Raw genomic sequence first — 258,549 nt, forward strand, 5'->3', positions numbered from 1 at the left:
GTGCAGTTTTTTGATTTGACAAGTGAACAGCAACAGTAAACATTTGTAATGCACGGTTTTCACGGTGGACTAAATGACGCAGTGAAATAAATTAAAGGGATCCTATCATTCAGACAACATTTTTTCTAAGTACCACGTCGGAATAGCCTTAAGAAAGGCTATTCTTCATCTACCTTTCGTCGTCTTCTCCGCGCCGCCGTTCGCCTACAATCCCAGTTCTTGTCGGTATGTGAATTAGCTCTCTTGCAGCACTGAGGGCGGGCCCCAGCGCTCAGACAGCTAACGCCTCCCTCTCCTCCTGATAATACTCGTCTATGGACGAGCACTGTGAGCAGAGGGAGGAGGTGTTCCTCCCCACTCACACAGTACAGCGCGGTAGGCACTGCTGGGAAGAAGGATGTTCCTGACTGACTGTCAGAAACGCCCTTCTGACTGTAAAGCGCTACGGTACCGGGACCAATAGCTCTTTACCCAGGGCACAGATCAGGAAAGCCGACAGTGCGCTGAGTTCAGAACACTGTCAGCTTTCCAGCAGTATATAGAACTGTCTGTGCCCAAATCGGTGAAAGGTCCTCTTTAAATGATAGACAGCAACTTTACAGTATTCTGCGTAGGATACCTACCTATGATAGCTGAAATCTTGTTTGTAAATTTGCTATAACTCATGCCATGCCATCTTAATGGGGTTACTCCATAAAAATGATTTACCCTTTATCCATAGGATAGAAGATAAATTGTTGATCGGTGGGGATATGACCACTGAGACCATATTGATTGGGGGGTATTTTATCCAATTATTTGTGCAGCCATGGTGGACAAGGACGCACCACTACTCCATTCATTTCAGTGGGAGCACTGGAGATAACTGTGTGTCCTATTTCGGCTATCTTGGGTTCTCCCATTGAAATGGATGGAGCGTCCACAGCGTCTAGGTCTGCTAACTTCACAAGTTGGGATAAAAACCCTCTCTCCTCAGGATTGGGGGTCTGAGTGTTTTTTTTTTTAAATGTACATTGTAAGCCCCATATAGGGATCACAATGTACATTTTTTTCCCCTATCAGTATGTCTTTGTAGAAAGGGAGGAAAGCCATGCAAACACGGGGAGAACATACAAACTCCTTGCAGATGTTGTTCCTGGCGGGATTCGAACCCAGGACCCCAGCGCTGCAAGGCTTTAGTGCTAACCACTGAGCCACCGTGTTGCCCCTGGGGGTCTGAGTGGTTTGACCTCCACTGATCAGCAATTTGTCCTCTAACTTAAGGATAGAGGAGAAATATTTGTGGCATAACCCCTTTAGCATCACAGGGTTAAAAATCTCTCCTAGACATGTGACAGATAATTCTGAAACTGCAGATGATCTGTCGCCCTGTCGCTGCTCTTCATATATATGTTCAGGCCGTGAACAACAGCATCAGTGAGGCATTCATTTTATGCTTGGGGCTTATTTTATCCATGTGGTTACTTGAAATCCCGTTGTCTATATTTACAAGTAGTGTGACAAATCTATAAAAAAGGGACACAAGGAACACCTGGAAATAGGTTGAATATTTTTGCAATGCACTGTACTGTACTTATTACAGGATAAAATGAAATATAGAGAGTGAATGTTGTATTTGTAGAGAATTAGATGGATGTATTACTAAGATTCCAGATCTTCTTATGTGCAGTGTTTAACATATCCTTGCATTCGTATTCCATGTCTGAATGTCATATTTGGTTTTGGCGGATTCTTAATGAAATCAGGGTGATGGCCGAGCCTCCTGACAATGTGGAATCGAATTTAAATCTTAGTGTTATAGCCTACTTTCATCTGTAGTAATAATCTTGTGGAGGTTTTTGTACCAGCGCCTCATACATAAAATATGCATATGCACCTTTATCAGCTCTGGGTCATCACTAGAGATGAGCGAACACTAAAATGTTCGAGGTTCGAAATTCGATTCGAACAGCCGCTCACTGTTCGAGTGTTCGAATGGGTTTCGAACCCCATTATAGTCTATGGGGAACATAAACTCGTTAAGGGGGAAACCCAAATTCGTGTCTGGAGGGTCACCAAGTCCACTATGACACCCCAGGAAATGATACCAACACCCTGGAATGACACTGGGACAGCAGGGGAAGCATGTCTGGGGGCATAAAAGTCACTTTATTTCATGGAAATCCCTGTCAGTTTGCGATTTTCGCAAGCTAACTTTTCCCCATAGAAATGCATTGGCCAGTGCTGATTGGCCAGAGTACGGAACTCGACCAATCAGCGCTGGCTCTGCTGGAGGAGGCGGAGTCTAAGATCGCTCCACACCAGTCTCCATTCAGGTCCGACCTTAGACTCCGCCTCCTCCGGCAGAGCCAGCGCTGATTGGCCGAAGGCTGGCCAATGCATTCCTATGCGAATGCAGAGACTTAGCAGTGCTGAGTCAGTTTTGCTCAACTACACATCTGATGCACACTCGGCACTGCTACATCAGATGTAGCAATCTGATGTAGCAGAGCCGAGGGTGCACTAGAACCCCTGTGCAAACTCAGTTCACGCTAATAGAATGCATTGGCCAGCGCTGATTGGCCAATGCATTCTATTAGCCCGATGAAGTAGAGCTGAATGTGTGTGCTAAGCACACTCATTCAGCACTGCTTCATCACGCCAATACAATGCATTAGCCAGTGCTGATTGGCCAGAGTACGGAATTCGGCCAATCAGCGCTGGCCAATGCATTCTATTAGCCCGATGAAGTAGAGCTGAATGTGTGTGCTAAGCACACACATTCAGCACTGCTTCATCACGCCAATACAATGCATTAGCCAGTGCTGATTGGCCAGAGTACGGAATTCGGCCAATCAGCGCTGGCCAATGCATTCTATTAGCCCGATGAAGTAGAGCTGAATGTGTGTGCTAAGCACACACATTCAGCACTGCTTCATCACGCCAATACAATGCATTAGCCAGTGCTGATTGGCCAGAGTACGGAATTCGGCCAATCAGCGCTGGCTCTGCTGGAGGAGGCGGAGTCTAAGGTCGGACCTGAATGGAGACTGGTGTGGAGCGATCTTAGACTCCGCCTCCTCCAGCAGAGCCAGCGCTGATTGGCCGAATTCCGTACTCTGGCCAATCAGCGCTGGCCAATGCATTCTATTAGCCCGATGAAGTAGAGCTGAATGTGTGTGCTAAGCACACACATTCAGCACTGCTTCATCGGGCTAATAGAATGCATTGGCCAGCGCTGATTGGCCGAATTCCGTACTCTGGCCAATCAGCGCTGGCCAATGCATTCTATTAGCCCGATGAAGTAGAGCTGAATGTGTGTGCTAAGCACACACATTCAGCACTGCTTCATCGGGCTAATAGAATGCATTGGCCAGCGCTGATTGGCCGAATTCCGTACTCTGGCCAATCAGCACTGGCCAATGCATTCTATTAGCCCGATGAAGTAGAGCTGAATGTGTGTGCTAAGCACACACATTCAGCACTGCTTCATCACGCCAATACAATGCATTAGCCAGTGCTGATTGGCCAGAGTACGGAATTCGGCCAATCAGCGCTGGCTCTGCTGGAGGAGGCGGAGTCTAAGATCGCTCCACACCAGTCTCCATTCAGGTCCGACCTTAGACTCCGCCTCCTCCAGCAGAGCCAGCGCTGATTGGCCGAATTCCGTACTCTGGCCAATCAGCACTGGCTAATGCATTGTATTGGCGTGATGAAGCAGTGCTGAATGTGTGTGCTTAGCACACACATTCAGCTCTACTTCATTGGGCTAATAGAATGCATTGGCCAATCAGCGCTGGCCAATGCATTCTATTAGCGTGAACTGAGTTTGCACAGGGGTTCTAGTGCACCCTCGGCTCTGCTACATCAGATTGCTACATCTGATGTAGCAGTGCCGAGTGTGCATCAGATGTGTAGTTGAGCAAAACTGACTCAGCACTGCTAAGTCTCTGCATTCGCATAGGAATGCATTGGCCAGCCTTCGGCCAATCAGCGCTGGCTCTGCCGGAGGAGGCGGAGTCTAAGGTCGGACCTGAATGGAGACTGGTGTGGAGCGATCTTAGACTCCGCCTCCTCCAGCAGAGCCAGCGCTGATTGGTCGAGTTCCGTACTCTGGCCAATCAGCACTGGCTAATGCATTGTATTGGCGTGATGAAGCAGTGCTGAATGTGTGTGCTTAGCACACACATTCAGCTCTACTTCATCGGGCTAATAGAATGCATTGGCCAGCGCTGATTGGCCGAATTCCGTACTCTGGCCAATCAGCACTGGCTAATGCATTGTATTAGCGTGATGAAGCAGTGCTGAATGAGTGTGCTTAGCACACACATTCAGCTCTACTTCATCAGGCTAATAGAATACATTGGCCAATCAGCGCTGGCCAATGCATTCTATTAGCTTGATGAAGCAGAGTGTGCACAAGGGTTCAAGCGCACCCTCGGCTCTGATGTAGCAGAGCTGAGGGTGCACAAGGGTTCATGTGCACCCTCGGCTCTCCTACATCAGAGCCGAGGGTGCGCTTGAACCCTTGTGCAGCCTCGGCTCTGCTACATCAGAGCCGAGGGTGCGCTTGAACCCTTGTGCACACTCTGCTTCATCAAGCTAATAGAATGCATTGGCCAGCGCTGATTGGCCAGAGTACGGAATTCGGCCAATCAGCGCTGGCCAATGCATCCCTATGGGAAAAAGTTTATCTCACAAAAATCACAATTACACACCCGATAGAGCCCCAAAAAGTTATTTTTAATAACATTCCCCCCTAAATAAAGGTTATCCCTAGCTATCCCTGCCTGTACAGCTATCCCTGTCTCTTAGTCACAAAGTTCACATTCTCATATGACCCGGATTTGAAATCCACTATTTGTCTAAAATGGAGGTCACCTGATTTCGGCAGCCAATGACTTTTTCCAATTTTTTTCAATGCCCCCGGTGTCGTAGTTCCTGTCCCACCTCCCCTGCGCTGTTATTGGTGCAAAAAAGGCGCCAGGGAAGGTGGGAGGGGAATCGAATTTTGGCGCACTTTACCACGCGGTGTTCCATTCGATTCGAACATGGCGAACACCCTGATATCCGATCGAACATGTGTTCGATAGAACACTGTTCGCTCATCTCTAGTCATCACCGCTGGCACTGGCTGCATAAATGATTTTTTTTTTGGTCAGTGCATTTGACTATGGCTCTTACTGTAAATTAAAATTGCAAAATAAATTTTTGCATTATTTGTGCAGGTGGAAGGTTCTATAAAATGAAATACACTCAAATCTGTGTCCCCAGCAAGTAACCCTGATAGAAGTTTGTGCATAAATTACCAACCAAATAAGACTGATCTGATAAGGTGCAAAAGTGCTGAACAGTCAGGCACTGCTATGTAAATGCTTCTGATTGTAATATAATAATAATAATACATTTTATTTATATAGCGCCAACATATTCCGCAGCACTGTACAATTAGTAGGGTTCAAATGAAGACAGAAAGATACATTACAAAGAAAGTCATTTCACACAATGGGATTGAGGGCCCTGCTCGCAAGAGTTTACAATCTATGAGGTAGAGGCTGTGACTCAAGAGGTAGCAGGGGCGGCATTGCTTATACAGTGGTCAGACACTTTTGTAATAGAGGTTACTGTCATTACACAAACATGAAACTTTATGAGCCGTCATCAGTCATGTCCTTTAACATGTGGATGGTGCGCGGAAACCAAATTGTAAGGGGTCAAGCAGAGATTTAGCAGAGAGATAGCGGATTAAATGAGAATAGACCAGGTGTTCCAAGATTTTAGAGATGAAGGGGAGGTTAGAGACGGATCCATAGTTAGCAGCACAGGACGGGTCCAGGGAGGGTTTTTTTCAATAGCAGTGTTACAACAGCATGCTTGAAAAAAAATGGGAAAATTCCAGAAGAGAGAGAGGTTAAATATTTTAGTAAGGTAAGTCGTGACAGCAGGAGACAGAGATTGGAGAAGGTGTGAAGGGAAGGGGTCACTACAGCAGGTTGTAGGGCGAGATGAAGAAAGTATCTGTGAGACTTCCTCTTCTGTAACAAGTTCAAAAAATGAGAATGGACAGTCTGAAGTGCGTTTGGTGAGGGGATCAGTACTATGTTAGGTGTGGGAATCAATGCCACCGGGGGATTGGGCGGTTATTTCCTGACGGATCTTATCAATTTTATTATGGAAATAAGAGGCCAGGTCATCAGCACTAAGGTCTGTGAATGGCGTCTGCACCTTGGGTGTGATTAAGAAGTGAAAAGTTTCAAAAAGACTTTTAGGGTTGCTGGAGAGAGAAGAGATGAGAGCAGTGAAATAGGCTTGTTTAACGAGGTAAAGGGCAGAACTATATGTTTTAAGCATAAATTTGAAGTGGAGGAAATCTGCAGGTGACCGTAATATCTTAGTATCATGGAAGGAGAATCTCTGCCCCCAGATTCATGTCCCTCCATCTCTGCCGCCAGATTCATGTTCCACCATCTCTGCCCCCAGATCCATGTCACTCCATCTCTGCCCCCAGATTCATGTCCCTCCATCTCTGCCCCCAGATTCATGTCCCTCCATCTCTGCCCCCAGATTCATGTCCCTCCATCTCTGCCCCCAGATTCATGTCCCTCCATCTCTGCCCCCAGATTCATGTCCCTCCATCTCTGCCCCCAGATTCATGTCCCTCCATCTCTGCCCCCAGATTCATGTCCCTCCATCTCTACCCCCAGATTCATGTCCCCACATCTCTGCCCCCAGATTCATGTCCCTCCATCTCTGCCCCCAGATTCATGTCCCTCCATCTCTGCCCCCAGATTCATGTCCCTCCATCTCTGCCCCCAGATTCATGTCCCTCCATCTCTGCCCCAGATTCATGTCCCCACATCTCTGCCACCAGATTCATGTCCCCTCCATCTCTGCCCCCAGATTCATGTCCCTCCATCTCTGCCCCAGATTCATGTCCCCCCATCTCTGCCCCCAGATTCATGTCCCTCCATCTCTGCCCCCAGTGTCATACCGTCCTCTCCTTCATCTGCCCCCAGTTTCATGTTCCACCTCAATGTGTACACACATTACACTTACCTTCTCCTCGCTCCCCCGCCGCTCTCTCCGCAGTCTCGCTAATACTGATGTAGGCGTGATGTGACGTCATCACATCGCTTCTACACAGCTAGTAGCTGGAGGACGCAGCAAAGCAAGGAGCTGAACTATAACAGCTCCTTGCTTTAGCCGCGTATGTATTCAACTCAGATCTGCGTCCTCCGGATGCAGATCTGAGCGAAATCGGGACATACCTCCCACCGTGAATGTCCCATGGAAATCGGGACGGTGGGAGGTATGCCCAGTGAGCAGCGCCGAGCCCCAGCTCCTCGCACAGGTGCAGTACTCCTGCTTGCCGGCTTCAATACGGGTAGTACTGCGCCTGTGCGAGGCGTGAGCCTGCAGTACTACCCGCTCGCCGGCTTCAATACGGGTAGTACTGCGCCTGTGCGAGGAGCTGGAGCTCGGCGCTGCTCACTGGGTACAATGACTGCTGCGGGCGCCAGGGGGCCGACACACGGTGGTGGGCCAAAACCAGGCCCCCCCCATTTTTCAATTTGGCCGGGCCCCTGATGCCAGTAGCAGTAATACTGGCCTATCGGCGGCCATGCTTACCTGTACATAATCCCTTAAGTTTTAAGAGCACAAACTGTCTGTGTACATTTGCACTTTTTGTACTATCATGTTCTAGTTTCGTTAACGCATATCAGGTATTTACACTCTGAATCATAACTGTAGCAAAATTACAGTTTTGAAGTAGCCACCAAAATAATTTTTTTGGTTTGGGGTCACCGCAACATGAGGTTACAGCATTAGAAAGGTTGAGAACCACTGATCTAAAGAATATATCTAGCTAATATCTATGCATCTGTCTATTTCAAGATATTAATCCATGTGATTCTATCTATCTATCTATCTATCTATCTATCTATTACTGGCTATTTATCAATACTTATATTATGTAAATAACTAATATCTATGTATCTAATTATCTGTCATATCTATCAATTTATCTCCGTCATTTATCTGTCTGTAGCTATTTATTAATATAATATCTAAGGCATGTATCTATCTAGTATCTATGCATTAGTCTATCTATCTATCTATCTATCTATCTATCTTATCTATCTTATCTATCCATCTATCTATCAGTCTATTTATCTCCTATCTATATTGTATACTTTGCAGCTCAGGATTCAAGGCCCAAGGATACCACTGTAATCTATAGGGAACTAACATGGAAATATAAAGTAATCAGTCACAAGAATCTTGACAGGAAGAAGACAAGAAGTCTCAGAATTGTGAGCTAGAAAATAAGAACACCTACATTATTACCAGGTGAATGTGGTATCTATGGTGACCATAGCAATATCACTACAGTGTATGATATCTTCATTATGCAGCACAAGGCCTGTGTACAGGCCTTACAGTACGGTGACGTCACTGGTGCAGTAACCATTACTACCTTGTTTAGTGTGTCAGATACTGTATTTTGCTAAATGTATTTATTTATTTTTTTAAATCTGAATGTCACTGCCATCATCTCTTGGGTAGACACTCAGCTTTCTTTGGTGCTGAATAATGCACTGTGTATGAGCTGTCTAGAGGAGGAGGGGGAGGGAAATGACAACTACTCTGAACATATTTTATATTAGTCTTCTTTACATTTTAACATCATGTCTCATTGGGTCCAATAGTACAATTTCTTCAGCTTTTTTTTCTGATATAGAGCTCTAGAAATGAAGGAGTCTTGGAACAACAGTATCTATGAGCCTCATAGAATTGAATGAAGCAGAGGTTGAGCATGCATACCTCTTCTCTATTCACATGAAACAGTCAGGGACCCTTGTTCTCCTGATCAGTTAGTGTCCCAATGGTCAGATCCCCCCAATGATTAGAGACTTGCGGTCTATCCTGTGGATAAGGTATACATATTAGTCATCGTAAAACCCTTTTAAAGGCTGTATCAAGCTTTCAGCTTACTACCTATCTACAGGGTTCGGGGGATATTGTCACTCCTTAGGGAGAGACCACCATATAGGTGTGTGGAGACTTGTTAAGCCTTTAGCACTCCACTTTGCAAGGAACTATGGGAAGAATATGCAAATCCGCCTTCCATGATGTAATTAGGAAGACAGTTGCTGCCTCATTGTTGCAAACCAATAGAGGGCGCTCACTGGAATGTGCAAGCCCGTCTTAAGACAGGATTCCAGTGAAATAACCCAATAATGGCTGCTCCCTTTAGCCTCATGCCCGACCTTCCAAGAGGCCTGTTTAGCAATGACGCTGGGATTAATACCAGGTATAGTCTCTCAATCGAGGACAGCTGTTTCAATCTGGTTGGATCTCATCAGCCCGATGTAGAGAGGACTATAACCTGGTAGAGGTGAGAGGCTTAGACAGGGTTCGGGGGATATTGTCATTCCTCTACCAGGTTATAGTCCTCTCTACATTGGGCTGATGAGATCCAACCAGATTGAAACAGCTGTCCTCGATTGAGAGACTATACCTGGTATTAATCCCAGCGTCATTGCTAAACAGGCCTCTTGAAAGGTCGGGCATGAGGCTAAAGGGAGCAGCCATTATTGGGTTATTTCACTGGAATCCTGTCTTAAGACGGGCTTGCACATTCCAGTGAGCGCCCTCTATTGGTTTGCAACAATGAGGCAGCAACTGTCTTCCTAATTACATCATGGAAGGCGGATTTGCATATTCTTCCCATAGTTCCTTGCAAAGTGGAGTGCTAAAGGCTTAACAAGTCTCCACACACCTATATGGTGGTCTCTCCCTAAGGAGTGACAATATCCCCCGAACCCTGTCTAAGCCTCTCACCTCTACCAGGTTATAGTCCTCTCTACATCGGGCTGATGAGATCCAACCAGATTGAAACAGCTGTCCTCGATTGAGAGACTATACCTGGTATGAATCCCAGCGTCATTGCTAAACAAAGGCCTCTTGGAAGGTCGGGCATGAGGCTAAAGGGAGCAGCCATTATTGAGTTATTTCACTGGAATCCTGTCTTAAGACGGGCTTGCACATTCCAGTGAGCGCCCTCTATTGGTTTGCAACAATGAGGCAGCAACTGTCTTCCTAATTACATCATGGAAGGTGGATTTGCATATTCTTCCCATAGTACCTATCTACAGTATATTACAGAGCTTGGCTTTCTTCTGCAGTCCAATAGAGATGCTAGAAGCAACAATCATGATTGACTGATCTCCATTCATACAGGGGGAGAGGGGATCCCTGTTCCTGTGATTGGTGAGGGGCTGGCGGACACCTGTCTTCCTATCCTGTGGATAAGTGATCAGTAATACAGCCCCTTTAAATGATAACATTTTGTCTATCTGCATCAACCACTTATATCTTTTTGCTCACATCACTAGATCTCCACAGCATCCAGATACATTAATGTCACCCACTAGTGGTAGCATCAGGGGCTTACAGCCCTTTGGTGTTGAAAATCAAACAGCACAGCCATTAATTTTGTGGGGAAATTCTATTCAGACTTCCCCTTGAATTACAAACCGTTTCTCATAGATTGCTAGCTCTTGCGATCAGGACCCTCACTCCTATTGTGTGAATTGCTTTATTATACTGTAATGTCTCATTTTGTCTGTACATGAACCGTATGATTTATAAAGTGCTGTGGAATATAATAAAATTGATTATTATTATATTATAGCACCTTGCAGTTTAGTTGGTTGTAAGTGTAGCTTAAACGAGGACCTATAGGTTTTGGAGACTACCACTAGGGTGCCAAGCTCAAAATGATCAGAAATTGACTTTTTCCTCTAGATATCACAGAGAAGGGCCTCTATGATGAAAAACTAGTAGCAGAGTAATAGACCCCAATACTGCTTTTACTCTTGACCCTCAGTTGCAGGCTGTACAGTATATTCTATTGCTTATTCTTTCTAACAATATAGTGACTGTATATGTTATATATTGTTTTCTATCTTTTATGCATTTCGCTGTAGAGAGAATAAAAAAAGAGTGTTTTTTTTTCATAAGCAACCCTGCCAAGACAAGCAGCCAGGGAAACTGGAAGGGGACGCAGGCTCCAAGATGCTGGTGTCTGTGTGTGGGAGGGATTGTTCTGTAGATGGAACAAATCTTGGAAGTGGTGCCCAGGAAGCAGAGGTTGCGCCTGTCAAAGCAGCGTCTACAGGCACAACTGCAGCCCACACTGTCAGCGCCCGCAGGAAAAATGAGCTGTGGGATGAGAAGAAGTGAGAGGGCCCCAGTGCAGAACAGGGCCCCTCCTGGAATGTCAGCTGCCAATTAGAGGTTACAGCAAGGATTCCAGGCCAGCCACATATGAAATCACTGAGCTGCAGCTTCCTTATTTCCTATTAATTCAGGCTCCCGATGTGCCAGGAACAGCTGAATTAGTGGGAATAGTTTCCTATAATTGTTCGACTATTTACAGTCTAAGAGGAAGCTCCGGAGGCAACACAGTCCATGTCCAGCGATTGTCTGAACTGTCCTTTATACAAAATGCAAGTCTGCAGGACCTCCTGCACCTTACTCCAGATATACAGGGCAAGCATGATGAGTGAGAGGCCTGTACTGGTATCCCTGAGGGTAAGCCGGCTGGTGGTGACCTCTCTGAAGTCACTGTATAACGCAGTGGGTCATCATGAATTCTGAATCATTAAGGTCTCTCTCCAGTCTTTCTTGTCTCCCCAGCTGAATAATGCACTTAGTATGAGCTGCCAAGAGGAGTGGGGGAAGGGAGGTAACAACTTTTATACTGCCCCCTATGGAGAACATAAGTACTATAATGCTATCTGCTATGAACAAGAGTATGTCTACTATAGCACTCCATATTTGTAGGAATATAATAATAATGCATTTTATTTATATGGTGCCAACATATTCCGGAGTGCTTTACAAATTGTAGGGTTCAAGTACAGACAAAATGATAAATTACAGAGTAATAGTCAGTTCACACAATGGGACTGAGGTCCCTGCTTGAAAGAGCTTACAATCTATGAGGTAGAGGGGGTGACACAAGAGGTAGCAAGGGTAGCATCAGAAGTTAGCATTACTTATACACTATAAATACCTTAATATTATCCCCTCTGTGCAAGGATATAATTATTGTAACACTACTCCCTATGTGCAAGAATACAACTACTATATTGTCCTATGTAATAATATTGTGCTATGTACAAGAATTTAACTGCTTCAGTCCTGACTGCTTTGTACACTAAATACTACAATACTGCCCCAATCTACAGCAATGTGTCTACTGTAATCCAGCAGGGCGAGATTTACACTACTGATATTTAGATCTTAAAGGGATCCTATCATTCAGGTGGAATTTTTTTGTGACTAACACATCGGAATAGCCTTAAGAAAGGCTATTCGTCTCCTACCTTTAGATGTCTTCTCCGCCACTGTTCTGTAGAAATCTCGGTTTTCTCCGGTATGCAAATGAGTTCTCTTGCAGCACTGGGGGTGGACCCCAGCGCTTAAACAGCACGGGGGGTGTCCCCAATGCTGCAAGAGAACTCTCCAGCGACGCCTCCACCTTTTTCAGGAACGTCCTTTTCCTGTGTCTTCTTCCGGCGCAGGCGGTGAAACTTGTAGGCCTCGGGCAGAGCCTACTGCGCATGCCCGTGGCCACAAAAAAATGGCCGCTTACACAGTAAGTAAGCTGTGTAAGCAGCCATTTTCTTGTGGACCAGGCACATGCAGACGGCTCTGCCCAAGGCCTAGAAAATTGAAAACCCAGGACGGAAGAAGACACGCAGAGAGGAGGGTTCCTGAAGAAGATGGAGGTGTCACTGGACACAGCATTGGGGACGCTCCCAGTGCTGTTTGAGCGCTCGGGCCCACCTCCAGTACTGCGAGAGAACGCATTTGCATACGACCAAAACCGGGATTACAGGTGAACGGTGGCGCGGAGAACACAACGAAAGGTAGGAGAAGAATAGCCTTTCTTAAGGCTATTCCGACGTGGTACCTAGAAAAAATTGCGTTTGATGATAGGATCCCTTTAAGTCCCATAGGGGCTAGTAATAAATGAATACCAAATAAAGATTTAAAAATACTAACAAAATTTAAAAGGTAAAACATTCTCTTTTTCCCATTTTGCATAATAAAAAATACCTTAACAATAAAAAAGCATATTAGGAATCACCATGTCTAAAAATGTCTAAACTAAATGTCTTGCACAGTGAACACAGTATGGAGACAGAAAATCGCAATGCTTGTAGCACCATTTTTTTTTTATTCCTTTCTCTTCCCGAAAAAGAATAAAAAGTATCCAAAAGTCATACCTACCACTAGTGATCCAAAAGTCATACCTACCACAAAAAGTAAATTCTCTTGCAGATCTTTAGACTGCAACATAAAACCGTTATGTGTTAGAAAAAGTAAAGTAACAAATTTTGCTATCACCATAATTGTACTGACCAACAGAATAAAGAGAACACGCCATTTTTTCATGCAGTGAACGATTTAAAATTGAAACCCATGAAGCAATTTCACCCCACAAATAAGTTTTTACAGTTTCCCAATAGATTATATGAAATATTAAATGGTGTCATTAGAACATACGACGTACCCCGCTAAAAACAAGCCATCTTCCAGCAGATCAATGAAAAGTGAAATTGTTATGATTTATGGGTGGTGAGGCTAAAAAAAAAATCTAAATCTGAATTTCACTGTAGCAGGAAGGGGTTAACAGGATAATCATTGTAGTTCTTCTATGTCTATGAGCAGTCTAAACGCGCCCTAATAATATGAATTGCTGCTGTAGGATCTTTGCTCTCACGGCTGAATAGACCTTTTCACAGGGGCATGAGGCCTTGGATGACTTGCGGATTTATTGTCTACATTGCAGTGCTGGGGGAGGACATGCAGAAGTTCGTCCCTTATGCTAATTACATTCCCTCATCTGTAGCCTTTAAAGAGTTAACTACTTGAATGACAAAAGTGAGCCGACCCACCTCCACAACCCCCATATATTCCACCCACCTAGTGAAAACTCCCCAATTCTCATAGGTTGCCCTACCCTTACCTCTACTTTATACAGGAAAGACAGGTTCTTTGCTGGCTGCAACTTTCAGGTAGTGAGCGCTGCCTAGAGGCCTGTGGTCAATTCTGCAGAGGGCAAGTGCAATCTGCTCAGAATGGGGGCTGAAAAGGATTATTCATGGAGGATGAACTAAGGCTGCTTCATTATTGTGAAAGGGATTTTTGAGGGGTTCTGTGTTTGTGGACACATTAAAAATAAAAATTGTCATTAAAAATGTCTGCTATTCAGCCACTTCAGGGCAGTTCCTTTTCTGCCGGTTTCCAGGATCCTTGCTATTTTCTGTCATTATGACATCTCATGCCCTTTTTTGTATCAGAGCACATAGATGTCAGAGGGGTCACATGCTTGAGGCTCCTCTATAAACCAAATACTTGCCCCCCCCCCATTGTTTTATTGTCTAGTAATTGTAGTCACTGCAGTATTATAGGTCCCCTGAAGAATGGCTCCTATGGGTCATGAAGTGCCTCAGGACTTATAGGAACAGGGTAAGTGTCTGTGGGTACTGAAAGGGCGACTTTGGAAGCTAGAGCAAGTACTTGTATAGCACTTTATAGGGAAAATGAAGGCCTGCTCTAATGGATTGTATCCCCAATATGTAGATCTAGAAGCTCCCTGGTAAGATCCAACCCCGGATGATGTTATTTTGTATTGTGTCCATCTTGCCCTAGTTGATGACATTACATGCAGATTACTTGTCTTTGGTGTCATATAGAACAGAGGACTATGTCTTTTAAATACATTTTTGTATAGGTTATTTGGGTTTAATGAAACCTATTTTTGCGATTATTCGGGCACAAACATGTTTCCTTATTGTCGGCAGTACATCCTTGTATAAATAGGCTGACGCGCTGTCGATTATTATGCCACATTAAAGATGTCACCAGCCCAATCATCGTCCCATGTAATAGAACCTTAGTCTTCAATGATGGACAGATGTCTCGCAGATACTTGGTGTCTTTTGCTGTGTGTGGCCACCCTCAGGGTATAAAGATGATGCGTACCTCCCCTTCCCATCTCTTCTTCTGCAGGCCTTCTGTCTGAAATCTGACTCCTTCTCTGCTGCCGCAGATGCTTCCTTCCTGCTGTGTCAGCCTCTTTATTCCACTGTCGCTTCCTGCTGATACTCTCCCTCCATTTCAGCTTTCCACCTGTTGCCTTTTGTGAAACTGTAATGAGCCTGGAGCTAGTGATGTGTCTGACTGTAGATCCAACTACATAACTAAGCAATGCCCTCTACAGCCTGATACAACATAAACTAATCCACGTCATGTGATAGATGCAATACTATTTCATAGAATGCACTGTGCAGGATTCTGGGAATATAAACTGATGCACATAGTTGCATATATTCAGAATTTGCAATTTATCCATTTTCTTAGGATTGCATCATTTACTAGTTAACTTGTAAGATAATTAATTATGTATACATTTGACTTGGAAATGCAGTAGTATGAAAAAATCCTTTAAATGAGATATCATGTGACATCTGAACTTAGGTCATATATGTTATTTGGTGGCGATCCAGCATGTTAAAGTATTTGTGTCATTTATACAGCTGAGGAGTTGTTACATTTGTATCCAGTCTAGGCTAGGAATAGCACTAAATACCAGAACCCAAACCACTTTGAGGCCGGGGCCACACGGATTGGAAACGCCGTGATTTGCCCACAGGAGAAAAATTGCGGTGTTTTACAGTAACTGTAAGGGCTAATTCACACAGCGTAAAAGTTTTCCACCATGTGTTTTTTTTTATCGCAGCTAACTGCGACGGGATGCAGTGCATCAGCATTCCGTTGCGGCATTCCACTCCTGATTAGGCCCGAATGAATGGGCCTAAACAGGAGCGTGTACCGAGTTATGGAATCCATGGCAAAATAGGGCATGTCGCTTCTTTTCTCCACTACTAGCTAGCGGAAAAAAAAAGAGAGTGGCTCCAATTGAAGTCAATGGGAGCCTTTTTTGCAGGCAGATTTTAAAAAAACTGCGTGAACAAACCTTAAAGTGGATGGGATTCATGCCCATTTGCGGTAATAACTGCGGCGTGGACAAATATATGTCAATTATATCTACGGCAAGGCCGGCAGTTTCCCCATAGATATAATTGTAACAGAAAGTCAGCGAAGGAAAACTCTGTGAACTTTCTATTTAAAGTGCTGCGGGAAGAACTGAAATGCGTTGCCACCGCGGTTTTTCCTATACCACTTTATAGCTGCATGTCGTCCTGTAGGGCTTTAGCCTCAAGGTAATAGGACCCATCAGGATCTGTTGTATCTTTTAGAAAATTGATCTTCACTTTTAAACAGAAGTTATAATGCTAGTATGAACAAAGCCTTAGGCTGGTCTTACACGGCCGTAATGTAAGTCCGCAAAGGGTCCACAATTGAGGGTTTTCAATTGCAGACCATTTGCGGTCACATTATATTCAATGTGGCCTCTTACACCACCGGATATTTTATCCATGGCGTGGCCGGGCCGCAACCGTGGTCCGCAATTTATAGCACATGTCCATAATGGCCGTGAATTGCGGCACTGCACGGACTTGCCCATAGAACTCTATGGGCGAGTGCGGCAGGACACGGACGTCTGCAGAGTCTATGTTGCCGATCAGCAACTAGTGTTGCTGATCAGCAACTTGTGGACCATACATTGAATACGGTCGTGTAAGACCAGCCTTACCCACATTGATACTCTGCAAGCAAGCTTTCATGACTGGAGAAAGATATGTGCAATTGACAGAGAATTCTAGACCTAATCAGATACAATTGTAGTAGCCAAGACTCAGCAGCAAGAAATATAAGATTTTTAGCCCCTGGATTCACTGACAGCAAGAAGTGATACGGAAATCAGCAATCAACTGGAACATAAAAAGTGTATTAAAGAGATGCAGAACAGTTTATTAGATTACGTAGAAGTAGTAAGTGGCAGATTCAGGATGTCGTCTTGCCTACCCTATCACAGATGACTGCTTGGTGTGGACGCAATGCTAGTAATGCAGTGTTTGCTCTCCCTGAGTTGATCTCATTACAATCCCCTTGCTGCATCATCACTGACAGCTTGTGTAAGCAGCCAAGAGCAAGAAGAACAGCCACATAAGCTGAAAGGGCTTGTAGGAAGAAGCTGGCTCTTCTACATCCATAGAGCTTCACACTTCACAACCCATACTGATTTATAATGGTTGGGAATCTAGATTGGAGTTGTCAGCCAAACCCTATTATCCTACAGCAATGAGCGGCATAAAAAGGGAAGTGTGCAATGAAAGCAGAATTCCCTATTGCTATCTGGGAAGGATCTTTAGCTTTGTTCATTCTGAGCTTCCTGGTTCATAAATGTAATTAAATAAGTATTATTGTTTTAGTAAACTTTGCAAAAATGAATAGCACAGGCGATTATAAGAAACTGCAACATTTACAATTCTCAACATGGAAATTGTAACACCAAGAATAAAAGTTTTAGGCAGTGGCGTAACTAGGGATGACGGGGCCCCGTGGCGAACTTTTGACATGCCCCCCCCCCCCTCCGACCGACATCGACACCGAAGACCCCCTCCTACGCATTCCTGCGCGCTCTATTATGCCCCATAGTGGTCCCTGCACATAGTATTATACCCCATAGTGGCCCCTGCACACAGTATTATACCCCATAGTGGCCCCTGCACACAGTATTATGTCCCTTAGTGGCCCCTGCACACACTATTATGTTCCTCAGTGGCCTTCCACACAGTATTATCCCCCATACTGGTCCCTCCAGACAGTATTATGCCCCATAGTGGCCCCTGCACACAGTATTATGCCCCATAGTGTCCCCTCCACACAGTATTATACCCCATAGTGGCCCCTGCACACAGTATTATCCCCCACTGTGGACACCCATAAGCAATTATTATACTCTGGGGTCTTTTCAGACCCTAGAGTATAATAATCGGAGACCCAGGGGGAGAAAAACATTTTTAAAAACTCTGTTACTCACCTATCTCACGGCTCCTACGATGTCAGCCTCCGAAGTAGTCCATCTTCAATGACGTCAGACGTCACCTGACCCGGGACGCAGGACGGGGTCATGAGACGTCAGACGACTAGGCCGAAGCCTGCCCAGATCATGGAGAGGTAAGTAACAGTGTTTTTTATGTTTCTTACCTCTCCCGGGCTGCCGATCATTATACTCGGGGGTCCGAAAAGATCCCCCGAGTATAATGATAGCAGCTGTAGCGGCTGTCACCGGGCCCCCTAATGTCTCGGGCCCTGTGGCAGCTGCCTCTGCTGCTATGGCGGTAGTTACGCCACTGGTCTTAGGCCTGGATCACATCTGCATTCGGTATTTCATCTGGGGAGTCCACTTGAGGACCCCCAAATGGAATACCGAACGCATTGACAACCGGTGAGCAATGAAAGCACTCGGCTCCCTTAGACTATAATAGGCTCTGGGTGCTTTCCACGCAGTGTCCACACAAGTCATGCGGAGAGGAAAGTAGTTCATGAAGTACTTTTCTCTCCACATGACTCGTGCGGACACCGCACGGAAAACACACAGACCCTATTATAGTCTATGGAGTCTGTGTGCTTTTATAAACTCACTGCTTGTCAATGCATTCGGTATTCCGTTCAGGGGATTAGATACACAGCTCAGCACACAATAACACACATCAGAGGATTAGATACACACCTCAGCACACACTCACACATCAGAGGATTAGATACACAGCTCAGCACAGTATCACACATCAGAGGATTAGATACACAGCTCAGCACACACCATCACACATCAGAGGAATAGATACACAGCTCAGCATACAGCATCACACATCAGATGATAAGATACACAGGTTCAGCACACCAGAGCATTAGATACACAGCTCAGCACACAGTATCACACATCAGAGGATTAGATACACAGCTCAGCACAGTATTACATCAGAGGATTAGATACACAGCTCAACACAGTATCACACATCAGGGGATTAGATACAAATCTCAGCACACACAATCACACATCAGGTGATTAGATATACAGGTCAGCATGCATCAGAGAATTAGATACACAGCTCAGCACACAAAAGAGGATTAGAGACACAGCTCAGCACACAGTATCACACATCAGAGGATTAGATACACAGTTTAGCATACACCATTACACATCATGGGATTAGATACACAGCACAGCACACACCATCACACATCAGAGCTTTACTCCAGGTTTCCATAACAACCCAACCATCTTTCTTCACTTCTGTAGGACAGCTTTAAAAGGACAGGGTGCTGTAGATGACAATGTTACACAAGTTCACATTCACACAGCTTTACTCCAGGTATCTATAACAACCAATCGCAGGTTTTTCACTGATATCCAAACTGAGATACACATGATCACATGACGCTTATGGACACACAAACAAATGACATACAAAATACACCAGTGCAAAATTGGGCAATTCTTATGGGTCCACTACACAAACAAAAAAATGAAATATATCCGTGCAAAGACGGCTCTTCCTGCTAGTAGTGTATACAATACTCCCCAGTGGTCTCTTTCACAGAAACAAATGTTCTCCAGTGTTCCTAGTATAGGTCGGCATGTACCAGAGCGGTGACACCTCCCTGTTTTATTAGTATACACTGATATCAGCGTCATTGAACACAAATGAAGCCGTCAGCACAGCTGCTTGTTACCTGTGCCACTCCCGGTCACACGTCTGTCTGGTAGAGAAGTTCGGATGGAAGTAGCACAGACAGCAAGTGCTGCCTCTTCATTAGTATTCACAGACGCCGCTACTGGATAAGGGCCTGGTGGCATGTCCATATATCACACAGTGGCCTCCACCACTCTGAATGAGGACCATGATTAGATTTGCAATGGTAAATTCTAATAGTCTGACGTGCCCTAACCTATATTGAAGATTTGTCAGATTACCAGGATCATATTAACCAACACGGCAACCATACCATTACTAATTTAGGAGAAATGAAAGGACTAATGTTACTGCGAGTCACCGCAGGCCGCCCACATCTTCCATTATCTGTCCCATTACATCACATTTTGGAAGTGTGGAGTCTTGGACCATTATAAAAGTTGACTCCACACATATAGTCTGTGTCAGTATACTAAAAAAAGCAATCACACCTCATGGTTGCCATGGTAACTAGCGCCGCTTCCTGCCATCTCCTCACAAGATTAAATAACAGGCAATTAAGGCTCAGATCAATTTAGTCGGGCTCCCTGGATGTATTTTTGGATATTTTTATCGCAGACAGTTGTGCCCCCAATGTCCTCATTTGTCAGGAATTCCTTCGAGCCAATGAAAGACGCAATTGCAGAACTCTTCAGACTGTTGTTATAGAGATCGGCAGATGTTACATGGTGGAGGTGAAAATACTGAATACAAGGCTGCCCAATTACATACACCTTAAAAAGATAGGACCCAGATCTCTGTGTTTTATCATGCCATTAGTGGTATGTAAATATTAAGGCCAGGGGCCCCATGTAGCATAAATGGTGCGGTTCGCCAATGGCATTTTACAGTCACAGCAAAATGGATGGGATTATCCCCATTTTACGTTAAAATATGCACTACGGACACATGCAGATTTCCAAAACGCCATGGTTTTGGAAATTGCAGCATGTCAATTATACCTACAGAAACGCTGGTGGTTTCCTTAAAGGTATAATTAAAGGGGTATTCCCACGTCGCATACTTACCAGTCTTCGATGCTGTAAATTCTTCTTTCTTCCGGCTTTGTTGCGTCATTGGTGGGCGGGGTTGCATATGCAAAGCCAGCGGCGAGAAGTCGTCGCTTCTATGCTGCTGGCCCTGCGTGTGCGCTGCTGATGCAGCTAGGCATCGGACATACAGCCTTCACAATGCAATACAGACCCGGCATCCACTGTAATAGAGAGACGGATGCCGGGGAGTGTAGACGCCGACACAGGTGCCTGCAACATCGCTACGCTCCTGCCCTGCATGAAGCCAGCAGCGGCAGGAGCAATGCTGCTATTCCGCTCCTCCGCCCCCCCCCCCCCTCCGGAATAGCAGCATCGCTCCTGCCGCTGCTGGCTTCATGCAGGGCAGGAGCGTAGCGATGTTGCAGGCACCTGTACCGGCATCTACACTCCCCGGCATCCCCGCCTCTCTATTGCAGCGGATGCCGGGTTTGTATTGGTGTCCCCTCCCGCCCCCCCAAGTATAAACTACCCCCCTCCTCCAGGCTCGCTCCCGTGCACTTAGCCCCTCCTCCCTCCCCCCTGAGAGCAGCAGATACATCACTTGACTTTTGACCAGATAAGTCAAGGGATGTGTCAACAGAGAGATGAATAAAGTAATATAGTGGACAAACAAAGCAGTTTTGCTGAAGCAATGTATTTAGAAAAAGTCTTACATTCACATTAACAAGCAGTATAGATAGGATCCTTGTGATGGGACAACCCCTTTAAAGCAGAAAGCCCACGGAGGCTTCACAAGTGTCACAAGCACTTTTGCTGCAGCACACTTCGTGGGGCCTTAGCCTAAAGCAGATATGAAATAGTCTGAAATTCACCTCCGATCTCAACAGAGCCATAATGTACTGATTTCTCCATGCTTTACACTGTAGCTCTGCTCTATTTAGACAACAAAGTTCAGTGACTATTGTTTAACTGAATTTCCTAATGGTGTTTGAACTTTACCTCGTTTGACTGCTTGCTGCTATATCCCTCCACTATACTTTACACTGCAGCTCTGTGTGTGTTTAGATTGGCTATTGTACGTAAGCACAAGCTGAGTAAGAAATCAGTGCATAGAAAGATGATTTGTATAATCGTACAGGCTGTAAACTATAAGCAACTGAACTGCAAAACGTTATCTCTGCAGTGATGGTGCAACTAAAGTCTTGTTATACACCATAGTGGACCCTTAACACAGTATTATGCCCACAGTGAACCACCCATGAACCATTATTATACTCTGGGGTCTTTTCAGACATCAGAGTATAATTAGATTAGAGACTCAGGGCAGGATACAAACATAAAAAATAATGTTACTTACCTCTCCTGGACTCTGACCCACTCTCTGCTGCTTACAGGCCTCTTTAATGTTGGTACAGGCGTCACATGAGCCAGACCAGCGTTGCAATACATAATGTTGCTGGATTGGCCCACCTGGCGCCTGGGACATCAAAGAGGCCCGAAGACTGCCAGAGTGCAGGAGAGGTGAGTAATACTGTTTTTTATGTTCCCTCACCTCCTCTGGCCCTCTGATCATTATACTTGGAGATCTAAAAAGACCCCAGAGTATAATGATAGCAATGTTTGTTGGGGTTTATGGGCCCACATCCTCACTTACCGATGCCTGCTCCTGCTCACAGCCACCTCCACTTCCCCTTCTGTCCTCCAAGGAGACCCAGCAACATGATATGGGACATAGAAGGTGAAGCGCAGGTGGCTGTGAGCAGGAGTGAGGATCGGTAGTAAATAGGGCATGTTACTTGCTGGGATTACTCCAGGTAACGACCTATTACAAAAAAAAAAAAAGAAAATCGGCCCTGTGACAGCTGCTACCATTTCTACCCTGGTATTTACTCCATTGGGTTAGATTATGGTAGTTACAATTGACATTGTTCCTGTTCCCTGACAACAAGCAGAGGTGAGTAAAGAATAAGAAAGCTGAAGAACCAACTAGTCTTCATTTACATATTCTGAATGCCCCCTTTAGGCCATGTAATGCACTGCTACAGTACATCTACAGTACAAATCTTTTAGAGATATAAACCTATTTATCTTGTAGTGCTACAAAAAGTTGCAATGTGTAGCCCTGTATACTGTATTCTGTCTAGAGCAAGGCCTGAAGGTGTAGAATCTGACCCAGGGGTTTTCTTCTTGGTGTTCTTTGGTCCCCTTTGTCTTGCTCTGCTCCTTTGACCCTGCACTATCTGTAATACAGTGGAAGGAATTTATTAAGACTGACATTTCCTATACCGGTCTTAGTAATTATGTGTCTTGCACATGTCTGAGAATGAATTAGGAGGTTGTGGTCTCCTAATATTTCTTGTGCATGTAGGTGCACTTGAAATCTATAGTAGTTCTTGACTGACATAGATTTGAGTTCTAGTATAATGCACACCAGTTTTCCTGAATAAGTTGTAGTAAATCTGGACGACCTGGTCCGCTTAAATCCCATTCTGCTCCATTAACTGTCAGAAAAAGCAGCAAACAGGGTGGGCAGCTGAGATGCACCGTTGTGCACCAAAAATGTACCAAGATAAGGCGCATTTTGGCACTTTCTAGGGGCAGCTCTGTTAGTAAATCTGGGCCAGCACAGCACTTTTGCTTGTTCCTTTGAATGCAGATTCAGGACTGGGCATGTGACTGTCGCTAGTAAGACAGTGAGGTAGAAACACTACCACTACCATCCTCAGGATCATGTGATCTGAGACAATGAGCTGAGCGATTCCAGCATGTGCACTGCAGAGGCACAGACATTGCAGCTCGCTCTCACTGGGTCAATCATTGCATCAGCTGCAATATTGTCCTGCATGGGACATTAATCTCCTCACACACCAGACTGCTTGTGTAGCTCTACCTCATCCCCCTGAGGAGAGAAAGGTCTCCGGGGCACCATGTGATGAAACAAAACTCAATTCCTTCAGAATCAAAACTAGAGCGCTGAGGCCATGCTTCAATTTAACTCTGTAATGGCTATTCTTAAAGGTTCCTTACCTCTAAAATAAAAAGAAAACTATAGAATAATGTGCCCTTCTGTTGTATGCAACCGATTTCTTCAATTGGCATGGGAAAATGGGGCAACATCCAATGGGGCCATCAATAAAGCTAACTTTGGGGATGTCACCCAGCTTTTCCATGCCTCTGAACGACAAATCAGCCTCACTAGACAGTAACATGGGTCCCCCCTATCCACATAATAGCATATTTAGGGTAAAGTTGATCCAGAAGTGGACACACACCAGCTCCTTGTTCCTGGCCACAGGATAATCTGCCAAACTACACAGCCTGTAATAAGGAGCTGGTAATAAACAGTGAATATTTCTATGTATTAAGTGGAAACACTGACATGCAGCCAGTGCTAGATTTTGTGTCCTTACCCTGAGACTCAGGTTGCACAAAAGTGGCATTTTTTGTTGTTGCCGATTTTGCTGCATTTTTTGAGGCAAAGCCAGTTTAACTGAATCTTATAAGTCTCCTTTCTGCTAAATCCAGCTCTGGTTATGGCCCAAAACGCAGCAAAAACTGCAACACAAATCACAGCTTTTCCTAAGGCTGAGGCCCCACATTGCAGAGACGCAGCTTTTTTTTGTATCACAATTTGTATATTACCCATTCCTTTTGTACCCATACTTGACTCTAGCTAAAAAAAACCTCTGCAAAATCTGCAACAAAAAAACTGCGTTTCCGTAATGTGGGGCCTCAACCTTAGACTGGGGCCCCACTTGGCGTAAATGTCGTGGTTTGGCCACAGTGGAAATGCTGCGGAAAATATCACAGTGTTTTACAGTCTCCGCATAGAAAATCCCATTCACATATTGTGGGAAAATACACGCAGTGGCCATGCTGTGATTTCCAAAAACGTTGCATTTTTGGAAATCGCAGCATGTCACTTATACCTCCAGAAACTCCAGCAGTATCCCTATAGGTATAATTGAAGCAGGAAGTCCACAGAGGAAACCTCTGCAGACTTTCTGTGAAAAGAGTTGCGGGAAAAACTGTGATGTGTTGCCGCCCCAGTTTCTCCCCCAATGCTTTTTGGCTGTGGCCCGATACGCTGGGCCTTAGTCTTAGGGTGCATGCACACTGAGTAACGCCGGGCGTGTATGAGAGCCGTACACGCCGGCATTACGGCAGACTGCCGAACACTTCCCATTCACTTCAATGGGAGCGCTCGTAACAGCGGCGTTTACGAGCGCTCCCATTGAAGTGAATGGGAAGTGTTCGGCAGTCTGCCGTAATGCCGGCGTGTACGGCTCTCATACACGCCCGGCGTTACGTAGTGTGCATGCACCCTTAGACAGATTTTTTCTATGTGCTAAGTTCTTTGGAAGTTGTAACGTAACCCAACTTTTCCAGAAATAAAATAGAGAGTATTCCAGTCAGTTAGTTGATAAATACTAGATAGGTTAATGTCCAACCCTTGGGATCCCCACATTTGCATAACAGGGAAGTCCTGACTTCCTGCCCACTCTGCAACTTAACCCTTAAGTACTATCATGGTGTCTATCATAATGATATGTGTATAATAGTGGCAGTGGCGTAACTAGGAATGGCGGGGCCCCGTGGCGAACTTTTGACATGGGGCCCCCCTGACACCGAAGATCTCGACCGAGTCCCTTCTACGCATTCCTGCACGCTCTATTATGACCAATAGTGGCCCCTGCACACAGTATTATGCCCCATGCCCCATAGTGGCCCCTGCACACAGTATTATACCCAATAGTGGCCACTGCACACAGTATTATGTCCCTTAGTGGCCCCTACAGGACTAAATACTGTCACGTCACCCGCTGACCGCTATACCAGGACAATTGTGGATAAAAAAATCTGGTCATGTGCATTACAATTTAGTAACTCCATGTGCCTCATATTAATAGAAGTTAACCCCATCATGTCCCTCACATTAACCTCTGTGTGCCTCACCATAAGAGTTACTGATATGTGAGAGACATGGAGGTAATAATAAAGTATCTTCATTATTATTACCCCCATATGTCTCACATATTAGTAACTCTTATGGTGAGGCACACAGGGGTTAATGTGAGGGACATGATAGGGTTAACTGCTATTAATATGAGGCACATGGAGTTACTAAAACAAAAGTAATCACCCCAAATGCCTGATATTAATAAGTATAGTAACCCCAGTATGTACCTGTGTATCTTTAGTTTCATTTTCCTGGAGCAGCTTCTTCTTCTTCTCCTCGTGTGCAGGACGGCAGGGATAAGCCCCGCCTCCTGGGCTCTCCTCAGGCAGGCAGAGAAAGGGAGGGGGGGAGAGAGGGGGAGCATCCTGAAGCGCTGAGAGGAGCCAGACCTGCAGCTCCTGTGTATTCCACCAACAAGGGGCCCCAATCATTATACTCGGGGGTCCGAAAAGACCTCTGAGAATAATGATAGCAGCGGTAGCAGCTGTCACCGGGCCCCTAATGTCCCGTGCCCTGTGGCAGCTGCCTCTGCTGCTATGGTGGTAGTTACGCCACTGAATAGTGGTGTATGATAGACACCGTTATAATATTTAGGGATTAAAGGAAATACTGTATTGGGATTTGTAGATATAAGGCCCAATTCACTCAGGGAGCGGAAGGGCGCATTTTGGCACTGAGAGTGACGCGGGGAGGCCAAAATCTGCCTGTCACGACTGTCTCGGCTTCCGACAGTTGTGGCTTTTCCCTCCGGAGTAGGCTCAAATGAATGGGCTGACTGCAGGGATTGCTGCCGCGAGGCGGACGCTGTGGAATCCGCCTGAAGAAAGGGCAACAAGTTTCTTTTTATCCGCTAGAGGCATGTTGCGCTAGTGGTCTCCATAGACCACCATTGTGAGGGCACAGATTATGACGTGGATTCCGCGCCATAATCCTCCCCCTCTGTGCCCGTGTGAATGGGCCCTAACACATCCCACTTTTATGGACAATTAGGGATTCCCTTACAGAAGGTGTGTGGGTGTTGCAGTTTCACAACTGGGACGTCACAGAATACAGATTAGTTGTGTGCATTATAAAGAGTTAATGATATTAAAGGACACCTAACACAGTAGTGAACCCATAAGTGAGTCCTTGAGGCAGTGGCTGCCTTTATATTAATGTCCATGTTGTTACCATAGCAATAAAACCCATATGAATGTCACCAGCCAAAAAATATTGAATGGATTACAGAAATTACACTCAGGGCCCCAAGGCACAAAGATACTTAAGGTGATTCCAGATCCCGGAGATGAAACGTAACAAACAACAGTTACTGATAGGGGAAGTATTATATTAGTTATATTTTTGTACATAGCTGGTGGTATTATAGCTGTATTCTTAAACATAGAATGCAATGTTATAGTAGTTATATGACTGTACATTGGAGGCAGTGTTATAGTAGTTACATTCTTGTACATAAGGTGCAGTATGTTACAGCCATGTCCGGTGTTTTTCACCAATGAAATTTTTCCAGAAAATGAAGTATTTCTCCCAAAATTATTGTAATTACACTTATTGTTATACAGGTTTATTTTCTTTGTGTGTATTGGAACAACATAAAAAAAAACTGGGAAAAAAAGGTAAATTGGACATAATTTCACACAATAATCCAAAAATGGACCTGACAAAATTGTTGGCATTTTTAAAAATTGTGGGTAACTAATTTTGTTTCAAGCATGTGATGCTTGTTCAAACTTACTTGTGGCGAGTAACAGGTGTGGGCAATATAAAAATTACACCTGAAACCAGATAAAAAGTCATCAGGCTCCGGATCCTGGGGGTCCCTTTGGGGGCAGGGGCCCTGGGAAATTGCCCAATTTGCTCCCCCGCCCCCCCAAATGCTGGCCCTGCAAAGGATGTGCAACCAAATATTAAGTTGATTGTGCTAATAATTTTGGCCGATCCATTTTTGGAGATTTGTGTGAAATTATATAATTTTTGGCTTTTAGCCTTTATTTTTTTGTGTTCCAATACACACAAAGGAAATAAACAGGGGTATAACAAAACATATGTAATTGTAATAATTTTCTTGGAGGTCCTTCCTTCCAACCGCGACCAAGCTGTATAATCTACATCAGACCAAGCGAAGATCACTCCGCACAGAGAACTAATGATTATGACAATGACCATGAGGCCTTCCTCTTTCTCTTCCGTTTTTCCTTAGCTGCTATGGACTCCTAGTATATCTTCTCTTCTCAGCATATGTGTATCTACGTCTGTATTATATTACTGTGTATTATCCTGTACCTGTATTACTATGCTGCTGTAACATGCTGAAATTTCCCCAATGTGGGACTATTAAAGGATTATCTTATCTTATTTATAGTAGTTATATTCCTGGACAAATCGAAGAGTATTATAGAGGTTATACTGTGATACATTGAAGGCAGTAATACAGTAGTTGTATTCTTGTAAATAGGAGGTAAAATAGTTTTTTCATTATTCTATGTAGGGGTCAGTATTATATTATTTATTTTGTCATACAAAGGGGCAGCATTTTAGAACTTATAATCTTGGTCCCTGGACCAGCGTCACTGTAAGTATATTGTTGTACACAGGCGGCAATATTATTGCAGTTATATTCTTGTACATATGAGGTAGTATTATATTAGTCAAATTGTTGTACATAGAGTGCAGTATAATAGCAGTTATACTCCTCTCCATGGGGCAGTATAATACCGTAGTAGTTATATTCTTGTACATAGTGGAGAGTATTATGGTGGTTATATTCTTGCACATAGGGAACAGTATTATAATAGTTATGGTCTTGTACAGGGGATGAGTATTATAGTAGTCATATTGTTGTACACAAGAGCAATATTATATATAGTAAACTACTGCACAGTACATGACAACCGTGAGGCAAAACTGTTCTCACCCCTGTTGTCACTTCCTTTCCCCCTTGACAGCTCATACACAGAGCAGCAGGAAAAAGCTCTTCCAAGAGTAAAGAATACATGAAATACGTGCTCCACCCTAAGGCATAATTGTACAGATAAACAGAATAAAGAAAGCAGTCTTTGACTTGTTACTCATTGTTAGTAGTGGCTGGAGTTGCCCTTTAAGGCAGCAGTCTCACCCCAGAAGTTGTCATGCATCGTGTTTGCTGCCCTCTGGTATCATTAAGCATGAACTGTCTTTAGATGAGAATGGCCGTCTGTTCTGTGTAGACCCACATCCTCCCATCTGGGGAAGTGTTGCGATTTCCAGCTACCTTCAACCTGAAATGTCCTGTTTCCATGGTTACCAGCCAATCCAAAAAGAAAGTTTATTTTTAGTTGGTGAACATGTAGTCCTCCGGATTTCTCGGCACTCTTGTACTTTCTAGTTTCCTCCCACATCTGATCCGGAGTACACTGCAGAATGTATAGTCCATGCATACTGTTCCTGTAAAGCACGACGCATGGGATGGACGCTTCTCTTTATACAGTCAATCACACAAGGAATCTAGGCTAAAGGTGAATTATACCTGAGGCCCTGAGGAGTCTGAAAATCTACAGACAATGTAACCAATGTAATCCACTCTTACTGCTCTCCCAAAATAGAAGACAAAAACCCCAAAGAAATTTCTCTCTCTCTAAGAAGCTGACTTTATTTTACAGATTTCCAGCGCAGAGATTCCCAAGTAGAAATTGTATTATTGTACATAGGGGCAATATTATAGATGTTATAGTCTAGTACATAAGAGGCAGTATTATCATAGTTCTATTATTATACCTAAGGGGCAGTAGTATAGTAGTTCTATTATTATACCTAAGGGGCAGTAGTATAGTAGTTCTATTATTATACCTAAGGGGCAGTAGTATAGTAGTTCTATTATTATACCTAAGGGGCAGTAGTATAGTAGTTCTATTATTATACGTAAAGAGCAGTAGTATAGTAGTTCTATTATTATACCTAAGGGGCAGTGGTTTAGTAGTTCTATTATTATACCTAAGGGGCAGTGGTATAGTAGTTCTATTATTATACCTAAGGGGCAGTGGTATAGTAGTTCTATTATTATACCTAAGGGGCAGTGGTTTAGTAGTTCTATTATTATACCTAAGGGGCAGTGGTATAGTAGTTCTATTATTATACCTAAGGGGCAGTGGTATAGTAGTTCTATTATTATACCTAAGGGGCAGTGGTATAGTAGTTCTATTATTATACCTAAGGGGCAGTGGTTTAGTAGTTCTATTATTATACCTAAGGGGCAGTGGTATAGTAGTTCTATTATTATACCTAAGGGGCAGTGGTATAGTAGTTCTATTATTATACCTAAGGGGCAGTGGTATAGTAGTTCTATTATTATACCTAAGGGGCAGTGGTATAGTAGTTCTATTATTATACGTAAAGAGCAGTAGTATAGTAGTTATATTATTATACCTAAGGGGCAGTGGTATAGTAGTTCTATTATTATACCTAAGGGGCAGTGGTATAGTAGTTCTATTATTATACCTAAGGGGCAGTGGTATAGTAGTTCTATTATTATACCTAAGGGGTAGTGGTATAGTAGTTCTATTATTATACCTAAGGGGCAGTGGTATAGTAGTTCTATTATTATACCTAAGGGGCAGTGGTTTAGTAGTTCTATTATTATACCTAAGGGGCAGTGGTATAGTAGTTCTATTATTATACCTAAGGGGCAGTGGTATAGTAGTTCTATTATTATACCTAAGGGGCAGTGATATAGTAGTTATATTATTATGTAGTAACAAAAGAAATAAGCATATGCTTACCACAAATTGCTATCAGGCTGTTCAAAAGTCCGGGTGCACGGTCCGAGCTTTGGACTGTAGAAGCTCTGTCATGACGATGTATGAAGGCAGATAGGTGGAGCGGCACAACCGGTATTTTAAATAAAACGTGACTTTTATTGCATTCTTCTTAAAATTCCAAACTCACGTTTTATTTAAAATACCGGTTGTGCTGCTCCACCTATCTGCCTTCATACATAGTTATATTATTATACATAAGAGGCAGTAGTATAGTAGTTATATTATTATACCTAAGGGGCAGTAGTATAGTAGTTCTATTATTATACCTAAGGGGCAGTAGTATAGTAGTTCTATTATTATACCTAATGGGCAGTAGTATAGTAGTTCTATTATTATACACAAGGGGCAGTAGTATAGTAGTTCTATTATTATACACAAGGGGCAGTAGTATAGTAGTTCTATTATTATACCTAAGGGGCAGTAGTATAGTAGTTATATTATTGTACACTGAATAGTATTACAGAGGTTTTAGTCTTTTACATAAAGGGCAGTATCATAGTAGTCATATTCTTGTACATAGGGGCAGTATTATAGTAGTTATATTCTAATACATAAGGGACAGTATTATAGTAGTCATATTATTGTACACTGAATAGTATTACAGAGGTTTTAGTCTTCTACATAAGGGGCAGTATTATAGTAGTCATATTCTTGTATATAGGGGCAGTATTATAGCAGTTATATTCTTGTACATAAGAGACTGTATTATAGTAGTTACATTCTTGTACATAAGAGACAGTATTATAGTAGTCATATTCTTGTACGTAGGAGGCAGTATTATAGAAGTTATATTCTTGTACATAAGGGGCAGTATCAGTGGTGTAGCTAGGAATGGCGGGGCCTCGTGGCGAACTTTTGACATGCCCCCCCGACCGACACCGAAGACCTCGACCGACCCCCTCTTTTTAGACTCCAGAGTATAATAATCAGAGACCCAGGGGTAGAAAAACATTAAAAAAAAACAAAACACTGTTACTCACCTATCCCCCGGCTCTGCTGCAGTCCTCCGCTGTCAGCCTTCGCTCTAGTCCATCTTCAATGACGTCAGACGTCACATGACCCGGGATGCAGGCTGGGGTCATGAGACGTCAGATGACTAGGCCTGAAGCCTGCCCGGATCGTGGAGAGGTAAGTAACAGTGTTTTTTATGTTTCTTACCTCTCCCGGGCCTCCGATCATTATACTCAGGGGTCTGAAAAGACCCCAAAGTATAATGATAGTGTTTGTGGGGCCCGCAGTGTCACTTACCGATCCCGGCCCTGCCAGGATCAGTAAGTAAATAGGGCCCATTACTGGCTGGAGTTACTATTAAGAAAAAAAAAATGCAGTGGTAGCGGCTGTCGCCGGGCCCCTAATGTACCCTTTGGCAGCTGCCTCTTCTGCTACGGCGGTAGTTATGCCGCTGCGCAGTATTATAGTAGTTATATTCTTGTACATAGTGGCAGTATTATCGAATTTCTAGTCTTGTACATCAAGGTTAGTATTATCGAAGTTCTAGTCTTGTACATAAGGGGCAGTATTATAGAAGTTATATTCTTGTACACAAATGGCAGTATTATAGAAGGTATATTCTTGTACATAAGAGACAGTATTACAGTACTTACATTTTTGTACATAAGAGACAGTATTATAGTAGTCATATTCTTGTACATTGAAAAGTAGTATAGAGGTTATAGTCTTCTACATAATGGGCAGTATTATAGAAGTTATACCTCTTAGTTCCAGTAAAGGGAAACTGTAATGCTTCAGATTCCAAGACAGTTATGACAATTGTGTGGGAACAGTTTATGGAAGTCACTTTTCTGCTCCAGCATGACTGTGCCCCAGTGCATAAAGCAAGAGCCACAAAGACATGGTTAGGTTAGTTTGGTGTGGAAGAACTTGACTGGCCCACACAAAGCTCTGATCTCAACCCGATCCAGCATCTCTGAAATCTCACAAAATGCTGTTCTGGATGAATAGGCAAAAATTCGCACAGACACACTCCAGCATCTTCTATAACACTTTACTAGAAAAATGGATGGTGGTGTACAGTAACTAAGAAGGGGGCCACAACCCCATATTAATGCTTTCTATTTGGTATATCAAATACAGCTTCTGTAGAGGCAATGTGTAGGTGTCCATGTAGTGTATATTGTGGAACATAGTTGGCGTATAGTTATATTCTGGGACATAGGGGGCAGTATTATAGTGGATCCATTCTGGTAGACCATAGTTCTATTTTTAGGGGACAGTATTATTGCAGTTATATTTTTGTACATTCTTGCTCTCAGAGCTGAAGCTGGGCATTGTGTTCTAGTGCACTGCAGCAACATCTAGTGGCACAAAGTCTAAATTACAAGTATTTATATGTAAATTAAATGTACAGTAAATTGAATAAACCATTTGTTGATGCAGCAGCTCTTGCAGACTCGCAGTTTTTTTTTTATCACACAGACAGGAAATCAGGACTATTGTTATATACATTTAGGTTTGTTCAAGGACAATTTTTGCTCTGTCCTGTAGCTGGTAATCTGCAAATGAAAAATCCATTCTCACTATGTATACGAATTTTGCAGGGGAAAGTGTTTGTGCCAACTGACAATCCACTTGTAATGTTAATTTATGTAATTATAGAATATATTCTGCTAAATTTGTCAAGTCTGACCTAGTATATCTAAATGTTTATTATGTGTTACTGTGTGCTTTGCTGATGAAGCTAAACCTGTCATGTATGATCGTGTCTGCAGAGCCAATGTATCTAAGCTCATCTCCATCTCACAGTGTAGTCACCAGCAATAGTCTTCAGATATGTGTGAATGACTTTCACCTGCTTTTCCTATCTGTACAGATAATATACACATATCCTAGCCACTATATGAGACGGCGAGTTGACAGACCCCCGTGTGCGCCTTGTATTCAGCTTCTTGCTAATACAATGTAGGACACTGGGTGTCCCCTAAGGCACAACTGCCAAATGTGATAAGGATTCCTCTGACTGTGTCTGCAGAGGAGATGTGGAGCTGAGGTGACAAGTCCAATTAATTCCTGTGCTCCTCAAGTGTAAGATGTCTCCACAGCAAATACTCCAGCAGGGCATCATTACTGGGCATCGCTATACACCATTACATAAATAATCCCTACAAAATGGAATGAAGTGTGGAGCCGCTTCACCAGTGTCAGACATGACAGCTAATAACATCTAGCATACCTACCAGAGGAAATGTCCTTATAGTACCTGATATAGATGTGAAAACCGATCAATAATATCTCACTTTCAGACTGAAATATTAACACATAAAATTATAGGCCCAAGCCCTAAGGCTACACTACTAAGAGATTCTAAGTCTAAGGCCCCACATAGCCTCCCACAGCAAAAAAGTGCTGCCGGAAAAACAGCCGTACCTTATAGCAGTTTTTCCTGCACTGCTTTTCACAGTAAGTCTGTAGAGGTTTCCTCTGCGGACTTCCTGCTTCAATTATACCTATAGGGAAACCGCCGATGTTTCTGTAGGTATAATTCACATGCTGAGATTTCCAAAAACGCAACTTTTTAGAAATTGCAATGTGTTCACTGCGCACATTTCTCTGCAAAGTGTGGATGGGATTCACTATCCACTTTGCTGTGACTGTACCATGCTGCATTTTTTTCTGCGGCATTTCCACCTAGGGTAAACCACAGCGTTTATGCCACATGGGGCCCCAGCCTAAAAGATATGTAGTCAAGGCATGGCTATATATACAGTACAGACCAAAAGTTTGGACACACCTCATTCAAAGAGTTTTCTGTATTTTCATGACTATGAAAATTGTAGATTCACACTGAAGGCATCAACACTATGAATGAACACATGTGGAATTATATACTTAACAAAAAAGTGTGAAAAAACTGAGAATATGTCTTATATTCTAGGTTCTTCAAAGTACCCACCTTTTGCTTTGATTACTGCTTTGCACACTCTTGGCATTCTCTTGATGAGCTTCAAGAGGTAGTCACCTGAAATGGTCTTCCAACAGTCTTGAAGGAGTTCCCAGAGATGCTTAGCACTTGTTGGCCCTTTTGCCTTCACCCCAAACCATCTCGATTGGGTTCAGGTCTGGTGACTGTGGAGGCTAGGTCATACGGTGTAGCACCCCATCACTCTCCTTCTTGGTCAAATAGCCCTTACACACCCTGGAGATGTGTTTGAGGTCATTGTCCTGTTGAAAAATAAATGATAGTCCAACGAAACACAATCCGGATGGAATAGCATGCCGCTGCAAGATGCTGTGGTAGCCATGCTGATTCAGTATGCCTTCAATTTAGAATAAATCCCCAACAGTGTCACCAGCAAAGCACCCCCACACCATCACACATCCTCCTCCATGCTTCACGGTAGGAACCAGGCATGTAGAGTCCATCCTTCCACCTTTTCTGCGTTGCACAAAGACACGGTGGTTGGAACCAAAGATCTCAAATTTGGACTCATCAAACCAAAGCACAGATTTCTACTGGTCTAATGTCCATTCCTTGTGTTGTTTAGCCCAAACAAGTCTCTTCTGCTTGTTGCCTGTCCTTAGCAGTGGTTTTCTAGCAGCTATTTTACCATGAAGGCCTGCTGCACAAAGTCTCCTCTTGTAGAGATGTGTCTGCTGCTAGAACTCTGTGTGGCATTGACCTGGTCTCTAATCTCAGTTGCTGTTAACCTGCGATTTCTGAGGCTGGTGACTCAGATGAACTTATCCTCCGCAGCAGAGGTGACTCTTGGTCTTCCTTTCCTGGGGTGGTCCTCATGTGAGCCAGTTTCTTTGTAGCACTTGATGGTTTTTGCAACTGCACTTGGGGACACTTTCAATGTTTTCCCAATTTTTTGGACTGACTAACCTTCATTTCTTAAAGTAATGATGGCCATTCGTTTTTTTCTTTACTTAGCTGCTTTTTTCTTGCCATAATACAAATTCTAACAGTCTATTCAGTAGGACTATCAGCTGTGTATCCACCTGACTTCTGCACAACACAACTTATGGTCCCAACCCCATTTATAAGGCAAGAAATCCCACTTATTAAACCTGACAGGGCACGCCTGTGAAGTGAAAACCATTTCCAGTGACTACCTCTTGAAGCTCATCAAGAGAATGCCAAGAGCGTGCAAAGCAGTAATCAAAGCAAAAGGTGGCTACTTTGAAGAACCTAGAATATAAGACAGATTTTCAGTTGTTTCACACTTTTTTGTTAAGTATATAATTCCACATGTGGTCATTCATAGCTTTGATGCCTTCAGTGGGAATCTACAATTTTCATAGTCATGAAAATACAGAAAACTCTTTGAATGAGAAGGTGTGTCCAGACTTTTGGTCTGTACTGTATATGCACAATCTGACATTATGAGGACACTGTCACGGTTGGGTGGATGGTTTTATGCGGGTACAGTATGGTACTCTGGCTAATGCTGCAGTTCTAGGTGTATGTTTGTATACAATGGCCCCGATTTACTACTACACTACACGCTGTGGGAAACATGGAATATCTTTGTGCAACTAGTTTGGGCTAAAACTTTTTGACTTGCTTGACATGGGTAGATTTTCTGAAAAAGAGGGTGTGACTTAAATGTGCCAAGTTGCACCAAAATGATGTTGTATAATTCTGTCTCAAAATAAGCCAACTAAAAGGTGCTGCCATAAACTTAGCCTACATTCAAATGATGTATGGTGAAAATGGCCATGAAAAACACCCATTTTTCAAGGTTGTTTTGCACCCAGGGGCAGTTTGTTTTCATGGATGCCTCATTACAGTGTATAGAGGAATCTGTGAAAATGGACAGAAATACAGTCTATAGTTTCACAGTCCATTACAACGGACCATCAAACTATCAGTCATGTCAATAATCATATGGCCAATTTCACGTTCGTATGTATATAGGGTTAGACTAGACAATCTAAAGATACACCAGATTTATAGAGCATCAGTAACTGTGATAGATATGGTGTATCTTCAGACTGCCTAAATCACTGTGATAAATCTGGTGTATCTTCAGACTGCCTGTCTAACTAATCTGGGTTAATGTTGTAAATTGTAATTTGTGCTTTAGGCTCTTTGTATTAAACATCAATCAGAAGAGACATAATATTATCATAATCTTTCAGTAGAGCAGCCTGAGGCCTCATAGTACAGACCCACTTATATCTATGGGCGCATGCGCACGGCCATAGTTTTTGCAGCTGTGTGTCTGTGCCATATTCAAGCACTATTATGAAGCATGTTCTATTTCTGCCTGCATTTCCAGCAACGACAAGTCTAAGGGATCATACAAGTCTTCTTGTGGATCCATGATTGTGATTGAAACACAGACATGTTTTTGTTTTGTTTTTTTTTTGCGGACTGTGGATCAGTATTTGCAACACTGTTGTGTTTAGGAGGTCTGTGACCAAGCAACCTATGGTTACAGCCCCATTGTGTGGAAAAACTGCCTTTTTTTTTTTTTTTTTTTTACAAATTTTGCTGCAGTTTTTTGAGCCAAATCCAGGAGTATATTGAATATAAGGAAGAAGCATAAGAACTTCCTCTAGGTTTCCCATTCATTTTGTAGCCACTCCTGAGTTTAGCTCACTCTAACAAGAGTAAAATCTGCAACAGCAACAAAAATCAGCTTTTCCATAACATGGGGCTTATATCTGTTTTTACAGATAGTTTTCATTTAAATCATTACTATTAACAACTCATATGGCAAATAGTGAACCTTGTATACACCCAGTTTATAGTTCACCTATATAAAACTAAATGTGGGGAGAGGGTTTGAAGTAAGTATTCAGCCTATGAAGGTGTGGGCTGAATTTGTGGTCATAGGCAAACACTAGGAGTGGGTGCTTGAGGCCCTTTATCTTCAAATTTGCTCTCTATTTCCAACCAGTTAAAATAGATGGCCATACAAAAATGTAATATCAATTGCAAATGTAATATTTTACCTAATTTTTTTTTTTTTTTTAAATAGTCACTGGGCTGAGACTTTTTTTCTTGTTGAGAAATTAAACCAGTGACCTGATTTGATATCTTAGACATCACTGTAAGAGTTAATCCAATTGTAATCCGTAGAACTGCAAAAATAAAAAATCTGATATAAATGTAATTCCTATTAAATGTGTCATAGCTAATTTGTCCACTGGGTGGCAGTAGAACACTAGGGAGGACAAAAGGGACTATGCTTATATATTTTTTTTAATATGCTTACTTATATAATGCCATCATATTCTGCAGCGCTTTACACACATTGACTATAAATTACACCGGTTCCATAGCAGTGCTAGGCTGGTGGTGCATTTTCATGCCAAATTGTAGTTACTCCTGAAAGTGATTTTAGTAGTTCTGTAAATTGTAAAACTATACAGTTATGATTATCTATAACCACTGGAATGCCCTATATAGACCTGAGATTGTGGCCCCCATATGAACAATGGGGCCCATGAATTCTACAGTATGGACTCTTATAAGAGGCTCGCTGATATGTGAATATATATGAATACCTAATAAGTATTTTTTTTTTTAATTAAACAGCCTCATTGGTTGTTTTATGATAATGACCTGAGTGTTTGTCAGCAGTAGCTTGTTGATGGCTTCCAGTTAGAAACACAAATATTCTTTGCATACGACACACTTAATATATATTACATGTTATATGCAGGTGGTGCTTTACTTTGTTTCATCCACAGAAATTCATACAGTTCAGTTTATAATGTCTTTGGTTGTGGTGGCAAAATAGTTGCTTCAGAATCATGACTGCAGCCTACAGTTGATGGATTGGATGCATAGGTATAACTGGAAGCTCCTAGGCCCCAATGCAAAATCTCTAAATGGGCCCCTACCTAGCTTTTGCCATTTAAAATAGTAGTATATTTTATATGGCAGAAGGACTTTTGCGCCCTCTTAAGGTCCAGGGCCCAGTAGCAACTGCTACATATGTGTCCCCTATAGCTATGCCCCTAATCTTATTACAAAACCATCCTTCTAACCTGGCATTAGACTTGTGATGGAAACCATCAGAAAGCTGATCAGTCAGGTATTGGACAGAACTTCTGCACAATAACATTATAAATATATGATCAGACACAGACATAGGCCAATGAGACAAATACATAAATGACTACAAGTAAAATAATCCAACATGGCTGAAGGTGAATTGGTAGATTGGGGACAGTTGGGTGGTAACTGTACATGAGATACTACTCAAGAAGAGGTCACACCTAAACTAATGATTAAAAAATACCTGTCAGCGACCAAACTTCAGTGACCTTTGTGTGAAGTCACATGGGTGAAAAGACGAGCGACCTTGCACATAGTTAAGGCTCCGGCTGATGCTTATCTCCTGAGCTGTCAAGCCCTATGAAGTTACCTTATGGCAATTGACACTCACGTCTATATAATAATTTATGGGTCGAACCAGAATTTGACCTCTTGACCAGTATATAGACTAAAACAATAGACTTTGGGTACAGGTTTCAGTTTTCTGATCTAAATTTTAGTGCATGTCACATTTACATGGTCATGTCAGACCTTTTCCCCTCCTTGATACTTTAAAAATCAGCGAGGAAAGTGGACGGGGTGAAGCAGGGATCGGCATTGGTCAGACAAAATGATCAATCTTAAAGACAGAAAATGATGCAAATTTAAGTGCAAATCTCCTCATAGCAAATAACTTCATGTTCTATCTTTAGGACAGCCTAAGGCTGAATTCACACAGGGTTTTTTGGACTGGATTTTGACGCGGGAAGCCGCCTCAGAATCCGGTCCAAAAAGTGCCTCCTGTGGCTATCCACGACTGTCGCGGCATTCCGCTCCGGATTAGGCCCAAATAAATGGGTTTAGTTGGGAGGGAGTGTCGTGTCGCGGAATCCGCAGCAAGAAAGGGCAGGTCGCTTCTTTTTTCCACAAGCGGAAGAAACTGCTCAAGGAAAAAGGAAGTGAACGGCTGCCATTGAAGTCAATGGGAGGCAGTTTTTTGAGCCAGATTTTGATGCGGATTCCACGTCAAAATCTGTTCCAAAAAACCCGTGTGAATCCAGCCTAAATATGCCAGATTTATAAAGAGGCCTGCACAGGGCCTGGAATGGTGAGGAATTGGGACACAAGGGAATTTATCACGTGTTGTATTTCTGAAGTCAATATTGATTGAGGGAATGTTTTGCAATATGTTTATTAAAATGTTTTCGTTGCGGTTGGTTTATTAAAGGGAACCTGTCAAGTGTTTTGTTTTTTTTTCCCACCCTAAATTGATCCCAAGATTAATGATGACCTTTCCTATGGTGCCCCTCACTAATATTTCTATTGCTGAAAAGCCTGGATGATTAAAGGCGTATACAGAATAAGAAAAAAACATGGATGCTTTATTCCAAAAAACAGCGCCACACCTGTCCAAGGGTTGTGCCTGGTACTGCAGCTCAGCTCGAATGAAGTGGAGAAGGCTACATTGCAATTTACCCTAAGTAGGAAATTTAAGGAGACATCAGTGGGTACACATCGCCACTAGGGCACTTCCCAGCTGGAGAATATCAGGGTGTGGGTGGCCACATTGCACATAATGTTGTCAATATATAAGATTGTGACTTGTTATCCTGACTGTCATTATATTACGCACGCAACAATTATATTGTCCTTAAAACACAATGGCAGAGACGGTGTGTACCCTGCCACCAACTCCCATATCAACCACAAAACATCTCTCTTTACATACGTGACATATTCATAAGGTGACACGTGTGACATGACTCAGAATAATTGTCTAGAGAGGAGGAATTAAGTTTGTCTACATTTAACTTTCATAATTATCCAGTCTAAGATGCACCGCAGATCCCCTACCTATCAATGGGAGAACTTTTTACCCTGGCTTTGTGGTTCATGAATATAATGCTAGCTGTACAGTGCAGACTGACACACAATCAGATACGGGGGAGAGACAAATTGGGGTTTAACTTTGAAGCAATTAATGTTATTGTCAGATCTAGAGAATTATTCTTGTTGCAAGAGCTATTGAAGAGACCTTCAATTGTCTCCCCTGTATTACCTACCTACCCTCAATTCCATGGAGTGATGTGTCAGTAGAGGACCCGTGTTTCATGCCATCATAAGCTTCATTTCTAAATTGCATCAACAGAATTTCAGAACTACAATAATGATCTAAGGCTTAGTTCACAATTGCACCAGAGTAGAGATGAGCGAACAGTAAATTGTTCGATATTCTTTTCGAGTAGCCCCTCAATATTCGACTATTCGAACGAATATCGAACCCCATTATAGTCTATGGGGAAAAATGCTTCGCTTCAGGGGATCTGACCATTCGACTCAGGAGAGAGTCACCAAGTTCAATAAGGCACCCCAGGAAATGATGCCAACACCCTGGAAAGCAACTGGGACAGCAGGGGAAGCATGTCTGGGGGCATCTAACAAGGCCAAGTCACTTTATTATGTCGGATCCCTGTCAGCTTGCGATATGCGTGAGCTGACATTTTCCCATAGGAATGCATTGACCAGCGTGCATTCGGCCAGGGCCGCCGATAGACCAGTACTACTGGTACTGGCGTCAGGGGCCCGGCCAAATTTAAAAATGGGGGGGGGCCCGGGCCCCCTGGCGCCGGTAGCAGTCATTGTATGTCCTGTTTCAACTCAGATCTGCGTCCAGATCTGTGAGTTGAACACATACGCGGCTGAAGCAAGGAGCTAACCTGTGTCAGCTCCTCGCTTCGCCACTGCACGCCTCTCTCGCTGACACACATGCAGCTGAAGCGAGGAGCTGATCTGTGTCAGCTCCTCGCTTCGCCGCTGCCGCCTCTCTTGCTGCCGCTGACACATACGCGGCTGAAGCGAGGAGCTGACCTGTGTCAGCTCCTCGCTTCGCCACTGCACGCCTCTCTCGCTGACACACATGCAGCTGAAGCGAGGAGCTGACCGAGTTCGGCTCAGCCGCATATGTGTCAGCGAGAGAGGCGGCAGCGGCGAAGCGAGGAGCCGACACAGGTCAGCTCCTCGCTTCAGCCGCATATGTGTCAGCGGCAGCGGCGAAGCGAGGAGCTGACACAGGTCAGCTCGCTTCAGCCGCTGAAGTGAGGAGCTGACCTGTGTCAGCTCCTCACTTCGCCGCTGCCGCCGGCTACCCGGCAGTGTAGACGCGATGTGATGACGTCACTTCGTGTCTACAACTGTGCGCCAGTAAGAGAGAGAGGCGCGCAGAGAGCAGCGGGGGAACGAGGAAAAGGTAAGTGTAATGTGGAACGTGAAACTGGGGGCAGATGAAGGAGAGGACGGCATGACACTGGGGGCAGAGATGGAGGGACATGAATCTGGGGGCAGAGATGGAGGGACATGAATCTGGGGGCAGAGATGTGAGGACATGAATCTGTGGGCAGAAATGGAGGGGACAGGGATCTGGTGGCAGAGATGGAGGGACATGAATCTGGGGGCAGAGATGGGGGACATGAATCTGGGGGCAGAGATGTGGAGACATGAATCTGGGGGCAGAGATGAAGGGGACATGAATCTGGGGGCAGAGATGGAGGGGACATGAATCTGGGGGCAGAGATGGAGGGACATGAATCTGGGGGCAGAGCTGTGGGGACATGGATCTGGGGGCAGAGATGGAGAGGACATGAATCTGGGGGCAGAGATGGAGGGGACATGAATCTGGGGGCAGAGATGGAGGGGACATGAATCTGGGGGCAGAGATGTGAGGACATAAATCTGGGGGTAGAGATGGAGGGGACATGAATCTGGGGGCAGATGAAGGGTGTATATGAAGCTGGGGGAGAGACGGAGGGGGGACATATAATTTACGGGTGACTGTAGGAGGATTATACTGTGTGCGCCGCACATTTTATCTCTATTTTGGTTCTTCAAAAGTTGAGAGGTATGGGTACAGGGGGCAATGGAAAGATGTTAGAGGGTGGACGGGGGGGGGATTGATGGGGTATCGGGTGTGCGGCACTGATGAGAGGGAACTAGGGCAATAATATATAAGTTTTTAGCTGGAGAATAATAATGATGTAGGCTATGCTACTAGCATAGCAGCCTGTTTGGGGGTGGGACTTTCACTTTAAAGGAGTGTTCACATTGCATTTTTGGCCTCCCTTGCTGGGATACATTGGTAACCAGTCACAATCAGCTCCCCACTTATCCCTGCACGGAGAACTTTTTTTTTTTTAATGGCCAGTTCTTCGTGCAGGGATAAGTTGACAGCTGATTCTGACTGGTTACCAACGTATCCCGGCAAGGGAGGCCAAAAACGCAATGTGAATAAGCCCTGAGGATTTATTAGGAGGGCTCTCATAAATGGTGTTGGCTCTCTATAGGCGCTTTCACACGTAGCAGATTTTACCTGCAAATAGAATCTGATTAAGCCTTGTAATGCTGCTAAATAAAGGGAAATGTAATACAGAATTGGTATGACGCAAAATAAGGTAGTTTTAAAATGGAGGGGGGGGGGGGGGGCCAGACACTTAGGCTGTATGGGGCCCCAAAATTCCTGATGGCGGCCCTGCATTCGGCCAATCAACGCTGGTTCTGCTGGAGGAGGTGGAGTCTAAGATCCATCCACAGCAGTTTCCATTGTGGTCCGATCTCAGATGTAGCAGTGCTGACAAGGTACTGTACATCGGGGATGAAGCAGAGCTGGGCGTGGGCTCTGCTTGGCTGCATCTCCGGAGTAGTTGAGCTGAGCGCACGGCCCGATGTAGCATCATCTCGGCATAGGAATGTATTGATCAGCGTTGATTGGCTGAATGCCGTACTTCTGTATGGCAATCGGCCAATCAATGCTGGTCAATATTTTGCCATGCTATTATATTCATTAGTTTCCATGAATTTGATATGTTCACAGAGATTTTATGCTTGATAACTGGCTTTTCATGAAATTGACCTCATGTGTATATAACATATGGACATTACACAGCAAATTCCAGAGAGATGCCGATATATAGCTAACTAACCTCTGCCTGCGACTTCGTCTGCGGGTTGTTGATGTTGATGATCCGCCTATATTCAGCAAATTGCTGCTGTCAATGGTTTGCCTGCTCCGGCATTTTGGCAGCTCTCAAGCTGGTCTGCTGCTGAACTTGTTCCTCACGCCGTGCCTTTGATTGTTTTGGAATCTCAGCAGCTCGGTGGGACACCATATAATGAGCATGTTGTTGGCATTGATGATCTGCCTGCTCTGGCGTTTCAGCAGCTGTCAAGCTGTACTGCCATTGAACTCATTCCTCATGCTGTGCCTGTGATTGTTCCAGCATCTCACTGGGATGCCATATAATGAGTATGTTGTTGGAGTCGATGATCCGCATGCTCCGGCATTTTGGTAGCTCTCAAGCTGGCCTACCGCTGAATTTGTTTCTTGCACCATGTCTGTGATTGTTCCAGCATCTCAGCAGCTTGCTGGGACGTAATATAATAAGTGTGTTGTTGGCGTTGATGATCCCCCTGAGCTCCGCTTCAGGAGAAGGCTGTTGACTTCTGGCTACCTTCATAGCTCTGGCTTTAGAATTTTGCGCCAAATTAGATTTTCTTTTTCCAGGCATGTTTAAAATTGGCAAACTGTCAATTTGGATTGAAGGTGTTTTCCCATGTCAGTGTCTCTGCACTGCCTGGAGCATATCAGATAATATGCAAATGCCTGTACACAATGCAGCTTGCTATGGATCTGGGGTTACTACCAAAATAATGCACTAATTAAAACTGTTTATACCACACTTTGGCTATATTGGGGGCTGTCTTAATATCACTTGGTGTTTAGTATCTACACCATTATCATTTACACCACCATTTTAGATACTATAGGGGCCGTCTATTGCCCTTAATTTTAACCATGCTTAAATAAAAGCTAAGTTTTATCTATTTTTTTTCTTTTGGGGTCACTTATATTGTGTATTTATTTTTTTTGCCTGTACACAATGGACTCCGGGTTATCTGTGTGCTTACATAGAGAGATAACAGCCCTGGCTTCATCAGCCTGCTGTCAAGAGCAGTTTAATATAGTATGTACATGTATAAACATGTAATATAGTATGAACATAAATTCATTATAGTCGTGAAGCCATGTCATTTACTGGGATAAAAAGTAGCCTATGTGTTAATCGATGTTGCAAACTCTCTATGTGCCAAATTTCATCCAGCCGTTTTTGCGTGATTGACTAACAAACATCAAAACATTGACATTTATAATATTAGTAGGGTGTAATATAGAACCATGTGGATAAGTCATACACTACTGAAAATATTCTCTGTAGCCATTATGGCCACCATCATGGCATATCACAGCAATAGGCCAGAAATACCAGTATGCTTTGTAAGCAATAAATGCAAAGGTTTTGTATTGATCTGCACACTGGGCACCTTGCCAGCTGGCTCTGTGCCTATGTATTATTTATGTGGAATGATAATTAGTGATATTGAAGAACATGAAGGATCAGGCAGGCTCTGTGGTTACAGCTTATTATACACACACACACACACACACCCATTAATAGCTGTGTAATATGCAGTCAGTCTTGGCAGGGCTGGTGTGTTTTGTACATCTGACCCCCAGGTCTACCACTCCTCTGACGTCACCAGGGACACACAACACCCCCTAACTTTGCTATCACACAAGCACAGCAAACTTTCTTGGAAAGTTTTCAAACTCTGACGTCACCTTGCCGGTAAGGGGGGGTCCAGGCCAGCCAATGAGAGCGGAGCCGTGTGACTCTCCAGCCAATCAGCGCACAGTGGACAGTTCCGCGGTGCTGACGACCTTCAGGACTCTAGAATAAAAATGACTGGAGGAGACAACAAGTGTTTGCTGGAGAGAGGCCCATTGTGCAGGCTACACGGAGAGCGGGGCACCGCCACACTGCAGAACCTGCACAGGACGAGCCGGGGAGAAGCGCAGCACAAGTGACCGAGCCTGAGCAATGACAGCCTGAGAGGTCACAGCAAGGACTGGTGAGTACCGGCACCTCAGCCCGGCTCATTACTCATGTGCATGGCAGTAAGCGATAGCCCTGCAGCAGGGGGAGGGGAGCCGCAGTCACTCTGCTGCCTAGCATCTCATACACAGCAATGGCTGCGGAGACTGGGCTCCTGTGCCTCTACGGTATACAGTATATAGATGGTGGTAATGCAGCCCCCTCCTCTCCTTTGTAAGGCTGAAGCCCCCTGTGCATGCATGGCTGCCTCATTCTATATCTCCTCAGTGATATATATAGCTTATGTATATGGTGTGCAATGTATATAGGGGTCTGCTATATATTCATATGTAGCTGTAGTGGAATCCATGGGAAAATGTATGCAATGATGTAATGCTTTAGCTATGCAATGCCCCTTCTCTATATCAAGTATATACATTGTGCAATGCATATATCTATATAATAGTTTATGTGCTTGTGTACTGCTGCAAATATTGGGGAATATCCAAAGTGCATATTACTGTAATGATCCCCTATAATGCATAGACTATATTGTGCATATTTTAGTCAAAGTGTAGTAACTCCCCCACAATGAATATACCAGGATAAAGATCTCTAATACATATATTATGCATATATAAGCAGCATGATTTTCATAGTCCATATAGTAGTGTAATGCCCTCCACAGTATGTATATATTAATATACATAAACCATGGTTTTCAGTCTATAGATTCATGGCCCCCACTTTAAAACAAGCGTAATAATTGTGATGCACTGAACCCCCAACTAGTGCACATTGCTGTAAATCCATAACTATGCATATTATACGTAGAGATCCCTTTCTACAGCGAGTACAGGTTAATAGCAGGCTCAGGTAATCATTGAGGCTGTGGTGAGCACCCTCATGAGGCGGGAAGCCTGACTAGAGATTTAGGGCTCCTTCTCCCAATATCAGAGGTCAGCGTTTACCTAAATACATTCTGCCATTTCAGGAGCACAGCCAGTGTGAAGGGGACTCTGGACAAATTAATGCAGTGACGCCGAGATGCCTGGAACCATTCGGTGGGAACCCCGCTCGCCAGAGTACCAGTCTGAAAAGCAATGCAAGAAGACCTCATTTGCTTTTTACCAGGCAGTGCGAGACCTGCTGCCAGTGTGGGTACTAGAGGACATGCGCCTCATGGAGGTGCTACACTGGGAGGAAGGAGGTATTGTGAGCTCATATACACCCTCGGAGGCTCTGCTTTATGCCCTAGTACACGATCACCAGCCTTATGCTCGCTACTTACTCAATCACTTCCCAAATGATGCCCTAGCTGTGCCAAGCAAAAGCTTCAGCTGCTGCCAGTCTGGAGCACCTCACCTCAACATGGCTGTGCGCTACAATCGGCTGCAGATCCTGCAGGAAATCTTGCGCACCCTCCGGACATTCCCTTCCGAAAGTCGGACTGTCTACATCAACCAACAAGGATGCCAACGAGTGGAGGGTGGCAAGACACCCATACACCTGGCTTGTGAGTTGCAGCGAGTTGACTGTCTAACTTTGCTTCTGGGCCATGGTGCCTGTCCATACATTAAAGACTGCAGTGGCAAAATTCCCCTAGACTGCCTCATACAACTCATACGGGACAGTCCTCAGGATATGCATCTGAAAAGGTTGTGTTTGGACTCCGTGCTCCTGTACATGCCAGGAGGAGTGCCCCACTCCACCAGGCAGCGGCTTCAGGAAGAAGTCACAGTCTGGCAGGAGGTGCTGGGAAAGGACTTATACAGATGGCTGACTGGCATCTCTCCCCCTACTCTGTTCACCATTTCTATGCAGACTTTGCTCAGGGCCCTCCCTGCTGACAGATTCCCTGAGGCCCTGGAAGAGATTTCCCTACCAGACTTCTTAAGACCCCTTGCCTTACAAAAGCAAGTTTTAAAATAGAAATCTTATTTATACAGGAAGAGGTGTGTGTGTGGGGGGGAGGGGGGGCTTGTGCCATCCCTACCAATATAGGAAAGTTTTCAAAGGATAAATGTCTAAATTTAACATGACCCAGCTCCAGAGTTGTCTGTAGGATTAAATATAGGGACTTTATAAACTACCTGTCACTAGGTTCCTGGGATGGGGCTGACAGCATATGATGTATCGTTAACAGATGCCCAATTCTGTATTGGAATGGTGTTGTACCACATACATGGCCCTGGCTGGTATTACTAGTATAACATTTCTGTATTAGACACCCCTTGTCTCTTCCCTCCACCCTTTAGTAAAGCTGCTTTTTTATTACATCAGGGCAACAGTCTGACCATTGACTCTACTTTGCATCTCTGAGGGAGCCAGAAACTCACTTTCTGTCTCATCAGAGGTTCACGTTTCTGCTGTAACCCCCTATGCTTTATACTGCACTTCTGCTTGTTCAGAATGGTTTTGGTGTAGAAGTTTAAAGGGGCAATCCAGTCACAAGGCATACTAGTAGTCTTCATTTTCTGTCTAATGGTAGATATTGAGAAAAATTTACTTTTCCCTCTACATCAGAAAACTGGCATAGATGGGAGTAGTTGTTTGCATCTTTGTGGTATGACCCATTTTATTTTTGTGCCAGAGATGCACCACTTTATCTTTCGCCACCCCATGTGCCTTGCAATTTTTATTTTGTTTTTTAAAGTGGATGGAGCTGGGTGGGCACCAAAGCAGGCAAGGTTGCCTTAGCCTAAAATATCTACTATAATTCACAGCAAAAAAACTGAGTGAATACTAGCAGAAATCCAAGCCTGTCCCTGACTGGTGTATATTTAATTTCTGGCGCACGGGGACATACTGGGATACATCTGAATTATTAAGAGGCCAAAGTATCTTAATAATTCAGCCGCATCTCTTGCCAGCAGAATTGATTAAGATTATTATTTATATAGCTTTTACAATGGCCCAATAATTTGGTACATGCCTAGTTAGTTAGAGTTGGATTAAAGGAATTTTATAGCCTAATTCTACCTTTTAGCTGAGGTTATACGCTACAGAAAAGTTGAATTTTTTTGTTGCACATTTTGCTGTGGTTTTTGAGCCAAAGTCAAGCGTGGCTTCAAAAGGAATGGGAAAGTATAAAGAAAGGGTGGCCTCAGCCTTTGGGAGAATTACACAAGTCCGTACATCAGAATGTGTTCCTCACAAGGACTTCTAGCTGTTTGAATGTATTTGTTGCATATTTGCACTTCAGTTTTAGACTTTCACTGTTATATTTTTGCGTTTATTTTATTTAAGCGCAAGGTCGAAGCTAGCTTGGAGTTCTAGCACTGAATTGTTCACTGGACTGGACAACAGGGAGTGAGACCCTGTTACTACCATGCATTGTTAGTTTGGTATTGCAGAAGCTTTCGAGCAGTGATCTTTCCAACCTTCTAGATGTTGAGCGTTGTAGTTTTTCTACAGCTACAGAAAACTACTCTAGAATTCTGCTTTAAAACGTGCAATTTCTGAATCGGTGGATAACTCTGAACCATGCACAACTCAGGGTCTGGGGTACATATATACATATGTATACACTTGCACTTTTTTCCAGCAGTGCACTGTTCTGTAGAAGATGGCACTGGAAGGGAAGATGCAGTATATTACGGAAGCACTTTACAAAACTGTACTATAAAATGTATATATAGTGCCTGGGTGCACATCTCCGTTTACCTCAGAAGCTTTTGGGTACTATACTTTATGTACTTATTTATTGACTGTCTTCGTTATGCTGAGAAATAAAATATAATATTATTATGTAGCATTATTACATCAACCTCACTGCTTGGGATCCTTGGGGTACATAACAATTTAAGCAGTACTCGCTTCTTTTAACGTGATGCTAGATTGCTAGGATATGCTATCCCAATCAAAGGGGGTCTAGCCCTATCCCAATCAGAGAGGGTCTGGCCTCTGGGACCTCCAGCAATCTTGAGTATGAAGGAATTATAGCGATCGTTTAGCAAAGTTTTCCCTGCAGAGCGGAAATTACAGCCATGTTGCAGCTTCCTGCTTGATCGTGGCCAGGGTGCCACTGTGAAAGCACTGCACCCTTTTATCAGGATTGGTGAGAGTCCCAGAAGTTGGACCCCCACTGATCATATAGAAACAACACACTTTACATTCTGCAACTTTTTAACATACTTATCCATTTAGCTCCTAACCGTTTGCTGGAATTAAACCTTGTCCAGGCTTGTGCAACTATAAGTTTTAACAATAGATCCAATGTAGCTGTATTCCAGAAGAAACTTGCCTGTGCTGAAGGCTATAATGATTCATACCCTCAGCCTGGTGAGGTTTTCTCACTCTTGCTATAGAAAACAATACTTAGTCACTACAACAAAGCAAAGTGGTCCTGAAAATAGTGGGAAAAAAAATGAAACAAAAGTACACCATTAACTAACAGGGATTATGTCAGCAAAAGGATAAGTTTTCTAGGGAAACCTGTACAATTTAAAGGAGCCTCTAGTACCCTGCTGGGTCACCTATAGCATGCATACAAGATACAGTTGGGTATGGAGGCATATAGGTTCTGTATAATAGCCTGAAGCACATTTTCTTACAGAGGTTGTGGTTGTGCACACTCCTACCAAGTGATATCCCAGCTACTCCAATAAATGCTCACAGTTGGCCTCATGTCACTGCTAGCCATTGTGGCAGTGTCTCACTCCACAATAAAGGCAGGATTGAGGCATTTCCCACAAAATCTCCATACTGGAACCCAGCAGTCATCGTATGTCAGACAGAACCTGGGTTAGTTGCTGAAAATGACACAGTTCCAGGCAGTAGCAGTCAATGTTTCTCGTTCATGACACCACTGCAAAAAAAGGTGACAGTTGCAGTCTGTCAGTGGCAGAACATGTAATGGGTACTGTGATCGCAAGATTCCTTCTGATAAGCACTAGGACTTGGTTTGGGCAAAAACAAGGCTGTGAAATGAAGGTTGTTGGCAAATCAAACGATGGTCAGTTTGTCAGAAGCTGTGTGCCCTCACATAACCACTGCTTCTTTCAACTTCTAATGTCAGAATGCCCTAGATAGTGGACAGTTTATTAAAAACACCATCCTGCTTCTCTCAGTCCTATGATGCGCCCCCTCTCAAAGTGTGCCAAGTGAATGTCCTAAAGTGCATTATAGAGGCATAGCTAACAGTCAGCGATCTCGCCATCCAAAAATAGCCTCAGAGTATGTCTGCTCCCTCTTGTGGCAAATCTGTGTCTAATCAGACCACATCTATCATTATTTACCAGAGACATCATTGTTGGGGGCATATTTTATTTTTTGTCAAATTCTGGATATCAGAAAACTTTACTATCCCTTGAAACATATTGTTGTTGCCCTTCAAATCTGTTAGTATAGTGCTATATAAAATAAAAGTTTAATTATTCTAACCCAGGGTCATGTGATCAGAACCAGACCCCACCATGGGCACTCCACCTCCTTACTCCTCCCCCATGTTCAGGTAGTTACCTTTGCTATGGGGGTTGACTTTACCATTATAATGTTCTAGTCTGCCAGTCCCAATAGCACAGGTAATACTAGTGAATACAGAAGAGGAGGCGCATCATTCCTTTTCGGAGTCAAGTCAGATGTTAATGTAGCCTTCTAGTAGTTCAATGTCCAGGACTCCAACCAACACCTCTTACCTACACTTAGACACTGTACAAAGCACCAGCTGAGTAATACTGACAGCCAGCAGAAATACCAATAAGCTTCATTCACATAACAGCATAAACTTTTTAACTTCGCCCAGTCTAGTGCATTTCACCGACTATATAAAGGCAACTATTTTCACTAGTATAACATTAATATAAACAAATCATTAAGCACTAGAATGTCTGAAGTCTTCTCTAAGAATCTATTCCTAGAAATATAAATATATACCATACACACACTGTATATTTTTGCACACTATGGTGTGACTATTGTTTATTATTGTCTTCTGTCTTGATCACACCATCCAGCGACATAAAGCATACTATGTATTGACAACACAATGGCCTCACATATCTGCTTATCACTAGAACACACAAGGCTGAGCCATCTCCCAAAGTCACAAAACAGGACACAAAAGGCGTAATTTACTGTTATCTGCCATTCATACTTTTCCCTCTACAACCAAATACTGGCAGATTTTGGTTTCTATACATATTTTATTTTGTATGTTGTTGTTATTGTGTTACCATACTATTCCTTGTAGTATATTCTCCACTTAACCCATTGAATCAATATTACTGACCATGGGCAAGTGAGGAGATTGGGGATGTAGTGCAAAACATTAGATACAAGACATCACACAGACATTGCTGCTGGGAACCATTCCACAGAGTATTGCAGGAGAGGATCTTGTAAGGAACAGTGACCTGTCCACTTTTAGCAATGGAAAGTGCCATGTTTGTAGTTGGCAGTGACCTATTCAGGCAAGTGATACTAGTGAGGATGATGAGAACATCAAGTGTAGAGGGGAATAAAGGCAAGTTGGTGGACAGGTGTCTCCAGCAGCACAGAGTATTTCACAAGTGTGCAAAGTGCTGCTCTGTCCACTAACATAGTAATACTAGTAATGAAAGGGATGCAGAAAAGAAGAAGAAGTGTGCAGATAAATACCTGGCCATATATGTACCATCTTGCTAGTTATATGCAGATTCCTCTATACTACAGCAAATATCACACCCTGCTTTAATAGCATGATAGTAGAAAAACACATATTGCGGTATATTTACAAGTATATGAATGGTGCAAGAAACTGCTGTGTTTTGGACATGTCCCAATTGGGAGAGTGCTGCATGTATAGATAAGGTTCTGGGTAACCATCTAGAAGTGGCGGGAAAGAGGTAAACAAGTGTTTCAATGGACACCAACCAAAAACAAACAAACAAAACAACACACACACACACTTTGCCTCTGTATTACAAGGAGTCTAGGAGGTGACTACCCCAATAGCTGACAGAATGGCTGCTGTACGCGTATACAAGGGCAAATTTCCGACACTTTTTTTTTTTTTTAAAGCAGCAAGTACAATCTATCTACACAAGGCATATTCCGCATTCCTATGAAGGTTATATCTCAGCTGGTTCTCACCTGGCCAGTTCAGTTCTATCTGCATCCAAATCATTGCACTTGGTTTACAGCAAAATTAAACATCTTTCAATCCTGTACAGTTTAAGTCACATGGACAGTGAAAAGTTGGACAAACCCCACACCGGCTACATTATGGGGTTTATTAGGTAGTTTGAGGCTGCTTGTCTTCTTATGGTCTCCACAACCTGAACATTACTGCCTAGTTAGCTTATGTAAAGGCAAAATTTAGTCAATGTTTGGGACAGGAAAATTTCATGTAAATTCACATTTACTGGCCTTAATTGAAATGAGCAGTGATTTTCAGCATTGCAATCCTGCAACCAGCAAGTGAGCCCCTGCATCTTACATTGACATTGAGCAAAGGATTCATTCACAAGTGGTTAGTGAAAACTGGGCCATAAATTAAAACAAGATATCATGACCAGCTGGCAGATGTTACGTTGTCACACAACTTGATGGGGTTGCACAGTTCCCGTTTGCCAACAAATTTTGAACAAAAGTTAGGCTAGGTTCACATCTGCACCAGAGTCTCCCTCCTGCAGAAACTGGAGAAAATTAGTGGAGAAAAGTCCTGCATGGAGGAATGTTTTCTCTGCCGGTTTCACTATGAAAATGGTGGACCCCATTATAGTCTATGGGGTCCATAGGTAACCACGCTTTTAGTAGTCTGGCTCCCCTTTGTTAGGGTCGCCTGAAGAACCCAAACGGAGAGCCATGAGTAGATGTGAACCTAGCCTTCAGTCAGTCAGCAGGGTTTAGCCTAAAATGGCCTGTTCCGCTGTATAAAGTTTATTTTGCAATGTCAGCTCATGTTTTAAAGAGGTTGTCCGGGCAAAACAATTATTTTTAAAATAGGCCGGGGAGGTGAAAAAAATGCCCCCCCAAAAGCTCGCTTCGCCACAGTGCTCTGATGCCCCCCCCCCCCCACACGGCCGTTTTTTATTCTGTTAAATTTATATGACAAGCATTTCTCTGTAAACTTTAACGTGGTTGTACCAAGATACAAATTGTACAGTGCTGCGGAATATGTTGGCGCTATATAAATAAAATTCATTCAAAGTCAGCCCATAATGACAGACTAGGGGATAACGTCATGATCAGTGGCGGTCCAACTACTGGAACCTCCACCAATCCTGGAGGGCAGAGTCAGGCAGAATGGGCAAGACAGGTGCGATTCTGAGCTCAAATCAGAGGGGAACAGCGTCAGAGGTCAGAATTAAACCTGTTGCCTGCTCTTGCTTGACATTACCCACCTGACAGTACAGAGCCTGAACAGCATATGAGGCACCAAAACTTACACTGATGGCTAGAGAAAAATTTCCAACCCTGCCAGATTCAGTGGAACAGGACCTTTTAAATGGTACAAAGAGCTGCATGTGGCATTAATGGTGAAAGTTTTTTTTTTTTTTTTTAAAGTAGCTGTTGACCCCAAGAAAATAAAAATGCAACAGAGAGTTTGTGAATCCACTGTAAGAACAGAGAAACAGCAGACTGCTACATGTGACTATAGCCTTAAGTGGTTGTTCTGTGATATCAACCTCTTTCCATACCCCTACTAGGACATATGGACGTCAAAAAGCAGGGTCCACTTGGGAATCCTCCTATATGATGCAGAATGGAGAGCTGAAGCTTTTTCCTTAGGTTATAGGTTTATCCCTTAATCATGCTTTAATTTAACCCCTGATAGTTTCAAGACGTTCAGTTAAACTGTAGACAGAACACAGTCACATAAACGGCTCAAACGCCAGAGTCGCAGGAACTAAAACCACAATCTTGGTCTCATTCCAAAAACAGGGTCCTTGGCTTTAAAACAAAACCAAGATAATAAACCAGTAGATCTAGAGAGAGCTCACTGGTTGAAGTGGGAATGTATATACTCACAGCTTTCACATCAACTTGTGTGCAGTGGGAACACTGAGGAAGAAGAGAAGGATTTCTTATTTTCATGTCCCCCTTACTTCAGATGACCCCCAAAAGGAAGAGATGCCATTAACGTATACCACTGATGGTATCACCCTCCATCATCAGAGAGTACATTTGCCATTGAATCCTTAGATGCAGCACCTAAGTGTTTTTACAGGTAAAAAAAAAATTTCAAATGTAGACAATTTGTTCCCTTGTTCATGAAAAAAAAAAAAAAAAAAAGAAAAAAAAGAAAATTAAACACACACATACATAATTGGTATCACCACATCCATAGCAACCCCTAAAATAAAATGAGTGCAGGATTTATTCTAAATGATGTATGACAAAGCATTAAATTCAGATGACAGAATTGGCGTTTTCGGTTCACCTTACCTCTTTGAAAACAAGAATTAAAAAAAAAAAAAAAAAAAAACAAAAAAAACAACTGACAAAAAAGTCATATGTACCCACAAAATACAAGGTCTTGTAAAGCTACATTGATATAAAATTTGAAAAAAAGCTACGAAACCTGGAATGCAGCAAGGGATAAAATTATAAATTAAGGCTAAAATAGGTTACGCTAGGTTCACACCTGCGTTCGGGTCTCCGTTCTGTGGTTTCCGTCTTCTCCTGTCAGATCGGGTGCGGAGGTGAGCGTTTTATGCTCTCTGCCGCGAAACAGTTTTTTTTTTTCTTTTTTAAAACCGGACACAGAGTACTGCATGTCAGATTTTTTTTTAAAAAAAACAGTTTTGTGGCGGAGAGCATAAAACGCTCACCGCCGCACATCTTTCAAACCTATTCAAATGAATGGGTATGAAAGAGTCCTGCAGGTTTGCCTCTGTTTTTGTGCAGGAAATGGAAACCTGCAGAACGGAGAGCGGGCGCAGATGTGAACAAGCCCTAAGATCTCTAGTGCCTTATCTGCATTTTAACTTTTTTGTGATATGTACCACCATAAATACTAAATCTGTAATTTAAAAAAGTGACATTTTTGGGATGGTTTTTGCAATTTTTATGTGACTGTTAAAGGGTTAAAAAGGGCTAGTCTTTGTGACAACCTCCTGCAAAATCAGCTGTGTTATATGCGAATTTTGCTGTAGATTTGTATCCTTTGTGTTGAAATTGGTGAAACTTGCAACACGTAAAAAAACATGCTGTAGACTTGCAAATCTGTACCATACCCTCAAATCCACAAGTAATATGCCCCATGTGAGCCCAAGGCATGCGAGAACCCTGCTGGAGAAAAATAAGAACGCCATACAAAATAACTTTATTATTTTATTTAAACAACAATAATAAAGGACTGTTAAAGGAAGTCATATAAATGAGTAAAGCTAAACACCTAGTGAATAATAAATTAGCACAGGTTGTATCCACTATAACTTCACAGTTATATAGAACAATATACATTTCATTAAGATTAAAAAAAAAAAAAAAAAAAAAAAAAAAATTGAGGTCACTGTAACAAAATGCATACTGCTCATAAAGCCCAGTGAATTACGTGCAGATACATTCATTCAGGGGATTGACCCTTCCTACACCCATGGATGTGCAATGTTTTATACCACCTTTAGCCAGCTACATTAACTTGTAACAGCGCTAAACTCAAGAACTGAAAACCAACACCGTTTGGCAGAACAGGAAGCAAAACCTGACAATTGTGATTATGTATCAAATGGCAAAAAATGTGCAAGTTCATCAAGTGCTAAAATGTTATGAAGGTGCAGAGGCAAGAAAAATAAAAAAGAGAAGGCCCCAGTAAATATGTCTTCAAGTTGTCATAACCAGAATTTAATATCTCATTTCTATATCTGCTCCTGGAAAAATATGGTGGTGGAGAAGTGCCAACATGGTTACAGCTCCGACAGGGGTGGCCCCGTAACTTCTGAATGAGGAGCCTTATTGTTTAGGCATTGAAAGAGGAAAGTGAGTGACCCTGTTGGCCTTTACCAAACTTTCCCAGAAACAGATATAAGAAAGATAATGATAATTGTATTGAATGAACTTGACAGATGACAACTAAGGAACTACGGGACTTTATTAGGTATGTTTTTGTGGGGGAGTTATCTTTAAGATATGTTGAGTTAAGAGGGATAGGTACAGAAACAGTTAAATCTCTTAACTAAAATTCTTATGTAGTGTTTTTCAAATAAGGACCGATCCATGTAAACTGTTAACATGTCTAATGACATAAATGCCATTGCCTTAAAGACTGCATATACCATCATCATTATGATCAGACAGGGGAGGGCAGATGAATGATTTGGGGCTGTGCTCCCTTTACTGTTTTGCCTACAGTGGCCACAGCCACCTGGCTGTGCAGGGAACTGCAACACAGACTATTCACTTTAATAGAGCTGTATTTTCACACAGACATTTGACCTATGTCCTGGATCAAAGAGGCCACAGATCATAATGTTATGGCAATATATATCAATATGTGATGGAAATTCACTTTTAAAAGTCCAATATTGGAAATTTTTAAAACCTTTTTAGCCCTGTAGTACAGGATATACTGACATGTACTGGATGGTACAGTCATCTACCCGACATTATTCATGTTAACGTGTTGCCAAACAGATTTCTTGGGTGGTTATGTGGCAGATTGACCTTCCAATTCACACACCAGCTGGAAGCCACTGGGTTCAATGCAAGTCTATGAACGTGTTCTATCCAGGTTCTTGCTGATTTACATCAAGAAATTGTCTTCCAGCTGGTGTGTGACTTGGCAAGTCAGTCTGCCAATCACAAGATCAGCCAAAAAACCCATTTGGGGATGGGATAAAGTGAGAGATGATTGGGTGAGTGCCTGCACCATTCATTACACATCGCTATACTCTACATTATAAATTCTTTAGCCCTATAGTATAGAGCTTTACACAGCACCTTCACTACTGACAGTTGGCAGATGGATGCTGCAGCTAGTCTGACACATCACATTTCAAATGCAGCTTGGAAATTATAATCTGATGGTTTAAGATTCAGTGTAGAAAGACTGGATACCAAAACCTCTGTACAGGTGTCCAAAAAGAAGTAAACCATATCAGAACAGACAGCAGCCTCTTCCTGTATGCATATATCTAATAATATCACAGCTGATAAGAACTGCTCTGTGTATCTATCTATATATATATTACAACTCTGGATTCTGTAACAAGAGCTAAGATAATGTAATGTGGAAATGTTCCGGACCAGGCAAAGTGCTGAGTGTGTTAATAAGGACAACACAGGCTTTTTAGCAGCATAAGAACTATTATCACCAATATTAGCAGCCGATTCTCGTAGCAGCCCTAGGTCAGATTACCTCCCATTCATCTTCGAAGTCTGACTGCGCCAGGATGTTGTCGGACTTTGGAATGTTAGGGTGATGGCTGTAGGTCTTTGTGAGACGTTGAAGGAGGGACCCAGCGTTGCTCACACCCCATAGCTCGTCCTGGGGTGTTGCTGAAAAGAAGTTATGAGTTGTCAGTAGATGGAACATTTAACTTCCTTGATAAATGTACACGAATTTTAGACAGTGGTCAGCAGAGAATCCTAATACAATGCTACAATGCCACTGCCTGTTTTGCATATGGGAGAAAAAGTAGAGCTGAGATCAAAGCCCAGGCAAGCTAAGACTTTTCCACTCATTTGCAGATGAATAAACTGGTAATTCACAAGGGGCACCAAAGCTAAATAACAGACATATTTGGAAATCGTAGTATCACCTCTACAAGGTACTGGGTTTAGGTTTATAACCAATTTACTACTGACAGACTCCCTTTAACTTAAAGTGTTGGCTCCGCCCAAGTGGGTTATACCCTCTCCACAGACAGGAAGTGAATCAGTTTTAGCCTAGTGTCCACAGGAAGCATACCTTGCTTGCAGGTCTTCTGCGTTTTAATTATTTTAGTTGTCATCTCTCTCTTTTTCTCTTTCAGAAGAGTCCTCAGTGTGCACAATCACATTAGTTTTACCCCCCTCCCGTGGGTACTAGGAGTCAGGCAGCTACGGTTCCCCCACACAGGTCTGTGTCTCTCCTCACTACTTGTCAGCAGTTACAGCTGGAATGCCAGTAATCCCACTTGGAGTGCAAGTTTACTGAAGGGTTGACCCTGAGAGCATCCAAAGACATCAGGGTGTGTAAGCTTCTCTTCCTAAACCCTCTTCTAGCTAGACCCTGTCTCCAGTGGCCCCATCCTCCCTCTGCTTGCCACCTAATGTCCCTCCAAGTACACAGACATGCTGCAGCTGTGTCTCAGCTGCACAGTACTTTCTCTTCCCATCCTCTTGGACTGCTTAGGGACCTTCTATGGTACTGTGTCCCTCAATGATATAAATAAGAAAATTAGATTTTTGTATGGTAAAATCCCTTTCTCGTTGTATTCATTGGGAGACACAGTTCCAACCCTCTGCTTTTTCTGTTCTTGCCTGTTGTCCTTGGGTTCTCTTCTTCTGGCTCAAGACATATTGGTGCTTGCTCCACACTGGTCTTCTCCTACTGCTGTTGGAACAAAATGGCTGGATTCATGTCTATTGAGAGGGTATAGCCCACTTGGGCAGAACCAACACTTATTTCCTAGGGTCAGCCTCCTAGTGGCTGGGCCTATGTCCATGGTACAGTGTCCGCCAATGAATACTGCAAAAAAGGGATTTTACGCCATGTACAGAAATCCATTCTTTAATAAAAGGATACTGTATATACTCGAGTATACGTCGACCCGAATATAAGCCAACCCCCCTTTTACCACAAAAAAAAACGGGGAAAACTTCTTGACTCGAGTATAAGCTGAGGGGGAAAAAAAATGCATGATATTCTGTTTGTGCTCATGTTAATCCTAGCCGGCTTCAGGCCTATATGGTAATATCCCAGATGTCACGTGGGCTGGGATATTACCATATAGGCCTAAAGCCTGTGGTAGTAGTAATAGCCCGTTACTGCTAGCACAGGCTTTGGGCCTGTATGGCAACAAGCTGCTACTGCTACCATAAGGCTTTGGGCCTGTATGATAAATGGGCCTAGTCCGGAGGGTGCTGTTAAGAGGCGGATGCTGCAGCTGAATCAACCACAGAATCCGCCTGAAGAAAGGGCAGCTCGCTTCTTTTTCTGCGAGCCGGAACCAACATAGACCTCTATTGTGAGGGGGTGGATTTTGAGGAGGATTCTGCGTCAAAATCCGCGCCCTCTTTCCCCCTATCAACGAGCCCTAAATCAACTGACAGCTACCGCCTCTCCTCAGTCTTCTGTGTACAAGTTCAGGCATGAATAAAAAAAAAAAAAAAAATACCCACAGGATATGGAGGAGCAGAGCTGCCAAATATGTGGAGAATAAAATAAATTTCTTATAGCTTTATTACAAAGTTTCTTATAATGCTGATCATTTATAAAAAGTGGTTTTATAATTGAAGTTACGCTTTAAACTACAATGTCTACAAATCACTAAAAAGAGTCAGTCATTTAGGACAAACACTCCTAGCAATGCAGATAGACTGTGTGCATTAGACCTTGGTCCTATCCGTTTTACTGGATTCATAGTGGGTAGTATAGTTTGCTTAGCAACCACCTTACTTCACGTCTGAGCGCCTACAATATGAATACACCAAAGTAGTCACAGAAAGACCTTTGCTGTACAATAGACTGCTTCCTCAGGTCTCAAGTGACATAGCAAATTGTAAAATAGTGAATGTGAAATATACTCAAGTAAGAAAGACTGTACATTATGCGTCATTAAGAAGTAGTGTTGGAGGAGACCATGGGAGGGGGGAATTTTATTAAAAAATTCTTGTGTCCTACACCAATTAATAAAGATCCCCGACTAGTGCAAGGTGCACCTGAAATATTAAGAAGCTCTAACCACTTAATGAATCAGACGTTCACCTGTGTGCCAGAATGGAAAACTATGCCATTCAGGACTCTGGGTACAGTTCCAAAATAACGCTCACCAGTTTTATGGTGCAAGAAGGCATCCCAGCGTCAAACTGCCCTGCTTCACCCACATTTGTAGAAAGTGGCGAGGCATAGAAAACAGGAAACGCAGAGCATCTTTGGCGCAAAAAAGGGCTGTTTGCTAAAGATTTACCACTATAACACCCATCTATACCAGGCGCTGATAAATCCTCCCCTTTCCAATGTGCAGAAAATGGCGCTCCAGAACGGCTTTATCTCTGGTTTTATACCAGCTAGAAAATAGCTTCAGCTGCAGTATATTAAAATCAGGGCTGTGGAGTCGGTAGCCTAAACCACAGGGCCCTGCTCTGACCCAACTACTTCACAAAAGCCATGGTCAGTCAAAAGCAGTAAAGATCATCCAATTCATTAACCCCTTCCCGACATGCGCCGTAATAGTACGGCGCATGTCAGGTCTGTAACTATGGCGACCGCCCGGGAGCCGGGCGGCCGCCATAGCCGCCGGGTGTCTACTGCTTTAAGCAGTAGACAACCGGCTCTAATGCCTCCGATCGGTCCCCGGACCGATCGCAGGCATTAACCCCTCCGGCGCCGCCGTCAAAGGCGCCATTTTCCCGGCGGCGCATGGGCGCCGCCATTTTGGCAGGGATCGCCGGCTCCTGGAGCATGCTCCAGGGCTGACATCCCGTTGCCATGACAGCCGGGAGCCTTGTACAGGCTCCCAGGCTTGTCTGCAAAGCCTCTCTTTTGCAGGCTGGTCTATGCAGCCTGCAAAAGAAAGGATGCTTTTTTGCAATGCATTGCAATGCATTAGCATTGTAATGCATTGCATTAGTGATCAGACCACCTGGGGTTCAACACCCCTAGGGGGTCTAATAAATGCAAAAAAAAAAAAAAAAAAAAGTAAAAAAAATATATAAAAAAAATATAAAAAGAATTAAAAGTTCAAATCACCCCCCTTTCCCTAGAACACATATAAAAGTAGTTAAAAACTGTGAAACATATACATGTTAGGTATCCCCGCGTCCGAAATCGCCCGCTCTACAAATCTATAAAAATATTTTTCCTGTTCGGTAAACGCCGTAGCGGTAAAAATAGTCGAAAGTGCCAAACCGCCGTTTTTTCACTGTTTTGATTCTGATAAAAATTTGAATAAAAAGTGAGCAAAGCAATAACATTTCCCGAAAATGGTAGAACTAAAAAGTACACCCGACCCCGCAAAAAAAGACGCCCTATGCATCCCCGTACACTTACGTATAAAAAAGTTAAGGCCGTCGGAATATGGCGACTTTTAGAAAAAAAATTTTTTAACACAGTTTTGGAATTTTTTTTTAGGGGTCAAAATGTAAATAAAACCATATAAATTTGGTATCCCTGGAACCGTAACGAAACACAGAATATAGGGGACATGTCATTTTGGCTGCACAGTGAACACCGTAAAACCAAAGCCCGTAAGAAAGTCGCAGAAATGCATTTTTTCTTCAAATCCACCCCATTCTGAATTTTTTTCCTGCTTCCCAGTACATTATATAGAATAATTAATGGTAGCATCATGAAGAAAAAATTGTCCCGCAAAAATTAAGACCTCATATGGCTCTGGGAGCGGAGAAATAAAAAAGTTATGGGGTTTAGAAGGAGGGGAGTCAAAAACGAAAATCAAAAAATGCCATCGGCGGGAAGGGGTTAAAAAGCAGTGATTGAATTCATATTAAAGTAGATGGATAAACTGCATCTACCTATCTATATAAAATTAATCATTTGTAATCAGACTCCACAGCCAAGATAAAAACAGGAATGTGATTGTTCACTAGTGATTTCTCAGTTTCTGTTGTAGCTAGAGCTATAATATTGGTAGCAGGTGGTATAAAACCAGAGAGCCAGCTTTTTGAAGGGATACCTCCCTCTTTGGCAATTGCTAGATCTTTGTATATTGGCAACAGAGGGCAAATACAGGGAGGATCTCCCAGTTTTCTGCTAAAATAAAGTACAATCAGTTAATAAAGTAGATTACAAAAACCTTCAGCAAATCCCAACCTAGACAATAAGGGGGGGGGGGGGGGGGGAAGGAAACAACTGGACTTTAGATTTGTCTAAAACATAGCTTTAAATCACTGCATAACCTTGTGGCTAACTTGGGCCTTCGTCGGGCTGAGTGGCTTCATTACTCTCAAGTTGCTCACTTTGTCCGCTCTCTCCATGGCTCCTCCAAAGTGTCTCTCCCTACAACCTTTGAAAAGATCTGCTGTGCAGGCACTTCTACTAAGGGTCTCATCTCCTCTGTATACCAGCTTTTTTCTAATCAGGCCACTGGTTCCCTAATTCTGCATCGTTGGTGTTTGGTGCGGCTATTTCCCCGGGACAGTAGCAGATTGTCTGGTCCGGCGCCCAGAAATCGTCTCAGTGTATTACCTTTAGGGAAACGCAATATAAGCTCTTGATGCATTGGTACCACACACCGGCCCTCCTTCATGCCTTGAATCCCGCACTTCCCATGGAGTGTTGGCGCTGTAATGCCGCTGTGGGTACCTTGTATCATATTTTTTGGACCTGTCCTCTTATCCAGGGCTTCTAGCGGGAGGTTGAAGCACTAACGGATTCCCCTTTTCCTACAAGTGGTCCCCTTAGTTCCCCTTATATACATTCTGAACCTCCCTCCTAGACACCTGGGTAGTAAGACTTCCAGACTGTTCCTTCACCTCTGTACGGCTGCGAAGACTCTCATCGCCAAACAGTTCCAACCCCCCCTCTGTCACTGAGCTCTTGGCCCGTATTAAGGACGTGAGGAGTCTCGAATTTTTGACTGCCAACCTTAACAATACTTTGGATGCCTTCCATTCTGTTTGGTCCCCATGGGACGCCCACTGTGCATTACATGGTCTTTGAATCTGGTCTCCCCCCCCCCCCCCTCCCCCTCTTCTCCCCTTCTGTTTCTGTCTGTCTTCCCCAGTTCTGTTTGTTGTTGTACTCCTCCAGCTTGGTTCTCAGGCTGATTTATGTCTCAGTACGGGCGGGACCACCTCTGCCTCATTTGCATTTCCTTTATTGTACTTTTTCCACTCTCTGTTATGAATAAAAAATTTCAATAAAAATTACAGTTGAAAAAAAAATAAAAAAAATCACTGCATAAACAGAATTGCATGCAACAATTCTGCATGTCTGTGGTCACCACTAGAGGGAGCTTATTACACACTCTTATTGAGTCCAATGGATGACTAGTGTATAGTAAATTCCTAAGCTTATCCTAGCTGCTCAGACGACTACTACCCAGCTATTATTTTACACTTGTCTTTGCACAGCAGCTCTAAGCATATAAGCACGGGGTAAAGTTGGAAAGGCCATTCTTTTTTATAAAGCAATAAACAGACATCCTGCTGACATTCACATTATGTTCTGTAGGACTTCACTTGATTAGAAAACAGCATTTCCACCTGAAGTAACTTGTACACCCTTCCTCCACAGTGTTTCTACCCTGTGTTTCACCATGCCATTTCCCTTGTATACACCATTTCACAAGAACAATTACATGAAGAAACCAGTCTAATCTGAGTGATAGATCGTCTTGGCAAGATAAAGGAATGTATGCAGTAAAGGCTGCAGAGTGACAAGTATAGCTTACTACTTCTAAACAAATAAATGAGCGTTGCTTGGTCATGCTCTTACCTGTTAACCAAGACATATTTCCAGGAATTTTCTTCCAGTAGTCCCCAGCTGCGTTCTTCTCTGTGATTCCATATCGCCTTGCGATGTCTCCATTAGAACACAAGGCCCAGACCGTTCTTGCACTAACTGCCAGCTGACATGCCTGCAAACCTGTAACAGATAATAAATGCTGCAAGGGGCTGAACACTTCTGTAACCACATTTATTATATTAATTTTAAGGAACTTAACATCTAGTCTTTTATTCCTACACACCAAACAATCCCTGTGTTTAGGCCATACATTCTTTGCATATGCCACTCTTCTACTTCTGTCTTATCAAGAAGAGAGGGTGAGAGCTAAAGCAAGAGGGTCACTCTCTACATACTGTGTAGCCTGTAACTATAGAGATGGATAGCTCTGCGTATTATCAGTATGCACCAAACCAAGATTATTTGCCAACTTGCTTTTTGTTTTCAATCAAGCAATATAGTGAGGCAATAATATAAACGTTTATACAGTTTACAAGTGCCAAGATAAAACCACAGAGAAGTCACTGCATACTACTGCTTACGCTAGGTTCACACCTGTGTTCGACACTCCGCTCTGTGGTTTCCGTATTCTGCATGCAAGAGGACGGAAACCACAGACCGGGTCTGGCCATGAGCGTTTTATGCTCTCCGCCGCGAAACCGGTTTTTTAAATCCGGACACAGAGTACTGCATGTCCGACTCTGTGTCCGGATTAAAAAACCCGGTTTCGCGGCGGAGAGCATAAAATGCTCACCGCCGCTCACGGCTGGACAGCTTTCTCACCCATTCAAATGAATGGGTGAGAAAGAATCCTGCAGGTTTCCGTCTCCTGCTCTGTTTTATGCAGGAAACGGAAACCTGCATAACAGAGTGCCGGGCGCAGATGTGAACGAGCCCTTATCCAGACTACAGAATGATCGACTGCACAGAAACATGCCATTTCAGAAAAACATGATGATAGGATGTGTATATCTACAATGGGTACATCAAAATAAGGGAGCATTCACACTACCGTCAGGGTCCGACAGGTAGTGTCCGCTCCTAGTGTCCGTTCAAAATCTTGCACGGACATTAGGAGCGGACACTAGCTGTGTCCGTGACACTTTTCATTCATTTAAATGGCAATCGGGTGCGTTCTTTTGCACTCTGTGCCCTTCCTTCACTGTCCGTTTGTAAAGATATCCGACTTTTCAAGAGGACAGAAAAAACCTACATGTAGGGTTTTTCTGTCCATTTGAAAAGTTGGAAGTCTTTACAACTGGACAGTGAAGGACAGGCAAGGAGTGCAAAAGAACGCACCCGATTGCCATTTAAATGAATGAAAAGTGTCACGGACACAGCTAGTGTCCGCTCCTAATGTCCGTGCAAGATTTTGAACACTGACACTGACGGTAGTGTGAACGCCCCCTTACTGGACACAGGGATATTACTATCTGATAAAGTGATTGTATGCCACTAGATGTGTCATTACTTTATGGAGGTCAAACTTATGGAACCTTCACTGACCCAGAGAATGAAGGGGTCACCAAGCTGGTTTATCTTCCATCTCATTCTCCAGCTCTTTCATAAATGGCCGAGAGCCACGTTCAGTCAGAAGCAGTAAAGAACTTTATTCAATCCTACTAATATTATATTATATTATAAATATGAAAGTTTGAGTGTTTGGATGTTAACGGTTGAACGGATTTGAATGAAATTTGGCACATAGATTGTAACCTCGATTAAAACATAGGCTACTTTTTATCTCGGTAAATGACATGGCTTCACAACTGTTATGAATTTATGTTCACATACTATATTATACTGATCTTGGCTGCAGCTTATCTCAGCTTCTGATAAAGCCAGGTCTGTTAGCTCTCTGTGTAAACACATAGCTAACCCTCAGTCCATTTTGTACATGCATTTGCATATTATCTAACCAGCTCCAGGCAACATGCTGACACACTGGATGGAAAAACACATTTAATCCAAATTGGCAGTTTTCTACTTTTAAACATGCCTGGAAAAAGAAAATCTAATTTGTTGCAAAATTCTAAAACAACTACAGCTATGAAGGTAGCCAGAAGTCAACAGAGTTCTCCTCAAACGGAGCTGATAGGGATCATCGGCGCCAAAAACACGCTCATTATATGGTGTCCCAGTGAGCTGCCAGAACAATCACGGCACAATGCAAGGAATGAGTTCACTGGCAGGCCAGCTTAACAGCTGCCGAAACGCTGGAGCAGGCAGCTCATCGACGCTCACAATACACTCATATGGCGTCCCAGCGAGCTGCCGATATGCCGGAACAATCACAGGCACGGTGTAAGGAACAAGTTCAGCAGCAGGATAACTTAAGAGCTGCTGAAATGCCGGAGCAGGCAAACCATTGACGGCAGCAATTTGCTGAATATAGGCGGATCATCGAAGCCAACAACACGCAGACGAAGTCGTGGGCAGAGGCTAGTGAAAAGATAATAACTGCCTATCATAGTACATATGCAAATAAATTAGACATCCAATTATAACATATTAAAAATTGTATAATTTAGCTAAAAAGTCAAACGTTTTTGGCACTAATTTAGTATGGAATGAAGCTCTACTGCCCAGTTGCCCCCTTTACTTTCTTTACCTGCATAATGGTGCTATAGTTGCTTGCTGTCAAGAACTGCAGCATGGCCTAATTTAAGTAATAAGGCTAGGGGAGTGATATGCACAGAAAAATTAGAAAGGTGTTGCAGCCTCTTTATTCTCAGGATTGTTGAGGGTCCCAGATGTCAAATCCTCACAAATTCTAAAGTGATACTATAAGCTAGAAATATGCGATCACTTTATATGCCTGGAATACAACTTTAAAATTAGTTATGGCCCTGTTCTTACCAGGTACATGTTCCCAGTCTACTCCAATGGGCATCTCCTCAGTAATGCCAATCCGTACGTAAACATTGCATTTGTTGTCCAGCGTCCACAGCATATTGTCATTTGGACTGGAGTAAACATTTATTAGGTTGATCCCCACAGGCTGTAGAGAAACAAAACAAAAACATGAAAGTCAGATATTATGCTGTTAATATGCAAACATTTTAGGCCAAAAACTATTTTGTACTTTTTGCCAAAGAATGGAATCCTCACCTAGTCCTGCTCATAGTACCTAACCATTTACTACAGTGCAATAATTCAGGTCACCCTCTGTGGGTTTTAACATATTAGGTACAAAGTTCTCTCTCTCAACCAACGGTTCGCAAACTGTGGGTCATGACACCTTGGGGAAATCGTGTGAAGAATGCCGGGGGTTGGGGGGGCCCTGACAAAATTCTTGTCCAAAAGTGGGTCCCGGCTTCAGAAAGTTTAGGAACCACTGCTCTAGACAAACAGCAGGTGACTACACAGATATATTATAACCAAATCTCAGCTGTGCATATGGGACTATATCAACCAGGATTTTATAACTTGTAGACGTAAGCAAAAACATTCCTATTTACTATCAACAAGCAGAGGGTCTAGTAAACTATGAGAAGTCCTTTATTGCATTTGTTACTTTTGGTGTGGGCGTCCCTTTAACAGCTCAGAAGGCTGGAATAAATAAATAGAGAGGGCGCCCAGCAGTGCAGCTCCGGTCTATCCTGCTAACACCATTTGAGGTTACGGTTATATTTAGTAGCAATCACTGGAAGGACTGTTGTTTATACACAGTTCTGCGATTCTCCAGAAGATCTCTGCATTACATCAGGTATAATGCAGGAGGTCATGTGGAAAGTATGCCGGCAGCTGGTTGTGGATCCTCTGAATATTTTAATGGCGTTACAAACATTATGAGACAGCCATGTAGGCTCAGTGCCGTGCATTCCGAATGCAAACCATATTTCTTCCTCATCCGTTCATTATGTAAACTTCCAATTTCTGTTCCAAACATGCAAAGTGTTCATAGGCACACAATAAAAATCAAAGAAACAGGAAATGTATATTTAAATGAAGCTTAATCATTATATGATGAGACGTTTGGGGCTTCCTAATATACTTTGTGTGCCAATTCACTTATTTCAAAATATCTGCTTTCTGGCAGTAGATGGACATGTGAGCTTAGAATGGCAGTGGATACAAAATGTATTTAAAGTCCAACTGTTAGTTTTTGGGGGGTTTTTTGTTTCTTTTTAATGCCTCAGGGGGATAAAAAATCTCTCTCTTTATTAAAATAGCATGCAAGCTGAAGGAATTCATCCATCTTATGAATGTGTGTATCTTAAAAGGATTGCTCACTGGTTGCAAGTAACATTGCAGGGGGTTTGTCCACAAGGTGTGTGGTATTCCAGTTCAACTCTATTGTCTTCAATGGAGCTGAGCAGTAATACCAGTCTCCACCCATGGACAGGCGTGGCATAATTTCTGAGAGAAACAGACAAGTTTATATAATACAAGACAAACACTTTAACGCTAAGGCCCCACTTGATCAACTGCAGCAAAAAAGCACTGCGGCAAAAACCGTGGTGGGAACGCCTCGCGGTTCTTCCTGCAGCGCTTTAAACAGAAAGTTTGCAGAGCTTTCCAACACTGACTTTATGTTGCAATTACACCTATGGGGAAACCGCCGGAGTTTCCGTAGGTATAATTGACATGCTGCAATTTCCAAAACATGCTGGTTGTGGAAATCGCGGCGTGTCCGTACCGCGGTTTTTACTGCAAAGTGAGCATGAATCTAGAATCCCATCCACTTTGCACTCACTGTAAAACTCTGATTTTTCCCGGGCAAACAACAAAGTCCCTATTATTACCTGTATTGGGGGCTCGATCATGATCCACGCAGGGAGCATCATACTTGGATTGAGTGGCTGAGTCCCCACACGGAAGTATACAACTCCACTGGTGTCACAAGCCCAGATATGCTGGTTGCCACAGGACAGACTGCACAGCTTGACTGGACCTAGCAGAAGAATACAGAGTATGGGTGCACATTAGAAATCTTGCCGTACAATATGGACCTGTACGCACTAACCTGAGACTTTCACTGTGTATACACACTATGAGCAGAAAGTGTGGCAGTGAACTATGGTAATACTAAGTATTTTTCTGAAACTTGATCAATTTTAAAAAACCAAATAAAAAAAAAATTACAACATCTATATAAACAATCCCTCAGAGTTCAGAGCTGAATTATATCTGATGCTCTATAGCACCTGCAATAAAATATTTTCTGGATGATGCCATATGCTATACAGCTCCAACAAAATTTGGCAGGGGTGTACAGATTAATCAGTAAAAAACTGTCTAGCAGCAGACGACCACGCAATCAGATGACCACGACGTCAAATGGTGCTTAGGACACAAGTGGACAGAGAGAAAAGGATGGCAGCTGGGGCAGCAAATATAAATGGATTAGTCTCCCATTTATACCTACCCACTGGAGGAACAGGGGTCTTCTGACCACTGCTAGGCAATTCATAATGGCCACTGGTGCTAAAAAAAGGGAGAGAACTAGAGAGCAAGTATATAAAACGGTCTTCAATAAAGAGTACCTCAAATGACAATGCCAACTAGGTCTTGTGCCAAAAGCATAAAAATAGTAGTAGCAGGTACTGCCAGAAAAGCTTTCAGTATTGTATAGTTGCCTAGGTATCCACACCAAATGGGTCTCTCAGTTTCACCACATTTATTGATAGTACCCTTTAAAGTTTATGGGATGTATAGTCACTTGTCTGTTTTCAAAGAGTAGAATTCCCATATTTGGAAGTCCCACAAATGTGTCAATTGCCGAACAATTAAAACAACTCCATGCCAATTATTTACCATGCTGCTTTTCACAATAAAAAGATGGCAGTGCCAATGAATTAGCCAAATGAGAGCCCTACCACAACTACACTCACTTTCCTGGTCTCCAAGCAACCGAGACGCATTTCGGAAAGTAACAGAGGCATTTATAAGAAGCACACAATGCACAGATTTGAATAGAAATACATACAAGGTCCCCCGGTTACCTACAGAGACCACACCCCAAACAAACGAGATCATATTCCAATTACACATTACAGGGATCAGCTCTGTACACAAAGAGGGAGAGAAGTGCTAGAGGCAAAACTGAAAACCTCATATTTACAAGTACAGATCATTCTGACCACCAGCTACTAGAAGGTCAATCACAGGGTGAATTGGCTACAGTTGGGAAATGTGGCGGGAAGATTAACCCTGTGAACCAGAAATAGCTCACACTGCGTGCATGTGGTCTGCAGAGTATTAATGATCAGATTTACACTGCTGGTATGCCGGCACTGGACACGCAGAGATCCCATTACCATACAGCAGAGCTGGTTAGATACTGAGCATATCTGTTGTCTGCTTGTACAACGTGTTACTGAGGAGCAATGCTGCTATCTGGTCAAATCTCAACAAAATCAATGAGCGTTTCCACTCACTCACTCACTCACTCACTCACTCACTCAGAGATGCACATTGTGAACAAGTTATCATGGCTGGGTTTCTAACAAGCCCCGGATTATAGAAAATTCCCACATTCATGGTCATATCCATTGTCAACCAAACAAGACAAAAGATAGTAGCCACTAAGATGGATACAGAAAATCTTAAACATTTTTGCAAATCTAAATAATTAAAAATTTTGCAGAGTAAAACTTTTACCTGTCTACAAATTTAAATATAGCCCTGTTCATGGGAAAACCTCTAACTAAAAGTGCATGCAACCTCAGGATATAACAAATTTTTCATTTTGAGAGATTTTGCAGAATTCCAGAAATATGGATATTCCGTCAATGAAGGCAGTTAAAAGGAATGGGACCATAATGGGGCATTTTTATTATGCCCTGTACTTCAGTGTTTTTTTTTTTTTTTGTTTCTGCACATTCTTCACCACTTCTGTAAAAAGGGCCATTGGCCCAGCCAGATTTATCATAACTTACACTGGAAGTGTGCTGTAAATGATACGGGAAATTTACAGTAGATAATAGCAAATTTACACTAGCAGAGGATGCGCGTAATTTATGAGGCGGCATGTGCCTCATCATAAATAATAAGCACCCTCCGCCAGCAGAGGAGCTATGAAGATTGTAGTTAGTAATGTCAGTCTTCATTACTCTGCCCCATTGACTTTATTGTCCTGGCACTGTATGGTACCATATTGTTGAAAAAAATCTCCATAAGACAGCATATGTAACGGAGAACATGACAATTTTTGAATCAGACAGAAGAATGTCCATATGAAATAAGAGGCATATTGTGGTACAGTGGGGCCCAATAGACTGGTATAAGCGCCCTATTACGGCCCTGTACAACCTGGAGGTTGTACAACACTGAAAGACAGCAGTGTATAAGACATTGGAAAAACAAAAAAAATGAACAGAAATCGTGTCTAATGAGCATTTTGTTCCATATCTTTTCAGATGTAGCAGCAGTGAAGCCCATAGCTAGAATAAAGCAGCACTGAAGATAAGTCCTCAGTCCACCGTTTTGGGCCTACAGCTGCTACACAGACCTAAACATCTCCAATGTAACAGACTACAATGAACACGGTGTAGTCTGATCCTGCAGTCACAACTCCCTTCCATCTGTCCCTTACTTCTTACTAACAAGCAGGAGGGGACAAACAGAAGGGAATGACTGCAGGATCTAGTAACACAGATCTTTGTGGTCGGTTCTCATAGAGATGCACAGGTATGCATAGCAGTTTCAATGACGACTATTTGCAGAGTTGAATTCTATTTCATCTTATATGCACTGAAGCAATAAAATAACATGGGTGTAAAGTCGTGCATAGCTTTTACACTGATCTGTTTACTTGTGCTTCTAGTTAATGACATAAATGCAGCAGAATAAAAACAATAACATATGGAGACCATAAATCATTAGGCCCCTAAAGACAACATTCTACAGTTTGACATTAAGCTGCAAAGTCGTCCTAGCGTATGGGCCTCACAGCTATGTGTGACTTGTCTAAGATATCGCTATCACATGAGTCTCCAGCTGTTGAAATATGTCATACAGACGTCACTGGCCGACCGGGTGGCATTGAATATCACTTATAAAGCTGTGTGGCGGTTCTGTGCCCGCCAACTAGTACATTCTGCGACACGCACTCGCCAATACAAAATCTGTTCTGTCAGAGACACCTATGTATGGGTTTTCTGGGGTGGCAACATGTAACCATGACAACGACATTGAAACCTGCCACTCCGGGCTGAAAACGAAGCAGGCGCTCTAAGTATAGACGTCCTAACACAGATAGTGTAACCTTACACGAATGTCACTCTACAGATACAGCCGTTTGATGGCAATGGGCAAATATTGGATTTACAGAGAACTAAAATGCAGCTGGCATGTTCTCCAAGTTTACAGCAGATCTAAGTCTGACAAGTTATTAAAGGGATAATGCAACAAGAAATGTTGTGGGAGATCAGAACCATATTGCTGCCCCAACTAAGAATAAAAAAACAAAACACTAAACAGTAAGGATGAATATTACAATTAATATTTTACTAATTATTTAAGGTATACATACTTTTAGATTCCATTGGTTTCTGTATGTAGGTAGACTTACCCAGTTGAGACAAATCCAGTTGTGTCCAATGCATCCCGGTTGGACAATTCTTAGACAAAGTGCGTATAAGCACTCCACCCTGGTTATCTAGAGCCCATACAGCATCGGCACAGGCCGAGACATGGATCATCTCTGTCTCTGGGGGAAGCTGAACCGTAGATGGTCTATATGGAGCAGTCAGGTCGCTTAAGCAAAATAGGTCTTTTCTGCTTTGGGACATCCATAGCACATTTCCTGCAAATGTGACATTGGAAAATTGAATTATATTGAGTTTATATTAAAGTGTACCACCAATGATATAGAAAACCAATTATAGCACAGGAGAGAATTTACTAACTAACCTACACTATGAAAATAGAAGTCATATTTGGTGCATGACTGATGTGAGCCTCAGATGCACCACTTGCCACTTTGGGTTTTTTTTTTTTTTTTATTAAAAGGGATTCTATAATTGCGAAAACAAATTTTTTACTAAGCATATACTTGCATAGCCTTTAGAAAGGCTATTCCACACATACCTTTTGTATGTTAATTCACTCAGTCGTTTTTGAATGAGCCCGCTTTTATTCATATGCTAATTAGCCAGCAACCAGCGCTGGAAGTTCCAGTGAGCATTGTCTGCTGTGTGTGTGTGAGAGCAGGAAGGCTGCTGCTGGTGACTCATCAGCCTTCCTGCTCTCACACACAGCAGAGAGAGTTCTCACTGGAACTTTTGATGCTCGTTGCTGGCTAATTAGCATATGAATAAAAGCAGGCTCATTCAAAAACGACTGAGTGGATTAACATACAAAATGTATGTGTGGAATAGCCTTTCTAAAGGCTATGCAAGTATATGCTTAGTTAAAAATTAGTTTTAGCAATGATAGAGCCCCTTTAATTCATTTATGAAGACAGTGGGCGGAGCTCAAGGTAGCCCAGATTTACTTTAACCCCTTAGCGACCCTTGACGTAACTGTACGTCATGGGTCGCATGGGGATGTATGGAGCGAGCTCACACGCTGAGCTCGCTCCATACACGGCAGATGCCGGCTGTATCATACAGCCAGAACCTGCCAATAACAGCAGCGGTCGGTGCCCGAGCCGATCGCTGCTGTTAACCCTTTACACACTGCGGTCAAACGTGACCGCAGCGTGTAAACAGCGCAGGCGGCATGGGCGCCGCCATGTTTCCCCGATCGCCGCCCTCCTGAACGTCACATGAGGGCGGTGATCGGTTGCTATGACAGCCGGAAGCCTATTGAAGGCTTCCAGGCTTGTCTCTGCACTAGATCTATTAGACGATGCCAGAGGCATCGTCTAATAGAAGTGCTGCGATTTTGCTATTCACTGCAATACTGTAGTATTGCAGTGAATAGTATGGGCGATCAGACCCCCTAGGTTTCAAGGTACCTAAGGGGTCTGATCATAAATGTAACAGAAGAAAAAAAAAAGTTTTTAAAAGTATTAAAAAAAATAAAAAAAATATAAAAGTTCAAATCACCCCCCTTTCCCTAGATTAGCTATAAAAGTAATTAAAGAACATTAAACATAAACATATTAGGTATCCCCGCGCTCCAAAATGCCCGAACTATTAGAATATTAAAACATTTATCCCGTACTGCGAACAACGTAGCGGCAAAAAAAATAAAAACAGCCAAAAAGCGTTTTTTTCAACACTTTGCCTCTTATAAAAAATTGAATAAAAAGTGATCAAACCATCAGATCTTTCCCCAAATGGTATCAATAGAAACGTCATCTTGTCCCGCATAAAAAGACACCACAACCAGCTCCATACATGGAAATATGAAAAAGTTACAGGTGTTAGAACATGATGACACATTTTTTTTTCTATTTTGCAAAGTTTATCATTTTTTTAAAAGTATCAAAACATTTCAAATACTATATAAATTTGGTATCACCGCGTTCGTACTGACACGTAGAACACAGGTAACATGTCATTTGTACCAAACAGTGAACGCTGTAAAAATTAAACCCATAAGAAAATGGCGCAAATGCATTTTTTCTCCAATTGCACCTCATTCTGAATTTTTTTCCAGCTTCCCAGTACATTGCACAGCATATTGAATGGTGCCATTACAAAGTACAATTTGTTATGGCTCTTGAAATGTGAGGAGGGAAAAACGAAAATGCGAAACCAAAAAATGGCCTGGTCCTTAAGGGGTTAATTCATGCCAATAAACAGAGTTACAGTATAAATCTACATCAGGCCCTTGCTAGTGCAGATTTCAACTCTGGTTCACAGGACCTCTTGAAACACTCAAGAGTTATTAAAATGTCTGAGCCTCTTAAAGGACTTTTCCTACATGGGATAGCGGATAACTTGCAGATCAGTTGGGAGCCCAACCATGCTCAGTGTTCGGGCTACATACTTCAGTTATCTATGGTGCTTCCATTTAAATAGATTGGTGTACACTCCTTTACTGCCAATCCATTCAAACAATCTGGGTGGTCAGACACCCAGTGATCTGTAAGTTATCCCATGTCCTCTAGATAGGGCATAATGTTCTGTGGGAAAACCCCATTTAATTATTATTAAGGCTGAGTTTGTATCAGTGGGGAAACTGATTAAGATTGACAAAGGAAATTCGAGTCTTAATAAATTCACCCAATTGTGGGATGTTTACTATGGCTGTGCCTAAATAATGATAGAAAATACTTACCGTATTTTCCGGACTATAAGCTGCACATAAAAACCTACGATTTCCTCAGAAATCGTAAGTGCGGCTTATAGTCCGGTGCGGCTTATATATGGATGGAAGCGGCGGCAAAGACTGTGTGCCGCTTCCATACATACATAAAAGGCACCGTAAGGGTGCATTCACACTACCGTTTAATCTAACTTTTACGGTTGGGCTCTATCAGCATGATTTTGCTGATAGAGCCCCTCCTCGCCTGCCGAGCGCTTCCAATAGAAGCGGCTGGCACGCGGGGGGTTAAGCGGCCGCTGGCAAAGTCTGCCTGCCGCCGCTTTCAATAAGATATAATGCGCACCGGACTGCGGCTTATAGTCCGGTGCGCCTTATATATGAACCGAGACGGACTATAAGGCGCTCATGGGCAATGCGGCTTATAGTCCAGTGCGCCTTATAGTCCGTAAAATACGGTACATCTAATTTTAAGTCATTTTTTCCCCCAACTAGCTTGATAAGGGGGATGCCCTTAAAATGAAATAATGGGGATATTTGTAGTAATGTAAATGCACACAAATTCTGGCAAAATTTGTAATACAGTTTAAAGAGGGTTTTCTGAGCAAATAATATTGATAACCTTAGAGGATGTGCATGTTAGACTCCCTCCAATCGGATATTGATGTCCTATTCTGCCGATCAGCTGTTGTCACCAGCTATTATATGGAGAACAGAGCTGGCAGCAGATAGCTCTGCTCTTTGTGTCATGGCTTAGAAGAGTTTCTGCCGTTCAGCCCCTTACAAGTGAACGGGAGCACAGCCATTATACAGAAAACACAGCTATCCATTTCCGGCACTGCTCTCCAAATAGTGGTTGTTCAGAACAGCTAATCGGAAGGAGTCTTGGGTGTTGAACCCCAGCCCAGCTGAAAATGGTATAGGGCTGGACAGTTGATCAAAAAATAATCAAAATGGAAAGTCAGCTCAACTAATCATTGTGTACCTACATCTAGTATTTCAATTATTTTGCATCCATGCCATTCTGTCTTGTCATTGTATGCCAAATAACATCAGAATAACCAAAACCAAAATTGAGTGACATCTAAATAGAAGGTTTGGCATGTAAAAGGGGGAGAGTTCTAATTAATCAAATGTTCAATTAATCATGATTTTGACCCAAAGACGATCTACCCTTAGGAGAGGTCATCAACATCATTTGCCTGTTTATTATGCTTGTGCAGACATGAAGGCTTATTCCAACACTTACCTTCTCCACTTGGAGAAGCAGAGGAGAAAACATTTAACCATTTTGTGGTGGATGCTGTGCCACGTGGTACTATCTGATGCCAATAAGTGCCTGCAAAACAATTATAACAAAGAATAAAGATCATCTGGGGATGTTCCTACAGCTCAGCTAAAAAGTATATGGGATGAGAAAGATCTAGCTATATATCATATTCTCTTCCTCAGATCAGTGGAAACTATTTAAAGAACTATTTTTACCACCCCTGCACTACAGGCTTCTTTCATTTATACTGTTCTCATCCATACAATCCAGATTTTCCTTAGTAAATAATCAAGACACCACCTTGGCTTCTAGATTTCTCTTTTCCCTGCCATCATTCTCATTGTTATCGGAACCCAAGTGGTTCCAGTCTCAGATTGTCAGGAGATGTCCAAATTAATTCATTATAATGAGCTTGGAAAAGAAAGATCACCAGGACTCAACATGTGTTCTCTATGATAATTCTCTCAGGTTTATTGAGGTTGCGCACAGGATTATAAAAGGAAATAATGGCTTCATGCCAACTTACGTGTCACACAATACATCATATATAAATGCATATTATAATTGGTTAAAGAATAAAATGGGCATTTACACATCATGAGCACGTGGCCAACACATTAGTTAACACAAATACCCGTGTCCGCTATCTTGAGTACCTGGCAACACTGGCTCATTATTGTGAGTAGACCTTGGAAATGTTTCACAATAAGGCTGGTCTTACACGACCGTATTGATTGTACGGTCCGAAAGTTACTGATCAGCAACACTAGTTGCTGATCGGCAATATAGACATCGCAGACGTCCATGTCCTGCCGCACTCATCCATAGAGTTCTATGGGTGAGTCTGTGCAGTGTCGAAATTCACGGCCTTTGTGGACCTGTTGTAGAAATTGAGGACCTCAGTTGCGGCCCGGCGCACCACAGATAAAATATCCGGTGGTGTAAGAGGCTGCATTGAATATAATGTGTCCGCAAATGGTCCACAATTGAAAACCCTCAATTGCGGACTTACATTACGGCCAAGTAAGACCAGCCTAAGACCGAACTCTTGTATCATGTTTCCCAAATAAAGAGAGTATGGGAGTGAGGCGGACAGCCGGAACCATCTTATCAGGAGACCTTGATAATAAGTTGTGAGAAGAACTTGCTTAACAATAAGGCATTCTAATGAATCAGCTTCTTATAATATGCCGAATATATTCCCTTAAAGTGATAGAAAATTGGTTGAGAATCAATGGTAATTGTGTCTAATATTTTCCACCACATCGTGATTCATAAGTAAAACATCCCATAAGAAGCTATGCAAATCAGTCTACAAGTGCCTCAGGTAGGGGCTGTATTTGCCAGATTTGCCTAAAAACAAGTCATGACAAAGGTAGAGGCTCAAAATGTCAATCACAACTAAAAGGGCGGCAATGGACAGTGAATTCAGAGGGGAGCTGGAGTACCTGCAGTTATCCGCAGAAGAAAGTGGCGAATTGTACCCACCCGCAAAGCAGTGGCTGGTTTACATATCCATAAGATAGATGATTATCCCTGCATTGCTTCAGCTGTTTTGAGACTACAAAGGTATGTTTCTGCTGCTGATGAAGGAACGCTAAATGGCACTTTTATTGGATTGGGAGACATTTTGGATCTGACAAACTGCTTTTACAGGCCTTTTAACAGTACTAGAATTTATGCCATATTAAGCATGGACGCCCTGCAAATCCTGACAGTGCTAGTATGCAGTCCTGGCCACACATGGGCCTTATTGAGATGGAATTACTTCCAATTTTAAAACATCGCCAGGTCTTTGCGAGCACAACATTAATTTTCCTGGCTGACCTTTCTCACCGACTTGATGATCATAAGTTATGAATTTACCCTTTAAAGGGGTTGTGCTGTTTCATGTATCCCTATCCACAGGATATATGTCAGACAGATAAAGATCAGACAGCTGAGACCCCAAGTAATACAGAGAATAGAGGTCTGAAAGCTCCCCTGAAGCATCCCTGCCAAAGAATCACCAGTGCACTTGTGTGTTTATTTACTTCTATGGGGTTGCAAGATATTACAGTTCCAGAAAGCCCACAAAAGTGAACAGAGAGCCATATATGCAAGTGCACATGCACGTTCTTCACAGGGAGGCTTTAGAGGGACTTTGGGGCTCTTGTGTTCCTGATCGCTGGGGCTCCCAGCAGTTGGGCTTCAAGCGATCTGACACTTATCACTCATCTCACGGACCTTTTGTAATGGCACATCCCCTTTAATAAAAATCCAACTGAATAACAACACATTTAACACGATGCTCTCCAATGACGCTCACCTATGAGATTGCCCTTCGCTACGTGAAACTCATTTTTGCCAGACGTTATCCATACGCCACTGCTGTTGACTCCTAGTAAACTGGGCTGGCACTGGGACTGTTGTGACCAGAATGTCATGCGAAGCTTGTCAGCTACTTTTTCTACAGGTGCCTGGGCTACTGTAGCCACCGTCTGTGTGGCCTGGATCAGGGTTTGGAACAAGGTGTAATGATCAAAGACAACATAGTCTGTAATACTGACCTGTAAAATGCAAGGGGTGTCCATTAACAAATTAAAAGGACATTTTTATGAAGCTTTTGTGACAGCTGCACCGTATAAATTAAATTTATGAAGCTATATCTTTCATGGCATCCTACAACAATTATTGTCAGCTGCCCCATCAATACAAACTATCATTATTCACTAAATAACAGAAAAAGACAAAGTGCCTACTTGCCACCAATGGTCATCTTCTCCTTGAGGTCTTTTGGAGGTGATTCCAGTCCTGAACCACAAGTTGCCATTGGTATCCAAAGTCCATACTGTTTCCTGATCCCCCAGTGTCACGCAGACGGGCTCCAGAGCTTGCCTTTCACTGCAATTGCAAAATGAGGATTACTGTAACCTGTTATACAACACCTAAAACAAAATGGATAACTAGTGTTTTGGCCATAAATGAGAATACACTTTAGTCATTTTATGTATGTGATGCTACCTGGCTCTAATTTTATTATTTGTATCAAAATTATTATTCTCAAACACATTGCTGATTTAGAAAATCTTGATTAACCCTTTCGCTGCCAAGGGTCTCTGGAAATTTTGCACCTCCAGTAGCCAGAGCAATTTTCTCAGTTTTGAGATGGACAAATCAAAGCTAAATTGCAATATTAAAAAAGCATCCAACCCCCCCCCCCCCCATACCTATATATTTTCTTAAAGTAGACACCTGCTACATTGTCAGAATGCCTCTTGGTACTGTATACGAACAGGCACCTTCATGCAGTTTTGATTTAAAGTGAATGTTTTATGAAAAATGCTAATAAATGCATATTAGTTGTTAAAAGCGGAAACCAAACAAAAAATGTAATGCACCAAACCTCCTAAAAATAAGAGTTCAACATGTGCAGAGCTCATACATATCACTATAGACTGCACCCGCATACACGGGTCTTCAGAAAATCGCTAGAACTGGAAGGAACAAAAATCTGCTTTGGAGCTGGAAATGTTAAAGTATCATCCTATAAAATGTAGGGATTACACACCATGAAAAGTAAGTGAACCCCTTAACCTTATATATTTTTTGAAAGTAGACAACCTGAAGATTACAAATATCTTAATGGGTCATCGATAGCCACATCCACCTTCATGCAACTTTGCAACCAACCCAAATAATTTTTTGAAAAAATACGCTAAAACACATATTTGCACCTAAAACTCATGTTCAATCTCATATTCATATACAAAACACATTTAAAATAATAGCTTACGGTGTATACAATGCGTATATATACATTATATGTACTGCAAACCAACTACAACAAGAGCTCAGACTCCCAAAAACACGAATACAGAAGACAAGCAGGATTTTGCATCACTAATATGTTAAAAAGCTATACTGCACCTACCAAACTGTGATTGTGATACCAAAATCTAACTTTTTTCAGAGTACACAGCATACCGTATATAAAAACACAATTTAATAGTTCATATATACAACCACCTTCATTCATCTTGGCGGCAAACAGAGATTGCCAGCAAAAATTGCACAAAAATTCAAATCTGCCACTAAAGTGCGGCTCAAGAAATCCCTTTCTGCAAACATAATGTATTGTACATAAAACTGCAATATGTGTGGAGTTCATACATACCACACATGTATATATTTACAGGGGCGGGTGTTAAAGAATTGCCAAAAACGCAGAAGTGTGCCACCCCATTTTGTGCATGCAAATTAAATAGGACTTTACATAAAAATGTTATTTTCCATCCCCCTATAAACATTTTAGCAATCTATACGTTCATCTTTAGTGATAATTGTTATTACTATTATTTTAGCATGTAACTGACATCACTAGAGACATATTTTACTGTAGAAAGCTCAGATATAGACAGGACAGGGATTGGGTGAAATGTAAACTTTATTTGCGACTTTGTGTATATGTTGTGTAAGTGTTTGGTGTGACTTTTTTATTTTTTTTTGGCGCTGCGACCTGGACAATGGTAAACGTCTGGGTCACAGCACCAATAAACGTCCTGGTTATGTTCAGGGGGTATAACATAAGAATACCCCACTAGTAAAGCTCAGGGGGGAATTACATCATACCTGTATGTGACAATCAGAGGCAAATGTATAGTATGCTCTCTGACTGGCAGGAGAAGGGTTAATAGGGACAGAAGACTCCCTGCCACCCCCCTCCTGTAGTCACATATAGGTTATGTACAGAGTCAGATTGTTTCTCTGTCTCTCTCTGTCTGCTGGGCTGCTCGTGCCGCTCTCCCTTTCCTGTTACAGTTCGCAAATTGCTTGCTTAGACAGGAGGGGGGGGGGACACTTTGGAGCTCTATATCTTTGGACTGCATCAACATATCTTTATGCTTTCAATTGCATTTTAAAGAGGATAATCTCATCTTTAAAATGATACCAAGAACTTGATGATTGAACTTACTTTTGGTGCGATTCACTGTTGAAAAGCCGTCGGGAATTGAGATCTGCAGTTGGATCTCAATGGTAAATAGCGTTTTCAACAGTGAATTGCTCCAAGACTGTAAGTTCAATCATCAAGTTCCTGGTATCATTTTGAAGATGAGATTCTCTTCTTTAAAATGCATTTTTAAAGCATCAAGATATGTTGATGCAGTCCAGAGATATCGGCATTAGTAGGGAGGACGTAGTAACTACATCCGCGGCTACTGAACTGCCACCTTGGGAGCACGTATAGCTACGTGCCTGGCAGTGAAAGGGTTAAACATTTTATTTTCTTAGTTTTAACGGTCCCTCATACAATGCTTTTAAAATTACAGTTCTTTTTTCTTGAAAGTTTACAAATTTCACTAAAATAAAAGCATTAGAAAGTTTTACCCAATTTGTTTCAGTCACTATGAGATTTCAATTACCGTATATACTCGAGTATAAGCCGAATTTTTCAGCCCAGTTTTTGTGGGGGTTGGAAAGGGGACGCAATGACACCTAGACGGGCGAACGGATTTGGCTGAAATTGCGCACATACATACCTTGTGTCCCAGATTGAACAATAGGCTACATGGAATTCCCGTACACCACCGCAATTCACTCCCGTGACCGGTGCTTTTCACTTTTGAATTTGCTAAAGGACCTGGGACGCTGTAGGACCTGGGATGACGTCATCCCAGCCCCATCAGCAGCTCACCTGGATGGGTGCCGCTTCTATATGTGGGCAGAGCTATCAGCCGGCCGGCGTCCACAAGAACATGGTGGCTCTCAGAGGTCCAGAGCCAGCGCCCGTACTCTGGGGCAGCGAGAAGTGCGTACGCTGCCCCGCCTGTGTGGGCTTACCACAGGACCGCAGTGCTCTGCCGCGGCCGGACAGGGAGTCGCCTGCGCTGCGGTCTGGAACGCCGGTTCGGCCTGCTGTCCTGTGGCGGCTGCCGCCTCTGCATGTCCGTCGGGGATGTCGCCGATGTCTGCTTAGGGCTATCTACAGTGTCATTCAGCCACAGGAGAAGGGTTGTGACGACAGGCGAGTTAGGGGACTTTGAGAAGGGAGAGGGGTGGGGTGTTGGGAGTGAGGAGGTTGCTGGTCCAGTGGGGGACGCGGGAATGGGGGGGCCTAGGCAGGTAAACCCGGGGGCCCCTGGAAGGGGGACGGGGACAAGGCCGCCACAGCGCCCACAGATGGAATGGGGGCACATGGCTTGCCGCGGGAGGGGGGGGCCTTCATAGGCACCCCTGTAACATCATTACACGGGGAGCCCTGGGTTTGGTGGGGCCGTGGGCACAGGAAGACACAGGGTCAGGGGGGGGTGTCACTGAGTAGGTAAGACAGGGAAGGGGGCATGGGGTTGGGGAAAAGGGGCACGGGGTAGGAGAAAGAAGTGAGCACATGAGGGAGTGGGTAGGAAAAAAGGGGGTTGGCGGGCACCAAGGGGGAGATGAGGAAAAGGGAGCCGCTGTGGACACAAGGAAAAGGAAGAAGCCTGCGCGGCGCTACAGGTGGGTCGCGCAGGAGGTCAGGGTTCCGCGGACGAAGTCGCGGGTACTGCTAGTATGCCAATAATTTTTACTGACCTGCCATGCTCCTGTTCTGGCCGCCCTTCTCTAGTCGGTGCTACACTGATGAATGCCGGGATGCTATGTACAGCACACCCTGGAGGCGGCCAGGTGTGGAGAGGTTAGTAAACGTATTTGGCCGCTACTCTGAGGGATATAATGAGGGTATATACTGTAGGTGGCCCATAAAATGCGGGGTCATATACCACTGGGGAGAGGGGAGGCTGAAAAAAGGAGGTTATATAACGTTTGATTGTACAGGAAAAGGATGTCATTTATTGTGTGATGGTCAGAAATACATAAAATCAAAACAAACTATTTTTACTAGAGCTACAAAGATCACAAAATTCTGAATATTTCTAGATGTGACATGACACCAGAGTTCAGCTAGGCTTTTTATGAATTTTGACACCCCAAGCTCAAAAGGGTTAGCCACCTTTGGGAACCTGGCTATTGTTTTTAACACCCTAAACTAGTCCCAGTGTGTGCAGCATAAAAAGTAATGAATGAACTTTCCTATAGTGCCTCTCACTAAGAATTCTATTGCTGAAAAGTCACGTTATGAGCTTTTAAAACCTTTTGCAGATGTATCTTAACTAGTGTACAGGTGCAGGGAGCCAGCTTTATCCAGTTAGGCAGTTATTGCTCTAGATCACACCTTGAGCGGTGTAATTGACATGTCTAGATAAAGATGCTCTCCGCCCTCATGACTAGTTAAAATACATTTAGCTTTAGAAGCTTATAACATCTCTTTTCAGCAACAGAAATCGTAGTGAGGGGCAACATAGGTCATTACATGATGCTACACATGCTGGGGATAGTTTTCAGGAAGGGGGGAGAGGGAAGACAGTAGGAACCACCCACAGGTGTTTATACAAATTAATAAAAGTCATTATCAACAATTTGTTAAAAGTTATGATCAAATTGTAGTGTGCAAAATTACCTGATGAGGTCGCACTGCCAGATTTCACCCTCTGGAGAGAAGCTGCTAACACCTTCCCTGTACAAAAGGCCATGCTGTTCAGTGAGGGCCCAGACTACATTATTTCTGGCTGTGATCTGGGATAACGGGCATGGGCAGTCAACCTTAACGGCTCTGGCACATGGGCGATCCACACTGAGGCCTGTTGTGAAAACATGGATAACAATGATATGGTCTATTAGTATGGCCTATAAATTTGCTCAAAGATTCCGCACTATTAATTTAGAAAGAACCTCTATACCTGTTTGTAAGTATAAATCTCCATTTGTTCTGATAATCCAGGCAGTGTCATCACTCAGAGCTACAAATGAGGCTTGAGGAAGAGCTTCGTACCAATGCCTCTTCCCTTTTATCGTCACTTTCCCACAAGCAAAGGCCTTGTCTGTCTTTTGCTCTATCTTCCACAGTAGGTTCCCTAAGGACAGAAATGATTGCACAATGTTATACTAGGACATTAAAATGCAAAGATCTACTGACACAGTAAAGAAAAAGAAATCAAAATGCACACATGTGAAAACAGCATCCATTACTATAATACCTGTAAATACTAGCTCTTCTCCATTTATGCAATGTGGACAGATCCATGGAATGAAAACTGTACTAGGATTACATTGTTAACCCCTTCCCGACCCATGTGGTACGATTACCACATGGATGTCTAGTGCTTCACGACCGATGTGGTAATAGTACCACATGGATGTAAACAATCCCCGCAGTGCAGTGCGGGCGTTCTTGGAGCAGGTGTTAGTTGTATCTGACACCTAACAGCCTGCTCCATCCCCCTCCATCAGACATGAGTGCTGATTTTGGGTTTTAACCCGTTGATTGCCGTGATCAAACATGATCACGGCAAACAACGGGTTGCCCGATCTTGTAGGGATCCCCGGCACCCCCCCGCTGCGAGATCGGGGGGTGCTGGTATCCCTACCATGTAGCCAGGGGTCTGATTAGTCACCCCTGGCAGTCCTGAGTCCCACTTACCTTTCATATCCTGTGCGGGATCTCCTGAAGCTGTGCTGTCCCGTCCGTCTGCACGAGCCGAGCCTCACTTCCTGTTTACAGAGTGATAACGTGCAGGCTCTTACTGCAGCCTGTGACTCACTCTGTAAACAGGATCAGTGATGCAAGCTTCACTCATGCAAGTGTCCCATAGGGACACATGAAAAAGTTAAAAAAAAAAAAGTGGAAAAAAAAAAAAAGTGTTTTGAAACAATTAATAAAGTTATCAAGCCCCAAAAACCCTTTTTTTCTATAGAAAATGAATTATATAAAAAAAAACCCTATAAATTAATAAAAACAATACATATTTGGTATCGCCGTGTCCGTAACAATCTGTACAATAAAACTGAAACAATATTTAATGTACACGGTGAATGACGGAAAAAAAACCCGGAAAAAACCCGCCGGAAGTAGTGATTTTTCGCCATCTCACCTTACAGAATGTGCTATAAAAAGTGATCAAAAAGTCAAATGCACCTCACAACAGTACCAATAAAAAGCACACATTGTCCCACAAAAAATAAGCCCCCAACCAACACTGTCAACCAAAAAATAAAAATGTTACGCCTCTCAGAAGATGGCGATGCAAAAAACATTGATTTATGTCTCCAAATGTGTTTTTGTTCTGCAGAATTAGTTACGCATAAAAAAATAATATAAATGAGGTATCGCCGTAACCGTACCGACCCACAGAATAAAGATAATATGTTACTTATACTGTACGCTGCATGGCGAAAAATTTACAAGGTAAAACGCAATACCGGAATTGATTTTTTTTTATTTAAATCCAGCAAAAAAAGAGTTAATAAAATGTATTCAGTAAGTTGTAGGCACCCAAAAATGGTGTCATTACAAAATACATCTCATCCCGCAAACAACAAGCCCTTATATGGCTGCGTCAACAGAAAAGTAAAGAAAATATAGCATCTAGTAATGCAAGAATAAAAACCTGCAAAAATCGCCAAATCATTAGAATACAACTGGCGGCGTCAGGAAGGGAATATATAAGCTGTGCGAGCGAATATCAGGGGACACCCCAGATTTAGAGCTTACGAGGGAAAATATACCAGAAGTAACCCCAAAGTGACCCCCAGAGTGACTCCCCCAATTATAGGAGCTACTGGGACATAGTAGGAAATTCGGTGTTTGCAATGTCCTCCGCACAGCTTATACATTCCCTCTTCGCCATCCGCTGTGCAGTCACGTCTGGGATACTAATACTCACTACACCCCCTGATAAATTCTTTGAGGGGTGCAGTTTTCAAACTGGGGTCACACCTTTGGGGAATCCACTTTTCTGGTACCCTACAGGCTCTACAAACATGACATGGCGTCCAGATACCAAACATCTGAATCTGCGCTCCAAAAGCCGCATCGCGCTCCTTCCCTTCTGCGCCCTGCTGTGTGCCCAAACTGCATTTTATGCCACATATATGACACATGTATGATACTGGTGTACCCCGGATAATGCACGTAATGTCATATGTGGGTATAAATTGATATTAGGGCACAGCCAGACACAGAAGGGAAGAAGGGTTATTGGGTTTTTGTAGCACAGACTTAGACGGTTTGTTTGTTTTTTTTTTGGATGCCATGACACTTTTGCAGAGACCCTAAAATTTCCCCTACAGAATGGGGTCACTTCTTGGGGAATTCCAGTTCACTGACACCTCCAGGGCTCTGCAAAAACAACATGGCACCCAGAAAGTCCCTCTAAATCTGTACCCCAAAAGCTAAAAAGCGCAGTGCTCCTTCCCTTCTGAGCCCTGCTCTGTGCCCAAGCAGCAGTTTATACCTACATATATAATTTTTTGCCCCTCAGGAAGGCCCACTTAATAGTTTTAGGAGTGCAGGTCTCTGACAACACGAAGTGGGTGCAACGTATTGGGCACCAAAATGGCAGATTTCTTTAAAAATTAAAATTTTCATTTTGTACATTAATTTTTGGGAAGCATTTTTAGGCTCAAAATGATAATACCCCATTATTCATTCCTTGACAGGTGTAGTTTCTAAAATGGGGTCACTTTTGAGGGGTTTCCATTGTATTGGTACTTTAGGGGCTCAGCAAATGCGACATGGCACCAGAAAACTGCCCTCAAAAGCCAAATAGCCCTCTTTCCATTCTGAGCCCCGCCATGTTCCCATACAGCAGATTATGGCCACATATGGGGTATTGCCGTGTTCAGGAGACATTGTGTGACAAACTGGGGGGCTTTTAATTCTCTAACTACTTGTAAAAATTAAAAATATGGCGCTAAATGGACGATTTATTGGAAAAAAGTAATTTTTCATTTTCACATCTCAATGGTAAAAAAAAAATCTGTGAAACACCTGTAGGGTCCAAGTGCTCACTAAACCCCTTGATAAATTCCTTGAGGGGTCTAGTTTTCAAAATGGGGTCATTTGGGGAGGGGGGTTTCCACTGTTCTAGCACTTCAGGGGCTCTCCAAATGCAACATGGTGCCTGAAACAGATTTCAGCTAAATTTGCCCTCTAAAATCCCAATAGCGATCCTTCAGCTCTGGACCTTACAGTGTGCCCATACATCACTTTACATCCACATAAGGGGCATTTCTGTAGTTGGGAGAAAATGCGTGTCAATTTTTGGGGTGCATTTTCTCTTTTAACCCCTTGTGGAAATGCAAAATTTGGGGTTAAAGCAACATTTTATAGCAAAAAATGTCACTTTTCCTTTTGTTGGGCCAATTCTGTTACACTCCTGTAGGGTCAAAGTGCTCACTATACCCCTTAGTAAATTCTTTGAGGGGTATAGTTTCCAAAATGGGGTCACATTTGGGGGTTTCCACTGTTTTGGCACTTTGGGAGCTCTGCAAACGGGACATGGTGCCTGAAAAGTATTCTAGCAAAATCTGGCCTACGAAATCCAATTAGCGCTCCATCCGCTCTGAGAGCGACCGTGTGCCCGTACATTAGGGTACCAGCACATATTGGGTATTGTCGTGTTCGGGAGAAATTTTGTAACAAAATGTGGGGTGCAATTTTTCCTTTAACCCCTTGTGAAGATGAAAAATTTGGGGCTACAGTGACATTTTATTATAAAAAAAAGTAATTTTTCATTTTCACATCTCAATGGTAAAAAAATCTGTGAAACACCTGTAGGGTCCAAGGGCTCACTATACCCCTTGATAAATTCCTTGAGGGGTCTAGTTTCCAAAATGGGGTGACATTTTGGGGGTTTCCACTGTTTTGGCACCTTGGGGGCTTTGCAAACGGGACATGGTGCCTGAAAAGTATTGTAGCAAAATCTGGCCTACAAAATCCAATTAGCGCTCCATCCGTTCTGAGAGCGACCGTGTGCCTGTACATTAGGGTACCAGCACATATGGGGTATTATCATATTCGGGAGAAATTGTGTAACAAAATGTGGGGTGCAGTTTCTCCTTTAACCCTTAGTAAATGTGTAAATTCTAGGGCTAAATGAATATATTAGTGACAGAAATTGAAAAATGTAAATTTGACCTCCATTTTGTTGTAATTGTTGTGAAATGCTGAAAGGGTTAAGAAACTTTCTAACTGCTGTTTTGGATTCTTTCAGGAGTGCAGTTTTTAGAATGGAGTGATTTTCGGGGGGTTTTATTAGAGAGGCCTTTCAAGTACCCTTCAGAACTGAACTGGTCCCTTGAAAAATGTGTTTTGGAAATTTTCTTGAAAATTTGGAAAATTACTGCTTGACTTGTAAGCCTTATAATATCTGAAAAAAATGAAAGGGTGATTAAAATTTGATTGCTACATAAATCAGAGACATGGTTAATTATATTTATGAAAAAATTTGGGTAGTATGGATTTCTATTTGAAAGGCTTGCAATTTCAAAGTTTGAAAACTGCATTTTTTTCAAAATTTTCACCAAATTTCCTATTTTTTCATAATGAAAGACAAAACATATTGACAAAAATTTACTACTGACATGAAGTACAATGTGTTACGAAAAAACAATCTCAGAATCACTTGTGTAAGTTAAAGCGTCTCAAAGTTATTGCCATTTAAAGTGACACATGTCAGTTTTGAAAAAAGAGGCCTGGTCCTCAAGTCACTTTTGAGCTGTGTCTCTATAGGGTTAATAATCGTCTCAGTTCTGAATGTAATACTTGTAGACAGTGGAGAATGACATAAGAGATATGTTGGCTGTTGACAAACCTGAAGGAGATACCGCCACCTGCTGGACAGAATCTTCAAACTTCTGCCATCGCAGGCCAGCTCCTGGGAGAGAACTGCAGTATAGAGACCCTTTGTAATCCAAACACCAAACATACTTGTCAGACACGACTAGACTCAGAATTCCACTGGCAGGTCCTGAGTAAACCATCCAACTCTCGGCAAGCTAAAAGCGCCACAGAAATATATTAGAAAGATGAAGGCCAAGAGGTGGAGAAAGCGTTTTAGAATTTTTTGAGGCAATAATAAAAAAAACTTTAATTATAGCTCCTATATTTTCTGTAGCCCAAAAACCCTTAGACTATACATCCTTCCTACAGAATGAAATGGTCTCTTAATTCAATAATGTAATGCCATGAATAATGATAATGAACATTAACTGAAGCTCAAGGTTGGGCAGAAAGATCCTCTGAATACTTCCATGTGAAATAAAGCAAATATGGATTAAAATGAGGCGTCTCTTAGAAGCCAATGTGTACCCCATTACAACTCCATACAGAGCCATAATATGGCCATGTGTATGCGCCCTTAAAAGGAGCACTTCCATCTTAAACATTTTATAGCATATCCAGAGTAGCCCACATCTAAGATGCAAGGCATTTCTAAATATAGTGAGATTCCCTCAGTTAAGCTTGTATATGTATAAATATAAAATACCATATTAATACTGGTTCTAATCTGTTAATACCTGTTCCGATTTCAGTAAAGTGCCTTCGTCTTGTATGGAACATGACAGTTCCTGGGATACGGCCATTTCTGCCACACTGACATCAGAGGAAGAGTGAGGTATCCTGTGGCCATAGATATCCTCATCATCGCTAGATGCCAATGAATGCTCATGTCTATCATTTTTAACAGCTTCTACAGAATCCTTAGGTATTGTGTATGCATTTAGACAGAAGTTATCCCCAATAGAACTTGAGGGTATGTGGCAATAGACATTTGACACATCTTGCTGCTCTTCACATATCTCCTTGCTACTTTCCAAAGATCTAGTCTCTACGGAGTTATTGCTCAAGTGTGAGCTCACTCCTAACTCCACACTTTGTCGTCCAGAACTATTAACATCCTGCATGGAAAATTGCTCAGTGTTGTCAGTTTGCTCCTCCACTTGCTGCAGCTCAGAGAAGTGATCTACAGTCATCGCAGTGTCAGATGAAGAGACAAGCGCTGTTTCGGAGGCTGCACCCTCACTATTCTTTAGGCTTCCATCAGAGTCTCTCTCTTCTCCTCCGTGGTATGAATTGCTCTCACTGTCCACATCAGGAGCTGGAGATTCAGAAGTGGGGATTGTACTGAAGACGCCTGAAGGGTTATCATCAATATGATACTTCCCGCTGACCAGGCTCTCTTGGGAGCTCAAATGGTCTGTACTGCCACTGGTTATACCCATTGTGGTAGAGGAAAAGTAAGAGGTTAAAGAGAGAGGACTGTCCACACTTGGAGTGCTCTCAAGAGAGCCTAAGTGACTCCTGGAACCATTTTCTGAAACAACAAAAACAGAAGAAAAAAATATATATAAAAAAAGAATTTAACAGATTTATACACCTTGTGAGAATTATATTTTGACATGTAATTGAAACCAACTGCAGAGGGTCCATGTCCACATAATTATAAGAATTACAGTGTATTATTAAAGGGGCTCTATCATTGGGAAAAGTCATTTTTAACTAATCACATCCTTGCCTAGCCTTTAGAAAGTCTATTCCACACATCTTTTGTATGTAAATTGTCTCAGTGGTTTTTGAATGAGCCCGTTTTTATTCATATACTAATTAGCCCCTCGGTGCACCCCGGAAATCTGATTGTGCACCCTCTGCTTATTGTTTCCTATGTATGTGTACAGCACAAGCTGCTGCTGCTGATGACTTCCTGCTTCCTGTTTGCAAACAGATAGGAGAGAATAGCAGGGGCGAGTGCTGCTGGAAACTTCCTGTGCTGGCTGCAAGCTAATTAGTATATGAATAAAAACGGGCTCATTCAAAAGCCACTGAGGCAACTTGATGTTTGTTTCTCAATCACGCAAAAACGGCTGAACGGATTTGCATGAAATTTGCCACATACATAGATAGGAACCCCGATTAACCTTTTGGCTGCCAAGGGTCTCTGGAAATTTTACACCTCCAGTAGCCAGAGCAATTTTCACAGTTTTGAGATGGACAAATCAAACCTACCGTATTTTACGGACTATAAGGCGCACTGGACTATAAGCCGCATTGCCCTTGAGCGCCTTATAGTCCGTCTCGGTTCATATATAAGGCGCACCGGACTATAAGCCGCAGTCCGGTGCGCATTATATGTTATTGAAAGCGGCGGCAGGCAGACTACGCCAGCGGCCGCTTAACCCCCCGCGTGCCAGCCGCTTCTATTGGAAGCGCTCGGCAGGCGAGGAGGGGCTCTATCAGCAAAATCATGCTGATAGAGCCCAACCGTAAAAGTTAGATTAAACTACCCCCCCCCCCCCCCCCCCCCCCCCCGTTTTAAAATAAAAGCCTGAAACAGAATGTGAAACTTACCGAGCGGTGCAGGGTGGGCGGGCATTCAGGCCTCCTCTTCCTCCGATGTTCCGTCCTCCTCCTCCGCCGCTCGCTGAGAATGGCCTGGGCGCATGCGCAGTAGTAGAAGCATTATGATATTGCGCATGCACCCAGGCCATTAGTTCGCGAGCGCCGGAGGAGAAGGATGGAGCATCGGAGGAAGAGGAGGCCTGAATGCCCGCCCGCCCTGCACCGCTCGGTAAGTTTCACGCTCTGTTTCAGGCCGGCGTGACAGCAGGGCTGCCGGACACTTCCCATTCATTTCTATGGGAGCCGGCATGCCAGCGCTCCCCATAGAAATGAATGGGAAGTGTCTGTCCATTCATTTCTATGGGGAGCGCTCGCATGCCGGCTCCCATAGAAATGAATGGGAAGTGTCTGTCCATTCATTTCTATGGGGAGCGCTCGCATGCCGGCTCCCATAGAAATGAATAGGAAGTGTCCGGCAGCCCTGCTGTAACGCCGGCATGTACGGCTGTGATACACGCCTGCGTTCGGTAGTGTGAATGCACCCTTACGGTGCCTTTTATGTATGTATGGAAGCGGCACGCAGACTTTGCCGCCGCTTCCATCCATATATAAGCCGCACTTACGATTTCTGAGGAAATCGTAGGTTTTTATGTGCGCCTTATAGTCCGGAAAATACGGTAAATTGCAACATTAAAAAAGAATCCAACCCCCCCATACCTATATATTTTCTTAAAGTAGACACCTGCAGCATTGTCAGAATGCCACTTGGTACTGTATACGAACAGGCACCTTCATGCAATTTTGATTTAAAGTGAATGTTTTATGAAAAAATGCAAATAAATGTATATTAGTTGTTAAAAGCAGAAACCAAACAAAAAAATTAAATGCACCAAACCTCCTAAAAATAAGAGTTCAACATGTGCAGAATTCATACATATCACTATAGACTGCATCCGCATGCACGTGTCTTCACAAAATCGCTAGAACTGGAAGGAACAAAAATCTGCTTTGAAGCTGGAAATGTTAAAGTATCATCCTATAAAATGTAGTGATTACACACCATGAAAAGTAAGTGAACCCCTAAACCCTATATATTTTTTGAAAGTAGAAAACATGAAGATTGCAAATGTCTTAATGGTTCATTGATAGCCACATCCACCTTCATGCAACTTTGTGACCAACACAAATAATTTTTTTGAAAAAATACGCTAACATATATTTGCACCTAAAACTCATGTTCAATCTCAGATTCATATACAAAATACATTTAAAATAATAGCTTAAGGTGTATACAATGTGTATATATACTATATGTACCGCAAACTTCAACTACAACAAGAGCTCCCACTCCCAAAAACACGAATACAGTAGACAAGCACGATTTAGCTGTTATTCACGAATATGTTAAAAAGCTATACTGCACCTACCAAACTGTGACACCAAAATCTAACTTTTTTCAGAGTACACAGCATACTGTATATAAAAACACAATTTAATAGTTCATATATACAACCAGCTTCTTTCAACTTTGCGGCAAACAGAGATTGATAGCAAAAATTGCACAAAAATTCAAATTTGTCACTTAAGTGCGGTTCAAGCAATTTCTTTCTGAAAACAATGTACTGTCCAAAAAACTGCAATATGTGAGGAGTTCATACATACCACACATGTATATATTTACAGGGGCGGGTGTTAAAGAAACGCCGAAATCGCAGAAATGCGCCATCCCATTTTGTGCATGCAAATTAAATAGGACTTTACATAAAAATATTATTTTCCATCCCCCTATAAAAATTTTAGCAATCCATACGTTCATCTCTAGTGATAATCGTTATTACTATTATTTTAGCATGTAACGAATATCGCTAGAGGCGTATTTTGCTCTAGAAAGCTCAGGTATGGACAGGACAGTGATTGATTGAAATGTAAACTTTATTCATGACTTTGTATGTGTTGTGTAAGTGTTTGGTGCGACTTTTTTTTTTTTTTGGCGCTGCGACCTGGACAATGGTAAATGTCTGGGTCACAGCGCCAATAACCTTCCTGGTTGTGTTCAGGAGGTATAACATAAGAATACCCCACTAGTAAAGCTCAGGGGGAATTATATTATACCTGCATGTGACAATCAGACCGCAAAAGTTCTCTGATTGACAGGAGGGGGGGAAAATAAGGACTGAATCCCTTCTTTCCCCCTCCTGGGGTCACATACAGCTTGTGCAAAGATCAGTGAAAATGCTTCTCTGTGTCCTCCGTGCAAGCTGCTGTAGCTGCTCCTCCTCCCCCCTTCCTGTTTCACTAATGCTTACCGAGACAGGAGGAGGGGACGGGACAGGAAACTTTAAAGTCCTGTATCTCGGGACTCCTTTGGCCTATGAAGATAATTATAGATTCCTTTTAAAGATGAGAATCTCATCTTTAAAATGACACCAAGATCTTCATAATAGCCCTTACGGATTTTTAGCAAATTGCTGTTAAAAACGCTGTCGGGAATTGAGATCTTCAATGAGATCTAAATCCCCAATAGCGTTTTCAACAGTGAATCGCTTTGGCACAGTAAGGGGCAATGTGAAGAATTTTATGTCATTTTAAAGATGAGATTATCATCTTTAAATTGAATCTAAAATTATCTTCATAGGCCAAACGAATCCTGAGATATGGGCATTAGAAGTAAGGACGTAGCAGCTACGTCCTCGGCTAGGCAAGTGACACCCTGGGAGGACGTAGAGCTATGTGATTGGCAGTGAAAGGGTTAAAACATAGGCTACTTTTTATCCTGGTAAATGACATCATTATACGACCGCAGTGAAGGAATGTAGGATCACACAACACTAAAGGACCTGTGATGACATCATCACAGGTCCTTGAGCCATTCTAGGATAGGATCATGCTAGGCAGTGGGTGGAGCTACATGCTATTTTGTGGGCGGAGCTATATAGGATGATGCTGGACAGTGTGAAAGTTGATGAAAATGGAGTCTCATGGAAGATCAGGAGATTACAGAACATGCAGGATGTGTGTGGGCAAGAGGAGTATATTGGGTGTAGAGTTTCAGTGAGTACGACGGTTTATAAGTTGTTGTGCCTCTGATGAGGGAGTTGGGAGAACTTTGGCACATTTCAGCAACATCCGTTCAGCCCTTTGTAACACAGAAGCTGTTCAGACAGTCACATAACAAAACCCCTGTAATCACAATTGCCCGATGTAGCAGAGCTTACGCAGTGCTGTAGCACACCTCTGTAGGCTCTCCATATGCAAACATGTACATACAGCTGGGTATCTTACGCATATGCAGAGATGTAGCAGAGCCAAGACGCGGAGCAGGCTGATCGAACTTTGGCACATTTCAGCAACATCCATTCAGCCCTTTGTAACACAGAAGCTCACACACTGACATAAGAACACCCCTATAATCCAAATGGCCAGATGTAACAGAGCTTAAGCTGTGCAGTAGCATAACTCAGTACGCTCTCCATATGCAGAGATTTACATACAACTGAGTATGCTGCGCATATTCTGCGATGTAGCAGAACCGAGACCCGGGAGCAGGTGGGTCACCCACAACAGCAATTGGCTAAATAAGTGGCTCAGCGGCAACACCAACTTGCAGACCAGACGCGGGCATATGCTAGTTTATATGTATATACTTTTTGCAGACTGACTTACATATCCATAAAAAGATGATTAACTTCTTACCAAAGAAGAGAGTTTCTGTTGATATTAAAACCCCCTACTTGGTACTGTTATTGGTTTGGGAGACATTTCAGACTTGACAGACTCCTGCTTAAAGAGGACCTTTCACCACTTTTGGGCACATGCAGTTCTATATACTGCCAGAAAGCCGACAGTGCGCTGAGTTCAGCGCACTGTCGGCTTTCCCGATCTGTGCCCGGTGTAAAGAGCTTACGGTGCCGGTACCGTAGTGCTCTATGGTCAGAAGGGCGTTTCTGACCATTAGCCAGAGACGTCCTTCTGCCTCGCGGCGCCTATCGCGCTGTACTGTGGAGCGGGGAGGAACTCCCCCCTGCCGCTCCTGATAATGCTCGTCTATGGACGAGCTGTGTGAGCAGAGGGAGGGGGCGTTCCTCCCCGCTCCACAGCACGGGAGTTCCTGGCTAACTGTCAGAAATGCCCTTCTGACCATAGAGCACTACGGTACCGGCACTGTAAGCTCTTTACACCGGGCACAGATCGGGAAAGCCAACAGTGCGCTGAAATCAGCGCACTGTCGGCTTTCTGGCAGTATATAACACTGCATGTGCCCAAAAGTGGTGAAAGGTCCTCTTTAAGCAGACCGTAAACCTAAACAAGCACTCAGGTGATTCATTCATTTTGTTCCTATTATCTATATATTACCTTGTTTAGTTATAATTTTGCCTGACATGGTTGTTAATATTAATATCAAAGGGAACAAAAAGCTGTTGCTGGATAGAGATGAGCGAACAGTGAAATATTCGAGATTTGATAATCGTTTTGGAGTAGAGCCTCAATATTCGACTACTCAATCGAATATCGAATCCCATTGTAGTCTATGGAAAAAATGCTCGTTTCAGGGGAAACCACTATTCAACTAAAGGAGAGTCACCAAGTCCACGAATAGCAGGAGGAGAGTGTTTAGGAGGAGCGCTGTGCAGTTAAAGCACACAGATCCCATTATAGTCTATGGGGTCCGTGCGCTTTAACTGCACAGCGCTTGCAGTTGCGCTGATAAAAAGTAAGCTTCCTCGTAACCGCAAGCTGCCAGCTCTCCTGACTAGCAAGGACGAGTCTGCTGCAGAACCTTGATTTGCCAAATGCTATACACTGTATAGCATTCGGCCAATCAACGCTGGCTCTGAATCGAATATTTACTGCGAATAGCTAGTAGTATTTGATCGAGTACGAATATTTCGAATACCTTAGTATTCGATCGAATACCTACTCGCTCATCTCCATTGCTGGAATGTCTCCTGCGCATTTGTAAAGCTCTCAATGCAAGTTAAAGTGTCTAGAGGTATATATTTATACAACAGTGAACAAAAGTACTATCTCTCTGGACTACTTCAGGGTGTTCAAAGTCAGCAAACTTTTTTTTTTTAACCCATGGGCCACATGTATGCCACATTGTAGCACATCAGGCCTCTGTGTTAGCCAAACATCGCAGTGGCAATACATAACAGAGTCTATGCTTAAAGTTCTTGTATGATTATACACTCCATAGTAGAATGGTAATTGTATGTAGGAGATAAGCGGTGTAAGAGCTGTCTTACATAGGCTTACCCCATTCCTCCTACTGACAACATTCTTGTTGGATTCAACTGATATGACAAATTGCTCTGTATACAGACGTGATTACCTTGACGCTTCTTTTTCTTCTTCTTCACCTTTATAGATTTCACCACTAGTTCTTGGTCAAAGTCCTCATTGCTGATTATGCTAAATCTCTGCGATAAGGAGCGCTGCTCAGAGGAGTCCTGATCAACATCATTCAGACTGCAACCACTGTCTACAGAGATGCGGCCCCTGTCTGAAAACTCCACAGGAAGAGAACTACTTTTGACTTTTGGTTCATGTCCTTGCTCCTGATCCGCTTCCTCCAACTCCAGGGGACACAGCTGAATTCGTTCTGTCTTTAGTTTCTGGACAGGAGGGACCTGCTTTTCTTTAATATTGCATACAGAATCATTCTGTGGCTTCTTTTGCAGTGAGGCATGTTTAGCTGGAATCCGGAAAGGACTATGCAATACAGCTGTAACAGACATGCAAACCACAAATGTAGTAAATATTAGCAAATTAAACAAAAAAAAAAACAAAAAACTGATAAACAGAATTTGCCAAAAAAATAATTAGCGTATTATCCGCTTAAAGAAAAATAATCACTAGCTTTGGAGACACAAATCTCCAGCATGCTGTCAGGTAACTGGGATTTAGCTTCTTGAAGAAAACTATCTGGAGCAGTTAAAAGAAGAAGTTATAAGTTACCGGAGAGAATTCAGACTCCTCACCAGTGGAAAGGAGCACATAAAGTCAAGGACAATATGTTCTGCTTTACTGTGTATTTTGTATTAAAGTATAACTAAACTATATTTATTTTTTCATAAACCCTTTGTTCAGGTGAAGATAAACTTTGTACTATTTTTGTCACTGATCTAATCGGTACAATACAGCTGGATTATCAGGAATTACTATCCAGTCTTCTCCGGATAGAAAAGACTCATTTATTGCTATAGAGGCCTCATACCTCGGTCTTTCTTCCCCCCTCCATAGAGCTCATTGTAAACAGAGACTGCTTGTGTATGGAGTACGACAGAATAAATCAGAGTAGAAGTAAAGACAGGAGAAATACATAAATAAGTGAAGTACATTGCAAGTATAGTCCCTTCATTTGCATTATTGATATATGAATAAAATAAAATATGTATTTATGCATTAATCTATACTTTTTCAGAAGACCTCACTTTTTCTCATCCTGTGAAGTACAGAGGGTAGTCGGGACATTAGTGCTTAGCGACTTTTCCAACTGATTTTTATTAATTGCCTATACTCAGTATAGGTCATCAATAAGAAGTCAGTGAGAGTCAATTACCAGATCCCAGCTGATCAACTGTTTGGAGGGGCCTCAGTGCTCTAACATGGCTTACATAACATGCAGACGGTCAGGCAATGTAATTACAGCTTTATCCCTTTGACTTTGTTGCACTGAACACCATAGCCCCCTCAAACAGCTGATCAACGAGGGTCCTGGCTGTCAGAGTTCCACCCATCTCTTGTTGATTTGGATAGAGTTGGAAAACACCTTCAAGGCAAACTTCAAGTATGCCTTAATGGACAAATGTAGGAACGTAGCCCTGCAGAATATGCTGCTGTATACAAGCTAGCTATTCCTCTTAGCCAGTTATCCCAAAATAATTCACATGGTGGTAACTTTGAACTGCATATAATGAGTTTTCAGTCTATGGGTATGTTCACACAGAGGTTTTTAGAGTGGATTTTGACGCAGAATCCGCCCATTGACTTCAATGGGAGCCACTAGTTTCTTTTTTCCACTAGCTAGTAGCAGAAAAAAGAAGCGAGCTGCCCTATCTTGCCGCGGATTCCGTGGCTGATTCAGCCGTGGCACAAGGCTCCCTCCTGATTAGGCCCATTCTTTGGGCCTGATCCGGAGCAGAATGCCACAACTGGATGCTGGTGCTCTGCATCGACATCCTGTCGTGGCTAGCCACGTAGAAGTATTCACACGCGGAATGCAAACTCCACTGTGTGAACATACCCTAAGAAGGAAAACAAATTGCAGAACCTTCATTTATACAGTTCACACAGAAAATAATCCAAGTCCACACTCACCAGATACAGCTCCTTCTGGCATGTCTGAAATTCTAATGATCTCTCGGTCACCTTTCAGGAAAAATATTTCATTGTTGACACAGGAGACAGATACAATATCGCCAGCACTTTCAAGAACTCCAATAACAGCCTAGAACAAACAAATTAAATAACTTACTAGCATGAAAGAAAAAAACAAAAAACAAAAAACACAACAACAAAAAAACAAAACAAAACACTAGCTTCCCCCCCTCCCCTCAATATAATCATTTAGAAATCTGCCTGAGACACAACTGCATACCAAGTTTTGAAGCAATCTGACATTTCTGGGTACATTACTTCTTTTGTTAGTGCCTCTATATATGCCTTATGACTGTGTAGATTATTACCCTGAATGCAAACAATTTTCAATAGCAGAGAAAAAAAAATAAAAATCTCACATTGTGAGAACTATATCCGTATCACAATTTTTCCAAATTAAATGGAATAAATGAAAAGATGGAATAAAATGAAAATATGAAAACATCCACTGGGCAGGGTATAAAACCAGGACAAGCTAGTAAATGCCATCAAGTAAATCCAACCCCTGTGAACCCTACTGATCCTGATGTAGCACTGTAGCTACGGTTTTTCCCTGCATGGCAACATCCTGACCATCTGTGCAGGAAATAGAAGTACCACTGTTGCTCCTTCATTCTCAGGTTCAGTGAAGCCCCACAGATCAAGTCACCATCTTTCATAAAGTGAAGCCTACCCTAACAATATGCAATATCACTATCAGCTTGTACCAGTCCAAGGTATATATACCTGATTGATAGTGTCTATGAGATAGATGCTGTACTCATCCCAGCTCAGAACCCATCCATCATGTAGAAAACAGGTCACCAGGCCAAGATGTTTCTCAAACATTGTATAGTTTGCTTGGTTTGTGGTTTCTAATCGAGGATAGAGCTCAAAAGATTCAAGTCCACGAGCCAATACATCCTTAAAAATGAAAGTTGACTGAACAGATCCATGGGCGTCAGCCTTCCAGAGGCGCAGTCCGGGCCGAGATGCGAACAATGTAAGGTCACTTTGCTTGCAGAGGCTGGGTATAAAACATGCCCCATATTTTCCATTACTGAAAGATAAAGAGGACATTATCAGACATGTGAAGAAAAATAAATAAAAAATAAAATTATGGTTTCAAACTGTCATGTCACAATGACAAATTATTGACTATCAATTGTCATGTATACTTTACGATAAAAAAATATGTGTAGCGGGAAAAGTTTGTTCATTTGGCATCTTCCAGTCTGGAACTTCTAATAATCAAGCACTCTGGCCCTGTTGCGCAGGCAGATGTCAAGAAGAGGAGGAGCCGGCCCAGATTACGTGACGTTCCAAGCCCAGAAGAACGGGACAGGAAGACAGGCAAGCACAATGGGTGGGGGGGGGGGGTTAGTATTGGTGACATTCGGTTTCCAGAAATGGAACATCATCAGAAAATATGCCTTGAGCAGTCACATGACCGCCCTGGCAATCTAAGTAAATCTACATTTTCAGTAAAGCAAGTTAGAAGGTGGAGGGGGAGTCGGAGTGTTTAGCTTAGTGTAGAAGGATGAATTTATCCCAGACAACCCCTAATTACCAGGTAATTGTATTACTTTTTTATTTTCTCTTACTCTCTATATCTTCATATCACTTGTCCATTGCTACAAGCAAAAAAACAAAAAAAAAAAAAAACATCATATGCATTGTTTTTTCTTCTTCTCTTCCTGGACCTACAATAAGTGTGTATATTTATGGTACTTTATGAAGGTTATGTGGATTATATTATTAAAAATCAAAAACAGATTTATTTTTTTTTTTATTTTCACAATACCTTTTAAAATTTTATTTTATATTTACGCATGCCAGTATATGGCGCCTGTGCACAGAAATATGTAAAGGCACCCGTTTGGGCATACTACTAGTATACCCTCACAGACAATTACAAAAGGTACCTTTACCTGGAACTCTCCATAGCAAACCCATCCCAGACGATCATGTCACTAATGGAGCAACCAGGCTTGATCATGGCACTAAGAGTCTTAACCATGACGATCAGAATTTTCTGAGATACTAGCAGCCAGGGATCATACAGGCACTGATACAATAGTATGTCAAAGCTGCTAGAACAAGGGAAGGGGTTAATGTAGAAATGGCTTACGATTTTCTAGGCTGATTTCCAACTTGCTTAATAGACTTTTCTTCAGTGTAGAACAGCAGACATCGCTGAGTGGTCGATACCAGCAGAACTTTGTGGCTGTAATCCAGCTGGACTATCGGAGACAATTCCTCAAGTACAAGGCAGGAATTACATGTACCCTAAGTGAACAGGAAGAGTCAACAGTAGAATCAACAACATTTACAGAATAAGAAGGGAGTAGTATAAATGGTCTTAATTTACCTTATCAAAATCCAAATTAGACTGGATAATTTTTCCTCTCTCGTCACCAGAAAATAATTTCATCCCATTGGGGCTCCAGGCCAGGGATGTGATGCTGCTTTTGTGACTGCCAAGCACATCAAACCTCCGTAACTGCAACAAAAAGATCAATTATTATTTACTGCTCCCACATGTTATGTTTCATAATCCCTGACAAATATAATTATGCCCAAGTAGAATGGAAGAATTGTAGTACATTATAATTGGATGTATATGGGCAAGATTGGAGGCAATCAAATATGCACCCACAATATTGATATCTAAGCCCTCAGTCTCTGAAGTTACATATAGACATATCATGCCACAGCGCAGATATATAACTGCAATTCTTACTATATCCCAATAATGAGGGCAGATAATGATAAAATGTAATTCCTGTGATGTTTTCACATTCACACCTGTTTGTTTCGTCCAGGGAGAGGGGACACCAGCTGGAAAACAGCCACCCTCCCGGAAACCGTGCCCACCGCAACCAGGTCATCAAAGCAGCTCAGTAGCTTAGTGACAGATATAGACTCAGTCTTCCCCTGGAATGAAAAAGAGCAAAATCATGAAACATAATGTAAAGATTTACTACAACTAAGCTACAATAATAATACAGACCATAAGTTCACACGTGAAAAAAGCCTAGCTGATTTTGTCACTGATTTTTCAGCGTTGCTTTTTTTGGACATTGTTTTTTGCATTGGACACTGTTTTTGACACGGTTTTTCAGTCGCTGTTTTTTTGAAGCTTTTTTTTTTTGCACTACAAAAAAGTACATGATAAAAAACCGCTAGCGGTTTCAGTCGCTGTTTTTGCCAAAACAGCTGCAAAAACAAGCGAACAAAAACGGCTAGCGGTTTTTTCAGGGCCCCATAGACTCCAATTCATTTTTTCAGACGTTAAACGCCTGAAGAAAGGTCATGTCGCTTCTTTTTCTGCTAGCAAAAAAAAAAAGCCAGCAATAAAAAAAAGCTAGCAGAAAAAAAAAAAGCTAGCAATTCACATAGGGCTACATTTTATGGAGGCTGATTTGGCTGCGAAATCAGCTGTCAAAATCAGCGTCCATGTCCCCGGGTGAACTAGCCCACACCCAAAACGTGGGTCTGAATCTGTACCAAGGCCATCTGGGTCCTGCAGACCTGCCTACACATGCACTGAAGGAGAGCACTACTGCTGAGGCGGAGCACACAATGTCCTACAGCTAGCCAGGGTGAGGACATGGACATGGAATTTCAAAACCCTGAAATGGTAAATAGAAGTGAACTTATTGCAAGGGTCTAGCCTGCGGTCTGAATTGATTCAATGGGTTTAGCTGGGGGTCTGGGATTTTAATTTAGTGGTATCATTTTCCCCACTAATAAATAGTCTCTGAGGTTGGTGTTCCGCTTGCTCCTTCACCTGACCACAGAAAGAGGTAAACGGAGCTTAACTAAAATTGGCCGAGGCCCCTGTGAGCTAAAATGTATGGAAGCCCTGATTGCTGTAAATTGTATTTTTGGCTTCACCCTCACACAGAAGTGTTACAAGGAGATTGACACATGTAGACAAGAGATGGAAACAGCTGAACTCAATGACTAAGTGACCATCAACAGCTCTCCATAGCCTACAAAAGGTTGTTGCAAAATACTGCTCCCTCCACAGAAAAAGAACACTCTGGAGACTAAGGAATTTGGTCAGGAATCAGGACTCCACCTCAAAATCAGCCTACAAAAAAAAAAAAAATAAACTTTTTTTGGAAGCCAATTTTGAGGCGGATTCCTGACCCAAAAACTCAGTATGAACTCAGCCTAATAAAACAGGACCATTCAACAACACATGGGCATTTCAATTGGGTGGAAAGCAATGATCAGAGAAAGCAAAATATATGCTGGCACTACTTCAGGGCCCACTGGGATCCATGCCTGCCAATTGTTTACAGCTGTTACTACTAGTGGTGAAAAACTCATTATCTGCCAAGACTGTTCTATTAGTAAGTGGATGATCGTATTAAACATCTCAGAAACAACCCTGGATGAACGCTCTAATGAATGGGGCTAATGGTAAGAGCTAAGTGCTTTGCTTTAATAATGCAATAAGGTAACGGGTGCCCTAAGAGCCATGATACCATAGGCGGGTCAGATGGGACAGGAGAGTGATTACCCTGCTCCTTAGAGGTTCCATAGCAAGTATTAAAATGCATTACTGTTGTGGTGGGGGTAGAAGTCATCCCAGCGACAATCTGACCTCATTTACCTATCTCTGAACTATGTGCTATAACCAGCTAAAATTTATTATGTGTTTTAGATGCACTTTGCACCTTCAACAGCTTTAAGGCGTCTAAACAATGTAGTGTGACTAACAGGAGTCAAAGTATATGCTAAATTCATCATTTTTTAATCTTAAAACCAAAAGCAGACAAGGACTTGTCCAGGTTATTGGAAAAAAAAAAATAATAAAGGCACAAAATGTGTTAAAATAACAAACTTACCTGGCAAAATACTTTGGTGGTACCCATCATTATTGCAGGTATTGTCCTGTAATAATGATGTGCTATATATGTGCGAATGACAGCTGAAGCTGGCTGTATAGCACAATACTGCTGTGGTCAGTGACTGGCTGCGGTCATCACATGCACGGCACTGATAGACAACAAAACCAGCACTAACTACGTGAGTGACAAATACCAGGTAGATACAGGTACAATTTATTTTGAGATGCCTTTAGAAACAGTTTTAAAGGGGTGTTCTAACTGCTGACATTGATGATAATTTGACCAACAGATTTTGAGTCAACTAACCCATGTAAGGTAAGGGGTCTAGTAATGGGACAATCAACTATCACATCGATATGCTATAAGGCTACGGCTACATGGCGACATTTGTTGTGCAATTTAAAAATCGCACTAAAGTCATGTGATAAAATGCAATGCATGTCTATGGCGTTGCTTACTGCTATGTGACTATTGCCCAAAATCCAACCTTGTTCAACTTTATGTCGCATGCGACATTGACAAATTCAAATACTCTCTTTCTAAAATTTGCTTTCATTTTTGCTTACTGTTCAGATTATTGCATGTATACTTGTGCAGCTTACGCTGGGTTCACACCAGCACCTGAACTCCGTTTTCAGATTTACTTGTATGTGTGGAAGCCAATATTAACCCTTCAAAGACTGGGCCAAATCTGTCATGCCGAGTCCGGCCGTGAGCGCTTTATGTGCTCTGTGGCGAAACCACTTTTTTTAAACCGGACACAGAGTACTGCATGTCCGACTCTGTGTCCAGTTAAAAAAAAATGGTTTCGCCGCAGAGCACATAAAACGCTCACCGGAGCACACGGCCGGAGACTTTTCAAGCCCATTCAAGTGAATGGGATTGAAACATGCCGGCAGGTTTCCGTCTCCTGCCCCTGTTTTGTGCAGGAAATGGAAACCTGCACAATGGAGTACGGGCGGAGATCTGAATGAGCCCTTAGTCAGTTAATTTCAATCTTTAAGGCTAAGGCCCCACGGGATGACTCTCATCAATAAAGTTCGGGGGGGATAAAAAACGCAGTGGCAACGCATCACGGTTCTTCCCGCAGTACTTTAATTAGAAAGTTTGCAGAGTTTTCCTCCGTGGCCTGTTACAATTATATCTATGGGAAAACCGCCAGCGTTTCTGTAGATATAATCGACATGCTGCAATTTCCGAAACTGTGCCGGTTTTGGAAATCACAGCATGTCCTCGCCACCATTTTTAATGCAAAGTGGGCATGGGATTCACACGAATCCCATTCACTTTGCAGTTACTGTAAAATGCCACGATTTTTCCCACGGTGTTTCTGACCTGTGGGGCTCCTGCCTAAAGTACATAGAACCCCCAAAAACCTAGCAATCACAGACGCATGCATATCTCAGCAAAATTACAATGTGCAACATCTTGTTGTATTAAAATAGCGCAATTTTGTAATTGTGAGCCATATAGCCTTAGCCTAAATGTGAACTGTCCGAATACCCATTTACATTAATCTGATGGGATGAGCCACCACTATCTGACAAATATAAAGCGACATCACAGACTAGAGAGACATGACTAATCCCATAGATTTGGCATAGTTTTATAGACAACAATTACTTACTTCTAAGTTATACTTCTTCATCTGATTGGTGTGTCGGCAATACAGATATAACATCCCAATGCTGCTACCAATTGCAATGTAGTCGCCATTGACATCAATAGCCGTGAGATAGACAACAAGAGATCGGAAACCCTTTTGGATTTTAGCTGGGATAGCATTGAGAATGGAGTACAAGGGGCAAAACTCCTTAAACGTCAAAGTTCCTGGTAGAGCAGCCATTGCTTTCTGTCTTTATGGAAACATACGAGTAAATCAATCCATCATCGATGTAGGGAGGAACCTGGAAACCAAAGGAAAAGTAAAACTCAAGAACTTGCTAACAGAAAAATCACATACAAAAAAATAAATAAATAAATAGAAAAAACAAACAAAAGAAAAACTAAGGGCTTGTTCACATCTGCGCCCGGTCTCCGTTCATACAGGTTTCCGTTTCCTGCACAAAACTGAGCAGGAGACAGAAACGTGCAGGACTCTTTCATACCCATTTATTTGAATGGGTTTGAAAGATGTCCGGCCATGAGCGCCGGTGAGCGTATTATGTTCTCCGCCGCAAAACCGTTTTTTTTTTTTTTTTTTTAAACCGGACACAGAGTCGGACATGCAGTACTCTGTGTCTGGTTTAAAAAATAAACTGTTTTGCGGCGGAGAACATAAAATGCTCACCTCTGCAGAAGACGGAAAGCTCAGAACGGAGTCCGGCCGCTAGTGTGAACCCAGCGTCATGCGTTCATAAGATTTACTTGTACCTGTGAGATGGAAGCACAGCCAACATTAAAAGACCTTTAAAGACTGGGCCAATTTTAATTTTTGTATATCTGTTTTTTTGCTCCCCACCTTCCAAGAATCACAATTTTTTTTTTCCCTCCGCACCAGAGTGTCACATAAGGGTAAGTAAGGGTAAGTTTACACGGGGTTTTTTGGTCAGGATTTTGAGGCCGTATCCACCTCAAAAACCTGACCAAAAAGACGGCTCCCATTGAAATCAGAAGCGAGATGCTCATTCTTTCAGGCGGATTCACCTTGCGACATCCGCCTGAAGACACTCCCTCCCGACTAGGCCCATTCATTTGGGCCTAATCCGGTTGCACCGGCATCCAGTTGCAGCTACCCGTATTTTGGACCGGAATCTGAGGCGGCCTCTGGTCCCAAAAACGCTGTGTGAACTTACCCTAATAACTTATTGTTTGCAGGACAAATTGTACTTTGTAATGGCACCATTCAACATCTTGTACAGTGTACTGGGAAGCTGGAAAAAAAATTCAGAATGAGGTGAAATTGGGGAGAAAAAAAACAAAACACATTTGTGCCAATTTCATGTGGGTTTAATGTTCACAGTGTTCACTGTGTGGCAAAAATGACATGACACGTTACCTGTATTCTATGGTTCTGTACGATCACGGTGATACCAAATTTATATAGCATTTGTAATGTTTTGATACCTTTTAAGAAATGAAAAACTTGGTGTAGCCATGTTCTGATAGCTGTAACTTCTTCGTATTTACAAGTATGGAGCTGGATATGGTGTCTTTTTATGCGAGACAAGATGACATTTCTATTGATGCCAGTTGATCTGACAGTTTTATAACATTTTAGTCATTTTTTTAGGAGGCAAAGTGTTGAAACCCCCCCCCCCCCCCACCTTATGGCCATTAGATTTTTCCCCCCCCGCTACGCCATTCACCATATGGGATAAATATTTTAATAGTTCAGGCATCTTTGAGTGGGGATAGTTAAAGTGTTTGTTTATTTTTGTTTATTATTTTTTCTAAGTGATCTATGGATAGGGGGCGATTTAAAACTGTTGTTTTCTTAGAAGTTTTTTTTTTTTTTTTTAATTATACTTTTAAAAACTTTTTGTTTTTCTGATCAGACCCCCCTAGGCACATTGAACCCTAGGAGGTCTGATATATTGCAGTGAATAGTAAAATCCATTCATTTCTATTACATGCTGCGTATAAACACTGCTGTATTCATGGTCAACCCCTCTGACATCAAAATGGGGTTTCCCTGCTCAAACACCATGCAGAATCTTCCCTTGTGGCTGAAGCCACCCATTTGGTAACTGTGATGAGACAAACGCTTGGGATTTAGTCACACTACCATATTCTGTTTGGAAAACACAAACCACTGTGTGAATAAGGGCTCGTTCATATCTGCGCCCGATCTCCGTTCATACAGGTTTCTGTTTCCTGCACAAAACTGAGCAGCAGATGGAAACCTGAAGGACTCCTTCATACCCATTCATTTGAATGGGCTTGAAAAGTGTCCGGCCATGAGCGCCAGTGAGCGTTTTATGCTCTCCGCTGCGAAACAGTTTTTTTTTTTTTTTTTAAATCGGACACAGAGTTGGACACGCAGTACTCTGTGTCCGGTTTTAAAAAAAAACGGTTTCGCGGCGGAGAGCATAAAACGCTCACCGGCGCACACGGCCGGATCCGGTCTGACAGCTTTCCGTCTTCTGCATGCACAAGACGGAAAGCTCAGAATGGACTCCGGGCACTAGTGTGAACCTAGCATAAAGCCTTCCACATTTGCTGCAGCTGTTCAATGTACTTACGGTACTTGAATGTAGTTTTTACCCTTATTACTATTGTTTTTGCACTTTCAAATCCTGTTTTTGACGTTTTTGCACATATTTAAATCAAGTCTCCAGAGCCATTTATTTTCTATGCTGGGGATTTTTTGAGTTCATAAAACCACAAGTCAGAGAAAAATTCCACTAAACATGTGTTGTTTTTCTGTCTAGTCTCCCGCATGTGTATTAAAAGTATTGTCAATGTGTCCTAGCTATGATACAGGGTACCTGCACATAGCACTGTAACATACATAGACCTGTAAATCCAATAATCCTCCCTAGAGATGAGCGAACACTAAAATGTTCGAGGTTCGAAATTCGATTCGAACAGCCGCTCAATGTTCGTGTGTTCGAACGGGTTTCGAACCCCATTATAGTCTATGGGGAACAGATACTCGTTAAGGGGGAAACCCAAATCCGTGTCTGGAGGGTCACCAAGTCCACTATGACACCCCAGGAAATGATGCCAACACCTCTGGAATGACACTGGGACAGCAGGGGAAGCATGTCTGGGGGCATCTAACACACCAAAGACCCTCTATTACCCCAACATCACAGCCTAACAACTACACACTTTACACACTCAATACCACCTCTCTGACAGTAGGAAAACACCTTGAAACATGTGTATTTGGCACTTGAAGTGAGGAGAGCTTGTCACCAGCAGTGAATTTGGCCCTTGTAGTAAGTTGAGGTTGGCACCAACATTTGTTTTGAAAATCAGGGTGGATTGAGCCTCTAACCAGCAGAGTTTGGGCAAATTCATGGTGGAGGGAGCCTCTAAAAACCCCAGTTTGGACCAATTCATGGTGGAGGGAGACTCTAAAAACCCCAGTTTGGACCAATTCATGGTGGAGGGAGACTCTAAAAACCCCAGTTTGGACCAATTCATGGTGGAGGGAGCCTCTAAAAACCCCAGTTTGGACCAATTCATGGTGGAGGGAGCCTCTAACCAGCCCAGTTTGGACCAATTAATGGTGGAGGGAGCCTCTAAACAGCCAAGTTTTGGGAAATTCATGGTGGAGGGAGCCTCTAACCAGCCCAGTTTGGACCAATTCATGGTGGAGGGAGCCTCTAAACAGCCCAGTTTGGGCAAATTCATGGTGGAGGGAGCCTCTAACCAGCCCAGTTTGGACCAATTAATGGTGGAGGGAGCCTCTAAACAGCCCAGTTTGGACCAATTAATGGTGGAGGGAGCCTCTAACCAGCCCAGTTTGGACCAATTAATGGTGGAGGGAGCCTCTAACCAGCCCAGTTTGGACCAATTAATGGTGGAGGGAGCCTCTAACCAGCCCAGTTTGGACCAATTAATGGTGGAGGGAGCCTCTAAACAGCCAAGTTTTGGGAAATTCATGGTGGAGGGAGCCTCTAACCAGCCCAGTTTGGACCAATTCATGGTGGAGGGAGCCTCTAAACAGCCCAGTTTGGGCAAATTCATGGTGGAGGGAGCCTCTAAAAAACCCAGTTTGGACCAATTCATGGTGGAGGGAGCCTCTAATTAGCCCAGTTTGGACCAATTAATTGTGGAGGGAGCCTCTAACCAGCCCAGTTTGGACCAATTAATGGTGGAGGGAGCCTCTAACCACCCCAGTTTGGGCAAATTCATGGTGGAGGGAGCCTCTAACCAGCCCAGTTTGGACCAATTAATGGTGGAGGGAGCCTCTAACCAGCCCAGTTTGGACCAATTAATGGTGGAGGGAGCCTCTAACCACCCCAGTTTGGACCAATTCATGGTGGAGGGAGCCTCTAACCAGCCCAGTTTGGACCAATTCATGGTGGAGGGAGCCTCTAAACAGCCAAGTTTTGGGAAATTCATGGTGGAGGGAGCCTCTAACCAGCCCAGTTTGGACCAATTCATGGTGGAGGGAGCCTCTAAACAGCCCAGTTTGGGCAAATTCATGGTGGAGGGAGCCTCTAACCAGCCCAGTTTGGACCAATTAATGGTGGAGGGAGCCTCTAAACAGCCAAGTTTTGGGAAATTCATGGTGGAGGGAGCCTCTAACCAGCCCAGTTTGGACCAATTCATGGTGGAGGGAGCCTCTAAACAGCCAAGTTTTGGGAAATTCATGGTGGAGAGAGCCTCTAAAAAACCCAGTTTGGACCAATTCATGGTGGAGGGAGCCTCTAATTAGCCCAGTTTGGACCAATTAATTGTGGAGGGAGCCTCTAACCAGCCCAGTTTGGACCAATTAATGGTGGAGGGAGCCTCTAACCACCCCAGTTTGGGCAAATTCATGGTGGAGGGAGCCTCTAACCAGCCCAGTTTGGACCAATTAATGGTGGAGGGAGCCTCTAAACAGCCAAGTTTTGGGAAATTCATGGTGGAGGGAGCCTCTAACCAGCCCAGTTTGGACCAATTCATGGTGGAGGGAGCCTCTAAACAGCCCAGTTTGGGCAAATTCATGGTGGAGGGAGCCTCTAACCAGCCCAGTTTGGACCAATTAATGGTGGAGGGAGCCTCTAAACAGCCAAGTTTTGGGAAATTCATGGTGGAGGGAGCCTCTAACCAGCCCAGTTTGGACCAATTAATGGTGGAGGGAGCCTCTAACCAGCCCAGTTTGGACCAATTAATGGTGGAGGGAGCCTCTAACCAGCCCAGTTTGGACCAATTAATGGTGGAGGGAGCCTCTAACCACCCCAGTTTGGACCAATTCATGGTGGAGGGAGCCTCTAACCAGCCCAGTTTGGACCAATTAATGGTGGAGGGAGCCTCTAAACAGCCAAGTTTTGGGAAATTCATGGTGGAGGGAGCCTCTAACCAGCCCAGTTTGGACCAATTCATGGTGGAGGGAGCCTCTAAACAGCCCAGTTTGGGCAAATTCATGGTGGAGGGAGCCTCTAACCAGCCCAGTTTGGACCAATTAATGGTGGAGGGAGCCTCTAAACAGCCAAGTTTTGGGAAATTCATGGTGGAGGGAGCCTCTAACCAGCCCAGTTTGGACCAATTCATGGTGGAGGGAGCCTCTAAACAGCCAAGTTTTGGGAAATTCATGGTGGAGGGAGCCTCTAAAAAACCCAGTTTGGACCAATTCATGGTGGAGGGAGCCTCTAATTAGCCCAGTTTGGACCAATTAATTGTGGAGGGAGCCTCTAACCAGCCCAGTTTGGACCAATTAATGGTGGAGGGAGCCTCTAACCACCCCAGTTTGGGCAAATTCATGGTGGAGGGAGCCTCTAACCAGCCCAGTTTGGACCAATTAATGGTGGAGGGAGCCTCTAAACAGCCAAGTTTTGGGAAATTCATGGTGGAGGGAGCCTCTAACCAGCCCAGTTTGGACCAATTCATGGTGGAGGGAGCCTCTAAACAGCCCAGTTTGGGCAAATTCATGGTGGAGGGAGCCTCTAAACAGCCCAGTTTGGGCAAATTCATGGTGGAGGGAGCCTCTAACCAGCCCAGTTTGGACCAATTAATGGTGGAGGGAGCCTCTAAACAGCCAAGTTTTGGGAAATTCATGGTGGAGGGAGCCTCTAACCAGCCCAGTTTGGACCAATTAATGGTGGAGGGAGCCTCTAACCAGCCCAGTTTGGACCAATTAATGGTGGAGGGAGCCTCTAACCAGCCCAGTTTGGACCAATTAATGGTGGAGGGAGCCTCTAAACAGCCAAGTTTTGGGAAATTCATGGTGGAGGGAGCCTCTAACCAGCCCAGTTTGGACCAATTCATGGTGGAGGGAGCCTCTAAACAGCCCAGTTTGGGCAAATTCATGGTGGAGGGAGCCTCTAAAAAACCCAGTTTGGACCAATTCATGGTGGAGGGAGCCTCTAATTAGCCCAGTTTGGACCAATTAATTGTGGAGGGAGCCTCTAACCAGCCCAGTTTGGACCAATTAATGGTGGAGGGAGCCTCTAAAAAACCCAGTTTGGACCAATTCATGGTGGAGGGAGCCTCTAATTAGCCCAGTTTGGACCAATTAATTGTGGAGGGAGCCTCTAACCAGCCCAGTTTGGACCAATTAATGGTGGAGGGAGCCTCTAACCACCCCAGTTTGGACCAATTCATGGTGGAGGGAGCCTCTAACCACCCCAGTTTGGACCAATTCATGGTGGAGGGAGCCTCTAAACAGCCCAGTTTGGGCAAATTCATGGTGGAGGGAGCCTCTAACCAGCAGAGTTGGGGGAAATCAGGGTGGAGGGAGCCTAGTATTAGCAGAATTGTGCAACGCTTATGGTGGATGAGTATGAGGATGCGGAGGAATTGGAGAGGTTGAGTACAGACATGGAGTTTCATGTTGGGGTGCTTTACACAGGTGGGCACAAAAATGACGGCTCTACCCAGTGGTGGTTCATTTTTATCAAAGTGAGCCGGTCGGCACTCTCAGCTGACAGACGGGTGCGCTTGTCAGTGATGATGCCACCGGCTGCACTGAACACCCTCTCAGATAGGACGCTGGCGGCAGGACAGGACAGCACCTCCAAGGCATATAGGGCAAGTTCAAGCCACAGGTCCAACTTCGACACCCAATACGTGTAGGGCGCAGAGGGGTCGGAGAGGACAGGGCTGTGGTCGGAAAGGTATTCCCGCAACATGCGCCTATACTTCTCACGCCTGGTGACACTAGGACCCTCCGTGGCGGCACTTTGGCGAGGGGGTGCCATCAAGGTGTCCCAGACCTTAGACAGTGTGCCCCTCGTTTGTGTGGACCGGTGAGAACTTGGTTGCCTACTGGAGGAACTGCCCTCCCTGCCGCCAACGTCACATGCTGGAAACATCTCCATCATATTCTGCACCAATTGCCTGTGGCAAGCATTGATGCGATTGGCCCTCCCCTCTACCGGAATAAAAGACGAGATGTTGTTTTTATACCGGGGGTCAAGGATAGCAAAGATCCAGTACTGGTTGTCCTCCATGATTTTGACAATACGCTTGTCGGTTGTAAAGCACCCCAACATGAACTCAGCCATGTCTGCCACAGTGTTAGTTGGCATGACTCCTCTGGCCCCACCGGAAAGTTCAATCTCCATTTCCTCCTCATCCTCCATGTCTACCCATCCGCGCTGCAACAATGGGACGATTCGAAGTTGCCCGGAAGCCTCCTGTATCACCATCACATCATCGGACAACTCTTCTTCCTCCTCCTCCTCCTCCTCCTCCTCCATTAAACGCAGTGAAGCGGACAGATGTGTGGACCTACTCTCCAGCTGTGACGGATCGGATGCTATCCCTAACTCCTCTGTGTGATCTGAGTTATCCCTGATGTCAATCAGGGATTCTCTCAGAACACACAAGAGCGGGATTGTAAGGCTCACCATCGCATCCTCAGAGCTCACCCTCCTTGTGGACTCCTCAAAGACCCGTAGGATGTCACAAAGGTCTCTCATCCATGGCCACTCATGGATGTGAAACTGAGGCAGCTGACTTTGTGGCACCCTAGGGTTTTGTAGCTGGTATTCCATCAAAGGTCTCTGCTGCTCAACCACTCTATTCAACATCTGAAACGTTGAGTTCCAGCGTGTGGGGACGTCGCACAAAAGCCGGTGTTGTGGCACATGCAGGCGTTGCTGGAGAGATTTTAAGCTAGCAGCGGCTACTGTCGACTTGCGAAAGTGGGCGCACATGCGCCGCACTTTCACCAGTAGCTCTGGAACATTGGGGTAGCTCTTTAGGAAACGTTGCACCACTAGGTTGAAGACGTGGGCCAGGCATGGAACATGTTGGAGTCCGGCAAGCTCCAGAGCTGCTACCAGGTTCCGGCCGTTATCACAAACGACCATGCCTGGGCCCAGGTGCAGCGGCTCAAACCATATTGCCGTCTCATCGAGGAGGGCATCCCTCACCTCGGAGGCAGTGTGCTGTCTGTCCCCCAAGCTGATCAGCTTCAGCACAGCCTGCTGACGTCTACCAACGCCAGTGCTGCAACGTTTCCAACTCGTAGCTGGGGTCAATCTAACAGCGGAGGAGGAGGCGGTGGCGGAGGAGGAGGCGGTGGCGGAGGAGGAGGCGGTAGAAGAGGAGGAGGAGGGGGGTGTTCTTCTCGTGTCCCTGCCAGGAATGTTAGGCGGGGAGACGAGGTACACCGGGCCAGTTTGGGAAGCAGTCCCAGCCTCAACTACATTCACCCAGTGTGCCGTCAGTGAAATGTAGCGTCCCTGTCCGCATGCACTTGTCCACGCGTCGGTGGTCAAGTGGACCTTTGTGCAAAGCGCGGAACTAAGGGCCCGCCTGATGTTGAGTGACACGTGCTGGTGCAAGGCGGGGACGGCACACCGGGAGAAGTAGTGACGGCTAGGGACGGCATAGCGAGGTGCCGCAGTTGCCATCAGGTCCAGGAAGGCGGGAGTTTCAACAAGCCGGAACGCCAACATCTCCTGGGCCAGCAGTTTAGCGATGTTGGCGTTCAAGGCTTGCGCGTGTGGGTGGTTAGCAGTGTATTTCTGCCGCCGCTCCAATGTCTGAGAGATGGTGGGTTGTTGTAAAGAAACGCCTGATGGTGCCTTTGATGGTGCAGGAGAAGGAGATAAGACAGGACCAGGGGAGGATGAGGTAGAAGTCAACAAAGTGGCGGAGGCAGATGAAGTGGTGTCCTGGCTCGTCCTCTGGAGTGCATCGCCAGCACAGTCAGCAGTGGCAGTGGCAGAGGCAGAGGCAGAGGCAGTGGCAGTGGCGTGAACGGCAGTCGGCCTTTGTCCTGCCGTTGCTGCCTGCCACTGATTCCAGTGCTTGGATTCCAAATGACGGCGCATTGAAGTGGTGGACAGGTTGCTCTTCTCAGAGCCCCTAATCAATTTCGAGAGGCAAATTGTGCAGACAACACTATATCTGTCCTCGGCGCATTCCTTGAAAAAACTCCACACCTTCGAGAAACGTGCCCTCGAGGTGGGAGTTTTTCGGGGCTGGGTACGAACTGGAACATCTTGGGAGATTCCGGGTGTGGCCTGGCTTCGCCTAAGCTGCTGACCTCTGCCTCTGCCTCTAGCTACCCTTTTTGGTGCTGCACCTGCCTCAACATCCACACTACTTTCCCCGCTTGACATCCCCCCTGTCCAGGTCGGGTCAGTGTCCTCATCATCCACCACTTCCTCTTCCAACTCCTGTCTCATCTCCTCCTCCCGCACAATGCGCCGGTCAACTGGATGCCCTGACGGCAACTGCGTCACATCATCGTCGATGAGGGTGGGTTGCTGGTCATCCACCACCAAATCGAACGGAGATGGAGGAGACTCTAGTGTTTGAGCATCTGGATACAGATGCTCCTCTGTTAGGTTCGTGGAATCGTGACGTGGAGAGGCAGGTTGAGGGACAATGAAAGGAGCGGAGAACAGCTCTGGGGAGCAGGGACAGTTTGGGTTATTGTTCTGTAAAGCTTCGGAATTTTGGGAGGAAGGAAGACAAGACTGTTGGGTAATAGGAGGAGAGGAGGCAGAGTCTGACTGGCTGCTGGACAATGTGCTGTAAGCGTTCTCTGACAGCCATTGCAAGACCTGTTCCTGGTTCTCGGGCCTACTAAGGTTTGTACCCTGCAGTTTAGTTAATGTGGCAAGCAACCCTGGCACTGTGGAGTGGCGCAATGCTTGCTGCCCCACAGGAGTAGGCACGGGACGCCCTGTGGCTTCACTGCTACCTTGCTCCCCAGAACCATTCCCCCGACCTCGCCCACGGCCTCGTCCACGTCCCTTTCCGGGAGCCTTGCGCATTTTGAATTCCTAGTTAGAAATTGGCACTGTATACCAGTAGTAAAAATTGTGGGTGCACGTAACCCCAATATATTCTTTGAATTCCCAGTCAGAAACTGGCACTATATGGCAGTAGCAAGAAATGAGGGTATTTGTATTCCCAATATACTCTTTGAATTCCCAGTCAGACAATGGCACTGTATACCAGTAGTAAAAATTGTGGGTGCACGTAACCCCAATATATTCTTTGAATTACCAGTCAGAAACTGGCACTATATGGCAGTAGCAAGAAATGAGGGTATTTATAACCCCAATATATTCTTTGAATTCCCAGTCAGACAATGGCACTGTATACCAGTAGTAAAAATTGTGGGTGCACGTAACCCCAATATATTCTTTGAATTCCCAGTCAGAAACTGGCACTATATGGCAGTAGCAAGAAATGAGGGTATTTGTATTCCCAATATACTCTTTGAATTCCCAGTCAGACAATGGCACTGTATACCAGTAGTAAAAATTGTGGGTGCACGTAACCCCAATATATTCTTTGAATTCCCAGTCAGACACTGGCACTATATGGCAGTAGCAAGAAATGAGGGTATTTGTATTCCCAATATATTCTTTGAATTCCCAGTCAGACAATGGCACTGTATACCAGTAGTAAAAATTGTGGGTGCACGTAACCCCAATATATTCTTTGAATTACCAGTCAGAAACTGGCACTATATGGCAGTAGCAAGAAATGAGGGTATTTATAACCCCAATATATTCTTTGAATTCCCAGTCAGACAATGGCACTGTATACCAGTAGTAAAAATTGTGGGTGCACGTAACCCCAATATATTCTTTGAATTCCCAGTCAGAAACTGGCACTATATGGCAGTAGCAAGAAATGAGGGTATTTATAACCCCAATATATTCTTTGAATTCCCAGTCAGACAATGGCACTGTATACCAGTAGTAAAAATTGTGGGTGCACGTAACCCCAATATATTCTTTGAATTCCCAGTCAGAAACTGGCACTATATGGCAGTAGCAAGAAATGAGGGTATTTGTATTCCCAATATACTCTTTGAATTCCCAGTCAGACAATGGCACTGTATACCAGTAGTAAAAATTGTGGGTGCACGTAACCCCAATATATTCTTTGAATTCCCAGTCAGAAACTGGCACTATATGGCAGTAGCAAGAAATGAGGGTATTTGTATTCCCAATATACTCTTTGAATTCCCAGTCAGACAATGGCACTGTATACCAGTAGTAAAAATTGTGGGTGCACGTAACCCCAATATATTCTTTGAATTCCCAGTCAGAAACTGGCACTATATGGCAGTAGCAAGAAATGAGGGTATTTGTATTCCCAATATACTCTTTGAATTCCCAGTCAGACAATGGCACTGTATACCAGTAGTAAAAATTGTGGGTGCACGTAACCCCAATATATTCTTTGAATTCCCAGTCAGACACTGGCACTATATGGCAGTAGCAAGAAATGAGGGTATTTGTATTCCCAATATACTCTTTGAATTCCCAGTCAGACAATGGCACTGTATACCAGTAGTAAAAATTGTGGGTGCACGTAACCCCAATATATTCTTTGAATTACCAGTCAGAAACTGGCACTATATGGCAGTAGCAAGAAATGAGGGTATTTATAACCCCAATATATTCTTTGAATTCCCAGTCAGACAATGGCACTGTATACCAGTAGTAAAAATTGTGGGTGCACGTAACCCCAATATATTCTTTGAATTCCCAGTCAGAAACTGGCACTATATGGCAGTAGCAAGAAATGAGGGTATTTGTATTCCCAATATACTCTTTGAATTCCCAGTCAGACAATGGCACTGTATACCAGTAGTAAAAATTGTGGGTGCACGTAACCCCAATATATTCTTTGAATTCCCAGTCAGACACTGGCACTATATGGCAGTAGCAAGAAATGAGGGTATTTGTATTCCCAATATATTCTTTGAATTCCCAGTCAGACAATGGCACTGTATACCAGTAGTAAAAATTGTGGGTGCACGTAACCCCAATATATTCTTTGAATTACCAGTCAGAAACTGGCACTATATGGCAGTAGCAAGAAATGAGGGTATTTATAACCCCAATATATTCTTTGAATTCCCAGTCAGACAATGGCACTGTATACCAGTAGTAAAAATTGTGGGTGCACGTAACCCCAATATATTCTTTGAATTCCCAGTCAGAAACTGGCACTATATGGCAGTAGCAAGAAATGAGGGTATTTATAACCCCAATATATTCTTTGAATTCCCAGTCAGACAATGGCACTGTATACCAGTAGTAAAAATTGTGGGTGCACGTAACCCCAATATATTCTTTGAATTCCCAGTCAGAAACTGGCACTATATGGCAGTAGCAAGAAATGAGGGTATTTGTATTCCCAATATACTCTTTGAATTCCCAGTCAGACAATGGCACTGTATACCAGTAGTAAAAATTGTGGGTGCACGTAACCCCAATATATTCTTTGAATTCCCAGTCAGAAACTGGCACTATATGGCAGTAGCAAGAAATGAGGGTATTTGTATTCCCAATATACTCTTTGAATTCCCAGTCAGACAATGGCACTGTATACCAGTAGTAAAAATTGTGGGTGCACGTAACCCCAATATATTCTTTGAATTCCCAGTCAGACACTGGCACTATATGGCAGTAGCAAGAAATGAGGGTATTTGTATTCCCAATATACTCTTTGAATTCCCAGTCAGACAATGGCACTGTATACCAGTAGTAAAAATTGTGGGTGCACGTAACCCCAATATATTCTTTGAATTACCAGTCAGAAACTGGCACTATATGGCAGTAGCAAGAAATGAGGGTATTTATAACCCCAATATATTCTTTGAATTCCCAGTCAGACAATGGCACTGTATACCAGTAGTAAAAATTGTGGGTGCACGTAACCCCAATATATTCTTTGAATTCCCAGTCAGAAACTGGCACTATATGGCAGTAGCAAGAAATGAGGGTATTTGTATTCCCAATATACTCTTTGAATTCCCAGTCAGACAATGGCACTGTATACCAGTAGTAAAAATTGTGGGTGCACGTAACCCCAATATATTCTTTGAATTCCCAGTCAGACACTGGCACTATATGGCAGTAGCAAGAAATGAGGGTATTTGTATTCCCAATATATTCTTTGAATTCCCAGTCAGACAATGGCACTGTATACCAGTAGTAAAAATTGTGGGTGCACGTAACCCCAATATATTCTTTGAATTACCAGTCAGAAACTGGCACTATATGGCAGTAGCAAGAAATGAGGGTATTTGTATTCCCAATATATTCTTTGAATTCCCAGTCAGACAATGGCACTGTATACCAGTAGTAAAAATTGTGGGTGCACGTAACCCCAATATATTCTTTGAATTACCAGTCAGAAACTGGCACTATATGGCAGTAGCAAGAAATGAGGGTATTTATAACCCCAATATATTCTTTGAATTCCCAGTCAGACAATGGCACTGTATACCAGTAGTAAAAATTGTGGGTGCACGTAACCCCAATATATTCTTTGAATTCCCAGTCAGAAACTGGCACTATATGGCAGTAGCAAGAAATGAGGGTATTTATAACCCCAATATATTCTTTGAATTCCCAGTCAGACAATGGCACTGTATACCAGTAGTAAAAATTGTGGGTGCACGTAACCCCAATATATTCTTTGAATTCCCAGTCAGAAACTGGCACTATATGGCAGTAGCAAGAAATGAGGGTATTTGTATTCCCAATATACTCTTTGAATTCCCAGTCAGACAATGGCACTGTATACCAGTAGTAAAAATTGTGGGTGCACGTAACCCCAATATATTCTTTGAATTCCCAGTCAGAAACTGGCACTATATGGCAGTAGCAAGAAATGAGGGTATTTGTATTCCCAATATACTCTTTGAATTCCCAGTCAGACAATGGCACTGTATACCAGTAGTAAAAATTGTGGGTGCACGTAACCCCAATATATTCTTTGAATTCCCAGTCAGACACTGGCACTATATGGCAGTAGCAAGAAATGAGGGTATTTGTATTCCCAATATACTCTTTGAATTCCCAGTCAGACAATGGCACTGTATACCAGTAGTAAAAATTGTGGGTGCACGTAACCCCAATATATTCTTTGAATTACCAGTCAGAAACTGGCACTATATGGCAGTAGCAAGAAATGAGGGTATTTATAACCCCAATATATTCTTTGAATTCCCAGTCAGACAATGGCACTGTATACCAGTAGTAAAAATTGTGGGTGCACGTAACCCCAATATATTCTTTGAATTCCCAGTCAGAAACTGGCACTATATGGCAGTAGCAAGAAATGAGGGTATTTGTATTCCCAATATACTCTTTGAATTCCCAGTCAGACAATGGCACTGTATACCAGTAGTAAAAATTGTGGGTGCACGTAACCCCAATATATTCTTTGAATTCCCAGTCAGACACTGGCACTATATGGCAGTAGCAAGAAATGAGGGTATTTGTATTCCCAATATATTCTTTGAATTCCCAGTCAGACAATGGCACTGTATACCAGTAGTAAAAATTGTGGGTGCACGTAACCCCAATATATTCTTTGAATTACCAGTCAGAAACTGGCACTATATGGCAGTAGCAAGAAATGAGGGTATTTGTATTCCCAATATATTCTTTGAATTCCCAGTCAGACAATGGCACTGTATACCAGTAGTAAAAATTGTGGGTGTATATAGCCCCAATTCTATTGCTAGGGGACTTGCAGGGTATTTCTGGGGTGAAGGTGGGGGGGCACACCGTTGGAACGGGTATCGGGGTATATATCGGGTATACGGGAATACACTGACAGTGTATTCCATTCAGGATCCTGGGAAAGCTGGGTTGCGGCGATTGAGCCCGTCAGTGCCACGTTACACTGACAAGCTTCTCCCTGGAATTTAGCTCTTACAAGAGCTGTTGGTTGTCTTCTCCTTCCTATCCTAGCCTGTCCCTGCCTACCCAGAATCTAAGCCCTAGCTAGCTGGACGGAAACCTCCGTCCTCGGTGAATTGCAAGCTCAGAATGACGCGAAGCTGGGCGTCGCTGTTCTTTTAAATTAGAGGTCACATGTTTTCGGCAGCCAATGGGTTTTGCCTACTTTTTTCAACGTCACCGGTGTCGTAGTTCCTGTCCCACCTACCCAGCGCTGTTATTGGAGCAAAAAAGGCGCCAGGGAAGGTGGGAGGGGAATCGAGTAATGGCGCACTTTACCACGCGGTGTTCGATTCGATTCGAACATGCCGAACAGCCTAATATCCGATCGAACATGAGTTCGATAGAACACTGTTCGCTCATCTCTAATCCTCCCTAATTCAAGATCTTTTAGATAATTCTTGTAAATTTAGGAAAAGACAGCATCAAAGTTAAACCTATTAAAGCAGTGACTAAATACTGATTCCAACATAATGGATGATTGTGCTAGGAACTAGTCATGGGAAAAGAAAAAGCCCAGTCATGGATTGTATAGGAAGCCATTCATTTCATCAGAAAAGTGTACTCTAAATACAGCCCCAGGACAATGGACAGAAACGGTCAGTTGGCCTCTGTGATTTCGGACAACTGTCACACAGTGTCTATTCTCCTGCACATAACACATCTGTGACCACTGCATGGGGGGGGGGGGAACACAGGGACTCATAACATGACTATGTGTAAAGGTAGGCTTTTAGGCAACATAGCAAACGGTTTGTTTCTATGTTACACATTTCTGTTGTAACTTCATAGCTGTGTCACTGACCCTAGGGCTGCAGTGTAAAGTATGGGGAGCGAGGACAGAGGAATAAAAAGTGTACCAAGAAAATTGTAGCCTTTCTATACAGGTTTGTATCAGAGTAACTTACAAAGCAAAGGTTATTTACATGAAGTAAACTGAAGAGAAAAAAAAAAAAAAAAAAAGAGGAAAATGCCTGTAATAGAGTCATGTGACAAATCATTTCCAGACAATTTCTGCAATAGCATTACTTCCTCCAGTTCCTTTTCCAGCACAGCTGAGCCTTCTTCATAAGAGTCAATAAATAAGGAATCCAAGATCCCTAGTCAATGTCTCCTAATATCCAGATGTATGTGACCCAGCAGCCACCTTTAGTCACTCAGGGTACCAGTTTATGTAGCACTTTCAGTATATTACATATTACTTACTGTCATCTTTAAATCTGTCTCTTGCTCAGAATCCATTACACTAATGAAAACCTCAGTGCCTGCACTATATGAGAAAGTACAGACTGTACATTATCTGCAGATCCTGCACTGTTGGTTGCAGTCCTGGTAAATCTCTTGGTCAATCTGATGTAAAGACATATTGGGGGAATTTATTATGCTATACATGACAGTTTTCAGGGTGATCATTTGATGAATCTAAGGACCTTGCCACCCCCCATTCTACGCCTCCCTTGTTGCTCTCTGTGAAAATGGGTGGGGATACCTTTATAATGTGCCAGAAATCTGGTACAAGTTATATAGGAAGTCTATGCTAATTCCTGACTGGCATAGATTTCCATTCTAGCGCAAAAGTGTGCACCTGTTTATTCAGTGGACGGACTCGCTTGATAATTCTGGAACACCTCATACCAGTCACGTCCATTGTTAAGGCCCCACATTTTTGGAAAAGCTGTTTTTTTTTTAATTTTTTTTTTTTGTTATTGTATATTTCGGAATTTTTTCGGGCAAAGCCAGGAGTGGATTGAGGAGAATGGAGAGGTATAAGAGCTTTCTAGATATTTCCCAAATTAAAGTACAACTTGTCACGCAAAGAATAAGCCTTCACATAGCTTTATCAACAGAATTTTTATTTTTTTTTTTTTTAACGCTACAAATTTTAAGGGTATGTTCACAGGGAGTTTTTTTGGAGCGTATTTTGACACGGAATCCACCTCAAAAAATTACTCCTATTGACTTCAATGGGAGCCACTCACTTCTTTTTTCCACTAGCTAGTAGCAGAAAAAAGAAGCAAGCTGCCCCATCTTGCTGTGGATTCCGTGGCTGACTCAGCCACGGCGCGAGGCTCCCTCCCGATGAGACCCATTCTTCGGTCCTAATCCGGAGCGGAATGCCACAACTGGATGCTGGCGCAAGTGCGGAAGTGTTCACACGTGGAATGCAAATACCGTCGTGTGAGCATACCCCAACTGTTTATCAGGGTTTACAGCAGCTAGACTTTAAGTGATCAGTTTGTGATCACAGAGACATCCTTTTGAGGAAAATGTCAAATTGGCACAACTAACTAAAATGTTTTGTTTTTTTTTCATAAATCTGTAATGCATTTGAAGATAAACTTTGCAACATGCTTTGTTAAAGAAAAGGGCCTGTTTCATCACTTATTTGCTCCCTTCTGCCACTGATCAAATCTGTACAATAGAAGTCTATGGAGTGGGAAGGAGAGAAAAAGGAGAGACAGTTCACTTCCACAACACAGTAGGTTATAAGAAATTATACCATAGAGCTGTAGGAGCTGTGACATGCTTACAAATCATACCTTCCTTATCTCATTTTCATTAGTTGCGGAGCATGCAGTACAACACTGTGATCTTATGTCACATCCAAAGTCACCCAACTTTAGTCTGCCCACTAACAATCCTAAATGCCAAAAAAATCCAACCATCATTATGAGTGGGTGAAAACTAGTTTTAGACTTATTCTAAGATTTTCTAGCATAATGTCAGCTCTGGAACACAACATGAGCAGCTACACTCGTATATACTTGTATGTGATATACACAGCTATTGTAGTGAGGTTATAATGTAGAATCACAATCCAGACATCTCAGTACAATGACCTGGCATCTATAGCAGACACCACATTACATGTCCATAGTAGAACATGGCTGCTGTATATATGAAGCATACCATAGTGGTCAACAAGTGGCCATCACGTGGGGGCAATGGACATTTCTAAACATAGAAGGAGGAGTGTAGTAGACATGGCATTGGTGATGTGACAGCCTGCACAAGCCCATTGCTACAACCTAGAAACCCCCGGGGAAAAATCACAAAAAACAATATACATAGAGCGATGAGGAAAGAGCCCAAACCATATACACACACATATAGTTCCATAGCTAGGCAGCCATAATAATCACATATACCGCCCCATGGTCTCTACATACGGTATATACACACATCTATTTCCATAAATAGACAGCCATAACAACCTCAGCAGCACCATGTCTATGTGCGGCTTCCTCACCTGCTCCAGATGGCAGCTCTCACAGTCTCCTCAGTGTGGACCATACCCCGGACTCCTCCGCCACCTGTCTCCCTCACAGCTCCACCACCCCCTGACGCAGCTAAAATACAACCCCCAAACAGACAACCAAAACACCGAATCCGGCCGACCAATGAGAAGCCTCCCCCGTGACGTCACGCCGCTTCCGCTTCTAAAGCAGAAGCAGGATGTGAATGAGTCTGTGGAGGGTCACGTGTTCTGCCAGTGACTCCTTCAGTGCCGGCAGGATGGAGAGTGAGTGAATTGTTATCCTTCATCTGTGGACAATCTTTGGAAGGGCATGCTGGTTGCTGTAGTCCCTCTGACCTCGCATGAGAATCCATGGTCGTTTCTATGCATTATAATGGGAGAGAGTTACGTGAAGAAGTGGCGCAGTTGCGTATAGCGATCACTGTGGGCGCTGTTTCATGAGATTTGGAATCTGGTTGCTATGGGCAACTGCTCCACTTTTCCATTGCGCTGATTTTGGGCATCGGGGTTGATCTGCGTATATTTGCCAGAAATTGCGCTAACCCCCGGTGCACACTTGTCAATGGCTTTATACATGAGTCCCCCTGCGAACTTCCGGTTGGCACATGCGCAATGGAAGGGCGGCAAGAAGACTTCCTGTTCCTTAGTGAATTAACGAGGGCTGGGTATGTACTTCAGGGTATGGTCCTCGGGTTACGACGAGCCTGCTGCAGAACCTCATTTTCTGAATGCTATACAGTGTATAGCATTCGGCAAATGAAGGCTGATTGTGTAGCAGGCTCGTCCTTGCTACAAGCAGGTAAGTATGCTGTTACCAGTTGACTTTTTCTCATTGAAATGAATAGACCAGCGTTGATTGGCCAGTTGCCAGTGATTTGGCCAATCAACGCTGGTTCTGCCAGAGGCTCGTCTGAGGAGGCGGAGTCTAACATTGGACTATTCATTCCAATGAGAAAAACTCTTGCCTGCCTGTAGCAAGGACGTGCCTGCTGCAGAATCAGTGTTCATTTGCCGAATGCTATACATATATATAGCATTCGGCAAATGAATATATATACTGTATAGCATTTAGCAAATGAGGTTCTGCAGCAGGCTCGTCGTAACCACGAAACAGTATGCCTATACCCCTGCTAGACATGGCAAACTCTCAAAACCGGAAAGAGATCTTCGACCGGAAATAGGAAGGGCGGGACTTAATCCTTTGTTATTGTTGTCAAAGGGGGACTCATGTATACCCATATGGTGGCACAGTGTCAATGCCATGCTTTATGACGTATACAAATGGAAGTTTTAATGACACGTTTTTTCATTTTATTTTTGATACCACTGTGATACAGGTTTCCCCAGAGAAGATTCCAACATCAATCTATGTTATGATAAAGCACTGTTCACACCTTGTGAACACTTTCAACATATGTAGACCCCAATTCAGCAAACAAAGGCCAGATGCATGTCTCTTTGGCTGCTATGTGTTGGGTGTATGCATGTATTATATACATTATGTATAGGCAAACGCAGCAGTTCATGTTTTTAATACCACAATTTTTTAATTTTTTTTTTAACCAATGACATTTTGGTCAGTGGGCCATATCTGCCTAATGTATACCGTCAAGATATTGTCCTGATGATATTACTACTGCCAATTGTACTAATTGATTTCTAGAAAGTAGTTTAGAAGTGAAGATAAGAAACATTGTTATTATGGCTGGGCAAGTGCACAATAACCTAAACAAAGAGTCAGCTCTATTATAGAGGACCTTTCATGTCCTCGGGCACATGCGGTTTTATATACCACTAAAATGCCAATAGTGCACTGAATTCACTTTCTTCGACTTTCCTGTTATGTGCCCCCGGGCTAGAGCCCCCCACCATTCCTAAGCAATCAATGCTGTTAGTTTTGATGCCCGATATGCTATTTGGGCTCTATACTGTCAGAAGGGCTGTGTCAGGCAGGAGCAGACAAGGGATATGATTCTGAGCTCTGACGCTAGGTTCACACCAGCGTTCTTCTTTCCGTTCTGTGCTTTCCATCTTCTGCATGCCAGAAGACGGAAAGCACAGACCGGGTCTGGCTGTGAGCGGCGGTGAGCGTTTTATGCTCTCCGCCGCGAAACCGGATTTTTTTATCCGGACACAGAGTACTGCATGTCCGACTCTGTGTCCGGATTATAAAACCCGGTTTCGCGGCGGAGAGCCTAATACGCTCACCGCCGCACATCTCTCTCACCCATTCAAATGAATGGGTGAGAGAGACTCCTGCAGGTTTCCGTCTCCTGCCTCTGTTTTAGGCAGGAAACGGAAACCTGCAGAACGGAGTTCACAACGCTGATGTGAACGAGCCCTGACACTGGCTGCCTCTGATTAGAGCTCTGACTCACACATCCCTGCCTGACACTGCCCTTCTGACATTACAGAGCTTAAGGGAGTTGTCCAGGCAAAAATGGACAACTCTTTTTACGTTTAACTCAGCTGGGGGCAGTTAAAAATTTTGTAAAAAAAAAATGCATACTCGCCTGTCCCCATTGCTCTGGTGTCCTCTCGTGCCTCCCGGTTCATCTGTTCCAGCAGCTCTCTGACCGCTGAAGCCAATCAGTGGCCTCAGAAGACCTCAGGAAGAGGACTCATGATGTCACAGGTAGCGATATTCAGGCCCTTTGTGGCACAACTCCAGAAGAGACCCACCGGAGCAGATGAATCGGGAGGCGTGGAAGGACACTGGAGCAATGGGGACAGGTGAGTATGCATTTGTTTAAAAAAATTTTCACTGCCCCCAGCTGAGTTAAATCTTAAAAGGGTTTCCATTTTTGGTTGGACAACCCCTTTAAATAGCACATCAGGCATTAAAACTAAATGCACTTTTTACTCAGGAACGGTGGGGGCTAGAGAGAATTCCAACTACGCTGGAATCAATGGAGCAGTGTTAAAATCTAGAATTTTTTAATTTTTTTTAAGGCCTCCAAACTGTGCCATCTTCACACCAAGTGCATGAAAAAAGTGGGAGTGCCACTAAAAAAAAAAACGTGCCCAGGATGCTTGTCTGCATAGGTACCCTATCCTAAAAGGGAAGAGAGTTCCCGACTAACTCACCGCCACTGGGCCAAAAGGCTCCAAGTGGCGTAGAGTAACTAGAGGACTAACTGCTGAGGCGGAAAGTCCAGAACATTCTTTTCCCCTTGGGCTGCCACCACCTAGGGTACTCAGAACTGACCAATCGTCCAGTTTCTCCCTGGGCTGCCACCACCTGGGATACTCCTGGACTCAGATCCAGCGCCCACTACAGCCAAGGTGGATCACAAAAGACAGGAGGGAAGCCCATTACAGACCTCACCTCCAACAGACCGTCGGGAGCGTCGAGTACAGCATCCCTTCGTCGCACACAAAAAGAGTGACAGAGTGAACAAAAACAGTGAAAAAAAGACTAACAAGTGATAGAGTGCCATTCAAGGCCCGGTCTACCACCGGTTCTATAAAACATTTCCCCGCCAGGAAAACCAGGCAAAAGGGAGTGATGTTCAAAAGGTGGAAATAGTGCCACGCAATGTGCCAAAGTCAGTGAGGTTCTCACCCCCAGTGACTTAAGGCACTCCGGGGGCCACTCAAACCCCCAGGGCACGACACTAGAAGCCTTCGAGCGCTTCCTTGACCCTCAGCCAAGATCCCCAGGAGGCTGCCAATCGCCTGGTGGTCACGTTGCCATCATCCATAGTCTTCACCGGACCCCTGCAATGGCGGACGCCAAACACCACTGGCGGAACCGGCTACTAGCTACTTCTCCCAGCAACGTGTCCTAAGTGGTTCTCCATTCCTACCTCCACAGTGTTCGGTCTACTTCTGCCAGTGGGCCCGGACCTAACCCGGCGGCAGTTTCACCTACTTACTGCTTCTGATAAGAACAGATACTACACTTGATCTTAGCCAAAAGGCCGAGAAGAATAGAATTAGAGGTGGTGAAGGAAGCCAGATTTATATTTGATGAGAAACAATGAAAAAATCCTTTAGGTTGGCACTCCAATGTTTGGTCATGTATGAGTTGCAGTGAAATTCTGGAAATATTGAATCATGATCTTAATACTTCCTGTGGAAAACACAGTCACAAGCTACCTTCCATCAACTGCATAATCTAACATGCAATGTGTGTCACACAGTGAAATGTCACATGGTGCAAGATTGGTTGTATATGGTTATTAGAGTAGATTTAGTTTCTTTTTTGATAGATTTGCCATTTAAAGGGATTCTATCATTTAAAAAAACTGGTTTTAAACTAAAAGCACGTAGGAATAGCCTTTAGAAAGGCTAGTCATCTCTTAACTTTATTTTTCAGGTCCACGCTGCAGTTTTTGAATTTTTCCTCTTTATGCTAACTGTGCTCAAAAAGCACAGGGGACGTTCCCCCTGTGCTCTGAGCACAGCGTTGTCATCCATTCCAGCGCCGCCTCGGTCTTCTGCTCCTGATGCATCTCCTCCACGAGACCACAGCAAAATGGCTGATGGAACAACTGACTGAGCATGTTCTGTTGCCATTTTGTGTTGGTCTTGTGTAAGAAGAGGAGACGTGTCAGGAGCAGAGGAGAGAGGCGGTGCTGGAACCTATTACGATCCTGTGCTTTGAACATGGGGAACATCCCCTGTGCTTTCTGAAGCCAAATTTGCATAACGAAGAAAGAAGGTGCGGACCTGGAAAATAAAGGTAGGAGAAGAATAGCTTTTCCAACGTTCTTTTAGTTAAAAATCGATTTTATTTTTATGATACAATCCCTTTAAGAACATTGCATACATGCTTGCATATATAAGAAAGTGAACGTACATTAACAAATGTGTTTGAATTCACTTTTTCTTTTTTTTTATGTTCAGCTAAAACCACTGTTACCCCTAAAAAGTCAGCATTGACGGGCAGTGCGAGGAAGATCAAAGACAATGCTGCAGATTGGCACAATCTGATTCTAAAATGGGAGAACTGCAATGACACAGCATTCAGTGCTGCAAGCAAGATAGTCAATCTTAAAATAAGTTCCCTGTAAGTGTTTGCTTTAAGAGTTATCCTATAAATGTATTTTATTAAACGTGCTGTATATAAGAAGACATATCCTATAGCAGCAGCATCTAAACTCAGGAGAGTTGTTTACGCTGCAGACCAGGATGGTGATTGGGTAAGCACGACCTGTATGATAGTATGTAGGGGGGTCTATTCAGGAAGAAGTTTTAAAAGGAATCTACCATCACAAATAAAATGCTTTGAAACCTCTTACATCCTGTTGTGTTGGGGCACATGAATATAACTTTTTGTGTCAAGGTGCATTCTTTCTGGCACAAAAATCAACTTTAATCTGGATGCAAATAATCCTTTCTGTGTACCTGGAGTGTAGCCACATTTGCCATAGCGCACAGTTTCACGTGTCATCGCTGCCCAGTACTGACCCTTAACATAAAAATCAAAAGTTGATCTTATGCACAGAAAAACCTATGGTAAATTCCCTTTAATATAGCCATTAAGACACATAATAGTGCAAAATCCTGTACTATAATCGCTTTCCTGATCATGAGGTTGTTCTGGATCAGAAAAACAGAGATGCATTTTCCCAGAACAGAGCCACTCCTGTCCTCAGGTTTAGGATGGTATGGCATCTTGGGTCTTTTTAATAGGAGCTGCATTTATCATAATGTCTACAGATACTTTTTCCACACTCCAAGCAAGTTCTCCTTAACACCTGTCCCTGTGCCCTGACATTACGGTTGTTTTGATTGAAATTTTCAGTCTTTCGCATGCATTCTATGCTTCTTGTAATGAAATATAATGTGCATACACCATAGCCATCATCAGTACTGAGATTTCAGTTAGGACAACGGTGATGTTGGAAATGCTGGTCAATTAGGACAAAAGGGGGGGTTTGGGGAAGGGCTTGCAAGTGAGACCCAAAGCACATAATGGGAATAGGACTATTTTCATGGCTCCCTCAGCCTAATTTGAATTATCAATATGCTGCAACATATGGTTCTTTGCTGAAACAATCTCCTCTATAGGATTATATGGGACACCCTATCTAGAGTTATATAGGAGGTGCCAACATTGAGGTCATAATTCAGAAGCTATAATGCAGCCACATTACAACAGTGTAAGGAAAATCGCCATCTAGTGGTGGCAGTAAACAGATGAAATATTTGTTAAGTATCATAAGGAAACCTTCCAAATCATTTCTGCTACTGGTTTATGGAGTGAGTCCCTATAACATATAATGACATATGTGAATAGGATTAATGGTGGTAATTTTCCTTTAGAACTGTCTTTCGTCCCTAGATCATATGAGAAGATGTTATTAGATGACGTGGTGTCTGCTCATGAGAATACAGCCAAGGATAAAGAAGAAATGGAAAGATTATGCGCAGAGTTACTGGACCTGTTTGGGAAAATGGTTGGTCACTTGCCAGAATGTCTTTAGGATGCCTTTTTTCCATTCTGTTTTTTTATATTGTGATATATTTATAACTATTATTTTTATCCTGTTAAGCAACAAATCCAGCTGAAAATGGAGAAGCTGACCTCTACATTTAAAGGCGTGTGTGATCTTGAAGCCTATCAGTGCAGTGGTGATAACCCCAAACCAATACACTTCCATACATGGCCTACAACATTATTTTGTGAGTATTTTTTCTTTCAAGGGCTTGTGGCATTGCAGCTTCAATTATGTTTATAATAAGTTTGGTCCCCAGTTGTTGCTGGAGGAGCTTTCAATTGAAGGAGTATTTTGGGATTATATGTTTAATCTTTTCCCTACCATTGACTATATGGTGAAATGTCAGCAGCCAAGGATGCATGTACTATGTCGTTGCTACTACAGCAAATATCTGATGATCTAAAATGGCTATCAATAAGACCCAGGATTAATTTTAAAGATGGGATTTTGTACCTCTCCTTTACAACTATGAACCTCATGAACTTGTGTACTCATCTTGAATATTTAGCAGTTAAAAACACTGTTGGGAAGTGAGATCTGCAGGTCGTATAAATCTGCAGATCTCTATTCCTGACAGTGTTCATGTTGAGACCCCTTGACCTGGAGCTACTGAAAGGAACTGTAAACAACCCCAGAGGGAGGGGTATCATGGATTTTTGTCCTTGTTATCATCTCTTCATACTTTTGCTCTAGATAGAGGGGTATTAGTTTTATGTAATAACCACTCTGAACCTAATCAGACCATTTGATCCCACAAAAGAAAAAGAAAAACCCTCAAATAATTATACACCAGATCATATAAAATTTATATATATCTTTATTATACCAAATACAATCATAAAGTTAAATAGCAGCTGGGCAGATGGTTAAGCCAAAGTTGAAGACACAGTAACAAACAGGGAAATTAGGACCTTATTTAGATTACAATTAGCGCATAGAGCTTTAAGTGTCCAGGGAATACATATAAATAACCATAAACATTAATTTTAATCCGGAACACAAGACTCTACACAACATTAAATCACATTATATTCCATTGCAAAAAGTGATAAGACCAATGGTATTAACAAAGCTTGAATAACAAGAAATGATCAGAACGATCAGATCACATTATAACCTGGATAGCTTCCAGAGGTAAGAAACCCATATAGTAGTTTAACATAAATCATACATTCATGGATTTGATCCCACAACCCAGAACTTTACCAGCGTCCAGATTGCAACACCAAAAGAGTTCCCTCACTATATTTATATTTATTAAGGGGGGGACACAGTAAAATCACAGATTGATACATTAACACCCCCCCCCCCCCCCGCATCCCAAAATTGTTAAATGATAAAACATTGAAAAATAAAAACATAACAACTATTAGGTATTACTGCGTCCATAAGGACCCAAGCAATGGAACTGTAATTTTATTTTACCTGCAGGCTGATCAGAGTGTGAAGAAAAAAAAAAATAAAATAGTATAAAAAATACCAGAATTGGTGGAGCCACATGGTGGCTCAGTGGTTAGCACTGCAGTCTTGCAGCGCTGGGTCCTGGTTTTCAAATCCCGCCAAGGGCAAAAAACCATCTGCAAGGAGTTTGTATGTTCTTCCCGTGTTTGCATGGATTTCCATCCCATACTCCAAAGACATACAGATAGGAAAAAATGTACATTGTGAGCCCTATGTGAGGCTCACAATCTACATTAAATGAAATAAAAAATAAAAAAATTGCTGTTTTTTTGTCTGTCAGCAACTAAAAAGCGATCAAAAAGTGCCATGATTTCCAACATGGCAGTCATAAAAACATCAGGTCTTTCCGCAAAACAATAAGCCCTCTCACAATTCTATTAACAAAAAAATAATTGAACAAAGTAAGTTCTGAGTCCTGGAAAGTGGCAATGGGAAAACTCAATGAATAAATTTAGTAGGTTATTTAATACACACGGTGAATGGTGCACAATTTATATCATAAAAAAAAAGCAATGACAAAATTGCTGTTTTTTTTTTTTCTATTCCTTCCTAGAAAGAATTAATAAAAGTTATGGGTGCAACACGGTGGTTAGTCCTTGGTTAGAATCCTGCCATGAACAACATCTGCGAGGAGTTTGTACCCGTGTTTGGGTGGATTTCCTTCTATACCCCAAAGACATACTGATAGAGGAAAAATGTACATTGTGAACCCTATATGGGGCTCACAATCTACATTAAAAAAAAAAAAAAGTTAATCAATGAGGTATATCTGCCCCAAAATAATTCCATTAAACACTACCACCTGTCCCACAAAAAAAAAATCCCATTACCTCATACAGTTACATTAATGGATGCAAAAATCGGCTTGGTCAAATAAGCCTAAAACAGGCTGGTCTGGGTTTATTTGCATGCAAAAATTGGTTGGCACATTTCTGCAGTCTTTCTTTAGTACCTGTAAATTTTACAGTGTTTTTAGGGAAAATTAGATTTTGCTTGCAGAAAGGGTTTGCTTAAGCCCATTCTTTAATTGTAAATTTGAAGGTTCATGCAATTTTTTCTTGTCATCTTAGTTTGCTGCAAATTTGTATGATGGTGGTTGTATGTATTTAAATATTAAAGGGACTTTCCCATCTTGCTGTTTCAGAAGTTTGCCTGCTGCCTCTTCTTCTCACTTCCTGTATCCCCCCCCCAACTTGCTGAACGACACTATGTGGTATCACAATACTTATGCAGGTCCGATACTCTACAAGCACATGCTTGTAGATTATGGACTCAGTGTTATCTGTGTGTTTAAATAGAGAGATAATTAGCTGAACTGATTGTCTTGCTGGCAGAGCAGTGAGTGACATCACTTGTCTAATTTCAAAGGTCAGTGGTTATAGCAATGATGTGTAAACAATGAGAGGAATAAGTTTAAATAGCAGGCAAACAAAGCAGCATTTCTAAACCAATATATTTAGTAAAAGTCTTCAATTTACATAAGCTACCAGTATAGAAAGGATCCTTGAGATGGGACAACCCCTTTAAGCTGTATTTCTGTAAGTGGTATGCTGTGCATGTAGATAGTAGCAGTTTGCTATGTACAGTATACATTTTAATGCACTAGTGCATGAAATGCTGCTTTCACAAACAGTGATTCATGATACAATGAGTCCAGTGTTTGGAAGTATTTAAAATACAAGTAATTAAAATAATATTTAAAATACTTGTCAGATATTTGTATTTTGTAATTAAAATACTTTTTTTATTCAGTATTTTGTACTTGTAATTAAATGGTTAATAGTTTGGTTTTTATTTTACAATCCCCAAGTGTCATGAGAATTGACGAGAATCTTGCCCACGCTGCGTGTATATATATATATATATATATATATATATATATATAATGTATATGTTACATACATAGTTGATGTGGTTGGATAAAGACATTAGTCCATCAAGTCCAACCTATAACCCTACAATCCCTACAGTGTTGATCAATCTATATATATATCTATATATATATATATGCGCTTATATTATGCTTTTTAACGTAATATATAGCGCATATATATTACATTTTTCAAGTATTTTAGTATTTTTAAAATACTTTTGAAGTAGTATATAGTATTTCTATTTAAAATATTTCGGGATGAAAGTATTTAGTATTTAAAATACTTTCCCAAAGTATTTTCCCAAACACTGTATGAGTCACTTTCCCACTCCCCAAATGGTGTACAATCCCGGAAATACAGCAGGTACGTGTGCCATATTTCATAACTGTCTGAATCTGGCCTAAATCTGTATGCAGTGATCTCCTCTAATTATGGCTGTGTGAAAGGTAATAAGACATGCTTTTACAGGCTTGGCAGATGTCAGATCTTCAAACATTGTGCTAGTGCTATAGCAGGCGAATCTCTGCTTTGTAAACTGCCAATGTCCTTAATCCCAAATGACAGGTTCCCTTTAAAGCAGTATAAATCTAGTACCTGGCCTAGGTCTTTGTAAGGCCCCATTCATGGACATCTGCCTCAGAGTCCTCTTCATTTTCCACTGCTCCACTCCCTGCAGCAGACTGGTGAAGCAGAGCATCAGCGTTCTGCCGCTGGTTAGGTCCAGATGAATGGGTCTAATCCAGGGGTGCCCAATACGTCGATCGCGATCTACTGGTAGATTGCAAAGGACGTATGGGTCGATCGCGGGATGCAGGGATCCCCGGTGTCTGCTTGTTCACAGTGCAGGCTGAGAGTCATCTCAGGACACTGGCAGGCGGGGCTGCCGCAGCCCCAGCCTGCCAGTGTCCAGAGATAACTCTCAGCCTGCGCTGTGAAGAAGCAGACAGCGGGGATCCCTGGGCAGCCACAGAACTCCGCTGTCACGATCCGCCTGACCACGCCCACTTACACGGCCATGCCCACAGACACGCCCGGTCCCGCCCCGGCCCTGGTAGATCTTCTGCCTCTGTCAGCTAAAAAGTAGCTCACACGCTGAAAAAGTGTGAGCACCCCTGGTCTAATCCATGCAAAATCTCAATCTACATGAGCTTATTGAAAATAATGGGAGATGGAATCTGCCTCAAAATCAGGCGCAGACTTCACTCATGAACGGGCTCTCTCTTTACCAGGTGTTGTGTAACCTTCATATTATTGATTTGAAGCCTTCTAAGTGAATTTATACAAATTTGTTATTTTGCAGATGAAACCTCTTTAAAGATGTCTGAAATGTATGAAAAAGAGATTTTCCTGAAGAAGACTGTTGTTGGAGAACTAGCGCATACCTCAGACCAGGACTTGTTAATGGCCTATTTATCCTGTTGGTTATATCAGCCCTACATTGACTCCAGTATTAAAGTCTTATTGGAGAGCATGCTACTGGAGACTGGACACCGGCCCCTTTAAGAGGATGTGCTTCTAGACTGTGCACCTTCTTTCTTTTTTTTTTTTTTAAAAAAAGACTATGTTTACATTTGGTTGTAATTAGGGTTGGGCGATTATGATCTAAATAAAAATAATGATTAATCGGGTATTTCACCTCTATTATGATTAATGGAGATTTTGGCCACACCACATTTAAACCACTCGTCTTTACAGTATGAGTAAGTGTTGGGTGAACCCCATAAGATTTGTTCTGACTGAACTGAACCTGCTATTATTATACTCTGGGGTCTCTTCAGACCCCAGAGTCTAATAAGTGGAGAGCCAGGACAAGTGATCAAACAAACAAAAACCTGTTACTTGCTTCTCCAGAGAAACTCGCTGCTGTTTTTGACACTTCTAGCTGATGACAAAGGCCGCTGATTGGGCCTCAGTGTCACATGGCATCGTAACTTAGATGCAAATGTCACAACGTCACGTGACATCAGCCAGAAGCACCGAAGACAGTAGGGAGTCACTCTGGAGTGAAACCCCACATTGTGAATGTGGAGGATATCCGCTTGTGTAACCTCCATTTTGGATTCCAGGGCTATGTGGGGCCATGCCTGCAGCCATTTTACATTCCTCTTTGTTTGGAGAGCTCACCCCCCACCACCAACATTAATGAGATGCAACTCCTTTCCTGTTTCTTATCCAGTAGCCATGTGCCAGAACTATTTTACAACTTTGCCACCATTCATGTTATACTAATTATACTAGTCCAACCTGTTCTTTGTCTATACAATGTATTTAAACTACCTCGTTCCCTCCATTAAAGCAAAACCTACTATATACATAATAGCTGTGTGTATGTGTTTCTCTACGCTGCTTATACATCAACTTTATTAATTTGGACTTCAGTACGGTGATACTTAGAGCGGATTGTGCTCACATTAAATTGCAACGTTTTTTTTACAGTACCAGCAAAGTGGATAGGATTGTGGATCCCATCTACACATTGTGGTGAAAAAACTGCAGCAGAAACACTGGTGTTTTCTGTATAATAGAGGCAGAAAGTCTGCAGAGGAAAACTCTGCAAAAATACGCAATGCATTTCTGCTGCGGTTTTTTTCATAGATTTTTTTTTTTTTTTTTTTGCTTTGCTACATGGGACCTTTACCTTTCACTGTTCTTATGTTTCCACACCTCCCCTGGCCCTCTGCTTATTATTGTCTGGGGTCAGAAGAGAACCTACTGGATAATAATAGCAGTTTACTTTTAGTCTGCTCGAAACTGCAAATATTGTAATAACAAACGTGACCAAAATCAATAGTGGTTTTTTTTTATTCTGTTGTAGAATAAATGCGGCAAAATATTTATATAAACAAATATATGCCCTTTCAATTGATCAGCAAATTGCAACCCTAGCATCATAGATTTATTTAGCTGATGCATTAATCTCCTTCCTAAGTCTCCACTCTTTGGTAAAATGAATTCACTATTGTAACTGCAATGTTAACCCCTGAATGACACAGGGGCCAAACTCTTTTGTTACGGACATTCTGCAAACAGAACTTGCTAGCACTTTGTTAAACTCCTGCTGGAGATCAGGTAGTATCCAATAGTGTTACACTGGACGAATAACAAAGACTTCATTAATGAAAAGCTTTTATTATGCAATTAATGTGCAGCAAATGGCATTACATTTTTTTTCTTACTATCACAAGCTGGTACCAGTACAGTATATTTCTTTTATGTATGGGCAATGTATGCTTTTTAAATTCCCACTGAAAGCTGCAGAAAATGCGGATTAACTCTGCAAGTACAACAAATTTTTTAACTCTGCAGCAATGGGAACAGATAGATGCTGGATTACACAATTTTAGTAGGTAAGATATTACTTTTGTACCAACTAAATCACTTTCTACATGCCCTTGTAGAGTTAATAAAGGATGGCTGTGGCATCTTTTAGGCAGGGCAAATGCTTATTAAAATATAAGTTTTAGGGAGCCTTCACACTGAGTAAACACTCCGCTCATTCTGAACGTAAACTCAATGGGAGGCTTTTTTACCTATTGCTTTCAATGTGATGTGTGTATCACATTGAAAGCAATAGGTAAAAAAGCCTCCCATTGATTTCAATGGGAGCGTGCGTATGCCGACACCCATAGAAATCAACGGGATCTGTTTTAACGCTGCTCACTGTGAACGAGTTTATGTTCAGAATGACGCTAGGTTCACACCTGCGTTCATCTGTCCGTTCTGAGCTTTCCGTCTTCTGCATGCCAGAATTTGGAAAGCTCAGACCGGGTGCGGCGGTGAGCGTTTTAGGCTCTCCGCCGCAAAACCGGATTTTTTAATCTGGACACAGAGTACTGCATATCCGACTCTGTGTCCAGATTATAAAACCCGGTTTCGCGGCGGAGAGCCTAAAATGCTCACCACCGCTCACGGCCGGACAGCTTTCTCACCCATTCAAATGAATAGGTGAGAAAGCCTCCTGCATGTTTCCGTCTCCTGCTCTGTTTTAGGCAGGAAACGGAAACCTGAACTACGGAGTGCACAATGCAGATGTGAACGAGCCCTGAGCGGAGCGTAAACTCCGTGTGAAGGCTACCCTACTCAGGTTAGGATGTGCTGCTAGTATTTTACACCAGCGAGAACTAGTGATCACATACACACAGTAAGTATCACAGATGAACCTGCTAAACTACAGTCACATTCAAGGCAAATATTTTCCTGCTTCCTATTCAAAGTGTGTATATAGAGAAGTGCCTATGTCTAGGGGTCACCTGAGTGATGACCCTGCACTGCTGTCTGGGAAATGTAAAGCAGGTGACTTCAGAATGCAGCTTTAGCTGTGACTGCAGAGAAGTACAAACTAAGGGTAGCAGATAGAATATGTGGAATTCTGATCTGAAGTATAAAATAATGACAAATATTTTATACTGGCAAATTCAGGAATGTCCAGAATAAGGTTATGGCCTGTGTTACAATGACCTGTATTAGGGGCATGCATAGTTGAAAGGATTACCCGTAATAATCTCTATAATATGCAATGGGGAAAGATTTATGAAATTGTAATCTTTTATTGTCCTTAACAAGCAACCCCAACACCGCTTTTATTTCATGTTCTACATTCAAAAAGCAAAAACTCTGCTGTGATTGGTTGCTACTGACAAGTTTTGCCTTTGACCATGTTTTCCCTAATATCTTTCCTCATATACACCCCTCACCCTATTTTTGTACTTTCAAGTTAAACAAAGTCTTGAACTGCAGTCTAATAAAAGTGAATCGGGAACTATTCAACTACCCTTTATTTCTGAGGAGCTGTACGTAATAGATTTGTCCAAGGCTATGGATCACCTGTAAATCACTAGTTCCCAGCTAAACAATGGCAACTGATAGACAAATAAGGAGGATATCATGATCCTATCTCTAACCATGATACTTCTCAGTTCTGATGATTGTCTTATTTATACCAATACACTAAATATCTATGGTGAGAAAGCAGCATCAAGGTTTTACATATTAAGGGCTCGTTCACATCTGCGTCCAAGGTGTCCGTTCTGCAGGTTTCCGTTTCCTGCATAAATCAGAGCAGGAGACGGAAACCTGCAGGAGTCTCTCTCACCCATTCATTTGAATGGGTGAGAAAGATGTCCGGCCGTGAGCGGTGGTGAGCGTTTTATGCTCTCCGCCACGAAACCGGGTTTTTTAATCCGGACACAGAGTCGTACATGCAGTACTCTGTGTCTGGATTAAAAAAATCCGGTTTCGCGGCGGAGAGCATAAAATGCTCACCGCCGCTCATGGCCGGACCCGGTCTGTGCTTTCCGTCTTCTGGCATGCAGAAGACGGAAAGCACAGAACAGAGACCCTGAACGCAGGTGTGAACCTAGCGTAAAGTGCAGGGAGCTATCAATAATTAACTAATATGTGTAGAACTAAATGTAAAGGGGTTGGCATTAGGTCATGGTGGTAAATAAATGATAACTGCTTATTGGACATTGATTCTGAACCCTTTGTTTAGTATATATGCCAGGTACATCCATTAAACATATCCATGGATGACTTCAGCAAGAAGTGGACCTTTTGGCCAACACCTAGGTATAAATGTTAATATACCTTTTTAGCAACTGTTCACACAAGTGCCAAAGACTGCGGTTTCCTGTAATTAAACATTTTTATGTTACATAGTGAGACCCTGTGGATGCTCTAGAGGCATACATTGGTCATACAGTCTTCCCAATGTATACTGCTAAGAAAATGCTTAGAAGCAATTTGCACAGACCCTTATAGAGGCCTGAAACAAACAGCACAAAGATATAGATTAGGAACCTAAGGCTGGTCTTACACGACCGTAGATTAAGACCGCAAATGGTCCACAATTGAGGGTTTTCAATTGCGGATCATTTGCGGACACATTATATTCAATGCGGCCTCTTAGACCACCGGACATTTTATCCGTGGTGTGCTGGGTCGCAACCAAGGTCCTCATTTTATAGAACATGGCCGTAATTCATGGCACTGCACAGATTCGCCTATAGAATTCTATGGGCGAGTGCGGCAGCTTACGGGCATCTGCGGAGTCTATGTTGATGAACTAGTGGACCGTAAAAGCATTACGGTCGTGTAAGACCAGCCTAAAGCTTTCAAAATAGGGTAGTTTGACTCTCCAGATTGTCCCTTATCTTATGTTGCTATGCCTGTAAAGAGGTTCATAATATGCGATTCCCAAGGGATTGCAAACAACCCTATCCATACCACCGGCGGTTTCCCCATAGGTATAATTGTAACAGAAAGTCTGCGGAGGAAACCTTTGCAAACTTTCTGTTTAAAGCGCTGCAGGAAGAACAGCAATACGTTACCGTGTTTTTTTCCGCAACGCTTTATAGCTGCGAGTCGTCCCGCCTCTTAGCCAAAGAGGTTTTCAGGGACTATTATGTTGATGACCTACCAAAAGGATAAACCATCAATATGAGATCAGTAAATTAGGACACCTCAGACCGCTGAGCTGCAATACCAAGGCCAGCTGCTTGCCCAAACACCACAGTTCCTTCAGGCAGATGATACTGATGACTGATTCTGAGGACAGTTTATTATTGTTGTACCAGAAGGCCCCTTTAAAGCAGAATGAATTCCAACCGGAGAAGACATAGATGGTAAAGACTTTGCTGATTTGGTTCCAGTGACCTGGAACAATAGTTGAACTTCACCTAAAATGTATCTAATAAAATAAAGCAATAATAATGTAATAGGTTTGATTTTACTATTTGGACATAAACTGCCAATACATTTTGGGTTTCAATTCCTCATAATATTCAGGATCTGCTTGAAGTAAATGAATGGGGGATAATTGCTTGCAGCCAGAAGTATGTATATACCTAATACTTCTCCCAGCTAAATGTTTGCTATTAGGTCATCCTCTGCCTAGACAATCCTCTGTGAGATGATCAGGCAGATATGTAGGTTTCCTTTACTGATAACATTGTGGCAAACAATCAGTATTGGTGATTTCATTTGTTGTCGTCTTAGCTCACAGAAGAGTATTTTGCCAGAATACATATGTAGCAAACTGTTAGAAATGTATGAGTTTTTGGTCTTATTATTTTCACAAATAGACATCTTGAAAATGATGAGAAGAAAAAGTATATTAGAAAATTGTAGAACTTTTCACTACACAATGACTTCGCTTTCATGTATAGGTAATTGTCTTCAACGATTGAGTAACCGGTTGTACCTTCTGTGGTCTCGTCTCAGCCAATGACTAATGCAGTAAAAGGACAGTAGTGCAAATGCAAAACCCTTTTCAGAAAATTTGCTACCAAGTACAAAATAAAACTCTCATTGTAAGGCTTTACAAATAAGTTATACATTGCAAATTAGAAGAATAGATAGGAAGTTTCCTACATTTATTTAAAAAATCCAACCATATAAATCAGAAAAGTAACAATCACCTCAGTGTGAGATGAACAGATTTACTTCTTCTCCATAAGTGCCACCACAGTGTCCAGCTGCGTGTCTGCAGGAGATGCAGTACTGTCATATATTACAATTGCCTCACCCGTTGTAATTTCCTCTGAGCTGTGAACAAGCATCAGGTCCTGTCCGTGGGTGAAGCTAAAAGCTTGTGTGCACTGGTCATTGGCAATGACTTCTGTAGGGGTTAAGGTGTCTACACCTTGGAAACTTTCAATCTGTGTCTTTTCAGCAACGATAGGAGGAGGACCATCAGACGTGAAGACGGGATCAGAAGCCTGTGGACACTGAAGGTGATCAGAATGGCTTCCTGGCAAACCCTCTTCAGCTTCTTTATTCCCCTGCACAACTTGAGTCAGAATTGCATCGCTTAACGATTCTTCTGTACTCTCAATGGAAATCGGTGTGGAGTCGCACAATTGTGGAGAATTTGTGCTGAGCAGAGGTGGTGAGCCTTCCATAAGGTTTTGTTCTATGTCACGTGGAATAGATTCTGGCTCAGTAATCATATGTTGGCTTTCAGCCTCTTCCTCCGTTACATGTGGGTGTGAAATTTCCGTATAATTATTTGTACCAGAACTTGGATCATATTCAAAACTCAGCTCGTCACCTATGGACACAATATCTGCAGTATAGAAATAATTGGTTAAAAGAGGTTACCTGAGGATAAAAATTTTCAGCAGTGGATAAGTATACCTGCTAATATACAAGTGCATCTGAATAAATTAGAATATTTTTTTATTTATTTTTTTGTAATTCAATTGAAAAAGTGAGACATTATATTGAGTCATTACAAACAGAGGGAACTTTTCATGTGTTTCTTTCTGTTAATGTTGATGATTATGGCTTACAGCTAAGGAAAACCCAAAAGTCATTGTCTCAGAAAATTAAAATAATTAACCAAAAACAAAGGCTTCCTAAGCGTTTAAAAAGGTCCCTTAGTCTAGTTCAGTAGGTGTCACAATCATGGGGAAGACTGATGACTTGACGGATGTCCAGAAGTCATTCCCACACTCCACAAGGAGGGTAAGCCACAAAACGTCATTGCGAGAGAAGCTGGCTGTTCACAGAATGCCGTATCAAAGCATATTAATGGCAAGTTGAGTGGAAGGAAAACGTGTGGTAAAAAGGGGTGCACAAGGGATCGGGATAACCACAGCCTTAATAGGATTGTTAAGAGAAGGTCATTCAAAAATTTGGGGGAGATTCACAAGGACTGGACTGCTGCTGGAGTCAGTGCCTCAAGAGCCACCACACACAGACATATCTACATATCTGAGCTACAAGTGTCGCATTCCATGTGTCAAGCCACTCATGTGATAACGCCAGAAGCGTCTTGCCTGGACCAAGGAGAGAAAGAACTGGACTATTGCTCAGTGGTCAAAGGTGTTTTCAGATGAAAGTAAATTTTACATTTCATTTGGAAATCAAAGGTCCCAGAGTCTGGAGGAAGAGTGGAGAGGCCGCTGTACACAATCCAAGCTGCTTGAGGTCTTGTGTGAAGTTTCCACAGTCAGTGATTGTTTGGGGCACCATGTCATCTGCTGGTGTAGGTCCACTGTCTTTTATCAAGACCTAAGTCAATGCAGCCATGTACCAGGAAATTTTAGAGCACTTCATGCTTCCCTCTGCTGATACACTTTTTGGAGATGAAATTTTCATTTTCCAACGGAATTTGGTACCTGTCCACACTGCCAAAAGTAATAATAACCACAGTATCACTGTGCTTGATTGGCCAGCAAACTCTCCTGACCTCAATCCCATAGAGAATCGATGGAGTATTGTCAGGGCCGGCGTCAGCGCACGGCATAGTCGGGCAAGTGCCGGGGCCCACAGAGCCTCTGGGGGCCCCCCGGGACTTGCCCGCCCCAGAACTTGCCTGTCCCGATTTCAGCTCATCGGTGTCCGACGGACACCGACGAGCTGAATACACAGACGATTAAAGCAGAAACTGTGAGCTCAGCGCCTGCTTTAAAGCTGCGGCCCGGCTTGCGTGTGCAGGCGCGATGACGTCATCACATTGCGCCTACACACGCAAGCCGGGCCGCAGCTTTAAAGCAAGAGCTGAGCTCACAGCTCCTGCTTTAATCGCCTATGTGAATGGAGTGAGAGAGCGGAGAGAGGAGCGTCGGGGGGACGATGGAAGGTGAGTGTAAGTGTTTGTTTTGTATTTTATTAAGATGGAACATAATGAAGGGGGCCCATGAAACTGGGGGGGGGCAAATGAAGGGGAGGGAACGGCATGACACTGGGGAAGATGAAGGGGGTGGGGAGAGAACGGCATGAGACTGGGGACAGAGATGGAGGGGGCCCAATGAAACTGGGGGGCAAATGAAGGGGGGGGATGGCATGACACTGGGGCAGATGGGGGGGTGGAACAGCATGACACTGGGGCAGAGACAGGGGACATGAAACTGTGGGCAGATAAAGGGGGAGAACGTGATGAAACTGGGGACAGAGATGGAGGGGGGGGACATGAAACTGGGGGCAGAGGAAGGGTGTATATGAAACTGGGGGAGAGATGGAGGGGGGCATATAATTACTGTGTGGGAGCACATGATAAATGAATGAGAATGGGCGGAGTCAACATAAAATTGGCTGGAGCCAAATTTGCAGCGGCGCGCACATTTTGCCCCTCTTTCTACTCTTTAAAAGTTGGGAGGTATGGCGTTGGTGACGCCACACTCCTGCGTGACGTCACTCGCTTCATCTGCAACGCACAGTGTCTCGACTCCCCCCCGCCTCCTTTACAAGGGGGCCCACTGAGGCTCTGTCGCCTAAGGGCCCATAAAAACCTGGAGCCGGCCCTGAGTATTGTCAAGAGGAAGATGAGACACCAGACCCAACAAAGCAGACGAGCTGAAGGCTGCTATCATACAACCTGGGCTTCCATAACACCTCTGCAGTGCCACAGACTGATCGCCTCCAGGCCACGTTGCCGCATTGATGCAAAAGGAGCCCCCACCAAGTATGAGGGCATTTACTGGACAGACTTTTCATTTGGCCAACATTTCTGTATTACATTTTTTTTTACAGCTGGTCTTATATAATATTGTAATGATAATGACTTTTGGGTTTTCCTTGGCTGTAAGCCATAATTCTCAATATTAACAGAAAAACACTTGAAAAAGTTCACTCTGTAATGACTCAATATAATATATGGGTTTCACTTTTTTTTTTTAGTAATTAAATGGAAAAAAACCCAACTTTTTGATATTCTAATTTATTGAGATGCACTTGTACATGGTGTTCTTCAGTCACCTCAATTTAGAGCTCCTTATTGTGCTGCAGGGAAGGTGAAGTATTCTAACCCAACTCCACTGGAGTAGAGCAGTGTTGGTCACATGACAAATAGTCAGAGCACTAAAGAAGTTTCAGAATTCGGGCAGCAGCAAAGCAATCTGTAGTAATAAGCGTGCTTATCTACTCAACCCAGTGTTTCTCCTCCCCCAGGCCCTTAAAATGTATACACTCTTCAATGCTGCCCCTGTGTATAAGTAAATACTATAATGCTGTTCCTATGCACAAGAACATAACATTTACAATACTGTCCCCACCCCAATGTTCAATCATATAGCTATTATGTACATAAATATAACCTATTGATACTATAACTACCAGAATATTGTCCATAAACATAATATTCCCATATATAATATAACCAATATAATACTGCCCTATTAAACCACCCACCACCACTTGGACAACAATATAACTACTATAATAGTGCCCACATTTAACAGCAAATGAAATAATGCATACATCTTTAGGTCTAACAAACCTGTTTGTTCAGCTTCATGGACATCTACAGCATTTGTTGTAGTTTCACCTTTGGTTGAGTTCACACTTTCTGCTTCTTCCACTTTTAATCGTTTTGATGGTGGCATCAGCTCTTCTACGGAGTCCTAATACAGTGGACAAGTGGTCAGTGAAGACAACAGTCACTCAAAGCCAATACTATACGCAAAGACCACTTACCTCTGTATTCTCTTCCACTGACTGTATTCTCTGATCGTCCTTCACAGAACATGTAACAGCAGGTGAGACTTGTACAATCTTTTCTGCAGAAATTCCTAGAGATGCTGCCACCTAGGAGATATAAGTCACATGACACGGACTATGTTTAAGAGTGCTTTGGTAGTAAGTAGCATTTTTGTAGCATCTGTACACTATCGCTTTACAATAGTCTTTGAAGAGTCACTATATTATACCATTATTATCCAGACAGCACATAATACAACTCACCTTAGAATCAGCTACTTCAAGTGTCTTTCCCACACTGAAATACTCTTGAGCCAAGATTCGGACCATGGAGTGCAATTTCTCAAGTTCTTTATATAGTTGTGGAAACAAAGGCTTGTCTGGGTGTTCTTGTTTAACCTGTAAAACAATAAATGTATAGATGAGAAATCTTACAAAATCATATTAAAGTACTGTATATACTCGAGTATAAGCCGACCAGAATATAAGCTGAGGCCCCTAATTTTACCACAAAAAACTGAGAAAACTTATTGACTCGAGTATAAGCCGGGGGGGGGGGGGGGGAATGCAGCAGCTACTGGAAAATTTCAAAGAATTAAAAATGGTCGGAGTTTTTGGGTGCAGTAGTTGCTGGGTGCTGGGAAAGGGGAGGGGGTGTTTTGGTTGTCTGTCTGCCCCTTCCCTGAGCTTGAGGACTTTTTTTTCTCCCACTTGTAATTCAGCCTGGCTGAATATAGGGGATCTGCAGTGCTCCTATTAACCCCTTCCCGACGGAAGAGGAGCACTGCAGATCCCCTATATTCAGTAGGCCGGGCACTTTCAGACACAGGATACCTAATGTGTTTCACAGTCATTTTCTACTTTTGCATGTATTCTAGGGAAAGGAGTGATTTACAACTTTTATTTATTTATTTTTTTTAAAGCTTCTTTTTTTTTCCACCACTATTTTATGGGAGATTCTATACATTAATATTGTGGCTGGTCATAGAACCCCCCCCCTCCAAAAATTGTGCTGAAAAATTCGGCTTATACTCGAGTATGTACGGTAACTGAAAAGGGCCAAGCAAGAGAATGTTACATACTAGACAATCATGTACAGTGTTCACTGTGCAGCTAAAATGACATCATCTATGGGTCAGGATGGTTACAGGGGATACCAAATTTATATAGTTTTTTTTTTACCTTAACCCCTTATAAAAAAAAAATTCTTACAGTTGCCATATTCTCACACCTGTAACACCTGTGTTTTTTATATTTCCATGTATAAGGCTGCATAAGGTGTGTGTGGGGGGGGGGTTGTTGTTTTTAATTTCAAAGGTATTTATTGGAAAATATCTAGAATACAGATCAAAGAATAAAACAGTCATAAAAACAAGGCAAGAATGCAGAGCTAGGGGGCGTTCACACTTGCGCCTGCTGTCTGCCCGCCATGATTCCACTGAAGTTGCAACAAAAACAGACTACGGACGGCTTGCATACGATCAGTTTAAACACCCATTCATTTCAATGGGTTTTTAAAGCAAACCGCAGGCGTCCGTATGCAGTCTCTCCACCGTGAAACCACTTTATTTGCATGGACACAAAGTCCTACAAGTCCAACCTTGTGAGGACAGCATGCGCAAGTGTGAATGCCCCCTAAGGCATACATAATGTAAGAAAATAGTGGCAAGTCTAAATGGAACACGCCTATAAAACAGGGAAAGAAGATTAAAAGGTATAAAAACCAGTAGCCAACACAAGGAGAGCTCAGAAGTACAGAAAGGTGGTGGTGGAGTGGGAGGAGGACCCTGCTCAAAGAAAGGGGAAATGTCTTGTTGCTTGGACATAGTTGAAGACAATATGGCGGTCCTAGGATGCTGGACCTATTGATTCTATCAAAGAGTGGACGAGTATCAGAGATGGTGGCATTCATTTTTCATGAAGCATTATGATATCAACGTCACACAACATCTGTCAAGGAGATGCAGGACCTCTTCTGAAGGCAATGCGGATTTGTGGAGCCATTAGCATGTACTGGAATAATTGTACTGAGACTTGTCAGGAACCCAGCCATAGTTTTCTTATTGTAGCTGTGTTATCAGATAGTGACACTACATGTATCAGAAGATATCCCAGCCACAATAAGGAAATTATTGCTGATTTTCTGACCTTAGAAAGGATCTGCATTCATGGTCTGGGACTTGTCAGGAACCCAGCCATAGTTTTCTTATTGTAGCTGTGTCTGATTTTTCATAAAGTTTTTGAAAGGTGACCAGTGGGGAGAAAAAAAAACCAACAAAAAAAAAAAACACTAAAATCCACTCGACTCCCCCCCCCCTCTCTGATACAGGGTGACCATATGGGAAAGACATACCAAACCACCACCCCAACCATAGACCATGGCTCCAGAGCCTGCCCACACATCGCTATGCACCAATAGGAGGTAAGTTGAAATACCAGCACTGACATCACGGCAGGTCCTACAGCAGAGCCTGAGCCAACTTTTGATGGTTGCGGTGGCGATTTGGGGCGAGTGAACCTCGCCTATGTTTCCTTCCTGGCCAATATGTAGCTCTGTGTGAAATTTCCAAAAAATCCGTTCAGCCGTGATTGAGGAACAAACATCCAAACTTTCACATTTATAATATTAGTAAGGAGATATATATATTTCTCTCTCTCTCATATATTTTTTATATATATATATATATATATATATATATATATATATATATATATATATATACACATATATATATATACACTCACCGGCCACTTTATTAGGTACACATGTCCAACTGCTCGTTAACACTTAATTTCTAATCAGCCAATCACATGGCGGCAACTCAGTGCATTTAGGCATGTAGACATGGTCAAGACAATCTCCTGCAGTTCAAACCGAGCATCAGTATGGGGAAGAAAGGTGATTTGAGTGCCTTTGAACGTGGCATGGTTGTTGGTGCCAGAAGGGCTGGTCTGAGTATTTCAGAAACTGCTGATCTACTGGGATTTTCACGCACAACCATCTCTAGGGTTTACAGAGAATGGTCCGAAAAAGAAAAAACATCCAGTGAGCGGCAGTTCTGTGGGCGAAAATGCGTTGTTGATGCCAGAGGTCAGAGGAGAATGGCCAGACTGGTTCGAGCTGATAGAAAGGCAACAGTGACTCAAATAGCCACCCGTTACAACCAAGGTAGCCAGAAGAGCATCTCTGAACGCACAGTACGTCGAACTTTGAGGCAGATGGGCTACAGCAGCAGAAGACCACACCGGGTGCCACTCCTTTCAGCTAAGAACAGGAAACTGAGGCTACAATTTGCACAAGCTCATCGAAATTGGACAATTGAAGATTGGAAAAACGTTGCCTGGTCTGATGAGTCTCGATTTCTGCTGCGACATTCGGATGGTAGGGTCAGAATTTGGCGTCAACAACATGAAAGCATGGATGCATCCTGCCTTGAATCAACGGTTCAGGCTGGTGGTGGTGGTGTCATGGTGTGGGGAATATTTTCTTGGCACTCTTTGGGCCCCTTGGTACCAATTGAGCATCGTTGCAACGCCAAAGCCTACCTGAGTATTGTTGCTGACCATGTCCATCCCTTTATGACCACAATGTACCCAACATCTGATGGCTACTTTCAGCAGGATAATGCGCCATGTCATAAAGCTGGAATCATCTCAGACTGGTTTCTTGAACATGACAATGAGTTCACTGTACTCCAATGGCCTCCACAGTCACCAGATCTCAATCCAATAGAGCATCTTTGGGATGTGGTGGAACGGGAGATTCGCATCATGGATGTGCAGCCGACAAATGTGCGGCAACTGTGTGATGCCATCATGTCAATATGGACCAAAATCTCTGAGGAATGCTTCCAGCACCTTGTTGAATCTATGCCACGAAGAATTGAGGCAGTTCTGAAGGCAAAAGGGGGTCCAACCCGTTACTAGCATGGTGTACCTAATAAAGTGGCCGGTGAGTGTATGAGTGTGTATATATATATATATATATATATATATATATATATATATATATATCGCTGTGTTTCTGTGTTTGTACTGACCCACAGAATACATATAACATGTCATTTTTATTACACAGTGAACGCCTATACTCTTCCCTATAAAAGGTAAAAAAAATGCTAATTAATTCAGGTATAGCACACCTACCTTTACAAGTAAAAAGTCATAGACTGAAAGACGTCTGGAAAAACATGGTGCAACGTGCTCCTTTAAATCTGCATCTTCACTTTGCTGAATCATCTGCAATATAATAGAGAGATGAAAACAGTGAATATAGAAAGTTAAAATCTCATGATGCACATTATTATGCTATCTAGAGCTAAAGCACTGTGCACACACCGAACTAGCAGTGAATGCTGTTCATGTCTGAATCCTGCAGCATTCACCTCTGTAGTATAATATAGGATTTATCGCAGGATCAATTAAAGTAATTTATGTAAACAGGGTCTCCACTTTTAAAAGATACCATACCTCGGGTAGGCTCTTTCATGTGCCTCAACATACACTATATAATTTTTATTTATCTAAAAAGGAAGGCTCTCCTGAGGAACTATAGATCTCCCACAGATAGGCGAGACCTGACTCCAATAGTCCCAAACAACGTGTGTATTGCGCCACTCAAGCAGAAAGCTTCAGGGCCCTATTTTATAGATTAGTGGGTGCCCCAGCAGTAATAATCTCACTGATCTTACACTTTTCTACTTATGTTAAGGGAACAGGGGATAGTAGCACAAGCAGAACAAAATTCACACACTTCTTTTGCTGTCAGTGCATTCTGTTCAGAGGATGCCATAGCCAAAATTTTCCGGGGTCGTCCATATCTCCTGCCTGTCATCTGCCGCCGTCCACGACATGTGGTTGATACTGGTACAAACTCAAGACCATCTGTAGCCAAGTTTGGAAGACTGGAATCAGAGTTCAGGGGGTCTGCTAGCAATCTCTTCCTGGGTCTAGGTTTCTAAATCACAAGATAAAATATTTCAGTGTTAAGAAGTATTGTAGGAAGACAGAAGTCTGTATAGAAAGACCCCCAATCCAGAGGCAACCTGCATCACTCAGAGCAGTTTCTGTAAGGGGGAATTCACACGGCGCTGATTCTGCCATGATAACTCGCTTAAGAATCAGCGCTGCAAAACAGAATCCCATGGGTTCCGTTTAACGCGCGTAACACATTGAAAGCAATGGGTTAAGAAGCCTCCCGTTGATTTCACACTCCGTGTGTATACCCTCTTAAAGCAAACCAATTATCATAATAAAGGGCATTTGCCTCTTGCTGCTGATCAATAGCAGACATGAGACAGACCCTTATTGACCAAATATTAGTTGCAGCAGCTATATTTTAGAAAGTGAGAACAGAAAATTTAGACGAATTGGTAGTCACTATCAAACAGGTTTCTGAATAAAAGCTTACAAAAATGTATTTAAAAAAATCCTGGCCCTGTACTAAGACCACAAAGATCACTAGAACAAAGCGGAAGCAGCATTAGAGAAGCGCCATACCCTTTATCCTTTGTGAAAAGATAAAAGAAACAGAGCACCTTCCTAGCACCGCTGCCACTTAGGTCACTGCCCCACCAATAAGACACTGATAACCCTTGAGGCAGGTAACTAATATAGCACTGTTCAATAAATTCAGTGCCATCCTTACCTTTGGCTCACTGGGCAATGAATGCCCACCAACACCAGATTCTCCATTTTTTTTGGCATCAGAAACAAACTGAGGCTCCATCTGTCCGTGGCTTGGGTACAATCTGTAGTGGCGGGATAACCCTCCTTTACCCATATAGGACTTTTCACATGTCTGACACTGAAACAGTGAGTTTTTTACAGTATGTGGCGGCAAGTCACATGGTGCATTCTCCTTTGCACCCTTTTCATCCTCATCTGTACTCATCTCTGAGTAGTCTTCTGAATCGGAACTACTGCCTTGAATCATGTCACCCACTTTAAGAAATTTGTAGTCTTTTGCTTTGTGTTTGGGAGGACGAGATATACGCCCAGAGCGGGTCTTAATCTTTATGGACTTTTTGCGTTTATGGCCCTTTTTCTGTGCGTGGTCAGTCAGACACAATGCATGAGATCCATTTTGTGGGTGAGCAACACAGGACCGATGCTCCTCTAAGGGTTCCCCAATATTCTTATTACAGTCTGGGGTCCTTGATTTTGCTGCAGACAGCTGAGCCTGCCGAAGAAGGAATTGGATGGAAGGCTCCAGGGAGGAAGAGTTTACCACGACTGGCTGTCCTGATTCTCTCACAGACTTGATCTGCACAACCTGCGCACCAAGAAGATTTGGACTGGTGTTCTTCATGCGAACTGTACTAAGATTAAGCACTACTGGATCTGCATTCTTCTTGATCTGGGTGCTGGGTACTTGAACTTGAATTGATTTCAGCTGCTGCAAAACATTTAGAAAGGAGGAGATGAAACAACCAAAAATCTGTACAGTGCCAAGCCCTCCGATAATTTATAACTATTCTCATCTAATAGTAATTAGAGATGATTTGAATACTACATTCGAATACCTCGCTCAAATAGGAATGCATGTTAGCGGCCAGCGCCTAACCCTTTGTTGTGCGGCCGCTACAATGCATTTCTATGGGAGCGGAGGTATTCGAAACTATTCACATAATATGCAATATACACATAATAAAGTGGTTACCTAACGAAACCCACAGACTTTAATGGGGTCCGTGTGGTTTCCGCACAAAACCTGCGGAGAGAAAAGTGCTGCTTGCAGGACTTTTCTCTCCGCATGTTTCTTGCAGAAGCAAAGTGGAAACCGCACAGATCCCACCATTATATCTATGGGGTACATGGGTTTCCCAGGTAACCGCTTTTTTTATGCGTATAGGTTTCCTTTCTGTGGGTCCCTGAACAGAAACCCGAACGCAGATGTGAATCGGGCCTCAGTCTGGACCTGTTAAGGAAAAAAAACATTTGATTTTTTTTTTTTGTTTTAACCCAATCCACTGATCAGTTTTTAGTGATCAGATGCAAATGTATTTTGATTCCCAATAAAAACAGACCCATTGACTTCCATTGGGGCAGACCAGCCGTCAAAAGAGGCAAAAATGTGGCATGTCATAAATTTCTTGTACAAGATTAAATCTTCACCCCAGCCCACTTTGTTCTCTTCCCCACTTCATCCACTTGTGAGGAATGAAAAATGGTGTGTCAGGACACAGAAATAGGGAAGAGGCGCATCTTTGGTATAAAAAGGAAACGGGGGGGGGGGGGGCTAAAGATGCACCACAACTATTCCAATCTATGTCAGCAGGTCTCTAATAAAGAGAGAATAGTAAAGCCCATCCAACGAGGTTACAGCATTAGTGTAAAGGGCGTAACAAAAATGGTGGCCACACAGCAGTTTTTTACTCTAGTGTGAATAAGATCTAATACAAGCAGCAGCTGCCACCAAATGGGGCTACGTGCATTTGGTATATACAGTAACCTGCTTACAAGTTAGGACAGTTCATAGATCAGTGGTCCCAAACTGTTGCAAAACTAAAACCAACAACATGGGTTTGTTATAGTTTTGCAATAGCTGGAAAAACACGGGTTGAGAAAAACTGTATATAAAATAATATGGCATTTTGAACGTATGAGTTACCTTATGGTTGAGGATTCTGGTGACAGAGTCACCTTCTCTTAAGGCCACGTGGTGGGCTACAGTCTTCAGTTGCTGGGCCGCATCTTTCAACATGGGGATAGCGGAAGAAAATGTGGGGTGTGCAGAGTTAGTGGTCGGCCTAGCTACTGGCAATGATTGGCTTTGCAAAACACCCTGTGACGCTATCTCTGGAGCGCCAATAGACCCTTGGCTGATGTCAGTTGTTGCGGTCTCTTGGGTCTGGTCTCCATCTGTGATGCTACACTGAGCGGCCTCCTTGGTAAGATTTAATGCAGTTACCATGCCTAGGTCAGGGTGGGAGACCTGCAGACCTCCTCCAGTAAGTACATCCATGCCGAGATGGACCTGGCTTCCATTTACCAGGTTCTCTTCTATGTGGCCTCCAGGTACCAGTATCATCCCCTGGTGGCCACCCTCCACCACCTGACCACTGGTTGTCAGGTTCACCGCTGGCTGGACAACCTCCAATTCTTGTCCTCCACTTTCAACAGCCTCTTCCACAGGACCTCCAGTTTCCAGACTCATCTCAGATTGAACAGCCTGCACCATATGGCCACCAGTTACCAGGCTCACCCCAGAATGTGCAGCCTCTTCAATGTGGCCTCTAGTGACTAGGCTCACCCCATGGTGGGAAGCCTCCATTTCATGGCCTCCGGTCTCCAGGCTCACCTCTGGCTGGTCAGCCTCGGCTTCAGCCACACTTCCTGCAGTCACCAGTCTCACCCCAGCGTGCATATCATCCAGGCTCCCCCCGGCCACCAGGCTGCCGTCAGGCTGTACGAAGAAGACGGTGTCAGTCTGCGAGATACTTTGTAAGATCTCCGGGCTCAGCTCCGGCACCGGTCTGAGGAGTTCACCGCCTGCCCCCTGCACCACCACCACCTGGCTGGTGTCTCCGTCCTCCCCGACGACCACCTGTACGTACTCCTCCATCTGCTCCACTGCGCTCACTACCGCTGCCATGTTGTCGGGGCAGCCCAGCGCCGCCATGTTGTTGGAGGTTCCGTGAATGTTCCAGTCACCGTTAGGCAAATTCCTCCGATCGGTTTAGATCCCTGCCCCGGCCGTACGCTCCAGCTGCTGTACTGGAGTCAGTCACGTTTTTACTGACAGGACCTCCCCTGACCGCGGAAGGTCAAGAATAAGGGGCGGTGTAGGAGGTGGAGTACAGGGGCCGATGGGAGGCAATCCTCTCTGCGCGTTTTCTGTTTACAGTGTTATGTAAGAGTGGAATGGGTGATAGCAGCGTGGTCAAAGAGCTAAGGATGAAGCCTAACGTTTAACATTTTAAATGGAGAGTCCAGATTAGTTATATACGATCACATAGAACAAAGAAATAAGAAAAAAAAACATTGTGGCCCGTACGGGGATCGAACCCGCGACCTTGGCGTTATTAGCACCACGCTCTAACCAACTGAGCTAACCGGCCTCGTGGTAATGTTCTCGATAACATAGGATTTTCTTCATATCACCATGGTTTGTCAATGAAGGGTTATTGGTGGATAATATTTCCCAAATTTACCCTAGATGTGTAAATGTATAGTGAGTGTATGATACAGTGACCTTCTAAATAGCCGGACTACTACTGTACTGAACTGGCATAAAGTTGGGGTTAATAGGGCAAATTTATTGAGAATGGCATTACTCACACCAGTCTTAGGGTATGTTCACATAGAGTTTTCGCTAGGGGGAAAAAGAAGCAAGATGCCCCTTCCCACAGCGTGAGACTCCCTCCTGATTAGGCCCATTCATGCGGACCTAATCAGGAGCGGAACGCCGCAAATGAATGGCGGTGTACTACATCGGCATCCCCTCGCGGCTAGCCACGTGGAGGGTTCACATGGCGGAATTTGGTTCCCGCCATGTGAACATACTCTTAATAGCCCTGGAGCTGGCAGAGGGTGCACTCCTTATATGTCAAGGCACACACCTCCTCCAAAATTAGGGGCACCCTCCAGGGCTGTTTTAAAGGGGATCTATCATTGGGAAAAGTCCTTTTTAACTAATCACATCCTTGCATAGGCTTTAGAAATGCTATTCCATACCTACCTTTAGTATGTAAATTGCCTCAGTGGTCTCTGAATAAGTTCATTTTTATTCATATGCTAATGACGCTGGGTTCACACCTGCGTTCATGTCTCCGTTCTATGGTTTCCGTCTTCTGCATGCCAGAAGACGGAAACCATAGACCGGGTCCGGCCGTGCGCGGCGGTGAGCGTTTTAGGCTCTCCGCCGCGAAACCGGATTTTTTTATCCGGACACAGAGTACTGCATGTCCGACTCTGTGTCCGCATTATAAAACCCGGTTTCGCGGCGGAGAGCGCAAAACGCTCACTGCCGCGCACGGCCGGACAGCTTTCTCACCCATTCAAATGAATGGGTGAGAAAGTCTCCTGCAGGTTTCCGTCTCCTGCCTGTGTTTTAGGCAGGAAACGGAAACCTAAGTACGGAGACCGGGCCGCAGATGTGAACGAGCCCTGAGCTTCCAGCCAGCACAGGGAGAGGAGTGCATGATGTATCATGCACCCAGGGGCGTAACTACCATAGAGGCAGCGGAGGCGGCTGCCACAGGGCCCGGGCCATTAGGGGGCCCGGTGACAGCCGCTACCGCTGCGTTTTTTTGGTTTTTTTTAAATAGGCTGTTACGGGCCCTATTCACTTGCCGATCCTGGCTGGGCCGGGATCGGTAAGTGACACCGCGGGGCCCACAAATGCTATCATTATACTCGGGGGTCTTTCCACGATCCTGCCAAGCCTCCTTTCTGACGTCTCTGACGTCAAATGAACCCGGCCTGCGTCCCGGGTCATGTGACGTCTGACGTCATTTCATAAGGACGCCAGCGGAGAAGACAGCGTAGGAGCCGGAGACAGGTAAGAAACAGTAATTTATTTATGTTTTTATTCCCCCGGGTCTCCGATTATTATACTCTGGGGTCTGAAAAGACCCCAGAGTATAATAATTGTTTATGGGTGTCCACTATGGGGTATAATACTGTGTGCAGGGGACACTATTGGGGATAATACTGTGTGCAGGGGACACTATGGGGTATAATACTGTGTGCAGGGGCCACTATGGGGTATAATACTGTGTGCAGGGGCCACTATGGGGGATAATACTGTGTGCAGGGGACACTATGGGGAATAATACTGTGTGCAGGGGCCAGTAAGGGACATAATGCTATGTGCAGGGGACACTAATGGACATAATACTGTGTGCAGGGGCCACTATGGGTGATAATACTGTGTGCAGTGGCCACTATTGGGTATAATACTGTGTGCAGGGGCCACTATGGGACATAATACTCTGTGCAGGGGCCACTATGGGGGATAATACTGTGTGCAGGGGCCACTATGGGGGATAATACTATGTGCAGGGGCCAGTAAGGGGCATAATACTGTGTGCAGGGGACACTAATGGATATAATACTGTGTGCAGGGGCCACTATGGGACATAATACTGTTTGCAGGGCTTACTAAGGGACATAATAGAGTGCGGAGGAGGGAGTCGTTCGAGGTCTTCGGTGTCGGTTGGGGGGGGCCATGTCAAAAGTTCACCACGGGGCACCGCCATTCCTAGTTACGCCACTGCATGCACAGACTAATTAGCATATAAATAAAAACGGACTTATTCAGAAACCACTGAGGCAATTTACATACTAAAGGTAGGTGTGGAATAGACTTTCTAAAGGCTATGCAAGGATGTGATTAGTTAAAAATGACTGAATGATAGTGATAGAGCCCCTTTAACACATTACTGGGCCCAATATAAAGGTTTCATAAATGGGACCCCCCCATCACCATCCCTTAGAAATATCTGACAGTCCCATACAATGTAATGCCCCTCTGTGGGGCCCCTCTCATCATACTATCCAAACCCTCAATACTTCCTGCCACCTCCAACTCAAGAATATCCATCGAATCGGCTCCTTCTTCACCCCTGAAACTACAAAGCCGCTAGTCCCTGCCCTCATAATTTCCCAATTAGACTACTGTAACACCCTTCTCCATGGCCTCCCTGCAAATACTCTCACCTCCCCCCCCCCCTCCAGTCCACCTTAAACTGTGCTGCTCGCTTAAAGGGGTTGTCCCACGTCGCATACTTACCAGTCTTCGTTTCTGTGAATTCTTCTGTCTTCCGGGTTTGTCTCGTCACTGGTGGGCGGGGTCACATATGCAAAGCCAAGCGGCGAGATGCCGCCGGCCCTGCGTGCGCGCTCATACACCAATCTAGCCTTCACAATGCAAATACAGACCCGACAGGGTGCCGGGTCTGCATTGTGAAGGCTAGACTGGTGTATGAGCGTGCACGCAGGGCCGGCGGCATCTCGCCGCTTGGCTTTGCATATGTGACCCCGGAGCGGAATAACAGCATCGCTTCTGCTTGTTTCATGCAGGGCAGAAGCATAGCGATGTCGCTGGCTTCAGCTGTGCCGACGTAGTCCCCAGCATCCGCCTCTATTACAGCGAATGCTGGGGAGTGTTAGATGCCGGCACAGGTGAAGCCAGCAACATCTCTATGCTTCTATGCTCTATGCCCTGCATGAAGCAAGCAGAAGCGATGCTGTTATTCCGCTCCTCCAAACAAAGGAGTTCTGCTGAAGCAATGTATTAAGGAAAAGTCTTACATTCACATTTACAAGCAGTATAGATAGGATCCTTGTGATGGGACAACCCCTTTAATACCCCTCTCCCCCTGTTCTTCATTGGCTGCTCCCCTCTGCCAATCTCTTCATTGGCTACCCGTTACCCAATGAATAGAGATCAAGTTACTAACACTGACATACAAAGCCATCCACAACCTGTCCCCTCCATATATCTCCGACCTAATCTTCCACTACCTGCCACACTTAATTGTTTCAGCAAGTTAGTGATTGAAGGTTTCAGAGGAAGTTGAGCTTGGTACAAGGAGGTGTGTTTGGATAGTGTCCAACTCCCTCTTGAACAAAGTGTACTGTAAACAATAGAAGGTCTTGTGTACACATTTGTAAAAGAAAATCCATTGTTTCAGTGAATTAGAAGTAACTCGCATATCTGTTTTGTTATGTCTTTTTCTTTATAATGCGCATTTTAAAGGGATTCTATCATTGGTAAAACTCATTTTTAACTAAGCATATATTTGCCAAGCCTTTAGAAAGGCTATTCCAGGCATACCTTTAATTTGTTAATCCTCTCAACCGTTTTTGAATTAGCCTGCTTTTATTAATATACTAATTAGCCAGTAACACTCCCTGGAAGTTCACTGAGCACTGTGTGATATGTGTACACAGGGGGAGGTGAGAGCAGGGAGGCTGAGGAGTCATCATCATTATCAGCAGCAGCCTCCCTGCTCTCACCTCCCCCTGTGTGCTCCGAGGTGGATAATTAAGCGTATCAATAAAAGCGGGTTAATTCAAAAGCGGCTGAGAGGATTAACAAATTAAAGGGATGCCTGGAATAGCCTTTCTAAAAGCTATGCAAATATATGCTTAGTTAAAAGTGAGTTTTCCCAATGATAGAATCCCTTCAAAGAGATTCTATCATTAGACTCTTATTTTTTAATATTAACACGTAGGAATAGCCTTCAGAAAGGCTATTCTCCTACCTTTAGAAGTTTTATCCGCGCTGCCGTTCCAGTGATATTCCTGTTTTTCTGCGGTATGCTAATGATTTTTCTTGCAGCACTATGGGCGTCCCCAATGCTGCTTGAAAAATCTCCAGCGCTGCCTTCATTTTTCTTCTTTCTCCGCCACGCCTTCTTCTGGTGCTGGTCTTGAAAATCCTAGGCATGTTCAGTTGGCTCTACCATCAGGCAGAGCCGACTGCGCATGTCTGCAGCCATTTTCTTGTGGCCACTTACACAGTATGCTCATGTAAGGTAAATTGCCGGTACCCCCAGTAATGGACATATTGCATTTATCTTCAAGGGCAGTAGCCAAATTAGGAATGGCAGGGTCCCGTGGTGAACTTTTGACATGCCCCCCCCCCAGCGGACGCCAAAGACCCCATAGTGGCCTCTTCACACAGAATTATACCCCATATTGGCCCCTGCACACAGTATTATGCCCCATAGTGACCCCTACACACAGTATTATGCCCCATTGAGGCCCCTTCACCCAGTATTATGCCCACAATGACCCAGAGTATAATAATCGTAGACCCAGGAGGGATACAAACATAAGAAAACACTGTTACTTACCTATGCCTGCGCTCCCTGCTGATGGTGGCCATCTTCAATGACGTCCGGGACGTCACGTGACCTGGGGGACCTGCGTTGCAACGCAAAGTATGCAAACCCCGGTCATGTGACGTCAGGGATGTCACACAAGTAGGCCCAAAGTATGCCCGGAGAGGTAAATAACATAGTTTTTTTTATGTTCCCTTACCTCTTCTGGGCCTCCAATCATTATACTAGGGGGTCTTTTCAGACCCTCGAGTATAATAATAGTGTTTGTGGGGCCCGCAGCATCAATTAACGATCCCGGCCCCTGCCAGGATCGGTAAGTAAATAGGGCCCGTTAGCGGCTGGAGTAACTCCAGCCAGTAACGGCCTATTAAAAAAAAAGAAACTCAGCTGTAGCGGCTGTCGCCGGGCCCCCTAATGTCCTGGGCCCTGCGGCAGCCGATACCGCTGCTACCCCAATAGTTATGCCCCTGTTCAAGGGTAAACAATGTATCTGGACAGTGTTACCAGAAGGGGCCAGAATTCTTCCACCCTGTATACTGAAGGGTGTAATCCACAGCTTCTCAAAGTGGGCGATAACGCCCCCTTGTGGGCACTGGAGGCCTACAGGGGGACGGTAAAGGGCCCAGAGAAAATTAGGAAGTGTTGAAGTGGTTTAGGGGGGGGCGATGGCTGATTTGTGTTTTTCTAATATTTTAAACTAAAATCAAAACCTTTCTACTACACTACATTGAATATTTTGTTCTTATTCCTGCCCTGTTTGATTGTATAAATAATTTATCATGGCTTTTGTAAGTAGCCCGTGAGCTACCAAATTTTAACAAGTTTTTGATAAACAAGGCGATTTGAGCGATTTGAGGATTATCGATACTTGTTCTAATTTGTGAGAATGTGGATTTAGTGCTGTGGCAACGCTGCTAACTAAAAAGAGAAATCGTTTGTATGTTACCGAACGCGGTGACGACGGCTGTTTTTGAGTAAATTTGAGCCTGATATTAAGAAACTTTTTTAAAAAAAATCATCAGATTCACCTTCACATTAGATTAGTTTTAAAATTTGAATTGAAATGTTTATTTTAAATTGAATAAAAGTTTTTCTAAATATTATTTATAAAGTTGCATTTTGTTGCTCTCATTAGAACAATCTCATTTAAAATGTATGTTTTAACACAGAAACAGGATAAGACTCATACGGCCGCTATAATTAGATTAAAGTAATGATTGTGATTGGGATTTTTAAGATGTGGTAAAGTTAAAAATTTTAGGGGCGGTAGAAAATAATTGATTCTCAAAGTGGGCAGTAGACAAAATAAGTTTGAGAACCTCCGGTGTGTGCAGGCATCGGTATCTCTGGTTTGCTTTTTAGCAGAAAATGGATGTAAAGTTCAAATTCTAGTTCTGTCTTGCTAAAGTTGTTTTCTAGACCATTGTATTTCACAGGGATTTAAATATCTATGCAGACATATCAGACGCAGACATCTTTTGCTGGGTGAAGAGGAGGCGGTGCAGCGGCAAGGAATCGCAAGGTAGGTAAGTAAATACTTTTGTTTTTTTTATTTAATAGGTTGCTACCTACTGGAGTATCCCCAGCAGGTAGCAGCCTATTTACCTACCTCCCCGGGCCTGCTCATGGCCGCCCTCCGCTTCCTCTTCTGCTATAGGACGCAGGGGTTGGCTGTGAGCAGGCCTGGGCCCAGGCCGTGATCCCCAACTACCGCTATTATTATATTCTTTTCAGACCCCCGAGTATAATAATCGGAGCTCCAGGGGAGGTGCGGGAACATAATAAACAGTGTTACTCACCTCGCCTGGATCCGGTGTTAATCCTAGCAGGCTTTAGGCCTGTATGGTAATATCCCAGACCACGTGACGTCTGAGACATTACCATACAGGCCCTAAGCCAGTGCTAGCAGTAACAGCCTGCTGCTCCACTGCCCTGTGACATCCCGGGTCCCCTAGACCATTTATTGGCCTCAGACGTCACGCAACTGCTGAGGCCAATCAGCAGCCTAAGGATAAAGACCCGGGGACGTCACAAGTAGTGGCATCCTGTGTCCTTTGCTAAGGTCACTGATTTATATATAAAAATGAGTTTCTCTCTGTCTGTTATTTATGCGCAACCATATGACTGGGCTAATCTTCACCAAATTTGGCACACAAGTAGACCAGGTGTCAGCTCTCTAGGACATACTGTTCCTCAGATACAGTATTCCCAAAAAATGACCTGCATTAGCCAATAAAAGTCTGCAAGTCTTTCACTCATATTCCAACTGCCATACATACAGTGACATGTCACTTATCAGCCAATAGAAGCTCACAGGCACTTAGTCTCCACATGCACACAGCTTTACACCAAGTTTCCATAGTAACCAAGCTATTTATGACATGGATTAGTCAATAGCAGTTCGCAGGTCCTTAAATATTCAGTCTTATGATGTATATCAACCAATATAACTTCACATTTAATTTAGCAGCTTTCTATAACAACACAGCCATAAATACATTGTACCTATACTGGACTGCCTTACTAGATGTCAGCATTCATATAAATTGAAACATATTTATACTACACACAAATGACATACAAAATAGACCACTGTCAATTCTTATGGGGCCAATACACAAACAAAAAATGAAATATATGAAATATACATGTGTGAAGCTGAGTCCTTCTACTATATATATATATATATATATATATATATATATATATATATATATATAATTCCTGGACAAACCCTTTAAGCTCTGTAACGTCAGGTAGCAGTGTCAAACAGGCGGGACGTGATTCATCCAAAGGCAGCCAGTGTCGGAGCTCAGAATCACACCCCTTGTCTGCACCTGCCTTATACTACCCTCTTGACATTACAGAGCCTAAATAAAATATCAGGCACCAAAACTTCCTAGGGGGCGTTCACACTTTCGTTGGACACTAGCTGGTCCGTTTGCAATTTCCATTCATTTCAATGGGATTTTATCTTGTGTCCTTTAGTGTCCGTTTTTTAAAGTGAACAAAAAAATCCTACATGCAGGACTTTTCTGTCCGTTTGAAAAAATGGACAACAATTGTCCGTTATTATTTTAACATTGAGGTCTATGGGCAATGGACATACACTATGTGATCAAAAGTATCCGGACACGTAGCTGAAAATGACTTACAAGTTTGTGGTGTCCTCCATCGGTAATGCTGGAATTCAATATGGTGTTGGCTACCCTTAGCCTTGATGACAGCTTCCACTCTTGCAGGCATACGTTCAACCAGGTGCTGGAAGGTTTTTGGGGAATGGCAGCCCATTCTTCATGGAGTACTGCACTGAGGAGAGGTATCGATGTAGGTTGGTGAAATCTGGCACGAAGTCAGTGTTCCAAAACATCCCAAAGGTGTTCTATAGGGTTCAAGTCAGGACTCTGTGCAGGCCAGTCCATTACAGAGATGTTATTGTCATGTAACCACTCCGACACAAGCCGTGCAGTATGAACAGGTGCTCGATCGTGTTGAAAGATGCAATCCCCATCCCCGAATTACTCTTCAACAGTGGGAAGCAAGAAGGTGTTTAAAACATCAATGTAGGCCTGTGCTGTGATAGTGCCATGCAAAACAACAAGGGGTGCAAGCCCACTTCATGAAAAACACGACCACACCATAACACCACCGTCTCCGAATTTTACTATTGGCACTACATATGCTGGCAGATGACGTTCACCGGGCATTTGCCATACTCACATCCTGCCATCGGATCGCCACATTGTGTACCGTGATTCGTCACTCCACACAATGTTTTTCCACTATTCAATCATCCAATGTTTACGTTCCTTACACCAAGTGAGGCGTGGTTTGGCATTGACCTGTGTGATGTGTGGCACCCAATCACCTGACCATGTTCAAAGTCCATGAGTTCCGTGGAGCGCCCCATTCTGCTCTCCCACTATGTCTACTGAGGCCGCTGATATGGAGTACCTGGTAGTAGGTGGCAGCACAATGCAGCTAATATGAAAAACGTATGTTTTTGGGGGTGTCTGGATACTTTTGATCACATAGTGTATAATGGACAGTAACTGATAGCCATCAGTTAGGGCGGGTTCACACCTGCACTGCACCCGATCTCCGCTTTGCAGGTTTCCTTTTCCTGTCCGAGAAACTGAAGAGGAGACGGAAACCGGCAGTCAGTTTTCAAACCCATTCATTTTAATGGGTTTGCAATGTGTCCGCCTGTGAGCGTCTGTGAGCGTCTTCTGGTCTCCGTGGCGAAATCAATCGGACACAAAGTCAGATATGCAGGACTTTGTGTCCAGTTAAAAAAACAAACAAAACGATTTAGCCACAGAGACCAGAAGACGCTCACGGCCACTCACGGGCAGACAATGAATAACGGGTTTCCATCTCCTGTCAGCAGAGGAAGGAAACCCACAAAGCGGAGACTGGGCGCAGGTGTGAACACGCCCTTAGGGTGCATTCACACTACGTAACGCCAGCGTGTATCACAGCCGTACACGCCGGCGTTACAGCAGGGCTGCCGAACACTTCCCATTCATTTCTATGGGAGCCGGCATGCGAGCGCTCCCCATAGAAATGAATGGGCTGCTTCTTTCACTGCGAGCAGTCCCATTGAAGTGAATGGGAAGTGCCGGCGTATACGGCAAGCTCTGCTCATGCCGAGCCGTACACGCGGGCGCTTCCCATTCACTTCAATGGGACTGCTCGCAGTGAAAGAAGCAGCCCATTCATTTCTATGGGGAGCGCTCGCATGCCGGCTCCCATAGAAATGAATGGAGCTGCTTTATACGCTGCTTATTCTGAACATGTTTTACATTCAGAATAAGCTTCAGTATACGTAGTGTGAATGCCCCCTTAGTCTGTTTTTTTTTAACTGATCCATTAAATGGATCATTTAAAAAATGAACAGATTAACATCAGTTAGTGTCAGTTAATGTCTGTTATGATAGGTGTCTGTTTTTTTTTTCCTAAACAGACACCTTCATAACAGAATCCAAAGGTAGGGTCTATTCACACGGAGGAAAATGGTGAGCCTCCCATTGTCTTCAATGGGTTCCTTAGCAGAAAAAGGAACCCACTGAAGTCAATGGGAGGCTTTTTTTTTCAGCGCTTAAATTCCACACCAAATTCCTCACCATTTTCCTCCGTGTGAATGGACCCGTACTGTGAACCCTGCCACATGTCATCATTACATTCATACATTATAATTTTAATGATTTTGTGAATGAATGTATTGTCAAACGTTGAAACAGACTAATAACAGTTTGGCTCGCTCCTATACAACAGCCCGGCTAGCTCAGTCGGTAGAGCATGAGACTCTTAATCTCAGGGTCGTGGGTTCGAGCCCCACGTTGGGCGTTGATCTTTTGTTTACTTTATTTTTCCCATATCTCTTATGTAATTTTTTTTTCCCTTCTATACATTTTCCTCAGTCCAAACTCATAATAATGTAAAATAGATAAAGCGTTAATTGGTCGTTCTCCCTGTCACATAAACAACGTAGATCTGAGCGAAGTGTGACTACATGTGGGCGGTGCATGAACGTGATGACGTATGGTAGCAACGCGTTGACGTTCCCCTGGAGCCCTAGTGACAGGAGGCAGAGGCCGTGGTGTCAGGGTGCGGAGCAGGTGTGGTTGCCTAGGAGACGGCAGTACAACATGGCGCCCTGACTGCATCATTCTGCTCTCCTGCAGAGTCAGTGCCGTGCCTCGTGTGTGTAAGAGAAGAGGGGGAGCGATGCCAGTGCCGGCCCTAGGCGGTCATTCATGTGTGAGAGGATCCTCCGTGTGATCACAGCACCATGAATAGTAAGTGTGACATCCTGCGGGACACTGTGGGGGCTGCTGGGGTGAGAAGTCACACAGAAGTGTTATGTATTATCATATGAAGATTCCAGTCCCCACACATAATAAGAGCACGTCACTCATAGACTTCTATTAGTCATCCTCCCCTATAGGGGCAGCATGTAACTCGTGTGACTACTGGGGACGTGCTGTCCATAGAGACAGTCACATGACTAAGCGATCCATGCATAGAGCAGAAGCTAGTGGAAAGTTCTCTCACCTGACTGGGTGACATGACCTCACTACAGATGTAACAATAGCACAGACATTACTTTAATCTTTTGTTTGGTAATCCAGAAATCTGATAATCTGTCTCTTGAATCCCACCTGTACCAGAAGACTGAGCAGAGAAGGCCATCTAGAAAATCCCTTTAAATAGGACCTTTGATTTCAATGGGAGTTAGGATCGTATACGCCGCGTTATTTTGCGGCCGCAAATTCATGGCGTGTGAACGCACCCTTAGGGTGCATTCACACTGAGTAAACGCTAGCTTATTCTGAACGTAAAACACGTTCAGAATAAGCGGCGTCTAAAGCAGCTCCATTGATTTCTATGGGAGCGGGGATACGAGCGCTCCCCATAGAAATGAATGGGCTGCTTCTTTCACTCCGTGCAGTCCCATTGAAGTGAATGGGGAGTGCCGGCGTGTACGCTCCGGCATGAGCAGAGCTTGCCGTATACGCCGGCACTCCCCATTCACTTCAATGGGACTGCACGGAGTGAAAGAAGCAGCCCATTCATTTCTATGGGGAGCGCTCGTATCCCCGCTCCCATAGAAATGAATGGAGCTGCTTTAGACGCCGCTTATTCTGAACGTGTTTTACGTTCAGAATAAGCTAGCGTTTACTCAGTGTGAATTCACCCTTATGCTGGTTTCTAGTCTACCTACCCTTAGCATGAATAGCTATCATAGATCACCCAGACTCTGATATCTGCCTGGATTTACCTGACCCCAACTGACATAGGGGTTGTTACCATTTTAGGCTAAGGCCCCACATGGCGTCCTGCAGCAAAAAAGCACCGTGGGAAAAGCTGCGGTGGCAACACATCGCGGTTCTTCCTGCAGCGCTTTAGACAGAAAGTGCATAGAGTTTTTCTCTGCAGATTTTCTGTTTCAGTTATATCCATGGGGAAACCACCGGCATTTCCATAGGTATAATTAACATGCTGCGATTTCCAAAACCATACCGGTTTTGGAAATTGCGGCATGTCCTCCCCATGGTTTTTACCGCAAAGAGGACATAGGATTCATTAGAATCCCATCCACTTTGCCCTGACTGTAAAACGCAGTGGGCAAATTGTAGAGTTTCCACCATGTGGGGTCCCGGCCTTACACATGTAATGTGAGCGCGTGGTGGGTGTGGCTTCCATCTTTGAGACATTTATATATTGGGAAACCAGGGCCTTAGGACCAGAGTGTACAAAATCTGTGCGGACACTAATTATGTGACCACGTTTTCACAACTCTCTTCGGAACTATGATTATACACTATTTGGGTATATTCACACAGAGTTTTTTGCAAGCTGAAAAAATCTGCTTCAGGCTAGATTCAAACCTGCGCCATCTCCGCCTGGGGATTCCGTTCTCCATTCCTTTTTTGGGCTATTATTATAGTCTATGGGGTCCATGGGTTTCTGATGGGTAACTGCTTTTATAAGAGGATTAGGTTTCTGTTCAGGGAACCTGAAACAGAAACCCGAACGCAGGTGTGAACCTAGCGTCACAAATTACGCTTTTCGACGTGGCTTTTCTTGCGTTTTTTGCTTCAGCACAATGAATGGACCTGAAGACTTCTTTTTTAAAAAAAAAATACCAACGGTTTATAATGCGGTTTTTTTTTTTTTCAAAATCTGCACCAAAAACACATTGTGTTTTTTTCCGACTCCCATTGATTTCAATAGGTTTTTAAGGTGGAATCGACCTGAAGAAAAAAATAAAAAAAATCAGCTAGAGGACAAAAAATTTTCTAAGGACTCCCATTGAAATGGATGGGAGGCAGATTCTGCCACAAAGTAAGCCTGCAAAAAAGTCTGTGTGAACCAAGGGCTAGTTCACTCAGTGTTTTTTGCAGGCGTATTTTGACACGGACTCTGCCTCAAAATCCGCCTGCAAAAATGTCTCCCATTGACTTCAGTGGGAGCCCCTCTCTTTTTTTTCTTTTTTTTTCTTTTTTTTTTTCCGCTAGCTAGTAGCAGAAAAAAGAAGCGAGATGCCCTATCCTGCCGCAGATTCCGCGTCTGATTCAGCCACAGTGTCCGCGGCTCAAGACACGCCCCTGTTTAGGCCCATTCATTCGGGCCTAATCAGGAGTAGAATGCTGCAACGGAATGCCGATGCTGTATTGGCATCCCATCGCGGTTAGCCGCACAGAAATTTCACGCGGCAAAAAAGGTTTCCGTGACCTTTTCCTCCGTATGAACAATCTGCTCCTGACTCTCATTGAAACAAATGGGAGAGTTGGGAGGCATTTTTTTTGCCTGCAAATAATCTCTGTGTGAATTTACCCTTAGGTTAAAGCCCCATGTTGTGGAAACGCTGCTTTTTTTTGTTTCATTTTTTTGCGCCAAACCCAGGAGTGGATACAGAAGAAACGGGAAATATATAGGCAGCATTTATATACTTCTCCCTTCTGCTTAATCCACTCCTGGCTTAGGCTGAAAAAAACACTGCACAGCCTGCAACAAAAACAGCATCTTTTCTGTAATGTGGGGTTTTCTGTGATCAATTACTAAACTGTTTCTACTGCTAGAATTTGCAGGGACTAATTTTTTGTTGTTGTTTCTTCTCACATGTACTTCTGATATATTTATGTTTTTTCTTTCTATTTTTTCTTATCCCAGAATACAAAACAATTCACAAAATAGGAGAAGGGACTTTTTCAGAAGTCGTCAAGACACAAAGTTTAAAAGATGGGCAGTACTATGCCTGCAAGAAGATGAAGCAGCTGTATAAGAGGTATGTGCCAGGACTCCTATATGTTATGTGTATAGCAATGGAATTTATACATACTGGATTATTAAATAACATATATCATAGTGCATGTTCTTCTCTGCCAGGATTTTAATTCCTAGAAATGGTGCATGTTGTAGTGATCTGATGACACCAATCACACCATTTTTCTGGGGTGGGATCCATTTGCTTTCTGATTCAGTCACTTGTGTAAGTTCTGGTGCGGGAGGCTGCCTGGAAGAGTTTGGTGTGGAGTCCAGGTGTTGAGCCCCCCACCTCCTCTGAGCATAGATCATCAGTATCAAAAATGTCTCTCAGCCCAGAAAACCCCTTTACCTCACCAATTTATGATCAGATGAAAGCAACTTCCCGCAGCCTGATCTCAGTTTAGGTAGGTTTATTCTGGAAGTAATTTGAAGCTTCTGGTCACATTGCAGCATTTTATCAGGGCCTCCCAACTCTTACATACCATTCAGCGTGTCTACTAATGTATGACTTAGGCACATGCATGACTACAGCCTCTAAATGCCCTATAGATATGTCCCCTGCTGGATACATTGGCCCTGCATACTGTGTCTATACAGGACTATAGAGAAATAGTCCTATATTTATACTGATGTAGTATTGAGCAAATAGTAAAAATACAGATTCAGCAATGCTGGTCTTGTCATGTAACGCATAAGTATAATGACAAGTAATTCCACAAAAACATTGTTTATATTATTCTAACGTTATTTGTTTCTTCTGATGTTGAATCGGGGATACAACATTAGGCTGCAGTGAAAGAGACACTTCCATAAAAAGAATAGAGCTGAAGTCAATGGTCTGCATAGTAATGTAGATATGTATGCCAGGAGTGGCAGCTCTAATGTCTGCTGTATATACAGCCATTAGTGGTTACCAGTATTTGGAAACTGTATATAGTGATTGTTATATTATTTTATTTAAATTTTTTTTAATTTATAATTCTTACAGTACCTACATGTCTGTAGTATACAGATCCAGAATATAGCAGCTATGCTGTAATGAGAGTTAATGGACTGAGGATAATATGCTTGCTGCAGTATTCCATGACATCACAAATCTGTCAGTCTGTCGTTGTATGATGTCACCACATACTACATACGCTCCATCGGGTATAATACTTGTAGACTGTGATCCTTTCTGAGCCTCAGTCCATGCCAGTGGATTATCAGACAAAGCATTGCGGCTCATAGGATTGGGACACAATACAGTACTACAGATCACTTGTAACCATTCATGTTCTCTATTGTTATGTGCTGTATCTTACTCTTGCCAGCAGGTGGCAGTGTTTCCCTTACAGATTCATAGGACTATGACTAGTAAACAAGTGTAATTTCACATACACCTGCCGTGTTCTTTGCACCTGACACTATGGCAAGTAGTAAGGAGATGACAGCATGAGATTTAGAGTAAGAGAAATAATAATGTTCACAGACCACCATATTCATTAAGTGTCTGAATTGTAAAGGTCCGACTGGTCACAGGGGTCCTATGTCCGTATATATGAATGCAATGTCGGCAGACTGCCTGAGAGTACAACCTCTTTAACTTTATAACACTCTATGATGAATCTATACATCATGAATAAGGTGAAGTTGGTTAATTCTCGGTAATGGATATGTTTGTCATAGTGATCATGCTGCAGATTCCCTCTGTCTGACCCTTGGTCACCTGCAGTAAGGTCATGGCGTGACAGGGGGGGTTGCCATGGCAGCCAGAGGTCTGGGGCCCCTACCTCTGCTGTGTATGGCCAGCCTCTGGCAGGGTCAAATAGGCTAGTAGCCAATGTGACTGATATGAATAATACTCTCAATGTTCAAGTCTCCTATTGGAAATAATAAAAAATTTAAAAAAAAAAGCTTGAAAAAAATGTTTAAGATTAATTCTGCCGGAGCCTTTTTGCGATTTTTGTTTTTACTTTCTACCGTCCAAAAGTCCTAACTTCTTTTATTTTTCCATTCATAGAGCTGTATAAGGGTTAGTTCACACGTAAATAACATGTGGCTTATTTTGTCACCGGAAAAAAACGCTTCCTAATTAGGAAACGTTTTTTGACCTTGGCACGCTTTTTGTGGAGCGTTTTTTTGTAAAAACCGCTTCCAGGCGGTTTTCCCATCCTTTAAGAGAACGACCCACAAAAAACGCATCATGTTTTTTACCGCGTGTTTTTTTGTAAAAAAAAAACAAAAAACACTAGACTAAGGGCTTGTTCACACGGGGGGGGGGGGGGGCGGATTTTGACCATATTTTGACTCGGGGAGTCAAGTCAAAATATGGTCAAAACCCGCCTGCCATGATGTCGCAGTCGCGGCTTCCCCCACCCCGGAGTTGGCTCAAATGAATGGGCCGACGCCGGAGGTTGCGGCTGCCAGGCAGAATCCGCCTGAAGAAAGTGCAGCTCACTTCCTTTTTTTCCGCTATCGGCACTTGCCGATAGCGGAAAAAAGAACGCTAGTGGTCTCCATAGACCACCATTGTAAAGGGGCAGATTATGACATGGATTCCGCTGTCAAAATCCTCCTCCATGTCCCCGTGTGAACTAGCCCTAAGGGTTAAATGTTTGCAGGATAAATTGTACTTTACTATGACACCATTAATATTTTGTACAATGTACTGGGAATTGGAAAAAAATTCAGAATGGGATAGAATTGGAGAAAAAATTGTGTTTGGGCAACCCATTCATTTCTATGGCCCCATACACGCAACCCCTAATTTTTCACAGGCCTGTGTATGGTGTTGTCAGCCTGGGGGAAAACTCAGTACTGGTCCTATTCCTGCCTCACTGGAATAAATTACCGTAATAGGTCCATGGAGGCATGGGTGGCACATGGACATCATCCTAGTACCAGTCAACCAAGAACCCAGCTCATTCACAGGGTTGTATGCAAGAGGGCTTAGAAACTGTGCCCCCCGCTTTGCTGTAACATTTAGAGTATGTTCTGATCAGTATATTTTGCACAGAGCTTTCAAGCTAGATCTTGAGTTTCTGCAGCTAGCCGCAAAAAAACACGGTTAGCACATTGACCATACACATGGTCGTGTGTATGATTCCTTGAAGATCCTAGGGTACTCCGAGCTGTGGTCCCACCATTGACTGTTACACAATATGATTCAACAGGGTAAGATATGTGCTCTTCATTTATTATTAATGGTGTGACATGCAGCCAGGTAAAAGAGAAAAAAAAAAATCACCACTGTTATTATTAGGTATAGACAGGGACAGAATATAGAAACTTGAAAACTCAACTTCCAGACCAAAATTGACAGAATTCTACAGTAAAATCTGTCTTTTCTCCATCCACATTCAAAGCTACATTCAGAATTCTACTGCACTCATGTATTTAGGAAGCAATGTATATAGGTCACATGTCTGACAGCAAGGTGGAGATAAACTTCTTTCTGTTCTCATGGGGTGCAGTAGATTCATTTTGCCTCATTCCCTATAGTCCTAGTCAGTGGTCCAGAATACGATTTGCCTATAGTAGTGAGTACTAGTAGCTGCACCTCTCCTTGCTTGTACTTTATCTCATACAAGTTGTTTATCTCTAGCATCGAGCAGGTCAACAATGTGAGAGAGATTCAGGCCCTGCGAAGACTCAGCCCGCACCCCAATATCCTCATGCTGCATGAAGTGCTTTAGTAAGTATACTCTTCCTGCCATAGTACTCTTGGCTTATACAGACCAGATACTGATTCCTGTATATGGTGGGGAATGCTGGGTATGTGATTTGGTGTGATATGTTTAAGATAAGATAAGATAAGATATTCCTTTAATAGTCCCACAATGGGGAAATTTCAGTGATACAGTTTCATAGATGGTACAGTAGTATATAACAATAGAGAAACACATAGAAGCTCATGGCAGATAGAGAAATCCTAGGAATCATAGCAACTAAAAAAGAAAGAAACACAGACATACTGCAGGATCATTTAGTTCTCTGTGCAGATTGATGTTAATAATAATAATAATTATAATAATAATAATAATAATACAGCCGACTTGGTTGTAGGACACGAGGAGGGGGGTCACAGCATGTGGATATAACAAGCAGAAATTTTTTGCAGAAGTGGGGGACATAAGCAGCTATCATGATAACATGTGGCAGTTCCTTTGGTAGGTGGTGAGATCTCCTGCTCACAGCTGATAGTTCGGTATCTTGCATCAGCACTATTGTCCTTTTAACCACAAAAAATGCCCCAAATGTCCTTCATCACAAGCCCTCCTCCTCCTCCTTACCACTGTGTTCTACTGCCCCAAGGAAGTCAGAGACCATCCAGGTATACATGGTGCTGCTCTCTTGCCAAGCTTCCATAACTCCTGGGGTAGGTGGGTGATGGTAGGTTCCCAGGCTGTAACAGCCTACCTACCATTAACATATCTGCTGCATTGTTTTGCAATGTATGTTTGTGGATAAGAGTTTGGCACCCACGCCTATGTCCACACTGCTGTTTAGGGTTTCTGAAACCTCTATCTGCTGTTCTGTAACTTTTTGACAGCATGGAAAACGAAACACGTAGCGCTGTCCCTGCTGTCAAAGGTACAGAATCATCCACAGACCCCAATATAAAACTGAGATCTGTTGGGCAGCATTATAAACTGAAGCTATGATGTGAACAGAGTCTAGGACACCCACAATAGAATATACTGATTCATAGTAACAAGCTTTTCCTTACATGGGGAATAAGTTTACTTTGATAGACATTCCCATTACTGTCTCACAGTCAATCTCTTTATGTTTTTTCAATTACAGCGACAGGAAATCGGGATGCCTCGCTCTGATCTGCGAACTGATGGATATGAATATCTATGAGTTAATAAAAGGTAATCTAAGAGTATGACCTAATACATGGGATATTAGAGGAGTGAATGTACGAGTATTTTGTCAAATCTGTTTTAACTTTGCACACAAATGGGATTGAGGTATATATATTACAGAGGTGCCATCTTCCTTACTGACCTCTCACTTTAACACAATAGGAGATTTTTCTAAAACTGCTTCTATAAGAAGAGTTTATGGGCTTTTAGATTCCATGTTCGGTCCCATCCCTTTATGCATTTATAAGCCATTGTGGCTTCTACTCTGTGTACTTACCATGACCCATGAATGGGTTCTAAGTATTAGTACTCTTCCCCTGCTGAGGTAGAAATCAGTACATAAGGCTTTTCCTTAATTTAAGAAACAGATATTCAGATGGATCTTTTTCTGCTTTTTGCATTTTCAGATGTACTGCTATACCTTGTCTATAGTAAGGCAACTTGTCATATAGGAGGTTGGATGAAAGTAACACCCTGCCATTGCTACTGACTCCTTATATGTATACCTGGGTGTAGTCTCTTTATCTTGTATGCACAGTTGTTTGTGCTTCAGACTTCTATTGCCTTAATTTTATGGAACAGGGTAAAGCTATCTGATGACAGCCATTATCAGCCTTGTTTTATCTCATGGGATGCATTTCCGTCAGCTAAGGGAGCGTTCACACTACCGTCGGTGTCCGACATGTAGTGTCCGCTCCTAGTGTCCGCTCAAAATCTGTCACGGACAATAGGAGCGGACACTAGATGTGTCCGTGACACCTGTCATTCACTTGAATGGGCATCGGGGTGCATGGTTTTTCTGTCCGCTTGAGAAGTCGGACATCTTCTCTTGCGGACAGGAAAGGACGGGCACGGAGTGCAAAAGAACGCACCCGATGCCCATTCAAGTGAATGACAGGTGTCACGGACACATCTAGTGTCCGCTCCTAGTGTCCGTGACAGATTTTGAGCGGACACTACATGTCGGACACCGACGGTAGTGTGAACGCCCCCTAAGAGGTAAACCCCCTCAGTATGCAGAAACAAACTTAACCAAGTGTGGCACATGTATTGGTGAAGAAGCATTTGTCATGAGGGCCAGAGTCTTCACCTACATAGCTTAGAAGATTAAGAACATGAGCTAGTCCGAAAGCAGCTAGCTTCTCATACTACCTAGGCTTCCTACCTCTTTAGTTTGAGCTGATATCAGGAGACATAACTGAAGATAGGTGTTGAGTACTTTACACAGTGCCTTTTTTGGATAAAATGATCACATGGTGTCTACTACGGTAGGACCCTCAGCAGTCAGAAGGAGCATGGCAGCAAGACTTCTTTTTTTCTTGTACTCCCACCACAGGGGAAATGAAATATTACACAGTTTTTATTGAAATCAATAAGTTTTTTGTATCATTTACAGACCTATAGGGTCCTCCAGAGAAAGATTGTTTTTGCAGATGCTCTCCCTGTATTGCTGTAAGGAAGCTTATATAAATATGGTAGTACAAGCAGGGATTTTGTTGTTGTGTGCTGTAGTAGAAGATTTTGTACACATTCACCCTGTGTGTGTGTGTATGTGTGTGTGTGTGTGTATGGGGGGGGGGGGGTCTGAAGGTTCTCTAAATGTTAGGAGTGAGTGCCATGTACTTTTACTATGATCTCTGATAGTCCAGCACCATTCATGTATCATTGATGCTGGCTCAAAGAAATTAAAGGGAGCCTTTCAACAGGATTTTCACCACAAAACCCATAGTATTGTCTGGTAGGGTCTGAAATATTCTTTGTAATTGTCTTTGTTATGTTAGAAATCACCTCAGAATTCTGTATGTGAATTAGCTGAGAAGAGTCACGCCGGCCTGTTCTCTGAGGAGATGAGTCACGCTGAGAGGCTATATGGGGGATAACTTCAGATTACAATATGTTGGGCTTTGTAGGACCTAGAGCCATGTTTCTGGTGTTGTTTTCAAATGGAGAATCTGAGGTTTAAAAACGCACCAGGGTTGTGTTTGTACGTGCCACAGAAACCAAGCTATCAGCAGTTAGACATTGTTGAGAATTGGAGCTGAAGGTACTGTGTCTCTAGCAGCCTCTATTTCTGCTTCTGTGTCTTATATAATAGTTTAGAAGAAGCTGTAGAAACCTGAAGAAATTTTAAATCTGAGATTTTCAATTATAAATTGACACCAGAAACATGGGTCTAGATGCTACAGAGCCAAACATATGGGCATCTAAAGTTCTCCCCCCCATATAGTGTGACTCATCTCCTCAGAGAATAGGCCGGCGTGACATTCACATACAGACTGCTGATTTGTAACATAACAGATAGAAAGCTCAAAAGAATATGTCATACCCTACCAGACAGTACTGCGGCGAAAATCCTGCTGACCGGGCCCCTTTAAAGCAAAGGAAAACTATGTACTGTTAGGAAGTGATTCCAGACAGCTACAGGTCACCATAGTCCAGTGGTTCTCAATCTGTGGTACCTCCTGCAGGCTCTGGACCACTGGTTCTCCTTATTATTGCACACCCCAATTACCAATACTGCATCTTGGCATGTGAGAAGTGGACTCTTATTATACACCTACCGGGCTGCTTGAGGGTAGAGCTGCCCTGTAAGGTGTATGTTTTACTCCAAGAACCAGCTCACCTTTTCAGACCCTGACAGTGTTTATCATGGTGACTTGAGTGTATATACTGTTAGGAGACCTAGCAAGTGCTGTTCAGTTCTCAGGACCTTATCAACCTTGTGCTTTTCAGTATGTCATGGCTTTATTGGAGTTCATAGTAACTTAATTTGGGGTCACAGATGTACAGTACCTCAGAACCTCCCCCTTCTCATGATTGAATTCCTGATTCTTCTGTACCAAGAAATGTTCTTATGCCCTGCAATTTGTGTGCCCTCATAATAGTGCATGCCAGCCACAGCTGCCCCTATAACAGTTCATGAAAGTACCTGCAAACTAGAGGTTGCTGCATAACGTTGCATGTGTCCTCATAACAGTATGCGCCAACTACAGATGCCCCTATGACAATGGGTGCCATTCAGAAATGCCTCCATAAAATGCATCTCCTCCTCTCTCCTTTAATGTTTACTGATTTACACTAGAAGGATTTTCTAAGGACTGAGGATGATTTTGCACATTTACAAATGTCCTGCAGGCAGGGAAGGAAATTACAGGCAGCGATTAGAACATGAGGAAGACATCACCTATATCTAATAAGATGTGTTAGAAGGAGGAACAAGCTACCTAAGAAACTACCTAAGAAACCTGTAAAATGTATAGCATTTTTGCTGGTGACATTTATTTTCTTAATCTCTGCCAGTTTCCTGGTGAAGTATGTGCAGTGTGATTTCTATATTGCTGCAGTTTTTTGTTTTTTTCATCTGATCACTAGGTACCTCGCTTGGAAGTAGCATGTAACATTGAAGACCATTCATTTAGTGAGGTGCCATGTGTTCTTATAATCTGCAGGTTTTAGGATAATAACTTGTGAGCTGTTACTCTTCACCACTAGTTATATCCTAAAGAAAATGAGTCTGGCAGCACAGAACCTGACGTGACTGGCCATTACTGGATGCAGCGTGTCCCTGTACTGTGCCCCATTATTATGCATTCATCTCACATCTACATTCACTGTTCCCTCTGTCCGCCTACATTTATGTGTAACGCAGCAGACTTACTTCACTTTAAATCCTGATCCTCCTGGTTCATGAATTTTTCCAGTGTAGTGTAGTTACTGATTGTAGTAAACACAGTGTGGTTTGCTGGGTATTCTAGTTCATGTTGCCTGATAACCACTTGGCATTCTATCTGAAAACCTGTCAACCTTAAAGGGTACCTGAGTTTTCATGAACAGTTGAAATGTGGGCAGTCTGTTCTATGACTGTATGAGCCTTCATACATGATGTCCTGTCAGTTTTTCTGTTAATAATCACATTATGGCTGAAACACATTTTGCATTTGTTTCTGAGCTTGTGGGTATGTGCAATAAGGAGAAGTGTTTAGACCCTCCCCATTACTGATACTATTCTGCCAGGAGTAACTGTAAAAAGACCAAGTAATTATAATATAGGAGATCCAGGAACACTGGACTGCAAATACAAGCAGCTAACACATGTGAAATAAACTGAGCACAGTCAGGAGTGCTCCTTGCTCTCTGTAAATAAAATTCCACCTGTAATCACATAAGCAGCCAGATTTAGATACAAGCACATAAAACTTTTTTTTCTTACATTGTAAGATGTGAGATTTCAAAAATGTACAGTCTTTTGTACAGAAGAGTATACAGATGTGTGGAATTTGTGATGAGAATCATCCCTCCCATCTGCATTCACCTTGTGAAGAGAGAAAAGGACCACCCCATTCACTTTCTTATCTCATGTATATATGGATGGACCTTGTCTAGCAACAGGGAGTGAACATCAAATCGACTAGAAGGGAAAAACTTTGTTGTAGAAACCTTTAGGCTAAGGTCACACGTTGCGGAAACACAGCTTTTTTTGTTGCAGATTTTGCTGGTTTTTTTTTTTTTTTTTGAGCCAAAGTCTGGAGTGGATTGAAAAAGAATGTAAGATATAAAGGAAGCTGTTAGATGTTTCCATTCTGTTAAATCCACTCCTGACTTTAGCTCAAAAAACCGCAGCAAAATCTGCAATAAAAAAGCTAGGTTTCTGCAACATGGGGCCTTAGCCTTAGACCGGGTCCCCACTGGCTGGAAACGCCGCGATTTGGCCAGTAAAAATCGCGGCTTTTTATAGTACTTGCAAAGTGGATTGGATTCATGCGAATCCCATGCCCACTTTGCAGAATAAATCGCAGCGCGGACACGCTGCGATTTCCAAAACCATTGCGTGTTTGAAAATCGCAGCATGTCAATTATATCTACGGAAACGCTGGCGGCTTTCCTATAGATATTAGAAATGTGCGAACACTATTCAAAACAGCAGTTTTGAATGGCACGTTCCCATGGAAATGAATGAAACGTCTTGTTTATGGTACATCCCTTTTAAGAGGCTGCTCTGTTCAAACATGGAGACTTGAAACTCATGTTGGTGGGTTGTTTTGTTTTTTGCTCTAATACCAAACTCAGCCCAAAGGCAAGGGGTTACGCTGTTTCTAATGTAAAAACAGACTGCTTTTCATTTTATGCTGCATGTGGTTCTATCAAGGGTTTGCAAGTGAATACATCCTAACAGTATGAATTCCAGGATTCATGTTACTTCACAGATACATTGTAGCAAACTACAAACACAGAAGAGGGATTTGTGCTGCTGATGTTTTCACATAATATGAGATTGGATACTGTTGCAGCAAACCTTCACCTGAGAGAAGTATAAGGTGTGTGCAGGTTTTCAGGCCTTTGAATATAAACAAGAGTATTTTCATGTATTGACAGCAAGCGGACGTCTTGAAAATGCTAAGTAGTTGAAGCACAGATGATAAGAAAGGTGCATAAATTTTCACAGTACAGTGCTTAAGCTGGTATAAAACTGAAAACTATTCATTTCACCTTTAATTGTTTGTCTTTTTGTTCTTCTGCCTTCATTGCAGAGAGAAGACAACCCCTACCAGAAACTAAGATCAGGAATTACATGTATCAACTATGTAAATCTCTTGAGCACATACACAGGTGGGTTGGCCAGGGTAGCCTGAAGGGTTAACGTTCATGTGCCCTGTGTCCTCACTGATAACCACATTCCTTATTACATAACCTGAGAAACCAGTTAACCCTGCAGCCCTACCACCCACCTCTTCTGACCTCAGGAAATGCATACAGTCACTTTACAGTGCATCCCTGAGACGTTATTGCATATTGTTAAGTCAGCCGTCTCCTGCCTGTATATATTATACAGCTGTTGTGACACAACAGTTCCCACAGTTTGCCAAGCTGACACCTCATCACACAACTTTACATGGATATACTCTCGGCTTCTACTCATTCCCATGGATTAAAAATGTCTCCCCCACACACATATACTTCAGGTGGTATCGTGTAAATCTTAGATATTCCCATAGCTCTCCTCATCACTAGTACTGGGGATGTCTGTGGCCAGAGACCTGCAGTCACCACCTTATTAACACCAGTTCAATTTGAGAAAAAAATTATAAGTTTTCAGATGGGCAATATTACAATAATCAACTTCTGGCTGTCTGCAGTGACCACTAGGGGGAGCTCACTGGTAACAGATTTATATGGCTCCCACTGAGATCAGTAATAAATCTTCAATAACACTAATTGTTTTTTTCACTCATCATTTTCTGCTTTTTCTTTTATATGGTTTCCTTTTATATTTTCCTCTTGAATTGGAACAGAAATGGCATTTTTCACCGTGATGTAAAACCAGAGAATATTTTAATAAAGGTGAGACATTGTGATCTATATATGTGTTTATAAATGTATATCATGCGTAAAGTCAGTGATATCAATCTATAATAGTACAATAATATATAGTATACATGTATAGCCCAAATAGTCATTATATATATATATATATATATATATATATATATATATATATATATATATATATATATATATATATATATATACCTATCCTACTAATATTGTTTGGATGTTTGTGTGTTTGGATGTTTAGATGTTTGGCTGTTTGTTCCTCAATCACGCAAAAACCGCTCAACCGATTTGGCTCAAATTTTCAACAAACATAGTTCCTAGGCAGGATTAAATGATAGGCTACTTTTCGCCACAATCGCAGACATACGTTTTTGCCAGGACCCACACAAAACCAACTTAAAACTATTGGAGTGAAATATTAGGCACAGACATCTAAGCATCTGTCCAAATCTGCATGGTGAATTCTGTTTATGGCACTATGAAGATTTCTGCTTTATGCCATCACTGCTATATTCTATAATACATATCTATGGGTTTAGTCATTTATTGTAATGTAAATATGTATAGTATATAGGCAATTGTAATATCTGTCTATGTATAATATATATTTTAATGACTGACTATGCATATGAAAAAATTATATACCCATTATATTTAAGACTAATGCATATTTTCACTCATTATGAGCTAAAATATATACAGTTTATGTGTATAGTCTGTCTTCAATAATCTATGTATATGTAGTGATTATAGTACTTATGATAATCTGTCTGTATAACGTGTGGCATCAGTTTAGCACTCCCCTTCAATGCTTTTGCCTTTAGGTGTATAATTTTAGTTTTGTTAGTGAATGCCTCATCACCTATATTGTTCTAGCAAGATGTCCTCAAGCTTGCAGACTTTGGCTCGTGTCGTAGTGTTTTCTCCAAGCAGCCATACACTGAGTATATCTCTACCCGCTGGTACAGAGCCCCAGAATGCCTCCTGACTGATGGCTACTACACCTACAAAATGGACCTGTGGAGTGCTGGCTGTGTTTTCTATGAAATCTGCAGGTGAGATTGCATCATCACATTGAAACAAGTAGATTTTACACAGAGTGAGCTCCTATAATACATTTTGGTGTATAGTCTAGTCAGGGCCGGCTCCAGGTTTTTATGGGCCCTTGGGCGACAGAGCCTCAGTGGGCCCCCTTGTAAAGGAGGCAGGGGGGAGTCGAGACACTGTGCGTTGCAGATGAAGCGAGTGACGTCATGCAGGAGTGTGGCGTCACCAACGCCATACCTCCCAATCTTTTAAAAAGCAGAAAGAGGGGCAAAATGTGCGGCGCGCTCTGCGCGCCGCTGCAAATTTAGCTCCACCCATTCTCATTCATTTATTATATGCTCCCACACAGTATAATCCTCCTACAGTCACCTGTAAATTATATGCCCCCCTCCATCTCTCCCCCAGTTTCATATACACCCTTCCTCTGCCCCCAGTTTCATCACGTTCTCCCCCTTCTTCTGCCCACAGTTTCATGTCCCCCGTCTCTGCCCCAGTGTCATGCCGTTCCCCCCCTCCCCTTCATTTGCCCCTTCAGTTTCATTGGGCCCCCTCCATCTCTGTCCCCAGTGTCATGCCGTTCTCTCCCCACCCCCTCCATCTGCCCCAGTGTCATGCTGTTCTCCCCCCCTCCATCTGCCCCAGTGTCATGCTGTTCTCCCCCCATCCATCTGCCCCAGTGTCATGCTGTTCTCCCCCCCTCCATCTGCCCCAGTGTCATGCTGTTCCCCCCTCCCCTTCATTTGCCCCCCAGTTTCTTTGGGCCCCCTCCATCTCTGTCCCCAGTTTCATGCCGTTCTCTCCCCACCCCCCTCCATCTGCCCCAGTGTCATGCTGTTCCCCCCTCCCCTTCATTTGCCCCCCAGTTTCTTTGGGCCCCCTCCATCTCTGTCCCCAGTTTCATGCCGTTCTCTCCCCACCCCCTTCATCTTCTCCAGTGTCATGCCGTTCCCCCCCCTCCCCTTCATTTGCCCCCCAGTTTCATGGGCCCTTCATTATGTTCCACCTTAATATGTAATACAAAACAAACACTTACACTCACCTTCTATCACTCACCTTCCATCGATCCCCCGACGCTCCTCTCTCTCTCCCTCCAATCACATACGCGATGCAGGAGCTGTGAGATCAGCTCCTGCTTAGCTCCGGCCCGGCTTGCGTGTGTAGGCGTGATGCGATGACGTCATCGCGCCTACACACGCAAGCCGGAGCTTTAAAGCAGGAGCTGATCTCACAGCTCCTGCATCGCGTATGTATTCCAGCTCATCGGCGGACGGACGCCGATGAGCTGAAATTGTGACAGGCAAGTGCCGGGGGGCCCCCAGAGGCTCTGTGGGCCCCGGCACTTGCCCGACTATGCCGTGCGCTGACGCCGGCCCTGAGTCTAGTCCCTTCCACTGTTCAGGACCCCTCTGTTTCAGCCAGAGCAGAGATGGTAAGGCTCTGTTGTTGTGGGTTTGGTACATCTATGTTTTATTTGATGGTGATTAATCTGAGAACCCATAGACTCCAAAGACACACTGATAGAGAATATAGATTGTGAGCCCTATATTGGGTGGTGACTGACAATGTCTGTAAAGCGCTGTGGAATATAATGGCGCTATACAAGTAAGCAAAATAGATAAATTAAAAAAGAGCCCGCCATCTAACATGAAAAATAGTTGTATAAGTCTGGTAACACACTTGCAGTTTTCCTGAGCCAAAGCCAGTGGATCCAGTAGGAAAGAGAAGTATAAATAAGTCCATCTCATTTCTCATTCCTTTGGAATTTACTCCTGTTTTTTTTTTCTCATATTGTATCATAAACAGCCTGTGTAAATCCAGCTTATTACCGTGATTTCCAGCCTGCATGTTGTGTGTCCTAGAAGCAGTAAATTAGGCAGATGGGTCACTTTCATTAGGCTTGCAGTCACCTCTTTGCCCACACACAAAGCCCTAGTGGCCAATCTGTGGCTGCCCCTACATGTACCAACCTGCCATTGCATGCGTGGAGATGATGTCCCAGGTTGCAGATCACTGTATTCATGGGATTGTAGCACATAAGTTGGTATTTGATTGCTTCAGTCAGTGGTCACAGTTCCTCCAGATAAACTTGCTGAGCTTGCTTATTTTAATATGGTTCCAGAAATATTAGAATCCATGTAAAGTATAAAGCTGCAGAATCAATTTTAAATAATCGAAGAATATGAGCAATGTTTTGGGCTCCGAATTGTGTTAGATTGATCATACGGCTTTATGCTTTACATGGATTCTAATATTTCTGGAACCATATTAAAATACTCGCGTACAAGTTGAGCTGGCGTTCTGTCCATCTTCTTTACTGTAGAATATTGTGGAGGAGTCCAGCCTGTCCTCCGTGGAATTATGCATTCTACAACCGTATAAACATGAGTGCACTGCCTGTCTGTCTCTTTGAAGTGGTCACAAATCCTGCCCTTCCTGGTTCACCCTGGCAGACTATAAGTCACAAAAGTGCTTACTCCTGGGGCTCTTTAACCAGCGCTGGCCTTTGTACAGGCAGCTTATGCCAGCGCAGCATATCAACCCCGACATCAGCATTCCCATTTGTCTGTGTCAACAGAAACGCTCTCCCTGCAGAGAACTGTGAACACAAGCATGACTACATTCCCCAGTAAAAATAACACCATAAATGGCAGCCGTTTGCTCTTATTTTCAGCCTCCATCCTCTCTTCCCGGGTTTGAATGAATTAGACCAGATATCTAAAATCCACGATATCCTGGGCACTCCGGCCTCGGCTGTGTTGCGGAAATTCAAACAGTAAGAGACTTTTGTTCTATGTGCTTTAAAAATCCACATGTCAAATGGCGTACAGTGAGAAAGAAAGAAAAAAAAGAAAATTGCTGATCGCCAGGGCTACCAAGCGGTTTACACCTACAATCTGATATTGATTATTTACCATAAAGATAGACAAGTATAAATGCATTTACTATACGGTCACAAATATATTGCTGGTTGCTAGGGATGTGTTGCCTGACACCTTTATATAAGATATGTCTGGTTGCAGCGAAGGCAACCAGACTGACAGAAAGTGCTGCCAGCAGGGAAGAGTAGCAAATTTACGTGGAAAACTTTTAGGTAATATTCCGCTTATTATTGATTTGTTCTTATACAGATCAAGAGCTATGAATTTTGATTTCCCACCCAAGAAAGGGAGCGGCATCAGACAGCAGTTACCTGGCATGTTACCTGAATGCATTTCTCTCATGGCCGCAATGCTGGAATATGATCCCGATGACAGACTCAGTGCCAGTAAAGCCCTCCAGCATCCTTACTTTGAGGAGCCCAGGTAGAGTATCTTAATGGATTAGTCTGTCTTGTCCTGGTACCTGCCACCATATCTGACCCTCCAACCCATTTCAGGACATTAGAGAAGCATTCCCTACCTCGTAAGATAGGACTAACAGAGAAGTCAAACACTGCAGCCTCAATGAATTATTTGATGCGGATCGCAGGACAGGGGCGAAGGCAGGTAAACTTATACCCTCCTTTTTATGGCAGTGGGTACCACTAGGCTTGGAGGACATATTTGTATACACACACATTTATTTCCCCTTGCCTGTAGAGTAAGCACTCAATTCATGACGAATCTGTGCCATATCATGAGTTGGGTGCATCCTTGTGCCTAAGCGAAAATCTATGCTGTTCTCCATCATGACCTGTATGACGTCATGAAACTATCACATCAATGAACCGAATCTCTCTTTATTAATGTGACTGGAAATGTAACTCTTATTTTTTTTGAAGCAGGCCATAAAACCACTACCAGAACTTTCTTTCCAGCACCATGGGCCTACCTTCCCAATGGAGCTGCCAAAGTTCAATGTGCCGGGGGTATCAAAGACTGTACCCTTCTCCACACTCAAGTTTCAATCAGTTTTTCCTACTCCTGGAAATGGTGGAAAACTTCCCATAATTCCAAGTGTGAAGTATATAGATACCAAGGTAAAGTCATGTTCTTCAGAGGTTTTTTTTTTTTTTTTTTTTTATCATCTGTTGTGGGCTGTAATCTTCTATGTCATATGTTAACAGTTTGACATCCACCAGCATGGGAAGTCGATGATGATGAAGCCATATCACTTACCTTCCCTAGAGAGAAAAGGAGGAGGATTGTGAATACATACAGACTGTTAACTTATTACAAACTGTGCCTTTAAGACCGGGAAGAAACAGAAAACTGTCAGTATACCAGCCAATCATATTTAATCCCTGTTATTAGAGCCCATCCCCCACTCTATTCATGGGATTCATTTACTCCACCTAAACAAAAAAATTTCCGAAATTTTATACTCAATTTGCACTTTACAAATAACTAATAATTCTCCACCAATCTGTCGCCCTTGATTGTGTTGTTACTAATGCAGTAATTTTTTTTTATGTTTTATATTAAATTTGAACATTATCGTGGCTACTATTGTAGTTTTTGGTAAGAGTAGAGGAATAAAGTGTAAATAGAAAATGTATAGTCTTGGCCTTACTAGGTTAAAAACTGGCCTGTGCATAGAGGTGCTATACAGGTGGTCCAAATACTACGGGAACATGCTTCAGTACAGCCATAACATTGCCACAGTCTGTCCTACGTGCAGGGTCCAATGACCCAAACATGCCGCAATCCAGCTGCTAAAATGAGGTACAAGGCCTCATTAACACTACAGTATCTTGCTCACAATATGGCAGCAGTATTTGTAAACCAAACGAAGCAGTGTCAAAGATTCCATATTACTTTCTCAGTCCAGGTTTTGGTGTAAACATTCTGATGCAATTCAAGAAAGATTCTCCATGTTGATATACAGTACTGATTTTGTCTTAAGAACCAGAGTTTAAGACAGCCAAGCCATTGCTTTATGGATGGAGCCATAATTTGGGGGCATGCCTCAGTGCTAAGGATCTCCATTTAATAAAGTATGCTTGTTGCAAAGAATATGCAGAATATCCTGTCAAGCATAGCTACAAGGTTCTAGTAAAAATTGTACAGAGCCATAATGCAAGTTTCATGAGGGTTCAGCGTGAAACAAACAAATTAAAATAGGATGGTGGCATGGCACTTTGAGTACCATATCACACAACTATTTTTTGCTTCTAGGGGAGAATAGGTGTGTGATATAATTCTGTCTAACTCGTAGCAAATTGCTGTACAGCATAACTTGAACTTGGTATCTCCTCCTTGCAATGTGATGGCATACTGTCAACAATATTAAAGGGATTCTGCCATTAAAACCTTTTTTTGTCGATAAGACGTCGGAATAGCCTTTAGAAAGGCTATTCGTCTCTTACTTTTAGATGTGATCTCCGCTGCGCCGTTCCTTATAAATACCAGTTTTTTAACGGTATGTAAATTAGTTCTCTGGCAGCGATGGGGGCGGGCCCCAGCACTGAAAATGCCATGGAGGTGTCTCCACTGCAGTTCTAGAACACAATCCTGTGACGCCTCTATCTTCGGTTGGATCCTCCCCTTCTCTGTCGTCTTCCTCCTGCGTCACCTCCGACACCTGCGCAGTTAGCTCTGACAGTGAGACGCTAGTACAGCAGACTGCGCATGCTGGCTGGCGGCCATTTTTGGGAGGTCACTCTTGCTCTTGTAGTTCAATGCAGGAGCAGCCTCCCAAAAATGGCCGCCGGCTGGCATTCGCACTCGGCTCTGCTGGTGTCTCACTGGCAGAGCCCACTGCGCAGGCATCGGAGGTGACGCAGGAGGAAGACAACAGAGAAGGGGAGGATCCAGCCGAAGATAGCGGCGTCGCAGGATAGTGTACTTGAGCTGCAGTGGGCCCGCCCCCATCGTTGCGAGAACTAATTTGCATAAAACTGTAAACTGTATTTCTAAGGAACGACGCGGCAGAGAGCACATCTAAAGGTAAGAGATGAATAGCTTTTCTAAAGCTTATCCACAAAAAAAAGAGGTTTTAAATGGTAGAATCTAGAGATGAGCGAACACTGTTCGTTCGGATCAGCCGATCCAAACAGTACGCACCCATAGAAATGAATGGAAGTACCTGTGACGCCGGCCAAGTCAGCGTCACAGGTGCTTCCATTCATTTCTAACAGTGTTCACTCAGCTCTAGTAGAATCCCTTTAAGAATGAAGGGATTGCAGCACTGGTTTAACACTGCATCCTCTTCCAGGCTTTCATCTCAACATTTGTTAAACTGGGTTGTGCTGGGTTATCAGCACTGCAGATAATTCCATAGATCTAGTGTATCAGTAGGGCCTAACTTTGCATGACTGTAATACTCTTTCAAAGACCCATCTAGGTTACAAGAGTCAATGACATGCCTTACTCATTATTACTACTGCAGCAGTGACAAGGGGTATATAGCACATTAGAGATGTAATGTGACGCTCCATGGCCCCTATGTGCCATACACCTCTATTCTAAATGGAACATCCAGTAGCAACTTAAAAAGCACTGAATGGACCAAAGCGGGTGGCAGCAAAGAATTAAACTGGTGTGTATAATATCATGGCTCCTGGGGATATTGTCACTCCTTAGGAAGAGACCACCATATAGGTGTGTGGAGACTTAAGTTTTTAGCACTCCACTTCGCAAAGGACTATGGGAAGAATATGCAAATCTGTCTTCCATGATGTAATCAGGAAGTCAGCTGCTGCCTCAATGTTGGTAGTGCAGGTAAGTTTTGGTTTTTTTAAACGTAGATTGTGAGCCTCATATGGGGCTCATAATCTACATTTTCCCTTTCAGTAGGTCTTTATGGGAGGAAATCCATACAAACTCTTTGCAGATGTTGTCCTTGGCAGGATTCAAACCCAGGACTCCAGCACCGTATGTCTGCAGTGCTAACCACTGAGCCTCTGTGTTTCCCCAACAATACACATTTTTAGGGCTAGTTCACACGTGGGCAAAGGGGTTTTTGACAGCAGATTTCGCTTCAAAATCAGCCCCTCAATGGAGCCCTATAATGAACTGCTAGCTTTTTTTTAGCTAGCAGAAAAAAAGCAGCAACATGACCTTTCTTCCGCCTGAAGAAAGCAATAGAAGTGAATGGGAGGCAAAAACCGCGCAGTTTTTTCCACGCGTTTTTTTGCAAAAATAAGCGATGCAGTTTTTTGCAAAAAACCGCTAGCATTTTTTTCAGCCCATTCACTTTATGGGAGGGGAAAACAGCCTGGCTTTTTTGGGAAGCGGTTTTCACAAAAAAAAAAAAAAAAGCTTGGCAAGGTCAAAAAAGAAAAAAAATTAATAATTAGGAAGCTTTTTTTCAGGACCAAAATAAGCCAGGAGGTTTTTACGTGTGAACTAGCCCTTAGTCACAAGCTGCATAGACCTCAATGTAAGTTGTGTGTGACTGCAAATCTCACATAAGTCAGCCATTTTGTCTGCTGGCAGATTAGACAAATCACGTTTTCTTTGAATGGTTTGATGTTGTGTAGCCCTAACCTAATGGACAAGTGGTAGCAACTACCTCTGAAAGAGTGTCACATTAAATCAGTATCATCAAATATGGTCAGGGATAACTGACAGAACTCTCCCTGCTCCCATAAAAATATCATGTCTTTGTTGTCGAGCTATTAATTTATTTCACAATATGCAAATGATTCTGGGCCACTGTACCTCCATTTCTCCAATCTGCTGAGCTTCACCCTACTAGAATATGCCCACTCAAGCAGTGTGTTAGAACAACCAAGCCACCTCAGTGCTCCAGACTTCACATGTAGAAGGCAGCCTTACACCCTGGAGAACTTGATAATAAGGATGCTGGTTTAAGACAATTCACTCAGGTAAAAGACTCTCAAACAAAAATAAAACACCAACTAAAAGCTTCTAAATTGTCATGTTGTGGATATGAAAGTTTAGATGATTTAACACAACCATGTAGGTTTTGTTTTTTTTTGCATTAGATGTAAATGACAACGCAAGGATGGTCGCCGTTAGGAAACCTAGAGACGGTGGTGTGTCTTACCGCAACAGTAAATACATTTATTAGAGCTCAGAGCACAGTGAAATATCATCTGACCAATAAGACAGAAGGCATATGCAAAAACTTTTAATATTAATATGTATATTTTAATTAGAAATCACTATTTTCATATAATGAAAATGACTAGTGTAATGATCAAAATCCCCGCAGCCCATCACTCAATTACATTATTTATACATATAATACAGAGGCATTAGAAACCACAATATTAAAATAAATGTTTAATAGATACAAAGGATATTTATCTTCACAACAGTTTCCTTTTTCTCCTGGGATTTTTTTCCTCTTTTTATTATTTTATATTACACCCAAAGTAAAATTTCTCAACTTGCATTTAACTTTTTTAAGTGCAAACATTTTTCTTTTAATTAAAAAAAAAAAAACAAAAAAACCTAAAAATTGCAGCTCCCATCTTCCTGAAAAATTACATTTCAAGTCACTGGAGATAATGACTGCTTTCCTATCAAGTGCATTCCAGATGCTCATCTAAACCATTGAAGTAGGTTATACAAAAAAAAAAAAAAAAAAAAAAAAAAATCAGTGCAATACACACAATGGTGGATTAATTCTTAATAACCATCTAATTAAAAAAAAAAAAATTACTGGGGATTTTCAATAAGCAGACTTTATTTTACATTATATTTATAAAGATTAAATTACATTAAAGTTGAAAGGTAGAAAGCAAAGAGGAATGAATGGACTAGTATTGAATTCCACTGTAACGGCTAAGGAAGTTGTGTTTATTGGAGACTTTTTTTTAATATATATATACACGCACACATATATATTTCTTGGGTGAGTAGTCGTGAGGACTAAAGACCAAGCTAAAAGAAATTCTCTGCCGAGTATATCCTGTCATGTGTGATTTTTTTTTTTTCCTGTATATTTCTTATTAAATAGAAATCCGTATAGACATTCTGCCCATGTTCTACTCTGATGCTCTGTGGCGGAAGAGCAGCTCCTGGTTCCTCTGTCTTTACGTCTGCTCCTGTAGTGTATGTCTCTCTAGCGGTAGTGTCATGGCTATACTACTGTTCCACTTGGAGAATTCGCTTGGTTTTGGGATGATAATAAACCCTGTGGACAAAGCATTTTTTAATTAATCGTGAACAAAAATGGATTAACCCAAAAACATTAAGTCAACAAATTCATAAGCATCCTCAGGTGCTAAAGCTGGGGCCCCACGGGACATAAACGCCGCGATTTGCCTGCAGCGGAGACGCTGCAGGAAAAACTGCAGCATTGTACAGTGCAAGCAAAGGGGATGGGACTTGTACAAATCCCATGCCCACTTTGCGGAAAAAACGTCGTGTGGACACGCTGCAATTTGCAAAGCCGTTGCGGCTTTGCAAATAGCAGCATGTCAATTATATCTACGGAAACGCTGGCGGCTTTCCCATAGATATGTGAACAGAAAGTCTGCAGAGGAAAACTCTGAACTTTCTCTTAAAAGCGCTGCGGAAAGAACCGCAATGCTTTCACGCAGTGGTTCTTTCCGCAGCGCTTTAGCACTGCAATTACGGCCCGTGGGGCCTTAGCCTAAACCAGGTTTTGTGCAGCAACAGGTTTTTCTGCTTCACAAAGGGAAAGTGTTGGGCAGGGGGTGGGGAAGGAGGAGGGGGGGGGGGGGGAGAAAAAAAAATGAAAAAAAACCCCACACACAACAAAACCACACACAAGAGATAAGTCTGTTAGATATAGTGCAGAAAAAGGGCATGGATCTATAAAACAGTTTAAAGGCTAAAACCCACATTGCAGAAAGTGTTTTTTGTTGAGTTTTTTTGCGCCAAAGGTGAGAGTGGCTTGAAAAGTAATGGGAAATATAAAGCAAGTGCTCAAACATTTCCATTTGGAAAGAAACAAAAAACCAAAATCTGCAACTTTAAAAAGATGCATTTCTGCAGCCTTGAAGAAAAAGTCAGTTTCTCCATAGCGAACAGTAAGCGCCGCATTTATTGTCTGCTGTTAATAATAAAGAATATACCACTGGCTGCTAGCAGTTCCTTTAAGTGTTTTTATAAATCCACTTTTAGGAGTTGAGCCTTACTATAAAAATATTCTGTAGCAAGGTGATCACATTTAGAGAGCATTCACACGGAGTAACGTGGTTCTGATTCTGGCACGATAAATTGCGTAAGAATCAGCGCTGCAAAACAGAATCCCATTGACTTCAATGAGTTCCGTCTAACGCGCGTAACATTGAAATCAATGGGAGACTTTAACACATTGATTTCAATGTGCTACGAGCGTTAAATGGAACCCATTGAAAGCAATGGGATTCTGTTTTGCAGTGCTGATTCTTACGCGAGTTATCTTGTCAGAATCAGAACCACGTTACTCCGTGTGAATGTTCCCTTAGGGTATATGCACAACAAATTTATGGAGACATTCTTTCATTACTGCATTCATCTGAACCACTCTTAGACACTGAACAACTAGACTACTGCTTTTGTCCTGACCATATGATATGGCAGGGAGGAATAACCGGTCTGTATTCTGCAGTCAGAAGTGGACAGGCTGCACTGTGTATGAATGGGTGTTAAGGAAACAGCGTAGTACTGGGAGCCGTGCCCTTTCCAAGCTCCAAGTTATGCAAGTAGAGTAGCTTGCTGTGCTATGTTCTTTCCATAACTCCCATTCACTTCTATGAATTATGTATACAGCATCGCCCAACCAGCACAGCCAATTCGGTAATACCACCCTTCTCTGGCCACAGCATATGGGCAGGTAGCCTAACTTTTATAATGGGCTAATCCTTTCAATAAGTTATTTTCATCTGGAGTTAAAGCAACTTAGCTTGCATATTCAAAATTCTTTTGGTTGTTGCTTTGTCTATCACTTGAAGCTACTGCCCCCCACCCCTCCTTCACTAATACATTACATGCCATTTATAGGGGTTTGTTTTAATTAGGAAGGTGGTGGAGGGAATTCCAGCCAGCTCTCTTAGGGCTCGTTCACACGGTGGCAAAGGGGCGGATTTTGACAGCAGCTTTCGCTTCAAAATCCGCCCCTTTACAATGGTGGTCTATGCAGACCGCTGGGCTTTTTTCCGCTAGCGGCGGGCTGCTGCTAGCGGAGAAAAGAAGCGACATGTCCTATCTTCAGGCGGACGCACCCTCCTGTGTCGACTCATTCATTTGAGCCGACATAGGAGGGGAAAGCCGTGACGGTCACGGCAGGCGGGTTTTGACCAGAGAGAGAGACACGTCTCGCCACGTCTCTCTCTGTGTCAAAACCCGCGTGGTCGGTTCACGTGTGAACTTACCCTTAAAGGGAATCCGCCTTCTCCTTAAGGCATATTTAACAGTTTGCACCATGTTACAGAGATGCATAGCTTGGTTATGTAGGGGCACTATTCTTGCCACTGAGACCCCTACCATCTCCTATCTGTGCCACCCTATGCAGTGGGAGTTTATCTGCCCACTGTTATGACATCACCCATCCTCCTTGAGCAGAACACCCAGTACACCATAAGAAAGGTATGTTTATGACTAATATGGTGAGAACAGTTGAATGTTTGGAGGAGGTGGCAGACTAATTGTTTTATTCATCGATAGGGAATTAAATCTCAGATACAGGTTCCTTCATCCTAGTCGGTCTCAGATCCATTTTGCAATTAAAGGATGCCTAACCTATGAAAAAATCTTGTCTAAAAATCAATAGTACAGGGTGTGCGCTCTCTGGCTATTATGTGGCTTGTATGTTACATTTAGAAGTTGTATTTCAGCTGTAGTTTTCAGTTCTGTCTGAGCTAATGGGTGGACACTAGTAACTACAAACTGCTTACAGCAAGTAGAGGAGAATCTGCTCCATAACGAAGTCTCACTCAGAAACAGCCCCAGGACAAAATATTGATTTCAATACTTTGGTTGTGATAGACAGCTCTTGTTTAGCTCTAGCATCAGATTTAGGTGGAGTTTCTGCTTCCTCTGTTAAACCCCCCTTCCCAACACCCAATTTGGCTTCTAGCAAGACAGATCTAGTAGAATTTCAGGGAAAAGTTCAGTTTAGCATAATGCAGTAGCCTACAACCAGTGGCTCTCCAGCAGGTGAACACATCCCTACATGTTTGGTCATTAGTGGTCATAGCTTACTACAATTTCAAGTTTTACAACAGCCAGTAAAAAGGGTACAGTTTCATGTGGAGGGCCTTCAAATACCTTATAAAAATGAGGCTAAAAAAAAAAAAAAATCCCACTAAAGCCTGAAACCCTGAATCCCGAAAAAAAATGGTTCTCTCTATGTGAGTAGAATGGTTATTCTTATGGTAGGTCATCAACTGAAGTTCAGTAGGGATCCAAGGCTCGGGACTTCTGTGGATAAGTTGTTTGAAATGGTTGCCAAGCCTCCCTCCTCTCCTCCCCCCCAGAATAAATGCAACTGCAAGCGCTGTGCCATAAAGGCACACGGATCCCCTTAGACTATAATGGGGTCCATGTACTTGCCACCAGATCTCCGCAGGGATCATGCGGACAGGAAAGTAGTTCACAATCTACTTTCTTGTCCGCATGATTCATGCGAGCAGCACTTGGCAAGCACATGGACCCCATTATAGTCTATGGGGATCCGTGTGCCTTTACGGCACAGCGCTTGCAATTGCGTCTGGTATTCTGTTCGGAGGGTCCTCATGCGGACTCCCAAGACGGAATACCAACGCAGATGTGAACGAGGGGTGATAACACAGCTTAACCCATTCACTTGAACAGGTCATTGGTCACATGGCCTATGGAGTGCCACTAAAAAACAGATAATCTGTGGGGTTCTCAGGTGTCATATCCTTTATGATCAGTCATAAATTGACTTTCACTGTGGATGTGTCAATAAGCCCCATATATATGGAGTTAATGGGAGAGAGATTTGCACTTCAACACAAAGTTATGTTTCCTATGCCACTAACTGCCTTAATACAATTGGTTTAGAAGAACTTTGCTTCTTTGACGGGAGCGTGCCACCACCAGAGGTTTATGGTGCAGATACTCACACTGGACCTGGAATGGAGAAAAAAAAACAAAAAAAAAAAAAACTGCTGCTCAAGGACCATGCATGCAGCAGCACATATCTGAGTGGATTATGCTTTCCTCCAGTCACATGCACATTCAGACATTGATGTTAGGCTATGAATTAGGGTTATAAATCAGCTCCCTCCCTAAAAACCACTGCACAAACTAGATAAGTGAAGATAGCAATACCAAGTTTGTCATTTTTAGGTTTGTTCTCACTGGCATTCCCCCTGCAGTCATCTTGCAAAGACTCCAATAGCTCTGTGCTGTAACGGTGAGGACTGCTGTTGCAGGCTGACTGTGCCAGCGAGTACGGAGCTAGAATGTACACATTCAGTGTCTTCACTTATCCAGCCATTGCAGTTATTTGAGGGAGGGGATAAACAGTGACAGGTTCCCTTTAGAGAAAGTCACAATCATAAAACAAAAAAAATGCTCCTGTGCATCTATACAAGGTTCTAGCCATTTTACCTGATAAAGCTGCACTAGCTGCTCCTGTAACATATGACTTCACATGTATTACTGTCAATTAAAAGGAACACTATATGTAAAGACAGACCCTGAAACTGTACAAAAACCTAATGCATTGGCTGAGGGGGCAGAGCAGGATTCAGGGATACAGAGAATAAGGATGACCCCTTGTGTCTCGCTCTGTCCCTTCAGTCAAGGTGCTAGACATATCACACTGCATGTCCTCTAGTACCACACCTATTTGCACCGCCCCATTCTCAAGAGAAAAGCTGTACATTTACAACAGGAAGTTAGGAAGTTGCCACTTACCTGGACTGGGCCTCCGACCTCTACACTCTAGATTTGCGCCATTTTTGGTACTGCATACTCATCTCTCAGAAACATTTGAAATTTTAGCAATTTAGCCTCAGAATACTTACACTGGATATGTCATCAAGTGAAGATGACTGGATTTTTTTTATGTTTTTTTGTTTTTGTTTTTAAACATGAGAAAATGGATGTTCCTTATACCAACCAGCACCCCTCACCTTTCCCACATCCGTAATGCATACAGACCCCCCCCCCCCCCCAAAGGCGATGAGTCAACCAGACAAATTAAGAGCTGCCTGTTCAGAGAGTTCGCTCCCACTTATTAGAACAAGGTATTGTAATCCTGTGTATATAACATACCCCATCTATATATGTTGTACCACTTTAATATATAGATAGGGTACATTAAGCACAAGCCACATGGATTTCCAAGTACTAACATGATTCATCACCGGAGTACCTACAACACAGTGATGGTGGGTAGATTGCGGGCCACAAAATCATCTATCACCTGTGTTGTCGTGTCCTGCTATCTTAGTGCTGAATGTCGGATAGTATGAACTAGGTGGAGAAACAGCAATAGTACTTGGAAATCCATATGTCATTTACTTATGGGAAGAAGTAGGGCTGGGCAAAAACTAATATCAGGATAACCAATGTGATTTTGTTCAAGCATGTTATTACAATCTTCACAAGGTTCTACCTGAAGTTTTGTTTGGATGGAACACATTGGAATGGCTATTATACCTAGTATAATTAGGTGAGGTGATAAATGGCGTTACTCACCTCTCCTGGGCTCCAGCACAGCTCTTCTACCTGATGTCAGGGACTGCAAGACCTGTGATTGGCCCTCACAGGCATCAGTAATCGCAGACATCAGTCAGAAGCACCGAAGACTGCTGAGAGTTGCTTAAGGGCGGAGAGTGTATATTTGGTCACTTCCCCTGAGCCTCCGGTTATTATACTCTCGAGTCTGAAGAGATACCAGAGTACAATAGCAGTTTCAGTTCGGTCTGAATGAAAAGGCAAGAGGACTCTCGCTAGGTTCACCCAACACGTACTCTTGCTGTAAAATGGATGTGGTTTAAAGGGGGCAGGGCCTAAATAAATTGTCATTAATTGTAAATCAAGGTAAAATGCTTGATATATTTTGATATAGGTCAGAATATAAAAAAGTATATATTCTCTATTACAGAAATAAATAGAAAAAAAACAAAAACCAACCCCACACAGCAAAGGTATCACTATAGTCGTGCTTAAAGGGATCCTATCATTAAAAGTCATTTTTTTCTGGGTACCACATAGGAATAGCCTTAAGAAAGCTTATTAGTCTCCTGCCTGTCGTAGTTTTCTCCACGCCCCCGTTCGCTTACAATCCCGGTTCTAGTCGGTATGCAAATGAGTTCTCTCGCAGCACTGGGGGCGGTCCTCCGCACTCAGACAACATTGGGGGCGGCCCCAATGCTGCGAGAGAACTCGCACCAGCGAGTCAGGAACATTATCTTCACCGTTGTCTTCCGGCTGGTTCAAAGTGAAACGCATGTGTAAGTCAGCTCTGCCCGCGGGGCGCAAGCAGAGTCGACTTCACACGTGGGCGGCCATTTTTTTGGTGGCTGGCCGTAATGCACGCATGCGCAGTACGCTCCTGTAGGTCTCTGGAACAGACCTACAGGAGTGTACTGCACATGAGCACATATGCAGCTGCCACCAAAAAAAATGGCCGCCCACGTGTGACGTTGACTCTGCTCACGCCCTGCGGGCAGAGCCGACTTGCGCATGCGTTTCACTTTGAATCAGCCTGAAGAAGACGGTGAAGATGATGTTCCTGACTCGATGGTGCGAGTTCTCTCGCAGAATTGGGGCCACCCCCAATGTTGCCTGAGCGCGGAGGACAGCCCCCAGTGCTGCGAGAGAATTCATTTGCATACCGACTAGAACCGGGATTGTAGGCGAACGGGGACGCAGAGAAGACGACGAAAGGTAGGAGATCAATAGCCTTTCTTAAGGCTATTCTTACGTGGTACCCAGAAAAAAAAATGACTTACTGATAGGATCCCTTTAAAATAACCTACATATTACTAGGCCTTGTTTAATAATGCGGGAGCTGACAGACACCCTTAAAATCAAGCAGAAAATGCAAAGAAGCCTAAAATCAAGTCAAGCTTAGGATATGAGCACAAATCTTACATCACTTTGAAGAATGTGGGGCTCCAGTAACTAAGCATAGAGGCCATGATATAAAACACTGGTGAATAGTTATGTTCATTGACATATTGTCAATGGCTGTCCAGCTGTTTGGGAAACAGTCATAGTGCACCCCCTCCCACCCCCACTCTACTTCTCAAGCATAGGAAAGTTTCCCCCAGAAAATTACCCTGAGGGCATCAGCCCCGGTTTGCCAAGTGTGGACACTCATCCTGTGGCCCATACTGATGTCTAGGATAACTGCAGTCACGGCGCAGTAACGTCTGGCACACAAGTGTATGAATAGCCAGCATAATAAAGGTGCATACCTGCTGCAATGTCATATTTTTAGAAATGTATATAATTTTAGTAGAAAATAAGGGAATTATTTTTCTATTTAGAGTTTAAAACCAACACCCAACGTATCTGTAGTAACACCTTAAGATCTTCTCCCATCCAGAATCAAATGAGTGTTCATACAAAGACTTACAAGGAGGAAAGCCCACCTCCAAATCTCCTCAATCAGAAATTAAAAAAAGTTATTGTTTGCACTGAAGCACAGGGCAATAAGGGCAGAATTTACTGCAATATAAAACCCCCATAAGATTCAGATCCATCTGTCAGTATAGCCAAGTCCACTATTATTCGGGAACAGAATGGGGTTGCTGCCTATTAGGAGGCTTTAACACCAACCCTAAAGCTTCCACTACAGCTCATTCCATACAAGTGTCACTTTGGAACGTGTGGTTTTTTTTCTTTACTATTTCTACATATCCCTGGCTTCTCTTGGGTTCCATCACTTCTATGCTACAGTCACACAAAGCTGCATGCAGAATCCAGACACATGCTACTTGGGACTTCCAAGCATCTCGTGACCTCACAGCTAAGCTAACATCCTATTACAAAGAAGTTATGTGCAAGCTGATATTACCTATAACGTAAATCCTACAATATAGCCAAATCCCATCCAAACACTGAACCAGTAGGGTCGGCAACAACAGGGGAGCCTCGACTCAAGCAGCAGTCAATGGGATGCCAAATGCAGCTTTGGATGTGACTGGCGTACAAGACATGTAATTTGCAATCCATACCACGTGGAAGTTAAATCTAGATGTAAACCTGAAGTGGTCCCATAAATCTCAGGACGGCTAGGGTTGCCTTGAGCCCCTGTAGGTTTACCACTGGTGAGGTGAGCACCTGGACTGCTGCACCAAGCAGAACATCTAAATTATTTAAGAGCTAAAAATAGGCAAAAAAAAAAAAAAAAGCCAGAAACTATTAAAAATGCATATAGAAAAAAAAATAATCACTATGAATTTTTTTTGTTTTTGTTTGTTCCGTGGTTCGCTGACTGGCAGATCAGTCAAGTGTTATAAGAAAGAGTTACACATTAAGAATACTAAAGAAATCAAGGTAACCGTTTTATTTACAGAAATACAGATCTTATTAGCTGAATAGGAGAAACTTGTGTCCATGTTGACTTCACTTCTAGATTAATTCAAGTACACTTTTTTTTCTTTATCACCAGTACATTAACAAATGCCTCCACATAAGCCGGGCCGCGGTTGGTCCCCCTGTAATCTGCATGCCTCACTACCCCTCCCCCACCATAGTGAATTCCGCCTGAAAATTGGTTGGGCGATTTACACATTTAGTATCTCACACAATGTACAGTGTTCTGGTTAATGTTAGGGGTTTTTTTTGTTTGTTTTTTTTAGCTTCTCTTTGGTTGGCACAATATGCTTGATATTACATGTAATTTTTTTTTTGTTCCAAACATACGATTTTTTGCTGTGGCAAAATTTCAAATGATTCAAAACGGTATGACATGCAGTAACCAAAATATGTCTCAAAAAGAAAAAAAAATAAAAAAAAAATTAACAGCTCTCTACACTGAATGGAAAGAAACGTTGGCATTATCCCAACAGCTTGAAGCGGACCCATCACATACCCACTGCGGAGGCTGTCTTTTTGCAAGGTCAACCAATAAAACAGCCAATTTGCGGAGAACCAGTGACGTCCTTAATGCAGAAGGATCTAGCTTTGACGTCAACTGATCAACCCATATTGGGTTTGGCCACACACAAAATGACAGTCTCCTCGGTGAGCAGGTGGCAAGTCTTGGATGACCACAAATTCTAATCTTGATGCAGCATTAAGGATTAAAACTTACCACTTTACCAGGCCTTGCCCATGTGCAAATAAATCCTTCCTGACAAGCAGTGACTATACAGTCTTCAAGAAAAATAAGCACAGTTAGTCTTTCATGTGCTATCTTTTTACAGATAAGAGGCTCTAACAAAGGTACATCTTCCATTCTAGGACAGAGGGCAGTCCCCAACGTTTTAGCAGGGTCCGTTTTGTTTTTTGTAACTAGGTTTAGTTTGTCGCTACTCTTGCTTGATATATGTCCCATACTGTGGTTCCTCTTGTGGTCTTTGTCATGATGCCTCTCCTTGCGGTCATGAATGGATAGAGTGGCAAACTTGCTGACACCGGACGCGATGGCGCTGTCCACACTGCTTTTGCTGCCAGTGTTGGAGACAGCAGAGTGGGGAAGGCTGTTGGACCTTGGAAGAGGGGGAGGTATGGCATTGCCTGGTGTTGTGATACTGTTGCCGTTACTTCCTGGGTTTGCAGGACCACCTCCGGCAGGTGGGCTTGTGGCGTTCATGACATTGGTATGTGTCCTTGTTCTTGACAGAGGTTGATGAGGGAAAAGGATGTCTTCTGTAAGGTCCCATAAACACAGCTGCGTATCTTGGCCTACTGAACCAAATCTATAAGTCACACTAACTGGGCGACTGTCAGTAGAGTTCCTTTTGGACAGCCTCGACTGTGTACTGTTTGCCCTATCTCTACCAAAGCTGATCAGTTCTTGAAAATCTTCATCGCTTCCGCTGAACTCCATAGGGTCAGTCTCTTCCACACTGGTGGTATTTGGGTCAAATGCCACCACACTAACCCAAGATTTGTGTCCCTGACCTCTGGCTATTACACGACAGTCAACAAAGGACCAAACTGTCACCAAGTCGTCCTCTCCACCAGTTACTATATACTTCCCATCTGGGCTCCAGCACACACATAGGAGCCCTCCAAAGTAGCTTTTCATAGTACCATGCAACTCCACAGAATCGAAGTTAAACACACGTAGAAAGCCATCTTGGCTCACACAGGCTAAGAATTTCCCATCTGGGGAAAAAGCAAATTCGTTAAGGGCTCCCTCTCCGACAGTCCATTTCAGAAGAGGGTTTCGGGTGGACTTGCTCTTGCATGTATGAACAGCAAAGCTTTCTCCTTGCTTAAGTAGCTGGTAATGGGGTGCCGTGGTGCCACACGTGTGTTCCACATTATACAAATACATGTTCCCACTGGAATGAGCTACAAGAAAGAGGCTTTCGGAGCCTGGAACCCATTTTACACAAGTTACTCTTGACTTGTCTATTAGCCTCTGTTGAAGACAAGAGAAGTAAAAATGATAAAATTAGACGTGAAATATGTTTACATAGAGTTAAACAAATGTGGTTTATCAAATTGGGACGTGCAGACTAAACCTTCTCCAAGAAGACTTCAAAAAGAAGTTTACATATGCAAACACAATGAAAAGTTGGTTGGTTTTCTAATAACTAGCTCATCTAATATGCCAAGTTTCCATTCATTGATTACGCAAAGATCTTGAAACTCCATCCTGAATATGCCCTGGCTAAGCCATGCACCTATATCTCTCTGAAGAGAAGCCATGAAAGTTTCCATTAATGATAGCAAGCAGAAATTGTTAAAATAAAGTGGCAGAATCCTTAAGTTAAAAGGTTAATCTCTTATGAATAATGGCCACAATGAAAGGGACTGACCCATCAAGACAACCAGTGTAGACCTGACAGTGATCTGAAGATGCAGGCTAGAGAAAAAAAATAAATAAAATTACAGTCTTCCATGTTGCCATTACTTTATGATTTGTGGGGTTCCAGTGCCTGGGACAAATCTGTGTGAATATCCCTTAAGAAACCATTACTTCTAGGTAAGAACACAGACTCATGGAGGCGATATGTAGAGGCACCTATTCGAAACGGCCGTTTCGAATAGCACGCATCCACAGGAATGCATGGAAACGGCCGGCACGCCGACTTTGCCGGCTGCTTAACCCCTTGCGTGCAGGCTGCGTCCATCCCTATGGGTGTGTGCAATTTGAAATGGGAGTTTTGAATAGTACTCATCTCTAGCACCTATGCATCAGATATAGAACCATATTGATCCCCTTCTACCACATAGCTTTGCAGAGATTGTCAGTTCTTTTTACGTCTGAATGGTTTCCATGTAATCTCAGGGAGGGGATACAGTCTTTAAAGGGGCTCTATCATTGCGAAAAGTCATTTTTAACTAAGCACATACATGCGTAGCCTCAGCGCCGCACCTCTAATGAGGTGACCTGAGGCGGCTGCTTCGGGCGGCTTTTTTTTTTTTTTTTTTTTTTTTTTTTTTTTTTTTTTAATACTTTGAACCAGCGCAGGAGAGCTGCTTCTCTCTGCACTGGTTCAGACGTCTGCGTAGGCGGCGTCACTAGGCCGCCTACGCACGCTGATACGTACTCAGACGTCTAGGTATCAGCGTGATAGGTATCTCCTACGCAGACGTCAGCCTGCAGGAGAAGAGGATCGCGGAGGCGGCGGGAGCAACAACAAGATCGGTAAGTATAAAACTTCTTTTTTTGTTTTATAATAGGCCGCTACCTGCTGGAGTATCTCCAACAGGTAGCGGCCTATTTACCTACCTCCCCAGACCTGCTCACTGCCGCCCCCGCTTCCCCTTGTACTATAGGCCGCGGAGGCCGGCAGTGAGTAGGCCCGGGCAGGCCGCGATCCCACTACCGCCATTATTATACCCGGGGGTCTTTTCAGACCTCCGAGTATAATAATCGGAGCCCCAGGGGAAGTGAGGGAGCATAATAAACAATGTTACTTACCTCTCCGGGATCCGATGTTACTCCTAGTAGGCTTCGGGCCTATATGGTAATGCCCAGACGTCACGTGGTCTGGAATATTACCATATAGGCCCAAAGCCTGCCCTAGCAGTACCATATAGGCCCGAAGCCTGTGCTAGTAGTAATAGCCTGTTACTGCTAACACAGGCTTTGGCCTGTATGGTACTGCTAGGGCAGGCTTCGGGCCTATATGGTAATATTCCAGACCACGTGACGTCTGGGCATTACCATATAGGCCCGAAGCCTGCCAGCATTAAAGAGGACCTTTTATGGGTTTGGGCACAGGCAGTTTTATGGTATGAGCTGGAAAGCTCACAGTGCGCTGAATTCAGTGCACTGTCGGCTTTCCCGATCTGTGCCCCGGGTGAAGAGCTATTGGTGCCGGTACCGTAGCTCTTCACAGTCAGAAGGGCGTTCCTGACAGTCAGTCAGGAATGTCCTTCTTCCCAGCAGCGCCTATATCGCTGTACTGTGTGAGCGGGGAGGAACGCCCCCCTCCCCTCCTGATAGTGCTCTTCTATGGACGAGTACTGTGAGCAGAGGGAGGGAGCGTTCCTCCCCGCTCACACAGCACTATAGGCGCTGCTGGGAAGAAGGACGTTCCTGACTGACTGTCAGGAACGCCCTTCTGACTGTGAAGAGTTACGGTACCGGCACCAATAGCTCTTCACCCGGGGCACAGATCGGGAAAGCCAACAGTACGCTGAATTCAGCAGTATATGGAACTGCCTGTGCCCAAACCCATGAAAGGTTCTCTTTAACATCGGGTCCTGGAGAGGTGAGCAACAGTGTTTATTATGTTCCCTCATCTCCCCTGGGGCTCCGATTATTATACTCGGGGGTCTGAAAAGACCCCTGAGTATAATAATAGTTCATGGGTGTGCAACTGTGGGGCATAATAGAGCTTGAAGGTTCCACTGTGGCCCCTGTAACCTCTATTATGCCCCACAGCAGCCCCCCTGCAACCTCTATTGTGCCACTGTGGGGCATAATATAGGCTGCAGGGGCCGCTGTGGAATATATAGGGGTTGGGTGCGTGGAGAATTGAGGAGTCAAAGATGTCTATGTTTCAAACTTTACAGAGTCAAGTCACAGCTGAAAGAAGTGGTCATGGCGGTCCAAAGGGAAGAGACTGGAAATGTGGGGAGACGTCTCCTGTGAGTATTACTGCATTGTATTTATTGTAATGTCCCGTCGGGGGGCGTCTTTCGATCGTCCGCCTCAGGCAGCAGAGAGGCTAGGTTCACCACTGCGTAGCCTTTAGAAAGGCTATTCCACACATATCTTTTGTATGTAAATCGTCATATGCTAATTATCCTTTTGGTGTACCCCAGAAGTCTGATTGTGCACCCTCTGCTATTCTTCCCTATGTATGTGTACAGCACAAGCTGCTGCTGATGACTTCCTGTTTGCACACACAGATAGGAGAAAATATCAGAGAAGAGGCTGCTGGGAACTTCCTGTGCTGGCTGGAAGATAATTAGCATATGAATAAAAATGGGCTCATTCAAAAAGCACTGAGGCAATTTACATACAAAAGGTACGTGTGGAATAGTCTTCCTAAAGGCTATGCATGTATGTGCTTAATTAAAAATGACTTTTCCCCAATGATAGAGCCCCTTTAAAGGGCTCCCGTCTAGCTCATAGCTGCAATAGTCTGTTGTAAGAGTTCTGTGTCCGGGAAGAAGCTGCACCAATTCTATAATCACTGCCAATATATAACTTGGGGTATGTTCACACGGTGGAAAATGGATTCCGCGTGTGAACATACCGCATGGCTAGCCGCGATGAAATGTCGATGCAGTGCACTGGCAACCCACTATGGATTAGGCCCAAATGAATGGGCCTAATCAGGTGGGAGTCTCACGCCGTGGCTGACTCCGCGGAAAGATAGGGCATCTTGCTTCTTTTTTTCTGCTACAAGGTAGAGGAAAAAGAAGCCAGTGGCTCCCATTGAAGTCAATAGGAGCTGTTTTTAGCAGCGGATTTTGAGGCAGATTCCGCATCAAAATCCGCTGCCAAAAAAACTGTGTGAACATACCCTAATAGAGTCAAAGGATCACCCAAATCATTCATGAGAAGAAACAAAAACAAATACCCCCCACAAGCACTGTGCTACAGCAGCTCTCACACCAGAGAGGCTGGCATGGAGTCTGCAGTCCCCAATCAGCTTATAAAGTGATCTAGGATGTGGTGATGCAGCCCTGCTCCCATTCCCCACACATACCTCCTCATTAAATAACTTGCTGGTCTCCTTCTTAATGGGGTCTATGAGTTGGACCTGGCCTGCAGAGAAGCCGACAAGTAGAGAAACACTCTCTGCTGTGGCGGTGAGATGATTGAAGTCATGACACGTGGGCTGCGTCCCTTTGTAGATTCGCTTGTCTATCGGTTTGCTCAGATCAGCAGCCTGAGGGGGAAGAAAAACAGTATTTACTATGTATGTATAGACAGTCAGTAACAATATACAAAGGGTCTCTGGTGACAATTATCAGAGGTGACTTCTAATGCAGCATCTCCAGCAGTCAGGAGGAAGCATCTAGCCATGGAAAAGTTCCATTAGTTTGCAGTTTTAGAAGCTCAGAGAGCACAGCCAAGGTCAGCGCTGCAACACGTGAATATTGCTATGGAGATCAGCAGAAAGGGGAAGTCTACACAACTACAATGCAGGTGAAGCACGCCTTAAAGGGAAACAGCAGAGGCAGCCATATTTCTTAAATACACATGGGGCAAATAACAGTCTTCAATCCAAACCTTCTGATGCACAGGTTTCCATTCATTTTACAAGCAGTAAAATGGAAACAATGACCACACAACAAAACTTGCTGGCCGCTCAAGGGGAAAGCGCTTCATGGGCAGGGTTGTGCTATGCAGCTTTGTGAAACAGGAAGTGTTGCCTATGCACTCACCAAGGTTCTCCACATTTGGACAGTGGGCTCTTGGTGACTGGTTCCCTCTCCATGGTCCCAGATGGCTCCAGTGGAGACCACAATATTATATACTAGAAAAGCAGGATCTCATCTCTCAGCACCGCTGCGAGGAAGTCTCAAGACAATTCCGGATTTCTATTTTGTCTTACATATAATGCATTTCAGACTCAGTTGCCAGAGGTTACATCTTAAGGAGTTGTCATCTTGATTTTCATTGGAATTGGTGCCATAAGACCAGAACTTTTCCTATACTCTGCTACACCAAGCTGCAGTATAAAGGCACAGCTGCCAGTATATGTGTGACTGAAGCCCAAGTGTCAGTTTTTACTATTGTCCTAGCATTCTATTTAGAATAAGCAGAATTATTGATCTATTCTTAGAGAGCACTGCAGTGCACAATATATATAGATTATGCAGATAGCATTTACTATAAGTTCTCATGAAGCAGAACCATTGTATAACGTCTGGTCCTAAGATGATCCACAAGGAGCGCCATACGCCACAGTGACACTAGGAGCATCCTGACACAGATGCTCTCATCCACAGTCCTTGGTTGGAAGAGGCGATCATCAAGAACAAAGCTGGAAGGGAAGATGTGTTCTTAATTCCAAATTCATTTCATGTAAATGACTCCTTGCAGTAATCTGCCTCTAATGCTCGCAGGTCCCTAAACCTCCACGTTGTTAATGCCTTCTGCAAATCTACAGAACAGGAAAGAGATGAAAATCCGCTGGCTGGTGGACGCTAATCCGATTTCACATCACTGGGGGAGTCGCTGGGGTGCCAAATGTCAGTATTTCTGCTCTGTAAAAAGCTGCCAGTGAATTCAGAGATGCCGGCAGAATCGCCAAAATGGAGAAGAGGGTTCTCACTACTCCGAGGCTGGGACATGATGCTACAACACCAGTCTATGTCCCACATCTATAATACTGCTATGGGTGGGATACACAAAGTTACACCTGCTTATAGATTTGAGAATCACAACTGTAAGACATGTAAACAAGTATTGTTATTGTGGACATTTATGGCATATTCTATATGCCATGTCAAGCGTCCCACATGGGAACCCTTTAAAGGGATCCTATCATTAAAACTCAATTTTCTCTCACTAACACATCGGAATAGTCTTAAGAAAGGCAATTCTACCTTTAGATGTCTTCTCCGCGTTGCCATTCAGTATAAATCCCGGTTTTCGTTGGTATGCAAATGAGTTCTCTCGCAGCACTGGGGAAGTCCCCAATGCTGTGTAAGCGGCCATTTTTCTTGTGGCCGTGGGCATGCGCAGTCGGCTCTGCCCGAGGCCTAGAGGTTTGACCCCCAGCGCCGGGAGAAGACACGTGAAGAGGACGTTCCTGAAGAAGGAGGCGGCGCCCCCAGTGCTGCGAGAGAACTCATTTGCATACCGACAAAAACCAGTATTTCTACAGAAGGCAGTGCAGAGAAGACATCTAAAGGTAGGAGACGAATAGCCTTTCTTAAGGCTATTCCGAGGTGTCAACGAGAAAAAAAATTGAGTTTAAATGATAGGATCCCTTTAAAATGGACAAATTAAACTTTGCCAATGTATCAGAAAACAGTACCATCTATGTCTACATCACATACAAGGAGGCAGTTTTACCAGATATTTAGCAGAAAATATGTGCCTCTCACCCTAGCAAAGTGAGTACACCAAATCCCAAAAAGGTGATTACTTTGCTTTTATTATAAGTGCAAGACCCTTTCCAGCCATTTTAAATGAACATATGATGGACCAGCCCGCTCCAGTGCTGGACAAGATTTCACTGGGCCCCATCTATACCAAAAATGTACAAATCCACACTAGTGTACTTTTAAAAGGGGTACTGCCATCTCAAGTACCTCATCTATACTGCTAGCTTATGTAAATTCAAGAACTTTCCTAAATACATTAATTTAGAAATGCTGCTTGGTTTCCTGCTAAGCAAGAAGATTCCCCCCATTGTTACACACAGTTTCCTTGGTCCCCGTCCTGTAATATAAGGTTGGAGGGATGGGTCACTGCTTTATATGTGTGTGTGTGGGGGGGGGGGGGGGGGGGGTGACAAAAGCTGTAAGTTACAATCAGTTCAGCTAATTGAAGTTTGGCATTAAAGGCTGGAAAGAGTGTGAACTCTCTCAGCATACAGATAACATTGAATCCATTCTCTATAGAAGCATGGTGACTGTTCTACACAAACCTGTGCAATGAAATATACATTACTGTGCAAATTATTTGATCTGCATTTCTAGTAACGATAAATCTGTCATGGTAAAGGCAATGTCTATATCTGCTGAGGTACTACATAGTGTCCTGTCTATCAGTCAAAGCCGCCCACCAGCTTGTTGAAGAATACAGGAAGAGAGAAGAGATAGCAGGCAAACTAGTCACACAGAGGTGGGAAAACGCCTTTAATCTTTTTTGCTATCATAGTAGGTATATGTAATAATTCAGTAATAACCCAAGATATAAAACACTAGTGATTAGAGACTGGCTACAAAGTCATCCTCAAAAGGGGACGTCTTACTGAATCAGTGTGTAAAAGCCATGGTCCACAAGAGGCTCCCTTGGTAACCTGGTAGGTTAGTCCAATTGCTGCACAATCATATTCATGTCAATGGCCAGCATACCTTTCCCCAGCAGCAGGCACCGAATAGATAAATGCACTGCCAGCAACAAGCTCCTCTGTAATGCAAGTTCAAGGGGGTTCAATAGCTACGTTCAGCTGATGGATGGCCTGGCTTCAATAGAAACAGTGGTTTTGTTCAGCTTTCCAGAAATCCTAAATGGTAACCCTACATGTACATTTAGGAACCCATACACAGCTGTGCCTATGTAATGGAACCTGGCACTTATCACTGGCATTTGGCCTAGCCACTGATGGGGTTCTCTGCGATTTGCAGGATTAATCCAGGTTAATGAGTTAACAGTCTGCATCCAGAACTTACCAGCAGACCCCGGAGTGACCCAGATACTTGGCAAAAATGCTGAATTACTGGATTTGTCCAGTAAGGCGAAATGTATCCAAGGCCAAAACAGGAAACTGATCCCAGAAAGCTGAACTATTGTTAAGAGCAACCATATTGCCAAAGGCCATTTTATCTTTGTGAATAGCTGTATTACAGTCTGCTAAAAATATTACATACTTCTCTCTGCATCTACGGGGCCAAAATTGTACATTCTCTAGAGAGCAAATACAGGCCAAGATCACAGCAAAGCCTCAATCAGAAGAATATATAAGTCTCGCATGAGTCAGCGCCATAACAGGTGCAGGTGCCTGCCTGAGCAGTAGTCGCTGATGCAAGTGACGCCTCTTCCTCCAGCACAGGGGATGAAGCTGCATAGCTGCTGCAAAGTCAAAGTCTCATTACAGTACAAAGAAGACTGTCTGCCATTAGACTGAGCGGGGTGCTGGGACTTCCAATGTAGAGGAAAACCAGTGACTGAAGAGAATGGCAACACCTTACCGAGAGGCAAAGTCTAAGTTTTGCCCCAAAAATGATGGGAGTGGTGAGGGGATGGTGTGAGGGCTCTGCGAACATTTTATGCAGAATTGTCTGGGAGCAATGAAACATAAAACCTCGGTCATGTTTTATTCCTAAATGAATAAACGCTGACAAAGTGAACCATTGAGAGGTGACCAATTACACTGGCGGCATCAGCTTTCAATACACAAAGGAGATTAACCTTTTAATGCAGCAACAGTGCACCGCCGGCTAAGACTGCTACTTTACTCAATACATCACATGGACTGGGCAGGCTGGTCTCCCTGGAATCACCTTCTGTTACATAACCGTAAAATGACAATCCTAGTTTGTCCTCATGAGTGAAATCCAAAAAAAAAGGGTTACCCACTTTATATAATCTATTTTTGTTACACACGCACCAAAAAAATAAGTCGATCACAGGAAAATACACAGCTCAAAGCTGCAATATCAAGGGGAGTCTAACAGCAAGTGTTCATTTTCCTTGCAGTGCCCCAACTGGCTAAATTAAGCATTACATGTTATGCAATGAAATTAGAAATATCAGGTCCTCCCTCGAGGTTCTTGGTAGCCCCTCTCTTGCTAATAAAAAGGGGACTCTGAACAAAAAAAAAAAAAAAAAAGGCTGTTTTTTCCCTCCTGTAAAGTGAGTGGGCTGAAAAAACCGTGTCGCACTTTTCTCCAGGACGTTTTTAAGAAAAAAACAACAACAACAAAAAAAACGCGCGATTGCCATCTCCTATTCACTTCTATTGCTTTCTTCAGGCGGAAAACGCCTGAAGAAAGGTCATGTCGCTTCTTTTTCTCTGCTAGCAGAAAAAAAAAAAAAAAAAAAAAAAAAAAAAAAAGCTAGTAGTCTACATAGACCAACATATAATGGAGGAGGATTATGACGTGGATTCCGCTGTCAAAATCCTCCATGTCCCCGTGTGAACTAGCCCTTAACTAGTTTCCACTTCAGCTATTTTTCAATCTTTACTCTCTGCCTTCCTATATATAAATTTTCTTTCCTGTTCACACAACTACATGCGAGCCTAATTTTTGGGGAACAAGTTATAATTTGCAACAGTATCATTTAATATTCTATATAATGTAGTGGGATGTTGGCAAAAAATAAAATAGGGTGGAAAACTACATTTGCACCACATGGTTATGTTTTTTGTTTTTTTTATGGCATTCACTGTATGACAAAAAGGTCTATAATCAATAGGTTGATAAATTTATACAGCTTTGAGTGTTAACACATTGAAAAAAAAAAAAAAAAAAAAAAAATTCTTGGAGATGCTGTATTCTGACACCCGCAACTTACTTTTTAAATATAAATATATTTTTCCCATATAAGGGGCTGTACAAAGCATCTTTATTTGATGGGCCCGAGGCACTTTACAATACATGGAGGGATCTGTGACAATTGTCACAAATAGAGAATGAAGTATATTTTGACTGTTACAATGAACCGTCAAAAGAATGGTCAAGTGAATAAACCCCATTCAAACATTGAATTTAATGCTGCCGTGTGACTACAGCTTCATTTTAATTTGCAAAGTAAAAACTTGATGAAGGACCCAGAAAGCAAAGGACACTTTGTTTGGCTGCATTACCTCCTGTGGATGGAACAATAAAGATTTAACCCTGGAAAGTGCTGGCTCTCTTGCTTTTTATATTACAGAGGGCACCAATAGAAAGCAAATTACTTTGACATAAGGTCAGATTATGGTGGTAAAATAGGTATAAAAAAGTGACAGGTTTCCTTTAAGGCTCTATCTATTGTGCATGTGGATGTAGATTTTTCCTTTTCCCTTGTATTCATTAACCACATTGGGGACTGCTGGTTCTAAGGTAGTATTCCCAACCAATAGCAATAAATACCAGACTCTGTGAGGGGGAGGGGGCATCTCTGCAGCTGAACAATTGTAACCCCACCAACCTGAAAAGCTTTCGTGTAATACTGCTTTCATAGTGCCCACATTAAATAACCATTATGACACCACCCTCCACTCCTGCCATAATGTCATCTCTAGGATTTCACCACCAGCAAACACACAACACAAAGATATAAAGAACAGATATCTCTCAGATCAGGTGTGGCACAACCAATGCCCTGCCTGATGCCAAAACATAATAGACTGTTTAACAAAAACAGAGCCTAAGACAAAGAGACAATGCAAACTGTGCAAAACATACCAGCACCAACAAGACAAGACAAATATGAAATATTGCATGTAATGCTTTATGTTCAAGTGTACCTCCAGTTATAAAATTACTTTTCTTAAATGAAAAGAACAGGTGAAAATAGATTTTGTAATATATTTTAAAGAGATGGCTTTATCCCCATTTCAGGCAGTTGCTTTCTAAATATTAGTCTATTAAAAAGGAGGGTGACGCTGGGTTCACACTAGCGCCCGGAGTCCGTTCTCAGCTTTCCGTCTTCTGCATGCAGAAGACGGAAAGCTGTCAGAGCGGGTCCGGCCGTGAGCAACGGAGAGCGTTTTATGCTCTCCGCCGCGAAACCGTTTTTTTTAAAAAAAACAGAGAGTACTGCATGACCGACTGTGTCCGGTTTTAAAAAAAACTGGTTTCGCGGCGGAGAGCATGAAATGCTCACTGGCACTCACGGCCAGACATTTTTCAAACCCATTCAAATGAATGGGCATGATAGATTCCTGCAGTTTTCCATCTCCTGCCTCGGTTTTGGGCAGGAAACGGAAACCTGCAGAACGGAGACCGGGCGCAGATGTGAACGAGCCCTTACTTGCAGCAATTATTTGAGTGTCTTTTCTGTTAAAATCCAACAAATATCAAGGTGCTGGTTCAATTCTTGACTATCCACACTAATTCAAATATAACACCAATTGGAATCGATATCATAAAACATAATCTTTAATCATTTATATTAAAATACAATTATAAATATGTGCAGGGAAGAAAACATGAAGGCCAATGTGTTCAGTAACAAAAACATAGGCACGGCGGCCTCCAAGAAAAATAAACCATTCAACTCACCACTCTGTTGTTGTAGGAGTTGAAATTCAGAAAAGATGGAGGTCGACTGTGAATAAACTTGACCATTCAAAAAGGTTAACCCCATAGATCTGAGGCCATAAATATATACATTCAAACAGGTTAAGTCAAAACAAGTCAGGAAAAAACTAGACAGTGCGTATTGCTGTCAAGTCCCTAAATACCTAACTCAGAACCAATACCCTAATGCATATTGGTCTGACCGGAACCTCTCCCTGCATATATGGCCACTCTATGGGAGAAACCAGGTAGTACACTCAAAGTGAAATAAAATGAAATGAGCATACCACCCGACATGCATGTTTCGCCGGGGTTAACATTAAACTAACAACCCTGGTTCATCAGGTGTTAAAGGTGCTCCAAACAACCGCCAGAGGATATTTGAAAGAATTACTACGAGCCATATACACCACATACAATATGCATTCACAATTCCCACAGGGTCATGGTAGAAAAGAGTGAGATAAAAGTGGGTCCAACTAATAAATATGAAGGATAGATGGTCCCCTGGAGTGCCAAACAGAGACCACAATGGCTCAGACCTCAGAGAGTGCAACCCCGCTATTACTGCCGCATCTAAATAGCCGGGAGGGCGCGCGTCCTGAATCAAATCTAGGCGCATGCGCACTAGATACCGGCAAATAACACACCAATGCACATGCGCGAAAGTCCGAAACTCGCGCATGCGCCGATGGTGAAACCAGAGCGAGGATACCCAAGTATAGCAAACAGACCACGCTACAGAAAATAAATTAAATGGATGCCAGCCAGAACCTATTAGCCATGACACCACCATGCTCAGCCAGAGTAAGATAGCTCAAGGCTGTATACACCACTCAAAGAAGATATTACTAAGTGGCCAATAAGGAATATTATGTGCAGATAACCTGATCAGGACACAAATAGAACAAATGGAACAAGGATCAAAGAATGAGTATCAAGAACAACAAACTAAATGAAGGAGACAAAGCTAAGTTGTTGGTTCAGTCCCAAAGGTTAGGATCCATTTAGTTTCTGCTTGAGTAACTAATCTATCCCAATCCCCCCCTATGGCTTGGGGCATCTATCCCCTCACAGGTTAATCGGGATTTATTTTTTATTTTTTTTGAGGGAACACCACCCTACCCTTTGCACAACCGTTATCCAAACAAAACTCGATAACAGACACAGGTTGTGAATTTATCTTGTAAACCCCTCTCATCATCAGAGGAGTCAGTTCTTAAAAAGGGACTGACTTTCGTTCCAACCAACAAATTTGATTTGTTTGGTTGGACTAAAGATATTCACTTGTTCATTCGTAAATTGCGGTGGCATAAGCACTTCAAATTAAGGGAAAGACGTGAGTGTGCAGAAATGGGGATGTCGTCAGACATGTTGTCTTATGTACGTCTATTGTACTGTTATCATAGGATCCACCGGAGATTTCAGGTGTAGGCCCATTTACCACTCTTAAAAATAAAAGTACGTCTGTGCCCCCTACTGGGGATATATCCTGTTTGGATGTGTTTATGGACCTTGTATTGCATGACTTAGGGAGCGTTCACACTACCGTCGGTGTCCGACATGTAGTGTCCGCTCCAAATCTGTCACGGACACTAGGAGCGGACACTAGATGTGTCCGAGACACCTGTCATTCACTTTAATGGGCATCGGGTGCGTTCTTTTGCACTCCGTGCCCGTCCTTCACTGTCCGCTTGTAAAGATGTCCGACTTCTCAAGCGGACAGAAGAACCCTGCATGCAGGGTTTTTCTGTCCGCTTGAGAAGTCGGACATCTTCTCTTGCGGACAGGAAAGGACGGGCACGGAGTGCAAAAGAACGCACCCGATGCCCATTAAAGTGAATGACAGGTGTCACGGACACATCTAGTGTCCGCTCCTAGTGTCCGTGACAGATTTTGAGCGGACACTAGGAGCGGACACTACATGTCGGACACCGACGGTAGTGTGAACGCCCCCTTACAAGAAGTAACCAACCATCCAGTACACCTTAATTGTACAACAGATCAGCTAGCGGCTCTTTCCACCCTTGAGACAGATCGGTCTCATGTTGTGAAACCTTCAGATAAGTGGGGCAACATAGTTGTAATGGATACTGATGCATATAAAGCCATGTGTGAAAACTTATTGTCGGATAGGACATGTTATGAAATTTTAGACAGTGATCCTACTGAGAAATATTGGTTGGAATTGAAAAATATTTTGACTGATGCCTTAACGGCTAAACTCATCAGCAAAGATTAATATTCTTTCCCTGTTACCAAATCACCCTAGAATTGCAACATTTTATTCCCTACCTAAATTACATAAGGGGACTAACCCATTAAAAGGGAGACTGATCGTCTCAGGGGTGGGCTCTTTATGTCAAAATATTGGAATATATATTGATAAGATTCTTTCACCGTTTGTAAGCTCCCTCCCTTCTTATGTAAGTGACTCAATGGACCTTCTTAAAAGGTTGGAGGATTTACATGTGGATCATGATTGTTTGCTAGCGTCTATAGACGCTGAGGCGCTCTATTCGTCAATCCCACATCAACATGGACTCACAGCCGTCAAATCCTATCTTCAAACTCGTGGTCTCCCGCTAAGAGCCCATAGTGAGTTTGTTCTCTGGCTCTTGGAATTCTCCCTCACCAGGAACTACTTTATGTTTAACCGGCGGGTCTTCCACCAGCTCAGGGGCTGTGCCATGGGTAATCCATGTGCACCAGCCTATGCAAATTTGTTCCTGGGCTGGTGGGAGCACTCGCTGGGTACTGGTGAGGGAGAACTCGTTTCTATGGAGCGGGTCCAAGTTTGGGCCCGTTACATAGACGATATTATGGTCATATGGGAGGGATCTGGTTCAGAGTTTGAACAGTTTGTAGCAAAATTGAATATAAACAATATTGGTTTGCATTTCACCTTTGAAGTCGAGTCCGGGTACCTTCCATTCCTTGATCTTAAAATTTTCAGGTCAGGTGGTGGTGAGCTACATACAATGGTTCATCGGAAACCCACTGCGACCAATTCTTTTAATCCATTTAATTTATTTTCTGTAGCGTGGTCTGTTTGCTATACTTGCGTATCCTCGCTCTGGTTTCACCATCGGCGCATGTGCGAGTCTCGGACTTTCGTGCATGTGCATTGGTGTGTTATTTGCCGGTATCTAGTGCGCATACGCCTAGTTTTGATTCAGGACGCGCGCCCTCCCGGCTATTTAGATGCGGCAGTAATAGCGGGGTTGCACTCTCTGAGGTCTGAGCCATTGTGGTCTCTGTTTGGCACTCCAGGGGACCAGCTATCCTTCATATTTATTAGTTGGACCCACTTTTATCTCACTCTTTTCTACCATGACCCTGTGGGAATTGTGAATGCATAATGTATGAGCAAGTATGTGGTGTATATGGCTCATTGTAATTCTTTCAAATATCCTCTGGCGGTTGTTTGGAGCACCTTTAACCCCTGATGAGCCAGGGTTGTTAGTTTAATGTTAACCCCGGCGAAACATGCATGTCGGGTGGTATGCTCATTTCATTTTATTTCACTTTGAGTGTACTACCTGGTTTCTCCCATAGAGTGGCCATATATGCAGGGTGAGGTTCCGGTCAGACCAATATGCATTAGGGTATTGGTTCTGAGTTAGGTATTTAGGGACTTGACAGCAATACCCACTGTCTAGTTTTTTCCTGACTTGTTTTGACTTCCCCTGTTTGAATGTATATATTTATGGCCTCAGATCTATGGGGTTAAACTTTTTGAATGGTCAAGTTTATTCACAGTTGACCTGCACCTTTTCTGAATTTCAACTCCTAGAACAACATCAGAGTGGTGAGTTGAATGGTTTATTTTTCTTGGAGGCCGCTGTGCCTGTGTTTTTGTTACTGAACACATTGGCCTTCATGTTTTCCTCCCCGCACATATTTATAATTGTATTTTCATATAAATGATTAAAGGGTTATGTTTTATGATATCTATTCCAATTTGTGTTATGTCTTTTCTGTTACACTCTGCTGTTCCTTGAAATATGGAGACAGATATACTGTAAACAAGCAGTCATATAGTAGATAAGAAGCAGTAGAACAGTTTAAAAAGCATCTGCACATACACCCACAACAGGGCTAAAGATTCAGTGATCCCCCCAAATGGAAACATAATCCACATAAAGCGGTTACCTTAGGAAACCCCATAGATTATAATGTGGTTTCCACACAAAAAAAAAAAAAAAATGTGGAGAGAAAATTGCTGCCTGTAGCGCTTTCTCTCCACATTTTACATACGGAAAGGGGAATAGAATGCAGATGTGAACCGAGCCTTACTTACATGCAGTGAATATGTGGACAAACTACATTCCCCTGGAGTAATCTGCCTGCTCTCTCTCGGTGTGCCCCTCCATTTTCTAGTCTCCCTTGCAATGATAACACAGGTAATGAATCACTCCTGCATCTGAGGTCACGTTCTGCTGTTATGTTTGGGCAGGCACTGTCAAACACTTTTGGGAATTTGTTGCTACTCTGAACAATAGCAATAATATGAAATTCACTGCCACAATTGAACCAACTCATTCATTACCCTTCTTGATCACAACATCACGATGGTGGGGAAGAGAGGGTTAATATCTCAACAAACTGCGATGAGACTGCTACCAATAGTCTCCTTTGCTGGGACAGGCAACACCCCTTTCCCTTAAAGGCACCCCAAGAGGACAATTTTGAGAGAGTTCGGAGGAACAGCTCAAATAGAACAGACTATGAAAAACAGGCAGATTAACTATATATTCAATTTCAGAGATGAGGTAACCCCGCCAGACATCATACAGGAACACCCTCCTTACTCCTAAGAAATGGAATATTACAATCAACCCTATACATATTATTGCAAATTACAACCAGTGCAATAAACAAGAAATGCAGATGCAGGGGTCTTTTTTGGGGCTTTCTAACTTTGGACCCTGACCTCCAGCTTCTGATCAAAGAATATCCTTGATCACTTTCAGAAGAGAGGAATACTGGTGATCATCTGGTTCAGAATTGTGTTTCTCGCCTCTTGAACCCAAGCACTTGCCTCAGCAGAGCCTCCAGGTACTTATAAGTGCAGTGCTTATACATCATGTCAGTATATTAGGTTTCGTTTGCTGCTTGAACTGCTCACAGTGAGGGGTAGTGAGCTTGGAAATGGAAGTCAGATAAACAGTGCCGAATATATATATGGATATATATTAGGAAGTGTTTTGTATCAATGCATCCTGTTATTTGGCACATATTTATAGAAAAAAATTTTTTTATATATATATATATATATATATATATATATATATATATATATATCTGGATAAACAATTTCTGAAGGAAACTGATTTCTTTAATAAGATACTGGACAAAGTATCTTGTTTTCCAATGCACTATTCGTTTATGAATATTTGATTAACTGGAGGTACACTCTAAAAGCAGTCTTGTAGGACGCCTCCTAAATCAATAGAGACAACATGTAGGGGGCTCCCTAAACAGAAGGAGAAACATTCGTATAGGTAGGGCTGAGAGATTATAACCTAAATCAACATCATGATTAGGTTGTAATCTCTCATTTTACTTCAATTACAATTAATGGCTATAATTTAGGACACGACCCTTTTAAATCACACCCATTTTAGAGCATGATTAAAGAGGTTGTCCAGCCAAAATTCTATATATTTTAGGGGCCACACGGTGGCTCAGTGGTTAGCACTGCAGCCTTGCAGCGCTGGAGTCCTGGTGTTCAAATCCCGCCAAGGGCAGAAAACCATCTGCAAGGAGTTTGTATGTTCTCCCCGTGTTTGCGTGGATTTCCATCCCATATTCCAAAGACATACTGATAGGGAAAAAAAATGTACATTGTGAGCTCTATGTGGGGCTCACAATCTACATTAAAATAAAAAAAAATAAAAAAAAATAAAAAATTCTATATATTTTTTCCCCCCTTTCTCATACTAACCTGTCTCCGATGCTCTGGTGTCCTCCTAGACAGCTATGGTCCTTCTGCTCCAGCAGCGTCTCACGGGTCTCTTTCCAAACTCCACTGAAGCTGCTGATTGGCCTCAGCAGTCAGATGTAGCTGGGACTTCCGCCACACATCAGCACAGGATTGATAAGACCAGACTGCAGAGGTAGGCACCAGCACATTGTGGAAACTTAAAAGGGTTGTCCTATCTCAAGTATTCAATCTATACTGGTAGCTTATAGAAATTTAAGACTTTTCCTAAATATATTGCTTTAGAAATGATGCTTTGTTTGCCTGCCATGTGAAGTTATTCCTCCCATTGTTTACAAAGCTGTACCATAACCATGGACCTGTCAGATAGGACTAGTGATTTTGTTCTAAGTCTATTGCTGGACACCTCCTGCTCGGCCTGAAGAAGATACCCGCCCAGTGTCGAAACACGTAGCTGTTTTAAGCTGCTGTTCATGTCTTTGGAGCAATAAACAGAACCAATTCATCTTAACCACCCACATCGTTTATTTTTACGTTTATTAAGGATTTTGCTGCCATTAGCGCTCTATCATTTCCAGATTTTTCTATACAACCCTTCCATTTAGCATCACCACCCACTGTGTGGGATGGTGTCCAGGTAAGAGCTGCAATTCGCCTGGTAGGATCATGACTGGAGTCTTTTATTTCCACCAGGTCACCATTTTTAAATTTCTCTCATTATACTCACCTCTCCTGTGTCACTCCTTGCTGTCTTTTGTGCTTCTGGCAGACATCAGGGACTGCTAATTGGGCCTCAGAGTCACATGGCATCATGACAGACACAATCTTCATGACGATGTGGCCCAATCAGCAGTCCCTGATGTCAGCCAGAACCGCCAAAGACAGCAGGAAGTTAGCCAGAGCAGTGCTTTTTTTTTTTTTTTTAATTTAAAAACACGTTTTTTTCACCTCCCCTGGCCCACAACTTATCACGTCAGATATCCTGGTTGAGGTCTGGTTTTATGGCCACAACCTGAGGAAAATGTGGAGAATCTTTTCATGGTTAGGCAAGTCAGTGTTTAAGTTCACCAAAGGAGAGGCCTGACTCACCTACCATGACACAGGCAAAGGCTGAAAAATTTGACAGCTAGATGCAATGCTGGGCAGCGATTCTACAGGAAGCCAAGGTTACTTGTGGATAATTCTATAGGAATCATCTGGCAAATCAAGCCCCACTCCCCATACAATTACAGGCTGATTTATTTATATATCCATAAAGAGATGATCATCACTGCATCACTTCATTAGTTTGTGGCCATAGAGGTATGTTTCTCCTATTATATGCCACGATTATTGGTTTTGAAAGCATTTTGGACCCAAAAGACTCACCCTACACTTGCTGTCCAAATCAGGGCTGACTATGTAGCACACGCTACTGATAAAAACAAGGACAGAGAATTCCTCACAGATTTCTGCTTGCTGTCATTCATTCCGTTTACTTCCAGTGGATAAAAGTCATTTCATGGTCATGGGGTTGACACCGGTGTACAACTCGTTATAGTCACAGATCTGTCTTATAACGAGCAGTGCACCTATGTGCTCATCACATGACCATAGAATGAATCTTAAATAGAGATGAGCGAGTAGTACTCGATCGAGTAGGTATTCGATCGAATACTACGGTATTCGAAATACTCGTACTTGATCGAGTACCACTCGCTATTCCAATGGAAAAGTTCGATGCAGAACCAGCATTGATTGGCCGAATGCTATACAGTCGGCCAATCAACGCTGTTTCTTCTCCTACCTTTAGAAGTCTTCTTTGTGCAGCTTCTCCGCGGTGTCTTTCGACTCTGAATTTACTCTGCCAGGCATCGGGCCTGGGCAGAGCAGACTGCGCATGCCCGCACTACAAGCGGACATGCGCAGTCGGCTCTGCCCAGGCCCGATGCCTGGCAGAGTAAATTCAGAGCCAGAAGATGCCGCGGGGACGCTGCAAGAAGACGACTTCTCGGAGGATCCAGCCCGACCCTCACTCGTGGACTTGGTAAGTATAATTTGATCGAACGTTGCCTACCCCTGAAACGAGCATTTTCCCCCCATAGACTATAATAGGGTTTGATATTCGATTCGAGTAGTCGAATATTGAGGGCTACTTGAAACGAATATCGAACCTCGAACATTTTACTGTTCGCTCATCTCTAATCTTAACCACTGGAAGTCACAATAAATGAACAGATCTAGAAAAAAAAAAAAAATTGATACAGTTTATTGGAAAACTGTAGAACTTTTCAATACGCAAACAATAATTGCTGAAACTGGACAAACTCTTTGTTGAGTCTCAGAACACCACTGACAGATACTGATGGAGTAGCCTAAGGAAAGGCAACCCGTAATAAAATCCGGAGACATGGCACAACCAAATGGACAGCAGACGAAGCAAAGAGACTGAAGACAGTGGGTATTTTTTTTTTTTTTTTTTTTTTACTGCTGCCCGCTACATGGGGCCTTAACGTGGTTGTGCAAAATTAGACAACATGGTTGTTTGCCCTTTCCCAGGTTAGGCCTCGTTCACATCTGTGTTGATATGCCGCCTGAGGACCCCCCGAACGCAACTGCAAGCGCTGTGCCAGTGAAAGCACTCGGACTCCATAGACTATAATTGGGACAGTATGCTTGCCGCCAGATCTCCGCAGGGATCATACAGACAGGAAAGTAGTTCAAAATCTACTTTCCTGCCTGCATGATTCGTGCGGGCAGCATGCAGCCAGCACACAGACCCCATTATAGTCTATGGGGTCCGTGTGTTTTCACTGCGCACCGCTTGCAGTTGCATTCAGTATTCTGTTCGGAGGGGTCCGCATGCGGACTCCCCCTGGCAGAATACCAACGAAGATGTGAGCGAAGGGTAAGGGACATCACGTTCATTGTCACATGGCCAAGCTGCAGTTCAGCCTCATTCATTTTAATGGCTGTAGCATTGCTATGTGACCAATGGACAAGGGGGTCACTTCCTGAAAAGAAGAAAGCTATGTTTTCTAATCCCAATTAATAGTTAGTGTTACTAGTCGCAATCTGTATAAGAAAAAAAAATGTCTTTGTACCGTGTTAGCCGGTGGATATGAAATGAAAGAATTTTTTTTTTTTTTTTTTTTGAGGGGGGGGGGGGGGGGGGGGGAGGAAAAGAGTGTATGCAAAAGGAGGAGCCCATGTCAGCTAACAATTTGAAGTCAACCGGGTGCTTGAATACAGGGAGAGCTTCTCCTTAAAGTCTTACAGCTCAAAGTACAGATTCCTGTTTTGTGGGGCAATTAACGGGGATGTCCTATTATAGACACTTCTCCCCTATCCTCAGGACAGGGAATAAGTGTCCAAATTGCTAGAGGCCAGATTACCGGGTGCACCCCAATAATCCAGACAACATGGGGAAAGGCCATTTCCATTCAATTCTGTGAGGCTGTCAAAATTAATCTCCAGCAGTGCCCGCAGCCCCTTAGGAATGAATGGTTTGCCAGTTAGGAAACTTTCAGTTCCACTGATCGCTGGGGGACCCAGCAAACAGACCATCAGCAATTGGACACATCTCCTATGCACAGGACAGGAGATGTTTTCCATAACAGGACAACCCACTGTCTCCGAGTAACTTGTAATATACCCTATGGTTAGTGTCACACACACACACAAAAAAACACCCTTGAATAAAAAATAAAGACTGCAATGTAAATAGCGGGTTTTTTGTTTTTTTTTGTTTTTTTTCAAAACGACCAAACCACCACAGTATCAAACTTTGACAGCCTAAAAAGTTACAACCCCTTCCTTTTGTTCCGTCTCGCCGTCCTCTTCCTGTTTTCTAATTTGGTTTGTTGTTTTTACGAGGACTGTATTTCCCCTAAAGGGGCTTCCCCCTTGCGTATACTTCATTCTGGGGCCCTGCGTGGCCCCGTTTGCTTTTGGGGTTCCCCTTCCCTCATTGTTGACTATATTTGTTTGTTGGTTCTCTTCTTGTTAAAACTCTCAATAAAAACTTGATTACACCTAAAAAGTTACAACCACTATGGAAACAATTTGGCACTCCCACCCCATACACAGCGTTTTGAATAGTACAGGACCTGGGGATGTTCTTAGAATCCGTGTCATGTTCCACCACCAGCCATAAACCTGTCCTGGCCTAAAATCACCCGAAACGGGCCACAGCAAAAAAGCTCTGTGGGAAAAACTGAGGCGGCAACACATCGTGGTTTTTCCCATAACACTTTTCACAGAAAGTCAGCAGAGGATTCCAGTGTTTCTGTAGGTATAATTGACATGCTCTCGATTTCTAAAACAGCAAAGTTTTTCGAAATTGCAGCTTGTCCACTGTGCATATTTTTCCCGAAATGTGTAGTTGAGATTTACTAGAACAGGGGTCAGCAATCTTCAGCTGCTTTGAAACTACAACTCCCAACATGCTCCATTCACTCCCATGGGAGTTCCAAGAACAGCAGAGAGTGTGCATGCTAGGAGTTGTAGTTTTTCAACAGCTCGAGTGCTAAAGGTTGCCTACCCCACGCTAGAACCCCATCCACTTTGCAGGGACACTAAAATATTGTGTTTTTGCCACGGCCATACTACTGCATTTCTGCCACGTGGCTTTCCGCTCTTACTGTAGCATTTCTTTACCAATCCAGCACCATGAAAATAATGTGCAAGATGACAGGTCGCAAGAGCATGGCTTCTGCATCTCCACCACATCTGTCATGGGTTATATATGCTAATGCAGCTCACTCATTTTAACAGGCATGAGCTGCAGTACTTAATCTGTGGAAAGGTATGGGAACGTTTTTGGGTTTGTTTTTTATTTTATGGGTCTCCCATCCCAGGAAGATTCCAGCTTTAATGATTCCTCCCCCACTGCTGCTGGACTTACAGAAGAAGCCATTGGTAGCACTTTGCAGCTCCAGCATTCAGCCTTCCTTTGTGTTTTCTTGGGTTTGATACAATCTGCCTCTATTTTTATTTGCTGTCCCGTCGTGTCTTACTCTCTGCTCGGAGAGCTGAAGGATTTCCTCTACTTTTCTTTCCCTATTCATGGTATATTTTCAGCAGATCATTAACCATACTCCTTGCTAGTCTGCGACCTGTTTCACCTTAGCAAGGATCCAGCCACTTCCTTAAAACCACGGTAACGTGTAATAACCCATGCAGGCTTAACAAGTAATGTTATGGAGATTACCCGGCTGCGATTGTTGGCACAGCGAGCATAAACCGCCCATATAACCCTATGAACAACTATAGTGCTTGGCAGCAGTCCTGCAGGGCAGACTTAGTGTACAAAAACAGGAAGCGGCATTTAACAGGACAGGAGACTAGAAAACAATTTAAAGGGTCATTCACCCCATAACTAATATTATACAGTGCAAGCCCCAATCCTATTTGCCTAATGCATACTGTTCCCCAGCTTCTCCATACATCACATCTGAAACATTTACTTTATACTGTAGAAACAATCCATGCCTAAAAGGGGAACAATTTGCACTTCTATGGGATAGTACAATTATTGACAAAAAAGCTCCACATTTTGGCATGGAGGCCTACAGGTTCCATATGGTAGCCTGCAACACATTTGTCTACAGATCCTACACACTTGAAACTGGCATCCCAGCTGATCTAATAAATGGTGAGAAATCTAATTGGTGAGAAACTTACCAGGCCAAGAAAGTATTGCCATCTGGCAGACAAACCTAAGAATCTTTCTCTCTATGTGGGAGAGCATTAACCTGCTGAAAAATGCCAATTGGACGTCTTACCATGAGAGGCAAAAAGTGTCCACAAAATGTCCTACACATGAAGGTAATTTTTTTTTTTTTTTTTTTTTTTTTTTTTTTTTTTTATCATTTGAGTGCCTTCTATCCCAAAGTGATTTAAATGGGAGACATTTCATTCCAATTTAATGGAATTCACAATTATCAGAATGGAGCATTGGACCCCCCTCAGAAGAGCCTTGGCCTGCACACACTGTTGTCTACACGAGGCTTTAGCCTGTAAACCTATCATATTTCCCAGCCTCAAACTGGTCTAAACAGAGTCCTCCTGAAATCACATGACCAGAACTGAAATAATGGATGCAACCAAGTTCACGGCGATTAATGAAGCAGACAGTTATTTTTTCGATGAATTGCTCAGCCCTATGAGATGGTGGAATGTCTTGGTGCAGATGACTAGGGCATGATCATAGCTCAAATACCACCCTCACCATCTTGCACATCTAAAAGGGCATTCTGCACCCCTATAGGGAACATCAGTAGTTTTAATGCACTAAACACACAGCCTGTGTCCATTAATTCATTACTGGTCATGAAGCAGCACAGAAAGAAAGTATTTCAGAGCGTATTAATATTAACAAATGCAACCGGAGGAAAGAGGTCACAGATAAAGTGCAGCACACATTACATGAACTTCAGCAATTGATTCCCATTACACATTGTCCAGCCCTGCTCACTAGGTCATACCTGAATGACACAGGGGACGGTCTCAGACAACCTCTGTAGGGGCCAATAAGGGAAAAAGCTAGTATTAAATAGATACCATTCAGATGAAAGGGTGTCTGTGCAATATAAGACTAGGTGGAGTCTGCCACAACAAGGGGATCCCTGAGACACCTGTGTGCCTTCAAAAGACAAGCTGGCTGCATGAGAAATTGTGCAACCAAATGTGTGCTGACAATACCTAGGAAGTTGGTGCTACAAATGAAGACGGTCTGTTTGGGTCACACTTGGACAGCACAGAAGAACTACCTTAAATATATCTTCTGATATTTGGAAGAGACTGCAATGCATTCAGAGGGTTGTAGTTTGTTATACATTAGGTTACAGACATGATGAAAAGGGGTTGATGACATGCTCTAACTGCAGCAATTGTGCATCCACCTGCAGCTTGTGCTAGTGACAGACTATTAACAGGTCGTCCTTTTGGGAAAGGGTCTCCCAGAATACTACTCAGCTGAGCATGCTCTGTGCAGACACTCATCCAGCAGGGAACTCAAACCATGATTTGATATAAATTTGACATCATGCCATGTTCAAAGGTGAAGTGTTACTTTAAATTCAGTCAGGTGAGATGTAATGGGGGCAGTGCCAACCTATCCATCCAAGTACATGACCTAGACACATAGATACGACCTCATGCACACCACGCTTTGATCGCAGCAGTTAAGTTTATCTTGCAAGTTCTCTCCTACAGAACAAACACACCCATTATTTCCTGGAAAGAACAAGTGTCAAAGGCCTTGGATTCAAATTACAAGAAACACTTGACATTGAGCTTAAAAAATGTGGGCGGCTTCATTCAAGACAGACATCGAGTCCCCCCTCTACCTGTCTTGTTCTTGGGCAGTGGTCACCAAGTTGTGGATTTCTAGCTACAAAACTACAACTCCCAGCATGCTATAGGCCAAGGCAGTGACCGTACCTTTTTTTCACATCACCACTTATCTGCCCAAGCTGTACGACAACAAGAGAAATGGATCCAAAGCAACCAGTAAGATTACCCCTCTTATGTCAGAAACCAGATTCACTGCCAGGGACAACTGATCCAAATGTTCTCTTTACTAGTTTTGCTACATTATAGCACCAAGTCTCATCAACAAATCCTCCTAACCTAGGCTGCAGACAAAAAGGAAGCCTGCCAGCCACCAAAAACACAAGCCACTCCACAGGTAAAATCTGCATACGATAAGTTAAAATTTTACTTTTATTCCATAAGGTTGTTAAAATGATAAAAGTGAAGAGAAGAAAAAAAACCCTAAAGGAATAATAATTATTATTATTAGAGAGAGATGCCAGGTAAACATTTCTTCGCATCGTGACTTTACACTCCAAGAGTCCGGAGTAGCTTGTGCACCTTGAGTCTCATAATATTGAAGTTCTACAAATGGTGAGCAACAGATTTTTCCTCTATTTTGGAAGGCAGAGATTGTAGCAAGACGGGGATTCCATGGTACAAGACGGCCCACTTTTTAGACCCATTCATCTGGGCCTAACCAAAGGGAAAAACTCCATGGTCTGCCTCGACATTAAACCACAGAATCTGGGAAAACGAAGAGGAATCTGGTCACATATCTATAGAAATTCCAGAACCTACAGCTAGGTTCACATGGAGGAATCTTGTGCCACAGACTTGGGAGAGGATTCTGTCGCAAATCGGCCTCCCATTGCTTTCAATAGGAGGCAGTGATCGCCGCAAGATGGGATGGTGGAGGGTGGCTCAATCTTGCCACGGATTCAGTTGTTCGGGAGTCCCTACTACCCCACGGTCCATTATGGCAACTGAAAATTTAAAGAAATTTATCTTCGCCATGTGAACCTAGCCTAAGGGTGTAGCCACAGTGTGCATAATACTTCATAAATAAGGATGAAGGGGGGGGGGGGGGGGATTTGATGTGGCTGCAGGTTTTACACTTTTATTTACATGCCACTTGTAAAATTGGTATACATTTTGCGATGCCTTAACTCAGAACGAGGCAATTAAAAAAAAAATATTACATCAAATATAAGAGCCTGGGAAACTTTAGCTCTGAAGGGGAATAGTGGAAGCAACTGAAATCAGTGCAGCAAAAAACAATTCCAAAGTTTCATTTATTTAGTCTGAAATATAAGGCTAGATTCACACAACTGGAGATAAGTGGCTGTTAAAAATGGACAAAACAATCCATTTTTCCAAGGCTGTTTTACATTCATATACGACAGTGATGAATAACCTATGGAGCTTGGTTTGTCAACATTCTAAAAAAATAAATACCTAGCTCAACGTGGGTGTCTTAACACATTTAGAAAAATCCATCATTTTGTGATATATATATATATATATATATATATATATATATATACACATACATACATATACACACACACACACACATTTGTATTATATGTATTTCTAGCCCATCACATGGGATATGACCCCCTTTTTTGCCCCCTACAGTATATGACCCTGCTTTTTATGGCCCTCCCCCACAGTATGACCTCTTACTTATGCCCCGCCCAATGACCCATTTTTATGGTTCCCCCACGAAGCATCTGACCCATTTTTATAGCCCTCATATAGTATAGGATTTTTTTTTTTTTTTTAATTACTCCCCAAACACAGCATATTACCCCCTTCTTTAAAGCCTATCTACAGTAAATGATCCCCTTTTATCCAACCCTACCACCCCAAACACAATGTATTGGGTGTAGCCAAAGCTGAAGAACACCATGACAAAGTACGTAGCGTCCTGTTGTTCTTCAGCATTGTGACATCAGTATCTCTGCCTAGAGAAGGACAGTGACTAGCCACAATGAAGTCAACAGTGGAGAATTTACTAATGTGACATGATTGAGGACCACATTTGGCATATGGGCCCAACCTTTTTTTTTTTTTTTTTTTTTTTTTAAACAGCATAGAAGCATCACTTCCCATTTCTGTTCCTCCATGCTTAGGTCTGGTTCACATCTGCGTTCAGTATTACGTTCAGGGAAGGAATACCGAACACATTAAAAAGCGGTGAGCAATGAATGCACACGGACCCTAGACTATAATGGGGTCCGTGTGCATTCCGCACAAATCATGCGTAGCACAAAGTGCTGCTCAAAGTACTTTTCTCTCTGCATGATTCGTTCAGACACCACGCGGAAAACACATGGACCCCATTATAGTCTATGGGATCCATGTGATTTCATTGCTCACCGCTTTTGAATGTGTTCAGTATTCCATTCGGGGGTCCCCAAGCAGACTCCCTGAGTGCAAATGTGAAAAGGCCCTTAAGAAGAATAAAAAAAAAAAATAAATAAAAAAAATAAATAAATTTTTTAAAAAAGCGGATGGAGGAAGGAAGTCTCAGTGCGGCAAATTCACCAGTTCATGACTGATAGATATTTCCACTCTGGGTTGTGCGACATGAAGATCTCAATGTTAGACTACATTTTTTTGGGAAGATAAAAAATACTTCTATCATCATTTTTGAGGAGTATTTTTAGCCGTAGAGGAGTACAGAGTTCACAGTAACTGAAATGAAGGATATCTAAGCATAATAATGCTAAAAGGTCGCCATTTAAGCAGTGAAACCACTACTACAAAAGGCTTTCAATGAATAAGTTGTAAATTTTGAATTTTTATATTGCAATGTTTTAATGCATGAAAAAAAAAGCAAGTCTTTGAAATTGCAAAAATTATATTTGTCAATAGATTGTGATATATATATTGCAATACATGGGAAAACACCTTCCAAAGGTGGTATTATAGAAAGATCCTCTTTTCCACCAAGAAGTTCCTTCCTACATATCCCTTACTCAGAGACATCATACCCCTTTTGATCAATGAAACTAGGGCATGTTAAATATTATCAGATCATATAAATAGGGTAAGGTGGCAGTTTAGGGATCAAAGATCAGGACCAAGACTAACATCTTCCGGGTTCCCTTTAACCAGTCTGCCAGTATTGCATCAGGAAAAAAAACAAAAAAAACAAAACAAACAAAACCCTAATCATTATGAGTGTACACACGTATTGTATGCTTTTCATTGCACGTTTTCCTGCATTTATCCCCTTATTAAATCAATAATGAAAACATTTAAGGTTTCCACAGCTAAAACTGAAATGCTGCATTGTTCAAAAACATAGCTTGTCACCTATGGATAGAATCAGCCAGAAGCGCACTCACTTTGCTGGTACTGTAAAACAAAGCATATTTTCTGACGAGTCTTCTGAAATGTGGGGGCTTAGTCTCATATAGTTCCCTAAATTGTTCTTTACTTCTCACAATTCAATGACCTACCTAAAAGTCCCTATAAGCTGGAATTCAACTTCTGCTCTGTCCGTCCCCCATGTTGTTTACTGCAGCTCTAAAAGTTTGGTTGGTTATTGTAGTGAACAAAAATCAGACCATGAGAGATGACTCCAATATACAAGACATTATCACCAGTGAGAAAGCATGATCGGGTGGCTGTGTCCCTGAGAGGAGGAGCTTCAATAAGGGGGAAGGAGTCTGATGACTTTCTTTGATAGCACCCTTTAGCATCATGCAGGGCTCACATCATGGCGGTCATGTACATATACTCTGTACAATAGCACAATTACCTTCGCCCACAGGAGGCCAGAACAGCACACTACACTAACATTTTAATAATTTTAAGATACTACTATTTTTTTCCCCAAATACATAATACATTACAATCATATGACTGACATTATATGCCACTGTATGCCATCCATTAAATATCTACAACCAGGGGGCAGAGGACACAAATGTGATGTGAACAAAAGACCTAACATCAAGACAAAATATTACAATGCATCTATTAACATATTAAGCTGAAAACCCTTCTAGCTTATAAAAAAAAAAAAAAAAAAAACAACCCCGAGCCACCACAGTAGTTCCTAACTGGTAGATCTTCAGCTAACCACAAATACTCAGCATTACCCCTACACTGAACACCCGGCTTTGGATATCAGCAGAAATGCAAATACAGGCCGTGTCGTGCACCTGTCACACCTGTGCCAGGTATAGATCATGTGACAGTCACGTGCCTAGAAGACACAGACATAGCCCATGTCACCAGCCCCCTGTTACCTACAATTCTAATATACTGTTACATTACACTAGTTTGTGTAGGACTATAGACAGTAAAGTTACCATACAGTAAATATTGACCCACTCACTTATGTCCAGAATGTCATCTGGAACCATATAAATTGCATACTATATACTGTGTTGGACATGGAGGTTACAGATTGACCCAAATAATGCGTAATACAGTCAAAAACAATCTATATTGACCAAGTGCCCACAGATTATTGGTATTCCATAATTGAATACTAGACCGGTCCTAGATATTAGGAGTAGTATTTATTATTCATTTCGTTTACTTGCATAGCAAATCATACTACCCACAGATCCAGAAATATTATTCGATACTACAACACGCCTGGGGATATTAACTAGTACTGAGCCAATACTGCACAGATGCATGAGAATATTGACCAGTACTTCCTTAATCCCATAAATGCTTTACTGGTATCCCAGAATTCACTTCTGTGCAGCTCACAGGAATAGTAGGCAGTACTGTCAATAGCCCAGGACATGCTATACTGCTCATAGAACTGGAAATATTACTCAATACCACACTGGTGCCCTGGAATATTAACCAGTATTTAGCCAATATACCAGAGTCCCACAAGGCACAGCAGGGCTGTTGAGTGGGTAGGTCAAAGCCGCAACTCCTCTGTTTTCCCAGATCCTAACGCCTTCACAAATGGCTGCAAAGTACCCCTAGTTCACAATAAAGTCAGGGAATGAATTCCTATGAAGGCAAATACACAGAAAACTAAGCATTTAATAATAACTATATAATATTGTTCAAAAACATTACTTTATCTTGAAGCCAGAGATGGTAACTCTTTTTCTGACTGCCCAGCCCTGCCGCACAGGTGCCTACAAACATTATCTAGTACTGAGCCTTAGTCACACTTTACTGTTTTGCATCACTGATCGTGAGCCAAGACCAGGAATGGAGACGACACAGAGGCAGGTTATACTAGTAAGACTTACACCTGCTCTGCTCGACCTCCTGGTTTGGGTACACAATGACAGACCTGCAGATAAGGCCTAACCTGGACCAGGCCGGTGCCCCAGAAATATTAAATGGTACTGAGCCAATATCCTACAAGTAGCCAGGAATAGCAATATTAACCAGGGCTGCAGAATTTCCTACTGTACAGGTGCCTGGAAACAGTACCCAGGTAATTCCATACTATTCACGTTAAATAATAGGGGGGGGGAAGTTTTGGATAGTACACAGAATCTCAGACTGAACAGGTGCTCAGGAATAGTAAATAGCGGTCATTCATTTAATACAAAGGTGTCCAGAAATAAGAGCCAATACTATCCCAGAACTCCATACTGTGCAGGTGGAGGCAGTGTGACCATATCCAGGACTGCTCCATGCTGCTTAAAGGGACAGCAATTATACTCAGTACTAAGCATATGGTGAGGAAAATTAACCAGTACTGTACTGGAAGGCTCAGGACAGTCCAAAGAGCTCAGAGGACAAGCAATATTATAAGGCATTGTGCAGACTGATGGGAATATTCACAAGTACTTCAGAAAATCAATTTGGCAGGCAGAATGCCAGACATATTAACCAGTATTAAGCAAGCACAAAGAACATTCTTCCATATTGCACAGGTAGATGGGAATTTTAACCAGTACTCCAAGTAATCCTTCTGTATGGGAATATGAATTAATAGCAGCAGACCATAGACGCCGGAGTGCAAATAGATCCATACCAGCGGGGCAGCCCAATATGTCCCCCAGTACCACAATCAGAACCTAGTGTTACCCAGAATGGACAAGGTGCCCCCTAATACAAGCCAGCAGAGCACAGGGGTGCCATACAGCAGACAATAGACAGAATAAGGGGTGATGTACCCGCCCATAATGGGGCAGTACCCAGGGTAAGGGCCCCATATTGTGCACAAATCCAGTGTACAAAGGCATATGAAGCAGTGTAGCAGCAGTCCCCCTGTGTGCAGGGTGTGGAGGCTGTCTCATGTGATGACAGAGACTCCATTGAGCAGCAGTGTTTTGTAACCTGACTCTGCAGTCACACCGCCGCCATTCCGGGCTAATGTGACGGCCCTACGCCCGACCCCACCCACTCCCGGGTGTTATTACCTTCCTCACGCCTTTATAGATGTAGAAGTACAGCTCTCGGCCCACATTGAAGCAGATCCTGTCCCCGTTACCAGACTGGTCGTTGACGTTGACGAATGAAACCTTAACAGGGTTGGAGCCCTGCGAATTAAAGGGCACCCGGTTGGGGCGGCTGTACTCAGAGTGAGAGAGGAGCTTGTAGAGGCCTTCCCGGGTGGTGAACTGGGTCTTAATTTCGTTCATTTCCTTCCCTCCTCCCTCCGCCGCCATCTTGGAAAGCAGCTCTCATCCTGCCAAATACCCGGATCTGACCGACCGCGCATGCGCAGGACAAGCCCTCAGGGGGTTCGCTCACTACAGCGGACGGCCTCTCCTCTGGGTGGGCGGAGTTCATGTGATGCCATTTGCTATAATGCGCATGCGGGTTCTTCGCAGGGTAGAAGGTTCTGACAATGTTTTCTCGGCGCCCTCTGTTGGACGTTTGCTTATTATTGCTTATTATTGCCATCTCTCCACTAGATCTTGGTATGGAGTCTCAAGGGCTGTTTGTACCACGTGTTGATGAATATCTCGCCTTAATGTCACTCACATGCACATGAAATCATGCAGTATGTTTTTGTAACAGAAGTCGGTGCAAGTGTTATTGTCCTCTATGAAGTGCAACTGTAAAATATTCACCATCATCAACCATTACCGTATACATCTTATGTGGTGAATGTTACCACATTCTACAAGTATTATGCTACTCGTGGTACAGCCTTTTGTGTGCTATAGCCTGGTGCTTTATAGTCATGCAAGGTGGGAAGATCTCCTATAAAAAGAGAGCTTTCCCGCACCTTTCGTAGCATGTGCCTTAGAAGTGGGACCCTTTAGACATTTTCTTCCGTCAGGAGTCCATCAAGGAATCTTAATGGAGTCCAAGACGGGAAGAGCAGGGGCGTAACTTGAGGGGGTGCAGAGGGTGTAGTTGCACCCAGTGGTGAACCTAGCCTCTCTGCTGCCCTTGTTCATCTTTTGGACGTCTGCCTCAAACAGCGGGGGGATTGGGAGTGCTAGCAGTACCATTACAGTGAATTACAACATTACAATAAATACAATGCAATGTGATATTTTGTGCAGTAATACTCACAGGAGACGTCTTCCCACATTTCCCGTCTCTTACCTTTGGACCGCCATGATCACTTCTTCCAGCTGTGACTTGACTCTGTAAAGTTTGAAACACAGACATCTTTGACTCCTCACTTCTCCACACATCCAACCCCTATAGATATATATATATATATATATATATATATATATATATATATATCTCACAGCAGCCCCTGCAGCCTGTATTATGCCCCACAGTGGCATAATAGACTGTGGGGCTTAATAGAGGTTGCAGGGGGGCCGCTGTGGGGCATAATAGAGGTTACAGGGGCCACAGTGGACCCTTCAGGCTCTATTATACGCCACAGTTGCACACCCATGAACTATTATTATACTCAGGGGTCTTTTCAGACCCTGAGTATAATAATCGGAGCCCCAGGGGAGGTGAGGGAACATAATAAACACTGTTACTCACCTCTGCAGGATCTGATGTTACTCCTAGCAGGCTTCGGGCCTATATGGTAATGTGTCAGACGTCACGTGGTCTGGGATATTACCATATAGGCCCAAAGCCTGTGCTAGCAGTAACATATAGGCCCAAAGCCTGTGGTAGCAGTAACAGCCTGTTACCATACAGGCCCAAAGCCTGTGCTAGCAGTAACAGGCTATTACTACTAGCACAGGCTTCGGCATACCTCCCAACCGTCCCGATTTCCGCGGGACAGTCACGATTTGGGTGACATGTCCCGCGGTCCCGGTTGGAGGGAGGTATGTCCCGATTTCAACTCAGATCTGCATCCAGAGGACGCAGATATGAGTTGAACACATATGCGGCTGAAGCAAAGAGCTGACACAGGTCAGCTCCTCGCTTAGCTGCTGCGCGCCTCTCTCCCTGACACATGCGTCTCTCTCTCTCGCTGACACATGCGGCTGAAGCGAGGAGCTGACCTGTGTCAGCTCCTCGCTTCGCTGCTGCCGCCGGCTCCTGGCTTGTAGACGCGATGTACAAGCCAGGAGCCGGCGGCAGCAGCGAAGCGAGGAGCTGACACAGGTCAGCTCCTCGCTTCAGCCGCATGTGTCAGCGAGAGAGAGAGACGCAGCGGCGAAGCGAGCACGCGAGCAGCTTCAGCCGCATGTGTCAGGGAGAGAGGCGGGCAGAGAGCGGCGAGGGAGCGGAGGAGAAGGTAAGTTTAATGTGGAGGTGGAACGTGAATCTGGGGGCAGATGAAGGAGAGGACGGCATGACACTGGGGGCAGAGATGTGGGGACATGAATTTGGGGGCAGAGATGGAGGGACATGAATCTGGGGGCAGAGATGGAGGGACATGAATCTCGGGGCAGAGATGGAGGGGACATGAATCAGGGGGCAGAGATGGAGTGGACATGAAACTGGGGGCAGAGATGTGGGGACATGAATCTGGGGGAAGAGATGGAGTGGACATGAAACTGGGGGCAGAGATGGGGGACATGAATCTGGGGGCAGAGATGGAGAGGACATGAATCTGAGGGCAGAGATGGGGGAAATGAATCTGGGGGCAGAGATAGAGGAGACATGAATCTGGGGGCAGAGATAGAGGAGACATGAATCTGGGGGCAGAGATGTGGGACATGAATCTGGGGGCAGAGATGTGGGGACATGAATCTGGGGGCAGAGATGGAGAGGACATGAATCTGGGGGCAGAGATGGAGGGACATGAATCTGGGGGCAGAGATGGAGGGGACATGAAACTGGGGGCAGATGAAGGGTGTATATGAAACTGGGGGAGAGATAGAGGGGGGACATATAATTTACTGGTGACTGTAGGAGGATTATACTGTGTGCGGGCACATGAAAAATTAACGAGTGGGCAGGGTCAACACAAAAGTGGGCGGGACTAAATTTGCCGCGGCGCGCTATGCCGCACATTTTGTCCCTCTTTCAGTTCTTCAAAAGTTGGGAGGTATGGCTTCGGGCCTATATGGTAGTATCCCAGACCACGTGATGTCTGACACATTACCATATAGCCCCGAAGCCTGCTTGGATTAACACCGGATCCCGGAGAGGTGAGTATCAGTGTTTATGATGTTCTCTCACCTCCCCTGGGGCTCCGATTATTATACTCGGGGGGTCTGAAAAGACTACCGAATATAATAATAGCGGCAGTGGGATCGCGGCCTGGCCCGGGCCTATTCACTACTGCCGCCGCGGCCTAAAGTACAAGGAGAAGCGGGGGCGGCAGTGAACAGATCCGGGATGGTAAATAGGCCGCTGCCTGCTGGTAGATACTCCAGCAGGCAGCGGCCTATTATAAACCAAAAAAAGAGTTATTATACTTACCGACCGCGCGCTGCTGCTCCCGCTGCCGCATCCTCTTCTCTCACAGGACGTCTGTGTATCAGCGTAGGTGGCGTGATGACGCCGCCTACGCTGATACATATATGTCTGAACCAGCGCAAGGAGAGCGGCAGCTCTCCTTGCGCTGGTTGTGAGGGGGGAAAAAAAAAAACGCCCGGGCTGCCGCCCCCTCGGGACCGCCACCCGAAGTGGGCGCTTCACATCGCCTCATTAGAGGTGTGGCCCTGGTTGCACCAGGAGCCTTAGGGGGCTCATAAGAACTGGCTTCAGTATTGAGATTGCAGATTCGACCTGGTCCATAAACCAAGGAAAGCCACAGATTACCCTAACCACACTAAGGTTCATTAAATTCCTTAGCACCCATAACCAGTGGCGTAACTACCGCCATAGCAGCAGAGGCAGCTGCCACAGGGCACGGGACATTAGGGGCCTGGTGACAGCCGCTACGGCTGCTATCATTATACTCAGGGGTCTTTTCGGACCCCCGAGTATAATGATTAGCGGACCGGGAGAGGTAAGAAACATAAAAAACACTGTTACTTACCTCTCCACGAACCTGGCCAGGCTTCCTTCCTAGCTGTCTGATGTCTCTGACGTCACATGAACCCGACCTGCGTCCCGGGTCATGTGACGTCCGACGTCATTGAAGAAGGACGGCAGCGGAGGCCAACAGCGTAGGAGCCGGGGGACAGGTAAGAAACAGTAGTTTTTTATGTTTTTATTCCCCCGGGTCTCCAATTATTATACTCTGGGGTCTGAAAAGACCCCAGAGTATAATAATTGTTTATGGGTGTCCACAGTGGGACAATATACTGTGTGCAGGGGCCACTATTGGGGATAATACTGTGTGCAGGGGCCACTAAGGGACATAATACTGTTTGCAGGGGCCACTATGTCGGATAATACTGTGTGCAGGGGCCACTATGGGGGATAATACTATGTGCAGGGGCCACTATGGGGGATAATACTGTGTGAAGGGGCCACTATGGGGCATAATAGAACGCGCAGGAATGTGTAGGAGGGGGTCGGTCGAGGTCGTCGGTGTCGGTCGGGTAGGGGGGCCCATGTCAAAAGTTCGCCACGGAGCCCAGCCATTCCTAGTTACGCCACTGCACATACTATAATACCCCCTAGGTGCCCCCACACAGTATAATTCTCCCTTTGCAGCCCCCACACATTATATTGCCTAATTCATGGTCTCCCACAGCATAATACTCTTAGAAGCCCACACACAGTATAATGCACCTTACTTGTTCCTATTTTGAAGAATGCCCCATAGTCTTTCTCAGTTTAATGCCCCTTTAGTGCTCCAAACCATTAGGCAAGTATGCTTTATGAACAGTTTTAGAAAAAAAAAAAAAAAAAGCTGCATCCCTTGTCCAAAAAATCTACAGCCAAATGCTACATTTAAGCCTATAGAGAAATATTAAACATATTAAATGTTTTTTTCTTTTGGGTGTTCTATGGCTTTTTTCTTAGCTTCAGTAATATTTTATGCAGTTTGCTGCATGGACATTTTTTTTTTGGTGTTTTTCTATTAGGCTTTTCAATAACAAATAAATAATACCAGAAAAAAAAATGAAATATATCACAAAGCACCACCAGAAATCTTGCAAAAACACAATGAAGGTTTATGGAAATTAATGCCAATTTTTAAAACAGATGAATAAATGCTGAAAAAAGTAAAGTAGGCTTGACCCAGGGGAGAGATTTTGCACAAAAATGAAGAAATCAGCTTGTAGTCTATATAAAAAACATAGAATAAGCGATGAGGGAACTGAAAGTGCAGACCTAACCCCCAAATAAATACAGACCCAAAGGAGACTCCAGAGTAAATACAAAGTATAGCAAACTGTGACAGCATTCCAGTTTATTGGATTGTGGATGGGAGTGAGGATGGGTCACCTGGATACACATGAATTCATACTATGACATGTTGGCACTGCCACCAACTTTACTTATACCTTCAAAATAAATATACTCCCAGATGAGAATCCAAAATTAATATAGTCCCAGAGCCAGGGGTGTAACTACCGGGGTAGCAGCGATAGCAGCTGCCACAAGGCCCGGGAATTAGGGGGTCTGGCGACAACCACTACCACTGCGTTTTTTTTTTTTTGTTTGTTTGTTTTTTAACCCCTTAAGGACCAGGCCATTTTTTGGTTTCGCATTTTCGTTTTTCCCTCCTCACATTTCAAGAGCCATAACTTTTTCATTTTTCAGTTCACAGAGTCACATGATAGCTTATTGTTTGCGGGACAAATTGTACTTTGTAATGGCACCATTCAATATGCTGTGCAATGTACTGGGAAGCTGGAAAAAAATTCAGAATGAGGCGCAATTGGAGAAAAAATGCATTTGCACCATTTTCTTATGGGTTTAATTTTTACAGCATTCACTGTTTGGTACAAATGACATGTTACCTGTGTTCTACGTGTCAGTACAAACGCGGTGATACCAAATTTATATAGTATTTGAAATTTTTTGATACTTTTAAAAAAATGATAAACTTTGCAAAATAGAAAAAAAAATTTGTGTCATCATGTTCTAACACCTGTAACTTTTTCATATTTCCATGTATGGAGCTGGTTGTGGTGTCTTTTTATGCGGGACAAGATGACGTTTCTATTGATACCATTTGGGGAAAGATCCGATGGTTTGATCACTTTTTATTCAATTTTTTATAGGAGGCAAAGTGTTGAAAAAAACGCTTTTTGGCTGTTTTTATTTTTTTTGCCGCTACGCCGTTCGCAGTACGGGATAAATGTTTTAATATTCTAATAGTTCAGGCATTTTGGAGCGCAGGGATACCTAATATGTTTATGTTTAATGTTCTTTAATTACTTTTATAGCTGATCTAGGGAAAGGGGGGTGATTTGAACTTTTATATTTTTTTTATTTTTTTAATACTTTTAAAAACTTTTTTTTTTCTTCTGTTACATTTATGATCAGACCCCTTAGGTACCTTGAAACCTAGGGAGTCTGATCGCTCATACTATTCACTGCAATACTACAGTATTGCAGTGAATAGGAAAATCGCAGCACTTCTATTAGACAATGCCTCTGGCATCGTCTAATAGATCTAGTGCAGAGACAAGCCTGGAAGCCTTCAATAGGCTTCCGGCTGTCATAGCAACCGATCACCGCCCTCTTGTGACGTTCAGGAGGGCGGCGATCGGCGAAACATGCCGCCCATGCCGCCGGCGCCGTTTACACACTGCGGTCACGTTTGACCGCAGTGTGTAAAGGGTTAACAGCAGCGATCGGCTCGGGCACCAACCGCTGTTGTTAGTGGCAGGTCCTGGCTGTATTATACAGCCGGCATCTGCCGTGTATGGAGCGAGCTCAGCGTGTGAGCTCGCTCTATACATCCCCATGCGACCCATGACGTACAGTTACGTCAAGGGTCGCTAAGGGGTTAATAGGTCCTTTTTATCTACCGATCCTGGCTCCTGCTCACAACCGCCTGCACTTCTCCTTCTGCGGAGGCCGCTGTGACCAGGAGCCGGGATCGGTAAGTAACACCACGGGCCCCACAAACACTATTATCATACTCGGGGGTCTTTTTAGTCCCCGGGGATATTGATCAGAGGAACAGATGAGGTGATGGAACATAAAAAAACAGTGTTACTTACCTCTCCTGGCTCCTGTCCCTGACGTCACGTGACCGGGGCCTGCGTCCTTATGTATTGCGACACAGACCCAGCTCAAGTGACGTCCTGCTTGTCAATGAAGATGGCCAACATCAGCAGGGACCGCACCGGAGCCAGGGAGAGGTAAAAAACTGTGTTTTTTAATGTTTGTATCCACCCCTGGGTCTCCGATTATTATACTCTATAGCAGGGATAGGGAACCTTCGGCTCTCCAGCTGCTGTGAAACTACAACTCCCAACATGCTCCATCCACTTCCATGGGAGTTCCAAGAATAGCAGAGCAAGTATGCATGCTGGGAGTTGTAGTTTTGCAACAGCTGGAGAGCCGTACGTTCCCTACCCCTGCTCTATAGTATAATAATTGTTCATGGGTGTCCACAAATGCGGCATAATACTGTGTGCAAGGTCCACAATGGGGCATAATACTGTGTAGCGGGGCCACTATAGGGCATAATAGTGTGTTCAGGGGCCGCTATGGGCATAATACCATGTGCAGAGGCCACTATGGGGCATTATACCGTATGCAGAGGCCACTATGGGGTATAATACTGTGTGCAGGGGTCACTATGGGGCATAATCCTGTGTGCAGGGGCCACTATGGGGCATAATACTGTGTTCAGGGGCCACTATGGGGCATAACAGTGCGTGCAGGAATTGGGGGGGGTTGGTTGGGGTCTTCGGGGGGGCGGTCGGGAGGGGGGGGAACCCATGCCAAAAGTTTGCCACAGGGCTCCGCCATTCCTAGTTACAGTACTGCCCAGAGCCCAGAATAAAGAAACAAATTCAATAGCTATTTCCTTACATAACTAAAAGGGGAATAGACATACCACCAACCTAAAACACATGCTATATATTATATTGTATACAAACTCAATAAATATTTTCTGACATCTCATTAAGGCCTGTAGGGATCATAGTGTCCAGATTATTGATCTAATAGAATTCTTTTTTTTTCTAGAAATCAAGGCGGTTATGGCAATTACAATTATGATGGGTGACTCTGTGACTTGAGACACAATGTTTTAGGAGACCTTTAAATATGTTAGACATATTTTCGTTAAGCTTTTCCTTGAGACTGCTAGAGGTGCGTTTGAAGTACTGGAGGCCGAATGAACATTCCAGTATATAAATTACAAATGTTGAGGCACACGTAAGGAACCTTTTAGGGTATGTTCACATGGCGGAAAATGAAGAGGAATTGCTCCATTTTCCGCTGCTGGCATTTTCACAGCGGTCTAGCCACGAGGGGATAGCGGTACAATGCATCAGCATTTTGTTGCGGCATCCTGCTCCTGATTAGTCCTGGATGAATGGGCCTAATCGGGAGAGAGTCTCGAGCTGCATAACCCATAGCTGAATCAGCTGTAGAATCCGTGGCAAGATCCAGCCGGATGCTTCTTTTTTCTGCGTCCTGCTGCGATCTCTGCCTCCAATTGAAAACAATGGAAGGCGGATTCCAGGAGAAATCTGCTCCGGATTTGGAGGCGAAATCCATGGCAAATTCCTCTGTGTGAACACAGCCTTAAGGAGGGAAAAAATTTTTGTTTTAGAGCATCTACTGACCGTTGGCTGTTTATGTTGGATGCTTTTACAACAGTTGCACCGTGAGGAGTTCTGGAAGTGGGTCAATGTTGTTTTAATTTGGTATGTGAGAAATTGAAGGTGATAAACTTATAGTAGAAAGACTCATTTTTCACTCTGTCTTTGGGTTAGATGCAGTCTAGTTGCGACAGTGTTTTGGATCATTCTTGCGCCGCTCTGATTATGCCCCTAGCGTAATGTTTCTAAAGAAACTTTTTGGTCAAAATTTTTAGAGCTAAAATGGGATGATCTGGTAGCAAAAAACATTTACTCTCTCTTAGTAAGTAACTTAGTAACTGTCTTTATCAGCATTATTGAGAAAGTCAAGACATATTGGAATATGATCAGCCGTGGGTTCTCTTGAAAGTGGTTTATAGTAAGAGGTGTTGGACAAAGGGTAAAAATTTGTCTTTAATTTCAAGTTTGTATAAAATGGAGTAGGAGATGCTAGAAGGTCTAGGGGGTGAAATCTAGCAGAGGACATGTTCAGTCTGTGTGTTTTTAGAATTTAGATTGGGATTTCGTTTGGAGATGGCAAAATCCCTACCCAGTGTCAATTTACAGATATACTTATGTAAATCAACAAAGATATCAATTTCATTAATATGTTGTATGGAGCAGAAAGAGACTTTGTGTAAGAAACTCTCTTCATTTGTATTGTGTGTAGTTGGATAGATTGAACAATTTTATTGAATTGTCTTGTTCTGTTTTGGGCTGGGTTCTATTTTTGTTGTTATGTTTGTGTCCACCTATACATCCTCTGTATTTTCCGTATTTCCCATATTAATATAGAGAGTTTGGGATCTATATGAGTGTCCAATTTACTTTTGCGACTTAATGGGGTGTAGTTATCTGAAATTTTGTTTAGGAGTGGTATCTTTGGATGGAAAAGACCTAATGGTGTTTGTTGTTAGTTGTTCCCAAGAAAGTAGTGGCTGGCATGGCAGGGAGAAGGATATTCCAATAGGAGCTTCTAGGACATTGGTTGTATTACTGATGGATAGCATAGTATTGCAACTAGACTGTAGGGAAGTGGCTTCACATGGCTTGGGTATTGTTCTCTGGCGCTTGAGTACAGGTGGTGTAGTTCTGGTCCCTATTTGGGCTCGGGTTTTGTTCCCCCCCCCATTTCAGATCAGAAAGTGGGGGGTAAGGGTTTGGGGCTTCTCAAGTGCATAAGTCATAGTACAATGCACAACATACCACATTTTAATAATGACAAACATGAAAAAAGGGCGCTAAATCAGTTTCTACTAGTTGGGTTCCACTAGAATATTCCTAATAGTTTTTTTGTTTTTTGTTTTTTTACAAAACTGAACAAATGGAGGTTATACTCGTCCAGTATATAATAAGTGAAGGCCTGGGGAAGTGACAAAAATACAAAAACTCACTTCCATTTTTATTTCCATACTTCCATTACCACTTTTGGGCCTCTTCGCAGTGTCTGGTAATGTCCAGCACTCTTCTGCCATGTCATTTGCCCAGTATCAATCACAGGTCTCAGCCATGACCCTGCGGCTGATGATGTCACAGAAGAGTGCCAGAGGTCTCGTGGAGGCCCAAAGAGGTAATGGAGTATAAAAGTTTTTTTTTTAAGCACCTCCCCTGGGCCTCCCCTTAGTATACTCTGGAGTCTGAAGAGATACCAGAGTATAATAATGTCACTTTTCATTTTGACATAACTTAGGCGTTAGGGGGTGGGGGTGGGGTGGAAACTGGGCAATTGTCCAGGGCCCCGACAGCTTAAGGGGCCTTCTGGCTTCAGCACTTCACCAGCATTAACTGAGTCAGGCTTTGACTGATGATCCGGACTGTCAGGTTGACAATGAGAACGGAGGGTCACAGAGCACGGGCGGCAGCTACGGAGCAGTGATAAAGCTTTATTTACTTTCAGTTTTTAAGTTAGCAGCGCAGCTGCGGAGCAGAGGTCGAGGGAGGGGCTTCCTAGCTGTGTTATTTGTAGCTCCGTCTCTAGCCCAGCAGGGGCGCAGGAGCAGTCCTGACCTGCAGATTACTTAGCACACAAACAATATCTCCTGCCTCGGCTGTAGAAGTTGGCATTCCGCCAGCGCTGGTCTGTCCATGCACCTCCTATTGGTGCATGGCAGGCTGTGGGTGGGCTATAGAGCCAGGGCTGCGGCACCATAGGTTGGGGGCTGAATGTGGGTGTGCCGATTGAGCAGGGACACAGTGAACAAGATGGCGGCAGCCCACATCGTCCCGGAGCCGCAGCTATACTAGGCCACTTGCACACATCGTATATGCAGCAGAGCGCGGCCCGGCGTCATAGCAACCTGACGCCAGGCCTCGCTCTGCCACATATAGGATGCACACAGGCAGCAGCCTGAGAACTATATGCACTGAGCGAGCGGAGAGAGCAGCGGCGAGGGTGCGTGGCCAAGGTGAGTGCTACTACACTGGGGCCGATGTAGGAGGGGGACATGAAGCTGGGGGCAGAGATGGGGGGGGCAAGAAACTGGAGGCAGAGATGGAGGGACAAGAAACTGGGGCCAGAGATGGGGGGACATGAAGCTGGGGGCAGAGATGGGGGGGACAACAAACTGGAGGCAGAGATAGAGGGACAAGAAACTAGGGCCAGAGATGGGGGGACATGAAGCTGGGGGCAGAGATGGGGGGACAAGAAACTGGCGGCAGCGAGAGAGGGACAAGAAACTGGGGGCAGAGATAGGGGGACAAGAAAATGGGAATGCAGATGGGGGGACAAGAAACTGGGGGCAGCGATGGGGGGACAAGAAACTGGGAGCAGCGATGGCGGGACAAGAAAATGGGGGCAGAGACAGTAACATTCCTGGGAAATCTTTTCTTAGAATGTTACATTTTGCCATTCCTCTGTTATTTCACCTGGAAAAGTATGAATTAAAGGAGCTCTATCACTAGGAAAAGTCATTTTTAACTAATCACACCTTTGCATAGCATTTAGAAAGTTTATTCCACATTTACCTTTAGTATGTAGATTGCTTCAGTGGTTTCTGAATAAGTCCATTTTTATTCATATGCTAATTAGACTGGTGCAAAATAGATCGTGCACACCTCTCCCTGTTTCCTATGCACAGGCTACTGATGATGACTCAGCTTCCTGTTTGCCTCACACACATAGAAGATAATAGGTGAGAGGAGGCTGCTGGGAACTTCCTGTGCTGGCTGGAAGCTCATTAGCATATGAATAAAAACGGACTTATTCAGAGACCACTGAGGCAATCTACATACTAAAGGTAAGTGTGAAGTAGCATTTATAAAGCCTGTGCAAGGATGTGATTAGTTAAAAATGACTTTTCCCAGTGATAGAGCCCCTTTAACAACTGGGCATTACAGTTCCCTTACTGCAGGTACAGGTGACATGTCTTTACACTCTAAGGGCCCGTGCACACGGAGTAAACGCACATTTATTTTTGCATAATACACGTGTAAAGAATACACGTGTAAAAATCAGACTCCCATTGACATCAATGACATTTTTACATGTGTAGGAGCTGCAGCTATTGATAGAGGAAGTTCCATTCAGCGCTCTCAGGAGGCTTTTCCCCCTCCCCTCCCTTCTCTGGCTGCCCTCTGCCCAGCAATGAGAGGGGTGAGGAGAGCCCAGGAGGCGGAGCTTATCACTATACAGAAGATGCACCCTGCCAAGCTCCTGCCGTCCTGCATCCTGCACAGAAGAGAAGGCGCAGAGGAGAGCTCAGCAAAGTGAAATTAAAAAAAGAAAACACAGGTACATGCTAGGGTTACTATGTCTATTAATATCAGGCATTTGGGGTGATTAATTTAGTTTTAGTAACTCCATGTGCCTCACATTAATAGCAATTAACCCCATCATGTCCCTCACATTAACCCTTGCAAATAAAAGGGGTCTGGTTATGTTCTTCATATGGGGAATGGAGGAAACTGATAGTCGTGAGGTGCTGTGAGGGCAACATTATACAGTAAAAACAGCTATTTTTAGGTTATGCAATGGGGTCAGAGGGGAATCTGGCAGTAAGTGGCTGACATGACAGTATTTAGTCCTGGTATAGCGGTCAGCGGGTGACGAGACAGTATTTAATTCTGGTATAGCAGTCAGCGGATGATGTGACAGTATTTAGTCCTGGTATAGCGGTCAGCGGGTGACGTGACAGTATTTAGTCCTGGTATAGCAGTCAGTGGATGATGTGACAGTATTTAGTCCTGGTATAGCGGTCAGCGGGTGACGTGACAGTATTTAGTCTTGGTATAGCGGTCAGCAGGTGACGTGACAGTATTTAGTCCTGGTATAGCGGTCAGCGGGTGACGTGACAGTATTTAGTCTTGGTATAGCGGTCAGCAGGTGACGTGACAGTATTTAGTCCTGGTATAGCGGTCAGCGGGTGACGTAACAGTATTTAGTCCTGGTATAGCGGTCATATGTGATAACTCTGGATGTACATCAATATTTTTTAGTCTGGGGAAGGGCATGTGCCTTGTTGCTTCTGCACCTGATCTTTAAAGATAAGGCACAGAAGCAACTAGTTTACCTAGGCAAAAAAACCTTACAAATTTACAAACAACGACTTAAAAGACATTAAGAACACCCCTGTAAGTACCAGTGATAGGCACTGTGGCACATTAAATTAACAGAATGTGACTATGTTGTACAGTATATACAAGTGGGGCCCCACTTTTAATTTTGCCCAGGGCCCCATTTTGTCTAAAACCGACCCTGCCTGGACCACAAATTGGTCCGGTACTGAAGTGGTTAATAGGTATTGACAATTCCATGTAGACACCAGTAGCAGATTTGTCTGTACATAGCACACTTACATAGTATTTGCAAAGAAACTCATCAGTGTCTTATCTATTTATAGGGCTGAACAGAAATACTACAGATATATTTAGTACATGGGCATGTAGCACACAGTACTACTAATAGATATCGAGAAGCATCTAAAAAGATCACACTGGATTGTTCTAGAGAGCAACTTCCAGGTTTTAAGCAACATGCAAAATCCCATTATACAGTTTATGTTTAAAAAGGACCTTTCATCAGATTGGGCACATGCAGTTCTATATACTGCTGGAAAGCTGACAGTGCGCTGAATTCAGCGCACTATCAGCTTTCCCGATCTGTGCCCGGTATAAAGCGCTATCGGTCCCGGTACCGTAGGGCTTTACAGTCAGAAGGGCGTTTCTGACACTTAGCCAGGAACGCCCTTCTGCTCAGCAGTGCCTATCGCGCTGTGCTCTAAGACTGGGGAGGAACGCCCCCTCCCCTCCTGATAATACTCGTCTATGGACGAGCTGTGTGAGCAGAGGGAGGGGGCGTTCCTCCTGCTCACACAGTACAGAGCGATAGGCGCTGCTGGACAGAAGGACGTCCCTGGCTAAGTGTCAGAAACGCCCTTCTGACTGTAAAGCCCTACAGTACCGGGACCGATAGCGCTTTACACCGGGCACAGATCGGGAAAGCTGATAGTGCGCTGAATTCAGCGCACTGTCAGCTTTCCAGTAGTATATAGAACTTCATGTGCCCTATCTGATGAAAGGTCCTCTTTAAAGGGGTATTCCCATAACTCTTGTTCTTCAGCCTGAAGGCTCTGTACTCTCTTCACTTCCTGGATTTCTCGCTCATTGGTGGGCAGGGTTTCACTTGCTCTGCTATCTGCTATGATCCACAGTATGACGCTGATGTGGAAACTGATGTAGCAGAGCTGGATTTGAGTCAGCTTGCATTAAATCTAGAGGTTACAGACTCCTTATCTCAGCCCTTATCAGTCAAATTCAAATAAATTGGCAGATAAGTGGAAAAGCTGAAGATAGACAGCACAGTAATCCCGGAGCTCTCACCTCCCCCTTCCCTATATGAGGAGCTCCGTTGCTTGTCAGTCCCCCCCCCCATTGAGCAGGCAGCTACCTCACTTGACAAATGAGCAGATAATCCCAAGGGCCAGTGTCAACAATGAAGTGAATAAATTAAGATAGCTGCCAAACAAAGCAGTTTTGATAAAGCAATGTATTTAGGAAAACTAGCAGTATAGATAGGACAACCCCTTTAAAGGGAAATGACCATTAAATACAAGATAAAATCACATACTGTATCTCTGAGCTAAACAGAGATAAATGAAATACCCCATAGCCACTTCCTCTTCAGTAAGGGTTTATTCATACATCTGCATTTTGCAGACATGTGGTGTCCATGATAAGGCCTGGTTCACATATACGTTCAGGTTTCCGTTTGGGAAGTCCACTTGGGGACCCCCCCCTGAACGGACACCTATCCACATAAAAAAGCGGTGACCTAAGGAAACCATAGATGAATGCAGAAAGAAAAGTGCTGCTTGCACTTTTCTCTCCGCATATTTCATGCAGATAGGGGAATGGATTGGACCGAACTCAGATGTGAACCGGGCCTTACTATAGACAGTAAGAGTATCCATTGATTTCTAAGGGCTAGTTCACATGTAGTTAACGCGCACGCATTCTGACACGTGCGCAAAATTACACGCGTTATACGCCTGTAACGACACATTGAAATGAATGTGATCTGCTTTGAGCACTCACACTCTGACATGTGTATACGTGCCAGAATGCGAGCGTTAACTACGTGTGCATGAACTAGCCCTTATGGTCACATGCAGATGTCTGTTCGTTTTCCACAGACCAATGGTCAAAAACAGAGACGTACTCTATTTTGGTCCATTTTGAAAATCACTAAGCTCTCGGAGCTCTATCTGGGTCTGTGAAAATCATGGAGGTCTTCTGTTTGCTATTCAATTTTCACAGACCCAGAAACATAGAAAAGCAAAGGAAATGTGAAAACAAAGAGATGATCTGTTTCTGACGGATGTGAAAAACAGATCATCCATGGACATCATATGACCCAAAAATAAGCAGGGTCGTGCTGTCTGTGGTTATCACAGACATGACACGTCCACAGAAGGATGTTGAGTAAGTCCTAACAGGCTACAAACTTTTGCATGTTCATCAGTGAATGCCGATTTCTCACTTTTTAAATTGCTTTTATTTATTTATTGTACTTTTTATGTCAACCACAATAAGATCGGGCTATATGTATTACATTAATAAAGGAATATGGCTGCTCTGCATTGCTGCCAATTTTGTAACAGTAAATGCTGCAAATCTTATAGCGGTACCCACGCCCAGCTCCTATCCACTCTGAAGAAAAGAGATAGAAATCAGTGCTGAAAATGTGCATCAAATACATTGCTTTGTAGATGCAGCCCTACTCTCTTGTATGAATGAATGGGGCATATGTTGGACATTCTGACAGCCTGCAACACGTTGGAAATAGATTAAGCTATAAATAACTGTTGCAATGCAGAATACCCCCTCCTTTTTTATTCCATTTAGTACTGACACCCTACACCCTCTGGGTCTGGAAGCTTCTGCTTCTCGGTCTTTCTAGACCTGGGACTCTTCCAGAATGCGGCATCCCATGGTATAAGAAGCAGCTGGTGACACAGTGCACAGCAGAGACAGAGCCGAAAAGGACACAACTCAGTCACTTCGACTGACAGAGGATATTACACAGCCACATACAGAGGAAGACACTAGCCAGCCTGATAGAAGAAGAGCCAGCTCTCACCTACTGCACTGGGAAAAAGCAGACACATTGCAACTGCACCGATAAATATTGGATTGCAGATCAGGACATATCACACATAGATCAGGTAAGCAGGCATGTGATTATTAGCATATTATGTACAAAGAGTCCCATACAGTCACAGTCAAGGCTGGGTATGTGTATTAAAGGGGTATTCATGTTCTAGCAAATTATACTTAGCAATTGAATAATGACAATGTATACCATTTTCTGATACATTTTTGTCATTTGTTTTCACAATTTTGGTTTGTTGTCACTAAATCAGTAAATAGGATCCTTCATTGCTTACCTTGAGAGGCAGATTTTCCTTCTTTACCTGTAAGCAATGAAGGTTTTCATTCAGTGACTATAAGCATGTATGTAGACATTTGTTTCCCTCTATCTCTAGAGCTTTAAAGAGGTTCTCCTGGTATTCAACATTTATGACCTTTCAGTGTTTGATCTGTGGGGGTCTAGCCTTTGGGCTGCCCATTGAGAAGCACAATGAAGTTCCCTGTCTGCAAAGCACCCCCTCAGTTATTATCATGGTGCAGTGGTTCATCTGTATGAGCATCTGTGTGTGAGCCTTCAGTTCATCCCATATAAGTGAAAAAGAGGTGCTGCAGTACCAGAAACCTCTACTTGTAGGCTGACCACAGAATGCAACAGTAAATCATCAAGTTTTAATGTGCTCATCACAGACGCATAGCTAGGGGTTCAGCACAGGGGTGGCGAACATGTTCAAGTGGGCTCCCAACTTCGACATGTTAATATACTGATACTATCAGTATATGATGAGCAGGGGCTGCTATGGGACATTATACTTTGTGGAGCAGACACTATAGGACATTATACTGTGTGCAAGGGCCGCTATTGGACATTATACTGTGTGGAGAGGCCGCTATGGAACATTAAACTGTGTGCAGGGGACACTATGGGACATTATACTGCCTGTCTAACTAGACACCAATCTAGTTAGAAATAAAGGATGTATAAATGGCGGCCCCAGGGTGGGCCCAACCGACAGTGGGCCCAGGGCAGCCGCTCCCTCTGCCACCCCACTAGCTACGCCTCTGGCTCATCACGATTATCTAGGGGGAAATAATTTGGTTGCTTATGGGTATCCAAATGACCGATTAATATAATCTCACATTGTACATTTGTGTTCCTCAGGATGCCCGAAGAAGCCAGAAACATGGAGGAAGAGGTGGAGACTTTTGCTTTCCAAGCTGAGATTGCTCAGCTGATGTCTCTGATCATCAACACCTTCTATTCCAACAAGGAGATATTCCTACGAGAAATTATCTCTAACTCTTCTGATGTAAGTCCACGCTGAGTAAAATTGATCCTCAGAACCTTGTTCATCATGATCAGAGGTGCAAATTGAAGATTCTGGGTTCTAATACTAAATCTATGTATGTCTTCCATATTTCAGGCTTTGGATAAAATCCGCTATGAGAGTCTCACTGACCCCAGCAAACTAGATACTATGAAAGAGCTTAAAATTGACCTGATCCCCAACATACACGAGCGCACCCTGACTATAATTGACACTGGCATTGGTATGACCAAAGCTGATCTCATCAACAACCTGGGCACCATCGCCAAGTCTGGAACCAAGGCTTTCATGGAGGCTTTGCAGGCTGGAGCAGATATTTCTATGATTGGTCAATTTGGTGTTGGTTTCTACTCGGCCTACCTTGTAGCTGAGAAGGTGACGGTGATCACCAAGCACAATGATGATGAGCAGTATGCCTGGGAGTCTTCAGCTGGAGGATCCTTCACTGTCAGAGTAGACAACAGTAAGTTATCACACTTGTAATATATTGAGTGTATCAATCTGAAGTTATCCACACAAATGGAAGAATTCCTCAATAGTCAGTCTTTGCTCTAAACAGTCTTTACCCTTTTCTTTTGTCAGGTGAGCCCATTGGACGTGGGACAAAGGTTATTCTACACTTAAAGGAAGATCAAACGGAATACTTGGAAGAAAAAAGGATTAAGGAAGTTGTGAAAAAACATTCTCAGTTTATTGGCTACCCCATCACTTTGTATGTAAGTTTTGAATATGGCGCTTTAAAGTTATCATTCTTTAGATTCTATAGTTGGGTAAAATGTGCTGCTTAGTGGCATAACTAAACCAGATGACTCATAAATTTTGAATACTCTACAAGAATATGGAACAAAGAAGGTGGAAACAGAGGAAGTTGCAGCCTCGTCTTACAAAAGATTTAGAGAAACCTGTGGGGCGGCCGAGATGGGTGTAAAAGCAAAAGCAAGGCATACTACCTGTCCCCACCACTCATTTGTCCACTCCCCATTACCTTCTCTGTTGCCTGCCAAGGCTTGCATCGCCGGAGACCAATCAGGAAATGGTGACGTATGTGAGTGACATCACTGGGCTCTCTCCAGGGACTGCCAAGGCTACTGATTGGTCTCAGTGGTCACATGAGCCTTGCGGCTTTCAGCACCTGTTGGAAGCAGGGCTGGGAGCCGACAACGGAGCACTGGGGACAGGGGAATGTGCCTTTTTTTTCTTTTACAACCAGCCCAGCTACCTGATGGACAACCCTTCAAACCCTGGACAACCCTTTTAAGCAGCTTAAGCTTGATATTGATGGTTGAATTTTTATCAGAACCTTTTATGTAATGCAAATGATTAGTCAAATCTAAAAATGCTCAATTTTGTATATTTCCTCCTGTACAGGTAGAAAAGCAGCGAGAGAAAGAAATCAGTGATGATGAAGCTGAAGCACAAATCACAGAAATCAAGGAAGAAGAGAACAAAGATGAAAAGCCTAAAATTGAAGATGTGGGATCAGATGAAGAAGAAGATGGCAAGAAAGGTACTAAGAAAAAGACAAAAAAGATCAAAGAAAAATACATTGATCAAGAAGAATTGAATAAAACAAAGCCCATCTGGACTCGCAACCCTGATGATATTAGTAATGAGGAATATGGAGAATTCTACAAGAGTCTCACCAATGACTGGGAAGACCACCTTGCTGTTAAAGTAAGTGGACATAAGTTATCTTACATGAAGTAATTCTAGTAATATATTGTATTGTCTAGATGGAGGAGAATTAAAGTAGATGTTTTATTGTACATGGGGGATATTATTATAGTTATATTCTTATAAATAGTGGCAGTATTACATATGAGGCAGAATATAATATTTATATTGTTAGAAATATTGACCGTATTGCACTACTTATATTCTTGTAGAAAGGGGACAGTATAGCAGTTATATCACTTTACATAGGACCCATATCATAATAGATATATTCTTGAACACTAGAGGGCAGAAGTAAGTGACAACCACTTGTCTGACCTGGAAATAGGACAGCTGCCAAATCCTTTCTGCCATTCTCACACCACTGGGTGCAGGAAAAAGATTTTTCTTGGACAAACAAATATGAAGTCTAGGTTCATTAGAATTGCTTTATCACATTTTCTCATAAAGCTATAGCAATTTGCTCTGATGTCACCATGTTCTTCTTTACAGCACTTCTCAGTGGAAGGCCAGCTTGAGTTTCGAGCCCTTCTATTTGCCCCTCGAAGGGCAGCTTTCGATTTGTTTGAGAACAGGAAGAAGAAGAATAACATTAAACTGTATGTGCGCAGAGTCTTCATTATGGACAACTGTGATGAGCTGATCCCAGAATTTCTGAGTAAGTTATTATACACATGTTGTTATACCTTCCTGACCATAGATTCTTCTTAATGGTTCTCATGGTTCTTGGTCTTGAAAGAACTTGTGGTCTGACTTGTATGCCATTTTCTTCAGATTTTATGAAGGGTGTGGTGGACTCAGAGGATTTACCCCTCAATATTTCCCGTGAGATGCTGCAGCAGAGTAAAATCCTCAAAGTCATCCGCAAGAACCTGGTGAAAAAATGCCTGGAGCTATTCACAGAGCTGGCTGAGGACAAAGAAAACTACAAAAAGTTCTATGAACAATTTTCTAAGAATATCAAGGTAAGATTAGAAGGAAATTTTGCTATATGCAATACATCCAGCACAAGGAGCATTAACAATCTACAATCCATGGGTAGTACCAGAATATTCTTTCAGTATGAAATTATCATTTTCACTTTTAGCTTGGAATACATGAAGATACCCAAAACCGTAAGAAGTTGTCTGAGCTTTTACGTTATCACTCCTCTGCTTCTGGAGATGAGATGATCTCTTTAACTGAATATGTATCTCGCATGAAGGAAAACCAGAAACACATTTACTACATCACTGGTAAGAGTTGATCTATTGAGATGTAATACATGGCCACCAATTGTTGTCTCTCATCTTCTGTACCTCCTAACTGATCACTTGGTCTTGTTTTATGCAGGAGAAACCAAGGAGCAAGTGGCTCATTCGGCCTTTGTTGAAAGACTGCGGAAACATGGCCTGGAAGTGATCTACATGACTGAGCCCATCGATGAGTACTGTGTCCAGCAGCTCAAGGAGTTTGATGGAAAGACTTTGGTGTCGGTGACAAAAGAAGGATTGGAGCTTCCTGAGGATGAGGAAGAGAAGAAGAAACAGGAGGAAATTAAAGCCAAGTTTGAGGACCTCTGCAAGATCATAAAAGACATTCTTGATAAGAAGGTAGAAAAGGTAGGTTTCCTTGGTGTTTGTGATAGGTTGTCCATGCACTCAAAGCTTTCAGTAGACCTCTAACTTCTTAAACTCATATATCAAAATAAAGAAAAAAAGGAACTTAAAGCAAGCGCTGCCAAAATAAAATTTATTTTTAATAAACAATTGACATAAAAAAGATAAAATGGCAACGTGTTTTGGCAGAAAAATTGCTGCCTTTTTCAAGCCTTCTTCTTAAACTCATAGATATCTATTATGTCCAGGTGGTCATCTCAAACAGACTGGTTGAATCCCCTTGCTGCATTGTGACCAGCACCTATGGGTGGTCTGCCAACATGGAGCGTATCATGAAGGCTCAGGCTCTCCGGGACAACTCCACAATGGGTTACATGGCAGCAAAGAAGCACCTAGAAATCAACTGTGAACACCCAATCATAGAAACACTGAGGCTTAAAGCAGAGACCGATAAGAATGACAAGTCTGTGAAAGATCTGGTTACTCTACTGTATGAAACTGCCCTCCTGTCATCCGGATTCACCTTGGAAGACCCACAAACACATGCCAACCGCATCTACAGGATGATCAAACTTGGCTTAGGTAAGTGAGTCCCTAACATTTTTAGATATCGGCTGAAGGATTTTCATGTTGGACAACCAAGTTTGGAATGGCCCACAGGTGAATCGTAGGCTGCTGAGCCAGAGAGGGCCCCAAGCTGACCCTGGCATGGCACTGTACACTTACCGTACTTCATACTGATTGTACAGCATCTCAACCAGGCAATGAGTCTGTATAATATACTGGGTAGATTATTTAAGAAACCACCCAGTTTAGTTTTATATAATTTAGATACTGTATATTGGGCAACTGAGATACAGAGTCAGGCCAGCCAGTATGCATCTGCATGGGCTCCATCTTCTCAATCACACTGCAGGGGCCACAATAACCAGCCATCTTGCAGTGTCTTGGTGCTGCTTGAGGTCTGCTGCTATGTCATGATTTAGTCACTGTTCGTATGGCTAAGAGCCAGGTAGCATGCTACTGACCAGACCCCATAGCAGAAACAATCTAAGGCAAGAAGTAGGCAACAAGCCATTACCAAAAAAAATATGTTAGTGACATTCATAAAATTTGTGAACTAGTTAATGTCAGGTAATATTTGCATGTAGATGTGTAATAAACTCCAGAATGAATTTTACTGCTGAGCCCTAGACATTCCAGTGCAGTTTATGTTTGTTACATTTGCCTATAGACACAAGATGTAAAGACCCTAATATATATATTTTACATTTGAATCTTATGTTCTCACTGTTGTGCGCAGGGATTGATGACGATGATGTCGCTCAGGAAGAGGTTTCAAGTCCAGTGCTAGAAGAAATGCCTCCACTAGAGGGCGAGGATGACACATCCAGGATGGAAGAAGTGGACTGAGCGCTTTGAGAGTGCAGAAACTTTTGAGTGCCATAGTCTTATGTACAGATGTGAATTTTTTTACAGTATGATATAGACAAAGAAAATGATCATACTCTGATCATATATCATTGTGTTATTTCCCATCTTGTTAAATATGCAGAGATGTTATAATTTTTTTATTATTGCTCATTATTTCTAAGCATTTTGATGGGTTTCTTGCAATGTGCAGTTTATTTTATAAACTTTATTCTTAATTAAGGTGTTTTGCAATTTTTGGTAAAATATAAAGTATTTTGGTAATAAAAAGATTAAGCTGCAGATTTGTGAGATGTCATTATTTGCCGATGTATACAGTATAATATAGTCTATATTCAAATGGCTTGACAGTTCCATAATTGAGTTATACATAATTAAGTAACACCAAATTGTGCCTAATAGCTATATAATAAGACACATGCCATGTTGCAGAGACCACTTATAGAAAGCTCACAGGAGTAGCCCAAAGACAAACCGCTTAGGTCCACTGCCTGTTACAGCAAGAGAGACAATAAGACAATATTCAAGATAATTTCTTATTTAATGTGCCTCTAAGACTCTTACCAAGATTTCCTGCCTGTCAAATTATCCTAGACTCTCTCTTGTGACAGCATTTTCAAGATGTCTTTTTTTGTATTGCGGGCATGTATTTGGACTAACAAACCCACAAAGTGTTGTCATTTGTTTCCAACAATTCTTTATCATTAAACAACTTTCATCTGTTAACTTTCCAGGTTTTTGGGGAAGTAAGCAGCATTACACTAAACACATATAACATACAGGTCTGCAAAGTTTTCCAATCCAATAGAAAATATATGGCCCTCTCCTCCGGTAACTGCAAACCAGGAGTACAAACCAACAGAGATTTGGTCACGCTGTATGTAGGGCTGGTTTTAGACAAAGTGGGGCCCTAGGCAAAATTAAAAGTGGGGCCGCAAATGCTGAAATATTGTATCTATTACATAGTCACATTCTATTAATTTGCCCATCACTGGTACTTACATGGGTGTTCCTACAGTGGCGTGCAAAAGTTTGGACACCCCTGGTCAAAATGACTGTTATTATGAAAAGTTAAGCAAGTTATATATAAGGCATAACATTAAAGATGACACATCCCCAACGTACGTTTTGGAGAAAAAAAAATATTTTCACATTTTATATTTTCAAAATAACAAAAAATTAAATTGAGCCGATACACAAGTTTGGGCACCGTGCATGTTTAGTACCTAGTAGCACCCCCTTTGGCAAGTATCACAGTTTGTAAATCTTTTTTGTAGCCTGCCAAGAGTCTTTCAATTCTTGTTTGAGGGATTTCCATCCATTCTTCCTTGGAAAAGTCTTCCAGTTCTGTGAGAATCCTCAGTTGTCTTGCATGCACTGCTCTTTTGAGGTCTAGCCACAGATTTTCAATGATGTTCAGATCAAGGGACTGTGAGGTTCATGGTAAAACCTTCAGCTTGCACCTTACTCTATGGTGGATTTTGACGTGTGTTCAGAATATTTATCCATTTATAGAAGCCATCCTCCTCATCATCCTCCTCCTGCTTTTTTCAATTTCCAGCTTGTTTACAGATGGTGTTATGTTTGCTTCAAGAATTTGCTGAAATTTTATTGAATCCATTCTTTCCTCTACCTATGAAATGTTCCCCGTGCTATTGGCTACAACACAACCCCAAAGCGTGATTGATCCAACCCCATGTTTAATGGTTGGAGAAATGTTCTTTTCCTGAAATTCTGTGCCCTCTTCTCACCAAACATATCTTTGATCATTGTGGCCAAAGAGTTCTATTTCATCTTCATTGGTCCACGGGACTTGTTTCCAAAATGCATCAGGCTTGTTTAGATGTTCTTTTGCAAACTTCTGATGCTGAATTTCCTGGTGAGGATGTAACAGAGGCTTTCTTCTGATGACTTTTCCTCGAAGGCCATATTTGTGCAGGTATCACTGACAGTAGAACAATGTACTACAACTAAATCTTCCTGAAGGTCTTTTGCAGTCAGATGGGGGTTCTGATTTACCACTCTGGCAGTCCTATGAGCAGCTGTCTGAAATTTTTCTTGGTCTTCTTGAACTTATCTTGAACTTCACTGTTCCTGTAAATTGAATTTCTTAATTACATTTCGAAAACACTTGAAAGCACTTTGCGATCTTCTTATAGCCTTCTCCTGCTTTGAGGGCCTCCACCATTTTAATTTTCAGAGTACTAGGCAGTTGCTTAAAAAAACTCATGGCTGCTGTTTTTTTGGCACGAGGTTAGTGGAGGCTGGGGATTTCTAAAGCTGTAAAATTTGCATCACTTAGCCTTTCCTAATGATGATCGTGAACAAGCCAATATCCTAACTGGCTTATTAAGGTCTGAGATCTTGGTCAAAGTTATCTGAGCACACAAAACTACAAGGGTTCCCAAACTTTTGCAAGGTACTCATTTCCCTTTCTCCCGTTTAAATTGTACTCAAACATAATAATACACTGATATTGCTTAAAATTTTAGAAAAGTGTGTTTAATCTTTAATCTTTATGCCTTTTACAGATCATTTCATCTTCAACCTGCTTATCTGTTCACAATAACGGTCATTTTGACCAGGGGTGTCCAAATTTTGCATGCTATTGGCCCAGTTCACATCTGCTTTCAGTATCTCGTTCAGGATGTCCGCTTGGGGACCCCTCCCAAACAGAATACCGAACACATTAAAAAGCAGTAAGCAATGAAAGCACACGGATCCCATAGACTATAATGGGGTATGTGTGTTTTCTGCGTGGTGTCCGCATGAATCATGTGGAGAGAAAAGTAGTGCTTGAAGTATTTTTCTGTCCGCATGAATTTTCTGTTCACATGACTCGTGCGGACACCGTGCAGAAAACACACATACCCCATTATAGTCCCCAAGCGGACTCCATGAACGGAATACCGAACACAGATATGAACCGGGCTTAAAGGGTGTAATTTTTTTGCAAGCCAAATTAATTGCTTGTGATACTTTAAAAATCAGGTGCACAAGCAACAAGGCATATGTTTTTTCGCACACACACACAATATATACATACAAAGTTTTATTTGCAGAAGCCCCCTCATAATGCCAGCTAGCGGTTAACCTCTTCCTGCCCTGCACTATAATAGCACACTGCAGTAAGCGGGTTGTTCCTAGGAGCCATGTACTTCTCACTAGTGCGTGTCAGCGCCTTTCAATGATAAACACTGCACCTCTGCACGTTCATGGCTGGACAATAGTCCTGGAAAACCAGGAGACTGATGCAGACAAAGTGCACTATATAGAATGCGGTGGTAGGCGCTCCAGCATCACATGACCCTTTGTGAGTGGCCATTTTTTGGCTACCAAGTGTTAGCGCTTTACAAGATGATTGAACGTGACAACTTGTAGATAGCAAATATTTGGAAACTGCCTACATCCCAGTACCTACTCTTTTGCAGATACTTCCTCATAGGATGTGTCCGCTGCTGATATTCCATTGAAGGAAACCAGCAGAGAATTTTCCTGTTTTACTCTACTACAAACAATGCTCAGAATGACCTACAGCATAAGCGGACATGAGGCTGCTGCAAGACATTCTACACCTCAGTTCAGATTATGCTGCAGGGTTTTTGAGCAGAGCCTGGATGGGATTTGTTTAAATCTTATCTACTTTGCTGTCACTGTACAATATAGCAAATAAGCTGCTGACAAGTCCACAGTGTCTAATCCTCTGCATGTACATCCCGTGTGGACTATTCTTAAAGTAGCTTTCCTATAACTATAGCTTGTCATCTCTCCACAGAATTGGTGATTGATCAGTGGTGATCCTAGAACTGAGATCATCATCAATCACACACACAAGTTCCCATATTCTCCTGTCTCAATGGATTGGAGTTCATGTGCATTTCCGTTCTATTCAAAGTCTATGGGACAAATGACAACAGCTCACTTCTGATCTCCGCTACCTCCATCAGTTCTGTACTCTTCATACAGAGCAGCAGTGCGCTCACTCACCCACCAAACTATTGACATGTGAGAACCCAGGACACCTAATCTTGTGCCACAGCAGTCAGGCGCTTATCACCTATTTTAGGTTATAAATTTTGATTATCAAAAAAACTCCTTTAGGCTAAGGCCCCACATTGCAGAAATGCAGCTTTTTTTGTTGCGGTTTTTTGAGCCAAAGCCAAGAATGGTTACAAAAGGAATGTGACATCTATAGGAAGTTCTTATACTTCTTCTTTCTGCTCAATCCACTCATGGCTCTGGCGCAAAAAAACGCAACAAATTCTGCAACAAAAAAATCTGCGTTTCTGAAACGTGGGGCCTCAGCCTACATGAGATGGGAGTTATTCTCCAGCATGGAGGTCACCACAGACAGTGTCCTTCTTTCACCCACCACATGTACTGGGCCCAGAGGGCTCCCCAGGACAGAACTGGTCCTTCTAACCAGCCTGTCAAGTCTATTTCTGACCCTGGTTGATATACTGCTCCCCCAGAAGGCCACTCCGAAGAAGATGGCTGATTCTACTACAGATTTGAAAAAGGCCCTAAGAAGTGGCCTCTGGACTCCGAAGGCCCTCAGGTAGAGTCTGCTGTGACCCTTTCTGTGCAGTGCATCCAGGTGATCAGCCCAGTCTAGTTTATTATTGTGGAGCACACCCAGGTACTTAAAGGTCTTGACTATCTCAATGCCTGTCCCCTGGATCTCCTCCGGATTTGTGGCACTCCTCCGATTACTAAAGTCCACCACCATTTTCTTGGTCTTCCCAACATTAATCCTGAGGTGTTTCCGCTGACACCAATCCACAAAGTCCCGGTTTAAGTCTCTGTATTCCCTATCGTCACCATCAGTGATGAGGCCTACTATTGCAGAGTCATCGGAGTACTTCTGTACGTAACAGCTGGATGAGTTGTGCCTAAAGTCAGTAGTGTACAGTGTGAAGAGAAATGGGGCAATAACTGTACATTGTGGTGCCCCTGTACTACAGATCACAGTGTCTTGCAAAGTATTCATATCCTTTGAACTTTTTCACATTTTGTCACCTTATAACTACAAGATCAAATGTATTTTATTTTAGATTTTAAGTGATAAACCACTGATGGAAGTTGTAGTTCACAGACCCTCTCCATCCAATCTGGCTGAGCTTGAGCTATTTTGCAAATAATATGCAAATAATGGGCAAAAATTCCCGTCTCTAGATGCGCAGAGCTGGTAGAGACATCCCCAATAAAACTTGCAGCTGTAATTGCAGTGAAAGGTGGCTCTACAAAGGATTGATAGAGGAAGGCTGAATACTTTTGTATGTCAGATATTTAATTGAGTAACATTTTGAAAACCCTGTATCATTTACCTTCCACATCACAATTATGGGCTACTTTGTGTTTGTGTACTCTTTGCTGGAGTATAATGATGTGAGGTTCATGGGAGGCGAGCAAACATAACAACAAGTGTTACTCACCTCTCCTGGACTACGGCGTGACCCTATTGTCTTCAGGCCTCTGTAGTGACAACACAGAATTCACATGGGTCAGACCGATGTCGCAATGTATAATGATGCCGGTGTAACCCATGTCTGTAACATCATTGAAGAGGGCTGAAAACAGCAGGGAGTTGTGCTGAAGCCCAGGAGAGGTGAGTAACACTTGTTTTTATGTTCACTCATCTCCACTGAGGCTCCAATCATTATATTCTGAGGTCTGAAAAGCTGGAGATTTTTCCAATATTTTCTACCAACACCATTGGGTAACAATGGAACATAATACTATGGGACACTATACTGTATGGAGGCAGCTATGGAAAATTATACTGTGTATAGGAATTACTGTAGGACACTACACTGTGAGGAGGGGATAAATATGCAATATTATATGTTCTAGAGACTACTTTAGAACATTATACTGTGTATAAATGGGGTGTTATACTGTGTTGGGATAAAGAAAGGGGAGTTATTCTGTGGGGCCCCCAAGTCAAATGTGTGCTATGGGGTTCAGTCTTTGCTATTCATGCCCCTGCCCCAGTCTCATTTTGGTAAACATTGAAAAATGTTTTATGTGGCCGGAGAAGAGGGTGAATTTAGGTCGAAACACACTGATTAGATGCAAACATTCCAGTAGGCTTGGCTATCCTGAGTATTGGAAATATTATGTGGTGGTTCACACGTGTACTAGATTTCTTTTGCGGTCTAAATAATAAGCTTTGATTGATTTGCCCAAATGCTCTCTACCTCCCCATTAAACTCTCTTGAAGACGTCTTGCTGCTTTAGCACATATTTCACTTTTAGGCTGGTCTTACACGGCAGTAATGTAAGTCCGCAAATGGTCTGCAATTGAGGGTTTTTCAATTGCGGACCATTGGCGGACACACTATATTCAATGCGGCCTCTTACACCACCGGATATTTTATCCGTGGTGTGGCCAGGCCGCAACCGTGGTCCGCAATTTATAGAACATGTCCGTAATGGCCGTGAATTACGGCACTGCACGAACTCAGAGTTTATGTTGCCGATCAGCAACTAGCGGACGGTACATTCAATATGATCGTGTAAGACCAGCCTTAGTGTTATGCTACATCCATGCAGCTAACTCCATTAAAAATTATTGCTGCTGATGTCTGATAATCCC

General features: G+C 43.1%; 7 protein-coding genes, 2 non-coding genes and 1 pseudogene across 14 annotated transcripts; 5 read left to right on the forward strand and 5 right to left on the reverse strand.

The window, feature by feature from the left end:
* The first annotated feature begins 45,200 nt into the window (after positions 1–45,200).
* Positions 45,201–49,079, forward strand: ANKRD9 (ankyrin repeat domain 9). The gene is made up of 2 exons (XM_075282460.1): positions 45,201–45,362; positions 46,320–49,079. Exon 2 carries the CDS (start codon positions 46,373–46,375, stop codon positions 47,255–47,257), a length of 885 nt encoding a protein of 294 aa, XP_075138561.1. The 5' UTR covers positions 45,201–45,362; positions 46,320–46,372; the 3' UTR covers positions 47,258–49,079.
* A 6,533-nt stretch (positions 49,080–55,612) lies between these two features.
* Positions 55,613–123,916, reverse strand: TECPR2 (tectonin beta-propeller repeat containing 2). 2 transcript variants are annotated; one of them, XM_075282482.1, is made up of 21 exons: positions 123,748–123,916; positions 106,512–106,589; positions 105,344–105,623; positions 101,660–101,788; positions 101,223–101,354; positions 100,983–101,140; positions 99,599–99,911; positions 98,813–98,942; positions 96,825–97,217; positions 89,674–90,470; positions 88,968–89,151; positions 84,054–84,227; positions 83,774–83,954; positions 79,038–79,179; positions 78,605–78,845; positions 76,276–76,365; positions 72,382–72,615; positions 68,612–68,760; positions 66,723–66,864; positions 63,855–64,004; positions 55,613–57,751 (listed from the first exon to the last, which is right to left on the reverse strand). In XM_075282482.1, the coding sequence occupies exons 3-21, from the start codon at positions 105,560–105,562 to the stop codon at positions 57,603–57,605; spliced, it is 4,107 nt and encodes a 1,368-aa protein (XP_075138583.1). In that variant the 5' UTR covers positions 105,563–105,623; positions 106,512–106,589; positions 123,748–123,916; the 3' UTR covers positions 55,613–57,602. The 2 variants fall into 2 exon arrangements, with proteins under 2 accessions (XP_075138583.1, XP_075138584.1); XM_075282483.1 differs by lacking the exon at positions 106,512–106,589.
* A 21-nt stretch (positions 123,917–123,937) lies between these two features.
* On the forward strand, positions 123,938–135,830 carry CINP (cyclin dependent kinase 2 interacting protein). Its single transcript, XM_075282554.1, has 5 exons — positions 123,938–124,020; positions 128,608–128,770; positions 130,049–130,163; positions 130,260–130,389; positions 134,841–135,830. The coding sequence occupies exons 1-5, from the start codon at positions 123,960–123,962 to the stop codon at positions 135,041–135,043; spliced, it is 672 nt and encodes a 223-aa protein (XP_075138655.1). The 5' UTR covers positions 123,938–123,959; the 3' UTR covers positions 135,044–135,830.
* LOC142214723 (U2 spliceosomal RNA) lies at positions 127,546–127,691 on the reverse strand (annotated as a pseudogene).
* Positions 135,831–140,883: 5,053 nt separating the features above from the next.
* On the reverse strand, positions 140,884–153,710 carry ZNF839 (zinc finger protein 839). The gene is made up of 8 exons (XM_075282485.1): positions 152,574–153,710; positions 150,609–151,358; positions 149,715–149,918; positions 149,108–149,200; positions 145,226–145,360; positions 144,959–145,069; positions 144,762–144,885; positions 140,884–141,605 (listed from the first exon to the last, which is right to left on the reverse strand). Exons 1-8 carry the CDS (start codon positions 153,582–153,584, stop codon positions 140,980–140,982), a joined length of 3,054 nt encoding a protein of 1,017 aa, XP_075138586.1. The 5' UTR covers positions 153,585–153,710; the 3' UTR covers positions 140,884–140,979.
* Positions 153,711–153,949: 239 nt separating this feature from the next.
* TRNAI-AAU (transfer RNA isoleucine (anticodon AAU)) lies at positions 153,950–154,023 on the reverse strand. Its single transcript has one exon. It is a non-coding gene; the product is annotated as a tRNA-Ile (tRNA).
* A 10,010-nt stretch (positions 154,024–164,033) lies between these two features.
* Positions 164,034–164,106, forward strand: TRNAK-CUU (transfer RNA lysine (anticodon CUU)). The gene has a single exon. It is a non-coding gene; the product is annotated as a tRNA-Lys (tRNA).
* A 227-nt stretch (positions 164,107–164,333) lies between these two features.
* Positions 164,334–184,135, forward strand: MOK (MOK protein kinase). 2 transcript variants are annotated; one of them, XM_075282465.1, is made up of 12 exons: positions 164,334–164,558; positions 167,437–167,551; positions 171,119–171,208; positions 172,321–172,391; positions 177,914–177,992; positions 178,676–178,724; positions 179,595–179,773; positions 182,437–182,538; positions 182,894–183,067; positions 183,142–183,250; positions 183,526–183,723; positions 183,811–184,135. In XM_075282465.1, exons 1-12 carry the CDS (start codon positions 164,552–164,554, stop codon positions 183,892–183,894), a joined length of 1,257 nt encoding a protein of 418 aa, XP_075138566.1. In that variant the 5' UTR covers positions 164,334–164,551; the 3' UTR covers positions 183,895–184,135. The 2 variants fall into 2 exon arrangements, with proteins under 2 accessions (XP_075138566.1, XP_075138568.1); XM_075282467.1 differs by having other exon boundaries at positions 183,529–183,723.
* On the reverse strand, positions 183,717–229,983 carry WDR20 (WD repeat domain 20). 4 transcript variants are annotated; one of them, XM_075282462.1, is made up of 4 exons: positions 229,703–229,983; positions 202,885–203,067; positions 197,853–199,130; positions 183,717–183,867 (listed from the first exon to the last, which is right to left on the reverse strand). In XM_075282462.1, the coding sequence occupies exons 1-4, from the start codon at positions 229,949–229,951 to the stop codon at positions 183,859–183,861; spliced, it is 1,719 nt and encodes a 572-aa protein (XP_075138563.1). In that variant the 5' UTR covers positions 229,952–229,983; the 3' UTR covers positions 183,717–183,858. The 4 variants fall into 4 exon arrangements, with proteins under 4 accessions (XP_075138563.1, XP_075138565.1, XP_075138562.1 ...); XM_075282461.1 differs by lacking the exon at positions 183,717–183,867 and adding an exon at positions 188,093–188,792; XM_075282464.1 differs by lacking the exon at positions 197,853–199,130.
* A 15,795-nt stretch (positions 229,984–245,778) lies between these two features.
* On the forward strand, positions 245,779–252,233 carry LOC142213914 (heat shock protein HSP 90-alpha-like). The gene is made up of 11 exons (XM_075282523.1): positions 245,779–245,997; positions 247,083–247,230; positions 247,345–247,711; positions 247,831–247,964; positions 248,617–248,922; positions 249,415–249,580; positions 249,697–249,887; positions 250,010–250,157; positions 250,255–250,523; positions 250,769–251,102; positions 251,824–252,233. The coding sequence occupies exons 2-11, from the start codon at positions 247,084–247,086 to the stop codon at positions 251,931–251,933; spliced, it is 2,172 nt and encodes a 723-aa protein (XP_075138624.1). The 5' UTR covers positions 245,779–245,997; position 247,083; the 3' UTR covers positions 251,934–252,233.
* The last annotated feature ends 6,316 nt before the right edge of the window (positions 252,234–258,549 follow it).

Source organism: Leptodactylus fuscus, chromosome 7 (genome assembly GCF_031893055.1).
Source record: "Leptodactylus fuscus isolate aLepFus1 chromosome 7, aLepFus1.hap2, whole genome shotgun sequence".
NCBI lineage: Eukaryota > Metazoa > Chordata > Amphibia > Anura > Leptodactylidae > Leptodactylus > Leptodactylus fuscus.

Bases quoted from the DNA above. Each gene is read 5' to 3' on its own strand.
- WDR20 (XM_075282461.1), bottom strand. From the start codon at position 229,951: ATGGCGGCGGAGGGAGGAGGGAAGGAAATGAACGAAATTAAGACCCAG. The intron at 199,131-202,884 runs GTATGTGTGGGG...TGTCTTCAACAG, and splicing joins GCAAGTTATTTAATGAGGAG to AGGCTAATAGACAAGTCAAG. The intron at 188,793-197,852 runs GTAAGTTTTAAT...CTTTGTCCACAG, and splicing joins GGGCAAGGCCTGGTAAAGTG to GGTTTATTATCATCCCAAAA.
- LOC142213914 (XM_075282523.1), top strand. From the start codon at position 247,084: ATGCCCGAAGAAGCCAGAAACATGGAGGAAGAGGTGGAGACTTTTGCT. The intron at 248,923-249,414 runs GTAAGTGGACAT...TCTTCTTTACAG, and splicing joins AAGACCACCTTGCTGTTAAA to CACTTCTCAGTGGAAGGCCA. The intron at 251,103-251,823 runs GTAAGTGAGTCC...TGTTGTGCGCAG, and splicing joins GATGATCAAACTTGGCTTAG to GGATTGATGACGATGATGTC.
- CINP (XM_075282554.1), top strand. From the start codon at position 123,960: ATGAGTCTGTGGAGGGTCACGTGTTCTGCCAGTGACTCCTTCAGTGCC. The intron at 130,164-130,259 runs GTTGGTCACTTG...TATCCTGTTAAG, and splicing joins TGGACCTGTTTGGGAAAATG to CAACAAATCCAGCTGAAAAT. The intron at 130,390-134,840 runs GTGAGTATTTTT...GTTATTTTGCAG, and splicing joins ATGGCCTACAACATTATTTT to ATGAAACCTCTTTAAAGATG.
- ZNF839 (XM_075282485.1), bottom strand. From the start codon at position 153,584: ATGGCGGCGCTGGGCTGCCCCGACAACATGGCAGCGGTAGTGAGCGCA. The intron at 151,359-152,573 runs GTAACTCATACG...AATGTTTTGCAG, and splicing joins CCAGAATCCTCAACCATAAG to CAGCTGAAATCAATTCAAGT. The intron at 141,606-144,761 runs GTTTGTTAGACC...TCTATACTGCAG, and splicing joins CCATGAAGCTGAACAAACAG to ATATTGTGTCCATAGGTGAC.
- ANKRD9 (XM_075282460.1), top strand. From the start codon at position 46,373: ATGCCTGGAACCATTCGGTGGGAACCCCGCTCGCCAGAGTACCAGTCT.
- MOK (XM_075282465.1), top strand. The intron at 179,774-182,436 runs GTGAGATTGCAT...TCTTATTTTCAG, and splicing joins GTTTTCTATGAAATCTGCAG to CCTCCATCCTCTCTTCCCGG. The intron at 182,539-182,893 runs GTAAGAGACTTT...GTTCTTATACAG, and splicing joins GTGTTGCGGAAATTCAAACA to ATCAAGAGCTATGAATTTTG.
- TECPR2 (XM_075282483.1), bottom strand. From the start codon at position 105,562: ATGGCTGCTCTACCAGGAACTTTGACGTTTAAGGAGTTTTGCCCCTTG. The intron at 89,152-89,673 runs GTATTAACAGAT...TGGCGCTTTTAG, and splicing joins CTTTACTGAAATCGGAACAG to CTTGCCGAGAGTTGGATGGT. The intron at 57,752-63,854 runs GTAAGAGCATGA...ACTTCTTTTCAG, and splicing joins AAATATGTCTTGGTTAACAG to CAACACCCCAGGACGAGCTA.